The sequence below is a fragment of the Oryzias latipes genome, chromosome 4 (genome assembly GCF_053564925.1).
Source record: "Oryzias latipes strain Hd-rR chromosome 4, Olatipes_Hd-rR_3.1".
NCBI classification, from domain to species: domain Eukaryota; kingdom Metazoa; phylum Chordata; class Actinopteri; order Beloniformes; family Adrianichthyidae; genus Oryzias; species Oryzias latipes.
This window is the reverse complement of record NC_136240.1, coordinates 24,364,986-24,616,181: the sequence shown is the minus strand read 5'-3', so window position 1 is coordinate 24,616,181 and position 251,196 is coordinate 24,364,986. Positions and strand designations below refer to the sequence as shown.

Below are 251,196 nucleotides of genomic sequence, written 5' to 3'. Positions count from 1 at the left end.
AAGCTCCCGGCACCCCCGCCGGAAACACGGGCGGAGCAGGCAGGACAAAAGCCCTGCAGCCAAAACAATATTAGACTATAAAAGAAGAAGACAAGAGCGCAGGATTTGGATTGTTTTCTACGATTTGACTTGTGTGTGTTTTAATTAACAAGTAATTACAAGCAGCTTTCAAGCAGCTCTACGTTCCAATTTTGTGTTTGTTCATTAATTAAAAAGGAAATAATTTAGCAAATAATAATATACGTTTTTATCACAAATATTCAGAAAGGCACACGTGTTAGGCCAAACAGACAAACACTCCAAACCCACCTAACATTTCTGGAGCGATAAACAAACTGTTTCAGCCTGAACAAAACCCTGTCCTCGTTTGGGGATGCAGCCCTAACTAAACTGAAAAAGAGGCACCCTGAGAATCTCTCCCTAATCTCTGGATATTTCCTAAAGACTAATTTAGAATCTGGTTCATTCTCCGTGCGTAAAAGCAGCCGGATCAGCGTCTTCAAAGCGCCTTTAGAACAAAGATCCGCTCTGCAAACCGAGGCATCCTGATCTCGGCGGGGGTAAAGTTTTGATGTAGCAGGAAATTTCTGGGGCTGTGTAGGTCCCTCTAAGTTGCTGATGTTCCGTGCGATCGTGCACGCGCGCGTTTAAGTGTGTGTATTAATTAATTTGTCCGCAGTGTCTTTTTTTTTTTTTTAAGAATGCAAAGGCTGCAACTGAAAATTTAAAGTATCTCGTATATATAAAAAGTTTTATTCAGACTTTTTTTTAAACAGACTTTAGATTTCCTTTCTGTGTGAGGCCTGTGAAAAGAACGACGCAAGCGCAAACCAGCAAAAAGTCAAAAGTATACTCCTTCAAAATAAATTGTGTTTTGTCTTCAAACGTTTGACGCTTTTCAAAGGCCAATGATCTCCGCTCCGTCGCAGCGCGGATGTTGATATTACTTCTATGGGATATATAACTCCATCATGTTGGACAAATCTATGTGTGATGTCTCCATAGGGGAGGAAACTGTCGACGCCCGCTCGCCTAATTTCGCTTTTCTCTCTGTAATGAACGTGGGGCCCATGGGACCGGCTCTAGCCCGGGGTGGTAAGCTGACACTGGCGCGCTGTGTGTGGTATCCAGGGCCGGGCTTGATGGAAAAAGCCTGCTTCCACTCATGTCAAAGTCATTTACTTAGAGCAGCCCCCCTTCTCCCCATCCCCACCCCCCATCCCCGCTCACACACGCACGGTAAAGACCACTACCTCCCCATCTCTCACACTCCTCGCCCCAGCCCGGCACCGCGACAGTTTGTTTTTGTTATCCTCTGGACCATTTTGGGAGGAAATTATGAGCAAAATAATACATACAAATACTACAAGATTGTGCGTTTTTGTATCGATGTGTTTGAGTATCATCCACCGATGGCATGTAGGCCCGTGTGAATGTTTTGGGCATCATATGCAGGATGGACCTTTAGCACATGTTGTGGTGGTTTATTTGCCCCGGGAAAGTTTATGTTCTGTGGCACATCGGACTGAAATCACAGCTTCATGTAAAGACGACCCGGAGGCGAAGTGCTCGTTTTTTATCTTGTGCGGCTGGCGTGTGGCGCTGTTGATTGGGATGTCTAGAGGAGCTTTGATAGATCGCCTAATTGCGTGTAGTCCGGGTTTGGAACGAAGTGGTGGGAGGGGAGAACGAGTGTGGAGCTCGAGCGCTGCTCAGACCGGTGAGTGGACACGGGCCAGACATGGTTTGAGGGTGGGAGGGGGGAAGGCTGCATTCGTCACTGATTATCAGGGAGATTTTTGCAGACGCGGAGTGTGGATGAGGAGAAAGGGTGAAGGGGCTCTCGCAGAGGGAAGAAAGATTTATGAAACGATAGGCGGTCGAGCTTTGTTTGTCTGGACTCTAGTGCGCTTGGGTCTGAAGGTTCTCGTCTTTCTTCCACTTGAGGGGCTGTTGAGACGCTTTGAGGCCACCCGGCGCGTCACACAGCGCCACTTAGCGCCGGTGTGACACCCAGCGGAGACCTGGCATAACAAGACCCCCCCTCCCCTCCACACACACACACACACACACGCACTCTTCCTCTGCTAGGGCAGTTCGATGCGTTAAAGGAGCGCCGCGCGTAACGGGGGAGTTGTGCGTAACTGGAAAGGTTTCCCTTCACTTTGCGCTTGGATTCTTGGGACCACTGCTGGTGTGACGCTCATTTAACGGCCAGAGCGCGGCACACTTCACAGCTAAAACACCTCGCAGCTCCTCCATTCTCCCTCCCACTCTTCTTCATACGCCAGCTGTACGTCAGAGCTGACATGACGAGCGAGACCCCTCAGCAGCAGCTGGACCCTCCGCCTCCTCTGAGATCCAGCCCGGCGTCCGGCGTCCTGCATCCCACCATGCTGAGCCCACAAGCCGCCACAGAAAGTTCTTCCACGGCCGTCAAAGGGAAGAAGGCGAGCTCAGGTCTGAGGCGGCCGGAAAAGCCGCCGTACTCCTACATTGCTCTCATTGTCATGGCCATTCAGAGCTCGCCCACAAAGCGCCTGACCCTCAGCGAGATCTACCAGTTCCTCCAGGCTCGCTTCCCGTTCTTCAGGGGTTCGTATCAGGGCTGGAAGAACTCAGTCCGGCATAATCTTTCGCTGAACGAGTGCTTCATCAAGCTGCCCAAAGGACTGGGCCGGCCGGGGAAGGGCCACTACTGGACCATCGATCCGGGCAGTGAGTTCATGTTCGAGGAGGGCTCGTTTCGTCGCAGACCAAGAGGCTTCAGAAGAAAATGTCAGGCTTTGAAGCCCATGTATCGGATGATGAACGGCATCGGCTTCGGCACCTCCATCCTCCCGCAGAGCTTCGACTTCCAGGCTCCATCCGCCACCCTCGCCTGTCACAGCAACAGCTATAACCTGGACATGATGAGCAATTCCATGGCTGGGGGGTACGACGGACTGAGCAGCGGCCACCACGTACCTCACATGTCCCCGAGCCCCGGGTCCACGTACATGGCGAGCTGCCCGGTTCCCCCGAGCGGGGACTACGGGCCGGACAGCAGCAGCAGTCCAGTTCCGTCCTCTCCGGCCATGGCCAGCGCGCTGGACGGCCACTCTCCCTACGCCAGCACATCTGCACACTGGGCGTCCTCCGGTGGCTCTCCCTACATCAAGCAGCAGTCTCTGGCCTCCAGCAGCCCAGCATCTTCTGGTTTACACTCCGGCATGTCGCCATACTCCTTGGAGCAGAGCTACCTTCACCAGAACGGCAGGGAAAGCCACTCCACTGACCTCTCAGGTAAGGACAGACGAAGGAAGTCTTCTGAGGTGGAAGGAAATCATTTTTACTAAATAATTTCAGCCTTACAATGTGCCAGTCAACACGATTTAACAACTAAATAAATATGAGACAAAGAGTTAACATTGGAAATTTGGAAACTTTACTTCAGGGTGGACGTCTGCATATCTTAAAAAGTTGCAGTTGCAGTCCAACAGTCAGAAGAGCGCTCTGGTTTTTGAGTGATTACATTCAGCAAGAAAGCATTTCTTTTACAGATTTCATGACTTTTTATTGCTTGTTTCTAAATCAGGACACTGGAAATTTACGCAGTAAAACACGTTGAACTGTATAACAAAAAATGCAGCAACTATATTGGAAATGTGTGCTTTTTCAATGTGAATCATCCCCACTTTGCAGGATTTCCACGGTCACATCTGTATCATCCGTTTCGGGATATTTTTGCCTAATTAATAAAGAAAGAAAAACAGCTCTGCGGCTTGATTCTCCTCCCCAGTTCACCCCCATTGACTTTAACAGAACTCAGAGAAGCCATACTAAAGTCTGGGGATTTCACGGGGGCCAGTAACCCATGGTGGAGCCCGAAAAGGTCCCAGAGGTTAACCAAACAAAGACTGTGCAGGTCGGACCACACCGGCGGTGGATTTTCAACCGCGGCGCGCCCACAAGCAGCGGAAGGCCTTGTTAAACTTTACGCAGCGTCCTAATTGAGCCTTCGCGGAGACCAACGTGATGCACAGCAGCTTCAGGAAAGGTCCTGTCATTCAAACGGACTCGTTGTTTGAGGAAAACGGGCCTATAGCGCAGCGAGCTGAGGCCCGCAGGATGGAGCCTGCTGCTGAAAAACAGACACATCTGGAGCCCTTATGACCCCGAAGAAGACTCTTCTTGTTTTTCAGCCGATTCTGGAAACTGAAGCCCGTTTAAAGAAACAAGTCCTTGGGAAGAAAACTGAAAAGTGAAGGAAAAGCTCTCTGAGTTCATAGGAATACAATAATTTGGTTCCATAAACAAATTTACAGGAAAAAAAGTTTTTCCTGTGAACTTGGAGGAAGACTTTAAATGAAGAAGACAATATTTAAACAATTCTTATGTTATAAAAACAATACTAATAAAATGTTTACGAATGTTTAAAATAAAAGGTCTAATTTAAATAAATATAGAGAGTTTTGGAAGTGTTTTACTAATAGTCTTGACTCATATTTCAGTTTATGAGCATGTAAACATTGTGATGCTAACATTTTTTGTTATATTTACGCAGCGCGCTGGCACAGGACTTGTGGATCCAAACTACAGTCTGGATTGTAATCCATAAATTGTTGTGCGCTCACTCGTGTCTCTCGTGCGTTTGTGTCCACAGTGGGGATCCCGCGCTACCAAAGCCACTCCTCGGTGTGCGACAGGAAGGACTTTGTGTTGAACTTTAACGGCATCTCCTCCTTCCACCCTTCGGCCAGCGGATCCTACTATCACCACCACCACCACCATCACCACCCGCAGAGCGTGTGTCAGGACATCAAACCGTGCGTGATGTGAGCGCGCGCAGGACTCCAAACAACGCGAAGCGCCTGAGACGGTCCCAGTGAAACTGCGGCTCCGTCACATCTGAACAAACAAGTGGACTTGTTGACCTTTTAAAAGTTCTACTTTTTTGTGTGGAGAGGATCCACAGGATGCGTGTAGGGGTCCACTCTCACGTGCGTGCCTCCAAAAATAGCTTTATTTTTATTCTTATTTTGGACTTCAGAACGACGCGCTGAAGGAAACGAATGAGGAAACCATCAGAGGCCTTAAGAAAAGCGAACCACTCTGCCTTTACGAACCCTGACAAGCTTTCTTCTTCAAAAGAAGTCTCAAAAACCTTTAATGTGTTTGCTCTTATAAGACGTGCAAACAAGTTTATATTCCATATACCTTTTGTTTTGTTTTATAATCCACACACGACGCTTTTTAGGCTTTCATGAACAAACCTTTGCACTCATTGTATAACTTTCTGCCAACTTCCCTTTCCTGTAAAAGGTATCAATAAAGCTGATTTATATTTTAGGCATCAAGACTTGTTTTTCCACCAAAAGAAAATTCAAGTCACAGGGGTTGAGCGTTCGACCAGTTCACTTAAACAATCTATAAATGTATTTTAAATTTATTTTTCCTCCCTGATACATTGAGATTCATTTGGTTTTCAAATGATTCAATGATAAACGAATATGCAAAATTTACTTTAATTAAAAAAACGCGCAGGACCTGCTCCATTTATGCATAAAATGCTAAACAATGTATGCATTTTTAGATTCTGATTTCTTCAGATCACATAGGAAAAAACACTACTCTTTATTTATACCAAAACAATAGGAACATTTCAAAGATTTATTTAAAAAAATCGCGTGCACCTGACCAATAAATAAATCTGAAACAAATATGCCAATTCGAATATTTAACTGTCTAATTTTCTAATAATGTAGGGTGACCTTAAATAACTTATTCAAAATTTTGGAAGTTTAAAATTAAATATAATGAAATCGAAGGTGATGTCTACTGCTTGGATGCTCTTTTAAAATCAGAAAAAGCGCAAAAGTGAAGCTAAGATGCAAATTACGCGATGTGCAACTATAGAGTTAAGATAAACTTTACGTTAATGGCAGGATAGAATGTAAGGCTTTCCTGCTGTGCGGCGCACTCTAAATCAGAAGTATTTTTTTCTTTTGGTGAGTTACTCATCTGTTTGGAATGTTAACTTTTGTTTCCGCAGTGAGTTCGTGTGTTTATTGAGTTTTCCTGAGGAAAAAGTGCTGCAATGCTCACTAGAATTAAAAGAAAAAGAGGATGATGGTGGTAGAACACCTGAAAGCGCATAACAAGTCTGGTTAAAGTTTTTCTTTTTTGCGCACATGGACGCTGAAGATGAAAGACTTTTACTGGGACAGCAAATATTTTAAAAATAAATGACCCAAAATCTAAGACTAAAATCAATATTTGTTTTTTTTTTTTTTGGGTGGATCTTCATTTGGCTGAAAGGATGCCGCCCGTCACGCAGCCAAGCCCGCTGCGCCCTGGAGGCCGTTGCTGTCCATGTGATCCTTATGCGCTGTCAACATCTGCAGACGCCACATAAACAAAAGTCTGCGCAAAACGCATCAAGGTGGTATTTTTAGAGCGCGGTATACAGAGTCCGACTGTGACACTGAGCTGCAGGGACACACAAACAGAAAGCAGACGCGGCCAATGTTGTACATGCCTGTTGTCATGAATCATGTGCTGCAGCATCCCATCAAACGCAGGTATGCGGGGGCTTGAAAGGACTGCAGGTCCTTATTTGGCCTCCGGCATGCAGAGCCTCTCTGAGCATCTGAGGAGACACTGTTGCCACAGTGTTTATCCGTCCAGGTTTGTCAGTGTGTTTCTTATTTTACAGCTGATGTGAAAATGTCAGAACCAATCAGACAATCCAGTCAATAAAAAAACAAATAAGAATCAAAATAATTATTTCTGTTCGAATCGGGGTTTGAGTGTAAAAAATTAAAAAAGAATCCCTTCAAAGATGCAAAATGTGACTTCCTCTCCTTCAGGGTCAGAGTTAAGGTCACTCAGAGGTGAAGCTGCTGACTGTTGGTCCTCTCTGAGATGAAGCAGATATCTCTGATTAATCCACACGTCTAAAAATCTTAAAATATTTATTTGGACTTCTAAAACCTTTTCTATCTCCGTGATGGGAACTCTCCCTCACACACTACACCATCATCAGCTGCACAGAATCCACTGGAGTGCAGCGCCATCTAGTGTCTGACAGCAGAAACAGAGGAACAAATGAGGTCAGAAACTCGTTTGACCTCTTTTCAGCAGTAAAACAAACTCCACCACATGAAAATGAGCTTTTGTCATGAGGATACATACGATTCAGTCAAAGTGAATGATTTTAATATATATTTTTGGAGGGAGGGGTGGAACAGGGAAGCTTCAGATGTGTTTCAGAAAAGTGAGAGCAAGTTATGAAGCATTCTCTGCTTGGTTCCAACTTCCAAGAAAAAATCAATATTAGCTGATTCAAACACATAACTGTGATATTTCTTTGTGCTGCTTTAGAGGATGTCATCTGTCTTAGAACAATAAACACATTTAGACAAACTTTAAAATCCCACTCCAATAATATTTTGATATCTCGTCAACGCATTAGAGGTATATTAAAATCATACTTATGAGGTTTTTATCCCAAATAAAAGCAAACCACTGTTGTTTTGTAGGACAGTTTCAGCTGAAGTTTATTAGAAATTCACCTATGAATTGTGGGCAGGACTGTTGGTGCACGAGTAAGCCTTCGCTCATTTCTCATCTCCTGCTAGCTCACAGTTCCTCACAACCCCCAACTGACATTACTGGTGCAGCAAAAAGGACAAGTGAGACCCAGCTGTAAAGTTTTGAGCCAGATGCCAGCTCAAACGAGGAAAACTAAAGCAGACATCTGCTCTTGATTCACCATGATTTGAATGAAAGAAAACTTAAAAAAAACAATTTTGGATTAAATTTTCTCTATGCCCTATAATCACGAGAAAACTGCTACAAGCATATGTTAACACACACACACAAAAAGAAAACATTTTCATTTGTGTAGGTTCCCAAGGAGCAAATCTTTGCATATAAAGAGCTAGACAGAAAATGACTGCAGCGGCATTAATGGCATGCATCCGTTACATAGGACATCACAATAAGAAACAAAAAAACACTTATTTTCTAATTGCACAATTTAAAGTACTTTTTGAAATGATTCAGAGGCTAAAGATGATATAAATCAGCAGCTAGAACATCAATGCCATGCAGTGGTTTAGTAAACATTAAACCTCTTTGAAGATCTCACATATGTTCAGACGTATGCAGAAGAGTCAGAAATGTATGTGCAGCCCACAATAATGCGGTTTGGACTTGATTAATTCCAAAACATTGGTGCACCTCATTCAATTTGCAAAGGGGTTATCAAGCTCCAGCATGACTCCTGCTGACTCAGCAATAATTTTGATCACAGTTCATAAAGATGCAATTACCAGACACCACTTTTTTTTCTCTGATGGAGCAAAACCTTCTTTTTTTTTTTTTTTTTTTTTTTTAACTTGTCCTGTCCAACAGCTAGGCAAACAGATGAGAGCTGAGGGCTTCTTGTGTTGGACATATTTTATTTTAACAAGAGGGGTTATTCATCTTCAGACAAACCAAAGGTATGTCTGAATAAACCCCTTTTGTAATTGAGGCCAAACTTTATTAATTTCAATCATGTTTGAAAATCTTTGGTGTTGGACCGGACGGAAAAGGAAAGAGGGGAAGAAGAGAGAGGGACGTTAGAGAGAGGGGGGGTAGGAGGGTGATAATAGGAGGGGAAGGGGGGTAAGACCATGAAGCAGCATAGAGCAGACAGGTTTACTGGTTGTTTATCGTTACGGTACGGTTCAAATGTAGTACAAAAAGGGCGGGGCCTGTTCACACACACTCAAATATTATCAACACACCTGCTAGCCGCAAAAATGTCCACATGTCAACATGTACACAAAACAGATAGTGTTCACGAACGCATACCTATGCCTTTAAACCAACTAGTGTGAAATCTTTCATTCATTCAATCATGCAAACTATTAGTGCAAAGGTGAGCTAACACCTGTGCTCAGGTGAGTGTTTATGTTCTTCTAAAATGGATGGTGGAATGTGAAAAGAAGGAGGAGGAGCGCCCAGCCACCCCCACACCCATACCCCCGCCGCAGCAGCAGCGGCACCCGGAATTCCCCCAACGCCACACGGGAACAGGCAGGGAACAACCGCCCCCCGGGCGACCAAGACCGCCACCCAGGCCAGGGCCAGCAGGACCGCCGCGAGGCCCCCAGAGCCAGAGAGCAGGGAGGCGCAGAGGGAAAGAGAGCGCCGCCCCAGCCCAGCCAGGAAAGCAGCCCCCCGCCGCGCCGGAAGAGCCCAACGCAGGGCCCCACCGGAGAGGGACGCCCACAGCCCCAGACGAGCACCCCACCACCACCCAGGAGTTCCGGGCATCCCCCCGCCCCGACCCCAGGTACGAGCCAGGACCCCCCAAGGGAGACCCGCTCCGCACTCCAGGCAGCCACCCACCCGGCCCACGGTTGGTCCAGGTAGGAGCAAGGCAGGGGCCCGCCGCCCCCGCCCAGGAGGGGGGAACCCCGGGGAAAAAAGGGCGGCCCACAAGGGATGTTATAAATATGGCCCGACCAGGCTCTGCCATGTTGGAAGTTTGGCGGGGCCCAGCGCCCAGGGGCAAGGACCAGGACCCTCCCCCCAGGGACACGAACACCCCCGGCTCAGGTGTAATATGAACCCCCCCACCGTGCGGAGAGAGCACCGCCGGGCCCAGGGAGCCGGCACCCAAGGGACACGGCCGCCATCGCCAAGGGGCCCGCACCCCCCACCAGGGAAGGGGTAGGGGACAGATGGACCCAGGTCCCACCTTCCTTGTAAAATGTGTGTGCGTGTATGGGTGTTTGAGAGGGTGTTTGTGTGCATGTGTGTGTGTTTATGTTTGAATGTATATATTGAAGGGGGAGGGGTGTGTGTACTAAGGGGGGTGCAGTTAAAATTGGCGAGTAGGGAACTAAGGGGACATCTCCTGATTACTCACAGTGATGTCCCCTCACCGTCCACACCAAGGGGCCCTAAATGTCTAAGGTGCGGTTAAAATTGGCGGGTAGGGTGCCAGGAGGACATCTGCTGCTTGCTTGCAGTGATGTCCAAGCACCCCCCCTACCAAGGACCCTACATGTCTAAGGTGCAAATAAAACCGAAAGAGGGGGGGCCCACTCCATACGGCAACCATAGGAGGGGGGCCACTCCCAAGTAGCCCCCCCCCAAGGCGCATCGCAGGCTAGACCCCCCACCCCCTCACCCTAATATGAGGTTATATAAGGAAGGGGGTAAGTTGGGGACAGCTGGTAGACTGTCCCCCGGTGGTCAAACAGCCGTCCCCCAGCCCACCCCCAGCAAAGGGGCCAGGGCCACCCAGCCCAGGGGCCCCACCCCCGGAGGCGCCGACACCCCAGGCCCGGCACCACCCACCCCACACAGAGAGAGAGGAGCCAGAAAGCGTCGCCCCCCCCCCGGAGCAAGCCCAGGCCCCCACCCCCAGACGCCGGCCCTAGAAGAGCTCTGGTCAGGCCTCGACGGGACCGAGGAGGCCAACCGGCCGAGGCAACCACTGATTGCCTCAGCGGAGACCCCGACCCGCTAGCCCCCCCGACCCGTACTAATAATGGGCCCCCCCTCCCCCCCAGAACGCCCCCCCACAGGACAGGGCCGACAAGACCCCCACCCCACCCCACCCCAGACCCCCAGCCGAAGCGGGTGACACCCAGAGCGACCGGGGGCCCCGAGAGGGTTGTCCCGTCCCGTCCCAGAGCCAGGGAAGGGCCGATCCCAGCCCCAGGTGCAGATGGGCAGCCCATCCGGCGCCGCTGGGCCCCCCCCACCCGAGCAGGGCCCCCCGCCAACCCCCCCCCCCCAGCCCAGGCAAAGGGACCACCCCCCCAAGCCAAGCCAGACCACCACCCCACCCCCCCACCACGCACCCCCACACCCAAGCCCAGAGGACCATGCAGCACCCCAGCCCGCCCCACCCAGGCACCGGACCCGACCCCCAGACCAACGGAGCCCCCCACCGCCCCCGCCAGGCACCGGAAGCCCCGACCCCCACCCCAAACCACGGCAGAAGGGCAAGGAGCAGCGACGACCAAGCCCTCCACCCCCTAAGTCATGGAGTCAACCACAGGAGACCAGAGAGACTGAATTCTTTCAAAGTTACTTGAGCTTTGGGCTAACATTTTTTCCAAGCTGATATGATCAAACAGCAGATTTCTGTGTTGACTTATGTTTATATTTTTCTTGTTTTTCCAATTTATTAAAATAGTTTTTTTGGCAATACAAAGAGTTATGAAAATGATAGATGCTAATCCTTCTTCTATATCGATGGCACTCATGTCACCAAGCACACAAAGTGACGGTGAGGCAGTGATTGAAACCTTAAGCCAGACTGATAGATCGGCACATACCTGCTGCCAGAGAGCCTGGACAGGAGTGCAGAACCACAGTGCGTGCATGTAGCTGTCGGGTAGATTACTATCACAGTGCTCGCAAATGTCTGAGTTACTGAGACCCATCTTGAACATCCTCTGTCCAGTGTAGTAAATTCTGTGAAGAGTTTTGAGATGGATTAGCTGCAGATTTGGACTTTTTGTCAGTTTAAAGGTGTTTAGACAAAGTTCTGACCAGAAGCTTTCATCTGAGCAAAACCTTCTTGAGTAAATGCCAATTTAAATGAATAGAAAACATATTCTGTGTCGTTTGTTTCACACCTAAATGTATTCAGGACAAGACCAGCTCTGGTGGAAATATTCATCAGGATAATTGTTGATAGAATTGGTTGATTTTCTACTGAAGTAGAAAAACTGCCTACCTGTGAGAGCAGCACCTCAGCCGCCAGTAGTCCACCCGTATGCCTGACTGAAAAAAGAAAATAATTTAAATCAACAACCTAAAAAAGAAAATTGAACAAAAATGCCCCACGGATGCAACAAAACAGGAAACTTTTATTATAATTTAGAATAATTTAACAGCAGAAATGCAATCAACAATTCATGCCCCTGTCTCTTTAATATGAGAAGCTTTAATTTATTTATCATGAAGCGAACATATTGTTTCTGGTTGTAGCTGGTTGAATGTAAAGGTTAAATACTTAAGTAACTGTGATCGTGAAGGGTTTCTTATGGATAAAATGTTGCTCAGCTTCCGACGTATTCCTTCAGGGGTCCCCACAGCAAATCAGCTTTCACTGATACACACGGACGGTTTTTGTGCCCCTTCCTAACACAGCCCTTTCATCCGGGCTGGGGACTGGCACAGGGAGACCCAGACTTGGGCCCCTTTTTGGCAACATAGTTGGGCGGTGGCATTTTTCTTATGGATAAAATAGTTATCGAAAGAAAAAGAAAAAAAAGGCATTTTTCAAAAAGAATTGATCTTTGGGATTAAGATGCAAATGATAAAATAACTTGTGTTTATTTGAAGGAAGCTAAAACTAAAAGCTCATCAAATAAAACAAAATGAATGGAAACATGTGTTTTTTGTCATGATGTTTTAAATATTTTGTATCTATTGGATATAACAAAGCTTTCCTTAGACTTCAATTCAGTTTCATTTTCATCTAGACAAGTTTCAGCAGCTTCTGAAAAGTGGGTTTAAAACAGTCTGAGATGCTAAAATCACAGGATTGTTTCTGAGCGGCTGACCTCTAGACAGATTTTTATTTACTCAACAAAGGTATATTTATGGGAAATGGAGCTGTAACTACAAAACACTTCAGATTTTGTTTTTAGCAGCCAGGATCTGAGACACATAAGAATTTATGAGAAGTTAGACCATAAACAAATGTAAAGTAAAGTGACTTTACTGTGAATTAAAGCTCATCTATTAAATCCGTTCCATCTAAACATTGTACAATACATTCAATGTGTAAACATGATGTATATTCCTTTTTAAACAAATGAGTCTAAACGTAATAACATTTAGAATACCAAACAAATTAACATAACAGTGCAGCTTACAAACATTTATTTACTCTAAAAAGTGGAAAAGAATTACAGCAGTTGAACACTTAGGTATTAAAAAATATATTCTTGTATAATAGTATAATCATATACTATAATTATATACAATTTTCACTTATATAATAGTATAATTTCAAATGCTCCAACATCTGAGCACTTCCAACCTGCAGATAAATCCTGCAACCAGGAATAAAGTGCAGACACAAGAACTGTGTGAATATTTACCCGGGCCTGTTGAGCACCATTTTCCGCTAACAGGAATGTGAGGATCATCTGGTTCACTTTATGATCACCTTTGAGTGTTTTGGATAAGGATGATGATTAATCAGAGGTGAGGGTTTGAGCTGATAGGGTTCTTCGCTGAAAGTGGGAATATCTCACATTCAGGCTTTACATTTTAATCTTTAATGCTTTGGTTGAAAGTGGGATTATGTGTGAGCTGTTTTCACACACACTTTATGGAGTTTTTATCTCTCTGAGCTCACAACAAGTTGGAGACACACAACAGCAAGAAAAAAATAAACAAATGTTCACATGAAATTTCACTGAATGAAGATTAAATACAATGTTTTGATGACAGATTGTCATTCTAATCAGCACAGTTTCTTCAAATCTTCACAGTGCCCAATAAACACTAAACTGAGTGTTCACGATAAAATACTGAAAATGTTTCAAACCGTGTGGAAATTCTCCACACGGTTTGGAACATTTTGACCACATGTTCATTGAGACAGTCTTAAGTTCTTTTCAGCTCAGTCCCACAAAGTTGTCAGAACCCAAGCTTTTGTCTTCCCTTCCAGCCACCAGAGGGAGCCATCTCCTGAGTTTTGACATGGTTCTCATCGTCACTACATCTCCCATCAGCCAACCTTCCACCAGCTGTTTTGCATTCAGTAATAACCACCAGAGATTAACCAGGTACTGTACTTGGCTTTGCTGACAGTCTGAGCGGTACTTCTCTGTTTATCCCTTCGTGTAATTTGACCTTTACCTGTTTGGAATTCGCTCTGCCTCGCCCTTGCCTAGTTTTTTTGCTGATTCACTCATTGGCTCCTTGACCATCTCTCAGCCCTGAATGTGTTTTTCAATAAAAACAGTTGCACATGTGTTAGGGTTATGTAATTATCATTTGCTTACACGATATTATCACCATGATATGTTCGTCTCAGTTCTATCTTTCAGTAAGAAAACAATGACCTGAAAAGTTCTGATTATACAAGAATATGATGTTCCTGTACTGCTTGACCGAATGACCTACTTTTATGTTATCAACCCCGGCCACCAATAAAACCAGACTGGATATACTGAGAAGGTAAATCTCCTCTGTGATAGTTTCCGCTGTCACAGACCAATTCTCCTTCTGCAGAAGTCTAGCAAAATTTCTCATCTCCTGTGTGGTTCTTCTCTTTATTAAGGAAAAAGTCAGAACCCTGACACCATGGATCCAAACACCTCCACTACTTCGGCACAAATGCATGTGAACAGCGAAGAACGTCAATCTGAATTTGGTAGACTTTGGCCGTGATTCCAAATGAAATTTGTCAAAATTTCTTGAATATCTTTCGACTTTCCGTCTCCAGTTTTTCATGAACTGTTGCAGCCCAGAGAGATCTAACCTATTCTATCATTACATATGACTGTGTTCACTGGCTGATTTTTCAAGATATTTTCCACAAAATAAGAAACTTTACAGCAATCCTTCCCTGAATATAAATCTATTTTCTCTGATCAAACATGGAGAACTTCATTGTTGCAAACCTCCAGTTCATGCTCAGCTGCAGTCCGGACACAAACTCAGTTTACGTACAGATTCCTGTCCGTTAAACATTTCTTATTTAAGGCAAAACATTTGCATAAAGACCCCAGAAGACTCACCTCTCTCATAGTTTTGCTCTGAGAAAAATGTTTTTTCGTGGATCATCTTTTTCTTTTGTCTGGTCCCTTCAGGGGTCGCCTGACTCTGTTATCTGACTCTGGTTTTCAAATGGATGCCCTGGAAAGATTGAATGAAATGGAAACTAATGGCGATGATCCCTGCTCTCTCTGAGACTTGCCCCAGCAAGTGCCGGATCCACAAGCAGCCTGAAATTCATCCTTTGAAAATTCCAGTCAAAAATCCACTTCAACCCATCACATTTTGGAACTGAAGTCAGTTCCTGTTTATTTGCAGAAAGGTTGTGCAAGATGTTGAGTTGCAAACTGTGAAAAGGTTGTAATGCAACTGTTGTACAATCCAGCTATGAGGGAGTTGAAGGCTGGACCTCATGAAGCTTCAACAGCTGAAGACTAAACTGGAAAATCAAAAAAAGGGAAATGTGATAATGTTCATTTGGAATAAATCTGCACCCATATAGTAGAGTAACTGGTTGCATATTTGCTGCAGATCCCTCTTATAGCATCTTTACGTCCAGAGAGACAAATTCCTTATTTTGTGCACAGTCAAACAAAGTTTTCTCTTGTACTTTTTCCCTCATGGGAGTTAAATCGGGAACAGCTTGAGACACCTTTGAGACCTCACTGAGACTATTATGGGAAATAGTATTTTTTAAAGCCAGATGTTCATGTTCAAATGTTTTCAAGAACCAAAAGATTGAGGCTCTGAGACTTACATATGAGAGCAACTTACATCAACAACACGTGAACAGAGTTTCTCTTTTCTTATTGAGTTGCAGCTAAGTGATATTTAACTGTAAATGTCTGTTTCTGTAAGTATGTGGTCCTTTGAACAGGCCTTAAAAGTGCTTTTATTCATTCCTGCTAACTGTTGTTTCCTGCCTAAAGTTCACAGCAGCTCATTTTACTGAACAGATCTGGATTCCACTCAGTGGAATCCAGATCTGTTATTATTTAAGATTATTAAACTCAGAAAACAAACTGCCAACATTCAATTTCTGATGGGACTTTTTTTTCAAGAGAATCAGATCAAAATGTGAATAAAGAAATGAAATAGAGTCCTGAGAAAAAAAAAAGCTTTTGGGTCACTTGTGCTGTCTTGAAGGTTCAGTTAAATAACAGCAGAATTTTATTTTCTGGCATCTTTATGTAGTTTTGAAATTACAGATCATAAACATTTCAATTAAAAAATAAAAGTAGGATTTTAAACCCCAAAGTCCATTTGTAGCGGAATTATTTATCCAGCACCTGTACATTGCAGCTGAGCAGGGTCTCGTTTTACATTTTTGTTTATATTATAATAACATGCAGCACATTACAGTCCCACTCCGATGATCTTTTTAACTATTATTTAAGCGTTCCCAGTGGTCTTTTAATCATGATTATGCCATTTAAGACAAAATTTAACAAAACAGTGTCATTTTCTAGGACATAGTTTCAGCAGAGCGGCAGTAATATATTGAAAATGAGGGCAGGACGGTTGGAATGGAATAAGCCTGCCACCTTCCCATCACTTATTTGTTTACACTCTCTCCCAATATCTTACAGCCCCTCACATCCCCAGCCTAACATTACCGGTGCAGCAAAAATGGCAATATAATGAAGACACATGGATCTAGTCATTTACAAGTCCAGTCATTGTCATCAGTATGAAGTGCAGCAATGACCTTGTGGCTTGTGGTAGTAGCTTCAACGCCACACTTACAAACATTTTCATACCAAAATTTTGCCTGCTCCTGATTCACAACGAAAATACTCAGAAATGCAATTTTAAGCTTCATTTCAGTCACACACCGCATGCTGTAAAATATATTTGCTTTCATAATCTTTTAGTTTGGCATTCCCATTGTTTAGCTTGGCATTCCTATTCTTTAGCTTGGCATTCCCATTGTTTAGCTTGGCATTCCCATTGTTTAGCTTGGCATTCCTATTCTTTAGTTTGGCATTCCCATTCTTTAGCTTGGCATTCCTATTCTTTACCTTGGCATTCCCATTCTTTGGCTTGGCATTCCTATTCTTTAGTTTGGCATTCCCATTGTTTAGCTTGGCATTCCCATTGTTTAGCTTGGCATTCCCATTCTTTAGCTTGGCATTCCTATTCTTTAGCTTGGCATTCCCATTCTTAAGCTTGGCATTCCTATTCTTTAGCTTGGCATTCCCATTCTTTAGCTTGGCATTCCCATTCTTTAGCTTGGCATTCCCATTCTTTAGCTTGGCATTCCCATTCTTTAGCTTGGCATTCCTATTCTTTAGCTTGGCATTCCCATTCTTTAGCTTGGCATTCCCATTCTTTAGCTTGGCATTCCTATTCTTTAGCTTGGCATTTCCATTCTTTAGCTTGGCATTCCCATTCTTTAGCTTGGCATTCCCATTCTTTAGCTTGGCATTCCTATTCTTTAGCTTGGCATTCCCATTCTTTAGCTTGGCATTCCTATTCTTTAGTTTGGCATTCCCATTCTTTAGCTTGGCATTCCCATTCTTTAGCTTGGCATTCCCATTCTTTAGCTTGGCATTCCCATTCTTTAGCTTGGCATTCCTATTCTTTAGCTTGGCATTCCTATTCTTTAGCTTGGCATTCCCATTCTTTAGCTTGGCATTCCTATTCTTTAGCTTGGCATTCCCATTCTTTAGCTTGGCATTCCCATTCTTTAGCTTGGCATTCCTATTCTTTAGCTTGGCATTCCCATTCTTTAGCTTGGCATTCCCATTCTTTAGCTTGGCATTCCCATTCTTTAGCTTGGCATTTCCATTCTTTAGCTTGGCATTCCCATTGTTTAGCTTGGCATTCCCATTCTTTAGCTTGGCATTCCCATTCTTTTGCTTGGCATTCCCATTCTTTAGCTTGGCATTCCCATTCTTTAGCTTGGCATTCCCATTCTTTAGCTTGGCATTCCTATTCTTTAGCTTGGCATTCCTATTCTTTAGCTTGGCATTCCTATTCTTTAGCTTGGCATTCCCATTCTTTAGCTTGGCATTCCCATTCTTTAGCTTGGCATTCCTATTCTTTAGCTTGGCATTCCCATTCTTTAGCTTAGCATTCCTATTCTTTAGCTTGGCATTCCCATTCTTTAGCTTGGCATTCCCATTCTTTAGCTTGGCATTCCTATTCTTTTAGTTCACATTCTTTTAGTTTGGCATAAGGCTCCGTACAATTCCATGAAACAAAATTTCCATAAAACTTTAGGGTAGTAACTACCCCTAACGGAGCTCACAGGTGGAAGCCGGGGAGGAGGGTGGGGCGAAGAATGCAGTGCTGCGGTAAAGGAAGAGAATGAACAACTGCACACCTGGACTTAAGTAGGACGCTGAACAGGTGAGTTGATTAACTGAACCGCCCTAGGGGAGAAACTGAGTAAAACACTGCTAGAGTAGTCTGCCTGAAAGCTCCCAAGGTCGCCCATTTTCTTCATATTTGTCATCCATCATAAAAAAGGACTCAAGAACATGTTAAAACACAATTTTGATTGGAGTGGGTCTTTAACATGAGTAGAAATATTAAAGGAAGTCATAGGAGTAGTAAAATGACAAGCTGGGGGACAAAAGACGACTTATAAGAGGGTTTTGCTTCTGACGATAAAAAGCGAGTGAAAGCTCTTAGTGTTTTCTGTAGGATCTGTCTCGTCTCTGAGCATTTATGAGGCATCAGTTCCCTTTCCAACAGGAGAAAATAGCAATCAGAAGGAGGAAAAAGGTCATCAGCCTTGACCGCTTTTGGTCAGAGAACAGAAAATTTCTTACATTTTCCTAAAAGGGAGAGAAGAAGGGAGCAGCGAGTTGATTCCACATGAGGGAACCCTGCCAGCTAAAAAGCTCTGCTTCACATTCACTGTCTTGTTTTCTCATAGCATGTCTTTAATTTGAAATTCTGCTGTTTTTAATCCCTCTTTTTTTGATGGAGTACCTTGTACTTTTGGAAGTGATTTTGAAGAAAACCTTTTATGATTACCCTTATTGTTATTGAATCTCTTGGAACATGTGGCCATGTGGTCTGACAGTGAAACATTGTGTTTGGAGAGAGTAGAAAAATGAAACCTATCAGATCTGATACAGCTTGTTCATGCAGCTTTGAATGTGAGAAAAAAGATTATGTTCTGCTTTCAAATAGTCATAGAAAAGATGTGGAAAAAACACAATTTTTTTAAACCATTTTTTAAAATGTAAAGATCCGAACAGGAAGTTCCTGATGTCGGGTTAGAAGAATGGAACCAGTGTGCAGCTGAGGGTAAATGTAGGTAATGTGCTCTAGAAGAATTAGGTCATTTTCACTCCTCTGCCACCCACATGCTGGCTGTTAGCTCACTTCAGCTGTTCTGCCTCAGGTGCCAGGGAAAAACGGGAAAAGGGCTCATGGAAGTTTTTGTCCTTGAAAATCCAACCTGGTCCAAATTAGAATGCCACCACAGAAGGTTAGAAAAGATGACTTGCTCAGATTTGATTTCCAGCAACAAGGTTCTTTACAATAATGCTTGGTAAGGACTCACTGCAGCCTGAGTAACGGTGTTTGCATGAAGGCTACACAAGGAAGGAGGAGGTTGAGGAAGTTCGGCATGTCCCCAAAGATGCTCAGCAACTTCTGCAGCTGCATGGTTGAGTCCATCCTGACCAGCTGCATCACAGTGTGGTACGGCAGCTCTACCGCCACGGACCGCAAACACCTGCAGAGAGTGGTGAAGACTGTGTCCAAGATCACCAGGACTCCTTTGCCCTCGCTGCAGAGCATCTACAAGCGTAGGATCCGTAGGAGAGCTGCCTCCATCATCAAGGACCCCACCCACCCGCAACAAGGTCTGTTCACTCTCCTCCCCTCGGGACGGAGGTACAGGAGTGTGAAGTGCAGGACCACCAGACTCAGGAACTCTTTCTTTCCCTCTGCCATCAGACTCCTTAACAGCTGACAGGAGTCTGGAACAACAAACTGTACCTTGCACATCCTCATTGTTCTCTGTTGTTTATTACCACTGTTTTTGCACATTTGGAATTTGCACGACATCTTGTGTTTTTGTGTGTACGTTTGTGTGAACTTTCAGTTTCCTGCATACTTTTTTAGCATTCGGAGAAGACAGCAAAGTAAGAATTTCATTGTGCAGGGAAACCCGTTTCTTTCTGTTCATATGACAATAAACCCTTTGAATCTTTGAATCAAGGAGAGCAGGTGCAGCTGAGGAGGGTTTTCAACAGGTTATGTTCCCCAAAACTGAGCTGCAGGCACTCACACAGGACACTAAGCTGTTTTATCATTTGGTTTAAAAAAATGTATTTGACTGCTCTGCTTCTTTGTCTGCAGCTGTGGCATTATCTCTCATCTTAAAATATAAAATTTTCTTGTAGAGAAAGAAATGTTCCGGTTGAAAAAAATGTCGATTTCCTCCTGCGACAGACTGCAAGCAGTTCAGATTAATAATAAGAAATGTGTTTATTTATTTGTAGAGAACTTTGAATTTGATATGCTGAGCGATGGGGAGAAAGGGAATGTTCTGAAGGATCGGGGTGATGTGTTCACGAGACTTGGTGTTTGTGAGCAGACGAGCAGCAGAGTTCTGAATGTGTTGCAGCTTATTTTAGGGGCGGCCGTGGTACAGCGGTAGGGCGGTCAAACCACGATGACGAATATTGCAGGTTCAATTCCCACCTTGCACTCCCATGTGTCAAAGTGTCCTTTGGCAAGACACTGAACCCCACCTTGCCTCTGGTGGGAGGTTGGCACAAGTGTTTGGTAGTAGAGCCGCCATCGGTGTGTGAACATGTGTGTGCATGCAAGTTTACAAGTTCCCACATAAAATCTACAAGCTGATCCATTTGGACACATTTTGACCTTGATGGGTGAATTGGACTGTGACTGTAAAGCGCTTTGGGCCTTCGAAGGAGGGTAGAAAAGTGCTATAAGTATCCCTTGTGCTATCTTAGGTGACCCCCACCCTTACATTGATGTGTTCTCCCTACCATGACCAAGGTGGATAAAGGTGGAATCCATGTAATCCATGGACACCAGTGAAGATCACAAATCATTGAAGAAAAAAGGTTCAGTGCACTGTCTGGTGGGTCTAGATGACCCAACTCCCAATGTTAAAGTGCCTAGGATAGCACAAGGGGTATATGCCATTTACCATTTATTTATTATTTTGGAGGGTGTACCATGGAGTATGCTGTTGCAGTAATCTAACCGGGAGGTAATAAAGGCATGAATGAGGGTTTCAACAGCAGCAAAGGAGAGGGATGAACGGTTGGACGGAGGGTTGTACCCCACCGTCGCCCAACAGTAGCCAGGACAGGCTCCGATGACCCCGTGACCCCAAAAGGGATGTATGGATGGATGGATGGAATTAAAAGTGATTAAAAAATTACATAAATACTGATATGGGGGAGATGTTGGTGCCTGTAAATTTTCCACTAGGTGTCACTTTTCAGCAGACTTGAAGAAATGAGTGTTTTCCTGTAAAAAGGGTTAAATCAAACACACACTGCCTTCATGAGACTCCTTTGGGATTTGCTTCCTTTATTCCATGTTTGGGATTCCAGAGCAGCACTTTTCATTCATCTGTCAGCCCTCAAACGGCCACTTTGTGGTAAAAAGGGGGGAAACTGCCAAACTGTGGGGCGCTGTGTGGCCTTGAGAACAGCTTTGCCCTCTTTAAACATCTGAACACTGAGCAGAGGGTGATTGACAGCTATTTATTTGAGCACCATTTCAGTTCAACCTCGTGAGTTTTTGGCTTTTTAAAGATTTCAGATACTCTGAACATTCTTCTGTGTTTATCCTAGTCGATGGACCTGCTGTGGCCCTTTGAAGAATTTCATGATCAACTTTGCAGAAAGAAAAAAAAGAATAAACCGCATCTGTTGGAGTTTGTGTCTTAGCGGAGAAAGAGTGAAACTTATATTGTCCTCGATGTAGTGGTGCTGCTTTTCAGAAAGTTTTAGACATGGATGAAAAAACGTCAACAATTCAGAGGGTACACATACATCGCAGCGGCAGCAGGGGGCGACTTCACATCAAATATTTAAAAACCAGTCCTTGATTTATTTACATGAATTAAATTTAATACACTCATTCGTTTGATAATTATTTCTCAAAAACATTTTTTTCCTTTTTTTATTTTTTAGAAACTTTAAACTATAGTTGCACATTTTATAGCGTCACTATCTATATTTTTTATTGACAGATAATTTCTGGAAGTTAAAGTTTATTGAAATAGTATTTGTAATCGTTTTAGGTGATAACATAATAAACATAATTTGCTCTTTATTTATTTGAAGAGGAGTTAGAAATGTCGACAATGACAGCCAATGAAACTTATTGTCTTGTTGTCATTTAACATATTGAAATAACTTCAAAAGAATAAATAAGTTTAAATGCATATTTAAACTATATATTTAACCTAGTTGTGTCTTGAAAGATCCCGATCTCACTAGTTTATGGGATAATTACAAATTTATAAACCTCTGTGTCTTCTTCTTTCTCTTTCGGCTTTTCCCATCAGGGGTCGCCACAGCGAATCATCCTTTTCCACCTCACTCTATCATGAACATCTTCTACCCTAACGTTAGCCAACTTCATGTCCTCTGTTAAGACATCCATGTATCTCCTCTTTGGCCGTCCTCTTGCCCTCCGGCCAGGCAGCTCCATCTCCAACATCCTTCTACCAATATATCCACTATCCCTCCTCTGAACATGTCCAAACCATCTCAGTCTGGCTTCTCTGACTTTGTCGCTAACACAGGCAACATGAGCCGTCCCTCTGATGTACTCGTTCCTTATCCTGTCTAACCTGGTCACTCCTAAGGAGAACCTCAACATCTTCATCTCTGCTACCTCCATCTCAGCCTCTTGTCTCTGTCTCACTGCTACCGTCTCTAACCCATAGAGCAGAGCTGGTCTCACCACTGTCTTGTACACCTTTCCTTTGAGTCTTGCTGGCACTCTTCTGTCACACAACACTCCTGACACTTTCCTCCAACCGCTCCAACCTGCCTGCACTCGCCTCTTCACCTCTTTTCCACAATCCCCATCACACTGAACTGTTGACCCCAAGTACTTAAACTCCTGCACCTTCTTCACCTCAGTCCCCTGTAACCTAACGCTTCTACCTTGATCCCTCTCGTTCAGACACATGTATTCTGTCTTACTACGACTGACCTTCATGCCTCTTCTTTCCAGAGCAAACCTCCACCTCTCTAGCTGTTCCTCCACCTGCTCTCTACTCTCACTGCAAATTACAATGTCATCCGCAAACATCATTGTCCAGGGAGATTCCTGTCTTACCTCGTCTGTCAGCCTGTCCATCAGCATAGCAAACAAAAAAGGACTCAAAGCTGATCCTTGGTGTAGTCCCACCTCCACTTTGAACTCCTCTGTCTGACCTACAGCACATCTCACCACCGTCATACTTCTCTCATACATGTCCTGAACTACTCTGACATACTTCTCTGCCACTCCAGACGACCTCATACAGTACCACAGCTCCTCCCTCGGCACCCTGTCATACGCCTTCTCTAAATCTACGAACACACAATGCAGCTCCTTCTGACCTTCTCTGTACTTTTCCATCAACATTCTCAAAGCAAAAATGGCATCAGTGGTGCTCTTACGGGGCATGAAACCATACTGCTGCTCACAAATCTCCACCTTCTTCCTAAGCCTGGCTTCCACTACTCTTTCCCACAGCTTCATTGTGTGGCTCATCAACTTTAGTCCTCTATAGTTGCTGCAGTTCTGCATGTCACCCTTGTTTTTAAAGATCGGGACCAGAACGCTTCTCCTCCATTCCTCAGGCATCTTCTCACTCTCTAAAATCCTATTGAACAACCTTGTTAGAAATTCCACTGCTGTCTCTCCTAAGCACTTCCATACCTCCACAGGTACGTCATCAGGACCGACGGCCTTTCCGCTCTTCATCCTTTTCAGAGCCTTCCTAACCTCATCCTTTCCAATCTCTGCTACTTCCTGCTCCACAACAACCACATCTTCCTCCCTTCTTTCCCTGTCATTTTCCTCGTTCATCAGCTCCTCAAAATACTCCTTCCATCTTTTCTGTACACTCTCTTGGGTTGTTAGCACCTTTCCATCTCTGTCCTTAATCACCCTTATCTGTTGCACGTCCTTCCCATCTCTGTCTCTCTGTCTGGCTAGCCTGTACAAGTCCTTCTCTCCTTCCTTTGTGTCTAACCTGTCATATAGCTCATCGTAAGCTTTCTGTTTGGCCTTTGCCACCTCTCTCTTCACTCTACGCTGCGCTTCCTTGTACTCCTGTCTACCTTCCTCAGTCCTTTCTACATCCCACTTCTTTTTAGCCAACCTCTTCCTCTGGACGCATTCCTGTACTTCCTCATTCCACCACCAAGTCTCTTTACCGTCTTTCCTCTTTCCAGATGACACACCTAGCACCTTCCTACCTGTTTCCCTGATAATCTCTGCTGTAGTTTCCCAGTCCTCTGGAAGCTCATCCTGACCACCCAGGACCTGCCTCAACTTCTGCCTAAATTCCTCACAAGTTTCTTCATTCTGTAGCTTCCACCACTTGGTCTTCTTTTCTGTTTTCCCTATCTTCTTCTTCCTGACCTCCAGAGTCATCTTACACACCACCATGCGGTGCTGTCTGGCTACACTCTCTCCTACCACCACTTTGCAGTCATTAACCTCTCTCAAATGACCTCGTCTACATAGGATGTAGTCCACCTGAGTACTCCTACCTCCACTTCTGTATGTCACTCTATGTTCCTCTCTCTTCTGGAAGTAAGTGTTGACTACAGCCATTTCCATCCTCTTCGCAAAGTCCACCACCATCTGTCCCTCCAGATTCCTTTCCTTCACACCAAACCTGCCCATCACCTCCTCATCACCTCTGTTGCCCTCACCAACATGCCCATTAAAGTCTGCTCCAATAACAACTCTCTCTCCTCTGGGAAAACTCTCTATGACCTCATCCAACTCACTCCAGAATCTCTCCTTCACTTCTAACTCACAGCCAACCTGTGGCGCATACCCACTGACTACATTCACCATCACCCCTTCAATTTCTAACTTTAGGCTCATCATCCTGTCTGAGACTCTTTTCACCTCTAGAACACTGTTTACAAACTCCCCCTTCAGAATCACTCCTACCCCGTTTCTCTTCCTATCAACACCATGATAGAACAGTTTGTATCCTCCTCCAATACTACGTGCCTTGCTGCCCTTCCACCTTGTCTCCTGCACACACAGTACATCTACCTTCCTTCTCTCCATCATGTCTGCCAGCTCTCTGCCTTTCCCTGTCATTGTGCCAACGTTAAGAGTCCCTATTCTCAAACCTATGTTCCTGCCTTTTCCCTTCTCTCTCTGGCAACGGACCCTTCTGCCTCCCCTCTTTCTTCGACCAACAGTAGTCAAATTTCCACCGACACCCTGTAGGTTAACAGCATCGGTGGCGGTCGTTGTTAACCCGGGCCTCGACCGATCCGGTATGTCTAAAGTGTTGTGGATGCTTCGCATGGTTATTTTGGCAATTTTTACGCCGGATGCCCTTCCTGACGCAACCCTCTCTATTTATCCGGGCTTGGGACCGGCACAGAAGTTACTGGCTTGCAACCCCTGTGGCTAGATTTATAAACCTCTGTGTAATTTTCATATTTGGCCACTAGGGGGCAATAGTGTGTCACATAAAGAGCAACGTTGTAGTTTTCAGACGAAACCCCCAGAAAACTATCATAAAGATTGTTTTTTATTGATGAATAAAAATCAATTATTTAATATCTGATGAAACATTGAGACTCAAATCGTTTTTTCACCCCCAATATATTTTTAAGTGTTGAATTTCCAACTAACGTTTTACCCACCCTTTTTTTTTAAAATGTCATGGGGAGCTCACCATCACACGCGGACGCACGCTGTGCGCAGCAGCGGGTGTGCGCAGCTGTCAGTGGGGTTCCCGGCGCGGTCACGGGGGATTCAGAGGACTCGCGCACCTGGCCGGGGCCTCACAGGTGTCAAAAGTTTGTTTGTCTCCTCTTCCTCCTCCTTCTCCTCCTCCTCTCCCTCCTCCTTCTGCGGCCCTGCAGACACATGCAAATCCTCTAAAGAGAGCGCAAAAGGAAAACACTTTAGTGAGGAATTACTTGGCTCTGCATTTTATCTGTTTGTTAAAAGCCAATGAATAATTGCTTCTTTTTTTTCTGGGTAATCTCAAAATTTAAATTTTATTTTACCTACAACATTTTATTTTCAAATGACTTATTTTAGCTTAAAGGGCGATAAAGAAAAGGCAATACTAAAAAATTAGTATAAATTAACAAATTCATTAAATTGTAGTTTTCTCCCCTCAAAAACATTAGATTTTTTTGTAGCTGTCTTCAAAAACAACACATTTCTGTAACGTTTTATTAAAAGAAAAGGTAAATCTTCTTCCATATGTGAGAAACTTCACTGTATGTTTTGCCTTTTTTAATTCCACATGCAGCAGCTCAATAAACGCAATGATGACTTTTGAAATGCCTCCAAAACAAACCAAAATCCGCTTCACGTTCAGTCACAACCCTTTGAGCTTCGCGCAAAGCTCCTGTAAACCAGTTAAGACATTATTTCTGTCAACCTGCCTTCGCTTGAACTCAAACTAGAAAATGGAACCTGCGCGTAAATGTACCACATTTGCATCAAGTTAAAAATGTTTGGAAATATTTGATGTTAATTTAAAATAAATTTTAGATTCGTATTTGAGTTTAAAATAAATGAATAATTATTGTATTTTCTCACATTTTTTTTTCAAAATAAAACATATTTGTTTATTTCCCATGTTTCTTACGTTTGCTTTTATTTCAATTTTCCCACATAAAAATAATAAAACAAACAAAACAAAACTTGTTCCATGAGTTTTTGAACTCACGCGTATCTGGTGTGTGCGTTTTTAGACTAAACCTCCAGAGACCTTGGTGCGTTTAGGTGTCAGATGGCAGAATTAACGCTCTCACGCTGCGCACCGGACATTTGGAGGTCTTCTTCAAAACCCCGCCTCGCTCCCCAGCAGAGGCCCGTTTTGTCGCCCCTGCATCCACAGGGCCAAACGCTCCTCATTCAGGCTTTAACGAGCTCCCCGCTCAGCCGCCCTCCCGCGCTGATGGTGAGGAAGACGACGGGGAGGAAGATTCTGCACCCCTTTTTTGTGTATGTTGTTTATTCAGAGGCTCAGCTGCTGATGGAGTTTCCCACACACTGCAGATTGATCGGCTCTTTTAGCATTCCTGTGCGCTCACGTTTGGGCTCTAATTGAAAGTTAAATTACGTAAATTAATTAACCTTTATAAGGTAAAGAAAACTATTCTAGCTCTGATGGATCTATTTTTTATTGAAATTTAGAGTAAAAAAACGTTTATCCCAAAAATCAATAAATCTGCAGAATAAAACCAATAAATTCTGATTTCATTTAAAATGTGTGATAGAAAAATATGAAATTCAAAATTTACTGCGATTGAGACTAATAAAATATTTTTTAGCTTTTTGGGCACACCCATGGAAGGGTTTTAATAACTCCACGTCTGAACTGAAAGGAGAAGAAACTAGACGCAAGTGGAGGAGGAGGGTGGAGGAGAAAAGGGGAGGAGGGAGTCATTTTTATCGTCGTGCTCTTTTCCACAGGTTCATTTCGGCATCCCATTGGATGATTGAGCACACGCTCTGGGTGGAGCAGCTCTAGCAGCCAAAAGACAGGAAAAAATGTGAGGAGTCGAAAAGAAAAAAAAAAGAGTTCCCGGCTGTGCAGAGAGGCGCTCCTCCGGCTTCCTCACTTCCCAAATGTTCAGTGCAGCAGCGCGCGCTCTCTCCGGTTCACCGTGGAGTACTGCGCCTTGAAGCAGGACTTTTCAGGAGACACGTAGGAGTGAAGTGGAGCGCGCGTGAAAGTTTGGAGACGTTTTTACGCATTGCGCAGGATGCAGGCGCGCTACTCTGTCTCCAGCCCCAACTCTTTGGGAGTTGTTCCCTACATAAGCGGCGACCAGAGCTACTACCGGGCGGGTGGCGGCTACACCGGCATGCCCGCGCCGATGAGTATGTACTCACACGCGGCCCACGACCAGTACCCGGCCAGCATGGCCCGGTACGGACCCTACACCCCTCCGCACCAGCCGAAGGACATGGTGAAGCCTCCCTACAGCTACATCGCCCTCATCACCATGGCGATCCAGAATTCCCCGGAGAAGAAGATTACCCTGAACGGGATTTATCAGTTTATCATGGAGAGGTTCCCCTTCTACCGGGACAACAAGCAGGGCTGGCAGAACAGCATCCGACACAACCTGTCCCTGAACGAATGCTTTGTCAAAGTGCCCCGGGACGATAAGAAGCCCGGGAAGGGCAGCTACTGGACCTTAGACCCGGACTCCTACAACATGTTTGAGAACGGCAGCTTCCTGAGACGCCGGCGGAGGTTCAAGAAGAAGGACGTGCAGAGGGAGAAGGAGGACCGGGACCGACAGTGCAAGGACACCTCCGGGCGCGGCACGGGTCGGGAGCAGGAGCCACCGGTGCAGGGCTCCCAGCCGGTGAGGATCCAGGATATAAAGACCGAGAACGGGACCGCCACCCCGCCTCCAGCCGCGTCCCCGACCCTGGGCGCCGTGCCCAAGATCGAGAGCCCCGACAGCAGCAGCATGTCCACGGGCAGCCCGCACAGCGTGCCCTCCACCCGCTCCCTGAGCATGGAGAGCGCAGAGCACCACCACCAGGTCCCGGCGCAGGGCTTCAGCGTGGACAACATCATGACCTCCTTGCGGGGTTCCCCGCAGGCCGAGCTCTCCCCGCCGCTCATCGCCTCTTCTCGGACAGGTATCACCCCGTCACTATCGCTCAATTACTCCCCCAACCAGACGTCGGGCTACACTTCCACCTGCAACCAAAACGTCATCTCCACGAGCCCCAGCGCCAGCTACCACTGCAACATGCAGGCCATGAGCCTGTACGCCGGGGACCGGTCTTCCGGGGGGCACCTGGCGGCCCCCACCTCAGTGGAGGAGGCCCTGCCCGATTATTGCATCACCACGACCACGGCGTCCCCGCTCGGCCACGGGAGCCAGGCGGGTCCCCAGGAGGGCCACCACGCGCATCAGGGTAGGCTGGCGTCCTGGTACGGCGACCTGAGCCACCTGAGCCCGGGCTACCCGGCGCAGCAGCAGAACTTCCACTCGGTTCGGGAGATGTTCGAGTCGCAGCGAATCGGGCTGAACGGCTCCCCGGTGAACGGGAATAACAGCTGTCAGATGGCCTTCCCGTCCAGCCAGTCCATCTACCGCACATCAGGAGCCTTTGTTTACGACTGCAGCAAGTTCTGAGAGCCCACCCCCCTACCAATAAACAACTTTAATATATATTTTCCATATAACTTTTATTTTTTCGTATTTTTCACTCGCATGGACACAAAAAAATCCCGAGATATTTTTTGAAAGCTGTGTAACACCAAAACACGTAAGTTTCCTTCCCTTCTCCCTCTGAGATCTGTTCATAAACAAATCAGCTATTTTTTTTATTATTAAAGACTGTAAATTATAGCCTAATATAGTAATTTATTTTTTAGGAGAAAACAAAAAGGGAATGTTAAGGACCAAACATTTGAAACCCAGTTTTTCTGATTTTAGTTTTCCCAGCTCTTGTACAGAAATGAATGGAAGGGGAGGACTTTGTAGCCTGTACTGACCTATTTTTTATCCACGTGTATGTCTTGAAATTTATTTTTGAAGGGCCTTTGTTTTGTCTAATAAACTGTCGTTTATTTGATTTTAATCGAGTGCTTTTATTAGTGGCAGGAAGCAGCAAAAACGAAAAAAGACCAGCTGACAAAGGAGAAATTTGAAAATGTAATAATTTTTAAAGAGGATTGTTTTCGTTGCGGCTGGTAATTAAACACAAATGACAATTATGGAAACTCTAGGAGGAACACGCGCGGATCTCATTATAAATACAGCCTCGGGGGGCTTTTCCTCTGGATTTTATGGCAAACTTTCTAGTTGTTTATCCATAGTTTGCTTTAAAAAAAAAAAGAAAAGCTTTTGAACTGCTTATAACTGAACCTTTAAGGCCTCCACAGCCTGACTGCTGTTTGGGCCTGAACAAGAATGTGTTTGGACGCAGCAGTAGCTGCAGCTGTCTCTGCAGAACCTCATGCTGGAGGTCCAGGGACCTTAAGGTCCCCGCGCGCTCGCGCGCAACGAGGGCTCTGAGGTGCAGGATGAAGGAAGGCGCGGCGCGGCGCGGCCGGCTTTGCCTTCTGCAGCCCCACATGCGCGCTGCAGCAGCGGTTGGTGATTGAAAAATCACTGCTGTCAGATGTTTGTTTATCTTGCCACTTCTTTGATCACGTGACGCCTTCTCTCTCCCCCCAAAATGATTCTAGCTTCACCAAATATCCAGGGAGATTTGGGCATTTTCTGTGGGAGCGGCAAAGAGGCTTTACTTAAAAAAAGTTGATATATATATATATATATATATATATATATATATATATATATATATATATATATATATATATATATATATATATATATATATATATATATATATATATATATATATATATATATATGACGTGGAAATTTAATTTTTTAACACTGCGCCAGTAGCTCCTTTACGCATGCGTGTGGCTGACTCAACCTGCTGTCACTTTCATTGTAGATGAGATTTTAATGAGTTTCTGAAACAAAACAAAAAATATATGCCAGACGGCCCCTTCCTCCCCCAGCCCAAGGGACCTAACTGGGCCTTAAGCTGAAGCGTAAACAGTCATCTCCTCCTGAGGGTGCCGTGGCGTGGACGGAGCTCTGTCTGCGGTCTGCAGCTCCAATACACCCCCCCCCCCCCCCCCCAATTTTTAACGTGCAGTGGGCCGCGCGCAGAAAGCACAGCATCGCGGGGAAACCAGCGTGTCCGTGATTGATGCGGCTCTCCGGAGTCAGGAAGGGAAATCCAGGAACTCCGGCGGCTCGTTTGTCATTCTGAAGACAAGACAGGAGGAGGTGAAGGAGGTCAGCGGAGAGGATGTCAACAATGCGCTTTAGGAATAGCGCGGCGAAAGAGCCCACGTTTAAGGCTCGTCCCTGACTTCATCTGCACCTTCACTGCAGCTCCGAAGAGGAGGAGAAGGATGATGGAGGATGAAAGAGGGAGGCGTTAAATGCGTATATCAACGTATCCAAAAAATTCGATTAAAGAATCAATGTGTTCAGCCCAAAGGCCTGCAGAAAATGCGGAGGCGCAAGTCTGATTCAAGTGATTTGCTCAGATGTTCCAGAGAACTCCACAAAGATGCGGAGGTTAAGTTAAGGGCCACAAACGGAAGCTGAAAATTATTATAAATAAGACAAAAAAACGTTTAGTACAAAAATAATCGAAATATACTGATATTATTTTGTTAAAAATATCATGACGTTAACATTATTTACCAAATATTTAATGACATCTGCGTAATAAAGCCTCCAGCGGAGCAACATTCAACAGGTTAATTTAAATCTGCAGTTTTCAATGTCATTACTTTTTTTTTCAAGAAACACCCCCCCCCCCCTATTTTGTTTTGTTTTTTTGTTGGAATTATTGTCCATTTTGCAATATTACATATTTTATGTGCGTTTTTGAAATTTTATGAAGTAATTAATTTTAATATAGCATTTCTTGATACAAATTAAAGTAATCAAATGTATGAATACAAAAATACGTCATCAGAAATTCAACACTTATGTGGATTACATAATCCCGCATTTGTAACGACTAAACTTTATTAAAGTGTAAAAATGCAACTTCAAGCGGACAACAGCTGTAATATGGCAGCAGAAAATGTCCGGAAAATACAGATTGATCCCCTAAGATTAATTTAAGAACGTCTGCATCAAGGTTTAAAATGTTTATTCAAACATTCTCTGATGAGCTGAATTGTTTTTTTTGTCCCTCCTGCGTCAGAAGTCATATCGGTTTTTGCGACAGTTTCAGCCGTGCGTCTTTTGATGGTTGTCATTGGATGCACCTGTGCCACGCGGCACTGAGTGCGTTTGCTCTCTGAACGGTTTTAGGGCCCAAACAGCGTCGGAGCCACATCTGTTTCAGATTTTTGAGTCCGCACAGTAGTAAGATGAAACCACTCCAAATAAATAAATAAACAAACAAATTAATAAATCGACATAATCGCTTCTGACGATCACCTTTTAAAGAGCAATCGAAGACTTCTGCTTCATCTCTCCTCCTCCTCCTCCTCCTCTCAGCATCTTCATAAAATTGACATAACAATGTATAGAATTTGATCAGGAACTTCAAAGTTCTCAAATGTTACGCAGCTGAAAAAAACAAAGAAACTCGATAGATCCGCACAGACTGGATGCGTTTTTTTTGTTGTCTGGGAAATAATCCTCTAATTTTCTGAACAGCGGCGGAAGCGCTTCTGCATGAGGGGAAGTTCCAAAGGTTCATATTAACTCATTTATGTTAAACATTAATTAAGTAATTTTAAACGATTATTACTCTCAGAAATCCTCATGCTACAGTTTGAAATAAAATGCACATTTGTGTCGAAAATATGGAATGAAAATGCTTCATAATTAAAAACAGTACAACAATTCAAATTCATCTTAATTTGAAGTGAAATTGAAATAAACAAAACGAAAATAATTCTTCAAAAATAGTCACATTTGACGTGTTGGCTTGAACTCAACACGCAATGTACTGAGTTCAGGTTTTAGTACTTTGAAAAAAATTAAACCAGATCCATATAATATCTGCAGGGTGAACTGCAGTGATCATCAGGACCAGATCAGGGGATGCAGGCTGTGCGACTGTGAACCCGGCAGCAATAAGAAGGAAAAAGACAACAAACCCACACACACCTGCACAAACCTCTATCAAAACATCCACCGCCATGTTTCCAAAGGAAAATAAAATCACTCAATTCAGTTTTATTATCCTCCTTAGCCCTTTTATTCATTTTTTGTGTTGTAGTAAAAAACAACATATTAAACGTTGAGCCTCCATACAACAAAGGGGCCCCTGACAGATACAGAGAAAGGTCAACATCACTTAATTATTTCCATAGTTCTACAGGGCCCCTTTAAAAAAAATCATTTCAAATTTGAACACAGAAATCATTTCACCACAAAAAAAAAAAACAACATAAATAAAATAAACACCACAAACCCTGAAATCAGTATAAATTATTTCTTCTGACAACTTGTAAAAAGGCATTTAAGCTGCAAAACAAAACAACACAAATCCCGATTCAAAGGCATCGATTGGTTCCCTCCAACAGACCGAAATAATAAGAAACATTTTACTTGGAAAAGTCACAAAGGTGGGAATAAAAAGAAAAAGGCCCATGTGCTGCAGCTCTGCTTCAGCGGGGAGATCTGGAGTGCTTTGCTGTCTCCATCACCAGAGGAGGAGAACCTCAGGCATTGGGATTGTTCCTCATGAGCTCAATGTCTGCGTCCACCATCTCCTTCACCAGTTCCTGAACAAGTGCACACACAAGAAGCCGTTAGGAAACAACACATTCTCTATCATAAATCCAAATTTATTTAAAAAAAACCCGCGAGAGGTCTTTGCAGAATCAGGCCTCTTTATTTGTCTGTAAAGTTTTTGAAAAATAGACGTGAGAGGCAAACCTGGAAAAGGATCAACAATTTGTTTTTACCCCAATAAGTGTTATAAATATAAAAATATCTGAGCTGCGTGGGAATTTACCTTCTGCTCAATCTTAAAGGATTTCAGTTCAGTCGGCTGTTTCTAAATAAAAGTGTTCCAATCTGCTCAAAAGTATGTTTTCTTTAACATTTGTCAATGTTTTGTTTTAATATATATGTTTTTATTTTAAAATATTTTCTCCTGTTTATATTAGTAAAATGTTTTTAGCAATCATTTAATATTTCTAATGGTTCTAAACAAAACAAATACTTAAACATGTATTTAAAATAAAACAAAATAAAAATAGATCTAGTTGTTGAAACATTTTTTTTTGATAAACGTAATAATAATTGATAATAACATTTATTTCGAAGTTAAAAAAAATCAATTGTTAAAAACTATTCCGTTTCAAAAATAATATTTTTATTTATATATTTTCATGATGTAAAATAATAAATGTAATATGAATTTATGGTGTTGAGTTATTGCTATATTTCCCCATAGGGAAAAAAAAAGATGTTTAATAAATATTTGAAATTGCTGATTTAAAAATAAAACTGTTTTTGAAATCATCATTTCAAAGCTGAATGAAAACTTTTCATCTGAATTCAAACGTGCATTTGTCCATAAAAGTTATTTTCCCTCTGTCCCCTCAGTTACAATAGCCTTCATGATAGCAGCGTGATGGATTGTGCTCATGTGGATAACTGCTCCCACTGCACTTATTATCTCCGTGTCAAGCAAATTACCCGGCCAGACTGAGGGCATTTGAGAGCAACGTGACACGCACCTCGAAAGTCACCTTCGCCTTCCAACCCAGCCTCTGGAAGGCCTTGGAGCAGTCTCCTTGCAGGTAGTCCTAGAAAAAAAAAAAAAAAAGAAAGAAATGGACAGAGTGAGTGAAAGAAGGAGAGGCGAGAGGGAGGACAAAAGGGGGAGAAAGAAAAACAAATCATCTGTCATGTGCGATCTGATCGCCGCGAGCGGGAGGATCCTGCAGCGCGCTGATGTGTCCTCCTGATATGAAAAAGTACTGGATTCAAGTCGGCGTAAAAAAAAAAAACTGCATGTACTGAGAACTGTGGAGTGATGAGTACTTTCTCTTTTTCTCAAAGACGCACATATATATTTTCGTACTCGTACACACACTCACACACACACTCTCCATCTCCTCTCTTGGGGAAAAAGGAGGTCACAAAGTCTCGCTGGCCATCAATCCCTCCTCTCTGCTCCCCACCTCCAATATGTCCAGACGGCCCTCGCCGGTGCCAAAGCATGATGAATTGTGGGACTCTGGCGACGTAACCCTCAGCCCAGGACCACCCCCCACCCCCACCCCACCTCCATTCACCCTCCCCATAACCCCCACTCCCCCAGCCTCCAACCCCTAACTCATTTCCCCCTCTGTCGTGTTTTGCACTGGAGTCAGGAACCAGCGAGACCTCGCTTTAGACCACCAAGGAGTCAGAAATGCAGGAAAAAAGGGAAACTGCTCCCCCTGCACGTCTGTTTTGAAAGCTTCTTGTCTTTTTCTGACTTCTAATCTGTCACTCAGCTGTCTGCATTTGTGTCAGGAAGATTTATGTTGGCCTCAATTTCTGAAGTTTTTCCTAACGACTTTCACGTGGATTTAATAGCAAAACCGTTTATTTGATCAAACAGTTTTTTTTGTGCTTTTTTTTAAAAATGAGAAATATGCAAGTTTTGTTTTTGCTGTAAACCATCAAATACAATCATCAAACTTCTCTAGTTGTGCCCAAACTGGGCTCTACTGTTTTGTGTCCCTTTTCATATAAAGGATCATGGATTTATTTTGTGGATTCTAGTCAGCTGCAGCAGAAAATTCACACAGAGATTGATAAAACTTAGAAGAACAGATTAACGAATGTAAGGAACATGAATAGCATGTACACGAACAAAGCCTTCACAGGAAATACTGCACTGGATGCGATTCAGAAGACAAGATCCAGCTTGTGTGCACATTTTGCTCATAGGTGTAATGTGCAGACGTCATCTGGAAGAGTGGCAAAAAAAAATAAAAAAAAGGAAACATCATCCTGAGAATTTTATAGAGAAAAAAACTAGGTGAAGCAGGGAAATATAAAAGACAAGAAATTTTATAAAGTTTTAAAAAGTTAAAGAAAATTTAGGCTAAAATGGAAGTTGTTTTTTTAACAGTTAACTTTACAGGTAATGTAAAATTACTTTAGATTCTCAATTTTAGCTCTTTCCTTTAGGGATAACTATTTTTTCCCGATTTAAAGTTACACAAGAAGTTTTTGACTGGAATAATTCGGAAGACGTTGATGAGGAAAAGTTTCCTTATTCAGTTAAATGACATTACTGAGAGGTAAGGACTGAATGGCTCCACAAAACTCTAAATTGATTATTTTTATCTGCAGTTTACGTCTAAAAAAAAGGGAGAAAATCTTCTCACGACTATGCAAACACCACTGCACTGGCTGAACTTTAAAAAAGCTGTCCAGGCTAAAGTAAAAGGGAAGCAGGGAGCGGTGTTTGGTATCTGTCCTGAACCTCTTGAAGGCGTCGTTTGCGAGTGATCTTATTACAGTGGAACGCACACAGCAGCGCTGGCATGGCTCAGCCTGGGACCCACATCCCAGGGAGGCTCCACGGAGCTTAATCACACTCTTCTGACTACACGTAAAGGCAGGACGCCTGAACACACACAGAGAGGGGAACAAGTACAGGCCGATTCTGACCCGATTTCAAACCCAAAGCCTGGTTCGGTTCGGTGCGAGGGGTGTTTTTATATTTTTATCTGCACTTAAAAAGCCCTTTTTTCTTCTGGCTGTGCAGCAGCAGCAACAACAACAAACTGCTCTTTCTCTGAGTGATGAGCTGCTCGACATCACTCATGAAATTCTGGCTCTGAAGTCATAACTGGAAACATTTTCAGACTAATTACCTACAGCAATGAGACATAATTCATCATAAGCCTGAATGTAATTATTATAGGGGGACTTACTCAAAAATTACATTAAATAATCCACTTGCTTCATAATTATATTGATTAGGCCTTGTAATTTAGCCCATTTTATTGCTTGCAAAAGGAAAACAAGTGGCCATGTCACGAAAGTTTGTCCAAAGCTGCTTTGAAACCTGACGGCTGAAAGCAGCAGCTACACCTGCTCTGAGGTTTGTCTGGCACTGCAGTCGCACAATTTGAACGTCTTTACCTAAATGTTGGACTGAAACCAAAGAGTAGGGGTCTTATCAGATGGGAACATATAAAAGACCAGATGTTGGGCAGAAAAATCGAAAACCAATCCCTTGAATTGATGTTTATTTGTAAATAAATAAGCATTTACTATTTTTTTTACGCCTGATTTTGTTTTTAATTTAAGTCATAAATAAATGTTACCATGTTACATGGACACAGTTAAACAATCAAAAATCTGAAAGTTTATTGGTTGGATATTTGCTGGGATAAATAGATGAAATAAAAGATTTAAAACACAACTTGACTGCAAAATCTTCAAAAAGTTCTCACAATTTCAAGCAAAATAGAAAAAAAACACGCATCAGGCCTTCAGCTCAAAATAGAATAAAATCCAAGATAAAAATGTCCTTTTCCGACATGTGGAGATGATCAAACAACACTAAAGAGTCGACAAAAAAAGAATTGCAAATGGTGTTTTAAGAGTCTTGCAATTGTCCTATTAATTAATGATCGCTTTATTAAATAAAAACTTTTACATGTTTAATTGTATGAATTATATATATATATATAGTTATTTTTAATTTGTAATCTTTCAAAATTGAATTCTCTTTCGATGCAAAAACAGTTGTGGAATCCTCAGTTTTGTATCCAACACTATAATCCCAAGTGGGCCTTTTATTTGACCACATGTGCTTATTAAATATCAGTTTATATGTAAAAGCAGGCATATGTACATAAATCTGCCTTTAGAAGTAAATTATTGACAAAGAATTTAATTCACTAACAGGCATAAAACCCATCTGTTCCAATTTTGGCTTCAGCAGCATGTTTATTTTTTCAGGTTGAAACTTTTTAATTATTTTAATTAAAATGTCAGATTTTTACATTTTTTTTTCCACAGGTAACTCTCCTTTTTGGGGGTTTAGGCTCTGACTCCATCAGTGGTGAAAGTCTTTTCTTTTTATCTTAATTTTTACAACCGAAATACTTAAAAAAGTCGCTCAATCTTGCAACACAAAGCCCTTGTTTTATGTGATAAATGTAGCACGATTAAATATACGGTTATCTGCAGTTCAGCAGGTATTTTCCACTAAAATGAATGAAATTCATTTAAATTCAGTGCCCTCTTTGAAAATAATCTACATAAAAGATGTCTGCAGACACAAGTCAAATCAAACTTTGCTTAATGTGATTTCCACCCCACCTAGCGATCATGGAAACTGCTAGAGGAAATGAAACAGGTCTGGAACGAGACATTTTTATGGTGATCCGACACCTACATTTCTATTATAATGTAAGGTATGTTGACAAACACAAACCGTTTCTGATAAAAAATTATTTAAGAACTCAATGAGCTTTATTTAATTGTAATTTACTTTTGTTTCCCCTCCATAGCACTGGTAGGATGTTGACGCACATCTGCAAGCCAGCAGTAGCATTTAAACTATGCTATCCTGAGTCCTAAATATAAAAACACGTCATTACTGACGTCTGTAAATGCACAATAGCTGTTTCTATTTGTGTGTTATTGAGGAAAGATTCAACCTAAATCCAGAGCTCTTACTTCACTTTTGCCAGATAAAATTTCGTTATCTTTGGGGCTAAAGTGGATCAAGAGTGAGATGGCGGGAACATGGCGGTGGGACTCCTTTGTCCCGGCCGCTTCGACGCCGCGCTGCTGCGTGCCAGTGAAGTCAGCTCAACTGTTCCTGTCTGTTTGATCCGCCGTTTGGCTGCCGGGAGAGACGACGCTTTTACGACTGAGGGGTGACCGCGAGGTGCCCTCTTTAATCCTCTGACTTTTCTTCTCGCACATTTCAAGATCACAAACAAAGGCATTTAAAACAGGCGAGACGCGACATGTAAGCGGGGCTACTGTCACCACCAGGCTGAAGGTTTTATTGCTTTCTCTTGAACTCCTGCTGATGATGATATACGCTGGGTTTCGTCTTTCAAGCCTGCAGCGATGTACAAGTCACATCATCACCTTCCATGGCAGGAACATTAAAATTCAAGCACGATGGCAGTCGCGATAATTTACACTGATACCAGACTGTTTATACTCCTAAATGCTTGTTTTATGCACCCAGTTTTTATCAGAGATTCAGTAATGATCGTTTTAGCAGACAGTTTTACAGTTTACTGCGAACCTTCTGTGTTTTCTTTTGCTTTAAATAATCAATGCAGACAGAATATCTGGTTTACAAAGAGATGCCGCATCTCACCGAAAACGGTTGATCAGATGCTATCGAACAACAAATCTACTGCTGGATCCTGGAACATTTTCTGATTTCAATCAGACATAAATTTCAGGAAATTAAAAAAAAAAAACACACTGAGTTTACAACTACTGAGATGCTTCCAGGGAATTAAACATTACTCAATTTCTGTATGTCCTTGTTTGCCTAAAGTTTTGTAAAGACCAGTTAAAGCGCTCACTTTACACATTTGGTTTGATGCTCATATCTAAAATACACTTGCAGACACATTTTAACCACAAGACCGTTTCCAAAACTGTCCAGAAACTGCTGGACATCACAGAAACATAATAAAATCTGAAGAGCAAAAGATAAAATATTCTTTCCATGTCCTTAAAATTTAGGAAAGTGGCACAAACCAAAGCTGATGCTGCATTGGGACTCTCTCTAAAGTGCAGCAGTCTAGAACCATCATATGTGAACATTGTGTTTAAACAAAAGTAAGGGTATCACATTATCGCATTAATCGCATTAGATTAATTATAAACAAATTAGCACGTTTTTTTTTTGCAATAATCTCATTTTTAATCTTTAATATCTCTTATGTAGATCAGTGTTTTTCAACCTTTTTTGAGCCAAGGCGCACTTTCTCCTTAACAAAAATCCCCCGACACACCAGCATCCAAAAATTAAAAAAGGAGAAACTCATAGTCTGTATTGATGTACAGTCCCTCCAGAATCTCACATGCATTTTTGTGATAATTGTGGTAAACAAGGTGGAAGTTGCAGCTGTTTTTTTCTAAAAGATGTAATAAAAGTTTATTAACATGCAATTTTATGTAATCTCACAAAAAAACAAATATATTCTTTCTAAATAATGATTTATTTTTTAAATATTTTTTTCAATGTTGATGCAAAGGCCACTGCAATTTTTGAACAATATATGATCACAATATGTTTGATAAATTTTACACAAAAAACTAACATTACATCTACCGGTATGTTTTCTGTAGCTACACAAAAAGTGTACATGTTGAAGTTTTATTTGTTTTTCTCTTGTCTTAATCAAAGATGAAGTCCTTGAAAACATTAACAATAATGTTTTGTTTCTTTTTAGATTATTAATTTGTTTCAATTTAGTTTAATTGTGTCTGTTGGCCACTTTACCATAATGCTGTTTCTTTAATGTTGTTATTACTTCTATTTAAGCTTAATTTTCCATTTTTCAAAAGTGACTGAAGTCTGAAAGCGAATGTGTCCTTCAATCCAGACATTTTTTAAAAAGTGTTTCAGTTAGAAAGATGACTTGCACCAAACTCTGGGATGTTTTGATGTTAATAAACACAACCCTTGAAGGAGAACTAAACTGTTGACCTATGATTTCATCAAGAAGATTTAAAAACTGTTTGATGAGTGCTCGTTGTGGTTTCAAGACGTTTAACAGGGAAGACTCATTGTGTGCTGAGACCCTGTCACTTTAACCCAATGCATCATGGGAGATGTGGTGCGAAAACTGCCACAGATGGCAGACAGACTCGCTTCTCTGAGCTTCAGTGTTTTGTTCACTTGTTTCACGGTCTGATACCGGATCCCGCGCAAAGCTACAACGCTTTTAGCCGGTATTTTTGTTAGAACTGAGAGACTTTATGAGCAGAATCAGAACAAGGAAGTGAAGACTTTAACTTCTGATTGGTCAGACTGATGACATTTGATTAAGCCTCCAAGAATGATTGGTGGAGACAGTTAAAGGAGCGGGACTTTTTCTGAAAACAAAGCTGAAGCTGCGGCTAAATCCCGATACCGTCATTCTTATCAAAATGTTTTCAATAGAATCAAATAAACACAAAGAAAAAAGTATTTTATGATCTTTCATATTCCTAACTACTCAGTGTTTTATCAGGGCCTGTTTGGATGAACACAGAGCCGATATCCTGGTGATGGTAAATGTTTTTAGATCAGTGAATGAGGGAAATTTCCCATGGCACACTGGAAAAACACTGATGTAGGGGATGATGCCCAATGAGGTGTCCATCATCAGAAGTGAAAGGCCTGATCGAGTCAGAAGTCCATTCATTCGTGATAATACTTTAGTTCTTTAATCTTGTTTTTTTTTTTTTAGGTTTAAATCATTTTTCACAATAGGCGGACTATCTGAAACGCGGTGCGACAGCTTGTCATAGTAACGACTACCGAGCCTGCACTTACCTCGCTCTGCTGCAGTGGAGGACAGTGCTAAACAAGTTTGATCATCATTGATACATCATTTCAGAGGAAAGGTTCGCCTTTTCCCAATTGTTTTTGTCCAGAGGATAAAGCAAAGGTTTGCTTCATAATTCCTCCTCGTGCCTCTTTTCCTCCTTCTAATGCTCTCTTCCTTTTTTCTTTCTGTTGCATCCCAGTCTTCAAAATAATCCAATTTACCAAACAGGCCAAAGGAAACAATACTGTCACTCATGTCTTTTCTACTGTCTTGCTGTTGTGAAAAACTGTGGAATAAGGTATGTCAACATATGTATTATGGTACTAATGAGAAGTTTGTGGTCAATATTTTTTTGTTTAGCTCAGAAAGCTAACGCATCACTTTCAGATGAGTTAAATTAGAGCACAGCGGACCTTCTTTTTTCTTTTTTCTCTAAATTGTTTAAGCTTAAAAAAAATTCCCCTCTGTGGAGTAAAAGTAAAGGTTGCAAGTCTGTTATGACAAAATATAACCTGTTTTTTTAAGTTGTATTTTATTAACTCTGCCACAATGTAACAAATTTAAATGAAAAATCATTACAGCAATTAAAAGGGTGGATTAAAATAGATCAATTAGAGTAACAATTTTAAGGGCATAATTGATTTATTGCTCAAAATAATTATTTGCACGACAGCACTATATAAAATGGAAAGTGATGTAAACTTAAATAAAAGATTTCATTGCAAAGAACAGGGAATAATAATAATAGATGCTTGACCCACATTTGTCAGCATCATGGTTGTTGGGTCTATTCTTTCAGATCTCCAACGATGTTTAGCAGAGAGTCAGCTGAAATCAGATTCCTGTCTGTGGGGTCTGCCTTTGCAATCCCACAGTTCAGCATCCAGGAAGCTAATCCAGCATCTGGTCTTTCTCAGGCAGGATTTTTTCAGGTGACAGGCAGTCTCACGCTCGCAGATTTCCCTGCCCAACTCTGCTTGGAGCAAAAAGAAAAAAAATAAGAAGAAAAAAGTGGATTCCAAACTGCTAACAAGAGCATTCTGCGGCCGAGTGCACTCACCCAAACAGAGCATGTAGCGAATAATTCAACATGAACTACTAACAGATGAGGGCACAATATGATCTTCATATGGATCTGATTAGGAACCTCACCCTGCCTTTTAGTGCATCCTGTTTAGAGCGCCTCTCTACCTGTTTCTGAAGATATGTAGCAGTGATGATAGCAAAAACCGCCAAAAGCCGAAAATGAGCCGTAACAGTGCTCGCCCCTCAGGCTAGGAGCTTTACACACAATTTGAGGATTAGAAAACAACAACTTGATCTGCTCTCACTGCACATCTGTAGCTGAGGAACTGATCTGTGGGCATCCATGGCTTCCAGAGCTGAATGGTAGGAGGTAAAAATGAAGACAGCGCCAGATTTCTTTTTCTTTTCTTTTAATATACCAATTATTTTTTAGAAAACCCAGTTTAAATAGATTTAAAAATATTATGGAAACTAAAATAATTGAAATTTAGTTTAAAAAAAGATAGAAATTAATCAAAAAAGTGAATTTACGTTACCATTTTTAAAATCTGCTGTAAGCAGTAAATAATATAGTAGAGACATATTTTTCCCCTTTTCATTTTGAAAAGATGAAAAAAAACTAATAAAGGTCTTCTTGAAATGATCATTTAGATTAAATGCTGAACAATTTAATGTCTCTTAATCTGATTTTAGCTGTTGTTAATTTCATTTAATCCAAAAAAAGGCTTTCAAAATTGGAGGCGTTAAAATAGTTATCCAACCAGAAATCAGATTTAAATCTAATCAAAGATAAAAAAAAACTATTCTAAAAGAGGATCTCTAAGGCACACTGCAGCCAATTCACTTGACTGTAAAACTCAGAAGCGCGGTTTACATCTCCTCTGCTGTATTGACTATTCACAGTGCACACTTTTTTTGCAGCTTTGAAATTGGCAGTACATTTCTTTCACCATGCCGCTCTCCTTCCCTTGATTTTATCCTGTGCAATAAAGACAAGCAGCCTTCAAAACAACCTTCAGAAAAGTAGAGTTGAGAGACAAACAGGGAGGGATCACGGTCCATAAAGCACAGAAGCAGTAAAAGGCCCTCAGAGCAGGCATTTAACGCAAAGGAATTCTGGTATCGTTGCGAGGCCTTTCAATAAATCACGTAGCACACAGGGGCTGATCCCCAAACACATAAGGGTACACCCAGACTTACAAAAATAACAGTTGTTTGGAAGAATAGGTAAAAAAAAAAAAGACAAAAAATTCTTTCATTTTTTTCAGACTGCAAGTTTTGCTATTTATGGGAGACAGATCAAAAGTTCTCTTCCCTGTCTCAGAGGGTTGCATGCTGGGAGACTATGATGTGGTTTGGGAAGTTCAGTAGCGTCTCTGGTATTTGTACAGTAGTGGACATGATGCAGCCAATAGAGACTTCAAAGCAAATCTGATAAAGCGTCCGAGAACGCTGGGAGAGTCTGGAGCCCACGGTCTCTGTGTCCCCTGCAGAACCAGATGTTCTTAGAGCTAGACGTTCCCATTTTTGACCTTTCGGGGCTTCTTGATGGAAGAACTCAACCCGGATCAGACAGTTTTTATAGGGAGGATGAAAAACTTCTGCTGCGGGTACAAGGATGAGGACATGAGGGCGGTACGAAGAGGAAGAGATTTTTGATGTGACGCCGCTGTGTGATGGCAGGGAAATGAAGACTGATGCATTCTCAGGACCAACAGGTGTGGGAGCTGCTGTCTGTACAGGTGGGGGAGGAGACACCTTTGCTGAAAAAACAAGAGTTCATCATACTTTCCAGGCCGCTTGATCCTAAAGTCACAAATCTATCACTGGTCAGTTTCTAAAACACCTTGGCCTGCATCGATTCAACTTATCACTTCCTTTGGACCACAAAGGCTTTGAGTTTTTAGAAAGGATGGAGGAAGAGATGAAACTTGAGTCTATTCTTAGTAATGATTCCTACTTTACACCTGAGGATTTACCACCTACAGAGCCTTTTGCTGTTTTTTTAACCTTTGCATACAAAAAAATAAAAAAACATCTTGGTCCATGAGCCTGATGGTAAGGTTTGATAGAAAGTTTAGTGCATGGTGGAAAATTACAAATCCAAAAAATAACAGTAACTTCTAATCTAAACAGGCTTATCTTTATTTTGAAGATTCTATCATAGATTTATAAAAGTACAGATTACTTGACTTTACAGCCATTTGTTTTATCTATTTTTGTAGAAAAAGTTTTTTTTCTGATAGTTCTTGTGTAAGAATTGATAACTGATGATACCCATTTATTTACAGCTGTGAAAAAAATCCCTTCTGTATTGCTTTCAAGTGGATGCTAATTAAGCTAATTTTGGAGCTCAAGTGGTTTGATGCCTATCTGCATCAGTAGGCTTCAGGGGATTAACGACAGTTCTACCTCAGTTGAATTGAATTGACCATTTCCACTAAACAGTTTACCAAGTCAGTAAAAAGTTACTTAGTGAAGTGTTTCTTAATATCATTACATATTTTTTGATGATTGGAAAACAAGCAGAACTAACTAGATTTTCTTGTGTTTCTTCTTGGTTGGTTGGGTGCCAGTTTGGGCCAATACCAACCCAAAATGAACAACTTTATGATGTTTTCAGATGGTTTGGATGCCTCTAAAAGGTTCAGCGTCACTGCAAACTAAACAAAATGAAAGAGTAAACCTCTGCATTCCTCACGGAACAACCTCAAGATTGAAATCATTCTTAGATGCTTAATGTAAATCAAACCTTTAAAAAAGGGTTTTAGATTAGTTTTGATGTATTATGATACTCCCAAGATCTCCATTAGAGCTTTACTTCATTATTTTTTATCGCTTCATCAAGCCAATAATGCATCAGAGGAGTAAATTAACTGAACTCCTCCGTCTCTGGGAATCCAAGACAGTTATTAGCCCCTCCCAGTTGGATGTCAAAGGTCAGGTCCAGCGTGTCTCTTTTTATGTGTGCATTTGTGTCTGTGTACAAGAGAGAGATTTGTGAGTTACAGCTCAGGTTTCCTTCCCTGACTCCCCATGCAGCTTGGCCTCCACACAATGTGTGAAGTGACCTCTAAGGGGTGGCCCTGTCACCCTGATGAGGCTGTACACTGCAAACACACATACGCGCGCACAATCCCACGCACACAGACATGTGTGTGGCGGGATAAAATGTGCAAAAGAATAAACACCACCAGAATTTATATGTGCAGTGCAGATGCAAGCTAGAACAGAAAAGAATCAAACATGGGAGACAAGAAGCAGGAAAGTGTGAATCTATGCAGGAAAGCAGTGAAAAATGCTTTGATATGAAATACCCCAAACGCAAAATTACAAAGTGTCACTCATGTCACTGTGCCACCCCCCACTCTGCTGAGTTGATTACCCTCAGTCAGACCTCATTAAAATTCCAGGGGTAGCCGTGTGATAAATATTTGCACGGCTGAGGACACACTCCGCGCACACTTCAAACACACAAAAGCGGGTGGATCTGACGGTCGCTAGTGTTAAGTGCTCGCCAGCCCTGGCGGGGAGAACGCGGCCTGACGCGTGCTTGTATACACGAGGTGTTTACTGTCAAGATAGCTGGATGAGGGCGAATTTTTACGACCATGAATCGCAGCTCCATTTGTGTTTCCGAGTCTGCGTCGGCATCCAAGAATAATCTTTTATGTGTGAAGTTTATGGAAATAAGAAAGAAAACATCATACACGTGCACATCTGGATCTAAATGCATTTACAGACTTGCAGACATACACACACACACACACACACACACACACACAAACCACACTGGAGCTGGACTCCTCACTAATGTTCCACAGAGCTGTTGCTGACCCCCCCACCCCCAACCCCTCGCTCTGCTCCTTCCTCCTGTATTCTATTATTCCTGTGGACGGGAAACAGATCATAATTCCTAGAGTCAGCAAAAAGCTGCAGACTGAGAGATGGAGGGAGGGAAAGAGGGAGGGAAACAGAGAGAGGATAGTCATAGAAAAAAAAAAGAGCATTGGGGGGGGGGTCTCAGGTGACTGCTGATACCCATTGCGGTCAAACTGAAAGTGTGCAGTAAAGTCATTTCCAGCAAAAAGTTAAAAAAGTGTGTTAAGTCTGTTTGCACATTTGTATGGTAAAGTCTGGTGATTGGCAGCAGCGCGTGTGTGTGATGTGTTTTATAGGACATCAAAGGCAAATCCAACTTTCCCCACTAAACATGGTTTAAACAACATTATCACAATCATGCCACAAAAAGAAAAAAGTAAAGGGAGTAAAAATGAGTGGGAGAGGGGTACAGATCATGGGGAGAAAACTGTCATCCATTCTTATCTTAATAGTTGTGTAATCTCAGTTAAGCACCGAGGGGCCAGTCTGAGCTTTGACACCCAGCCTCAGAGTTTCTAAACAGCTTCCTAGAAGTGCAGTGAACCTTGAAGGAAAGTTTGGGTTTGATTCCGTAGCTCTAGCATCGTTCTGTTGAATTAAAGTTACAGTAAAAATGCTCAAACTTAAGCACACAGAGAATCAAAACGAAAGTAAAAAAAAGACTAAATCCTCTTCCATCCAAAACAGCAATGTATTTGATTTGCCTTCAGGAAATTGCTCCCCTGCTGGCAGAACGGTGTCTTAGTCCAAGTTAAGAATTTGTGGTTCTGCGAATGAGTGCTAAAGGTTGCAGGAGCCACGGTTTCTGCGCGGAATGAATGAGGTCACTTTGACATTATCATAAAATATAATGATCAATTGATTTAGAAAATCCTATCGTACAGAACAAGCGGCATGGCCATTGAATAGAATTTAGGTACAAGATATTGACCTCATCAGGAACCGCAAAGAAAACATGAAAAAAACTCCTATTGGCCATTACTTCTAAAAAAAAAACGGGGAAAAAAAATCCCTGAATATTCTATCACACATGACAGTTTACATGCCAGCACCTATTTAGAAACCGAATAAGAGAGGGAGAAATATGACACACACACACAAAGACATAACTTAGTGATATATGCGATCTGCCTGAGGCTGTGGCTGATCTCTAAGCGATATTTCTCCTTACAAAGCTCCACTATCTGCAGCTTTGAACTCCCAATACACTATTTATTAGTCCCATGGTGTTTGCTTCTCCTTGGCTCTGTTTTTCACCTCAGCAGCTCCATAAACATGCTAACATGTAGCCCCCTCCCTCCTCTCCAAATCATGATGGTGGTGGTGGGGGGAGTACAGAGTAGAGACGAAATCCTGTGCATCAAGCTGGGTTGCTCTACTACAAAAGAGAAGTATCAGCCTATTTTCTGGTTCAAATGCTGTTAAAGTTTAGTTTTCAGGTGGACACATTTAAAAATAAATAAAAATCGCAACATAAGAAATATTTTACCAGGTTTAAATGTTAAGATTAATGGAAATTTTGATAAGCATCAGTTGAAAAAAGGGGGAACAAATCATTTATATATCCAGCTTAGTGTTATAAACATTTATTACAAGCTGACAAAGAAATTTCACAACCTTGTGCTATTTTTCCTGTTCTGTTTGCATAAAAAACATTATTACTTGAGAGTGCACAAGAAACAATATTGAAGCTTCTTTGTTTCCCTGTTTGTTTCTCCATGGATACAATTTAGACAAGCCTCGAGTGTTTTTATGTGGGAGCTTCTACAACTGATTTTCATAAATGGCACCAAAAAAAAGGTTCCTGGAAACAAATGATTTGCATCAGGGTGTTGCAGAACTTAACAACACTTTGACAAATTTGAAACACAGAGAAATCTCAATACAGGGATTTAAATCTAAAAATATCAAACAAAAATGTCATATTGATAAAGGCCTGAAAATATGAGCGAGCACCATCAGAGGCAACCATCTTACATTTTTTTTTATATACATGCATGTTTTTGTAATATGAATTGCAGTTTTTATTATAATTTTAATGTCACTGATACCATAAGCCAGTGGTTTCAAATATGTCCACAGTTTAGCAGGAAGTAGGACACAAAGATGAGCACTGTTTTTCCAGACCTTTTCGCTTTTCTTTTCCAGCTTCTACATTTGGCTAATATATTGTTCCAAGTGACAAATACATGGGTGAATGTGGGACTTTATGATTCAAACAAGATCCATAAATAGCTAATTTCCTTTAAAAGCTCCAAACAGGTGTTAGTTCTAAATTTAGCCTCAGAAAACTTATAGAAATCTCAAATCTTCTATTTAAATGAGTAATCATGCCAGAAATGACTGGAGATATCACATGATAAAAACCATATTCAGAAAAAATGTCAGAACTTTTTTTATTATTATGAACTAGACTAAAACTATTCAAAAATATTGAGAATTAAAATCGGGGCGTCTGTAAAAACGCCTCATCAACATTTTAAAGTCCAGCAGGCCTGAAAAACAAAATCCAGTTAAAGTTGTTTATTTTTGTACATTTCACTCATTTGTCTAAATCGTTTTTAAAGACGTGGTTTGGATGACCTGAGTGCTTCAGGAAAAGTTGTCTTCCTGCTGCTAAACAGGCAATTGTTTTGCTCGACTTTGAATGAAAGATGTAAACGGGGAAAGCATGAGGAAGAGGGTGTCTTGAATGGGCATGCTCATTTGGCTTTGGGTCAACGGATTTCAATCCCTGCTCTTATTTCGATCCTTCTTTCAGCTATACGGAGGCAGACGGTGGAGGAAAAGACTCGAGGTGGCATTAGCGGGTGTAGGATGACACACGGGGTGGACAGGGAAATGGTCGTCTATAGGCTACATCTCATCCAAACGCCGCTTCCTATCTGAGCAGCATTCCTCGCGTTATCAGCCGAAATAATCTGCCGCTCTCATCGTGCCCAAACAGGGAGAGCAAAAGTTGGATGTGTAGGAGACAGGGAGAAAAGTTGCTCCTTCACTTGCTCCCTCTGACAATAACTCTCTCCATGTCCGCTTGCTGGTGATGGAGTGATAAGATGGGAAAGAAAACAGCTAGCTGTCTGCCATCTAGAGGAAGTAGCTGCTCCATCCTGCATACTGCTCCAAAGTTTAGGGGAATCACAAAGACACAAGGAATGCAAACCGGCACACTGTTGAATAACGTCAAAGCGTTTAATCGAGAGCTCCTTTAAAAATAGCATGCATCATTTTTACCACTAGGTGTCTCACTAAAGAAACGATAACAAAAGATGTGGATTGACGTAGTGATGTAGCGTGGGATCACAGAAAGAATGGGGAAGCTGCATGCACATGTACTTCTTGGAACAAAAAAGTTATTTTTGACTGACACTATTTAAAACTTTTTACGACTGACTGTTTAAAATATTTTCTGATGATGCTAGATAATCTTGCATTGTGTATGCATAACGATGTTTTATGAATCCTGTTGTCATGGTAACTACTAACTAGAAGTGGAATGACAGCCTAGCGGCTTTTACATTTTGAAAATAGTTGTCAACTAAAAGTATTAAGGTTAAAACCTGTCCAACACAATTAATGGACCTAAAGTACTTCTAATTTTATTTTTATTTTTCTTTATAACTTTTATTTGTTCATTTTTACCCATCAGACCTGCAAAACATTCAAAGAAGACTTGGAACATTATAATTTCTACAGCTTTTTAATGTTAGAGTCGTTCTGTCAATATGGCCCCAAATCCATTTACTATGCAGCCATTGAACAGAGTTTTCTTTTCTAACGTCTTATTAAAATTGAAATAAAGTAATATGGGGGAAAATGGTGCAAACATGGACCTTTTTCACATTAATGAAGTCTCAACTTTTAACTCTATACCATCATTGATCAAACGGTCTACAAATGTGGCTTTAGTCATTCATTCATTCATTCATTCATTCATTCATTCATTCATTCATTCATTCATCCTTTCCAATCCTTTTCAAAACGAGTTGACATCTGTACCAAAAGGATTAGAACGAACTCGGAAAGCATGAGGAACAAGATTAGAACTTTTTTTACGGTCAAATCGAATGTTGAGTTTTTGGTGGCATTTATGAATTCAATTATACTTAACAATGGCGATGTAGCTTTTCCATAGTAAAGAGCTGTCATCTGCAAATGTGACATTGTTTCCTGAATGATGATCTTCAGAATGAGGCTTTCCTGTATGATGAATATAAAACACTGGCATTTGTTCACATTTTTGCAAATTAAAACTTACACAGAATTGTGTAATGATCTGCAGAAGATCTGCAAAAGAAACTGTGGCAGAAATTGAAATCTGCATAACCTCTTCAACATTCATGTTACAATGCTTTTACCTATTACCTGGCATTGACACTGTGCGTGAAAAATAGGTCGGTCTGGTGTTCTGGTCAAAGTCTAGATGAATCCAGGATGACGCTCTCAGCAACATATTTTTTCTTAGTTCTACAGTGAAGAGTTTTCATTATGTGTACAGTAGGGTGTTGTGATGTTGTGATTTGGCAACTTCTGTACATTTCTTATATTTTGTAAACTTTAACAAGTAATTTATGTTTGGATGTTTTCTTCATTACAATGTTCAGTGGGAAGCAGACTCACTCCCATTTTTAAACCTATCTTTTTTTTAAATTAATACTCAACGTGCAAAGACTGCCTTTTGCCCTTGTTTCACTTTCTGGTATTTGATTGTCAGGTCAGACAAAGCAGTAAGCAGGTGATGGGGAGCTCAAAAGGAAAAAAATGAAAAAGAGAAATAAAATCATCAAGAGTGAAAACAAAGGGAACTAGAAAGACAGAAACAGAATCGCAGCAGAGAAATTTACAGGAATGTGGAGGTTCTTGAGTTCAGGAGGGTTTGAAAAAAGTGTGTGCATATGTGTGCCTGTAAATGTGTGCGAGTGAAAGAGAGATGTATGACTGTGCGAATGCTGGGGTGACTGAAGAGAGCAACCACAGAATTAATTACCCAATCAAGATAACAAGCCGGGGAAAGGCATCAGGGAGGTCACACTACAATTAACCTCCTAGTCTAAATCCTACACACACACACACATGCACATACATACACATTTACACAATGAAACTGTCACGGAAGTAAAGGTTCATTACACAAAACACAGTAAAGAAAAGTCTGTTTTCCTAAAGAGCCTAAAGGATCTCTTATTTTGAAGCTCACTGGTCTACAAGCAGAACTGTGGGTCAGTAAAGGAGAAGGTGGTGGTGGTGGGGTTTAAAGAGACTACTACCTGTCCATTTCCAGTAAACTTTGGCAAAGCCACGTTGTTTACAGTGGGATATTGAGTGAGTCGGGGGCTGGAGTGGAGTGGAGTCGGATGTGGTTCACACATTCCACCAGAGACTCAGATTACACTACAGGAAACACCGGCCCTGCAAGACACACACTGCCTGACTGTGATTTATAAACACACCGCTGTACGGGACGCACACTCTCAAAGACGCACATGAACCTTTCAGCTAAAAACACTGCAACTCCTCTAAAAACTCCCTTTTCCTTTTTTTTTTGTTTTTGCCTTGTGCAGATGAACAGTACATGAAGCAAGCTGGTGTTGCATTGAAAATACTTTAGAATCAACATTGACATTATCATCCTCCTTAATGTAATATCAAGTAAACTGTCATAAAGAGACCAAATTATTAATAATAAAATACATATGGAGTTGTTCAAGTCTGAAAGTTGGAGAAGAAAGAAGACAACAACAACAACAAAAGTCATGTTACCAAATGGTTCCTAATATTTGACCCCCCCCCCCCCCAAAAGAACACAAAAAAGATTACCTAGGCTTCTATTAGCAGGTGATTTATTGCAGCCGCCAACTGTTCAACAAGATAAAGATTGAATGTGAATGACTTTTTTGGAAAGGCTTCTAAAAGAAACCACTGTGCCCAACAAAGTAACATGGCAACACAAGTTAGGTCGTAAAGTTAAACGCCAATAAACCACAAAATGGTTGGAAGAATGCCAACTGATCAGATGAAACCAAAGCAAAGAGGTTTTGGCCAGAGGACATGCTGCATCAAGCCAAGAACAGCCATCAACAAAAGCATCTAATGCCCCATGAGAAGCACGAGAGTAGAGGGGTGATCATTTGGGAAGATCTTCTCAGTGTAAGATTATGACATTGAAACGGTTTTAACTGGGGAGCAAACAATTTCCCTGTTGTGGGATACATGCAGTTCTATTCTATAGAAAAAAGGGTCTTTTTGTTTGATCTGGCTTGATGGTGACTGTGGAGCTTTGAAGATCCAACTTTGACCTTTTCCCTGTATATTTATTGACATACAGTGGAGCAAAAAGTGTTTGATTCTGTCTCACTTTTAAGGATGAGAGAAGTCTGTAATGTTCATATGGATGTACTTTAATAATGTAATAGGTAGATGATAGTGTGGGCAAGAGTTTTTGCATATTTGTAGCTGCTAAATACCTATTTTTATACCATTATACAAATAATCTATTTAAAAGAAATTATTAGAAATATTTTTTTACATTCAGACTCTCACACTGAAAGTGACGAACATTACAAACAATTTCATTGTTCAATGGACAATGACAATAAAAGCAAATCTAATCTAATCTAAACATTACTTGTCTTTTTTAATGTAACACCTAGCAGAATCTGTGAAAACCAAACACTTTTTTGCCTCACTGTAAATACTATACAACCAGTCTCACTACTGTGGGTGGCTTTAATACCACCTCAAAAGTTTAACTCCATAAAACTGATTCCTTGAATGTTCTGTGGTATCTGGTATTTGAGCGCTGGCAACAGATCATTTGGATTTTATAGGGAAAGGAGTGTGTTTGCCTTGTTCAAGCACATCCAGCAGTTAAATGATCAGATTGGAATCTTAGGAGTATGGAGGTGAGTCAGTGCCTTGAGCTTTTTGTCTTATTGAGTTGTTTCAGAGAAGGGTTTAATTGGGGCAATTTACATTAGAGCCAGGAAGACAATTGTCATCCAAGTAATACTAGGAGGAATTTGTTTGCAACTTAGTTTTGTGTTCAGAATTTGTGTGGAGTAGCATTCAATAAAAACGGGAAAAATATAGGTGTGCATATTAATACGCAACCATGAGGGTTCCTCCAGGAAATGTGGTGTATAGTGATTTGCCTGGACAGTCCCTTCAACTTCAGAGAAGTCTCTTATTCAAGAAATTCCAGGAAATTAGTCCAGCTTGGCATGAAAACGCAAACTGACAAAACTTACCTTTCTTCTAGTCATGATGTCAACAGTTTTGTGTTGCCCTCTCTTTCGTTCTTCCTGCCTATCTGGCAGGTTTCTCTTGTCAGGCCTGGGGAACAGCCCGCTGACAGCAAAGGAATTCTAGCCCAGGATGCTCTGAGCCCCATCACTATCTCTGAGGCAACTGTAGCCAACTAATTCCACTCAAAAGAGAATCTGTCACACACTAAAGCCACACTAAAATGGAAATACAGCATAACATCCAGATGAGGCTTGAAGCTTTTCAAAACCTGTCCACAGACTGAAGCAGAACTGAGGGCATTGCCTGGTGTCAGGCAACTTAACTCTCTGTTTGCTAGCAGCTTTATCAATGTGTCTTTACATTTAGATCACTTTTGCTTTAAAATCAGCGTCGTGCTGCAGCCATGCATCTCTCCACTCATTCTGGGAGCAGTACCGGGTCAGTCTCTGGGTTGGACTCTGAGGGGCCCAGGGTGGTTCCGCTCTGACGGTAGGAGGAAACTCCTTCAGGAAATACCAAACTGCCAGACACACACTCTCAGACACAACCCACAATCTCCCTTTCTTTTCTAGTAAAAGCAGACCTCAAGGCTGCTTAAGTTAGAATTCCTGCACTTTTTCTTTGTTTCAGCAAATTTAAAGTAAAAGATGTCATTAAAGTGTGCATACCTAGGTTGTACTGTCCAGTATTTCTGTGTTGGCTCACATGCTGAACCAGTAGTTGCACAATCCAGACTTTGGATGACAGCCAAGTTTTTTTTAATGGCAACAATAACAGCAAACTTTAACAAGTCAGCTCAATTAAACAATAAATCACTGTAGTTTCTGCCCCCGGGAGCCCGACCACTTCAGTCAGGCTAGTAAATTCTAATTGTTATTTCCTTCAAAAAGAGTAAGAAGTTTATGAACATTAGCATATAAGAAATCCCACCCCTTCATTTCCATCTGTTATATGACAAGGTGACTTCGTTGGTTAAAAATGACTTTAAAATTGTATTTGTGAAAGATTATGCATTTCTTTTACCATCTCAAGGTTTTTTATCCCTGCAAGTGACTTAAAATATCAAAAAATGCACTTTTCTTGATTTAAATCTCTATTCTTTTTTAGATTTCAAGAAAATCCTTTTTATCTCTGCAAAGTTCAAGACTCCAAAAACTATTAATCATCCCTTGCTCCCCTCACTCCATTCAAATCCTTATATGTTAGTAATGACGCCAGAAATCCCAATTGCTTTGCATGATTTCAGCCTCTGATGTTGGTGTGGTTCAAACTCTTCTCATCGTGAGGGCAGCCTGTAGATAGCATTGATCTCATTTTCACCCAGATTGATTGGTGGATGATCCTTTCATACCTAATCCTGACACTCTCAACAATCAAAGGCAACAAAAAAATAATGCCTTTTATATGGTATTTTGCTTTCTATTTTGTGAGAGTGTCTAACAGCCTTTTAAAGATTTGCTACGATTTTCTAAAAAGTTATTTAGTCACTAGAATTAAAGTGCTGTACCTTATACTGGTTTTAAGTAAAATGATAGAAAGGGGTTTCATTTGCCTTCTTATATGTTACCTAATCTTTAAACTTTTCTGAAAATAAGGTGTGAACTCAAGTACAACTTGCATTTTGGCATGGGGGCAAAGGTGCCCGCATTCCCAGATTTGCCTCCGATATTAGCCCTGCAAAGGAGAGTAGCAACATTCACAACTGTTACAATAATAGTGACTTCCAGTGCACAGATAAATAGTGAATTTATGCACACATAAACACTATTTTAAATTGTGAAGACATACAAAACTGTTTTGAGCGTGTGTTTTTCTCAGGGGCATAATCCTTTTGAATTCACCAACTCCTTTTTTCCTGTTCAGCCAACCAAAAACATGTTGATATTCCTGCAGTGCATCTTAGAGTTTATTGCCAACGTGTGATTTTTTTGTGGCTGCGGCTCTGTGGCTGACCACAGGAAGTTCTAATCAGCAATGTAGCATGGCTGCTACCTTCCCTTTCCCCTGCTGACCTACTCTTCATCTCCTGCCTTCACAACAGAGATACCGAGCTCACATTACTAACTCTGGGGGGTTAAGGGTCAATCCCATTTTTCAGCCCTCTCCGTCCCTTTTCCCCCTCACAGACTCTTTCCCATGGTTTACAAGCTCCTGTCACCTAAATTCACATTAGTTCACGCGTAGCAAGGAGTGGTATCCATCGGAAACCCGCTATCTCTGCTCCGGCACACTAACCCATTTTCCACACACACACACACAGTCGATTCAGTGTCCCCTTGATGGACAGGTCTCTGATCTTTGGGACCACTCAGACAAAGAAGTGGACATGGTTAAAAACATGCTGGTAATGGTGCTGGTCTCTTTGTGCCATTGTGTTGGAGTGTCTCTGTTACACGCTGGTTGGTCTGTATGTTAGAGCTGCAGAAATCCGGTTTCTAAGAGGGAACACGGAGTTCGGCATGACCTCCTGCAAAGAGGGTCAACCAAGACAAGAACTCACAACGTTAGGAGTTATTTCAGCAGTGGGATTTTATGTAAAAACAATATTTATTCTTTAGAAGTACTACAGCTAGTTGTTCTATTACTTTTTTTATAGTTTTGACTTGTCAGAATATAAATTTAATGATGTCACACCCTTGTGAGTTGTTTTTGTATTTTTTTAATGACAACACAGCCAGTTATAGCAGCCAAACCTTATTTGCATGGCAGTTTAAAAATTTGTTACAAAGTGCAGGGGGACTGAAAAGTAGAGAAAAAAGATTCTCATGTAATCTGCCCCGCAAATATTTTTGCAAGATGGTAATGCAAATTTTTGTTAGAATAAACCAAGCAATTTCATCTACGAGAGATTTAGGGCCAAGATGATCTAAGGATTTGCAGCTGAGGAGTTAGATCATCCGTTTGAGGCTTTTTTAAGCAATTGAAGAACTCTACACCTGATATGTTGGATTTTTGTTGTGTGAAATTGACCAAAGCATCATGTAGTTTACATGGATTTATCACTTATAGTATTAATTACTGTGGATCTTAGAAAAAGCATTGCATTTAAATCAATAAGGCCAAGGATTGATCCTCAGGACAAGCTGGAACAAAGGTTTTAACATGTATTGGGAAAGTAAAATCTCCATACAACACATTAAATACAATTTTTGTTTTAAATTTGAACATTTTTGACACTATACATTATGACATTGACTAATGTAAAATGCTTTAACATTTTTGATTCATTTAACTCGACCCAAGTTAAGAAAATTACATAAAATAAATGTCTTAATGCTAAACTCTCCTTATAAACTCCTTAAATAGCAAATAACTTGGAAACATTATTAAAAGAAGCATCTTGTCTTTATTGGTTATCCATCATCTTTCGTCCAAACCAGCAGACACTCTGGCTGTCAAAGATCGTTTCAGATAAAGAGTGGCTTGACGGTGAACCATTATGGAAAAGCAGACCTGACCCCTTACCCCAGCTTAGAGAATCCTTTTAAATTAAAGCTAATATATCATGTGTCTCTTTTGTGAAAGTACTTGAGTCCTCTGCCAAACATCCAAACTTTGCACTGATAGCCCGTTTCGTGTGTCAAGTGCTATAAATTGAGGTGGCGGGGCTCGGTAAAGCTTGTTCAAAGAATAAATCACGCTCCTCATGAAAGCCATTTGCTTCTTTATGTCTGTCTGGTGTTTAAGTGTTCACCTCCATCCATCAATGAGCCAAACAGCTGTCAAAAAAAGCGAAGGCCTCTTTACCTTGCATTCTCCCTTATCGCAGTGTTCTGCTGAGAGGAATCTGAAAAATCCTCAGACTTGCCAGCAGTATAACAGGGTGAAACACAGACAAACTGTATCCTTCTTCTATAACGCAGACTAATTTCTGGCCCATAAATCACCCAAATTGATCACAGATGCTTGTGTTAACTACTGCAGCGGAGAGGCTGGGGTGGAATAAAACAGAGCAACTGACAATGATGTGCGAATCTGAGTGCAGGGACAGGGTCTGCACCGTAATAAAGTCATGGCTCTCTTTAAGTAAACCGCCACCTCCTCTTGTTTTAAAACCTGTAGTACAGTGTGAGAACTCTACCCAAGTGTGCTGCCTCAGCACTTCTCAATCCAAAAGGCTGTGGTTCAGTTAGAGGTCTCACCGCCTCAGTCCTGAGATGAAGCACCTCACAGAGCCAGAAGTCCTAATCGGCCTCCTGCTGCCACGGTCGGCCTCTGACTGACACCACCTCACTGCCAGAGACGTAAACTGGGATAATAATAGCCGCTAAACGCCTCACGATTTCTGCCGGCTAGAGAGAGCCAGACTGTCTAAAACCATATTTACCTGAATGATAACTGACAAATGAAGGTGAGGGCCTCAGACGTCAGCGTCAGTGAAATCAGATCAGTGATCCAGTTGGACGTATTTAGCAGGTCACAATCTTGGCAGGCCGTTGACGGACGGAGAGATTTTGTGACAGCCTTACAGAAAAACTCAAACAGTCCATTAAAAGGAAACTTCTCCTCTCTGTTAAAAATCTCTGGGATTGTTAGAGGATTGAGTGGATCGTGAAACAAATGTATACTGCAAGAGGTGGAAACATTTATTTATTTTTTATTATTTGATTTATATAGAATTAAAATATGTTTGAACACTTATCAAATCTATGTTGCTTTTGTAACTCAAAACTCATTACCCTTGGTTCAACAACATACTTGCATCAAAATTAATGTTACTTTTTAAAAAAGGGGAAAAAAGAAAATTTCTACTTTTTGCGGACAATTATTCACTTATTTTTTGTATTTTACATTCCTGAAAATTTTCTTTCTGTAGCTCAAATAAAGTTAAAAAAAAACTACACTTTCACTGGAAAAGGACAAAATAGTGATCCAAATTTGGGGTGAACAGGGCTCAATCTCTAAACTTGACTGATGGTGTGTCCAGACAAAAAAAAATCTGACAGTCGCTGTAGATTAAAATGTCTGCTAAATAATTTGGAATGTAATATAAATTTGACATGAAAATGTCTGGAAGAGACATTTAAAGTGAAAGCCTGTATTTATCTTATTTCAATGATCTCAGTTTATATATTTAAACTAGGTTGAGATAAGCTTTTTTTGAAGTAATCTCTTCAAAGTATTTTTTTGAATCCTAACAGCAACATATTTCTTTTTCTACTCTTTCAAAACCTCTTTACTTCCGGGTGTTCTTTAGTGATGCTATCATGGCTACTTATTTGGAAGTTACCCTCCAACAGAATTTGAACAGTTTCCACGTTCTAAAACAGAGTTTTGTGTTGAGCTGCAGGATTTCAATCAACAGGTTAATAAGCGTCCTCTGATTTGATTAGGCCCTTAGTGAAAGAAAATTCCAGCTCTTTACTCGGAAATTGAAATAGCCGCCATATTTTAGGCTTCATTTGGTAGCAGATATTAGGCAAAAAAACAGACCAGCTGTTAAAATCTTCTCTGGGGCACAGGGACAGTGTATGAGTTACTGCCTGCCAGAGGCCATTATGTTAGCAGCACACGTCTATGCGAGGCCCTGGCTGTTTTTCTCATCGCTACGCTGAAGGCTGTCCTTCACGGTGTGCCTAAACGCTGGGGTTTCTGCACTCCTACAGTCTTTGACTCCATCTGTGGACGGGTTCTCCAAAACCAATGTTATTGTGTACTAGTGATATCAGATAATAAAAGGAGAAATTGATGTTGAGATGGGGTGGTGTCAAGAAAGTGTCTGCGAGACGTGACAACAGCTCGAAGCAGCTTGTGTTGTTCTATTTGCATTAAAAAGCTGTGGTACTCATTCTGTTAGCCGGAGACAGCGCTACAAGGAACCTGGTAGTGGATTTATGAGGTCTGGACTTACTGCTCGAGTAAAATGAAACCAAAAACATGCACTATTTTTTTTTTTTTTTTTTACTGAAGTACCAGTGACTAGAACCAAAAACATGACAGTTTTTGTTTCTCCATTTATTTTTTAATCTTCACAGAACTGCAGAGTCATAAGTTGAGTTTTTAGTTTAAAAATACAGTCAGTTGTTAGACTCCAGGACCTCAGAATCAGCTCACTCTGTTCAAAATATAAAAGTGACAGTTTGGCTGACTCAGTGGATGAATAAAAAGGGTTAAAGAAAACAGCAGTAAAAGTGGTGCTTTTAGTTTCAATATATGAAGTTACATTGTCTGTAACATTCATTGTCTGTTAATTATTTGTATTTTTTAATGTTTTTTTAAAAAATAATGTTTAATTTTATTCTATAGACAGATCTGATTGTTAGCTAAAGCTAAACCCTGCACATTTTAGGAAATGACATAGCCTATTTATGTCTCCTTTTTCTTTGCTGTTTTATTTTGTGGTCTTTGCTGACACTGTAAATAGCTTATACTTACAAAGCGTTTTACAACATTCCCTAAAGGCTCAAAGCGTTGTTCAGTCACAGTCCCATTGACCCACGCACACACATATTCACACACTGATGGCAACTTCACTGTCTAACACAGGTGCCAACCTATAACCACCAGGACCAATGTGGGGCCCAAGGTCTTGGGCAAGAACACTTTGGCACATGGGTGAGCAAGGTGGGAACCAAACCTGAGATCAGAGGTCGACTGCTCAGTCAGTTTAGCAAAGTTTAGCAAATGGGATTTTATAAACTCTTGAACTTTGATTATTCAACTTGAATTTCCTTGTAACCAGACCAATGGAAAAAATTGCTTTCAGAGAAAAAAAAAAGAAACCTTGTTTGCTGTTGTATTACAAATAAGTCAGACCTTCGTTTAAATATCCACAGTTATTTACTGTACTGACACAAGATCACTAAAACCTCTTTTTTAAACTCATTGTACCATCAGAAAAATTAAAAATGATATTTTTCTCTGTTTTTCATATATCTTTTCAAAATCTGACTATAAGCTGAAATAAAGTAATGTGGTCACATATTGTTCTTCCACAGTAGTAGAAGGAAAAATAAAAGTTGATCGACACATGGGGGAAAAGAACTGGAAGAATGCATTACTTTCCGCTTGTTTTAGGCTTTGATTGGCATTTTGTTGGTACACTGAAAAAGATGAATGCAGATAAAAATCAAGCCTCAAATGAAAAAACTCACAACCAGTCAACATACCTGGTATATTAGAAGAAAACAGTATTCAACTTTTCACCATGTTGGTCATGCTGTTCACCAGGACAAAAATCAAAGATGGATGCAACGCATTGATCCAGAACGTCACTGACATTACAGATGCAGTTTTCTTTGACTGCATATCCTGCACGTTCAGGTTAGGAATGATAAAAGTAGACGAGGTCTTAATAAAACTATTTAAGAGAACATGGAATGGTGTTTCGAACAACTTTGATTTTCATTGCAGAAAAGACATTTTGTTTTGTCAAATTAAGTTCATTTGCTAATAAACAATCCTTTTTACATTTAATATTTAAAAACTCTGGATATTATTTGGGCTGCCTGGTGGTGGGGTGGTAGCCTCACAAACTATGCATGGAGTTTGCATGTTATTCTAAAGCATGTGTAGGTTTTCTCTGGGCACTCCGGTTTCCTTCCACAGTCCAAAAACATGCTTCATAGACTAAGTTGTCTCTAGGTGTCAACGTGAATATGTGTATTTGTATGCATCTGTGTAGCCTTCCAGCAGCAGCCACCTTTGCCTGACAGTGGCTGGGATAGGCTCCAACAACCAGGAGACTCCAAAGGGGATTAAGCGGGTTTGGAAAAAGGATGGATTAGAGAATTTAAAGCTTAAAATAACTGTAAAATAAAGTCCTAATTCATCACCAATTGACAAAAATGGGAAAAACACAAGTAATGTTTATTCACATTGTCCTTGTAGCTCTGCTTTAACTAATTAAGAGTGGAGTATCTCTGCACAGTTGCAGTGAAGGTAGACCTTTACACATCATCTTAAAGCTGATTTAATATCCAACTGCAAAAACAAAAACTGAATTTTCCTTCATAAAGTTTGACAATACAGCCATTATTAAATGCATCAGACAGGTATGCTTTGTTTATCTGCATACCTCAACAGGTGAGGTGAATACCTTCCCAACTGTCAGGTAAAAGGTAACCATAACAACTTAGCCTCTTTCTTCCTCTGAAAGACTGGGACCATTGTCTGAGCTTCACATCGGGTGACAACATGTGTGGTGACGTATGAGAGTTTGCTGCCAAAGGTGTTTCTTGTGAATTTATTACGCATGTATCTCTGCTGGAATGACAGCTATTTGGGTTAAGAAAGAAGTTAAGACTTGCAGGTTTGCATAAGCCACCACGGACAGACGGTTGCTACACAAGAGCTTTATTACAACAAAGTTATTTTTAGGACTCGATGTGAGAGATTTTGATCTTTGTCTTTGGTGAGAACAGAAATCGCACATTTGCCACGTAGGATACCAGCAGCAAGAGCGTTTTTAAATTCAGGTTCAGGCGGTCTTGGAAAGTACAAGCCACTCTGACACAAGAGTGAGAAAAAAAATCTTTTGCAGTAAAACAAAAACCTGTCTATCAAAATTGTTTATTTTTGTGGATAATGTTGTGTTTATCAACTGTAACAGTATCCAGCTACAGTAATATGATGCTCTGCAAAATGTTAAACAGGTCAGAGCAAAGATAAGAGCATGATTTACTCCATCAGTGTCTTTCCTCTCTTTGCATGGTCACACTGATAAAACATAAAACTGTCGCAGTTTATTGTGGGTTTTTATCTATTTCAGTAACACTAACAACTATCAAAACCAACAGTAGGCACAAGAATAAGCTTGCAGGGTGCTATTTTGCAGTTAGACTGAACTCAAAAACAACCTTTCGTGTATTGACAGCAAATGAGGGCAGCCAAGGAATGCTTGTGCGTGAGTCTACAAAGACATAATTTATATCTGATACATGGGAGCTGCACATTACCATTCAGTTTCGTCAATCAAAGCACTGAGAACAAGATAAATGGCCTCCCACTCATGCCACGGTAAAACGGGCAGAGTCAGTGTGAGCGTGCAAAGACATACTCATGGAACACAATCCAACACACTGGCAGATAATTCCACACCAAGTTAAAGGCATTACCTCATTACACTGATATTGTATTACCTCACTTGGTTCTTGCATTTGAGATTAGCTGGTTTTGTTCTTAAAGTGGAACTCACCTGTAATTTAGCTGTAAGTTACTGAGCATTGAAAACTAATGAATATTTTATCATCTAAAAAACAAGTTAACATCTCTATTTTGAAACTCAGAAGTGGTTTGTTAACACCATGCTGCCAAGAAACTGATAGCTGATGGATATCTCTCCAATCTGTCAATACACCATGATGACTTCAAGATTCCATTGATAAATTGAATGAAACTCTGTGAAACAGCTGCTTTGCAACTGCCAGAAAAAATGCGTGCAGGTAAAAAAGCCGTTTCCATAAAAAGTCCCAAGCAGAATAACATTCTATGGTCTACCTTTCCTAGTAAAAATGCAGATCAAAATTATGATGTCGACCCACTAAAGCTTCGAAATATGCGCAAATGTTCAAAAATATTTAATCAGAAAGGCAATTGTGTGTGTTTATAAGCTGCCACAGGTCAACTGTATCAAGGTAAAGGCTGCCAAAGGCAGGGATGCCTTGTTTTACCATTCCTCTAAAAAACAAACACCTCTCAAACACTTAGATGACAGAGATTGAGAAGATCAAATTGAGCAATCTTAGCTACATTTCAAAGATAAAATAGCTCATTTAAATTTGAATATTTGATGAAAGTAAGGGATTTTTTTGCCAAACTAATATGATCAAAGTAGATCAAACTGTAGGACTTTAAGCAGAGTGTCTGGACCACTTTGGGCACTGATCCTGAGACGGTCTAACAAAGGGGTATACTCCAATAGCTGCAAAGCATGAAGTAAAAATAAGTAAAAAGAAAATATTGTGGCATACAAGAAAGATGATTGATACCTCAGTGAAATAATGTGAAGAGAAGTCTGAAAGGATTCAAAGAAACTCAGACTCAAATCCCAACAGGGTTTTTTATAGCACACCGACAATGGTGCTCAAGACAATTTCTAACATGGAAAAGTATAAACAAGGTTCCTGCAAAGGTTTTCAACTCAAAAGTAAAATGTTTCTTCTGTTAACAGTGCTTCAACCTATGCATTTATTTTGATTAGGTTTTAACTTATTTTTTTTTACTTCTTGTTGGGCTTTTATTAAACTGAAGTTCTCTTTAAATGACAGAATGGAAAAAAACTTTGATTAGGATTTTTTTATCACTATTGAGGACAAGACCTCAACTTTTCTCTGCTGAGCAATTATTTTAGGGAATTCAGGAGTTAATAAAATTGAGACAAGAAACTGCCTGTGTAACAGTTGTGTGCACATTGACAGGACAAGGGAAAGGGAAGAGGCAGCTTCCCATTTATCACGCCTGCTCCTCCTCTGTGCTATAGGTTGGACAGAAACCACAGAGCTGTCACTCAGCCCACAGCAGTTTATTCCCTCAAGCGACGTGTGAACTTAAAAGTATGACAGCGGAGGCTGCATTAGCACAGACATGCACAAGTGTTGGCATGCACCGAGGCGCACACCAATTCATTGACTCACACACTCTTGCCGAAGCACAGACACACTCCATGTACGAGATCTGACAATGAGTTTACATCGCTGATTAAAAGACAAAGACAAAAGGAGATGTGTTATAAACAAGGAACAAAAGCAGATGAGCTTGGCTTAAGATCAAATTTAGGATTAGTTAGTGCAGGTGAAAGTGAACGATTAGCATTTAAAAAAAAACAATATGTCACTCTATTCAGGGCTAAAAGTGGTGTGACCCCATGTTGTATCAAGATCTTTCACTTGGAAACGCATTTTTAGCCCTTCACATCTTTCATCAAGGCCTAAAATTAATAGTGAAAACCAGACAGAGGAAGCAATGTGATCACACCTGAAAAGGCAACAAGTCATGATACCTGCCGTAACCTGGCAACCAAAGCGAATCATAACCATTAGAGCGTTAAACGCAGAGATACGCCTTGGGGAGAGAAGCCCCATCTGAGCCAAATATCAGCCCTGCCAGGAATTTGGAGGCTGTCAAAAGTGAGTGGCAGTTCTTCAAAGCTGCGACAGTTGGAGCAGTTTTCAAAACAATCCTGACAGCTTAACACAGAGTGTCTTTCTGTATCGGATGCAACTTTCTCAGAAAACAACAATCATCTCACATTGAAATCTGATCTACCACTCAGCTCAGAGCTCACGATCAAATGCAATCAGAAAAATACAGAGAAACTGACAAATTAACATCACAGCTGCTCCTGTGAGAAAAAACGCGCATTTGGCCACACGTAGCCCCCCGCATGTCACTTGCTCTTGTCCCTGTAGAGTCATGTCAAAAGCAGACACTGACAGGGATAATGATGAATTACACACATATTAACACACAGCTTGAGGTGACATTCCTTACGCGGTGCACACTGCATGCAGGCCCCTAGCAGACACAGAAACATTTTTTGAAACATCCGAGAAGTAAATGTGACACCAAAAAGAGTCTGAGTCAGCTGTATTCTCCACACTCACACAGCCCTCCCCTGATGACAGGTATTTCCACTTGAGGTGAGCCACAAAGCTGAGCTGTAAGCCGGGTGTCACCTGCTTCCTGTCTAACAAAGTCATAGGTTAAATGCTCTTCAGATTCTACCATTGAAATAAAAGACAAAAGAAGCATAGCAGAGAAATGGTTACCTGCTGTGATTGAACCTTCATTTCTATTTCTGCTTCACACTCAAGAAACAGATGTGGGAATGAAAGATTTCAAAATAAATGTTCTATAACTGAATAATCTTGACCAATAGGGTTCATTCTTAAAATAATTCTTGAAAGATAATTTATGGCAGGTTTTTCCAGACCAAGAATGTTCACATTTGAGTTTTTTTAATTTTTTAAGATCACACATGCAGCGTCCATTGAGGTCAGTGCCATTTTAATAACTTGACATGCGGTCACAGAATAGCATCAACAAAAGCATTTAGTGTAAGATCTGTTTAGTCAAAAGTGTATTTCAGCGTTGGTTACTCTAAAACATAAGAAAATAATTTAGGTAAAGTTGAGTTAAAATATATATTTTTATTTTGAAAGCAGCCATACACTATGAGCTTCTAGAATTCTGACAATTTTTTAAGTCAGGCATTATTGCAAGCAAATTGCTAAATTATTAAAGAGATTGTCTAATAAATTCTGGTTATAAAAGTTTCTTAAGTGTCTGCAGTTTGTAAAGCACAATGTGTTTCCCAGAAGTAGACTCTTTCAGAGCCATGATGCAGATTATTTGTGTTAAACAGGCAACATTTCTGACACAAAATCTAATAAAAATTGGTGTTGTATTCAAGTCAACAAGAGTTGGACTCAAATTTTCCTGGTAGTAAAATGTACCTTTTCACACCAATGTCACAGGGAGCCAAGAACTGATTCCTGGACAATTTTAAAAACTTTCGCCAAATCCCAGATTTTCTTTTTTGAATTTGGTCAATCTCAATTAAGCTTTGATGGGTGTAGAACCTCAGAGTATTTTTACATTGTTGAAATAAAATTGGCAACAAGGGCCAGGTAACTTTCACAGAATAATTACTAGGTGATTTGTTAAACAAGCAAAGCATTCCCAATATGAAGTAAAGTTTAACTTGACAGCTTAAATAAACAAACTAAGAGTCTGGCTCCAAAACGGTTTTTGGTAGATCTTCTACACTCTGGTTTTACACTTGATGCTCAGGACTGGAGACTGAAGTTAAGTCTTTGACTCATCAATTTTTTACAGTAAAACAATTCAGCAGAACATTATAACTGAAGCCAATAAAGCATATATATTATTTCGCAGCATAGTATCCTTGGATAACTTTTGTTGAGAACTGCTTGTAAGGACTGCTTGAAGGTAAATCTGTCATGTTGTTGTTTTCCCAAAAGCAGAATTCTCACCCACCAAATAAAGTAAAAAAGTTTCTACAATATTTTTTTTTGGGTCACAGACCGCTTTATTATCTGAAAATATTTTTCACTGACCTGTCCAAATTAGGCTTAAGTTGGGCATACACTCATTTATATATTTTTCTTTGAGTTTCCCTTAACTTATTAGGGGAAGGTTGATCTTAATCCTTTATCTGTAAAATATCTGCAGCTGGTTTAAACTTTATTTGCATTTATTTATTTCAAGTAGAAACCATTACAATGTTATATAAATTTTCTCTTAACCCATAACTGTCAAAGTGAATGCTAAAAAAAAAAAATCAGACACCAATTTCAGCCCGTCTGACTTGAAAGATGCGACGGATAAATACAACAAAAAAAAGTATTTAAGGGTGTATTCAGAATGGAACCATTTGGTTCTCTTAAAGTGAACCAGAGTTCGTTTCCCTCAATAATTGGGAACACATTTTCAATCTGAATACACCAAAGTGTATCCTGGTCAGGACCAGAAACTGCCCTGGGACCCATCTTTCGAGGTGGTCTTGGTTCGTTTCCAATCGGACTGATCTTAGATTTGCTCTAAGATTCCTCAGTCTGAATACACTCTGTCCTCGGAGCGGAACAACTGAACCAAAACGGCCACAGTAGCTGACATAAACAGAGTATTTCTGACCAATAAATGAAGAGATCTTTAGTCACATGGTTTTGTTTACAAGCTTTAGTCTGGAAAAGGGAGTGTCCCCTCTACGGCAGTCTGAATACAGATCAAATGCAGAGTTCAGATCTCAATCCGGACCAAATTAAGGGGACTGGGTCCGGACCAAACAGTTTTGCCAGTCTGAAAACACCTAAAATATTGTACTTTCTAGATATAATAATAAAAATTTGAGCAACTTTATAAGCAGAGTTCTTGTAATGTTAGACAGCTGGTTGCTGAATATTATGCATTATTATTCGGGTGTGTGGGAATAACTGTTGCAATCAATCCATTTTGGAGTAAGGACTTCTAGTTTTTGTTAAATGCAGTTTTCTTTTTTCTTTGAAGTCAAAGGCTCTAATTCTGTTGCTTTCCAAAAAATTTGTTTTTTGTTAACTTTGCTAGCTTGGGGTTTTAGTTTAGCAGCTGGTGCAGCCCCTTTAAAAAAATAGTGGACGCATTTTCATCACGTGACTGAGTGTTCATAAAAAAAAAAATGATCGGATGTGGAGGAGAGAATCTAGTAGTTTTCCAAAATAAAACTTAATCCGGAATCAGATTATTAATAAAACTGAATGCTTTAGGGATCCAAGCTCTGTTGGAATCTTGTAAGTTTAAAAACCCATGTCTCTAACTGTCGTTGACTGACAAACCTTCACTAATATCAGTTTGCAGTATTCTGATATTTTTATATGGTGTGCGTCGAACTCATCAGGTGTCAGGATAAAGAACGCATCTGCACAACAAGATCCAGCCCTCATGCTGCAGACATGTCACAAAGCCAGCATCTGTTACTTGACTGACAGGTCCGTGTTGCCTGACTTGATCAGTCTCTGGGGTGGTTTTCAGGATGATTCAGGGTTAGGACCTTGTATGAATGAGCCGACATGCACAAAGAATACAGGCCCAGGTGTGTAACCAGTGCTTCCATACCCATAGCCGTCAGTCAGCAGGGCCTCTTCGGTAATCCTCTGCCGTCACTCAACTAAATCTCAGCCCTAATCTCAACAGGCCAAACCTCATGAGAGACGTTCGCCTGCTTTTTAGCCAAGAGCTTGATGGCTAATCTCAGCCCCAACACTCCAGGGTAACCCTATACCATCCATAGGGAGTAGCTGGGACGATGAATCAAAGCGCCCCTAAATGCCAGAGACAATTCAGATGTAATGAGAGTCAAAGGCAGTAATCCCCACTGCTTTTCTATTTTGAATATTTATTACAAATGCAGCCGAAAAACAATAAAAAAAAAAAAAAATCACTTCCACTAGTGTTACTGCTCAATGCATCATTCTTTGCAAAATGATCTGTTTTACTGATAAGACTAATCCAATTTCTCATTAAGAAATGTTTTCAAGGTAACTTGGTTGAGTATATGCACCCATCACATACACTCACAGGATGCAGCCGACATTACTCTTCTAAAGGCAGACTGGTCTGTTTCCAGCTGTTTAAAAGTGTACAATGAGCAGCCTGAGACTTTAAGCTGCACCCGTCATGGCTGATAAGTGTGCGGTCTCAGACACAATGCCCGACAATCAGATACATGCAGATGAAATGTGTAGCATTGATTTTAAGGTCAAGTATAAAAGAATAGGGAATATACACGGTGCTGTGATGAATTATCAAGAGATATTGTATATGAGTTGCATTACTTTTAAGACCTACCTCATTTTCCAGCATTTACTGCAACATTTTAACATAGACCACATGTTTCCTGACCAACTGCAATGGGCAAGAAACATGAGACAAATGGAAACAAACATGCTTTAGGTGAAACGTTTAATAGCTATTTTTACTTGTGACTGAATCATTGCAAAAGTGCCACAGCAGTCCTTTCATTTATCACCACATTAGTAACAGGTTTCAGTTGGTTTATATGCAACTACGAGGTCAAAAGACCTAGTTTCCATTAGAGGCTCAGCTCAAGGCAATAATAGTAAAAGCAAATGACTCTGTGCATTAGGAGAAGACCAGCACAGTTTTAAAGTCTGCTACTATTAAAGCTGTTAGCTTTAAAAATCGTTTAGGTTTATTCCCTGGTTTATTAGAATGATTTTTGGTCTTAGCCCTGGCTTTTATTTAGATTTACCTTCATCCTCAAACTCTAGGTTTTTTGAAAGCAACATTTCACTTTTACTGAAATGCAATTCATGTAAATCCACATCTGCACAGGTCTTTTTAGATTCAGTGATCAGTTCCTGTATATTTGATTTTACTTTGTTTTTACTCGTTTGAAATAAAAGTTAAACAACTAAAGTGGAACTGTGGTTCATATATTTGTATGTAATTTGAGTGACATCGTCAGAAAGCACCATTAAAAAAATCAAACTCTAACAGTCCCAATTAATCCAATGCTTTCGAGTAAAAAAGTCTTAATAAAAAATAATCAGAGATCTTAGTTCCTATTTACTCCTATTTGAGTTCTACAAAATTCAAGTAAAGCGGACATACTTTAAAAAAAATATGTAAGTGATGGTGGTACTATTGATGTAAGAAAATACTATTGGACTTTCATTATCAAGAAAAACAAGTAAAATATATACAAAAAATATTTTGTTTTCAAGTGGGAAAATGGCAATATAACATTAATTTAAAATATAAATCATGTAAATTGAATCCTACTTCAATGCAGCTGGATTATAGTGATGGGGATTTATAACACAATTTGCCCGTTTTGGTCATAAAGCTCTTGGAAGGATCGATAGGCCACAAAACAGGCAGATTTATTTGTACTCAAACTATTTTTTCGTGTTTGAAACATGGTGGTGGTAGAATCATGGATTGGTCTGAAGTGACAAGAGTTGTAAAAGAACCCCAGCGAGACAGCCTTACGTAAAGAGGCCACAGAAACATAGACAGACAAAAACTAGACGTACCACTTCAGTAGGACGGAAGAATTTGGGGTCCACTCTGACATGTACCACACCTGTTGCCTGGCAACGACCAACCTCATTTTCATCTTTCCCTTCCCACCTGAAAAATGAAAAAACAAACTTATTTCAGCTTATACTCATATTTTTTTCCTACGCCTGCGTACACTTTCAACTTATTAATTCTTATATGTGTGTTGCTTGGGGTTTTTCCAGACAAAAGATGTTTGATGTGGAAAAACCACAGCGGGCTGAAGTTAAGAAAAATAAGATGTAAATGGATTTGTCATTTATTCTTGCTTAGTTGTTTGTTTGTACACATATTTAATTTACACGTGATTATCTTGCAAGAAATACAAGGAATCTGGAAAACTTCACCTTCACTGTTCAATATCCAGGTATTTATCTCTGAGTCAAACTGGATGACTTTTTGGATAAAAGATGCCCTCAATCCATTTTAGGTCTGTGCATCGGAACCGAATTGGATTGTTCAAAATGAACCAATCGACTAAGAATCATATTGGTAACCACAAATTCTGAGATCAATCAAATCATAGTTAAAATGAATCATTAACACCCCTAAATGGAAGGGATCTGTGGTTTTATCTTTTGTGTGTGTGTCTGTATGTGCACTTACACGATGGTTTTCCCCACATGTTTGAAGGCCTTCTCCACAAACTCCCTCACACTGTGCACCTCTCCTGTGCTGATTACGAAATCCTCCGGCTCCTCCTGTTGCAGCATCACCCACATAGCCTGGAAAAGAGAGACATACAGAAGGTAAGCCGCTGAGTGGTCAGAAAGTGAGTTCTGGTTTGTGCCCAGCTCAACCCTGACAGGCAGGAAGTAAGCCTGCGACCTCTGTGCAGGGCACTCGCTTGTGCCTCTGTCCTGACGTCACCAAAGGGGCTCACGGGACAGATTGTGTGGGAAATAAGAACAGAGTGCTCCCACAGGCTCACTGAAATGCTGGCATACGTAAAAACACACATATGTCTACAAATGCAGATGCATTACAAGAGAATTATAAAACTTTGTCTAAAACGCACTCATAGTTTAAGCATATGAGTAAAGAGTTCGCAGGAAAAGATGTTCTGCAATTTTTGCCATGCCTCACATAAGTAACAGAAACAGGTAACGTTAGCTTATAGTGGGTTTTATTTAGTAGAAGCAGCACTTTGTTAAAGAGCCAGGATGTCTGTGAATGATATCCAAATATTTATAGTAAAATGGAGCAGTCATGTCAAATCTGCTGACCTCTGGCACATTCAGATTAAATACATAAAGTTCCCAAGGGACAGATAGACAGATGGACATGGTTATGCGGTTCAAAATGAACAGAGACAGAAAGATAATCTAAAGGAAGGTCTGCCTTTATTTATGGTCATTAAAAAATGTGAGTAAAAAGTCTAGATTATTTTTTAAAGTGGATATAATTGCTGTTTTACAAATATGAATTCAAAATTTTCCTCTGAGCGTATCAATTAATTTTTTAAATAAAATCTTAAAAGAACTCAGTAAATTATTTAAAAAACAAACAATGTCCAAAAGCCAGCTATATTGACAGCTATATTGTTATGATTAATTGTAGAACTAAAGGATAATCTTGGGTTTAACAGAGCGTTGGCGAGAAACTTTTAGATTAAAGCTATTTAGTTTGCAATGTTAAAAAACATGTTTAAGTCTGAGTAACAATGGTGCTTGATTAAAATTCATTACATTTATTTTTTGGAAATAGTAAAAGATGATAACGTCTCTAGTTGTTGACACTGGGTTTTCACTATTTTAACAGAAATTAGCAATGTAAAAAGATAAACAAGAAACATACATGCATACATACTCATATATATATACATACACACATATAAAGCCTGTTTGTATCAGTGTTACATATGTAAGGTGAACAATGTTTCATACAGAGGGATAAAAAAGTATTTATTCACTTATTGCAAAAAAAAAAAAAAAAAGCAGAAACTTAAATCTGGAGGATTATTTATGCAACATAACTGTCAAATGTCATTTTATCCCATTACAGAAAAAACAATCAGGTTTGAAATATGTCAAAATATTTTTCTTTATGTTATTTTCTGAAAACCAACATGATGGCAGCAAAAATGTTACAAATGATTCCAGACTTTTGGGTTGAACAATGCTTTAATTTGACAATTGTCACAATTCCATCACTGCTGGAAGAAGACAGTTCATGTTTTAGTCACGCTCCTACTTTGTATTAAACCAAGATAAAATCCGATTCTCATTGGGTCAGATGCATTCACAGTAGAGCAAAACTGGGTTCTTTGCAGCAATATTTGTACAGAAGATGATTTAGAAGAGAAAAGGGTGTTATTTTAGAAAGCTTTGTGATTTTTTTTTTGAACCACTCTTTCCATCCACCACAAAGTCCATGAGCTTTTATTTATTTGCACTTCAATCACTTACCGTTAATTTTTATCTATGCCATGAGCTGGTTATTTGTGACTTACAATGCTTAATAATGTTTTCATTTAAATCAGTTGCAAAAAAAGTTACACATTTTTAAAGATAAATTGTAAGAGAAAAGAATTCCTCTATCATTTTCAGTTTTAGTTCAGTTGAACCTATGAGTCCTGCCTCACATCTGGAAATGAAAGATTCAGAGCTAACCTTCTCAGCAAACTCTGCAAATGCAGAATTTTGATGACAAAGCATTTAATCAATTGTTCTGCTCGAAACTGGTGTGAACGCAGACCGGCTCCAAAACAAAATCCCGTTTCCAGGAAGACTGAACAGAACCGGAGAAAGACAGCGTTAACTTAGTGGAAAAGCTTCCCCAGAGGAGCGTTATCAGGACAGTTTATGTGCTCCACTTGGATCGGTAGTGAAATGAACGCCAATGTGTGCATCACATTAGGATTGCTGATGAGGTGTAGAAGAAAATATTGGTCTCACTCAGCACATTCAGCTGATGATGCATTTCCTTTGCAGAAGTATAAAATAGTTGAGCTACAAAAATTGCACTGGCACTCAGAAGGATTTGCTTGAATAAAATGTAATAACTTTAAATGCAAATATCCCGTAAAAGAGATTTTTTTATTTCGAGAAATGGACAGTCTCGCTCAGACTGCAGTTTAGAGGGGTTACATGCTGGTTCCACTTTCCCACGCTGTCAGCGAACCTTCGTTCATTAATATCCTCACTACTCTGGACTAATAAAAACTTCTCTCCCCTTCGTTTAACCAATTTGCAATAATCTCTACTCATTTAAATCCAATTATGTGTAGCCTGTCTCCTCCCAAACATTTCCCCTTTATCATCTGCTCCATGTCCATCACCATTGTCTTGACTCTCGGGGTCTCAGCCCATCTTATCTGCATTAGTGTCAGAGCTGTGGCCTGCTGTTTCCCCGAGTCTGACCACCAAAGACCATTTCTCTTTGAAGTCTTATTGATGACATGAACGCTTTTTAACGGCAGAGCCTTCTCCTACAGGAAGGTACAATGCTGAGGGATGAGTTATGGATGATTTGGGAAGTTGGTTCCAGCTAAATAAGGAGTTCAGACAAAAGCAGTGACACCACATATTGATGGGAGTAAAGGTTTGATGAAAATGTATTCTTATTTTGATAATAATCAAATCCATTTTGCACTTTGAGACTCGTGTGCCTATTGAAAAGTCTAAATGATGTACAAAAACTGGTGTTCGGTCCTTATTAGTTTCTAATCTGACAATCCAGAGTTTTATGAAACGGAATATAGGGTAGGAAGAACATAAAGAGTAAAAAAGAAAAAAAAATGGATATGATATCATTGAACTGAAAAGGAAAGATCACTTGCCGCTTTGTGACTTTAATGGTTTATGAAGAACTTAAGGTTTTGTCTTCCAGTACATGTTTTTGTGATCATCAAAATGAATAGTACTATTAGTATTACAAACACCATTACATATATTTTAACACATTTGTACATTTGTTTGTCTTTGTTATGTATGTTTGTTCTGTGGAACACATTCTGTGGACGATAATCTGTCTCAGACTTCATGGGTTTAAAAGGCTGCAGGTATTTGGAACTCTGGGGTACATTTAGAAACTCACTCCTCATTGTTTTATTGAAGTATGAGCCTCTTTTACACAATAAGTAAAGGAGTGAACTCCCCCACCCCCTTAAGACTGTTCGGGGGCATCTGACGGCTCGGCACTGATGACTCTCCAGAGCCTAACCTCTAACCTTTCACCCCATGACCATTAATGAAGAAAACAGATTTTTTTCCTTTTTCATACAAGCCGATAAGGACGGCACAATGTTTGATTGACATCAGAAAGAACCAATGAGGAAGCTTCTAACTGTTTCAACATGTGCGTGTCAAAGCGATGAGAACATTTTTCAATTCAATTCAATTTTATTTGTATAGCCCAAATTCACAACAACAGTTGTCAAAATGGGCGAAAATTTAATTACAAACTCACAAATTTTTGGCTTTTATATATAAGGAAGTTTTGACAGCACTTCATACATAATTCATATTTTTTTGTGAAATTATAAGATTTGGTTTTAACTGATCTTGAAGAAAATGTATTTGCTCATTTAAAGAATAATCTTTATATTTAATTTTTGCTAAATATAACTATCATAAATAAAAGAAACATTTAAAAAGCATAATTTAAAAACAAAATATTATGAATAAGATATTACTTGAGTCAACTTCCCTCTTGCAGAATTGATCATTACTGTTTGGGGAGTTTGATTAGTTTGTCTTTTTAAGGGATTTTTCTTCCTTAATGATGGCAGAACAAAAACAAAAGATTTAGTTAATTTCAAAAAGTATATATTTGTGATGAAATGCAACCTTGATCCATAACATGTACTAACTTCTTACTTTTTTAATATATTTGAGTAATTTCTTGTCAAATAAAATTACCGGTAGTTAACTTATTACAAGATAAAGTTAATCTAGTAATATCGATGACAATGACTCACCTGAATTATGGCCGATTTACTTTTTAATAAGAAACAAATTCCAGTAAAACAAATTAAAAGTTGTCTATAAACACAAGGACATTTGTTTTGATAAAATATGTCAAGATTGTTCTTTTCATATTTTATTTATTTATTTTAGTATAATGTGATTGATTATTGGACAAAAAATTAGAATGTAGTTGGCAGAATAAGACGTTATGTGGATTATTATTTTTATTATTCTTTTACCGATAGAGACGCCTTCAAATATTTTGAACAAAAATCTGAATTTTTTTTTCGACTTAGGGCATCACCATCTGAAAATGAAGCTGTTTTACTAATTTATCATCGACACCTTCTAAGAAAGGATGGATTGCAATCTTTTCTTTGGGGTTTTTTATGCATCTTAATACACAGTTTCTGAAAACTGACAATTAATAAATAAATATGGTCCATAAACTTGTACAATGCATTTTGTTTCTAAACTAAATGCCATATTTGAACCAAATTGAATTTCTTGTCCTTGGATTTGTTTCCGTCTTGGGTTCCTTTGTGTGAGCAGAAATAATTATCACTGGAAACATTAAACATTCAACACTGTCATCCACACTGTAATTCTGTTTTGATCATCTGACTGCCTGATTATTTGAACTTGTAATGTAGCAGGCTCAGTCCTGTTTCCTTCCAACCATTCTGATGAATGTGTAGCCCGCAGTAAACTGGATGGGTGCGATGATGGGAGCTGGGAAAGCGGCTCCGCTTCTCTTCCAGCCAGAGAAAATGTTTATGGCAAGAGCTGAGTGATACGGCCTCCGCAGAATCTGAACCAAGAAACGTAATAAATAATTTGATGTGTATTTTTCAACTTGATGCAGTGGGAATAAAGCTGAGGTAAATTGTGGGAAAAAGTGGTTTATTCTTCTCAGCCTGCTCTGTCACAACAGGGGAGCATTAGTTTGGCTGCAACAGCTCCTCATTTCCATCTTGGTCTGAAGCTCTTTCCCATCACTGCCCCCCTCCCCTGATTCTTTTACCCTCTTTTCTTTCCCCCCGTCTCCCTGTCCCTCCTTAGGTCTCACAGGATTGCTCTGCTTCATTAGCTATCTGATAAACAACTCAGGGGCTCAGTCCTTCACGCTGAACCCGCACCTTCCTGTTCACATGGCCACTGGATAACCCCCATCACACGCTCCACACTCGGCTGCAGCTCCAAGACGGATACGGACCTCAGCGACCACAGCGAACCCCTGTACCTGAATTATGCCCCGACATACTCGAGGGAAAAACCCGGTGAGCAGAGTTCAAATGCTCTGCGGTGCTTAGAGTCTCCTGAAAGACGTGGACACTTTTGAAAATTTGTATTCTGGTTTGGACCCTGCTGCAACATCTTGACTTTCAGTGCGTCAGAGTTTTTGACCAAAAGTCTGTTGAAGTTTTATATGATCTTAAGGGGATTGACACATGATTCAAAACAAAAACATCACTATTCCTTGTAACTGCTGACACTGCTGCTGCAATGTCTCTTCCACTAGTTGATCTAGTGGGAGAATGTCCACTCTGTGGGCTCCATTCCATAGCCTGGAAGTGTAAAACTTCAAAAAGAGAAATCCAGGGCCTCCCTGATAAACACTTGGTATTAGGAGGTTGGATTGTTGCACACTCAATTGCGTGCAACAATAGTGAGACTTTAACTTTACCACAGCATACTGGCCCTCAAAACATCCTAAAATTTTAAAAAGATGATATTAATTTTGCAATGAAAACACTGTATGTTTGGTTAATGTATAGTAATATTAAGCTAAATTATACAATAGAATTCACCAAAACTCACAAGGTTAGAAAAATCAGATTTTAGTTTGTCAAACAGAAATCACTAAAAATATTGCATTAAAAATCCTTATATTGCTATAAATATATGTGTGGTGTAAGAAATACCTTTAATAAGTGTATGTTGGTGTTATAACACCATGGTTGTGGTAACCAATGGGTTAGGGTTAGTGGCTATAAAAAAGCTCCATGGCTACTCCAGGAATTACTCAATAGTAAAAAAGTAAAAAAAAAGAAAAACTTTTCAACTACCCTTAAAATCCTAACCTTTAAAAGAATGCTCCTCAAAATAAGTATTTAAATGTACATTTTATAAGACAAATAAATAATAGATAAATAATAGATAGAAAATGTACTGTTACTGTACTGTTAATGTACTGTACTGTAATAATTACAAAAATGTTATGATATGAAAAAAAAAAACTTTTTGCTGTTCTTAAACTCAGATTTAGCTATAAAATAAAATATAAGATCATTTATCATGTTTAACATAAGCATCTTTAGTTTTCTTTTAATACAATACATTTTAGCCATATATCTGTGCTAAAAAAACAAGATTTAATGGCAAAAATAGAAAAATATACATTATTAATAACTTTAAAATAAATAAATCATGTTTAAATATTTAGTTGTGGATATTTAATTCTTCAATATCTGAATATTCCAACTCGTGGATGCAATTTCTTTTCGTCCATGTTCCTTTTTTCAGTTGTTGTGTACTTTAAGGGTTGTCCGTTTGCATTTCAAGATGCCTCTTCGAGAGAGACTAAAGAAACCTAGACAGGTATAAATGAATGGTCTCCTGAACAAAATGTAGTAATATGTGTCATCAAGTTTATTTACAAAATGTATATTCTTGTAGTAATGGTGAAAAAAATGCATACCCTTTAGAAAGACATAATACTGGCTGGAAGTGGTGTTTCTTATAGGTAATTTTAGTTAAAGCTCGGAGTCCTTGGGGGCAAAACAAATCCCGATCCTTGATTTACTTATTGAAGAAAAAGAAAAACTAAAGTGCCTAAGGAGAAACCCCAAACCGCAGCTTAAGTGATGACTTATCTAGACCTCCCTTCTCTGCAGCCAGCTGACCCCTCCATCCTCCCTTCTCCCCATTGTTGCCTCACTCCTGGGGCCTCCCAGCTCCTCAGTCTTCTCTCAAGCTGCTTGACTCTAGCTGACATGTGGAATTGCTCAGAGTAAACACTTAATAGACCTGCCATTATGACTGCAGAAAGCCATCAGGCCCAATCACAGCCTGCTAATGCCATTAACCCCAGGGCTTCACACACAGGTATCCACATGTGGGCAAACCCACAAAGCTGTACGCACACAGCTCCACCTCAGCTGCACTTGCAAACACAAAGCCACTTTTAGCTGAAAGTCAAAAGTGAACACATGCAGGGATTTAATCAAATTACAGCACAAACAACGTATTTTTATGACAAACACCTCAGAACTAGACTAATGAATTATATATGGATTAGCAACCTCAAACTGGAAACTACTTTAAACCATGGAGGATGGCTGGTAATCGCAGCTTTAAAACCGGTTAAAGGGAAACGAGGCCCCTAACTGTGCTACCATGTTTTGAGAAGCTACCGATTTATGTCTTCTCAGCCACGAACCTCGACCAGTTCTGGCTTTTCCAGATCATTTGTAGCCAAAGAGGTTCTCCGCTCTCTTCCAAAGCATGCCTGTACAGCTGCTGGAGAACAGAGTACAAACTTAAAAACAAGTTTAAAAAATGGACTTGTGTTGCCATGGACCAGAGCCGTGTCTGCTACCATTCAAGGAACAGACACGGCTCTGGCCTGCCATTGCTTACTGCTGATAATGAGATTAATGGCCTGCATTTACTGCTATGATATAATCCATTCATGTGACTATCCAGCCCAAGCATTAACAACTAAAGCAGAGCACAACGTCACATTTCAGCACAAACACGATCTTGGTCATGTACGTCATACATCACTGTTATCAGCTGCTCTTTCGGGGGTGACATTCATCAACGGCCACTAGTTCCCGGATAAACTGGCAATCATCTAAACCATCTAGGACTGGGATTAGGCAAATGGTATTAAAATCCCAACTTCAAAATGACTGGGGGGGGGGGGGGGGTGTTCCTGTTAGATAACCTTTCCCTCACATATTGTTTACACATGACCAAGTCTAAGGTCAAATATCACTCAGTCTTAATTAAGGTAATAATCATTTGCATAATCAAAATCAGAGGGCACAAAACTTCCTTCTTTACTGCCCTCATCTTTACTCCCGTCTTTAAAAAAGTTTTCTATAAAGTTCATGTAAAGTCACATGACGTTGACATAGACTGTTATATATGTTTTAGGCAGAGCCATTCTTCCAGATTTACCTAGATCCTAATAAACTTGGTTTTTTTTAAATTCATAAACCACTAATTACAGTTACATAAAACATTAAAAAGCTCAAAATGCCTTTGTGATTCACTCCGTTTACTATGCTGCAATATATGAGAACTTATAGTTCTCAAAGCACCCGGCGTGTTTTCTGAGTTTTTAACATCTTGAGGCATTTTCTCACGATGGAGGACATGAAAGAATTAAGCTTAAAATTGCATTTCTCAGTAGTTCTGTATTCAAACTGTTTTGAATCAGGGGCAGACAAAATAAACCTGTTTGAAAAGGTTGTAGAAGCTTAGAGGCGAATTACTAATGAACTACTGCACTTCTGCAAAAAATATGTTCAAAACAACAACATATATTTGGTCACAATATTGATATCTAAAAGACCACTGGGAACACTTTTGAAATAAAGCTCAACAGATGACGGAAGTGGAATTTAAATAGAGAGAGAAGCAGAGTGAGATCAACTGAAATGAGAATATAAGAGCTTTGGTAGCCATTATCTGAGATCAAATCTCTGTGAATCAAGTGATTGTTTTTGTTTCTTGACAACAATCCTCAAATATTCTATGTGGTTTCACATCGACTTCGAAGTGAAGGTTTCTGGCACTCAACAAAAAAAACCTATGGTGTGGGTTTACAGGTTTTCACAATTGTTGTTTTCATATTTTGTGGAATGACTGGGTATCTTAAGCCAAGCAGGCGATGACGTAAACTGTAAATGGATCTGTGTGTCAGTTTGGCAAGCAGAGAGCAGTGGAGATGAGAGTTACCACACACACACGTATGTGAGTGTTAAACAGCATTCCACAGCAGAGCAGGATAATCCCAAACACCAGATTAAAAGTAGAACAGACACGTCTGAAAGCTGCCTGTGATCTCTTCACTCAAAGGGTTCTTTTGTTCTTTGTGCATCTCTGCTGTGATCCCCATCACACACATCTTTTCACACTTTCTCAACAGGACACTGACAAGGTCTTCTTACTATCAATACTGAATAACCTCTATAAACAGTTTATTATATAACATGACACAGGTCATTTTCTTCAAAATGTAAAATAAATTGGATCAAGTTTGAGCAATTGCTATTGAATTTTTAATCCTAGGAGTTAATTTAGTGAAAATGGTTGAAGCGAATGGCCTGGTTCGACAAAAAAAAAAAAAAGCCTTCTCAACAATGTGTGTCTGTCTTTTAAAAGAAACTGCAATACACTGTAATGTCAGGGTTGTCATGTGTAAATACAACAGTTTGATTACGGCTATAGAAAAGTCAGGATTAAAACTTGAGATCTTTTTGAAAAATGTAAAACATTTTCATTTTTGCTATTTAAAATAATTCAGACAAATAAAAAAGACTAACTTACCAAAATAAAATCCTGAGAAAAACTACATTTTAAAAGGATAGGCTAATGCAAATGCCACCAAAAAGTGGAAAGATGTTAACCAAAATTAACTTTTTAATGCAAAACAGAATATACCAATAACTTCAACTACAAATACTGATATATCAAAAATCCTGATAAAGTGTAAAAATGGTGCGTGTAGGCACATAGATTCTATGAGTTACTTTATGATTTGCAATGAAATTTAGCGTGCATTATTAATTTGATGTTATGCAATATCAATGCGATGGAAGGCAGGGATAGAATGAAGGTGATGTATTGGACACTGCAGCAACTAACTGAATTGGTCAGTAGTCCTTGAAGATGGATTCAAATACAAAGACAACATGTTTGTTTTCTATGATATGCATTGAGGCTGAATGCTCAGACATCTGATCAGCCTAAATTTGCTCTGACAACGGTCAAAACTTTCCAGTGCAAAGGAAAAAAAGACAAGATGGCACCAGAGGGGGAAGATTCTTACCCCAGAATGCAGTGTTTAAGGCCCGAGGAGGAGAAAGGGCACAGAATATAGAGCAGAATAGACTATTTACAAAACATCTGGAGTAAAAATCAGTCTTTGGATGAAGGTGTGATATTGGAATGCGCATACAATTGTACACATTCCAATATTACACCCTTTTGGTGTTTTATTCCTTTGCCTGTCTATAACACAAGACAATTAGAAAAAGATCTCCATAAAAATGATGGTGGGTCAATTAGACTTTGTTTTTGATTTGTTAGTCTCCAACACTTTAGCATTATTGTGACAACACATATCTTCTACAGCTAATGGATAAAAGTAAAGATTGAATATTTTTAAGGAGGTTCAGAAGTTTAACAATAAAAATTATTTTGTCATTTGGGTTTATTTTCTTTGCCCCTATGGCTTCTAATTGTGCCTCCATCACACAAACCTCAATGGTTTCGATGTGAAAGAGTACAGAGCAAAAGAGGATTTGAAAGGAACACAACAAACCAAGCTCAGACTAATCTAAACACACCAGGGCTGATTATGACCAGCAAAATGAAGCAAATTCAAAGCAGACTTGACTGAAAAAAAAGCTTTTATAAGAAAATGAACCTGCTTTCAAACCACTTTTACGTAAATGCAAGTAAGAACCTCAATCATTCAATTTAGGTGTTGACAGTTACACGGACACACACAGCGACACACTGGTGCACACATTTAACTTTTCCAGACTCCAACCCAGAGAGTAAAAATAATGCAAACTATTGCTGTATAAAGCTGGGTGTTTTATTTTTTTCTCTGTTTTAATATTTAACATAATAGATTATTTCTTTTGTTGCTAACCAACCTGGTTATTTTTGGACAGGGTTACAAATGATTAACTCCACCCTTACTCTAAAGAATTCATGATTCTCCCCCTCTTCACCTATCCTGGCCTCTCTTGTGTCTCTCTCCTGCAAAATTTCGACCAAAAAAAGTCGCAGACGACAGCTATTTTGTTTTTTGTCGTACAGACAGACCGTCTGGACATCCAGGCGAAGACAGACGAGGATATTTTTACCCACTGACCTCAACCTGGTCACACACAGCCACACACACAAAAAGCTCTAACAGGGTCTGGGATGACGCAGGGGTGACCGCACCTTTTTGGTTTCACTATGACCATGTTTCTACCGGCCAGACCTCACACCAGGGGCCAACATTGAAAAAAAAAAAAGTCTACTGAGGAAGAAAATATGAATATGACATCTTTTACTGGATATTGCCTTCTTAGGAAATTTTTTCTAACTCATTTTTCTATGGTGCCCCTGAGTGTCTGTTTTCTCCCTTTATCTCTACTCAGTTTCGCATCGTTTTGTTTCTGAAAAACATAGTAGTGAAATGTGCACAGCTGTAACATCATTTTAAAGAGAAACACAAAAAGAGATGTTAAAACAAGCCAAGTGACAAAGTGAGCAAATTACAATATGCCATGTTACTTCAAAATCTCAGAAAAATGTACAAAAATTACTAATATGTCTGGCTGTAGGCCAGATCTATAAAATGGGTTAAGACATTTTAAGAATCTGGAATCTGGTTGATACGTATATTTTGTAGACATCAGGAGTTCGACCAGTAACTTTAGAATTTATTGGGTTAAGGAGTTGAGCTGCTTTTTAGCTAATTTGTTTTATTTTTTGTTTAACTTAAGCACATGCCTATTAAACCCAGATAATATATATTTCTATACTTTGTAATGTTTTCCTATAAAAGATTTGTAGGTGTATGCATATTGGTTTGTCTGTACTTAAGATAAGCACCAGACTCAACTCAGACTTGCAAAAAAAATAATAATTTACAAAAAATACCGTGATCTGCCTCACCCTGTGTTTAATCAGACTGCAAACATGAAATTCTAAAAAAAAAAAAAAAAAAAAAAAAACTAAAAACAAGTTTTCTATGTGCTCCCCAACTTTAAAGATTTGTAAACAAGGAGCAACTCTTTATATATCTGAAGCACACAAAGGGGAGCTTGAATTGGACGAGACACAGCTTAGCTGAAATATCTGAGTCCAGAGATCTATGCAACTTTCTCAAAAAGCATTATGAGCTTTATTCCCGTTACATGCAGTTTCTTGAGGGAAAAAAAAGTTAGAAGCATTAACTTTCCAGATTCTTGTCAGGACGGGAAGGCTGCCAGCCACAGTACCATTGTGTTGCACAGAGACAAATGCCTGTACTTACTACCTGCATCTGGTGGCTGGACCTTTGCTGACTGTTCATAAAAAATAAACCTAAAACCATGACATCATTCATTGTTCTGTGAATTGCTTCAAGTTTTTAAACTGCCTGTTGCCTTAATGGTCTGTTTGGGAGCCAGAAGTGACCATACTTGGACAAAACAATAAGATGTAGATGAATGTTTTAAAGACCCACACCGATGAAAATCATATTTTTGGTGTTTTTAACACCTTTTTGTGGCAGTTTTCTCATGATGGAGGACATGTAAAAAAAAAAAGATTAAGCTCAAAATTGCATTTCTAAGTATTTCTTTATTCATAATTGTTTTGAATGATATTTGAAAAAGCTTGTAGCTATGATGTAGAAGCTACTATTGGGAAGCCAAAAGCTCCCTGCTCCTCTCCATTCTGATGCATCCGCTTACACACAAATAGATCGATGTACGCCTTTGTTTTTTTCTCGGCCAAGCTGTCATCTTTTACCACTGGTACAGCTCTGGTAAATTTAGGTTTGGGTTGTGAGGGAGGGAGCGTGTAAACAAATGGGTGATGGTCCAACAGTCCTGCCCACAACTCCGAGGCGAATTTCTAATGAACCACTGGCACACTGCAAAAACCATTCTAGAAAATTGCCCAGGTTTTTTGATTGAGGCTAGAAGCAAATAATCATAATTAATAGACCACTGGGAATGGTTTTACAATAGATCAAAAGATGAATGGAGTGGGACTTTAAATCTAAAATAAAAACACAAATTCCAAGGTTACAGGGTCATGTATTAAGTGTGCTCTCCTATGACCCCACCCTTACATTGACGTGTTCTCCCTACCATGACAAAGGTGGATAAAGGTGGAAAGATTTCATGTAATCCATGGACACCAGTGAAGATCACAAATCATTGAAGAAAAAAGGTTCAGCGTCTTGTGGGGTCTAGATGACCCAACTCCCAATGTTAAAGTGCCTAGGATAGCACAAGGGTTAAACCCTTAATATATAATCTAATTTAATTTGGAGAAGTGTCAAAAGAGGAATACAAACCACAATTCTGCATGTGAAGTGATATTTTATAGCAAAAACTGTACATTGGGTGTTTCCTTCATACAGCATATACCATTATAAAAGAACCAAATGAAGATTGTTCAATCTGAATGACAGGCACTTTGAAACACTGTCTCCTACGTAATACAGCCCACCAAAGAGCCCCAAACCTGAGCACAAAGCTCATTACCCATAAAACTGAATAACTCTGTGGGTGCACGCAGCTTTTAAATAATCAAAGATGGTTACAAATTTTCCTAAACGTTCTCTTTTGTTTGTTTGTTTCCACTTCAGTCGTACCAACCAAACTTGTCAGGTTTGTGTAGGAGGCTGGTAAAACAAACAGAGGATGCAGTTTCTTAAAGAGCACAGACTCTCATGCAAATGCTCGGCTGCATAACAACAGCTTATGAAATGTAAGCCGAGCTGCAGCCAGATTCAGAGTTTGAACTCTTGACTTGTGGTTGATTTAATTGGCAATGGGATCCTTTTTTTGGCCTTCAAAAGTAACTTTTTTTTATTGTTGTTCACTCGGACAGTGAATAAAAGTTGCATCCCCTGTTTTAGTCTACAACTGATTGCTCCTTTGAGGACACCCTCTTTTGGAACCATACTTTAAAAAATAAAAAGTACCCTAAGGATGTTGCGGAATTAACTAAAAGGAAAATAAAATTCCTTCACTCATAATAAACTGATAATGTCTACATCAATCAAGTCTGCACCCAGCTCCTCAGATACCATCAGGGAGTTGGGACATCTAAACATAGCCACATGCATGGGGAAGTCCACCAGCTCACAAACACACACATACACACACACACACACACACACACTTGAACCTGACGGTGAACTTTGGCTGTACGAATGGTTAAACAATCTTTCCATGTTTTCACCAGAGGAAGGGGTCTCATAAAGAGTGTCATTCACTATTTAGGCATAAAACACACATTGCAAAGTAAATTGCCCATGCATGGACACGCGGAAAGAAACCCACACGCATGCACACAACGCAACACACACAGGTTGGGCGAGCCGCCATGCGATGAGGACAGAGCCGCTGATTCTCGGAGCCTTGCGATAGCGTCATTATTTCGCCGTGAGAACATGAGAAACACATTTCTCAAAGGAGCCCTCTGATTTGCTGTGGGCGTGTTACCATTTTTGGGGGGAACAGGGGATGCAACACACTGAAGCAGTCATGCACAGGCATCAGTTAGGTCGCATTAAATATAGCTGCAGCAGACTAATCTGCAATAGCTGGGTTATGAATAGGGAGGGAGAGGGGGGGGTTTAGACAGGATGTAGACAGGTTCAAAATAGTTGCCTTGGATTTTTTTTGGTCTGTTTTATAAACTGGGAGCCAGTTTATAAATGTATATGTGCCTACAGATATATCATCATCTGTTCTTACGGAGGGTTAGGGGGGGGGGTTAGTAGCAGAGCAGTGGTTGTGAGTCAGAAAAGCACTATTTATTTAGTCGAATTCAAAGAGACAGGAAGAAAAACAACCATCATCACAACGATGAGGAAGATGTGAATCCCACTTTTTTTGGATTTATCAAAATATCGTTTAACATATGCCACAAAGTGAAAGCAGAATATACAGAGCTGTCAACGTTTTTCTGCTGCAGTAGGTTAAATCTGCGGTCAGATGCAGCATCTGAAGTGGTTAAAAAAAAAATCAAGAGGATGGCGATGGGCTGCGGCAGGATGCTGCAACAAATAAACATCAGTGTCATTCATGTCTAAAGGCAGATGGCTTAACTGACTGGGTGATGGACATCAGAATCAATATTTATTATTTTTCAATGCATCAAAGAAACAATTATGTTTATAAAATATAGAGAATTGATTATTGTTTGTGGTTACATGATGGCAAGCAACTTAAACATACAAGAATTCAGAAAAATCCTTTCTTTCAGCGACTTGTTTCTTCCCTCAAATACTTTGTCTCCGCACCAATTGGGCCCATCTAATGAATTAAAATCAAGCAAAAAAAAAAAGCAAAAACTTTAGAAAAGTTTGATGAATTTCATTAGGTTTGAATGAAGTCATACTGGTTAACTATCCTTTTTTGTTAACACTTTGATGCCTGAATTTATTTCCAGCAATAGAAAAAAAAAATCACTTTTGTATTTGCTTTCAAGTAGATTTGAAGTTAAGGTAAGTTTGGAGCAGAAGTGGTTAGATGCATTATTTGCATTAATAGGTGTCAAGTGGATATTAGCTTTGATGTACCATCTTTACTTTACTACTACTACTACTTTGATTAAGAGTAGAGAGTGCGGAGGCCAGGAGCAGGAAATGTAAAGGATAACTGGAAGAACTTCCTCTTTTTTCTCTCCCCGAGGCTTAAGTAAGAAAGCAGAGAAAGGCGGGAAAGGTAAGAGGGTGGCGAGTTCACAGAGCAAGTGTTGAAATGTTTCGTGAATCGAGTTTCCAGACATTTTCAATAGGTTGAGTTTAAACTTAGACCCAAAGACACCTGACCTCTGACCTTTAAGAAGCGACAATAGCAACTCAGCTACGAGTGGACTCTGTTTACACCATTAGAATAGACTATATTAGCTTTCCAGAAAAGTTTGAAACCTTCCTAATATCAGCTATTCTCTTTTGAATTTATGCATCCATTTGTAGCTTTGTCACTCAGAATTGGATTGGATTGTGTTAGAGATGCAAATAGCATTTATGCTTTCTATGCTTCACTGGGTCACAAGTGTGTAAACACTGAAAACTGGTGAGTGAAGTTATAAGTCTGAAAGACTGAAGCATGCAGACTCAGGTAAACAGAGCCAAATTCTCTTCCCTGCTTCCTTTTAAGACGCAGGTGGAATAAAAGACTCCTTCCATGCTGAAAAAGCGCAATGGACACAGACTGCCTGCCAGCCTGTAAACTTTTATGGTATTTTGTCACATATTTAAGAAATGGAAGGACGGGGCCACGGGTGCTACGCTGCCTGACGTCAAAACATGGGCCACGTTGGATTGATTAAGCAGCATAGATGGGGAGGCAAGGCAAGGATACTTGGACTCGAAGACCAGGAATGTAACTTCTCATTGAGAGACACTTGTAGACACCACTGAATCTGCATGTACACACACATGTCAAAAAACAGACACATTTAGATCAACTGAAATGTTCCTCTTTTGTTCATAAGAAGCAATCCCAAGCAATGAACACTGAAGACTTTGATTTAAAAGAAAACAAGAAAACCATCAAAGTAAAACTCATTTTAGACACCTGTGCTTAGTATGGTTTAGAAATATGCCAAATCCTTTCTTTATTCAGTCTAAAATCTCTGCCATTAAAGTTTTTACACAAAACTAAATATGCTTATTTTAAACTTGTGAGACTTGTCATGAGTATTGAAGCACAGATTTTATGATCCTATATTTTTCAATAAAGTTGGATTTTAACATTACTTATATGTTCAAACATGGCACAAGTCAGGTTAATAAGGTCAGCCCTGGCAAAATCCTAATGGCATTCTGTTATCAATTCAGTACAGGGAAGATCTACTGTTGTTTTGAAATCAAACAAAGTAACAACACTGTTGTTCAATCCTAAATGTAAAACTCAACTCAACATATTTAAGAGATCCAAGATGCCCACTGTTCAGGTTTGGCGGCTGGAGCTAAACCAAATGCAGAGATGCATCCAATTTGCCTTTTTAAAAGGGTTCATCTATTCGCTCACTGTGTGAGAAGTTGGCCACCAGTTAGTAAACAGAACATCTCCAAACTCCACATAAATGAACAGGAAACAATTTAGTGTCCTTTCATTAGAGAAAGTTTTAAATCCATCAACACACAACTGAGGTCTACTGCAAAATGAAACCAATACGGATTAATATTGTATTGTAGAAGTAAAAAAAACATCTTTTCACCCATTATTTATATATATATATATATATATATATATATATATAATCTATGTATATATATACTATAATAAATAAAGTATTGAGCCACTCATCCAAATAACTGAATTAGGAATTTAACTCACTTCAGTGGCCTTAGGTGTATAGAATCATGCACCTGACTTCCAGACTGCTTCTACAAACATTTCAAAGGATTGGTCTCATCACAAGTGCTCAGTGGATTCCAGTATGGGACAGTGGCGGCATGCTGCCTGTGCAACAACTCTAGCTGTAATGTTGCCAGGCTTCTTTAGGGAGTGGAGACAGTGAGCCAGACCCTCAAGTCCAACATGTGAAGTGTGTAACTTCAAAAAGATATTTCTGAAAGAGCGGTCCCATAAACAAGCTCGTCAACCTTTATGGAAAGAATTTTAAGTAAAAGGTAAAAAGTTAAAACTGGTAGCTGCTACTTGTTGATGACTCCAAATTAAGATGGTTAGTAAAAAAAAAAAAGACAGAGACCGTTGCAGGGTAATTTGGAGATAAACCTAAACTAAAACAGTGTTAACAAAAATGGTGGTTAATAGCATGAAAAAACGTGAACAAACTGAAACTATGTATTTTCCACTTTATTTTATAAAGTCAACAAAAATTTGAATTGACCCAACTTTACTTCATCCAGAAACAGTTTACTTTTTGATTGATTTTTAAATTTCCGGTTCAGTTAAAGAGAAAGTGTCATCAGCCTTGCACAACCTAATTTATTCCTCTGCACACTTTTTTTTTCAGGAAAGAGGACAGAGGTCGTAGTTCATGCCAGTTGGGTTGTAATTCCAGATAAAAATGCAAATTGGCATATTTTGTCAAGAAAAACTGGGCTTTTATGATGAACTGAGAAAACAAGATGACAAATGCAATATTACTGGGAGGAAGAGGAGTCTTTGTGGACAGTCGTAGAATCATTTTCACAAAGCATGAAATGAACACAACAAAATATTTTTAAAACAGATAATGTTCCATCCTTTATCTATATCTCTCTTATGAATACTTGTTGAATTATTATTGTTATCTGGCCACCACAGCAGGGGCAAAGGGAGGGAGACATGAAACACAGGCAAAAACACACTTGCCATTTCCTGAAGCAAACGCAAAGCTTCCTGTGATAATTGAATTTTTCAAATCGACCATCTACCTTCACCTGCTGCTACTGATAGCCTCATAAGCCGATTGACGTCATTACCACTAAAATCCCAAAGGGTTTCCTACAAAGATAAAAAGATGAGCGGTGGATAAAAAGCAAGGATAAAGACACAGACGCAGAAAAGTTTACATGAAGAAAAGATAAAAATTGAGCGGGGAGAATATGCAAGTTTAAGACTTGAGAAATTAAAAGGAAAAAGTTCAACTGATCTACAGTGCAATAAAAACAGAAAGCATTGTTATTCAGAATATCAAAGAAAGTGTGCAGATTTCACTTGGAATAAAAATATCTGTCTTTTGCTTGCTCAATTACATTTAAACTTGGTTTCCTATTTCTCTTTACATCTATTCAAATAACCTTTTTTAATTTCTTGTCTCCTGTTGACATTTCTACAACCTACAATTTAAAACCAAATTCATGACATACACACACACACACATATATATATATATATATATATATATATATATATATATATATATATATTACTTTCCACTAAAAATCCTAACAAATTCCCAAATAAACATTTTATGCAAATAGATTTTGACTGCCAAAAATTGCAAAAAGATAAAAAAGAAAAAATCTAAAAGGTGTTATAAAATGTATCTAGCGATTAGACATATTTAAAATACAAAAGAATTCAAAAAAGTAGTACATTAATTACAAGAGTACAAAAATGATAAGAAATAACGTTGGTGAACTTTAAAATGCATCCTGAAACATGAAGTAAGACAATGGAGCTAACTAGAGAAAACGTCTTTTTCTTTAAAAAAAAAAAAAGGGCGAGAAATTACAACTGCTCAGTGTCATCAAAATTCCAAAGTGGAGAAAATAGTCAAAGGAAAGGCTTCTTTGGATCCTCAATGACTTGCACAGGGGTTGGGATTGCTATAGGTATAAAATTTAACACATATGATTAACTTTTTGCACTGTTTTAATAAACAGTATAATGTCTTAGTAACTAATGAGTAAAGTATTTATTTAATACTGCACAGGTATTTTTTGTCTCTTCTAAATTATTAGGCATCTTTAAATTTAAACATGTCCTTGCAATTTAAAAACGGCCAGTACATTTTAACAATATGCATTCTGAACTGCTTTTACATTAGAAATAATGAAAACACTCCTTTAGATGTCTTTAAATGGTCCAAAAAATTTCTTTTACTGCAGGTGGCTACCACATCAGGATAATGCTGCTAAAATGTCTGGAAGCAGGATAAAAAACATATTTCTCCAAGCTTAAAAAAATAAGAAAAATATTGAAGTTACTAAAATGAATTTGCTATGCAAAAAAAGCAGTACCTCTACTTGCGTTGGATTTTAAATTTTTTATCTGATTATTAAAACACATCTAAATTAAGCAAAGACTTACTTTATTTTCTGCTAAAGTCTTACATTTCAAAATATATTTCTATTTTGTTTTTAAATGAAGACAAATAGACATGAAATAGACAGAGTTGGTGACCTCGCCTTTATCTCATTTACACACACTCACACAGAAAGGTATAAACAGTGTTATCAGCAGGGTGACAGATCAGATGAGAGCGCTGTCCCTGTTGATGCTCAATGATGCTATCAGGACGAAAAACTCCTGGCCAAACGATGCTAAAAGGACAAGCGATCGCCAGTTTGTGCCATCAAAACAATCCACATGGTCAATCTGGACACACGAACACCCAGAACAACCCAACTACGCAATCTCTAAAACTATCAGAGGTGTGTAGGATTTTGAAATGTTTCTATAATGTGTCCAGGGAATGAGATAAGACAAGAGTTGTGCAAACAGTAGAGTGTGTGTGCATTATCAAATGCAGTGCCTCCACATGCAGCACATAGGAAACAGATGCCTCACCCCTGGCAATGAGAGAGAAACTGGAGTCTTGTGGTTGTTGGTGCACATTGTTCCACTGTCACATAACCACAGGGGCAGGTAATAAAGCAGCTATCATGTGTGCTTGCTGCTATGCTCATTTCTGGAAAATACTTATACTTGTGTATATTTCAAAAAATAATCTGAAACTGTTTCTATTCAGACCCTGCAATGGATTAACAGACTGTCCATGGTGTACCCCACCTTTGCCCTTCAGTAATTAGGTACAGGCTCCAGAATCCCCATAATAAGAATGAACAGAGATTAGAAATAGATTTTTTCTATTTAGACAATATTTGGTCAATATAATAATAAATGCATAATAAACAGTAAGGCTTTCTAGCCTTAATGAATTACTCAACCTCCCTTCCTAAAATTGATGCAAACCAGGAAGTATCAAATGTTGCAGTTCCTAAAAACACCAGAGGAGGTTGGGGGCAGGACGGTTGGGCAATTTTTCATTTACTGCAAAAAGTTAAAAAAGTAGGGTAAAATCTGCTATTTTGATTTAATTAATTCTCAGATTTGCCCATATATTAAGTGTATGTTTTTTGATTGAAAAATGGGTGAACTTAGAGCTTTGAACTCTACTTTGTCCCACCCAATTTCTGTTGTGCTATGAACTTAGTTTTTATTCTTTTTTTTATGTCTATTTTCTTTTTTTGATTGAGTGCCATCGGAAATTTCATAGTAGAAATGCAATGACAATAAAAAATCTTTGAATCCACTAAATAAAAGTCTATGAAGGTGCCACAGCTGACTGAAATTTGGAAGGAAGTTTTTTGGATTCCGTTGGACTGTTCTGCAAATTAAACCCACAACCTTCTAGGTATTTCTAGGGTTGCCACAATGATCTGCTTGTGCATACATGGCAGCATTTTCAGGAGATAGGAGGAAAAAAATAAGAGTTGCAGTACTGCAAAGACAACTTAAACATCCAGTACACATCCAGGATGGCAAGGGCATTTTTTTTCAAGTCTAAATCCTAAAAGAAAAAGATCTATAAAACAAAACTATATTTTTTGCCCTTTTTGCTCTTTATATGGTTTATTAGACAATATTTTTTACAGTTCGCCTATGAAGGTTGATCATTACTGTATTTAGTCTTCATAAAAGATGGTTTGCTCACTGATCTGCATTCCAAACTGCCTACTTGTGGGTTTCACGGGGATAATACTGAGTCATGTGATGACTACGGACAAAACTGGCTTACAGCTATTTTATTTAACCCATTCTCTGGAAGGAAAAAAACAGATATTCTTAATAAAATGGATTCCATGTCACACCAATTACACAACTGTGTGCAATTCATTTTTCCTCACTTCATCTTTCATTTGAAAAATCCATCCCCAGCATCCTTGCCCTCCTCCAGCTAAGCAAAATGGATCCATCCAATGATGGTTCCTGAGGGTGCACTAACTCTGCCTGTACACTTCTGCCTCTGCCCTTCCTGTGGAGCAGCAGAGGGACCCTCTACAGGAAGATTTCCTCTCTAAGGACGGCCCACTTCCTCTAGAGAGAAAGAGGGATTGACTTAATGTTTAAAAGTGAAGGAATTCCAGAGCTGTTGAGTAAATACAATTCCAAATGTTTGGATTCTGTGAGTGGCTGTTAAAGCTGTTTGGTTGATTATTTTTTTTACATTGAAAACCTATTAGCATGTATCACTGCATTGGAATCATGTGAAATGTGTTGGTGTCTTTATTACTTTATTTATGAACTGCTTAACTGTGTTTATATCAAAAAGATGCCTTTCACACTTAGCTGCTTGGTCCACTTAAGAGCTTATTTCATCAGATAGTCATAGCAGGTAAGTCATATGTGCTGTAGTGGGGATAAAAATAAAAAGTGGACTTGGCTAAAAATGAAGATTTCAATTCATTATAATACAAGGTAAATACAGAACTAACTTACGGACTGAAAACTAAAAAAAAAAAACATTAGGTTATTAGGTGAAATGCACTTTGGTTAGCAAGAAGCAAAAACTATTGGAAAATGTCTTTCTTTAATTCTGGTGTGGTGAAATGGTAGAACATTTTACAACTTAACTTCTGTGAATTTTCTTTTCTTGTTAAATGTCATTTTAGGGCTCTATTCAATTTATTTGTATAGCCCAAAATCACGACAACAATCACGACAATTTGCCAAAAGCATTACTTGTCAGGGTGTCAGATAATCATGTTAATCGCAATGAATTAATTACAGACATTTTAGCGCATAACTTTAAAAAAAATTATGTTAATCTCATTTTTAATGTATAAATATTATCAATTTTGTAAGGGAGACTTCTCATCGAGGTGTACATAATCAGAAATTAAATGTCAACGCAGAGGCCTTATCGCGTCGGGCGTTTACTTCCCCATAGTCCATGAATTTCTAATAATGGACACATCGAAAGGCATTATCCCACTTTTACCATGCTCACTCATGAAAAAATGAAAATTTATGTAAACTATTAGTACATAAACAAGAAGTTTAAGTAGTTTGAGAGGTAAAACACAGCCTTATTATAGAGAAAACATAAGTGTATAGCATATTATTATTCCAAATCTAAATAAATGAAATGCATAGAACTTTCTCACTGTTAAAACACCCTAACCCCGCTTTTTTTCTTGTGAACTGAGAGAGCTCTTTTTTTAAATAAAGCAGAACAAGCGTTGAAAAAAGTAAATCAAAAATATATCATCATGTGCTAAAAACTGGGCCCCTCATCAATAATCTATTTCTATAATCTAAATATTAGATTTTCTGAAACTTTTCCTGGAATCTGACATGCCAAATGGTCATTACAATGTGTGGTGTAAACATGGGTGGTCATTCATTCGTGGATTTTTGTTCATTGGCTTTAAATCTTTCCCTGCAAACTCTTTCAAATGTTGCATAAATCGGTCTAACCACTTAAAATTCAATCTGTGGCTGCTGGCTTTGGCATCTACAGCGTTGGATTTTCATCATTTCAGCTCTATGAGCCTGCATAAACGCTCTGAGTAATGAAAATGTGCACCTGCATATGCATATACACAAAAAGGTCAAAGACGAGGACACAGAAATACCGTAAAGCTAAAATAAAGACTGGCCAACCTTGTAGTTGGGCACGATACAAATCCTATAATCATTTTAAAATACAGTTTTCTCAAATCAGATTCAAAGCGAACTGCAATATTCTCATGCTGCATCAGGAGCCAATCACTCATCCACAGAGATGTCTAAACCTAAACATCCATTAATCTTACAAGAAACAAAGGACTTTTTGTAGAGCAGACACCGTTGGCATGAACATAATGACAAAGAAGGTTCTGAAATGACTCCAGGCACATTCACCAAAACTTAGTAGGAAACATTTCCCTTTTTTTCACACACACACAGTTGCCCGAGGGTGTTCCCCTGAATCTAAATATTCAAAGAATCTTTTGTTTTGATAAGATAACAGTTTAGACTTGGAAGGCAGCGGGCAGCTTGAGTGAGGCACTACAACAACAGCTTTTGTCTTTGTGAACCCAGATAAGAGGCTCGCTCATCATCTGCACGTGTTGAAGTTTATTATACACAACAGCACGTGAGGAGGACCCATAAGCTCATAATTGCCTGGTGCGTTTCCCTTTTTTCTGATAATCACACTCGACTGTGATTATACAAATGTAATCCATAGAGTAGCAACAGTAGGATTGTGGTATGGAAAATAAATATTATTAGAGATGGAGGCATGGTCTCGAAACGGACTTGACATGCACTTAAGGCTTGAACATTGGGACATGTGAACATTTTAGTCTCATTTTGTGGCTCCAGAATATCAATGTCAAATTTAAATAAGATACTTTTACAATGTTTTTTTTTGAAGAAAACAGAACAGTTTATGAGGATAAGACATTCATTTTTTTATTACTTGAGCTTAAATGCTAACTTGCAATTGTGACAAAAAATCTTTGACTTCAACTGGAATTGAAAAAAGGGACTTGTGAGCATGTCTGTCCAAAACCTTAAAATGATCAGAAAAAACATGTAGAGATGCTTCTACTGCTTACTTAGGGGTCTGCAGGGCATTTGTAGTTGCTCAGTCTAATTGTATGGCCTATTTGAGGCCATTAAAATACACAAAAGAAAAGAAAGCTGAAATAATTGAGAGAAGTAAAAGAACAGTGGGGGAGCACTAATGCTGATCTGAACAGGGTTAACCTTGCATGGACCTTGCAGGTGGGTGGTATAGCAGCAGACCGACTCTTTTTTTATTGCTAGCTTAAAATCTCATTAAAAGACAATTAGGCAAAGTAATATTCCATGCCAAATTAAACAGAATCATACAATCAGCAGCCCGGCCTTCCACCAAAATAAAAATGAAAGGAGATCATTTAAGCAAAAAGAGAAACGTGATCTCAAGGAACATTTTTGTTCCCTCTGCGAGTTTGAGTTTGTCGGAGCAGAGGGTCTGTTTCTCAGGCCTGTGGACCACCGGAGAGAGACTGTTAAGCTTAGCGGCTATAAAAGCGTCAGGCTACAACTGGACCAGATGAGCAAGAGGGGCCGAGTGTGAAATTTAAGGGAGACTAATTGCTGAGATTTCGACAACCTCGACAAATAAAAGAAGTGGCTATGAAAGTGCACGGCAGCGATTTAATCATCTGATAAAATCTTTGCTCTTTTTGTCTGAAGTGCACTCCCACAAAGGTGCATTTAAAAAAAAGATGTAAAACAGGCATGCGCAGATAAGCATCTAATAGACATGCAGGGGGAAAAAAAAAATCCAACTGACAAACACCTGAGGTTATGACATCATGCAGGTGTGGTGAAATTTAACCGCTGACTGCATGCCTGTTTGTGAAAGGTTAAACCAGGTGCATGTTGCCAAAGTGAGGACTAAGTCGTGCATGCACTAGGGCTCATTCTTTGCGTGATGCAGTCGGCAGCAAATATAATGTAACAGATCTGGTAATTAACTTACTTAGTTAAACTAAGAAGTTATGTAGTGCAAGAAAAAAAAATCATAAACTTAGCGCCAAAATGACAAAAGTGTTTTAAGTTTATATAAAACTCCTCAAAGTGGCTTTATTTCAACATGCTAAGATAGTAATAGAGTCAAATAATATGGAGTGCCAACTCAAAGTTTAAACCATCTCAACATCCAGTGCATTTCAGTTGTCTGTAGTCAATTTAAGTTCTTTATTCTCCATTCCACTGGTAGAAACTTCGGTGTTAATGTTATATTTGTTTCCAAACCAGCTCTTGTCATGTTAAAAGCTAGAATATTTTCTTTTTTATCATTTATCACACCCATTTAAGCTGCATCAATGTGATGTAAAGGTTCATTCTTTTTTCCTCCACACTATTTTAATTTTTTTTTCCACACTATTTTAAATTACCAGTATGTGCTAATTTTGCTTGAAAAAATAGAAAAACATTTTTTTAATCGACTTACACAAATATTTTAAACTAGAAACCACAAGAAAGAGTTTAGAAATAAAGAAAAAAGAAATCAAACTCACAAATGTTGTGACTTTTTAAGAATTAATTTTTTTTTCATTGTAAATGATACCAAAATGAGACAAACAAGTTGACTGTTTTTCCACTCATTGTTCAGACCTCTAGCACACGGTAAATCCCCTTCAACTATTCATCTACTAAAAATAAAAGCCTAGTCTGCCAGATATACAGTATGCCTGTTTTTACTGAAATTCCCAAACACAGTTGCAATCCAGTGAAGAGCTTTGCATTTATGGTATATGCTATAAAGATGCAATTTGTTTTCCATTGTGATAATAATTTTATTGATTTAGTTTGCTGATGACCAATGTAATTTCTTTTTGCAAAGAAAGTCTGCAGTTTTCTGTTAGCTTTGTTGTCATTTATGTAATTTATAAAAATAAAAAAATATATAAAATCCTAGAAGAATAAAAAGGATCAGGGGCCATCAAAAATGTGTGGAATATGTTGATGTCAATCTGTATTTATGCACTTCACATTGGTGGTATTGGCATAAGTAAATACAAGTATTTTTAGAGCATATAGTAAAACCATTTTCCATATCTTGGTAGCTGTCTTTAAGGATAAACTGTGACACTAATATAAACGTCAAGCTGCACTTAGGAGTTTACCAGTTTTGACTGAGAAATTAAGTTATAAATAAATAAATACATAAATAAACTAATAAATAAATAAGTGGGATAACACATTGATACATGTCACAGTAAGGCATAAATGGGAATCTAGATCAATGGCTGCAACATTAACAAGTGTGTGATCATGTGACCAGATAATGTGGGTCAATTTGAAGAGCTTTTTGTTTTTTTACTCTTAAATTCTGTGACAATTACAATATTCATCAAATATGACTACCCTCCCACAAATAGGCATATTGGTAGGGTGTACCACCGAACCTATTGCAAAAAAAGTCAGAGCTCACCTGCTAATCAAAACATTATGACCCAATTTGAATTCAATTTTGACATCAGTTTTGAAACCTTTCTAAATTAGATTTGATTAAACTTTTATGTCATTACACAAGTATAAATACAAAGGAAGGAAATGCAGTTTAGGCCTAAGATAGCGATCCTTGATCTTGAACTTGGGATTTAAACTTGTGTCCAGTTTTGGTCAAACATGCACAAAAATCAAATTTAATGAAAGGCACATGCTTAAGAGAGTTCAAATTTGCAGGTGTTTGGCGCTTACACGTTCCCATAATCGGAAGGAAACACGTAAAACCTGACTGTTACTTATGTACGTCTTCATGTGGAAAAGCTTTGCCAGCGTTGACACAGTAAACGTACCTTGCTGCCCTCATCTGGTTGTTTACAAACTGTTGCCCAACCCTTTGTTTCTAATGCAATACTAAGGAAATATGACTTTTAGAGAATAAAATAAGTCTAATTGTAAAAAAATAAAAAATAATAATTTTCAAAACAATTCAACTAACATGCTTCACCAAACAGCCAGCCAAAATGATTTCAAATGTGATCGCCCCAATTTTTAAACTTCTTAATGTGTTGGATTTTTAAAAGGATTTGACTTTTCAGGCATATGGAATTCCTTGTTTTCTTTGTTAACATGTAAGAATGTTGCTGCCTGTTCATTAAAGAGAATATCAAGACTAAATGGCTAAATCAGTACCATGTGGTGAACAAGGAGTGTTTCTGCCCTCTGCCCTTCCAATATACTGGGATACACATCAGAAAAAGAAGGGCTGACAAGACACATGTTCACATTTGTGCATTCTCTTTGGGCTTCAGTTTTAGTTTTTTTTTGGTTTGTGATCCAAATTTTGAGGAAAATTGTCACAGATTCAGTCCAGGATAAGGTGAAATATAAATGAACTGCTCAGGACATTTTTACTGTTAATATTGCTGTTATTAGATGGCATGATTTCTAACTGACATTAAAACTATTTAGGTAATCTAATGTTCCCTTAGAGAATTTCAAGAGGGAAAGCGTATACCCACAATTCCTGCCATTGACGAGCAGTGACAGAACGCCACAAAGAATGTAGGCCCAGCCTGCAAAGCACATACCATTGGTTTTCCCTTTATTGGAAAACTGGGATAAAAAACATAGGAAATGCCTTGCATAATACCTGAAGAAAATGACCTATCTTGATGTTGGGGAGAGTGGAAAGGCAGAAACAAAGCCATTTTTGTCATTTTCATACTGTCAAGTCAACAATATGATTCAGATGAGATTATGCCGACAATAGCAAGAAGAAGAGCCGGGTCATACTTTTAGCCTGGTTTAGATTGAGCTCCAGGCAGCACAGACTGAATCTGTGCTTAAGTGTGTTGTGACTTGAGTGGTGTAGACATTAAGAGGCTGACATTAGATCCAGTCTTTTGCTGGCTTCACTCGCGTGCCTCCCTGGATATGAATCTGATTGCGCATGCCTCCACGAGTGCTTTGCAGAGCGTGCACCTGTGTCATATAAATCCGCCATGAGTTTGCTCCCAACATTTCCAATAACAGTTAAAGAGCGAGCTGCAGGCGAGGGGCGGGGACATGGCTACTGTATGTTTCTGTAATAGAGCACAGCTGTGAGTGACTGTGAGCCCACTGAGTTGGATGCATGTGTGCTCATCTTTTCCACACAGAAAAGATGGGAGAGCTGGAAGCCAAATGTAAATGGAAGAAATCAGCTTTTGATGGGGTTTGGCTGTGTGTGCAAATCACTTTTTTTTGATTGCAGACCAATTTGTTTGTCATTAAGAAGACCCTGCCTCTCTTTGCTTTAAGTATGTGACACTCTCTGCTAAATAGTTATAATGTTTTCCTTTACCCTTTCTAGATAAATGGGAAATACCTTTTTTAACTTTGCTTTGTAATAAATCATATTCGGCAAAAATGTTATGTAAAATTGCTATTTGATTGACTAATACAATAGATACTTAAATAGTACTTGTAAACTGCTAAAGAGAATCCATATTTACTCCAGCCGAAGCCTTAAAGCTTTGTCCTTTTCCCCCTTTTTTTGCAAAAGCACAACAAAAAGGAATGTGTTAAAGTTGGCTTTAAATGGCTTATTCATATCAGCAATATAGTTATAGTGAACAAAAGTTATCGTTTCTTTAAGGTTTTATTTGAAGTTAAAGGAAAAATAGAATAGACAAAATGGTGAAAAAAAACATTATAATTTTGTTATATGTAAAGGGATGTGTCAAAGGTAATGGCTCTCTTTGTAAAAACAAAATTGTAGGCATTTTTATCCATACAGAGAAAAAGAAACACGAGAAGCTAAGTAAAGATCAAAAGCCCAAATACAAAAGAAACTCTTTGCAGACACAATCTTGCATCAGGCTGTGTGAGGGCCCAGGATGCCTTTTTGTGGTTCCTCTTCTCTCCTGGGAAATAAAAACATTCTTGTTTTCCCTCCAAATGAGCATTCTGGGGGCAGCCAGATGTGCAAAGAGGGGAGATGGAGGGGGCTTCTCTCCTCTCAGACTAAACTGAAGACCGAGAAAGCAGACCTTCAACACCAGCTTTCCTCCGCCAGGAGGAGCAGCCTAAAAGCTTGTTTTTCACCCCTGACCCCTTACCTCTGACCTACAGGGATGCAGATGGGAGTGGGACTGTGAAAAAGCTCCAAGAATGTAAACAGAAAATTCCCTTATCGAGTGATCTACAGAACATATTCTTTAGAATAGCAGAAGAACAGCATATGAAGATGATTTTATATTTTTTATTTTAAGTTAAATTTGATTTTTGTAAATAAATGTTGCCTAAATTTGTTCATCAGAGGCCAAGCCTTTTTTTTCCTCTTCTAAGTTTGGACCTTCAGACTCCCTAAGGTAAATGAAAGGATTGCGTCAGCCATCCATCCCAGCCTGCTAAACATTTAGGAGGAAAAAACATCAATTCTTGTGGGACTCTGCACAGACCACCGGCTAACAAAGAGGCTGTCACGGAGGAGGAGGACACAAGTTCGATTCCTGAACCTAGGGTGGAGAGAGATTGAAAGAGAAAAAGATGCAAACAGATAAGAAGGCGAGGGAGAGTGGAACACAAGGGAAGCGGGGAGGGAAGAGACACAGGGTGTTAAAAATTAAACGATGATAAAAGGGTAAGGGAGTTGAAGAAAAGGGTCTGGGGTACGAAGGATAAGAACTAAGAGATAGAAATGAGGAGGGAGGCCTCAATGGAGCAAACCCAGAACAGCACGTCCTAACACAGTGGAATGAAACTTCATGTCCCAATAAATGACTAATACATTAGTGACATGCACCTGTACAAGTTTTGCCTATTTTGGGGTGTCTGAGCCCATAAAAGGTTGTAGACAGGAGTGACTGCATCTTAAGAGGAGCACTGGTGCGTCTTGCAGGTCCCTTGAGGCTTGTTTGGCCACCTTAAGGGATGTCATGAAAAGGGAACTTATGATTGTTGTGCGTGTGATAAGCGTATCATGAAGCATTTGTAAGGACAGCGTACACTGCACGCTCTTCTAATGTACGGGGAAGCAGTCGTACGGTGCCCTTGACATACCATTCCAGTTAGAAATGAGCGCACACTGGCTCTTTACTGACTGTGCACAGATGCTCCAGACATGGTGTGTGCACTTGATATGCAAGTGCCCGTAGGATGTCCACACAAACTTCACTTTGTCTAATTTCCTCATTTCTAATAGTCAGGCAAGGGACGCGCACTTGAACAGCACTAATGGGCTCCCTGCAGAGTTCGGGTGGATTGCAAAATGAAAACCTGTACACCATCCCTGCATCTCACCTACTTTCCCCCTTACTTATTAAGTGTTCACTAAAACTTGACACTTGCAGCATGCCTGTATAAAAACAATTTGCATGAAATTTTTCACATTATGGGCTCATTGGATTGTCTTAAAATTGTGCGCAGGACGCCTGCTTGCTTCACACAGGTTTGCCCATCAAGTTCAAGTATAAGAAAAATTAAAATTAAACAAAATTAAACTTTTTTGGCAAGAAAGTTTTGTAAAAATGACAATGTGGTCAAACAAAGCAGAAAGAGATTTGTTTAAACCTGGATGAATGCAAAGGAGAACAAAACAGGGAAATTCTAAATGATAAATTTATCGATCACCAACAATTTGTAAACATTGTTTTTCAATGTATGGAAAGCAAAGACTTTTCAATGTCTCAATCTGGACTTTTCGGCTGAATTTTAATAACCCACCCAAAGTCTGCAGGGAGCCCTTTATCCACTCGGCTCCTTTTGCTTGGAATATGCTGCAGAAAGACGGGAAACTAACTGAACTGGTATCTTTAAATGTTTTTAAGAACAAGCTCAAAGCATCAGAGACTGAAACAATAATGTGCAACTGCTTTTTATGATGTATGTGGTTTTAATGAGGTTTATTTAAATGTGTTTTTTGTATTGAAATGTGCTGCCTCTTGGCCAGGACTCCCTTGGAAAAGAGGCTTTTAATCTCAATGGGACTTCCTGGTTAAATAAATACGCTACATACCTGCAAATTTTTGAATCTTTGAAAAACTTCTACTGGTACTCACTAAACGGCATTTTTATGTCTTTTCAGCTGTTTATGAAAAAAAATCTTATCCGGAGATTATGTAGTGACTAACTACACCGCAGAAACAGCCCCCCTAGAAATAAGTCATATGGTTTTTTTATTTGAAATACTTTCTATAAATAAGCAAAAAATAAAAAAATATGGTAATAAGGTAAGAAAAACGGTCTTACCAGGAATTCATTTTTAAGAAAGTTATTCTAGTTACCAAGATGTGTTTTGTCGATCTAAGATTATTTTGCTATCGCCAAACTTTCTTGATAAGAATATTTCTCTTGCAAGACAGAAAATAAGACAATTTTTCTTTTTACTTCCTTAAGATTCAGTTTCAGCAGTGTAAGGTATGCCTTTACTTGCATTCAAGCAACTTAACTTGCAACTTGTCTTTGCAAGAATAAAGATGTTTGATTGCCCGTAATGCTCATAAACAGTCAAGGTCACTTTTTATCTCTAAAAACTGAGTTCCTACAACTTCTTGTAGTCACATCAAACAAGTTAAAATCTGGTTTTGGGCAACTTTGACATAACTATTTTGCCGCAGTAGTAAATTGTTAGGAAGCTATAAACGTAACAAAAAAAGGACGTCTAATGTCTAATAATTTGTAAGAGGTACCACCCATGCATTTTCTGTTGACAGAAACATCAGTCCTATATTTTGATGTTGGTGTTGCACCCATTTATTCAAGTGCTTAGACCATGTGACATATTACCATGATTCTTGAGCTTTTGATTAAGTATAAAATGTACAGACTAAAAAGACAGCTTTTTTTAGGATTTGTGGCTGCGCACAAAACCTGCAACAGATTTGATTTTCAAACTAAGAGCCAGCTTCACCAAGGTATTGTCACATATCAGATAAAACTGTAAGCATTTACTAAAAAGTATCTTTCTATTGAATATTAAGATGAAGACGAGCTTCTATATGGTTGCTTCAGGGACGTTTTTTTTGGTGTGAAGGCTGCACAAAGTCATCACCCAGACTTCACTTCTGGCTGCTTTAATTATTTTTTTTTTTTGCCTCTGAAGAGCAATTAACGTTTATGAACTACACACCATTCAACAAATATGGTGATCTGCAGAGTGTTGCTGATAAGTCTATTTTAGTGGAGATCCAATTTAAAGTGGGGGCCTGCTTTAAATCACCACATAGCATGAAAAACACCTGTTTTTTAACAGCTAGTTTCACAAAATGTCAACAATCGAACCTGACTTCACGCTAACAAAGTGAAATTGTTGCAAAGTCAGATAGCCAGCATGGCATTCTTCTCAACAGGAAGTGGCTCTTTTCACTGCACTCCCAGACCTGGTATGCTAGGAAATCAATGCACTGCCCTCATAAAAGCCCTCACTTCCTGTCTATACAGGAAACAGTCACTCATTTGCTCGCTCCTGATATCCTGCAGGTCCTGGCCTGTCTGTGAGATTGTTCTGTCCATCAAAACATGTTTATCAATGACAAACACAAACAAAAACCAAAGAATGCAACCTTATCTGAACATCATTTGCTGTGTAAGTGAGTGCAAAGATTGAGTTGGGTTGGATGAATATTGAACCAGCAAATAGAAACAATTTATAAAAAACAGCCAATATGCTAACAAACACTCTTTCCTTTCAGCCTTTCAACCATCATTACATTTTTTAAATTATTTTTCATTACTTTTTGAATCATCAGTTCATTTATTTCCTGCAAAAAAGTGATGTTACAAATCACAAAGAAGAGACAGGCTGACCGTAAAAAGTATGGGGACAAATCGCAAGCTTTACAGACTCAGACAGAATTTTTATCAAAATCTCATTTGGGGTCATTTTATCTTGCTAAATATTGAGATTTATTGAACTTTCTCTCCATTTAAGCCTCCTGCCAGCTCCCTCACCAGAGGTGCTAATCCAGCAACGGTTATAAACCGGCTGGACGGTTGTCAACTCTGTTTCCTCTTCAGGTGAAATATGCGCCTTCCATCCAAATCACTTACCCCCCTCCTGTCTCCCAGCTGCTGAGTTCTGTTTTATGGGCTAAACCTGGAGTTTGGGATTACGGCAACATTTGACCCCCCCCCCCCCCCCACCTTCGACCCTCCAAGTTAACCTTGTCTGCCTCTAAACTGCCTCTCTTCTGCTATTACCCAATTTGATGACTTACTTAAGGTAACACGAGAACAAGATAGCAGGTCTACCCGCTAAAAGAGTCGCTTAGGAAAAATTGCGACCAATTATGGGGGGCAGTTTTTGGCAAACGGGAACTGCAGGACTCATCAGCAGCTCTATGGTGCCAACAAAGGCAATGATTCATGTCCCTTTCATCTTTAGTGCGACTTTGTGCAGTGCGTGCATTACTGACAGGGATCAGTTGAAACTTAACATGCCATACTTCAACAATAAAATAAGTAAATTGAGCAAAATGTATCATCTGGTTACAGTCTTACCTTTTAGAGGGCAAATTTAGGTCTTGGTATTTAGATGGGTTTCCTTTGGGAAATGCCACACATTGCAGAGGCTTTGCAAACCAGCGGCATTGTTATGTTCAGGTAAGTCTGGTAAGTCAGGTAAGTTGCATTTATCCTTTTATTTGTCATCATTGTCAGTTGTAAAATAAAACAGACTATATTTTTAAAAAAAAAAACAGGGTCATTGGGTTGGATTGATTTATATGAAATCAAGGAATATCCTGTGACCTTGGAAGAGGTCAAGTAGGGTTAGAAGGTGGATAGAAAATCAATTAATATTAAAATGGATAAAATGTCAGATTTCACATATTTTTATGAGAATTTGAGACTTTGAGACTTTTGTGTCCAAAGGAGGTGCTGCAGGGGAGGAGGGGAGCGGAGATGAGGAGCATGACTTAAGTTGGCTCAAGTCTTAACTAGAAGACAGGAAATATTTTGTTGAAATTGGGAGTTGTGTCTCAGACTACATGGGCTTGAATTGTGGTGTGCCCCAGGGATCGATCCTGGGACCCCTTCTGTTCAACCTTTACATGCTGCCACTAGGGCAGTTAATACGCAGTAATAACATATCTTATCACAACTATGCAGATGATACTCAGATCTATGTGTCACTGACAACAGGTGAATATGGGCCGGTGGATTCTCTCAACCACTGCCTCCAACAGATCAGCGCGTGGATGCAGAACAACTTTCTCCAGCTAAACTCAGACAAGACCGAAGTTATTGTTTTTGGCCCACAGAAACAAAGAGAAATTGTCAGCAGCTACCTTCATTCTCTGTCTCTCAAACCCTCAAATCAAGTCAGAAATCTAGGGGTAATCATGGACTCTGACCTGAACTTTAACAGCCATATCAAGTCAGTAACATCAGCGGCATTTTACCACCTGAAAAACATTGCCAAAATCAAAAACATAATCTCAAAGCGAGACCTGGAGATACTTATCCATGCATTTGTCTCCAGTAGGTTAGACTACTGTAACGGCCTGCTCACCGGCCTCTCCAAACGAGCTGTAAAACAGCTTCAGTACATCCAGAATGCTGCTGCTCGAGTCCTGACCAAAACCAGGAAGTATGATCACATTAGTCCTGTGCTCAGGTCTTTGCACTGGCTCCCTGTACCTCAAAGAATAGACTTCAAGGCAGCTCTGCTTGTGTACAAGTCTCTCCATGGCCACGCACCAAAGTACATCTCTGACATGTTAGTGCCATATGAACCATCTCGTACTCTGAGGACCTCAGGGACCGGCCTCCTGTTGATTCCCAGAGTCAGAACTAAACAAGGGGAATCAGCGTTTCAATATTCTGCAGCTAAAATCTGGAACAGCCTCCCTGAAGGCGTAAGACAGGCCTCTTCTGTGTTCATGTTCAAATGTAGACTTAAAACATTTCTGTTTAGCCGTGTATATGACTGAAAGGTCCTATCTGCACCTTTCTTTCCTTCCTTTCTTTTTAAATCTTTTTTTTTTCTTCCTTTTCTTTTAAAGTAAATTTTATGTTGATTATTTCTATGATGTATTGTGATTTTAATGCACTTTTCTGTTTTGTGAAGCACCTTGAATTACTTTGTGTACGAATTGTGCTATACAAATAAACTTGCCTTGCCTTGCCACGTCGGCCTGTCAGCCTCCTTGCCGGCCGCTAAGGAATATTTCACAGCTATCGCCACCGGTTCCTGACTCGTCTTAACTGAATTTTGTGCCTTGCATGGAGAAATGGCAGCAGCTGACTCAGAAGCGGCCGGAAAATATCCTGATAATCAAGGAGAATAATTATCCACTGGATGAATGAATGATGGATGAAACCAGCCTCTTCTGGAAGAAGATGCCCTCTCGCACTTAACTGATGAGGGAGGAAGCACAGGCTCTGACTGGATATCTGTAGATGTTACTGAAAGTATGGCTTAGTAATTTTTTACTGTGATGTTTTTGACAGACTGTGTTTAAGCAGTATTGACTTTGTGTAAACTAGGAATATATCTAACTTTCAAGTTTGACTGGGACACATTTGAAACAACAAAGAGCGCATCAAAACTGACCTGTAAAAAATAAAAATAACTTGATCCTAAACTGTTCATCTCTGGAGATGTTGAATATTATTAGTGAGAGTCTACTAGTCTAAACGTTATTTTTTAAATGTCTTTAAATGCCTCTAAACTAAGTCATGTATTACCTTTGGTTTATGATTCTTTAATAAAGTTGTGTTGACAAAAGTGTGTATTTGAAAATGGTCTTCACACAAAATCAGAAACGACAGAGACAAATCTAGTCATCATGCTGACCTCCCTGTGTTTATTATTACCATGATCCATTGGTAATAGGGAAAAGTTGAAACAAACATCAGTGCACCTGTTGATTCCACCCCAGGGCAATGGGCCCACAATCACTCCAGCTATTTCCTGTGGCCTTAGGCAGAGTGCAGGATGGGCAAGCAGAACCAGATGATGGGGTGTTTGGAGGCTGTGTTCAGGCAGCAGGCGTGGCCCGTACAGCTCAGCATGCAGCGGCCATCGGAGAGGTAGATGCGGGCAGCGGGGGTCGGTGTGAGGGGCACACCCACACAAACATGCAGGCAAAGGGAAGGTGGGCCTGAGAATTGCACCTGAACTCTTCATGCGAGTCCGTTCAGAACCTGAGGCTTGGTGAGAATGTTTTCAATCCAAACATGTGGAGGCTGAGAAAAAATAACCTTTCCCACACACACACTTTCTGTGAGGACTTCTCTTGGTGATCATGATGAGATGCTTACAGATGCAATTACAGGCTCATCACAGTTAATAAATGTTGCAAGTATAGGACTGATGGCGACATTAATGACCATGAAAAATATGAGAAATTTCTCCTGCCAAGGTGTCCTTATTGGCAAATGTATATGGGCTCATAGTAGGGTTAGTTATAACTGCCAAAACATAGAATCACATCTGTTTAGATTCACAAGTTCACAAATTCAAAAGGTTCATTTCCAGAAAACTGTATAACCTCAACTATATATCTTGTATCATTTGGCGTCAGGTTTCGAGGCTGAGAGTAGAGCTAAAACCTTAGTTTTACAGTAACACACTCTGCCCCCCCACCCCTGCTTCAGTGAGAAAACATGATTTCTTCACCCTCATCATCCTCTGTTCTCTTCCCCCTGCTGCTCTGAGCTCAGGGGAATTAGAAAGCAAAACAGCCAAGAGGTCCACTATCATGGAACACCCAGGTTGCATCCTTCTCCCCTCCTCTTGCTCCACCGCCTCTGAGCTCCCTGCTCATACAGCGGACTCTTTCTTCTCCCAGCCCCATCGCTCTGGAGTCAGCAGTCCTCCAGCCCCCCGCTGAAGGGGGGGGGCATAAAGACAGGCTATGAACGGTGGGGACGGACCGGCTGGTGAAATTGAGCATGGAAGCACTAAATCCATCGACAACAGCTAAGGGGGATGAAAAGGCACATACTTTGAAAGGAAGAGTGAGGGAAAAAAGGCTTGTGGACTAAAAAGGAAATGGGTGCAGAAGGTTTGAGCTCCCTGAAGACAGGGTTTGGTGCATAAAAAGGAAAGACCATTTGATTCTATAATTGCGTCAGAAACACTAAATCATACAGAAGAACAAAATGAAACTTTTACAGTAATTCATTTTGATGAATGCTTTATATTGCAGGCATGATTTGTTTAAGATCATACTCATATTTTCTAACAGGCACATAAAGAAACATCCACAGATTATAATTTTTACATAATCTCAAAGACAGAGTGCTAAAACACTCATACCAGATGCTGAAAATATTCAAGCCCCTCGTTCATATCAGCAAGCCTAGTGTCAGGCAAGAATGCTGAACCTGGCTCTCCCCATGCGGGAATGCAGTAGAATCCATTAAATGCTTTAAAAAAAAAAAAATCACCATTTCCCCACACAACTCTTAGTCGTTTAAATGAAGGATGAAATGACCGACCTCTAGCGTGCGTTTTGTTCCCTGAAGATTCTAAAAATAACTGCCATGTTATTTGAACAACCTGACCTCACAGAAATATGAACAATAAGTATGATTGCTTTAACAACTGACTGTCTGGTCGAGTCTTGATTTGCTTAAATTGTGCAGCCACCACTGGAGCATTATTACTGTAGTAGAAAGTCGATGGACTGCTTTGTTTTGTTGGAGCAAGACAACTATGAAAATGATAGTGACTAACAAGGAATTACATTTTGGACCGATCAGAGGTCTTGGTGAGGAGGTGTGTGTCAAAAAGCCAACAACTAAATTTAGATTCCATGATTTCTCCCACTGAAAGAAAAATGTTAAATGTAGATTAGGGTGCATAACAAAATTTACCTAAATGTCTTAACGGCAGTCCCAATCTATAGACAAAGTTAGGACTATGCATCAATTTTGGTTCAATTTAGAGTTAGAGAGTACAAAATCCATATAGAAGCCAATTTCACTTGTGAACATAAGCAGCTGTGCAAATGTATGTGTTTGTGCGTGAGTGCATATGTGTGCACTTCTGCATAAGAGGGCAAACTGAGCAAGTAGCTACTTGTATAACTTATACTGCATTTATTTATAATAGTATAGCTATAAAGCAGTCATGAATTGAGTTACATATTTTCTTAACTAGTGAATAATTACTTTGTTAAATAATGTGCAAAAGGTTGACAAATTAAAACACCTAATTTCCTAAAAAATTTAAATATTGATTATCTATTAAAGTTTTGCAATATATATATTGGAGTTATTCCTACTTCCTTGTTTTTATGTATGTTAGTAAGGAAAAGGTTTTCTATCCTTTAACTCCTTGCTTCTAACAGTTACAGTACTATTTATTTCATATGAATATATGAAACCACAGTTGTTTCATAATTGAGATACATGCAACTCTTCATGAATTCCTTAAAAACTGATCAACTGAATTGTAAAATGAAGACTTATTTTAGTTGTTCAGGGACTATTTTCATGCGCAATATAAATTAAATTGTAATGAAATTGTATATGTTTATTTCCTACAAACAGGTACAGCTAGTGTTTATTGTGGAATTGCACTGAAACGTACCTCAAATTTGACATGACTCTTTTAAAGCCCACACTTGAATGAACATCACTGGAGCAAATTGATGGAAAAATGCCATTAAGACTTAGTGCCTCAGATCTTAGAGGGTAAAAGCTCAAAGTCATTTATCACCACACTGGAGAGGAAATCGGGGCCACGGTGAGGCACAGGGCGGTGTGACAGAGCCCGTCTCATATGCTCTCTGTCTGTCAATGAGTGTGGGTCCTCCACGCTGACAGAAAACTGCAGGGGTGGAGCGGAAACTGACACGAGCGAGAAACAAAATTGCACGGATGGAAGTGAAATAAAAAGAAGAACTGGGTGAAAGCAGGGAGGGAGGTCAGAAATGAGGCCAAAGACAAATTGTCAAAGGCGAGAATGGTATGTTGTTTCATTTTAAGGAGGAAAGCAGGAGTTGATTTAAACGCTGCGAGAAGCCCTCCAAGCACTGACCAGACGAGCACAAATCACTGCTCAGCCGACTGCTGCCATCACCGCCATGAATTAGACCTCCTTTTTCAGTGCTGTGGCATGTGCTAAAGTTGGCTCTTAGCACTTTATAAAACACAACATGCAATGAGACATTTGTCCTAGACCAATTGCCAAAGGGAATCCTCTCCATGTGTCATGTAACATGTCACTCTGGTGTCCAATGTTGGGTCAGCTTCAGTTTCTAACCCCTTTTATGTAATTTAACCTTATTTCTTTAGAGAAGAAAAAGCCAAAGTAGATTTATAACACGTATTGTTTGTAAAATGCAGCTGATGGTTTTTACAGTTCTTAAAAAAGCTGGAAGAAGCTAATGGGTAAAAACTGCATAAAATAAGGAAAAAAAGCAGCCATCTTAAACTTTGATTTTGCCCATTGATGCAAAGTTTTGGAGACAAGACTAATTGTTTTGTCTGCAAAGGAAGGCAGTCTAAAATATTTTCCAGGCTTTTGTGTGTCACTCTTTAGCTGCATGTTTTTTTGTAAGAGGACCCTACTGATTTTATTCTAGTTCTGGGGTGGCACTTTTTACACATGCACTAGTCCATACAACACACATCTGTGTTTGACACATCGCACACAACCTTTCTGATGACTTTGCACATCCTGTGCAATCTCTGGTTAAGAGAAACATTTCTGTCAAGGTTCAAGCTGGCCTCACGACCCTGGCACCAGTTTCATGGCTATGCAGATTACCAACTCTGATTTATGACACCGACCCCTTTGCTGCAATAGCTGCTGGGAGCATCACTCACACACTGACAGACACACACCTGTCCCTGACCAGCTGTGAAAATCTCTTTTACAAATGGTGTCATTGGTTCCCTGGTTCAACACTAACCAGCCTTGCAAAGAACAGTTGCCCAGTAGTCCTGAAAAGGTTAATGCTATTATTTGATAACAGGAATAATTTACAACATGTTTGGGGGGGACAAAGCGTAATAACTAATTACTCATACCAAAAGCAATAAACAAGGTTTAAAAATAGTACATGCTATTACAATGGCTAAATCTTAAAGTTTGTTTTAGAATATGATAGCTGTGAGACCAAACCTTCTGCTGCTCTCACTCATTTACATTTGAAATGACAAATGTCTGCCACAGATGTGGCAAAATGGCTTCACAGTATCCCAAGGGTAACAATAATCTCTACTTTACAAACAAGCTTTGATTTACAATCTCTGTTGGAAAAGTGGTTCTCCAATCTATTGATGACCTTGATGTTAATGACAATGATAGCGTCACTACATGTTTAAATCTTTATGTCACTAAGTGTCATTCATAGTTCCACAACACTTTGACAGGATATTGACACAACAGTTAAATTTGCAGTGTAAAGATACGTGTGACATGTTCTGTTCAGTTGGGTTTCAATTCATACAAACAATAACATTTTTAGAGATTAAGTTCAATTTTTTCAGGGTTCACAAGTTTTTTTTCTAAAAATAAGACAAAGCTGGTTAATTATGCTATACGAGATTTTTAAAAGCCTGACCTAATTGAATGTTTTCATTTGTCATGGAGTCAACTGTCACTTTAAAAATGTGAGTGTGCCCTTTGACTTAAGTTTAGATTGAGAGGGATGTCACAAGCACCCCAATGTGACTTCCAGGGCCGGAATTTCACAGTGAGAATAACATGAACGCGGGGAGGACCAAATGGCAGACCTAAACCCCGATGACCTCTGGTGCTGTAAGAGGTGTCTTCTCCTCAGACTGAAGAACAGACAGAAGTCTCCAGTGAAGTTGAAAAGATGATGAGTAGGGTATGGAAGGAGGTGTCATGAGTTATATGACCTCCACCCACTTTAAATCCTTTAACAACGGGTGACAGAGAGATGACAGATGGTGGTCTGTGTTACGCGGTGGACCTCAAGGCAAAATCCGGGAAAAAGCCATGATTCATGACAAGCAGCATTCAAGGGAAAGAATAAACACTAAAAAAAACTTCGCTCGTGTGTCCAGCAGGAGAGCTGTGACTACAAAGGTCATGGCATGGACGGCTCATATAAACAGCATCTATGATCATCCTCTGAAAAAGAAGAGCACCGGTGTGGAACTGGTGTTAAGTCTCATTGACAAGCTAAGTAGCTTAGTAATTTGGGAGGTTGAGGGTTCAAATTCACGGTAGGGTCATGCTAAAGTCTCTAAAATGGGACCCTGTGACACAGTAGTTGTATCTACTTGTCACCCGTCTGTCATAGCTCATCACTTTTAGACACATCATACACAATCACCAAATGTTTAAGACTGGTTTGATTTTTGTAATGTTTCTCACCTTCTCTTCCTGGTGCACAAGGAACAAAATGGTGGCAAAGGCCTTCACTTCCTGTTTAGTATTTGGGCACAGGAAGTGGAAAGAATTTGGATTTCTTTGTATACACCTTTTGTTATGATTTGAGTTGTTTTTTTGTTTTTGTTTTTTGTCTTTATTTGCAGGACTTTAACTGTATGACTTACAAAACATGCCTATCTTTTGTTGTAATTATTTGAAATGTGTGTTTAAAATGGCTGCCTTCCTGGGCGTGGCCAGCCAATTAACTGGAGCCCATAAAAGAGAAGGAGCTCAGTGTAAAAAGGGAGAGGATGTATGAGCTGTGCAGCCAAGGTGTGAGCTCAGCAAATAAAAACCTTGACCTGAACTTAAGTCATCTGCCTCCTATGTAAACCAGGCCACTCTAGTCACATCACATTGTGACAGACCCAATGCCAACCTGCTCGACACTCAGTAATAGGTGGTTGGGTGAGATGGGTTAACCCACCAAATGGGTCCAGAGTGCGGCAGTGACAGAAGGCAATTTATACATAATTTACACACAGATGAGCATCAAACCTACCTTCATATTTCTAGCTTACAAAGTTTAAAGCTTTGGGCCCAAAATCCAGCATACAGTTAATTAAAAAACAAACAAAGATCAGTATAGCCATTTTTATTCATCATTATAAAATGTATTCTTTGTGTGTGTGTGTGTGTGTGTGTGTGCTTTTTAAATGTTTTTGTATCTATGATACTTTAAGATGAATTGGAGAGAGGGAAAAAAGAAAAGACCTTCAAGTGAAATCAGTTTGTGATTTAAGCCTTTCTATAGGGCAGAACAGTATAGTCATTCACAAGCAAACATTTGTGGTGTTAGGTGTGAAAGCTTCCAGTGCATAATCATCAATCTCAGAGTCTCAAACTAATTTTAGTTTCTAGTAAAGCTAGAATACTTTGATGATAAATGAAAATACCAAAACACTGGCGCTTCAGTGATTTCAAATATCTTTAAGGTTTAATAAACTTACTAAAATAATCACGTTGGCAAGGCACAATTTTTCCACTAGCGATAATGAAAAAAAGGGTGAAAGGAAAAGTTTAAAATATAAAAGCAAAAACATTGTGACTGTATTTATTTTACGTTGTTCAAAAAACCACAAGATTGGTGTGCTTTCAGGTGAAGGTTTGTGTCGACATGCTTTGCTGCAGGCGACTTGTAATCAGTTTTCTCTGTAGCCATGAGAGGAGTTGCAAGCAAAGCAGAGGTGCTAATGCTCCTCAGACAGGACTGAGTTAGCCGTCACAATTCACTGGTTTGCTTTCAGCAGTCTGGGTTGTGCTGTCGGCCTCTCCACATGCCAATCAACACTGCGGTGCGATTCTGCATGTACCAAGTGATAAGTCTTTTACCTTGAACGAAATCAGCTAAAGTAGATGATGGAAACATGTGCTGCATTTGGAGCAATTTATCCTTCTGAGATTGTGTGCAGATAGAACATTCACACACTAGTATAACAGAAAAAGCATCAAACAAAATACAGAGAAGAAAATTCCCTTCAAGACCCATTCTGTGTGATATGAAAAAAGTAGAAATGTCTTACCTGATGATGGAAAAAATGTGATGAAACCAGCAGAGATGGCACCACAGAGAAACAGAAAAAAATCAAAGAGAAGCGGTCTGTATTTATAAAAAAATATCTAAGTTAAGATTTTTTTGCTTGTCAGAAATCTGCAACCCTAAAGTTGGAAAATCTAACTTTAAGCATTGGTAATAGAAACATTTTACTATTGAGAATCTATAAGCTCAAATCTGGAAAAGTTGTGTCATGTTTAAAAAATAAATTGAAATGAAAGTGTTTATCATTTATTTTCATCAAACATAATGCTGTTAGTGAATTTAAGAGAAATCTAAATTCAGTGTGAGCACCTTTTACATTCAACAACAGCCTCAATTCTTGTAGGTACACTTGCACACAGTTTTTGGGAAAAAAATGGCTGGTAGGTTGTTCCAAACTTCTTGGAGATCTTACCACAGAATATCTGTAAATATAGACTTTGTCATCCTTCTGTGTCTCCATGTAATCTCAAACGCACTCAATGATGTTGATATTAGGGCTCTGTGAGGGCCATGGCATCACTTCTATAACTTCTTGTCTTTTGCGCTGAAGATAGTTCTTAATGCTTTTGGCTGTATATTTGGGGTAATTGTTCTGTTGCAGAATACATCTGGGCTAATCATCTGCCTACCTAATGGAACCTCATTAATTCCCACCAATTCTTCAACTCCACTAGCAGCAATGAAGCCCTAAATGTTCAAGGAACCTCCATCATGCTTCAAGCTTGCTTGCAGACACTCATTGCAGTGCTCTCCAGCCCTTCCACAAACAGCCAAATGTGTAAGACATTGACTCATCAGTTCAGAGCACCTGCTGCCTTTTTCTGCACTTCAGTTAGGTTACCTTTGTACACACGAGTTGCTTGGCTTTGTTTCCAAGTCAAAGATTTGGCTTTTTGGTAGCAACTATTCCATCAAAAACACTTCTAGCTCAACCTCTCTAAACAGCAGATGGGTGTATCTGGATCCCACTGGTTTCTACCAGTTCTAAGCAAATGGCACTGCTAGGCATCTGATTCTGGAGGGTAATAAACTTGATATATCTTTCATCTGTTGCACCAAGTTTCCTTGACTGACCACAGCAATTCTCCCTGTTGCTCATTTATTTGGGCGTCTTCAAAATAGCTTGAAAGGCACATATTGAGACCCATTTGCTTTGATATCTTTGCATGGAGAGACCTTGCTGATGTAGAACACCTTTTGAGTTTCAGCTGTGCTCAATCTCAACATGACATGAAGCTGTCTTTTTAAAACCTCACCCTGGCAGTAGAGTTTTACTGTTCCTCACCCAGTTTTAAACCCCCTAATGAGAAGAAGCATTGTTAGCTTGTCTAGGTATATGCAACACAACAGTTTGAAATTTTAGAATTTCGCCCTGTGAGTGCATCAACTAAGTTTATTGAAGTAAATTTTCTTACCTCTAGGCAGCAACCATTGTTCAACCTTCCTATTGTCATGCCTTTGAAGTGTTTTTTTTTTTTGCCTCGAGATATGAATAAAATTCACAATTACAATCATGGGCTGCAACGGTGGCGCAGTGGTTAGCGGTCTTGCCTCACAGCAAGTCCCGGTTGGGGGACCTAAACTAGAACATCAATGGGGGACCTTTCTGTGTGGAGTTTGCAGGTTCTAACCGTACATTCGTGGGTTTAAAATACATGCTGCATAGGTTAATTGGTTAATCTAAATTGTCCCTAGGGTGTGAATGCGAGAGTGCGTGGGTGTGTGATTGTGGACACTCTACCCTACGACAGTAGTAGTCTCATTTTTTGATTGGGTGCCTAAACTACCCAAATCCTTTCTAAATATTTCAATTACCTTTATTTGTAGGAACTTAATAATGGGATTGAGTTGTTTCACTGCTCTCATTTAGCTTTAGTGTGTGCTAACCATTGAAAATTAAACTACTACTTTGTAGGACATTTTGTTGGCTAAAAATACAGCAAGTGTTCTCACTGAAGGTTTGATATGGCCCAGCTCTACATACAAAAGTTGGTCTGGTCAAAAATATTGTAACACAATGGATCATAAAACATCGTATTTACACATGGACTGGTTATCGGAGTCATGGCCTTAACCCACAGAGAATGCTTTCCTGTGGTGGAAAAGACTTACACAGCACTCCAACTCTCTCATCATCCAACCAACATTTTGGTAAAAAAAATGTACCTAACTAGGGACTGAAATAAATCTTACAGCACTGCAAAGGTCACTGAAACAAAGGCAAGGCAAATGAGTGAATTTTAGGCTCAAGAGAGTTAAAAAAAAAAAAAAAACTAAAACCACAAGCGGGGACTTTTTTGGTGCACTCAGACCAGCTTACACTCACCTTATGACCAAGCAACCATGCCCCTAAAGGATGCCTAAACACAAACACTAAAGAACAGGAAACTGCAGTTGTTAGGATGGGACAAGTTTCTTTTAACCTTTTAGAGTTAAACATAACTTGACTTTTTCAGCAAACGGAACCTTTGTTTCTAAAAGTTATCCAGCAAGAGACAATAACTGATATCTAATGTAACATCTTGCGATGCAGAACAATCCACTCCAACTCAGAAAATGCTTTGTTATATAAATTTGAGTCTGGTAACGGAGAGGCTGACTGTGGAGGATCAAAGCAAACATTTGGGTGAACATGCATGCAAGCAGTTAAACATCTTGCATGAAGAGAGAATAATACAGGCTCCCCACAAACATCCACTCTCCTGCTCATAAACACATCAATTATCTTTGCCAGTTCTATCTCAAGCAGCCTAGTTCCACCTCATTGGCTGTGATTAATTGTGGACCATGGTTTCCCATGATTCCCTGTGCTCTGAGGAGAGGGACCACAGTTAGGCATTCTGGGAGTGGAATTAGCAGCACTTCTCACCAGAGGCATGACCTCTCTCTGCATCTCTCACCACCTGCCCCTTTAACCTTTCCACTCTGCCCTTGCTGGCTTCAGGATGGACTGGCAGGACTTGGGGGGGAGAGGCTGTGATGGTGAATTATAGTCAGAGAGGGACTACATGCCAAGATTCCTCATGTAGATTGAAAGGCATGGCAATTACAGTGATAGCTAGTAATTGACGTATAATGAAGATGGATGGGGTCAGCAGAGAATGCGGAGAGGTCGAATCACAGGCTAATGTGCAACACTTATTTCAGACCTAATGACCTAATAGCTGGGACACAACAGGTGAACAGAACCAATAGAGATAACCCATTCTTACCCAAAATGTACTAGGTATCACATGGGAAGTTTCCATTGCATCCATAGTAGTACTGTAACCACCTTCAATAACTTTCTTAACCCACTAAGGCCAATGGCCTTGTATGCCACCAGTCTGTGATAATTGGAAAAACTTTTGTGCATAAAAACCTCCAAACCTCCATTGCTTTAATGTAGTTTTTTTTTTCAAAGTGGTTTAACTTACCTATTTTTTATGCAAAATTGTAACCTTCACCGTGCAAACCCCGATTCTCTTTCCCCATGCCGAGATCTGAAACAGTCTCTACATCAACGAACCACTAAAAGGTATCCAAACACAGGAAATGAAATTGTAGAAAACTCTGTTCTTGAAGATTTTTACAACAAACCTTCTACATTAAGATTTTTTTATTAAAAATGTTGGGTTTCTTGCAATAAAATAAAACACCAATAAGCAAATTGATGTTGCCAACTACTCGAAATTGAAGAGATTTTGTCCTTAAAATCATCAGGGACAAAAAAGGGTCAAAAGAGATTTCATGGACTACTTTGTGTGGAGCAAAACATACCCTTAAAGCAGTCTTTTAATGTACTTTTTGCTGATCTGCTGAACTTCCAGTTTTTAACTAGAAGCCTAAATCAGTTCCAGTACACCACCTACAAAATGAAAAAAACAAAAACAAATACAGCACAAAAATTCCCCTCTTTGCTTAAAAAAAGAGCACACATGTATGAATATGTTCTTATCTGTTCACAGCAAGCAGCCTGAATCTCAATAGGGCATAATTCTGTCAATCTATTCTCCATCCGTCCATCCATCTTCTTCCACTCACCCGGGACCGGGTTGTGGGGGCAGTAGTCTAAGCAAAGAGGCCCTGACTTCCCACTTCCTGGTCACCTCCCCCAGCTCCTCTGGGGGGACCCCGAGAGGTACAGAAGCCAGCTGAGAGACGTCCCCGGTGCCTCTGCACAGTGGGACATGCCTGGAACACCTCTCAGACCAGGTTCCCAAGCCAGCTCAACTGGCTACTCTCGCTGTGGAGGAGCAGCGGCTGTACTCTGAGCTCTCTCTGGCCACCCTACAGAGGAAGCTCATTTCAGCCACTTGTGTTCGGGACCTTGTTCTTTCTGTCATGACCCAGAGCTCATGACCATAGGTGAGTATTGTAAATGGTGAGTAAATGGAGAGCTTTGCTTTTTGACTGAGCTCTCTCTTCATCAATCTATTCTCAAACAACTAAAGCCTCCTTATATTTTTAAGTCATATAAAGTAGTATTAACAGAGGACAAGTCTTGGAGCCCCTCCAACATAAGTAAATATACAGGAACCTGGTGCTCATATCTGACTTTGCTGTACACCCCAACAGCCCAAAACAGTACTATCTGTAGACTGTGGATGCATTATTGGCAACACACTGGATCTGGAGCCTGAAATCACTGGAGGTCTCACAACAAGCTCATTCAAGGCAATTGCACATGAGCACTACTAACACAACTATATGAATTCTTTAATCAGTTTAGGCTAAATGCAAGACAAAATACCCCCAAAATTTCTATAAACAACTGCACGCACACACGCAAAGTCACATCGCGAACTGGACCTGAACCCAGCTCAGTCTGTTTAAACTAAACGTTCCAAGTTAATGCGAACAAATATCCACTGAGCTGCTCAGAGGTTTCCTCATATCCTGCCTTGGCCCACACACAAACACACACAAATGAACACATATGCATGCACACAATATTCCCTGCCCCAACAAGGGGCCCCATGGCTACTGTAGCAGTGCAAGATCATTCCTCTAGCAGCCGTGAGAGCCGGTCAAACCCCTCCTTCAACAATCTTTTTTGTTTCTGTGTCCAGTATGAATTTTAAAAGACTGTGTCCAAACTCCTTTGTCAACGTCAATATCTTTGTGGCTCAGACATGCCCCTGTTTTCTTTTTTTTGCAAAGGGTCTGGGCGTATCATAAGGTCTCTGTGCCAAAGTCTGTGTAAGAGCTCACTTAGATTGTCCAAAATGAAGTCTGAGTTGCTCGCCAGGACTTTTTTTTTTGCTAAAAGCTGCCAGCGTGTTCCTCCGACAGTGACCCTCTGTGTTTCATACAGTGCTGCCTGCCAAGGGTCACTTTCCATTTGGCTTCAGCACTCTGAGACTCAAACTCAGACAGACATGGAGAGAGTGAGAAAGAGAGGGTGTAGACTAACGAAGCAGCATGATGGGCATCTGCTGCTACTCCGGCAGCAAACACCCCTCTTCCTGGACTAATTGATGAAGGTGTGCACCTCACACTTTCCCTAATCAATAATTCAACGATGATCTCATATGAATATAAAAACATTTATAAATACAAATTTGTTTGACTCCAGCCAGAAGATGCCATGCGTCTGCAGTCTGGACTGGTTCAGATCCTGCTGATGGTTCAGACTTTGGAGATTTGGGGATGTAATGCTCTGCAAAGTCAATCGCCTGACACTGAGATTAAAAATGCTAATTCTCATGTCAAACTTGCCTTGCCTTGCCTAGAGTATCTGACTCAAGAATACAGACCAGCCATTAGTCTAAATTTGGCAGGACATTTAAAAAAGATAGCAGAAAGGTTGAATCTGCACTCTTTTGGCTGTTCAATGAGACGCAGAAAACACCAGCAAAAGCTGAAAAGAAGACAATAACACTGGAGTATGAGAGGCCCACTGGGGTAAATGACAGATAGTCCTCCACAAAGGGCCGATCAATTCTCCAAAGTCTATAAACAGACACAGCAATAAATCTGACCAACTCACAAATATTTGAATTCAGTGTGTGCTAAGCCCCAAAATACAGAGTAACAGTGAATGATATGGTTGCAATTTGTGTTTTCAGAAGTTTTGGTAAGACACGAAACATGTGAAGCAAGATTACAAAATATGTTTCAGCAAAGCCTTATCAGAAGAAACCAGATAAAACACCTTAAAATTTGAGTTATAGCAACTCATTATTCAGAAAAAAAGATGCACTGCTACTAAACAAATCATTATTTGACCCAATTAATTGACGAAAGGTAATTGAGTTCTGATCAAACTCAAGCAAAATTTGAAAAAACACCAACATTGTTTACTCATGTTTACCTATCTATAACTTTGAGTAAGTTACAGGTAAGTTATTTGCCATTGTCTGCAGTTTTCAGTCATCACAACTTTTTGTTTCGGACTGAAATTCTTTTTTACCCAATCTCTAAAACTGAAGAGGTATTTCTGCTGCTTCATGACTCTGAACCTTTGATTCAAATAGTCTAAAACCCTTCACATCTCCACAATCCCACCTTTGTCTCCAGGAGCTGAGGTGAACCGGAGGTAGACCTCCAACAGGAGCACAACTCTACACTTTATGTCTATTGCCAACTGGTAAATTGGAGAAGGCGCAGAGCACTACAGTCAAAGGTTGAGGAAGTGTGTGTTTAAGTGTGTGTATCTGGATTATGAATAATTTATGAGTGGCAAAGCTGACTGATGTGGGGTATAGGGTTTCCAACCAGCCAACAGAGGGGCGGCACGTCCGTGGCCAAACCCCAGCACCCTAAGCAGTCAACTTCAAAGGGTGTGGTCTGGACTCACTCATACGCAAATATGCACCCGCACAAACACACATTTGTTAAGTCACTCTTATACACGCACAGTTACACAGATAAACTCACATGTATACACTCTCTTTTTACGCAAATTTACACTTTTGAAAATCCAAGGACACACACAAACACACACACGCACAGGGTTGGTACTTCCTGCACTCCTAAACTGGAACACACAGAGTGCTGTGTGCTGCATGGTGAGTCTGGACTCTGGGTGGAAGGAGGCCTTGCTTTCCACACCTGTTTTTGCAGCAGTAATTAGGGGCGCGAGCTATTTCTGGGCACCAATAGTTCATGCACTTACACACTCTGCAAAGCACACAGAAAGTGCTCTCAAGCCGGTGTGCAGCAGCCTGCATTTTCTCCAGTTAGAGAGTGTCATGCAAGTGGCAAGCTTTAGATGACCTGTAAAGAAAAAACAGTCATGTTTCCCATTTTGGACTTTTAGGAGCTCATCATGGTTTGCCAGCTCAGTCCTTTATAACACGACAGACACTAAGATGCGAGATCCAAATGCAGTCACATGGAGATCGTATGCCTTCAGCACTGAATTTTAGTAAGGTCATCAAAAGAGCAAGTGGTATGCAGATGTATTTATTAACAAAGATTATTAGAATAAATGTTAGTAAAATTACAATCGACAAAACAGCATAGACTAAGCAGCTGCTGGCAATATAAAAGCAGTAGTAGAAGGGTAAAAAGGTAGGAAAATGGAGAAAACTTGACTGACAATAAGCAAAACAAAGACAGGAACAAAAGAAACACTATACAACACATGAAAACTCCAAATAAATACACGTGCTGAGATAAAAAAAAAACAAAATGAAAAACAGGATGGGATAAATGGTGTACACTTTGAAAAAAGACCAAGTATAAACTTAATCAGGCTTGCCCATAATAATGACAACTTTTTTCGTTTTATCTTTTTCCTACAATAAAGCCACAAAAGTAGAGCGACTGAAGTCATATATTCTTTTAGTCTTTTTCAAGTTTTTTCCTGCTTTTGTAAGAAAACTACTGAGTAATAGAAAAGGTTTTGATGTTTTTCTGCAGGCAGTTCTGCTTGAGGGACTTCTGCATGTAATTCTGGCACATTATCCATGATGTAACCATGGCAATGGAAAAGTTGTTTACACCCAGGAGGTGCAGATTGAACTTTCCCAAGCTCAAGTAATGACTGAAATGGGATATAAGAATCCAAAAAATTGAGGACAAGATGTTAAGGATGTGAGACTGGAACAAAGCATAAAGCAAGAAAGAGGAAGTATAAACCTTTTCCTCTCAATTGCCACGAGGAATGAGAGATCACAGGCAATTTTGGAGCATGTACACAAATATGTGCCTGCAGAAACAAGTATTCCAGGCAACAGGGACAAGGTAGCAGAAAACTAAAGCCAAATTGACAAAATGAGAAGGTATTCCAATGCTTTTTAAGAATGATTGGTCAATCCTTGGAAAGTTTTTCATTTTTTAAGCAAATATAACCTAAAATAAGCGTTGAACTCTGGATAATAAATAAAATGCACACCTAGCAGGGCTTTCAATAACATTTTGAATTTTTGAGCCATGAATGTGGGTTTTAAAGGACTGACCTCTAACAAAAGCAAACACATAGTCATGTTGTTTATACTCAGATCACATAATGATTTAATTCTTGGTAAGTGGTAAGCAGACTGTCAGTAAATGTTGCAACGATAGTCCTCCTGAAAATACACTTATTTCCCAGATATTTTTTTAAAGGCCGAGTCCTTTAAAATGGCACAAGGGTCACCCTTACAGCCAACATCCTTGTATAAATTAATAGTGTCATAAATTGTAAGACCAGGTTTTAGGATATAAAAAACAAGCATACAGACAAACTGTGATTGAGTCCATTGACATACCGACAACAATTGAACAACTGGGATTAATCAGGCTGCGGTTATTAGAAAATTCTTCAAGGTAGTCCTTTTTTTTTTTTTTTTGGTAGAGTTGTATTTATAGATATTGATGTAACTTTCACACTTTGTTACTTTCAAAACATGAAGCCATCTGTTTTTTTTTCTGTAAAAATCAATGGTCATAGTGCTAGCTTTGCTAATGTGGAATACATCTGCAATTTAGAGAAAGTTTTTCTGCTGTTCTCCGTTTGTACTCCGCAAGGAAGAAACACAGGTTGCCTTGGAGATGCAATGTTGCTCTGTGGTCTCACATGATTTCTGTCACCTGCATTTGAACCATAGATATAGTACAAATACACTGCAGATGCAAACCTGAAAGATATATCTAAAAAATATGAATAAATGGTAGAAAGTATCCGTTTTTGGGGAAGGAATTTTTGTGTTAACAAAAATCTAATTGCTGAATAATTGTCATTTCGGTTTATCCAATGTTCATCAACGGATAAAGAATATTGCAAAACCCTGCCAAAATGTTACTTGAAAGTCTCCCAATCCAAGAAATCAGGTATAATGATGACTTATTTGGTGTGCATGTAAACAGGCTCACTGGCTCCAATCAAATGGGCCTGTAGTTTGAGGTTGCTGTGGTTTGGGGATCAGACTGGAGTGTGCCATTGGCCTCCTTTTTTGCTGCTTTGCAGTCTAGTAAGCAGACTCACATGGCTATTAGTTGTCATTAGAGTTCTCTGATCTATGATGAAGTTTCTAAGCATGGCCACTGTCTTTCCCTTCTGGCAATTGTGCATAAACAAACAATGTCGCTGACCAGCCAAGTGGAGCCATTGAGCAATCTAGGGAAGTGCCAGGGATTCCCCTTTACTCTGGCATGCTCCCCCACACACACATCTTTTTGTGGTCTTTCGGTCTCCAGTTTTTCTTCTCGTTTTGCTTTCCAGTTCACGTAAAAATGGCAAGATAAAGTTGAAAACAGGGACAGAAAGAGGGAGGAAGGAGTCAGGGAGATGCCTGCCTCCTGTGGGGCTGTGATGATATAATGAAAGAGCACTGCAGTGTTCAGCGGGCGTTTCTTTTTATAGCAGCTGTCAAGACAAATGAGCTGTCCTTCAGCTTGATTAAGTGAGTGGGTGCGCATTAATCTGTTTGCAGATCACTGGAAAAGTGTGACAGGATGCTGAATCAGGACTTGTGAGATGGGCAAGAGTGGATGTTGGATGGTGGAGGAAAAAAAACAACAAAATGGAGGAGAAAGTGGGTATAGGTAAAGGGAAAATGAGAAAAGCTCCAACTTTCTTTTTCCCCCCATTTAGATTATGGAGCTAAGCAGAGAATCTAAAAGGTGACGGCCAGGTCACTCTGGGGTCAAATAAGGTGCAAAAAGCAGTAACTGTGGGGAAAGTTTAGAATGAAAACAAACCAGCACTATCACTGGAGGTCACAGACAGGGCCTCCCCTCAGGTTACACACAAACACACACTCTCACGTACTCTCATGTTGCTGCCGCCTTTTAATTAGAAAAAGAAATGGCTGGCACTCCCTTAGAAAGTCCCAGATTCTAAACGCAAATACACAGATCCCCATTGAGGCAGTCTAAGAGGGACAACGTTGAAAGCGAGGAGTGGTGAGTGAAGGCCTTATTGTGGTGCAGAGAGAAAGAGGCTCTGAATGCTGTGTCCGTTTTCTCCTCATCCATCAGACCAACACCTCAGGACTGCATTTCTACACCAATTATGGTCTGGTGTCAAGCTTCGCAGTGGAATGGACACCCACATGCAGCTCAATGCCAGAACTGCTGCTGTTTATGTGCAGGATTCATTTGTATAGACAAAAGCTGTTTCCTTTTTTTTTTATTGTGAATGATTCAGTAATAAACCCCATGGCATGCGACTTGTGAGCAAAAACATGTTTGAGGTAATATATGAACTCATCTGGTTCAATATCACAAAACTAAATTTGAATGTAATACATAACAGACAACACAAGGAATCAATTTGATGATGCAAAAAGGAGAGTAACTTTCAGCGCCGTGACCCAACAAGTGTTTTCGTTTTCTTTGAGCCACTGGAGTTGTTTGAAGTGGACTTGAGAGGTTGTTGCCTCTGCCATGCTAAATAGACTCCAGGCAGCTTTCAGCTCGGAACAGGCCAGAGTTCGTCTTTCCTCCTATATTAATTCAATTCAATTCAATTTTATTTGTATAGCCCAAAATCACAACAACAGTTGTCTCGATGGGCTTCGAAGTAAAACATATATATATTACTTAAGCTCTGATCAGCTTTTAGACAAGAAAAAAAAAACATGGAGTTTTGAACAAAGCTTGTTGTGCATGCAGAGGAATACAACCACATTAGATCTCACATTTACAGTGGATTCCAACTTTTTTTTAAAGGCAACCTTTCCTGTAAAACCTATTTTAATGTTAACTTTCATCCATCATAAACCATTGATAGTTAGAAGTACAGATGTGAAACACATAATTGCCTCAAAAGAATCTAATTCTAAAATATGTAATATATACTAATATATTTGGGGTAAGCAATAGTATAAATTAAACTCTATTAAGAACAAGGACTTTAACATATAAACATAAGTATCAGCTATTTAATTGTTTGAGTCAATAGTGGCTACCTTTTTTTTTTCCAATGAAGGCAGTAAACGTCCCTATTTAAGCAGTTCCTAAGTGAATGCATTTTTTGACAGTCAACTACATAAACTGGATCATGGTGTTGAAATGGTGCTTTGGAACTTACTCAGCTTTAGAACCTTTAGAACCTCACAAGAACTGGTTTCCCCCATCCACATGCCAGTGAGTCACCACTGAGCAAAGTCATTACTACCTCATTAACACCATTTACAGCTTTATTTTACTGTGGCATCAAACTACCAGAAATGTATTTTGAAAATCTATGGAGGACCACAGCATAGAGTAATTGACTTGAGAAATGAATCAAAATCTTTGCATCCATGTGGCTTTTTTTTTCTTCCTGCTGTGTCAACTAATTTGTTGTTATGCAACAATTAGTACTGAGTTAATTTACGATTAAAAAAAACATCTAGACATTGCATATTTTAGAATAACATTTTTAAATTGTTGGTTTACCCGTTTGGACTTCTGTTAGACTTTTTTTTTTATTTAACTTCATTTACTTTTCTTTTTTTAAGGGCTGGCATATCATTTGGATGCACATTTAAAGCAGGGACCAGAGGGTTTTCCACACACAAGGCAATATAAAATTAGAGAAACTATCAAATCAGAAAATGTGTGTTAGACAACGGTTTCGTTTAACTCTTTAAAATTATGAGAACCTGGATTGAAATGTGGTTTTATAATGTCTTGTACTAATTATTTTAAAGTCAATTGGAATTGGGGACACAGTGAGTTTGCAACAAAGTTATGACAGTAAATTAAGACTTTATTGATATTTTGATAAAAAAAAGAAATTTACCTTCAACTTCTCTGGATTTCAGCTTTATAAAATATCTAACGGCATCCTAAAATCTAATGTAAATGAAAAAAAAAATTTGTTTAACCAAAACAAAAAAAACTGCTGAAAATATTAGTGGATTCAAACTCCTTCCCAATACATTTACAAGTTTAGGCACATGCAACCAAGAATACACACACATACTGAATCTACTAAAAGAAGGCCTGGGCAAAACACACTATTTTTCCCACTGTATACAAAATCATGGCATGAAAAAATAATTTTATAACAATCCCTTCTGAAAGCTGACAGAAAGCAAAGCATCAAATAGGTCAGTGGCAATCAAGAATTCTAAGAGGCAGAAAACTGTGAGAGAAAGAGGAGAACTGATTCCTCCGATGATTTTTGGCTGAATCTCTGCAATCTGGACCGAGAATCTTCCCACGAGTCGCTTGACCGTCTGACACAGAGAGACAAACAGTGAGCGAGGGAGTGTGAAGGAGACGAGGTCACACACATTCCAGTCCCAAAGAGTCAGCCAGACTCCTAAGACAATTAAAACGAGATGAACCGCTTGCCCCCCTCCCCAATAAACATCCTTCAAATCCATTAGTTCTGTCTGCTGGACCAGTGAAGGCTCCACTTCACTCCCTGGCTCATACTAATACTCCCTAAAATGTCACAGCATGAGAATCAGTTTTTCATATTTTTTGGTATGACAAGATAAAAACACACAGTCCTGCAAAACAGTCAACCTATCGCAATTGGATTTAAGTGAGTTCTGACAATCAGCAACTAAACGATACTGCAAAGACAAATCCTAATGGAATACTCAAAAATGTGTACAACAGTCTCTTAGATTCAGAGTTTAGGAGATCAAGACATCAATAAGGTTTAGGCTGTACTTTTTTTTAACAAAGTATATCAAATGTTGTTTTGTTTTTTAAAAAGTAGTAGGTGATTTTTTGTTTTAAGCTGTAGTGGCTGAATTAGAACAACACGTTATCTGAATCTGACTGTAAATAGAGTGTAGGTAAAATGATGTTTTCTCAGACAGCTGTGAAGGGTTGAGGATATGGTGCCTTAAGTTACACTGTATCTTTTTAAAAGTCAAACAAAACTCAATCTAAACTGAAAAAGTAATTATTATGAACAAAACAGTATTTTTATGAAATACAACTAAGAAATATAGAGGTATGTAAACAAAAAAATGATAAATTACAGTGGAGGAAATGAGTATTTGATCCCTTGATGATTTTGTAGATAAGAGAGTCTAAGTCGTAAAGGTTACTGGGGATCAAAGGCATATTTCCCTCAATAAAATGTTAATACATTTGCAAAAATTCTTTAAAGTCTATTTCTTGATTTTTGGTATGATTTTATTTTTGTTCTTACTGTTCAAATGAACGATAACCACAGTTAAGATGACAGACTGTCTTTTTCTTTAAGCGGGCAAACCTACAAAATCTGTAAGGGCTCAAATACTTATTTTCTCCATTGTATCAAATGGTTTTGACAAGTTGCCACTTTAAGTCACAAGCTTCATGGGAAGTTGATCGCTGCAGATTACAAAACCCCCATGAAAATTACTAGACAACAACAAAAAAAAGATAAAAAGTTTTTATACAATAGAGGTGAGTTTCTAAGTACTTAGGCTTTCAGCACATACACAGCTCTCTCACTTCCTCTGATCTCTGTCCTGTCCCAGCCAGTTAAACCCTCAGCAGGATACCTAACCTTCCCACCAACTACCCCCTCTAGAGACGTCAACCTATCCACAAATTCCTCCTCCATCCCCCTACTCCTTCTGCCGTGCTCCATCTTTCCAGGTGGGAGGTACAATTGCCATTGCATGTGACGGGGTGTCACCCCCGACTCCAAACCTGTCCTTTACCAAAGCAAGTGTTGGATCTCTCACCAAGGTCACGCTGAAAAGGACTCTTTTTTTAACTTGTTTGAAGCCAAACAGCAGAAATGGAGTCCAATTAACTCTGATATTACAAAATGACAGAAAAAAAAGCAGGTAAGTGAACACTGACTATGTCGTTCAGTTTATGTGTGTGTCTGCTTTCTGTAGGACTCCAGGGCGCAAGCTCTCCCGCAGGCTCCATATGAAAGCTCAGGGCTCTGGTTACACAAGGAGGGCAAGAGAAAGGAGAGGAAAAACAGAGCGGGAGAAGACGAAGCGGAGCATCTGCTTTCATCCTCAACACAGCAGGGAAGAGCTCAGGCCTGTCAGTCTGACAGAAATAGCCAGCTGCTGTAGCACACAAGCACACTGCAGGCATGAAAGAAGCACAGAAGATTCTGGAAAATTGTAAAAGATCTACAACCTGATTCTTCTTTTCACCTGAAAAATAAAGACTTTTTGAGTATAAAAATTCAGCTCACGAATTAAAAAAATACTGCTGATGGATACGTTTTTAAAGTGTCTATAAATTCAGTTTAAGGTGAAAAAAACTTTGATTTACTTTTTGCTTTTACCATTTTGCCAGAAAACTAACACCTAGAATACTTGTTCATACTTTAATTCCATCAAATCTAAAAAAAACTATAAATTCACAATAAAATTACAATAATGTTTATAAATGGTAAAGTCAGTGATGAACACTAATAAAGTGCAAAAACATGAGTCAAAATGACTCATTTTTGCCCCTTTTTTTCTCAACCCTTAAATAATTTGTTCTTTGTTAAACTAGCAAATGACAAAAATAAAGCTTCTTCTTTTTTTTTTTTTTTAGAAAACCCAAAACCTTAGTCACAACTTCCCTTATGGGTGGATATGCGCCATATCTGCGGGACAAAGACTAAGCCAACCTGGCCGGCAGGATTTCTTTGTGGTTGTAGACTGCTCAGTTAGCCTGCAGATAAAAACATTTTCATGCACATTTCTTTTCTAATGGTGCGCTGCAGATGACAGGTTGAAGCGAACACTTAAAGGGCCTATATCATGCTTTTCGTAAACCTTTCAGAGTAAACTGTATCCATATGCAGTATATGATAATATATTCTTTGACACACTAAAGAATGATTTTTTAATTAAATATGAGTTACTTTCACAATTTATTTTCCTACTCCGGAAGTAGATTGTTTCAGTCTCTGAGGCACTGCCTTTCAGTCCTTGTGGGTGTCGCTTATTTCATGATGTCAACCTAGAGTCGGCCTCGGCAGCGTTTTAACATCCAAACATTTGCATAGATGGATGTGCATATTCAGCGTATAAAATGGAAGCATTTTTGCCGATTACCACTAGCTCTGGAGAGAAAGTAGGTGTGTCTGTTAGCCTGGGGGCGGTGCTGGCAGCGCAGACTCTTCCTGGAAGGGGCTGTTCCTCACTTGTCTACGTCACAATGTGAGAACCTGCTCATTTTTGTGGTTTGGGAGGGGCTGGTGCTCAGAGCGCAGGTATTTAGAGGATACTCAGAAATGCATGAATGGATCAAAATACAAATTTGGGGTTGTTTAAAATAAGGAACCAAGATTATGACACACTTAAAAGGTCAAAAAGTTGACCTGCAAGACACACCTTCACTCCCCTTGAGATCCAACCCCTCCTATGACTCTCCACAGGTCCGGACAACATAAAACCTGCAGAACCATTACAAGTCAACACCAGTATGGTTGGATGTGACTAAGACTTGAACATCTATCTAGGCTTCCTCTAATCACGCTGCAAGAAAAATTTCACAAAAAATTTAGAATGCAAATAAGTGGCTACTTAAAAAGATACACTAAGTACTTATGATTCAGAAGAATAGGTTTCAAATTAAGATAAAAAGTTGAGAAGTTGTGCAATAACAAATCAAAACAATTCTTTCTTCATTTTTTGTACTCGTTTTTGATAAGCTATGTTCCCATGCATCCAGCTTTCTGCCTCAGACACAAATTTGAAGAGTCATATAAAGAATAACCAATAAAAACCAACTTGCAAATAGGTTACAGAGCTCAGAGGACACAACCATAAACTGAAACAAACCATGAACTAGACGGTAATGAAATGTTGACAACTGTGCACACTGCAGCAATAATTCTCATCGTAACATTTTCCCCCGTCTACTGACATCTGAAAGCCAACTTTTTTAGTCACAAAGAGCTGAGCTGCCAGGGCGATTGCCTGAGAAAGGTCAGAAAGAAATGCAGTGAACAGAAAAACCTCCGATTCACACACTGTGATGAGAACAAACGAGGACTGGGTCAACTCAAAGCATCACACAAGCATTCATGTAAAACTGACAACATCATATCCGGACATCAAAATGTTTCTATTCTCTTCGCTGCGATTGAGGAAATTACGCAATCACCCTGCGTTTGTCTTCTCACTAAATCATTTGTGTTGTGAAAATTTTCAACACTTTGCTTCTCCCACTCCATCTCTGTTTCCGTCTCTTTGGTGCAATGCCATGGTAAATACTCACACTCATACACATGTTCATAAATTAGGATGCAGATTGGGGCAAGAAAGCCTCCTAAGAGATCTATTTTAGGTCTCTCACCCTATTTATTACTCCTATCAGCACATCTCAACTTCTAATTCTAACAAATTTGAATTCCAGAGTTTTATCGCTTTGAGAAAAGCTTGTGAAAGTTTTCATATAAGGACACAACTAAACTATTTGGCAATTTATTATAAATAACAAAAACATCAGATTTGGAATATTTTATGGCATCTTCTTAATTATAAATTATTATATTTAGTATCAGCAAAAACAATTCTGTCTATTAGCCTGAGTGTTTAGTTAATGCATCATCAGTGGCTTATGGCACTATTTGCTGTGACACAGCATAAAAAGTGCCAGCCAAGTATTCCTAATACGTTTAAAATGTACTTACAAAATTCTATTACATCCTTTCAGAGGGGTCCCTGAAACTTGTAAAAGTGTTATCTAGTTTCAGATCCAGCAGCTTTTTGATAAAAGTTCAGAGTTCTGTAAACAGTCACTTCAAGTGAAAGAATCAAGAAAAATGGTTAGCATTTCTGTTTTCCTGGTCATGCCAATTGTTTTTTACAAATAAGGTGTCTTCCACCTGCTGCCCTCAGGAAGGAGGTACAGGTACATCAAGGCCAGAACAACCAGACTGAATAACAGCCTTTATCCACAGGCTGTGCGGCTGCTGAACAGTCCCGCCCACCAACTGCCCCCCACCCCTCTCCAACCGTCTCACCTGAGCACACTGTGAACTGGACTTTTGCATTGCTGCCCATCAACATCAAGCTGCTACTGACTCAACATCTGTGTACACTGATTGTCTTATTTATTTATTTTTTTGGTTAGTCCTTGCTGTCTTCCTTTTTGTAATGATGCTGTACTTTGGTTATTTATATATTTATTTACTGGGTATTTATTTGGTGAATTGAACCGAGTGACTGTTGTTGTTGAAGCTCCAAATGCATTTTCATTGTTTTCACTGACAATAACAAAATAAATTAATCTTGAATCTTGAATATGCAGGAATATTCCAGGAACTTTGGAACAACCCTATGTTCCTTGTTCTGAAATTGACTTTATTCCCAGTTAAGCCAAGCTGAAAAGCCTGTTTCCATATTTGGGATAAGATCGGACTACACTTAAATGTAATCAATATGACGTTGCAACACTCAGTTAATCAAGCTCTTCCAGATCAAGATTAGCTTTTCAACTCCTTAAAATGTAAATCTGAAAAAAAGAAATATTTAAAAGAAAATGTCTGACAAAATAACATTTTTAAAAATCCACATATATGAAGAATAAGGTGGTAATCTATTCATTTGTACATCTGAAATCTTTTTGTGTTTGTAGAGGTCACATCTACCAGCAGTAACATTTCTCTCTTGTTATTTTTAGGGTCAAATGTTTTTCTTGAATGTAAAAAATCTTGTCTTCTTACCACTGTAAACAAAATGTGGTCTCATGAATTTTCTGAAAAGCTTCGGACTTTTTCCCAGTAGCTCTAGACACAATTGGTTCCTTTTCAGTTAAACTGTTGAGAAATGGTATATTGTAAATGTTACATCATAATTGATTGAGTTTAAAATAAAAAAATCAACTTGTTTTTTTCATTTTATATATTCTTTAACAAAAAGTAGTAAACTTTAGGTTTCTATTACTAGGTATACTTGAGTTTAAGTATAAGAATAGCATGTCTACTATAGATCATGTAGGTGTAGTGTAGGAGGAAGTACACTAACTGATTAATACTTCAGACTAAATTGGAACATTTTATATTTTAGTATGTAAAAAGCAAACTTCCAAGAATACTGCCTCCCTATTGGTATAGACTAATTATATATGCAGTACATTTAAATAGACTACTTTTTGCTAAGGAATATCTTACTTTACAATTGAGGTGAAGTTGCTGGCCCAATCTAAGACAGAAAAATTACTGTTTAAGATATATATATATATTTTTTCTGCTGAATTTAGAACCTGAATCCTTTTTCAGATGGATGACAACCACTTGATTCATGCTTAAAACATCCGCTTAAAAAAAGTGATTACATTTGAGGAAAGCGGCAGGGATGTAATGAGTCCTTTCTAAAATTCCCTGTTTTTGTAAAGTATCGACAGAACAATATCTTCATTCATGCCCTAAACACGGGGCTGCAGGTGAAATGTGTGACAGCTTATTTGTGAGCTTTGATTGCTTCGAGTCAGTTGGGGGCAGACCCCACGTTTACTGAGCTGCCGCTAAGAGTGCAGGTCAAATTTCACCTGCAGCTAATGTCTCACACACACACACACACTGACCTGTGCACACACAGCTGCTGTCATTTACTCAGCCTGCTTGTGTGGGATGCCGAATCAACAAAACAGTAGCTTCTGCCACAAACCCCTGACTTACTAAAGGCTGTCCACTTGTGTGGATGTGGGTGGGTGTGCCGTGGCAGCAGGGGTTCAGAGGTTAGGAAGTTGTCGGTGTAGTCGAGGAGGTTTTCGGCGATGAAACCCAACACTCACTCTCATCTGGTCTATTAGCTCCTATTTTAGCTCTTTACTGCTCCAGCTGTGTTTATTGAAGCTGTGCTGCAAAGCACAGGTATTTATCAGCTCCCTCAATCCCAGCTGTAAAGGTAGGCTTGAATGTGAGACAAACATGTGCGAAAGTGTAACACGGGAACAGCACCCCCCACTCTTACACGATCCTGTTACAAAGCATCACAGATTAATTTTTTGCAGATTAACTTACAAAAGTATTAGAAATGTATTGCAGGGTTTTTGTGAGGAAATTCCACAGAATTTAAAAAAACTCTTTTCATCCCAGAGTCAAGCATCTGTACAAATTGTTCTTCACTCTCAACTCGTCCTACAGCATCTAAAACCTACTGTTAATTCCCTAATGAACCCAAACCATGTGATGAACAGCTCTCATCAATCATATGTGATTGGCCCTGATCTGCACTCTGATTGGTTAATTAGCCTCATCTGTAACCATTATGGAACAGTGAGGCAGCTGCAACAAAAAGAAAAAGTTTTCTGTAAGTTTGCCGCAGCAAGAAAAAAAAAGAAGTGGAGAAGAAAAATAAACAGGGTGAGAATTGACGCTTGTGGGGCATTGCTGTCGCCTTACCACCCTCACACAAAACCTGGAAGAACACAGCGACTGCCACACAAGGGAAACCACAAACGCACGATTGAGGGCTACCATAACACGGCTCCACACACCAGAGCATCACAGGTGATTCAATTTAAAAATATATATATGTGAACAAGACAAGAGCAGGCGGTTTTCAGGAGGCTGTGTCAGTGGGTCAACCACATCTCATCTGGCAACGGTTTTCGTGCGCTGCAGTGGGGAGAACGGCAGCGCCGGGATCATCAAGGGGAAAAGTGAGCGCTGCTTCAACATGTCAGAAAAAGAAATTAAAGTTTAGAAACTGGGTGGTAACTGACAAAGTTTGGAGAAATACTGGGAGAATAGTGGCGTGTTTAGCAAACTCCAAAACCTCTATGAGAGAAAAGGTTAGAAGGCAAGGGGTAAGGAGAACACGCAACTCAAAGTGAAAGAGAAAGATTTTGAAAAATGAAATAGTGAGGCTGAAATGAGCCAAAGAACAGAGAAGGAGCCAAAACCGCCACCCTAAATTCAGCTCCTGCGCCTTCTCTGCCAGTCCTCTTTTCTGCACAGGAAATGGTTCTCTACAGCCAGGAGGGGAGGAGATGTAGGCATTGGTACGGGCTCCTACCAGCTGTACCCACCATGGTCTTACTTAGGTAAGCTAAGATGGAACAATGCATCTTCATCTAACAGTTGGAGCCACGTGTGAGTGCGTGCAGTGGATTTCCTTCAGTCTCTGCCCTGCTTACAGTCATTAATCTGTCTCATTTCATCAAATCCCATTCAAATCCTGCATCACGGCCAAACTGAAACGACTCAAAATCTAATCGTCTTTATGGAAAATGAGCTCAGAGAATTTTAAATTATGCCATTTGCAGATTTAATGCTAACACGTTCGCCTTCGTTTATTTTATAATACAATAATAACGGAGGGTAGCTGGGTAGCCCCAGGTCTGTCTGACTGCCTGGGACAGACACCCGATACCCAGTCAAGACGATGCCCAGCCAGCCGCACGCCATTCAGACGTCGTTAAAGCAGACACACAGCACGCCCCTCCTGCCACCCACAATCCATCCACAGCCAATTACAAGCAATTTCCCTGTCCTGGGTGGGGTGACGAGAGGAAGACAGAGAGGGAGGAAAGGCAGTTGTCAGCCTAAAGCAGACACACATGGTTTTGTTTACAGTTTGCCAGTTTTTTGACTTTGCCATGGTAACAAACGCTGGCAAAGAGTTTCAGAAAAAGTGAGATTGAGGTAAGGGGGGCTCCTGGTGACAGTCGCACCCTTTGATGATCTACTGGATGCGGGATGCGGGTGGAACTCTCAGCAATTCAGATGATTCACTTATGCATAATGTACACAAGCCCTACAAACACATGTTTGTTTCCCTTCTGCTTTAACCCCCCCTCCAACCCAGCCATCTTTCTCCTTCCCAGTCTCCTCTGCACCTCAAGCACTCCAGCCTGGCTTCCCGAAAATCTGCTTTTTTGAAACAGGAGGTGCCTGATTCACCAGAACTGGAATGTCGGCAGTTCCCACAGGAAACCTGGTGCATCTCAAGCCAGGGCGCCTTGGACAGGCAAATGTGCTCACACGCACCAACCGCACGACGGGTGGTTGCATGCACACACAGCTCAGGCAGGATTACATAAATAGATAAGGAAAGCTTGCCCAATGAGACCCTACAACCAGCATTTTTCTGGTTCTAAATATATATACATAAAACTGCAAATTGAGGAAAGCCACAGGTTCTGGAAGCTGCTTATCCACTGTAAACTTACAATTTAAATTTAGCCTCATGTATTACAACAAAGCAGAATAGATAATTTAACACGTATACATTTTTCCATGCTGGGAGGGTTTTTAATTTTAGCATAGAAAGTAATGCAAAAATAAGGCGCTGGAGGAAAAAAAATAAAAATAAATCGGAGCACATTGGCTGCAGCAGGATTAAAATACTCTGAGACATCTTTTTAAATGCCAAAATAAACCTTCCTGTCATGATGGGTTATTGTTTAACTTTTTATGTCTACTTTTGACTTTTACTTGCCACTGTTTGGTCAATGGATAACAGTAATGTCTTGCGGCTATCTGTCAAAGTGTAAAGCAATCCCTAGACTACAGGTATGTGGTTAGATTTCAAACAACAGGAAGAGGGCAGTCATTTAAATCTGCAGGAAAAAAAAATGTCAAAAGCTGAAACACCACCTTATTAAAAGAAGTGACTTTGATTGTGATTATCAACTAAACGTCAGTGTTTCCAGACCTGAATGCAGAAGTGCATCTCAAAATCTATACAATTCCTTTAATGCGGTTTGTAAAATTTTGTTTTAATGGATCTGTAAAGAGGGTAGATACATAACCACTGCTTTTTTTTAAAGTGAAAACATCAGGGATTTTATTGGTAGTTTCTTGAAAGCAGAATAACTTCAGCACTTACATCAAACACAGATGCATTTCAAGACAGTTACCCATCAGTTACAAAAATTTGTTTTTTATCTGGGTATAAATCTACATCTTTGTGTCAAGAAGCTATAGCTTAAGACCTATAACAAAGAAATATGTAAATCTAAAGTATGTTATTTGTGGATTTTCATTGGTTTCTCAGTTTTTCTAAATAACTTTCATTAAACAGAGGATAGCTGGCTTTGCCTAAACAAAATATGCAGCCAAATTAGAGAATGTTTCATGTCTGGTTTCATGAGTTTAAACGTTTGAGCTCTAGGTATGTGTTCCTGTAACTAAACAAAGTCAAAACCGGATTATGTGGTTTGCACTCGCCCCCGGCCCTGGTTTATATTCCACTTAATACCTTTCTCTCTAAAGTTTGCATGTTCTCCCGTGCATGTGTGAGTTTCTCCAGCCATTTCGGCTTCGTTTCACAGTCCAAAAAACATGTTATATAGGTTGATCGGTGACAATAAATTAGGTGTGAATGTGTGTGCTTGTTTGTATCTGTGGCCTTGTCCAGAATGAACCACACCTTTCTCAACAGTTGCTGGGTAGCGTCCCTGAGATGCTGCATGGGATTAAGCGGGTTTAAAATGTGGAAGAACCATTAAACTTAGGCTACGTTCACACTGCAGGGCTTAATGCTCAATTCGGATTTTTTGAAAAAATCTGATTTGTTTGCTAGACCGTTCACATTTCCAAGTAAATCCGAACTTTTGTGATCTCCAGTGTGACCGTGACACGACCCTAACGAGACCCGCATGTGCAGAAGCCAGAAGAATACTCAACGGTGAACGACGTCACTTGTTGTTTGCGGAGCCAACGTTAACAATGGATGTCAACAACAGTGTTGTCAAAAGCGGAGCTCTTTTTGTAATATTAAATTTATTTTCACGAAGGAGCAGCACAATTACAATCTTCTCATTTTAAGAAGGCAATGGAGTCGGGATCGTCTGTACCCACTGTAGTGGAAAGGAAATGTGTATGTGTTGGGGCCGCGCGCCCGCGTGTGTGCAAGCGCGTGCCGCGATAGAGAATAGGGGGGGGGGGGGGCAGTGTGTGCGCGCATTCATGTTGTGTGTTACGGAGGAAGGAGGGCGGTAATAAAAGAAGGTTTCCCCCAGAATAAATGCTATGGACTCTTTATTAACCCATTCCGGAGAATCTAAGGATCAGAACAGGGAGGAGGAGGATCGCCTCGGGTCCCCTGCGCTTCTGAGCACGGTGGGAAAGGGGAGAAAGAAAAAAAAGTTATCGCGGGACAGGTTCAACACCACGCTCTGCCATTTATCTGGAAATTTTTTCAAAAACCGCCCAGTTGCGATAAGAGCCCTGGAGTTTGGCTTGAAAAGAGCGATCAGCCCAAATATTAATCCAATCAGTGACCTCCCTTCCCTTCCACTGACTGGTCTCAGCAGCATCGTCCACCATGGTTGATGTTTACGTTCTCGTTCCCGCCTACTTCAACGCAAAATGATGACGTTTGTTGCGTGTCGATGACGTACAGTTCGGAATCAAGTCGCCTGGCCGGTCAGACGGCGGTCGCAATTGAAAAGAACGGCTACAATTCGGAATCAGGACGGCAAACCCACGGGGCCTGGGTCGCAATTGAAAAGATCGGATCTGTGTCATTCAGACTGTCATGAAAAAATCGGAATTGGGCAGCTTAGGGGCCAAAAATTCGGAATTGGGTCGTTTCAGCCTGCAGTGTGAACGTAGCCATAGTTTAGTTCAGGTAAGTGGGATTATTGATGCTTTTTACAAATCATCCAAGCTAATTATTAATATACTTAGAGATGGTAACTGTGATCTAAATGAAAAATGTCTTAGATGAAAGGATAAAAATGATTTTATCTGACTTTTTCAAACCTTGCAGGTAGAAGTAGAATCCAGAATGCATTTTATTACGCCATCTGAATTGGGACAGTTTTGAGTCAGATTTGAATCCTTTTCAAATATGTATTTATTCTTCTGGCCTAAAAAAGAATGTATTCCGCGTGGACTCTTCCAGTTTAATTAATTAAAGATCTTTCTATAATCAGACAGTGACTGATGTCTTAGAACTCCTCCATACTACAGCAACACCACCACCCCAACTCCCACAACAGTCAACCTCACACTGAGGTCCACAACGTAACCTGCTCACCCCGTCGCCCGTCTCAAAGAGCACCCCCTACTACCTGCGCCACCATCACCTCCCAATGATAACAGTTAGTTGCAAGGCCTCTGCTGTTAGACATGGCAACCCGTCGAGTCTTTCATCTTAACAGCAATGCACACGTGTTCCAACCCTAACCCATTACACTTGAGCGCACACATGCTTCAACACACACACACACTCTTTCAGAAACACTGAGCTTTGTCTGCTCCTGAACGAGGTGACCTCGCCGCTCATTTCATCTTTCCACTCCGTTCTCTGCTTGCTGCTGGCACCATTTCTTCAGCCCAAACATAATATTTCTGTCATCGTCCACTGGACGCAAAGTTCTTTTCATATCACTCTTTCTTCTGCAGCAAACGAAGGCCTGGAGGGATCTGGGACATGGGTGAGTTGTGGGAAACCAGAGTGCAGTCTGTGGCCTCACAGCATGCCGCCCTCTCCCACTCCTCTCACTGCCCTTCTCCTTCTCCATCTCTGTTTCTCTTTTGGCAGGGAATCATACAAGGCTTCATGCGGATCACATACTATGGCCTCAAATGATCTGGGAAAACATGCCCCGCTAATGCTACACGCACATCTGTAGCCTTTTCCTCTTTGAAGCAATGCATGTGTAGTTTGTGTGGATTTCTTAGGCTTCATGTTGTGTGGCTCTTACCTCCACATAGTCTTTGGCATGGCCCCAGTCCCTTTTGGAGTCCAGGTTACCAAGGCTGAAGCTCTCCAGCTGGCCCAGGTGAATCTTTGCAACAGCACGGCTGATCTTACGTGTCACGAAGTTTGAACCTAAAACACAAAGAGAAATGGAAATAATAAAATAAAAACTTGGCACCTTGCGAATTCAATCAGAGCTTGCTCAGGACATAAATATTATAGGTTTTCTCTGTTCCAAAACACACAAACAAAGAAGAAACTGAGAAAGGAGAAGCAGATAAGAACGAGTTTCCTCCAAAATTCCTGTGCATTACTCTCCATTAGTACGGAAAAAATACCACTCTTCTCTTTGGCCCAAAAAAAAAAAAAAAGAAAAAAAGACAAAAAAATGAAACCTCTAGTGAAATTTCTTTATGACCTCATATCACAGCCACAGTCATTTTACTCTCTAATTCAAAGGTTTGGGCTGGATTTCAAACCAATGTCATATCATCTATCCGTCAACATCAGAACCATCATTGCAACACTAGTCCAGAATCCCCTCACTGATACCCAACACATCACTCAGTGCAGCTGCCAATCTAAACCAACGCAGATCAAGACTACATCTAAATGTCTGCGTATTAATGAGCTTTTAGCTCCTAATCCTGCATGAGTAGAACAGAACCTTTAGGTGTTCTGGATCTTGCCATGTTTTTGTGCCATGGTTTGACAGCTCAATTCTGCCTCCACACTGTATCACTGTTACCCTGACATGGAGCAGAGCCTTCGTTCACACACAGGAAAATCCCCGGTACCCAATCATGTGAAAGCACTGAATTTGTAGTAATTATTGCATAGAGTCAATGGCCCTGGGCAGACTGAGCAGAAGCAGACCAGGGAAGGTTAGACATGGTTGTTTAAGAAAATACTGCATGTTATGTGTTGATGGTGGGCCACATGGGTCCCAAGTCAACGCTTCTTTGTTGGCATGAAAAGCTGGAGTTTAATATCGTTTAAAGAAATGATCTCAGTAGATTTAAATTCTGGATTACCCTTTATACATCTATTGTTCACAAGCCGCTCAATCTCTTTTTTATGACAGAGAGATTTAAGCATAGCACATGTCCACACAACATTCATTAATCATCTATGGAAAGCCCCTCCGATGTCAGGCCTGTCCTGCCTTTACATGAGCATCTAGGCTGGCCTCAGGGCCATTCTCCACTCTGGCAGGTCATCTGTTCTGGCAGATACCTACTGTAGTCGGATATTAAACAACAATTACTCATCTGCTTCTGATGCCTTGTGTTTGTCAGGTTTGCTCTCATCCATATCAGTTAGACAGGTTCTTACTTCATCATGATGTGCGGGGCATTCATCATACTGATATAGGCAAAATAGGACTGAAAGGATGCCGTCATGCCGCATTAGTGGAGTCGTATGATCTTGAGCCGTTGGACTTTGACCTGCCTGTGGAACTAAAGGTAATGGTATCTGCGCTTTTTTTGATTCGATTGTTTACCATCCTGCTTTCCTTGTAGTTTCCCTAAATTTCTCAAATAAAAGAATCATTGTTTAACTGAAAAAATATATAAAAGCAAATTGCCGGAGTTGTGCAAGATCTTCATCCAAATATGTAAGAATGGAACAATTTTCTTTTACTGAGTAAAAACTAAAATCGCAAATAAATGATCTCATTTGCTTTATACAGTTTATGTAGACATATATTAACTGCTTGTCCAAAATAGATACCACCTGGATTGAAGTAGAGAAATTGGTGAAATTCCCCTGTGGAATAATTATTGTATGGATGATCAAGCTTCAGCGAGCAGCCAGTAAACTGAAGGGTTGAAATGCTTTTTGTTTCATGTCTCTCACAAGCCCTTTTGACCAAGTTGTTCATTTGGTTTAGAAAGGTTGAATTATTGGCATACATCAAAATTATGAAAGTTAATGAAACAACTGATGCTGGGTTAAGTAATGCATTACTAAAAACTGTAATGATTATTGGCATCGTATTAAAAAGCTGCATTTTACTGTTGGAGTAAAACAAAGGAGGTAGGACTTTGAAGGAATGAATTACAAAAATAAAATAGTAATAGTTACATTCGTTTATTCTCATTAATGATGGATTAAAAATGATAAGTGAAATTTTTTTAATAGAGTATTGTATTTGAATATTGCAATTTTAACTCTAGACAAACCAAAACTTTATGTCTGCAATACAAAGTCATATGTCCTGAAAACAGAAGATTACGTCAATCCTTTTAATGCTGCTTTTAAAGGAGCAACGTTTTCACACTGCGTCTCTGACGTGTCTCGATTTGGCAAAAGTGGGTCTCACTGGTTTATTATTGCATTTTTGGTTCGGCAATGATGCAATTTAACGTAAATTTCTATACAAGAATCTAAAAATTGAAAGAGCTGTTTGACCAGATGTCAAGAAAATTGAGGTATAGCAAAGATGGACAAAAGTTGTGCCTACAGCTAAAAAGGGGCTAAATGTCAAAACCAAATACTATTTCAGTTTACTTCTCATACTATTATTTTATTCTACTACATTTACACAGCGTATCTAGATATGACATAACCACAGAGTCAAACCCCAAACATAAATTACAATACATAAAACATGACATGTATTATAATCCAGTGGGGCAAGGTAATGCAGCAGGAGTTCAGTTAGGTCGAGCTGAGGTTTGATTCAACCCAGCAAGGGAGAATTGAGTTTTCAGGTTAAACGCAGGTCGTCAAAACTCCACGAAGGTGATTTGACTCTTAAAAAGGTGTCAGAGGAACACGGTGTAGCACAGTGCACCAATCAGTAATAAAGTGCATTATTTCCCCCTGAGCACACCTGTAGGCTCCTTGTAAAGCTCACACCTCTGTTTGGAGTGGCTCTGCTCCCTGCCTTTTCTAATTGGTGCAGTGCAGACCAAAGTGTGGGGGTAATGGATGGGCCTGCCTGGTCCCGGACAAAGCCTGCTCTGTTACTGGCCCGGGTGTTAATGTGTTTCCTTTACTGGCAGCAGCACTCCAGGACAGCTAGTAGGAGGGAGCAGAGGCAGCTGAGGGGAGCTGGGAGGGGGGCTGACAAGAGGTTCGGAGCCCAAATGGGGCAGTGGTGGCCGTTTAACCTTGCCCGAAGCCCAGCGGAAAGTCTAATAAAACCACAGGCCGTGAAAACTGAGCAGACAGCAAAACCCATGCCAGAAACTGACACTCACTCTCTTTCTCTCATAACTTTTTCGTTTTTTTTTTCTTTCCACCATTCTTTTGCATTTGTTAGCCAAAGAAGAAACAGGAAAGACATAACACACAGGCTTCACTGGCACAGCTGGGCTCAAATATGAGGAGGAAAAGGAGGAGGAGGAGGAGGAAGGTGATGAGAAATGTATGGAGATGTCTCCCCTCCAAAGCCAGGACATGTGGGCCCAGACAGGATGGGGACAGGAGCTGTCAGCTGGGGGTTTCGAGTACGGGAGAGTCAAGGAGGGGACAGTGGTTTTGAGGAGATTTGAGCTGAAATGACTCTTGTTATTCAACAGATTCATGCAGGAAGGACATAGGTGAATTATGAAGTCTCAAACTGCGTGACGGAATGGACCTTTAACACCCAGACCTCAAAAGTCTGACTCATACACATTTATATTTCTCTCCGAGTGTATTTATGTTCATCTCCTGAAACCCAACCGCAGTGTGATTTGTTCAGGTCTGTCCTCTGTAACAATCATTTCAGAGATCTATCGTTTGGTCATAGAAAAGCAGAACTATTGCATTATTTATTAATTAAGTTAAAAAAAACATCTTTTAATATAAAATATGCCTCGACATAAATTTAAAATTGATATTTGTAGCAGCTACTCCCATACTGTTTTAATGAGCAATGCTCCAAAAATAGAACATTGGATATTCTACTTTTATCCGCAAAGCTGAACACAAAGAGTCGTTCCAAGAGTTTTCCAGATATTTCAGCTGTTTTTGTCATGAACCTGTCTGAACTGGCTGTATTTTGAACACAGAAAAACAAAAAAGGCAAAACAGTATTTTAATTGCCAATGTTGTCATAGGAACCCATTGGTTACCTCAACAAAAGGGGCTACACACCTGCTTTGGAATTCAACCAGAACTGCAAACCCCATAATCCTACTCTGTCGTTGAGAAATGGCCTTGGGGAGTGAATGGCTTTGTGGTAGAATTAAAGTGAAAAATGTAACCCTTAATTTCCATCTCCACTCCCTTTTAGGATTTAGGTTCAACTCTCCAGCTATGTCTACATCAGAATGAATGCATGCATGCATCTTCTTTATCTCCGCTGAGTTATGAACAAAATACCTGAGCAGCAGGAGCACTCAGAGCTTTTTCAGGAGAAATCTTTTTTGGGTTGTGTGTTGGCCAAATTCCACCCTGACCAAAGACCTGTCAGTGTCTGCCATCACCATTATTGCACAACTTGCATTCTTACTGATCTTGGAACTCAACATAGAGAGAATATTTGAGCTCCATCCAAGATAGGTCAAGTGCTCATCTCCGCCAACGTACTGTCTATTCACACCTGACAGATTGCTGCTCTTGTTTTGGGATGACAACTGACAGTGAGGGTGTGGAAGGAAAAAGAAATGTGATGCAAGGACGACCGAAAGTACAAGGTAAGTAAATTCTCTTTGCAAAAAAGGGAAAAACAATGGGGGTGGAGGTTAAAGATTGTGCAAAGTTGTGGATAAGTAAGAGAAGGAGATACTGACTTTTGTCAGACTGCTTTTAGTAAACCAGAGTTCGTTTTCCCCGATAATCCAGAACAAATCTTCAGTCTGAATACACCCAAGCGGACCCTAGTCCGGGACCGGGAACCGCTCTCGGACCCATCTTTGGAGGTGTTCTCTGTTTGTTTCCAATCGAACTGAGCTCCGGTTTGCTCTGAGATTCCTCAGTCTGAATATAATCCGTCCTCGGAGCGGAAGAACTAAACCAAAACGGCCACCGTAGCCGACGCAAACAGCAAAGGAATGAAGTGAATTAAGTTCATTGTGTCTGATAGTTTAAACTGTGTTCTTAATTTATTTTTCTCAGACACGGTTTGTTGTTGTCAAACGTACCTTACATGTTTCGGCGGAATACCTTTCGCCTTCGTCAGAGTCGTCATCAGGTGGTGATGATGTGACGTCTTTAAAAACAGATGATTGTGCTTGACCAATATTTATAATGGACATCTGAACATCCTACCACGCAAAAAATATCCGTAGTAAGAACCTTATTTGATCGTGCAGAACTGGTAACGGACGGGGAGGACAAAACGGAAGAGAAGAAACACATACAAAATCCACTGACCAGGTGTCAGTATCCTCAATGGGCCATAAAAAAGGGACAAAAACAGGTGGAGCAGAGGAAATACAAGGAAGCAGAGACGAAGGTATGGTTACATTGCCGTACATCATAGGAATAACAGAACGCATCCAAAGGGCCATGAAAAAACATCACATCAGCACCCCAGTTAAACCGTATAAAAAACTCAGGCAATTACTGGTTCACCCAAAAGACAAGATCGAACAAAATAGGAAACGCAATGTCATTTATGAAATACCATGTCACAACCGGAAATAAAACATACATCGGAGAAACAAGACGCACCTTCATCACAAAAAAAAACAGAACATCGAAAAGATTGCGAAAAAGAAACAAACAAAATACTAACAAGAGCCAGACGACAACAGGCAGTTCAAGAAAACATGCCTGCCTGATGTTTTGACACACCCTCGTAGCTCCTGGCCAATGACTGACGAGATCTTTAGTCACATGGTTTTGTTCATAAGCTTTGGTCCCTAACAGAATAGGCGGCTTGATGCCAGTCTCAATAAAGACCAAACGTAAGTTTCGGGACTCGATCCAGAACAAATTAAGCGGACTTGATCCGAAACAAAGAATTTTCCCAGTCTGAATACACCCCAAAAAAAGTCAAAGCACCACTTCTATGTTCCAGAACTGAGTGTGTATCCCTCATTTAAAAAACAAAGTTGTAATTGTGCTTGGCAACAACCCAGTTTAACAGAGTTAACACGAAGCAGAAAAACACCTTTAGGTTTGGCTGTCAGGGCTTGACATAGTCTGAGAAACGTGACACACCACCTTCGAATTGTGCAAATATACCACTTTAGGTAAGTACTCAATCATCGCAGCACTTGGTTACCTGGGAGATGCAGACCAACAAACACTGATTTTAAAGGTTGCAGTTGAGATACAACTCAACATCAATGAGCATGTGACATGTCTGAAGAACAAGCAGACTGAGGAATGGGGCTTTGTGAGACAAAAGCATGTCTGAAGACAGAAGAGTCTGTAATCATCTGCGCTTTGAGGCTTCAAATTCTCCTCACCTTGCCATGGTACAGCTGATGTTTATGCTGAGCTTACTAAACTCTTTCTCATCAACACCAACAAAAGCAAAATAGTTCAAAACAGAAAGCCCCTTGTTTGCATTTAATTCAAACTTAAGGAATAACAACCAAGTGTTTCGGCAACGATTGACTGTGTCATTTCCATTTGAAAATTCCTTTGACACTACCCTTTCCAACAACAGAGGACATATTCTCTTTAAGTGTGTATTCAGACTGGAAAAGCCGTTTAGTCAGGACCCAGTCCGCTTAATTTGTTCCGGATCAAGTCCTGAACCTTGCGTTTGGCCTGCGTTGAGACTGCCGTCAAGCGGTCGTTCCTGATTCGAACCAAAGTTTGTAAAAAAAAAAAAAACATCGCCAAACAAGCACGTTACCTGCAGAAAAACGGAAAAATACAAAGCACCTGGACATCTAATTGTAACTAATTGTGTTCATCAAGCTGAACGGGAGCCCCGAGGAAGCAATGGTGGTTTTGATCAGGGACATCAAGGATCTCAACAAATACTAGTTTTCATCTGATATTTCTGCACCTTCTGGAAAATAACGTAACACACTGACACAGCACTATTCTGGAGAATCAATACCTACACGACCTTATCCGTCAACAGCAAGAACACAAAGCAGGATTTCTGATCCTGACCAATTAAGGATGGAATCATGGGAAAATACCGATCACAATTTACAGGACATGGAATATGACATTGACCCAATCAACCATTTCTTCTCTGCCATCTCAGGTAACTGCAGCAACAACACTGACGAGCAATTCAATTTGAACATTATATCTAAAAAAAAGTTTTCACTTGTTCATTTCAATACATCCAAGTGGACCCTGATCCCGGACCAGGGTCCACTTGGTTGTATTCAGACTGAATATTTGTTCTGGATTATCAGGGGGAACCAACTCTGGTTCACTTTAAGCATATAAAATGTGTCCAGTATGAATACACCCTAAGATCTATCATGCGACCTGACCTTATAGGCCCATTTTCAACAAAATCAGAGTGATGAAGCCAAGGCATGCAGAGTCAGAGCCCCAGTGTGCTTCTTACCGGGCAGCATTGACTTTGGCACTTCCACTCCAGCATCACCACTGCTAGCTCCTGACATAGCAGTATATTATTCTGTACTGCAAAGCGGGAACCCCAGGGCTCTCAGAGTAGAGAGATGGATGGGACTTCCCCAAATAAACCAGAGGATAAGGCCACAACTGGAGCTGGTCAGCAGCATCAACAGTGCACTCGCACAAAAAACATACATCAGTGCTGATTTACTGCATCCCCAGACCAACAGACTGTTAATAACTTTAAATTAAACAAGGCTTTTGTCCCTCAATTTCAAAATTGGATTTCTGAAGAGTTCAGGTGTGCTGTGTTTGTTGGATATTAGAAGATAATAAACACAAGAACTAGTTATTTGCACAGTTTACCCCTTGATCATTCTTTCTGACAGACTGGAGTACTGCGCTGTCTCATATGCCAAGGGCAATGTGGAGTCAATTTAGCACTGCTGCAAACGCTAATCCCTCTCATCAGTGTCACTGTGAGACTGTGTTTGTTATGGCTAACAGCTAGGCTAACCAGAAAGGAGTTAGGAGAGGTGTGAACCAAACAGCAGATAGGTGCTTCTGTTTGCTTTGCTTCACACTGGATTTAGCTGGGTTATTTTTTTCTTTACTGCTTCATGAGTCTATGTTTGTGTTGCAGAACAATGGGAATCAGTTATTTGTTGTTTGAGAACTCGAATATTTATAAAAATGGTAACAAAAACCAAAACGGCATTCCTGCTGGGATTAAGTCGTCCTGAGCACTGTAAGAGGCAGAACTCCCTTTTCAGCTGTTCCCAGCAGCCATTTCTTTTGTACATAACCACATAATTGGCTAAAGCTAAGTCACTTTGGCAGATGACACTAAAGCCTTGCTAAGGCTCTAAATCTCTAGTTGTTCTAGTTCATGCGGGTCCACACTATCACATCTAATAAAATATTTTCTCAAGTTTGGGAAAGTTATTATCAAAGCTAGTAAAGCTGATATCATAGATCTATTTATAAATGTTTTCACATTTTAAAAGGAAGATTGAGATACAACCAAGAGAGTCCTCACACCCTTTAAAATCGTGCCACATTTGTAAAAAACAAAACAAGCATTTACAAACTAGAGCTTCTGTTTGGGTGGAAATACCAAATATGCCAGGCCAGTCTGGCACATTCACCTGGTTCTGCTAGTTATCAGGCTTGTACTGCGGCATGGGGTGGCCCCTCATCTTCAACTAGCATTTGTCAAAGGTTTGCTAACATGGCTGTGTTAGTCACTCTGGAACCAACTACACACCTAAGCTGATTCCACAGCTTTTCACTGGGGCAGGGGTAAGGACTGCTAGCAGGCCACTCCATCATCTCCACTCCCAAATGCTAGAGGTAGTCCTTGGTAAACCCCACTCTACGATAATATTTTTTGGTAATCCGCAGGGATAAGAGATTGTGAAGATATGGAATTCTATTAATTGCAGAATATCATTAAAATAATCTCACTGCATTGAGATTTCCTCCAATGATGACAAACCTCTTCCTTCTACTGAGCAATAATCTACCCCACATGATCACACTACCTCCTCTAAATGATGTGACTATAATGGGGAAAATCGAGTGAGGAAACTTTTTTTTACTGTAATTAAACTAATACAGATGATTGGCAAAACATTTAAAGAAGGGTAAAAGAAGAAAGTCCAGATGCCACAATTTAACTTCAATCAATGTCACCCTAATCTTCATTGACATGCTTTTTACAGAAAATATTTTGCAAAGATCAGCAATACAGCAAAAAATAGTTTACCGCAAAGACATTTCTTTAGTCTGTGTGCCAAGTTACCCTACACTTCGTGATTTAAAGTAAAGGCTTAAACTCAAAGAAAAAACATGCAGGAGAACATTTTCCCTTCAAATTCCTTAATGTGACTATCTAAAAGCACACCCAACTGCCAACCCCCCCAGTTTAGCTGCAGTAGGGTCATGGCAGGCCCTGGGGGCCTGGGTAAACACTGGACAACCCAGCCAACACAAGCACCACGTAGGGTTGTGCAAGGCCGCCATGGGACATCTGGCAACATCACAATAGCGATCCAGTTTTATGAGCAACAAGAACTGAAACTCTGACCATCAGAGTGATGGGAAGCAAACCCAATGGTTAGCAAGAGAGATGTGCTGACTGTAAGAAATGAAGAGAATCAGAAGGAATGAAACAAGAAACAAGAGGGGAGAAGAAAAATACACAAGTGTCTGCAGCAAGAATTTCATGTATGAAGGAGGACATGGAAGGTTGACCTGCACTAAAAAATATGGTTGATATAACATCAGGCTGACTTTGCCCTTAAAAAGTAATTTCTCCTAAAAAGTTATAAAGACCACTTGTCAATCAACTAAAAGCCTTGAAAAGGTCCTGAAAATGTAAAAAAAAAAAAAAAGTAGTGAAAATATGGCTAAGCCAATACATCTCCAGAATACAATACAATAATGAAACTATGAACTCATGTTTGATCATTTCGACATGAACATGTATTTGATCTATCACTTCCCTCGGGATTCAAGCCATATTTTCTTCTTATTTGTCCCCAAAAAGTTGTCCCAGTTACACTTGAACAGCAAATTCTCCAATAAAAAACTTAAGACGTAAGAGCACCATCTTTGGTGAACTAGCAGTAACCTACACTGGTTCCCACATCTATCTATCTATCGGTGGTAACCAATTAGGGTTTACTGGCTGACCCCTGACCTTGGCTGGGGTCGTGGCCAGGGTCTTCATTAAGGAATAAATCATAAACACCTGAGTGGCTGACCTGGGCACAATGCATGGGCTGCAGTCATGTGGTATTCATTTTGAGTCGCGGTGGCGTGTAAATCGGGTTAAACCAGTGCCGGCGACCCTAAGGGCTCAAAGCACATATTAAAAATCTGACCGCAACCCACTCACTACATGTCAGAATGCGTGTGAAAGTATGTGTCAAGTAGTTATAAGAGCTCCACCACTAAAGAAATGGGACTTAATATACAGTACATAGTAACGTTCCTCAGTACAATAATAACTTGTCATGTATTTTATTTGTTGATGTCATCACGCCTGTCACAGAAACTAATTAATACAAGTAGTTACATGCATAAGAAAGCTGCCTAAAACAGATTAAATTCTGAAAAAGGCACAGAATTCCAGAAGTCAAACTTTTTTTTTTTTTTTACTTCTGGCAGGATATAAGGAACTTAAAGTATTTAACACTCCAACCTAGTAATAAATAACTTATAAATAATAAATAATAGTAATAAATAAATCAATCCACTGTCCCCAAAATATCCTATTTGTTGAGTGGCACGCTGTTCTGTCAAGCTTGGAAGACATTTAGATGGAAGGATAAAAAATATAAAAAGAGAAAGAAAATACATTTTAAGAGTAAAACTTTTTTGTCATTCAAGATTACTGATCATTACACAGTATCTCACTCAGTCTACACATAAACCTCTGGTCAAAAGTATACTCACCCTTTTAATTTTTTTAAATTTTTTAAATGCCTATTGCACTATAAGACAAGGATGGTTGACCATACTTGTCAGCAGTTGCAAATAATAATTTGCTTTATATCAATAGCAAGACTATAAGATAATTTTTTACCCTTTACACATTTTATCAAGTTTTAACTACATTGCTATATGCTATTCAGGTACAAATGTAACACCATAAACAGAAAGAGGAGGGAAGGTAAACACTAGTGTTAAAACTCAAACAAAAGCTAAAGTAGTTTGATGCATATTTGCATCAAAAGGTGTCACGGAGTTAAGAGTGTGGACAGGTTTCTTTTATACAGATAACCAGTTCAAACAGATGCCAGTAATGTAGGTAATGAGTGGAAGATGGCAGAACTTCTGGAACAAGAAGTACCGGTAACAGGTCTGTGAGGGACAGAATTATGGATTTTTTTGTAGGAGCTAAATACTTATTTTCAACGCCATTTTACAAATAAACTTTTAGGAATAATGTAATTTTATGAATTTGTTTTCCCAATCTGTCTCTCACCATTTAAGTGTACCTATGATGAATATTACAGACCTCTCCTCTTTTTAGGTGGGACAATTTGCAGGATCAGTGACAAAAAACTTGTTTTGCCCTGCTGTTTGTGCAGTGGTCCATCGTTTATTACAAGAGTTCTGTTCTAAAAATAACCCACAGCAGACGAAATCAGTGAGTTACTTTTCTTTTTTTTTACAATTATTATAAGGCTGTAAAACCCAGCACTACACACTTAATTCATTTTTCTCAGACATTAACATTTTCCCACTTTCCTCACTTGTTTAAACTCTAAGTTCAAACCTTCGTGGAAAAGTAAGTCAGGCGTTAGAATATAAAACCAAAGATCATCTTTGCAAGCACAATGCCTTCTGTACTGTAATGACCACGAAGGGACATTGATTGACAATGGTGTAGAGCCAATCAGCACAGTGTGCTGTATAAATAAAAATAAAAATAATTTTACCAAATTGCACCAAAAAAATCTGCGAGACTGTAAAAGGTGAACCGCAGTATAATAAATGACCAATGTAATAGAATTCAATGTTCCAGGGGATTTAAAGTGGCCTCTGGATTTCATTTAAATTGTCTTTCAACAGGAATCCTTCTTAAGACCAACATTCATAAAAACGTTTGTAAAAGCCTTACACATATCCAGCATTACAAAGAGATGCATCATATCAGCTTAAAAAATGTTCAGTTATTTCACCAGAATGTTACAGAACACATTTTTTAATGATTATTATTACTGAACACCAAACTGAATTTCATGATTTCCTGAGGTTATGTCAGGGTTCACACTCACCTCTCCGCGGGCTCTCATGGTTAAAGAGGATCCCGTTGACAGCAAACATGTTGTAAGCTTCTCGGAAGTTCACCACAATCCAGTAGGCATAAAGCTTAGCAGCTCCTGAGAAAAGAAGAACAGAAGACGTGCTTTACACCTAAAACCACCTTTATACAACTTTCTCTTTGCAGCCCAACTTCACAACCTCAGGAAGGTTTAGACACAAAGTCAATGCCGCAGATCGTTAAAAGTATTTCAATCAAGTTCATAAAAAAGGCTAATGTTTTATATTACTTATTAATAATAATAATAATAATAAAGGCATTTTGAGTTACTTTAAATGGATCTGATGATCTGCATACTGAAACAAAACTTAGTAAAGTTAATTTCAGCTCCATTGTTGCAGCTTGGAAAACAAAGTCATAGTAAAAAGGATTGAATTTACAGTTTTAATCTGAGGAGGGAGAAGAAAACAGTCCACAAAGAAGAGAAAGATTAAGGCTTCTAACTATGCTGCATGCCAGGGTTGAGCACAGCTTCTCTGCAGATCATCTTTCCCTGTCAGGAGCATAAACCACAGACTCCTGCTGATTGACCAAAAGCAGGCCTGGGCAAAAAGTTCTCCTCTCTTTCCCTTTCACCATCCTCCTCCTCCATCTTTCTATGTAACGAGGGGAATACCAAAGCAAATGAAGGGAGGTGCTGTTGATTAAGCTGTAGGTCAAGATGTACATTGGAGGTGAAGGGAGGCTGCCATGGTGACCACCCCCCCCTTCACCCTCATAAGGCTAATTAATGGAGGAGCAGTCCTGTTCGAAACGCCCATGCAGCATCAGATTGAGTGCTGACAGATGAGGAAAGTGTCAGTGAGGAGAGCATTTAGACAAGAGAGAACATGAAACCTGAGCTTGGACACACGTGCACGGCCTGTCTGCGTGTGTGTGTGTGTGCATGCGCGCGTTGTGTCAAAAGTGAGTGCTGAGTGCCGTGGATATAAAGGTGTCTTTGTTAAAATGAGAGCCACTCCAGTTCTCAATCAGATGTTTGGCCTCAGGGTGTGGAGAACGCACACACACACTGCACCTCCTTCACTTACTCACATGGACACGTAGACACACACATTCATGAAAGCAAAGGAGAAAGTGCTGTAGACGCATCAATGCAAGTCCCTGACAAATGCTGAAAAGTTGAAGTTAGGCGATCCTTGTTTTATCGCCTATGCATTTAGCACTCTTGGTATTACCATAAGGTGAGCGCGGGTAGAAGGGAGTGGTTTCTTTTTGGGGAATCTCCTGCACTTTGCCGTACAGCTCGCTTGTAGAGGCTTGGTAGAATTTGACGCTGTTGGTCAAACCACATGTCTTAATGGCATCCAGGAGGCGCAGTGTGCCCACACCGTCCACATTGGCGGTGTACTCTGCCAGATCAAAGGAGATCTGAGGGAGAAACGGACACAAAAAAAGGAGACACAATGTTGTCATTATAGGAGTTTAGAGCAAAATCTCTGAATATTGTTTAACTCTGGTAAAAATTTGAAGCTTAAGGAAAGAGAAGTGATGAAACTAACATGAAATGATGAGCAAAATACCTTTGTCTTAAGTAAGAATTGAACTGAATATAAAATTAAGTACATTTTATTGTGTGGAAAAGTCAAAAAAAAAAATCACAGTTTCACTCAATAAATGTAGTCATACATGTTCAAAGTCTTCAGTATTCATGTATCACTTTGTGTGAATTTGGCACCAAAATTACAAGAGGAAATTACATGCCAAATAACTAAACAGCGTTAAATCAGAAATTTTTAATTGTTTCTGTTATTGATTACCATCTTTCTTTTTTCTTTTCTGCTTGTTAAAACTTGTCAACACATTTTTTTTTAAAGATTTTAATATAAGCCTAATTCCATCTGAAGATAGATGCATTTTAAACAGTAAACAAACTACTACTGGATTTTTATTCAAGAAAATGACTCAAGGACATTTTTTTCTTTTCAAATGAAATACAGTTTAGAATATTTCCTCTTCCCTAGAAAAAAGCGCATTTCTCTTTGTCTCCCTGTCCAACTCCTCGTCATTTTGACTTGCATTTTTTTTAGGTAGCTAATTTTAACTTTCTCAGTATGCTGTCCAATGGTGTATTAAAAAATGTACTTGTCATATTGTCAAACTACTCACTTATACCCTTATACCTCATTGTGTATGTCTGCAGAGTCACAACAGTTTGCCTGTAAAATCATGTCAACCCTAAAAAGAGGGAAATCGTTGTTTTTTACCAGTTATAAAGTTTGACTCCTTGCCTGAAGGAAGCAGCAAAGACTATAAATAGGTTAACTTGATCCTTTTATGTCATTTTTAAATTCTTTCCATACTTCACACAATATACTCCAACTCCCAGAATCCCTATTTCTAGTATGAAAAAGAGAGGATGGGGACTAAAAAGGCTAGAGGGGAGAGGGGGATTGAGTTTAAATTAGAAATGGATGTGCGCATGCATGACCGTGTGTACCAGACACTGTGTACTTGTGCACGTGCCAAGTTGGCCCCAGGCTCCAAATCAGGCGTGACAGTTAAAAGCCTTGCTGGTTAGTGGTCACCACACCTGGAGCGAGCGGCATGGGCCACGTCTGAACTGAGGAAACACGCCGACCCTTTAGTGCTTTCACATCAGCCCTGCGCACACGGCCAGATAAAGACTCCTTATTTAAAGCTGGGACCTGAGAACACTGGGCCTCTATTCCACTCACAGTGAATCCACACTCAGGCGCACACAAAGCAAGCAGTTTTAATCAGTTTCAATTACACTTCGCAGCTCAGTGTAATTACCTGTGACGCTCTACTCACACCTTACTTTGCATTCTGGCATTTTCATTTATAGTTTTATGATTTAGAAGAGAAAGTGAGAGGGTCTTTGCACAAAGACACATGGTATCAGCCGCAATGTGGCCGAGTTCATTTATCCAAGAAGCAAAAAGAGGCACAATTTCAGTCTTTCAACATATGAATCAAACAGAAACCAAGACTAACCGTATGTCTTAGAAAGATCATGCTGTCACTGAGGCTTCATACTGCCATTTGTTTAGACTAGACTCTAATAAAGGCTAAGAAACTATTAGCCTTTAAAAGCACCACATGGACCTCCAGTCTGTGAGAAGGGAGTTTGGCTGCAACCAGTCTCCATTGCAGCTTGACCCTCGTCTCCATTTTTGTTTTGTAGTTCACCTGTTTTGTTGTGTGTTGCACTTTAGTGTTGTGTTGTAGAATTTTGTGGTTTTGTGCCCACTCTTTTGAGTCTTTTGGTTTGTAGTTATGTTAAGTGAAGCTGTAAAGGTGAACTGCCATTTTCTTTAGTTCATGTTTTCTCCTGTTTCTGTTTGGTCAGGGAAGTTAGTGTTTTGTCATTGATTCCCCTTTTCTTTCCTTTACTGGTAAGATTACATGTTTCAGTTAGGTGAAGTTTTTATTTGTTATTTTGGCCTTGGTTCACCCTGAAGCCTTTTTGCTTCACTTTAATTATTGTTGGTTGTTGTTTATTTATTTCTAAATAAATGTGTTATATTTTTATGGAGATATTTGTTTGGTGTGTTTGTTCATTTAAATTCGGTAGCCAAAACAATTTACTTTTATGTTATGCCCCCTATGTACCCCTAGACTCAGAAAGGGGCGTAACAGTGAGGACCATCCATTCAGCCTGCATTCTTTGAACCCTTGTAAAATGTTAAATGCAAAATAAATATTTCATGAAAATTTTATTGCAGTAGGATATTTTTTCATTTCTTCACATTAAAACAGAAATTACAGAATGTAGCAAAATTGTAGAGAATTTCTGATTTAAAGACCAGAAATAAAATAAAGAAATGGTCTGTCCGGAAAAACCTTTTGGTAATAATAAAATAAAAGTAAATCTGGGCTCATATGAAATATGTTAAATATTATTCACTACTTTAAGCTCACTGTAAACATTTAATTTAAATCATGTAAACAGGAAAAACAGTCTTTTTTATTCATAAGTACAGATCACTTTGCTTTAGATCACAAAAACTGTTCTTCTTGATTGACCTTTAAGGCTATGAAAGTCAAGTAACCACCAGGTTGTTGCCACAGGTTTACAGCGGCTCGTAACGTAATTTAGCTTATCACAATCAAGAAAATGTACCCACAGTTCTTAGAAAGTGCTGGGAGCCTGGTAGAAATTTGAACATGGGCTAATTCGCCGGCCTTTGGACATTCTTTATTTAGACCAGTCTTTTTGTAAAAATCCTGAAACTGGTCACAAGTTTTTTTTTATTTGCATTCACTAGATAGCTTTCAAAAGTTACCTTAAAATCAACAAACAAATTAGTAAGCATTAAACTAAATATTTGCACTTTCTAAAATGTTACCTTAAATTACCAACTAATATGTGCTGTAATATTTTAAAAAAATATAAAAAGTTTAAGATTAAGTGTGTTTGTTTTTGCAGCTAACCCGTACTATCTAATTAGTGGAGAACATCCCATGTACATTTAGGTCTTATGTGGAAAAGACACTCAAAGCAACCATGAAAGCGGATTTCTGTGTATTTGAGGCTATTCTTCTTGATTTGCCTTAGAGGTGTTTCACACTCTCTCTCACACACCAACGAACACACACTCAGCTGGTATCAAAACCAGCTGGGAGGGGCAGGGTCCACCATTGCTTGACAACTTAAATCAAACAAATTGCCTTAATGCCTCCATTCTCTGTCATTATGTAAGTCTCAGCCTGAGAGCTGCCGCTTTCAGGACCAGACGTTTGTGTACATGGTTCACTCTGTGTGTGTGTGTGTGCGTGTGTGTGTGTATTTGATTGTGTCTGAGGGGGGTGGGGATGGGGTGGCTGCTGGGCCCCTCGGACGACCTGGCAGTTATAGTTCTGTTCTGGGAAGTAAGCCAGACTCTGTCAGCATGGGGGTCCACTGCCAAGCAAATATCCTGACCCAAAGACAGCCACGGGCTTAAAAAGGTTCTAAATGTACATGATATACGCGCTGCATTTGGTGCTCACATTTCTTTTTCTGCACAGGCGGCGCGCTGCCTAAATGCATGCTTAAAAGTGCGGTATGTGACTTTAAACATGACCGTGTTTGCATGTGTGAGCTCACTTACACCAGGGTTCATGTCTGGCGTGACATTTGTATAAATACGAGCTACATTTATTCAACCATGGCCTTTGCAGGCAGGCGTGCACTTCTACTCAGGATAAAAAGTAAGCCTTCAGATGGATATACACAGGTGTGGAGGAGAAGTGAAGATCTGTTCCATGTTTAAATAACTAAGTTCAAGTTTATTACTCACCAATACAGAAAGTAACTTCTTACAAATATTTGATTTTGTCCATTTAAAACACAAATGAGGATAATATGTTCCTGTGCAAATAAATTACAAAGGGAACAACTGGCCAGATATCAATAAAAGTACTTCTCCTGAGAAATTATACAAGTACCTTCTGTTAAATACATGATACATAAATGATAATCATCAGCACTGTATAAAATATGGATCTCACGTATCATTGTTGCACAATGAAACAACAAGAACATGTTAACTTAAAATGTGGATTTAAAAAAGTCAAACTCTGAAGATCTTTTGATCTATTGTAAAAAAGTTTCCAGTGGTGTTTTAATCACGATTAAACAGTTTTTTTGGCCAAAATCAAATAACCTGTGTCGTCTTTAAGACAGTTTCTGCAGAGCAGCAGGAGTTCATTCGCCACTGAGTTGTGGGCGAGACTGTCGGAACGGAACTAACCTGCTGCTGATATCTTCTTGAGCCTTTGTTTACACTCTCTCCTGCTAGCTTACAGCTCCTCATGAGCCAACATTAGCGGTGCAACAAAAACGGCGAGCTATCCAGCTGTACAATTCTTAACCAGGCGTCAGCTCAGATGAGGAAAATTAGGATGTTAATGGATCTATTTGTCTGCAAGTGGATGCATCAGAATGGAGCGCAGCAGGCAGACTTTGGCCCCCCCATTCAGTTTCTACGTCACAACTGAACACTTTTTCAAACCGTGGTTTTATCTGCTCCTAAACCATCATGATATTAATAAACAAATACCCAAATATGCAGGTTTAATCTTAACTTGTTTTATATTTATCCCCCATCCAGAGAAAAATGCAACAAGAATGTTAAAAATACCAAAAATGCGATTTCAATTAGAGTGGGAATTTAAAGACTTGGAACTGCTTGGAAATTCAATTTATGAACCTGATAGATTTATATACGCATGTGGTAGCTTTTTATTGCTGTATTAGACAGTGGTGTACTACACAGGACAACATTTTTTTAGATATAAATAAAAGCAGATTTGTATCTGCAAGAAATGTAGGGATGCAATTGTGCAAGAAAAAAAGAAAAGGTTTCTCCAACACCTTACAGGTGCATGACAGTATAACTGTTGCTAATAAAGTTGATTTGTGAATTTAAATGCAGTCAGGATTTTGGGTGAGTTAACAGAAATAACACCTTTACCTGCCTCTTTGCAGGACAACAGACAATGGCGCAGTCATGTGTGAACAGAGGAAAGACAAAACATGCAGAGATACCTCCAGGAGAGCAGTTAAGATATGCCTCGTGTGGGATCATTTTATTATAACAAAGACAACAATCAGCTTCAGGAACGCCCAATTTCCTTGAAAACATGAAGCTGTTTTGCAGCTGAACAGGTTTAAATGTGTGTACATCTCGACTTTGGGAAGATATCCCAGAACCCATAAAGGTGATGGACACCAACCATGAGCTTAAGTCATGAGTCATTTAATTCTGTCAACTTAGTTTGGGATTCTTTTAGGCATTCGGCTGCATATGTTCTTGTTCATTTCTGTTACGCTCACCAGCAGAATAATTGTTGCCATTATTTTTACTTAAACTGCTAAAACAGCAGAGGCCTACAGCATTCATGCACTTAAAATGTGGAAACAATTGTGCCTATGATAATGCGTAACAGGCATGAGCTGAAGGAACTGACACTAAACATCATCAAAGATGTGACAGATCAAAGTCTTTGCTAAGTCCAACCATAAGCTGTTTGTAGTTCAGATCAATGGGGAGCATAGCATGAAGTTCATTTTCCCTGTTTTCATCAACCTCCTGCTGCAGCTATCTGCTACTGAACATGAACCCCCCACCAACAGCTTCTCCATCATCACGAGCTGCTAAACTATGAGGAAAATCCGCGGGGAATCTCTCCACCTTTAGGTATGTCTTGCAGGACTCATCTTTTAAACATGTCTGTGCACAAATGCCTATCCACGTCTTTTACAAAACAACCGGTGCTGTTCTTTTTCCACCACTGCAAGCCAGTTAGCATTTCCCTGAAGCTCAAAACGCAACTAAACTTGGAGAAAGGAAAAAAAAAGATGATTCTACGTTCAAACAGTAAGCAGCAAGAGGGTGCGACAGAAGAGAATTTATGCCATTGCATCGTCTGGCTGGAATGCATCTTTGATCTCATGTCCCATTATGAGGGGTAACAGAAACAACAATAACAGGTAAGACAACAGGTATGAACACCTGACATGGGAACCTTCATCTGCAGAGTGCAGCAGCTTGCAAACGCTCAAAGCAATCAAATCAAATAAACTAACAAAAAATCATGTGTATAAAAAAATGTAAAAAGATTTAATTTAAGAAAACAGACGTTCTATGATTTCCTAAGTCAAAATCTTTACTTTAAGGTTTTAAATTTTGAATCAGGTTTACTTAAGAGATCCAGGTTTGAAGGTTTATGTCATAATTTTAACTGATCCAATTTGCTACGTATTCCACAGTTTCAATGCAGCCAGAAAACATGTAAATTATTGTGAATACAAACTTGTTGTCCCCAGTGTTTTTAAACAAATTAAAAAAGAAAAACATGGTCAAAAGAAGAAAAAAAGGAATTTAGGAAGTTATTACAACCAACTTTGTGTATTTTATTTTACACAAAATATGTATCACCATAGCAGTTTTTTTTTCAATATAGACATTTATTAGCCAGATAATTAGCAATATTGACTATTTAAACGGCAATGTGTCAAATATAGCTCCAAAACAACTAATCTGGCAAACTAAAGTTAAATTAGGTTTCCGTTTTGACAGTTTTTCACCTGTTTGTTTTGTACTTTGCTAATACAGCTGACCTGCAACTTTTAGTTGTAGCTACAGAGGCTACATGCCCTTTTTCTTTGATTTCTGTGACTGTTCTGTACCCACATCCAGCTTGTAGAGGTGGATGTGTTGATTTACGCCCAAGAACAAAATATTTTTTCCCCTATACCCACACCCGCTACTTCCCGTTTGGGGTCATAGGAAGAGGGAACCTATCCCCGTTGTTTTCAACAGAAAGGTGGGTGCATCCTACCGAGGTTGGCACGTTTAATGTTTCAGGCAATTTATTTTGCAACAGGCCATGATCTATTACCATTAGTCTTGTAAAGGGGATGAGAAAAACCAAGTTTGAAATCTGTGCTTACAAACCATATCACAAACGGTAACTTAATCTAGTTTAAACTCCTCTTTAGGATAAAAAGTTGCTGTAGTTGGTATTTTATTTCACATCAATAACCTTTTAGCACAAAATAATTCACCCTGATGTTTCAAACCAAATTTTTCCTCATTTGCTCAGGTGTTTCTTTCGTTGAGGCTGTCCTCTGCATGCTCAGTCGTAGCTCTAGCACAACCAGAGGATGTGATGCTTTGCCCTGATCAACTGCAAGAGATCTTAAAATATGGGATTTGTAAAATAAACCAACAAGTCTTGGGAACAAAGGGAAGTTCACAGTCAGGACTAATTTTTTCAAATCTGGGATCTGCACATGGCGGGACATGCATCCACACACTAATCCTCCTCCACTGAGGTTCACTCGTAATTACAATCACATCCCAATCTCAGCATTTTTGAGTCTAATTACGGGCGGCTTCTGCCCAGTCAGTGCAAGTGTTGCTGCCGCTATGGAGATGAACAAATACAAATACACAGACGAAAAGAATATGAAAGAGACAGACTGAAGATGTGGGAGGGTGAAGGGACAAGACAGGCAGACGGAGCTGAAGATCGACTGTCAAACTGGGGGATTTATGCAACACAGTCTGGAAATTCCCTTATTGCCTCTCGGCACTCCTCGAAATGTTGCCGCCTATACCTTGTTATTTTGTTTGTCGTTTTGACAGTGATATGAACAGGTGATAACCAGAAGCCCTAACATTTATTTCCAAGAAGACTGAAACCGAACAAAGGAAGTCTTCCAGATAAATGCAATCGGTTGATTTAGAGCAATCCGTTTTGTTTCAAATTTTAACAGATGTGCTCAGGAAAACACCCACTCAATGAAATTCATCACATTGTTGACAAGAAAGTGTCACACACCCAAGGTTTGATTAATAAATGCAAACTATTTGCATCTTTGACTTCTCTGTATCCTAAAAACGAGGAATGAAATGCTTCAATGTTCTTATTTTAATTTTTAAAAAACTGTATACCAAGAATAAATGTGAAGGAAACGTTAATAATTTTACACTAGTAGTTCAAATATTATCATGACAATCTATTTGATCTATTTGAAGAGCAGCACAGTGGCGTAGCGGTTAGCGCTCTTGCCTCACAGCAAGAAGGCCCCCAGTTCAGGTACCTGTTTCAGGTATCCCGCAGCTGGGGGGGTTTTCTCTGGGGACTCCGGCTTCCTCCCACCATCCAAAAACAGGCTTCATAGGTTAATTGGTTACTCTTAAGTAGTGTGAATGTGCATGAGTGTGTGATTTATGGCCCTTCGACAGACTGGCGACCTATCCAGGATGTCCCCTACCTTCGCCCACGAGTGGGCTATCCGGCAGAATCAGATAGGCTCCAGCAGCCAGGTGACCACGAACGGGACAAAACGGGAAGAATGGGACTGGGACTGGATTAATGGATTAATTTATTTGAACAAGGAAAGTCAAATTTGGAATTTTGCACCTTGATGAATGGTTGTTAAAAGCTCATTTCTCCTAAAACTGAAATAGTTTTAAAACAGGAATCCTATGCAAATACAGCAAATATAATGGATAATATTGTTTTATTGCTTTAATATGCAAATTAAAATGCTAAATTTCTATGAAACCTTCCACTATTTGTGTCCTAATTAGGGCGCTACATTAACGGTTACAGGCTGGCCCCGGAGCCCTCGACAGGTTTGGGCCTGAGCAACAGAAGTTGTCTGCAAATAAAAACTGTATCCCTAAATAAAGAGCTGAGTGCCAAGCCAGGAGGATACAGGTGTAATTTTTTTTAGTCCCATTATGGGATCGTATCCCAGAGAGTAATGTCCTAATTTTTCCCCAGTATCGGAGTGGTGTTATACTAAAATCACATAAATATTTGCCAATATATGACATAAATAGCAAAAGTTTTTTGTTTTGGATTTTTTTATTTTATTTAGAAAAGGGAGAATTTGTTAACATTTTGGGGAAACCCACATGCTTAACCATTCCATTTAAAAAACTGAAATATAAAGTGATCTCAAATAAATCTACCAGCAAACCGAGAATGATTTTAAGCAAACTGGACAGAAATCTGCTATAGAAGTATTTTTCCAAACCAAAGTGTATCAACTGTGAAGAGATAGTTAATAAATATGTTTTTACTTGTAAATCTTGAGTTCAAAAAAGGTGAATGTTTTCACAAGAAACTGCGTAATAATCCTTAGCCTTACCTACTCTTAACATTAAGCCAGAGAAAAAGGATCAGCACAAAGTAAAAGTTTGATTCTACATCTATTATTTATGACAACCTGCTATGAAAGTAATATTTTTCTGTAAATTCCATTGTTTATAAAAACCCAAAAGCTTTTCAGAGTTCAGCTTCATCACCAACAGCCCCATCCATTACATTCATACATTTTCTCAAAAGAAAGAAAAATCCTACAGCAAACTGCGACAAGAAGACCAGAATGTCACGTGCATTGCAATTGATCCACAAAAATCCGATTATTCCCAGTTATTTGATGTCTGTGTGCATCTAACCCGTTTCATTTCAAGCAAAGATATGCTTACTCTCATGCTTAGTTTTTAAAAATGGACAGCTAACTTTTAATTTCTCTACATTGGATTAGATAACACAGAATACAGTAGTAGCTTGTTGAAAACTTACTCACCCAAATGAGAACTTTTATTTATATGTTTCCATTATTGGTTAATCTGGCCTGCAGATATTTATCACATGGTGGTTTAGCATACAGGTAAACATGGCAATGGGGCAGACCACAGCAAGAGAAGCATGTGTGGAGACGCAATGAAAATGAGAGCAAATAAGATACACAAGGATGGACCTGTGATCTGTGAAATGTCAGAACAATATTAAGTCAAAATGCATTTTTTCAGTGTAAAAAATAATATGAAATGCTTTTCATTTGAGGCTCTCCTTTTAGTACATGACTAACATCTATTGAACAGAGCAAGTCACTACCCAAAGCTTTCAGTCCATGCATGCTTGTCCTCACACCTTTAATCTGCAGATCAGATCCAGATCACTTCAAAGTGATCTTTGAAAAGAGAGGTGATGAAGGACCTCACACATCTGAGACCCCCTGTTAGGACCAAACTGCTTCCCCTTGCTCCTCCAACTTTTTCACTTCCACCCCTACTGCAAAGCCCTGCTTCTGCATTTGGCTGTAATTAACACACAGGATTACTCCAGATACCAGAAGGTGGGGGTGTGAGTAAAGGAAGTACTTGACAAATTGCGACAATCTTTCTTCGAACCACGTCCCCCTCTTTCTCCTAATCCCACCCAATCCTCCCACAGCCATGATTCCCGTTTATGCAGGACATTGTTCTTTTTGAATCCCAATGATCCAGTCAGTGTTTGTCACTTAAACAGTACATCTATGAGAGCAGGAGAAGGTCCACTGTTCACTGATCTTTCATTTTTTAGTCCAACAGAGTTCTGATGGCTTTTAGAGCCACATGGCTCCAAACTCTCCACCTCCTCCTTTATCTTTGCCCTCCAACCCCATCTCACACTTCTGAGTAATCTCAGGTCCACTAAGGACCCCCTGGACAGAAGCACCTCGACAGCTGTGTGTGTCGCAAAGGAGACAAATGGGATCCAGGTTATTGTCCTGCAGTTGCAGGATCCCCTGTGGGTTATAAATACCTTCCTGTCTGTTCGATGCTGTCCTGACCAAAAGAGTTTTGTGTTTATAAACTGTGAACTGTCCGGTTAAATGATTAAGAAGACAAAAAAGAGGCACAAGCCCAATCCAGATCCAAGGACCGATGGAGCAAAACTGATTTTTGGTCGTAACTTAAGACCTTTGTCATAATTTTTTTACATAGTTGTATTCTTAACTGTAGAAGAGCCCATTGGATCCATTCAGCAACTATCAAGCATGTTTGTTTTACCTTCAAAATATCACTGTGTAGATAAAAAATGGCCTCAAATCACCCCAATACAAACCAATTGGTCTTTACATACATTTTTCTTGTTCATTTATTAAAAAGTCCTTTTAATCAGCTTTATGATCGTAAAATATTGGTCAGCTGTGAATTATAATAAAGAAAAGCTGTCATGAGGAGGCATCAACACTTACACCTTTGCAGTCTTCAGATGTTCCACTTTGTCTAAAAAGTGCTAAATTTCCCCTAAAGTCTTTTGCAGACCAAAGACTGCAAAAGACTGACTGGCTCAAGAACAAAAAGCCAACTCAAAGCAAGTTTCATGAAGATGCCTGAGCAAATATACACACAAAGGCATAAGGTACCACATTCTAAAAGATTCTATATTTGGAACAAATTCTTAGAACCTTTCATATAAAAGTTGCTGCCTACCGTTGAGCGTTTTTCTAACTCTGCCTGCACATGTATTGAGTTAATGAACTTGTACACACCATCTCCTCATGTAAGCATCCTTCTCTGAGATGCCATACTTTCATTAAAGGCAGCTGTTTATTTTACAAGCTCCGGCTTGGCCTACAGCCAGCTCTTGTACGACTGACATTATGAACCAAATGCAGCCTCCACACAAAGAAACTAAACACAGCACCACAAAAGCATTGCTGTGGTCTATTTGCCGAGACAAAATGGCACACCTGCTCTACAATATAAATGTTTACTATGACATTAGTTGCTTGAGTTTTGCAGACTAAGAACTAAGCTTTTGAGTAGAAATGCAAAGGGTTATGTACATTATAGTTAGCATTTTGAGAATTATGACTGCGTATGAGAAGTAAAAACAATTAATAAATAAAAAACAGCGCTTAACAGCTTTTTATAACTAGAGGTGTGAAGTTACAAAAAAGTGAACTCTGAAAAACGTGTGAAGATGTGAGGATCTTCATTTATTACCTGGTTCACAATAACCTCGTAAGATTTTTGAGATTGAATATGTAGAATAAAAACATTATTAGTATTTTAAAAACATTAAGGTAAATTAAAAAAATATATAAAGTAACTTAAAATACAGTTAGATGTCTGTTAAAGATATTTTTTAAAAATAGTCAAACAATATTATGCAACGCTGTAACATAGAAGTAATCGAATAAAGGACATTTGTCTTAATAACTCAAATATTTGTATTCTTCAATAAGAATCATGAATGATACTGTGACTGACAACAAGAACAATAAGTTTACTTTAGAATCCTGAGTTTTGTAAAATAATATCAGTTTTCTCCAAGCTCCCACTTTCCGTTGCCAATTATTTCCCAAACAATAAGATAACAAATGTTTCAGCTTCCCAAAAAATAAAAATAAAAAAAAACCTGAAGGCTGCAGAGTGGTCATATTATAAACAATGAATAAATGCAATAAGAGTTTTGACTTTTTTTTTCTTTGGGGTTTAGCTAGAGCAATGGTCTCCAACCTTTTCCCGGAAGTGGACCAGTTCAGACAATCAGACAATGTCAGACAATATTTTCACGGACCAGTTCAAACGGGGCCCAAGTTTTAAGCTTACGCTTTTTGAAAAACCCATTTTTCTAATTTAAATGCAACTGCAATACATGTGTTTAAAAAAATATGAAAACATTTTTATTAGTTTTTTTTTAAACAGATGACAAAGATACAATGAAACAAGAGAAGTTGTTTTTGATTAGAAAATAATTCAATAAAAGCAGCATTACAGGTTTTTTCACAGAACACCATTATAACATTAAGAACTTAAACAAGTCTCAAAAAATTATCAGAAAAAATGTCTCAAAAATTTTCATATTTTGTTTTTACATAAATACTGATTCATTGTGAATTTTTTTTAACACAGAGGAAGATTTTTGTGCTCATTCTTGCATAATTAAGCCTTGCTGTTGGAAAATGAATAAATGTCATTTTTACAAGTTTACACAAATCAGCAACTTTATTTGATTGAATCTTCATCCTTTGAAAAATGTTTGCGGCTTGTTTGGATTTAGACTTTGTGATGAAGATGAAGACGTCAAAGTGGATGCTGAAAATGAGCCGCTTACTTTAGCCGCATCCAACTTTTAAGGTGTATTGGATAAATGAAGTAAAGTAAAATGACACAACTGTCATAAAACTGATATTTTCTAAATATAATAATAAACATGAATCCAGCGTGTCTACATCTTAATTATCTGCGTATGTGAAACATTCAAAAGTCAGTCGCCATATATCAGGCAGAGCGAGCAGCTTCTGGTACGTGGGAACAACTGTATTAATAAATCTATATTTGGAGGAAGACTCTTTTGTTTTTGTCTGTAAATTACAGTTTAAATTTTATTCGAAGTCTTTGGTTTCCTCATTGACTCATCTCTCCCCAAGAAACTTTCCAAATACATTTTATTGTTTGATTTTTGTTAGCTTTTAAGCGTTGAGGTACTAATTTTGTGGTTCGAGCAGCTGCTTAAAGTCACTTAACGTGTCAAGACAGACAGCTGTGTTGAACAGAATCCAATAGTTTTCCAAAATAAAACTTTCTTTTAGTATCAAAAATAAACAAAACAGAAATAATTAAAATTAGCGTTAGCATTTTTGTTTCTGTCTGCGGCCCGGTACCAAGTGGCACTTGGTCAGGTACCGGTCCACGGCCCGGGGGCTGGGGACCACTGGGCTAGAGAACAGGTGTGATACACACTCTGCTTTAGAGTGTACACAAATAATGCAAGACTAATTTGCTGAACTTCCTTTAAACAGGACCTTTATTTTTTGTTTTGTGCAGACTGAAAAGAAAAGAGATTGGTTCATTTGTAGGAGCTCTGGCATCTTTCACAGTCAGAAGACGCTCTTGCTGTGTATATGCAGAAAATCTTATATTTTCCCTTTTTTTATTCATTATTGTCAGCGGTAATAAAACCCGGGTGCAAAATTTTGAATAAGGCTTTAGTTTCTGTGCAAATTCTGTCATATGAGTAAAAAAATCTGCATTTTTCTCACTTTTAGCCCATTTTCTGGCACTTAAAAACATCAGTCATCAATTTAAGACATTAAGAATTGCTGGGATGACAAGGGAAAAAGTCCTCAAATCCATTTCTAAAGCCTGAATACAGTCATTAAACCAGCCCTTGTGTGCTCTAGCTACATCTGGGGGCAAGATATGTTCACACAAGCTGGTAAAGTTTAAAGTCTAAAAAAGGCGTAATGAACCACACATTTGTTAGAATTTGCACCGTTTTTTCTGAAATTCAAAAATTGCTTAATATTGCATTTATGCAAGCAATAAAAGAGATGGTTCTACATTGCTAACCAGTATGTGTCCTTGTTAAAATAGCTGAATGACCCATTCATAAACTAACATTGCATGGGAAACTTTGAATAGGACTGAAATTAGATTTAAATGGGCGAGAAAGGCTTTAAAAAAGGTAAATTCCTCCCATTTCTAACCCAGCTTGTTGCTTCTTTCCAACCTCAGTATAATTTCTTCCAATAGACTGGCTTTTGTTGAGCCAATAAACAAAGTGTCTGTGACAGGAACGAGGATGCAGTGATGACACGGAAACCTGTGGAACTCTGCGCGTTGGCATTTTGCTAAAGCAAACCAAAGGGCTGGCTAAAGGATTCCAGTTACCCTTTCCTCGTTGCATGTTTGTGACGGCTGGTGTGTTATTCTCTCCATTTCTATGGAGATGTCGTCTCCTGACAAAGGTGGCGTGATGTGGGAGGGGCCAACCCTTTCCATCCTCCCTGAATACCATAACAGCTTTCATCTGAAGAGAATTAGAGACGTGAGCACTTTCTTATCACATCACCTTCCTTCATGTCTTTCACCATCTTCCCCATTTCCTGACAATTACACCAATTACACACCCCCAGTTTATGTCACTTCATAAATATTTCATAAAGAAAATGAGTCAAAGGTTAGGCAAAAAGGAGCACCGCCAAGCAGTCATCAGTCTTTTGTTAAATGGGTACACTTGTGTTGTGAAATAGCTGGCTCACACTCGTGAACATAACTCAGCACACAGCCTAATATTTCCACTCTGCTCTGAAAACACAAATATAGCACCAATAACCATTAATGCACACACACTCTCACAGACCAGCATTACAATCACAAGTGGCGCCACCACAGTATCTGAAGCTGTTCTGTGTTTCTTGTTTGTTCTTAGCAGGCTTGTGACTATTGCAGGCTAAAATTAACTAAGTGCTTATAAAAAGACCCATGGCTCGTAATCTACATTAATCCCAGTCATCAGTCTTGAGATGATGGCATGCTCTGTCTTACTTTTTAGGAAGAGATAACAGGCTGCAGAGTGGGAGTATGTGTTGAATAGTCTGGGCTGTGATAGGAATTTAATCTCTGTCATCCATCTCTATTTATGCGGCTCAAGACAGCCGATAGTTATGACACAGCTCTGACAGAACAACGGTAATGATTTAAAAGATCGCAATGTAGTCACAATATTGAAGTGGAGAAAGTAAAAAAGTCTTTTTTAGGAAAAAGCAATAAAAATATTTGAATGTTCAATGCTAAATATTGAATCAAGATTTGTTTATTTGTGTCTCGTTGTTGAATGAATAAAAATAAATGAAGTTGTGTTTCTACATTTTACATTGAAAAATTGGGTAACCTCTAAATTATTCTCTCTTTACTTAGAGAAAAACTAGAAAAAAAAAAAGGTTTTTAAATCCCTAAAATTCATGTATTACGTGCACAACAACCACTGTGTGTGGCTCTCAGTGTTCCATGACTGCGTTTGAAAGCCACAAGCATGTCATCGGCTGAAAGTCATGATTCACACGTTTTCTAACCCACGTGGACGCACAATGACGAGCGCACACACAACACACTTAAAGGTTAACTGAAGACAATTGGCAGAGTTCAAGTCCAATCCCGCTCCACCCGCCTCTCTCACCCGGGCGGGAACATCAGAGCAAGGGTCGGCATGCCGGGTCGGACTGAAGCGGAATGATCAGTCTTTGAAGGAGGCATGTGGCAGGGAAGGGTTGTTGGGGAAAGGGAAGTGCTCTGCTTAAAGTTTTAGGTGTCAATGGAAAGGCTTTCTCTGCTATGCATGACAGCGGAGTGCCTTTCCTTTTGCTTTCAGTACTTTCCCTCACCACAGTGGAAAGAGTGTTAAAGAAGCTAGTAGCAGGAATCTTTCCAGGAAGAGACAATCTAAAAAAAACTGCCATACAATCCCAGAACGAGCCCATGTGTATTAAATAATTAATGAAATGTATCCAAAACTGTTGTCAAAATGGGCAAAAGTTACTCCTATACTGTAAAAAACGATAAACACAGGCTGATGATTAGATCAAGATCAGTCAAAAGCAGCATATGGAGGAACAAAGTCTGCTGTCCTACACTATCCCACGATCCACCAGCAACCTGGCGAAACCACAAGAGCAACCCCTGGCTGTCCAGCTGCTTGCTCAAGAGCAAGAACATAACTCAATTATTTTCAAACTCAATTATTTTCACACAATCTTCAGCAGAGAGGAATTTAAATCCTACTCTCAAGTTAAAGGCTGATGTGCACTCCGACACAGAGCTGACAACGCCCAGTTCCCAAAGTTTATAAGGCATAATTGTGCAAAGACTGTGAAAGTTTTACAAGATTTTTGTCTCGACACCCCAAAAGGCAAACCTTCACAAAACAAGAGGGGGGGGGGGGGGGGACACTCATCGAAAACGCTGCAATGGAAGGATAACACAGCTCATATTAGAGTTGTATTCAAAAAGCAGAAACTGTTGGACCCTTTTTTTTTCTTTATCAAACACGTCACCTGCCTGAAACCAGTTCTAGCAAAGTGAACAAGCTCAGGAATTGCAGCCATGATGCACGAACAGATATTTAGGAAATAAATGTGCACACACTTGGGGCTTTAGCACATCTAATACTTTTTAAGCAAAACCCTGCAGAGGGGCTTTCAGACTACAGAATGTGTGTCTGTGTTACACAACAAGGTAAAGCCTCTCCAATCATCATTTTTTATTTTAAAATCACATTGCAGCATCTGAAAAAAATTGTTTAACTTCACTGTAGTTGGGTTTTTGTTAAATTGGCAAACCAAAATGTTACTTGGGTTCATTTCTTGAGCTGGCACTACAGGTTCATAAATTACAGTTAAGCTGTGTTTCACTGAATGTGTTGCAGAACTTTTATAGAGATTTTCAAAATATATAAATAAATCTGATAACTCAACATCATCTGAGTTTTCCATCTGTATAAATGCACATAAAAAAATAACTTTATAATGAGTTTGTACGTTAATGTTAGTATGGTAAATACGCCTTATGCTGTACTACGTTAAAGGCATTTGAGAGCTGCCTACCTTTTAGTTTTAAAGTGCTTTTCAATTCTCAAGTGAGTGATTTGAAACAATAGTGAGGCCTGCAAATGGAAGTTAACATCCTCTGCTATCGGTGTAAGAATCAACTGCTGGCCTAAAAAGGAAGGGAGTGTGGTCATTTCCAAGCAATGAACCCACATGTGTGGGACCCTATCATTCTATTTGCAATAGCCTAGTGTATTGGAGCTGTCACTGAGAAAGAGGCTGAGAAGACAATGATCTGAACTTCCATGCAATTTCATTACTTTCTTTGATGAGGTGAATAAATCAAGTAATACCAACAAAACAGGGTATGTGACCTCCACAAGGTACAGCCAGTATAAACTCCTATCTGGTTTTCCCCCCATTGTTTCTTTCTTTACTGAACCCTCTGTCCACACCTCTAGTCCACTCTTCCGCCACAGCAGACGAAGCAACAAAACTAGCACCTCTCAGACTCTTCACTTTCCCGGCATGACTGACCACAACCTGCCCGGCCCGGGTCGCCTTACGCTTTACTGCATGGGATCGGATACAGATTTGTGCACACAAAGACCCATTCAAAGCTTTGCATAGGAAATTTCTTCCTCTGCAGAGATACCCGACACTTCTTCTGAATATTCACGTATTCGGGGCACGGTGCTTTCTTCCTGTCTGTTTAAAACAGAACACTTTTCATTAGTTATCAAAAACTTGCTGTCATTGCATCTTTAAAGCCAAACAAGAGGCTTTACAAAGCACTTCAGACTAGGCAAATGTGGCAGTCATGACAAAAACGACCAAACTTAATTAAAACAAGAAGACCAAAAAAAATGCCGAAATATACGGTGAGGATAAAAAGTATTGGTCAGTCACTGATTCTGCAAGTTTTTCCACTTAAGATGAAAGAGATCTGTTAGGTTGATCATAGGAACACTTCAACTGTAAGAGACAGAATGTTAAAACACAATACAGGAAATTACATTGTATAATGTTTTAATTTTTTTCTTTTAACTGTGAATAAAATAAAAATTTGGCCAATAACAAAAGCTCACATCAATACTTTGCAATGAGTCAGTAAAATGACAGGTAAAACGTTTCCTGTAGGTCCTCATCAGGTTTTCAAACACTGTAGCTGTTATTTTGGTCCATTCTTCATGCAGATCTTCACAAAAGCTAAAATGTTTTGGGGCTGTTGCTAAAGAACACTGGCTTCTAACTACCTCCAAATATTCTTGGACCGATGTTCAATGATCCAGTCGTGCTTCATCCTCAATTCTCTCCCTGACAGAAGGATAATTTGCCTAAAATATCACCATACATGGCTTCATTTATCCTTGTCTTGATATGGATCAGTGGACCGGTCATCTTTGCATAAAGATGACATCATGATATAAGACATAAAAGCTGCCCTATATCATGATGTTTCCACCCCCATGCTTCACAGTGAGTATGGTATTTTTGGGACTGAATTCAACATTTATCCCCATTCTAAAGATGATGAATGAGGTTTATACCAAAAAGTTCCCTTTTGGTCTCATCTGACCACATGACCTCTCAGTCTTCTCTGGATCATCTACACCAGGGTTGCTCATTACGTTGATCGCGATCGACCGGTCGATCTTCAGGGACATGTGGGTAGATCGCAGGCCAGCAAAGATAAATAACCAAAAAGATAAAAGTATTGTTCTAAAAAATCCGTCAGCGAATTAAAATCCTCACAGAGAAGTACGTGACTTGATTGACATGCAGACAGCCAATCAAACATCCTTTGCTACATACGTCACTGCACATGCGTGTTTACAACGCTTCATCTGTTAATACTAAAATTTCTACTCTCAAAGATAAGGTTATGCACAGGTGTTTTTTATTAAAATAGCCAACTCAATCAAAGGGCGTTAATTTAATAAACAAGCGGTGGATAGAAGAGCTTCTTAAAGAAGTAACAGGTCTGTGAGGAACAGAATTATTGATTCTTTATAGATATATCCTGTCTTTCCTCTCAGACAAAGATTTTTTGAAAGGACAAAAAAAAAAAAGAGGCGCTGTCACTGTAATTGACATTTCAGGAATTCTGCCAGTCACGTAGCCGTCACGCATCATCTCTCAATCTGACAACGGGCATCAACAGACGCACACCTGGAGAAATGAGAGCTTTTTATTGTGTCTGTTACATTCTCCCAGTGCGGTTACACTTGTAAGCAAACACAACATACCACAGTGACACTGCTGGTGCTCAGCCAAGTCAGCTACACCCATCAGCTAATCACAGGCTCGTTGAAGTGGATGGTCTTTACAGTGTTTGTAAATGTGCAAAACCTTTGATAGAGTGCACTCATTTACAGCATGTTTCAGCACCGAACATGTGCAGGTGCTGATGCCATAAGGTCTGTCATTACCATTCTTTCCCAAAGTAATCCTTTCAAATTATGAGATTATTCTTTAGGTACTACAACATGAAACAATTACGGTGGGAAAAAAATCATTTGAGAAAGATTAAGAAGAAACTAATCCTTAATTTGGAAGGTTTAGGCATAAAAACATGACAAAAAAATACCTGTTTGTATAACAAACTCGAATACCCCAGGGTGAGAATCTAGCAGCTACAGTACCAACACTGATGCAAAATAAAAACATTAAATGTAGTGTTAATCCTTAACTGTGCTTATGACAGACTTTTTTTTTTTCCATTTTTAGCACACGTCAAACTCAATAAATGAGAATAGAACCAACTGGAAAGCAAACAGCAGTGCTCCAGCATTCCAGACAACCATGGATAACTATGCAATCTGTGTGCTCCTGCAGACCCCTACTCTGGGCAACAAGGTGGTGACTGACACCTGGTAATGCGTCTATGCTTCTTAAACCTGAGTGAGGTGTATGAACTCTGCATGAAGACGTGTCACTGAGGAGCAGAGAAAGAGGAAAACATCTGGCTGTGAGATGTTCTCCCACTCCCATCTGTGAAGGCTCGGCTTCCAACATGATACAAGTTACAACGAAATGAAGAGAAACTAAAGACGGACAAGCCGACTCAAAAGTATTTTGCATCAGCTAGCAGCAACAGAGGTTCACATTGTACATGTACCTCACAAATATTCTGACAAATCTGGCAAAGACTGTCTTGCTATTTTTAAATAACTGCATGTTATTTGATACCACGTTAGTACCAAACAGAAAAAAAGACACAAAAACCTTTCAGACAAAAATAGCTTTGCCATCACCAACACATTGTAGAAAAAGCAGAATAATAAAAGTGATCAATAGGATATTGTGTTTTTGTATTTTGTTTACGCTTTTTTCACTTTACATTTTAAAGTTTTTAAGAAAGTAATGAATAAAACATAATAATACTAATCATCTTTATTATATGCTTTTTTTTTCTTTAGCAAACTATAATGGACCAAAATATTTAAAATTTATGGTGGAATAAATTGTTAATAAACTAAGGAGAAAATTTTCATTCATAATAAATCTATAGCTCCATCAGTTTAAAAGTTAGATAAGCATCAACTGAAATTGAACTTTTTTTTGCCTAAAAACAGCAAAGGGAATTCATTAAAAAATACATGGCACCAATAGAAGAGCAACAAAAGTACTACTAGACTGAACAGTATATATTAGATCAACATTGAAGAAAGCCAGTAGACTAGGTATTTAGTCTTTATTTTTTCTATAAACTTTATTTTTTTCTTTTAGTTCAAGTTTTAAGTTTGTTCGTTTAATGCTAATGTTTCTATTTAATCCAGTTTAGAATTTTTATTTTTTTATTTCCAATAATTAATGTTTTGTTTATTAAGTATTAACAAAAACGGGGAAAAAGTTTTTTACACCCAGAGAAGAATGATTGATAATTCCCTGCCAAAAAGTCAAATGATGAAGTAAAAATAAACCTTGCCTAATAGATTTCAATATTGACTTAAAATGTCAATAATGAGGTCATTCTCACTATCAGCATTTTATAAATAATAAATCAATAATCACCATCCCTTTTATTGTCACATTCTACATGACATTTTCACTTTATTTGTTTAAACTTGAAATGTGGTCCAACTAATATAAATAATAGTAAGAGTAATTTGTCAATACTGTTGTGCAGTGGATGTAACATTTTTAATAATAATATTACCTGCTGTGTTATAATATGAAGGAATATGAAGTGAGACATCTTTAATGTAAATTTGTGAATTATACAGCATCTGACTGAAGTTGGGAATTTTTCTGCAAATTCCCAAAAGGTGCATATGTTTAACTTTAAATCGCAGAAAAGCCACCATTAAACTCTATTAGAATTGTGAGCAAAAAAATAAACAAAAAATTAGGGACAAAATGCTGAACTGGCTGGGTATTGCACAAACAGACGAATCCCACCTGTGTCGGACGGCTGTGAGTGTTCAGGCTTGTGTTTTTGTTCCAGCCACACAGTTTACAGCGTTTCTGCCTGGGGCTCAGCGCTTTAACTCCATTATAATGAGATCAGCACGACAGATTGGTTTCAATGCACCAGGCGGGATGCTTGACTTTTATTACAACAGGCATCACTTGGAGACTATTATTGTAAACGTTTAGCTGTGGAGGTGGCCTGCACCCACCGCACATGTTTAAACACCCCTAGCTTAGATTACTGGACCAGCTCTCCGCCAAAGCAGATATTACCACCACAGTGGAAAGATTTTACATGGGAACATCTAAATCCAAGGTGTGTGTGCAGTTTTGTGTATGTGGTTGTATAGAAATAGCCAGCAAGGCAGGGGAAAGTGTGAATGCATGCCCAGGCCACCGTTTCTGTGTGTACGGCTTTTTCCCCGTCATTAGGCTCATAATTGAAGGAAGGAATGCTGGGGGGAATAGTCAGGAACGTCAGAGGGCCCTTTCCGACTCTAGGACAGTTGCAACCTGGCATCTTGAACATGATGGGTTCACCTACAACTTAGGGAATACAAGTTAAAAAAAAGCAAATATCGTAAAAGGGAGACTGAAACCCATGCTGTAAGTTCCCACACACACACAAAAAAGATAAACACCCACTCTTCCTGCGTCATGTCTTGCTTAACTTTCTGTAATCATTTTGCGTGTGCACGGGTGTGTGTGTGTTTTTGTGTAAATGAGACAATACCAAAGAAAACAGGAGAGTGTTTTCCTTGGAGTTTGCCCACACGGCACACAAAACGAGGAGAGGCGATTATCTCCTGAGTAATCATGTTCAGTCCTCCGCTAAATTCCACTTATCATCGCCCACTCGCAAACCCCTCACCACTCCTTCTCGCTGCCTTCATCTTCACTACATATTTATGTCAAAGCCTTGACATACAGAGATGCAAACTGGTGTCAAAGATGCCACACATAAACAAACTTCCATTGTGCACCCTTTGGAACATTTACCAGAGAATCTTCGGGTCACATGTTGCAGTTTAGGCATGTCTGCGCCACAGCATCTGCTAAGAAAGCACTTTCCAAAGCAATTTACACGCCTCAGAAGGAGCTCACCACGGTTTCATACCAAAGAAAACAGACCTGAGATACTTTTGACTTCAATGATTTTCTGAACATTTTTCAAGGTTTACCTTCGTTCTTGAAATAAAAACCTTTAGTAACTTTGCAACAGATCTTTATTATATTTTAATAAACATAAACAACTTTCTTAATGTTTACATTCCAGGTTATGACTACTGACTTAGGATAAAATATATTTGTAAAACATCATTTCTGAAGAGGCATATATAAGAATTAAAATACAGAGCATAAACATAAGAAATTGGGCCTTAAGTGTCTAAAATTTGGTTATTTTTCAGTTTGTATTTACTGCCATCTTTTCACAATCTGCAGGAAAAGATAAACCAGAATTTTTAAAGCTATTTACATTATCAATTGACTTTCACCTTCAGCCTTCCGGGTTGTTTTTTTTAAATAAAACTAGAAAGAAAACATCAGCAAAGATTTTTGAAAACCTTACTGACCTAAACAATCTCATAGAGAAACCCTATTGACAATATCAACCATTCAGGATGTGCAGTATCCGTGTGATTTAAGCCCAAATGGCATCTTCAGCCAAGATTGTGTAGCTTTATTTTTATAAAAAGTGAGCAGTGTATTTTTATAGCTGGAATATTTTTTTATTTTTTTGTTTAAGTCGTTTTGTTGTTTTTTTTTAAATCAGAAACAAGGAAAAAAATCCAAAGCAGCTAACGCCTTAGACCTTTTCCCATACATTTTTGTTTGTTCTGTTCAAATTTGCATGGCCCTTTTTTATTTAGCAATTTTTTTTTATTTAATTTAAAAAAATTCAGGTGGAACAGGAAGTGACATACTTTTACAGCAATTTTCTACCTTGATTAAGGCTCAAAGCGCTTTACAGTCATAGTCCCATTCATTGGTGCATTCACACAATCACAAACTGATGGCGTCTGCGCTGCCTTACATGGCGCCAACTTCCACCACCAGAAGCGACACGAGGCTCAGTGTCCTGCCCAATTACACTTTGACACATGCGTAGGCAGAAAAGGGACCTAAACTGCTATGGTATAATCCCAGGTCAACCCCTCTGTAATACAGATATTATTGGTCTCCTGCATTTTATTATTTTGTTGCACAATTGTCAGGTAACTTTAGAAAATAAGGCCTACATCCTAAAATAAAGTTCTTGCTCTAATGGGGACCGGCAAGCAGCAGTATCTTGCACATGCAGTTTATTTTAATTATGTGCAGTCTGGATTCATAAACTCTGGATTGTCTCTGAACATGGAGCAGTAAACATCCCCTGCTGGAGAAAGATGATAAAGAATAGTCTGCTTTTAATCCCTAAGGGTCTTTCTCAAGGAGATGTACAAACCCCATGGTTGTTCCCACTTTGTTCATTTGAAACACTTGTGAAAATTAGTCGATTTAAATGACAGACACTCCTTTTTGCCATTGGAACACGCCCACTGAGGTTTTATGGACAATACGTTAGTCACAAGAGCATCTCAAGTAAGCGCATAAAATGTCTCCTGATGTTCCGCTAGTTGCTATCTTAAGGAAGCGGTGGTGTGGGCAGGAAAAGTTCCAAAATTAAGTAGCATATTTTGGCGTTGTCGCTTCAGTCATTTTAACTTTAACGTCAGTGATTTTGTCACCGGTGTAGCATCTGTATCAATTGATTGTTTCATTTTTGATAATGACTTTACACTCAATTATCAAACATAACCGATCTATGTGAAACAGGGTGGCAGTGACTTAGGTCGTCCAACGATCAAAGGGTCAGAGGTTCGATCCCAGCTCCCCCCAGTCACCCTTCATTGTGTCCTTGGGCAAGACACTTCACCCACCCAGCCTACAAGTGTGGCTGCACTAGTATGTGAATGTGTATGCATGTGATGATCAGAGGGGCCATAGCCGTGAACTGGTAGCCAGTCTGCCCAGGGCAGCTGTAGCTATATCAGTAGCTTACCATCACCAAGTGTGAATGAGGAGGGAATGAATAATGGACGCATTGTTAGCGCTATGTGTGTCTGGAAAAACCCAGATAAATCTAATCCATTATTATTATTATTATTGTTATTATTATTATTATTATTATTGTTATTATTATTGTTATTATTATTATTATTATTATTATTATTATTATTATTATTATTATTATTATTATTTTCTCCTAGATGCTTCAGCTCAGAAAAAAACTGAAACAAGGTAAGAAGACACAGGGAAATGGCAGAGTAGGAATTGGATTATCAAAAGGAATATTTCCCAAATCTTATCCTGAATGTAATGTAATCCCTCTCAGATACATTGTATTAGTCTTAGGGCTATTTTTTTTTCAACGCTTTAATGCAGGAGCTGTTACCAGTGACATATAAATAACACACAATCTTTGACAAACCATAACTCCTTGACTGTTTCTGCGATCAACATGAATCAGCTGATTCTGATGTGGAGAGAAGTGCCTCTTCCCATCGGCTTTGCTACGATATTCAACACATTTGAATTTCTAATTTAACAGTACAAAGCTGCTTTTTTTCCACTTCAGAATCTGCAGGAAGAAGAAAAAAAGGAGCTTATTGACTGTTACACTACGGGTAATGGACGATCATTCTCAATGTTAAATTATTTTATAACTGCTTCCCTGACATTTGTAAGGATGACAAGGAAATGTGCTTGAAACAAAAGAATAGTATCTAGTATCTATATGAAAATAAAATACAAAATGCAAAGAGGTATACTACTATATAAGCAAATAGTGAAGGGTTGGCAGCTTCATTTTAATGTGGCTCCCATAGTGTCTGTCCATTGGCTTAACCTGCTCTACCAGACGCCAGAGCTAGTGATTGATAGTGGAGCGAATAACCGAAAACCACTTTTCTCTGACAGACTGATCTGTCATAAACAACAGAGAGGCAACCATTTATCAAACTTTGCTAATGGGTTCTCACACTGCCAGTTCCGTGTTTTGTCACTGCTCTTAAAAACAGTACTATGGTGATAATAGGGAAGGACTTATCAAAAAAAAACAAAAAACAAAAATTACAATCACACCATTAGGAAAAAAAGAGTCACACAACAGGCAGTGACAAACCCTAACAACCCTTTGTGAGGAAAGAGATTTCCTTGAGAGACATTCAGTGTCTACATTCATATTTCAATGGTCTTTACAGAGAGACATAATTGATAAATGTTTTTAGAAATTAATCTTTGGGGGGTGACCCCTGAACGATAAGGTATTTAAAAACATATTTTATATTTTATTTACCGGGCTTAAGTTGAAAAACCCATAGGGAAGACAAGTGAGATAGGAGGGCTGATACAAGCAATGAGCATAAGCTGATAGTTTGATTGATGGTCGTTTTGCCTTTCGCAATTCAGATGTCTGGCAGCAATTTCATACTGGGTCAAAAGTCCTGGAGGACAAGCTGGTGAGGTCACACACTTAATTTGAGACACATATTTTGGATTTGATCTCCTTGTTAAATGTCTATACTACATCACGTAATGAGATTTTATTTTGTTTTGTTGGAATAAAGCCTGATATCAGTTGCAGAACAAGCATGCAGGCTAAAAGCTTGGGTTTAGAGCCAAAAGTGGGCACCTCAAGACCTAAAGGGCCAGTATCCTGCTACATTACATTACTGCTAAATTGCCTGGACAATGCGTCCATGCAAACTCCAATTTTAGATTAACTTGACCAGCCTGCAGCAAATTTTCAACCTGGCTTGGTAGTAGACTTGAGGTGGGCAAACTTTTTGACTTGTTTGCTATAAAGGATTCTAAAATTTGATAGACGGGCTGGACCAAGAGCAATCCACCACATAAGAGAAAGAAAAAACATGAAATTTTAACAAATATGCTTTAATTTTAATGTATATCAACTGAATATTTAGGAGTTTTTATTACAACACTGTGACCTTTGCTCTCATTTTAGCACCAATTTTACCAATGGGTTGATGTCTATCAAGGGGAAAACACAAACTTAAAGAAATACTGCATTTATGTGGTGTTGGAATGATCAGAAGAATGCTTGGTGCAACCAGCACCACATGAATGCAGTATAATTTTCTACACCTAAACAAAGGTCAATGTTTCTGTAGTGCACTGGCAATGGGGACCTGAAATATAGGGAGAGTAAAACAATAATTAGGATTATCAATATTAATGAATCTAGTTTGACCGGCTGCTTATGGCCCCTTGGCCGTAGTTTGCCCACACCTGTTCTAGATGAAGCAGAAAAGAAGACAAATCTGTGACCAACAAGAATAAACAGCGACAAGCAGCTGTGCAAATTTTAATATTCTGTACCTTAATTTTACATAATCTGTCGGTTAGTTCATACAAGTAAGAAAGCTTCAACCCTTCATTTGTTGTTTGAAGGTGTGACAAAGATTTATCTAAAAAAACAAACTGTAAACTGATATTAAAAATAATCTTTATTCATAAGGTGGACAATCATTAAGATGAGAATCTAATGTAACTCAAGAATGTCTCTAAAAGTTCTTATCTGTGCTTTAATTGGAAGTTCTTCTAGCTTTCAGTTTTTTTTCTTTCAGCAAAAACAAATGAGATCATACTCGTTAGGAGAGGTTTTGCAAATAGCCTGCAATATCCAACAGACACATGCCATCATGGAGGGATCATCTTGTACAACTCCAAACATTTGCAGCCATCATAACACAGAGAACACTTTCAATGAAGACAGGTTGAGACATTCTTTAAAAAGGGAATTTACAGATTGTGAAATGACAGGCTAGGTAAGCTCTAGTTCAGGAGGGAATTGCATTTAACAGTTAGAAACAATTGCTCCAAAGCCGTCTGCGACAGATCTGGCTGCAGGCCCTACTGGGAAGAAAAACCCCAAACAAATGGTAGAATTACACGAGCATGCCTTTAGCAAAGGAAGTGTGTGTGTTGCATCGACGTGGGTGTGAGCAGAGAGCAGGCGGCAGCAGTCAGGACTTGTGTTTGCAGATTAGCAACAATGTTTACTGTGAGTAATGAGCTTATGTCACTTATGGAAGGATTGAGTGAGACTGTATCTCCTCAATGCCTGTCATGAGCCGCCGTGGGCGTTGGGTGATACTGCTCTATTAGGAGACTGACAAAATGTGAAAAGACACATTTTTCTAGATGAGCCACTTGTGGGAAACAAATACACTAAAGAACTGTACAAAACAAATCTTCACGCTTCTTGATGAAGGTGGTTTTGTTTGTGGCTTTCTAAAGGGTTTAAGAAATTAATTGAAATCTCTTTGTAAACAAAAAATAAGCTCAATGTCAACTGACCTGAATGTTTTTGAGTAAATGTAATTTTCACAGATTTTTCTCCTACGTTTACAGCTTTGCTCATAAGGGAAATTTATTAAAACAAACTAACAATATTGCCCACAAAAACAAAACGGTGAAAACAGAATAAAATATAGAAAACAGAAAGATTTGATTATTTGTGAAACTTTGATGTTAAGGTTAATGGTGGTGCATAGTCAAATCTAAATTAATAAAATTGGGTATTACTTTCATTTTCTGAAACAATCTTTACTAATTGAGGTGATACCCTCAATCTGAATTACTACTCTTCATTCCGTCAGTGTCCAAAAATGTGTTTATAAACCCCTTACCTAAAAAAATGTTTGTAACTGCTATACCTAGTTAAAGAATAAAGATGTGACAAAGTTTATCATGTCGTGAGTTATGTGAATGATAAGTTTTCCACAAATAGTTTTATTTTGAAAGATACTTTAAAGGTTGGAAAGCTTTAAATTAAGATAGAAATTTTAGGAGGGAAAAAAAAGCTATCAATAGAAACCTTTTAGTTGTTCAACAAATTCTTGCAGTCCAAAATACCCTTTCAGATAGTTAAACAAACAGACATGTAAAGATTTGATCATAATCTTAAACACATAAAACCCAAGCGTGAAATGTTTTAAGACATGCACTAATCATCTGGATTGGTTGGGAAACAAAAACTCATTTTGCATTTACACATTCCGAAAGACATGAAACTGATGAACACCACAGCACAGAAGCAGATTCATATAAATCATTATTAATCATCTTGTGCAAAGTTGAAAGGATAATTAGTGTTGCCAAATATTTTCTGGAGGACATAGACTGAAAAGGGAAGATTGATTGATGCTTTTTATAAATATTTAGTGCAATCCTGGGTAACCATCTTTTTGATCGCAGCGTTCCTGTCTTTCCAACAACTCCAAACTAATTGGACAAGTGATCTCAGCTCTGTGCGCGTTATTTGTTGCAACTTAACAGCAAATGCCCTGAGCTGATGTCAGTCATTCACTCTCAAGTTCATGATTAAAGAAATGGTGAGCAAAAACAGAGAGAGAGGTTAAAGACTGAAAAAAAATCCAAAGTATGATTTAACTGCTTTAAAACATCTGTTCAAGCTTGTGTGAGCCAGCTTCAACACTTCACAAAATAATTCCTTCAGTTTGAATTGTGTTAAAAACTCCCAAGTATTTTTTTATTCAGTTTTCTCTACGTTGTTCACATTCGTGTAATAAAATAAAGAAAACAAAAAACGAAAAAGTGACCCCGTAATGTAATCGTGTGACCTGCAGGGGGCCTTTCTCAAAGATATGATGCTTTAGGCATGTTCTGCCCTTAAATTAATCACTAAAACAACCTACTTTATTACTTTTTATCATCTTTTTTTTTTAAATCTTGTTTCATAGATTACCCTTAATAAAAGGATTAAATAAAAATGAGTCTTGTGGATTGTTATTTTTTTTCCTAAACACACCAATATGGTAATAATGTAGAAGTTTAAAAGAAGGTCGACAAAACACTTAACAATATATATTCAAATGGATGAAAACAAAGCTTTACATAGAAAAACATGTAAACGAAAAAAATTTAAATAATCAACTTGAAGTTGTTGGTTGTTTTGTTTTTTAAAACATTTTCTGTTCTTTTATTCATTTTTGTGTGAATCCAGGAATTTATACATGTTGTTTTATCCTTAAGCAGAATTAGATTACAATTTATAAAAGTTAGAGGTTTTAGGTTTGCAGCGAATTAACAAAAGAAATTGGGTAAATATTAAACCACTGAATGTTCCAGTTGATCTTTTTGGCAAACTTTGAGGAATATATTTATTATACACTTTCTCACAAAAGTCAATCAGAGAGCATTTAGTTTTGAAATCTGCCATGACCAAACATCAGTTTCACACTTGAATAGGGCACAGACTGAACCCCTAAGGAGCTCAACAGTAGCTCACTACTGCCATCTTTAAATGACAAATAAAACTGCATTTGCAAATCAGTTTGTTCTGGCTTTTGTGTTTCACATGAGCGAGACCGTTGATGTGGAATATTACCGATTTGATTTAAGCTACAGACTCAAATGCAATATTTAGCTTATATTTAGCTTTCTGATACAATTTATTCAATCTGTGTGTTTACTTAAAAAACCTCAAAGAAATCTCCTTTTCACTCCTCCCTTCTTTCCTTAATCTTTTCTCAAACTATGTGTTTCCATGTGTTACAGCGTTGCTGGAAAACAGAGAGAGAGAGAACTGAGTCGTGATAGGAGCAACAGATCTGACCCACAAAACAAAACCACAGAGGATAAAATTGCAATACTGTTTCTCTTGGCACCAGAGACGCTATTCTTAAGGTAAAGTTCACTGTCAAACCCATGTAATCCAGATAGGCTGCCTCACATGAAGGAGTTGTCCAACTTGGGATGCCACTGGGACTGCAGACCACCACACAGCTAATGCAACCCAGCCCTGTCTCTGTTCATGGCACTCAGGGCAAACCATAGAAACGGTGGATATAACGCATATCTATCTGGACAAAATTGATGCATTCTATGTCTGAAAGCAATAAAAAAATCACAGCACTTTATATGGAGTCTTGCACACGAGCACATTAATGAGCCCAGTGAGACAGAAAACCAACTCTCAAGTGGTGAATGAGTTAATTCGCCTTCAGTGAAACAGACCCACTGCAGCAAGCGTGACACTGAGGACTGATTGGATGGCAGTAATGTAAACACCAATCAAAGAAGTGAGTAAACATGACCAATGAGCTGTGGAAAAGACAATGCCACTCATAACTCATGCAGTAGATCGGGAAATGTTAGCAGTCATCCAGTTTTCTCCAAAAAATGTCTATGCGCTCCAGAACAGGAATGTCTTTGGCCTGTCAGGAGAGGTCAAGTTTCTGCGCATGTTAATGAATGTGGCATTTGAAAATTTTACAAAATTAAATTCACTTATGTGAACTCAGCCTTAAAATAGTAGACTTGTTAGAGGTCTAGATACTACTTGGTCTTAAAAATTCCTTTTTTCAGAGCTACGATGTGGCCAATTGTACTAAGAAAAAGAGCAAAGTAGGCTTGCAAATGCTAGCATTTATTCTTAAATGCAACATTTGGCTTAACCAAAAAGTGTTATTACTGTCAAAAGATACAGAATTGAAAAAAGGATTTTAAAAAAGAGTTTTAAAGTAAAATTTACATGAGTGGCTTATCTAAAGTCAGAAATATCGACTTTCATCCTATTTTGTTGGAAACCCTGGTCTCCTGAAGCTTAGCGGCTGCAGCCGCCTGCTGCCATAAATAGTGAGATCACGAGTTTACCTGAAAGGAGCCATAAATGGCAAGTTATGGATGAATTCCTTCAACTTTCTTTCTACCTGCAGGACTTCTTCTCTGCTTCATCTAAAGTGCCATGATTCAGCTCCTGCAGCGGGGAAAAGTAAAGTCCATGTCTGAATTTTGTGCTGTGGGATGCAGCGCTGCTTTCCTAAAGCCTCACAAAAATGAAAGTACTTGTATGGTACAGTTTAATGACTAGAATAAGTCTCAGTACTCCCCACTTTCACTTTGCCTCATGGCCCAATAAAGGCATATGCTGTGTCTAGGGTCTTGAGCACAAAAAACTGCAGATGTGAAACAGCATGCACTATAATCAAATAACTGGAATACTAAACTTTCACGGCACTACTAGTCCAAAATACAAAACCTAAAACAGAATTGAGTCTTTTTCAGCTGTTTGCATCTCTTTGAGAATCTCATTTTGATCTTCTGATGAGGTCACAGAGGGTCAGAGATGGGCAAATTTTTTATTTTTAAAAAGTGATACGGTTGCTGCAGCGCGGAAAGGTCCAACCTACTTACACAGGACAAATAGGGAGGGGCTTCTTGTACTTTTCCTACTGTTTACTAGCGTGTGCCTGCCACCTACAGTTGGAAGAGGTTTGGTTCAAAATGTCGAAACTGTGCAAATGTAGCAATTTAAACACAAAAAGGTTCTGCTAATTGCTAGCATCCTTGCAATGGCAGATATGGATTTGTATCATGTGAGGAGAGTGACCTTGGTTAATCTTTACTTGGAAAACAAATACAGACGTCGTAAGTCTGAGATCACCAGATAAACCCAATCCATGAGTCACTACCAAATTTGAGTTCCGGATTAGTCAAAGTTCAACCTGGTTTAACTGGAAACGTGCGTTCAATAAACACGCGTTTTGTACATAGAGCAAAAGAGTAGAGTAAAACTTTCTCTTACCAAAATTGCCTCCAAATGGTTATAGTGGTCTAATTTCTATCATCTTTAATTGACTCATTTTAACCGGTAAAACAACTAAACATTTACGTTAAAATTTGTAAAACTAGTCGCAAACTTTAAAATAATTGCTTTTATGGAGACATACAGACAAGAATCAAATACATGTTTGTCTGTTGAACTACACAAAAGCCAAGTCATCGTTGGTCTAAACCCTACAATGTCTTCTGCCCACACAGGCTACTGGATGATATGCAGAAAGTCAAAACAACTGAATCATCATGCCAAGACGGCTTACATAATAGGCCGGCAAACTGTAGTAAGTTATGGTTTTACCCCCCATGTAAGTGAGTAAATTGCTGACAGGCTCCACTAAAAGTCTCTAAACACATCAACAGAGAGCACAAACACAGCAGAGCTTTGTGGGGAAACAGGCGTGTTAAATCCTGTGTGTCTCTGGCGTGGGAGCCTTAGCAAACCCAGATGAGGGAGAGACCAAAGGGGGAGAGAACAAGGGAGAAGATAATAGGATTATGATTCATGTTTCATAGAGAAAAATGCAGCACAGAAGACTAGATGATTATGCAACACCTGTATTAGCCTATAATCAGAACTTCCACAGATTCATGAAGCCCTTAAAGTGAACTGTGACTTTACCACAAGGAACAAAACAGCTAAAAAAGTTCAAATTAGCCTGGATTACCTAAAGACAATAAAAGTACAGCATCATGTTTTATCTGTTGCTGCCTTCAGCTTTCTTACGGCTGCCTTCAATTTATCTATTCGAGTAAATGCTTTTGCAAAATTTGCCATTGGAATAAAATTAAGGTGGTTACATTCTTTAAAATGAGATTAACAATTACATTTGATCAACAAACTTAAAGTTTGATAGTTCTGCTGTGACCACTTCTAACCAGTGGTTAATGTTCTCTTCTGCACAGAAAACATTGTTGTCATCTGCAAAAACAAATCACTTTAATAGGTCTGTCACCTTACAAATATCATTGATGCGTAAAGTAAATAATTTTGGGCCCTATATTGATCCTTGTGGGACTCCACAGGTAATTTTAGCATTTCTTAAACAAATATCCCCAATCTTTATAAACCGTTTACAATTTCCCATGTAGCTTTTTAACCAGCGAAGTGCAACACTTCTTATGCCCTATTTTGTTCCAATTTCTTGAATAAAGGAAAAAAAATATACATATCATGGATGATAATGTTGATTCCCATAAAAAACAACCATTATTTGTCACTATAAACAAGTAATATAAGACTTGGAAATATTGCTTCAGCTCATAGATCGACCTATTGAGGCGTTTACTGTTAAAATAAAGGGTGAAAAGCTCTCTTTGTTTTCTTAACATGATTTTGATATTGCAGCTGTTTGTATTTGGCCCTTTGGTGTCAGTCTTACTATTCCCTCTCCAACATGACCCCTGCAGGAATTGAAAACAGTCTTCACTTTGTTCTCAGTGACAACTCTGTTCAACGGAAACCGGCACCCACACTCCCCGTCTCAGAGCAGGACTATGGCTCAGGCTGTTGGCAGTAAGTCTGATGAAAAATCTGGCCCCAACGGGAATTCCTTGAAAAGTGCCGGCAGCAGGAAGAGGACTGGTGGGAAGGAGGAGAGAGGTGCTGAATAGCTCTTGTGAGAATCATTTTTCCCTAGAAGGGAAACAGACTGGAAATTGCTCCACATCACTGCTGCCACAAATCCTGTGGAATCAGCTGTGCAGATGAGTTGGGCAACATGTGGCAGGAGTCTTTCAGAAATGGATTTATTGTCTTAAAAATAAACTCAAGAGCCCTGAGCACGTACAAGGCTTTCCAGTCACTGAATCTGTGGCCTCAGCATGATCCTTGGTGTGGGTGCTGGAGGCAGAGTCACCGCCTCAGACCAAAGAGGATGTGGAGAGATGACTCGCCTATTCTCTCAATCACAATTTCCTATTTGAATTTAGGACTCCTTGAAATTTGCATCACTCTGGGTTTTTAGGTTATTTTATTAATAATATCGTCTGTCTATCTAGTACCAACTAAGAGTACAACTAACAACCTCACATTTCCAGAACAAGCAGTTTAGCAACTGGATCATTGATCTCAAAATGTACCTATTGGATTTAAAGAACAGGTTACTGCAATTGCCAAGTAACATGTGGATGTGCCTGAAGCAGCACTGCCATGTGGACCATTGATATATTAGCAAAAACCAATCTACCCTTTAGGTTCTGTTGGGTCCGCCACACCTGCCTATCACAAAACACACCCTTAGTTCCACACAGATTTGAGCTCTAAAGACAATAAAATGGATGACTTAAAAGAAAATGCACCCCCCTAGTTGTAATGGATGAAAAAAATTAAAAAAGGTTTGGAGACCATGCTGTGAACAATTATTTCTGGTGTAAACTTGGAATTTTTCAAATAGGAGGTAATGGAAAATCGCACCCTTCTAAAGCCTGCCTCCAGTGGTCATTTAAGGAACAACAACATTTAGACTGGTTGGTTGGCCTTAAATTTGTAAAGAAAATGTAGGATTTTTTTGTGAAAAACAAGCCAAGAAAATCATAGCAGTAGGTTTAAAGGTTGTCATCTGGACTTGGTTTTTTGAAGTTGAAGACGTTTCACCTCTTATCCAAAAGGCTTTGTCAATTCTGAAATAGCTGGTAAAAGAGTTGGTTAATATGTGCTCATGGGGGAGGAGTCAGACCTGAAACTGGATAGCATTGTCTACTTAGACTACATGGTTTCGGGTCGTTAGGAGTCTTTTGTCCTCAGCTGGGGTTGGGGCGACAGTAGCTACCCTCCCCAACCTGGGTCATCTCTTTCAGCTGTTAATTACCCAGGTTAAACTGGTTCGGTTTGTTTGGGTTTCAGAACACTACTGTAGATGGATGGAAGAATAAACCGGAGACCGCCATTCTTATTAAGAGAAGGGTTCTCTTTCTTGACAAAGATGGCTTCTTTCACTCCTCGACTAAACCATACTTTCTCTCTGGCTAAAATTCAGACTTCACTATCCTCAAACAAGTGGTTTTTGGCCTTCAGGTGGAGGTGTACTGCAGACTTAAGTCCATTTGTGTTGGCTCTGCGATGTTGGTAAAGCCGCTTGTGTAGAGGTTGTTTGGTTTCTCCGATGTATTGGTCATTACAATTCTTTTTGCAGTGGATAGAGAACACAACATCTTCAGCTTTAAAAACCAAGTCCGAAGACAACCTTTGAACCCACAACAAAGATGGAATCTACCTGGATGAATGAGAGTCCTCATTGACGAGCCAAGAAAATGTTTGTGTTTTGACTTGCTTTAAAATTTCTATGAAAATATTAATTATAATCAACCTCTTCTGACCTAAGCTCATTTTTTGACCTAACCCATTACACACGTAGTCCCAGGGCCCCTGTTAAGCATAATTAACTACTGTGGTAGTACAAGCCAAAATCTGATGTCCATACATGTGGAAATCAGGTTGTTTAGAGGTTCATATTTGTTGTATTTGTAACCCAAAAATTAAAATATCAAGTAGCAAATAACATAGATGCAGGTTTCCCTGATTCTTTCAGTCTCATTTATCTTGTTGATTTAAGAAGCAGATATATTTTGTATTTGAAAATACTGTATTTATGGATTTATTACATCTTACAACTTCTAACTGTGTTTTCACCCTAAGTGCCATGATGATAAAGAAGGAGCAGTTCTTTCTGGGGACACTAAGTCAGATGGAATGGAAGAGGGGGAGGGAGGCGGCGCCGACAGATCTCCTGGGATCACTGTGGAGCTCTGACACAAAAAGGAGATTGTGGCACAGACTGACCCTTCCAAGAAACATTACTTCCTGTCCCATCAGCCTCAAACATCCTCCACATGTGAGCTTCTGGCTTCCCAGAGCTAACAGATCCTTCTAAATATTGTCGCCTGTTGAACAGTTCCAGCAGCAAGAGCTGATGATGCATCGACAGAGGCCCTTAAAGTGAGCTATGAAAGAGTTGAGTGAAACTCTGATAAAAATGTATCATCGTTACCCATTAACCTGCTGTATGCTGAAAAATTGATGATGGAAAACTGAATCTAAAAACAAAAAAGCACTGGTTTTACTGGAGAAGTGCAGAAATACATTTGAATCTTAAGTGTGTAACTCTGACGTGGTAACAGCAGTCAGATCATCACCCAATTTTAGGTGGGTAACTGAAAATGTTTAGGAGATCACTCTACCTTGACGTGACTCTGAGCACCCAGGTTGTAGATCTCAGTTGGCTTCACTTCGTTGATGATCTTCACCAAACATGTGCTGTCAGTCAGATCCCCATAATGCAACTTCATGTCTGTGGAAAAGCAGTCATGTTTAAGAAGCACAGAAACAGCTTTGGAACTGTTTAATGCTTTCACATCCTAAATTACCAACAAAAACTGGGATTAGGTTAACAAATTACATTTGTTAATTATGTGCCCTAACAGAGAGTGTGTTGGTGGAGGTGGGGAAGGGGTGCTAAGAAAAATAGTGTTTTTTTTTTTTTTTTGGGGGGGGGGGGGGTATCCCCAGCATCAACCTTGACCTTAATGGAGCCTGACAACTAGAGAATGCTTACTTTGGTGAAACTAAAATTACAGAATCGCTGTATAAGACTGCATTAGCAAATACTCCAGTACTGTAAAATAAAGAAGTTCTTAGAAATGATTATTACTATGGCTGGGTATCATCAATAATTTCCAGAATCGATTCGATTCATCAGAGTGGGACCTTGCTGCTCTTTTTGTGGATCTTTGTGTACTTTTCTGTGTTTAGTATTTTTAGTTCTGGTTTGGTGGTGTCAGCTGATTGTATGAGAACTGACGATGGCCGCCTTTAAACCACTGAGTGGCCCTTCAGTCCTTGAGGAGGAAGCTCTTGTAAAAGTTGTCTTCTGCTCAACTCTCTGCTCTACTTTGTGGTGCCTTCACAAAATGTTGTTGTGTAGTAAAGTGAGTTGCTTTGTGTTCTGCCCACATATTTTTTATGTGTTTTTCTTCATTGTATTTAGGTAAAACTGTAGAGGTGAACCATCTTTTCCACTGGTTTTCAATGGGGGGTTTTTTGGGGTCCAGGGAGTTTAATGTTTGTCATTATTTTTCCCTTTTGCTTTCATTTTCAGTTTAAGCATTTGTGGATTTAGATAGTTATGTTTTGTCTGCTATTTTAGCCTTAGATTCACCCTGAAGCTGTTTACGATTTATTATTAATGTTAATACATGTTTTTAGTGTATTTTTTCTTTTTTGTTGTTGGCCTAAAACCAGGGTATGTTATTTCTTTGTGTTGTTCCTCTGAAATCCATTTAGACAGAAAGAAATGGAAATAGCAAACACGTCTCAAACTGCCTTTTGGACAGAGCTTGTCTCTTTGTTTGCTTAATATATTGTAAACAGCAGGAATAAGGGATTAAAACGTTTGATTTTTTGAGAGATTGTGTTGCTCAAAACCTTCCAAACAAAAAAGTTGGCTTTATATGCATTTGTGATGTGCAGAGGAATGAAGAACTTACTGCCTTCGGTGTGCGTCTGTGGGTTTTGGTAAAGATGCTCGATTCGTCCTGTGTTGAAGGAGCTGGAACGTCTCATAATACCATGAACCTGACGTCAAAGAAAAATAGGAAAAAGGACTTTAAACATACAAGTTCTTGTTAGGGCATTGCTGGGTGCATCTAAATTTATTCAGATTTTTAAAAAATGTTTGGAGAGGCTTGTTTTAAAGCTGTTGCACTGGTCATCCTTATTAATCCCAGCATTCGTCTATCAAAGATGTCCATAAAACTTGGCATTTCGAACTCGATGGTATTGGCATGCCGCTTGGCTCCAGCTGACTGGCTTTTGTTCCCTCTGATCTGGGATCTGCACTCTGTACTCCAAGGGGAATTTCTGAGGAAGATCTGCTCGGTGAAGATAACACCACCTGATCCGAGGGGAGTCCATTAGAGGGAGGACAATGTGGCCTGACCGCACTTCCTTTATTCACTGTGTGCTTCCTGCCTGCCTCTGCACTTGTCTTTAGTGCCAACCCCCCAGCTCCTCCACCCCTTCCCCGTTAGCATCTCCAACCTGGACCCAATCCACTTCCTTTCTGTTGCCCGCAGGCAGCTGCTGTGACCGAGTGTGCCAAGATGGTAAAGTATTTCCTTTATGTCACTTAGTTAGAAAATACAATTCAAGTTTCTATTCCTTCAAAGAAAAAAACTCACAGTCAAGCCTTCAATGTTTTTGGAAAATGGTTTTATCTTTTTGTCGCTGAAATTTTAGAAGAGAGGTTAATGTTTCTTGTAGTTTCCAAATGCTTTAGTTTATAACTCAACTGAGAGCAAAGAGATGCAAAATTTCCACATTTTTGACCCATTTCTCAGAGGCGCACACACACATGTGATAAAACAATGATCTGTAGCTCTTGCTGCACAGACACACAAAGCAGGGGTGCTTGGAAAATGTTTTAGTGATTAGAAAGCACCTTTGCTGTCGGCTCCACATGATAACGGCGTGTATGATACAAGGGTTGAGTTTTTACGCTACGGCGCAGAGCAGTTGGTGACCTCATCTGTAAGGACGCAAAACAACAACCACTTCCCAGTGGACTGTTTGACCCAGGGTTAAAGGTCAGAGGTTAAAAAGCTCATGCAATAAGAGGGGTCTTATCAGGTGAAGGTGCGAGTCGCCCAGTGTATGTAAGAGCTGTCAAATTACATCAGGATCCCTCTGGAGTTCCCACAGGCTGGCTGGACGCGGCTTATCGAGGGAATGCTGCTCTGTGTCTGCTGGCATCCGCGAGTGTCTGCGTTCAGCTGTGTGAGCGTCTGCGCTCCCAAACATTGTAGTTCTCAAGAGCCTGCGGGGCAACAATTTTGCCTCACCTCATAGCCTTTAGCAAGCAGGAACTCAGCAAGGTAGGAACCATCCTGAAGAGACATGAGAAAAAAAAAAACAATAAACAACTGTACACAAATGATGATGAGATATTTAATAAAAACTACAGAGAAGCAGGAGCCTAAGCTCAGGACTCAAAAGACGACAGATATTAGAAGAACAGCTGATATCAAGCACAAATAATGACATGAGTTTGAGAAAAGAGCTGTTTAAATGTTCAAAACAATAAAGGATTTGGTCACATCGCTTTTTTCATTAGAAAAAGTCACAAAATCAACAACTAGTAGTCCATTTGTCATCTTCTGAATCAAATAAGTATTTTTCCTCCTCATATTGGAGAGGAAAATAGATTTTTTCTAACTTTGACCTTACTGCACTAACTTCTTGTTCTGTTTTTATTTTTTTAAGCCATTAAGTGGTGTTGTCCCACTCCACATCTTCAAAATGTCGTATGTCCACTTCTTCCAACTTTATTTTACACCTTATTTTATCCGACACACATGGGATTCTGAAGAGCACAAACGAAGCCTGGAAGGTGCCGGGCACACTCACAGAAGCTTGCTCTGCCCATTCCAACAACATTCAGAAAGCAGTAAATGGGTGGGACGCAACCACCTACCAATCAAAAACAAACACTCCAGTTCAGTTAATCCCAAAAACGTAGAGCTGACATATTCTTAAGTAATCTTATTCTTTCCTCTAAACAAAACCCTCGATTTACTCTCTAAGCTTGTTCAAAAGTTACTAAAATCTAAGTTACTGCCAGCAGAACCCTAGAAGTGTCTGATGCCAAGAAAAGCACAATCAAAAGAAGAAATGATTGAAATAATAGAAACAATTGAAAAAAAGTGCAACAAACCAAGTCGTTCAAGATTACACTGTCAGATTTGACATTTAACAAATGCCTCTTTGAAGACCCACTCAGATAAAAGTTTTTGGTGTTTTTATCATGTTCTTGTGGCATTTTTCTCATGATGGAGGACATAAATAAAGAAAATTAAGCTTAAAATTGCATTTCTAAGTTTTTCTTTATTCAAATTGTAGTGAATCGGAGGCAGACGCAAAAATGCTGTTTGGAAAATCTTGAGCTTGTTATATAGGAGCTACAATCAACGGGCCACAAGCCCTTGTTCCATTCCATTCTGATGCATCCACTTGCAGACAAATAGATTCATGTATGTCTTCACTTTCCTCATCCGAGCTGCCATCTGGCGCAAACTGTATGGCTGGACAGCTTCAATATTATTTGCCATTTTTGTTACATCAATAATGTCAGATTGGGGGGTTGTCAGGGGCGAAAAAACTTTTTTTTAACCGAAATAAGGATTTTTTAGGAGAAATCTAAAATAAGCGGAAATTCAATGCAAGCCTTCAAAGGTCTGTGCAATGTAGCTCAATGCCGAGTCATGGGATGTGAGGTGCAACAGCCAAATAAAGGAGAAAACATAGACATCAGACGTGTGTGTGTGTGTGTGTGTGTGTGTGTGTGTGTGTGTGAGAGTGTCAATAAGGTCTTGTTCCCCTCACCCATATTCCTCCCTTTTTTTTTTTTTCCCTTTCTCAGACTTTCCAACCGCACATTCTGGAACACTCTGGAATATTCCGACCTAGTCATTCATGCCTCAGTCCTCCTCACACGCGTGCACACACACGGAGCAAAGTGTCGGTGCCAACATGTCAGCTCCAAGCTTCCTCTTCAGGTCTCGGGGAAACGGCAGAGGTGAAGGCCGGGAAACGAAGGAGGCAGTGAAGGAGGTGTGAAAGTTGGAGCATCAGCACTGAGAAGCCAGGGTTTGTACTGTTGTATCTAAGGCCATGTGAAGTCCTGTCCTTGACCAAGTGGAAGGCAGACTGTTGGATCTGCCATGATAATGAGTGGATTACTCCGGTCCTATCAGATTGGTAAACTGAAGACGCTTTCATTTATAAAATCCTGCCTTTCAGTTTCTCATGAAAAGGAAATGACATGATGCCATCCTGTAAACCCTCGCCATCCAAATCCAAACTCAAATATTTTCATTTAGAGTTCAGTCTGGGATTCACGCACACAAATATGAGAAAAAGGATGGTGAGCGTAGGGGGCTGTTTCAAATGACCAAGCTGAGTAAGAAGGTAAAATCCCTCCTTTCTTTACGTTTGCTCACCCTGCATGAATCATCAGAAGTGAATCAAAACATCTGTCATTTTTCTATCAAACAAAAAAGATATTCTTTTTCCAAAGGCATTAAAAGCTGCCCTTTCAATCTGATCTAATCAGCATGTTTTTCTCTGGCATTATGGGAAAACACTGCAGACAAATTTTTATTTTTTATTAAGTCTGAACTTAAGTCTCTCAGATATGCTGCATTATAAAATCTGCAGAAATGAAATAATAATAAATATGTTGAGGTTACCTTTTCATTAATACGGAGTCTTCTTTTCATTTTCAGCTGTTGCACTTGGGTTTCATTTAAAGATGTCTAATCCAACAGGTATCCCATCCGTATGGATGGCATCCGTTTTAATTTACGGAAAGGCCAACCGATTGACAACTGATCATGGCAGAGAAATTCATATTTGCAGTTTGTGCCCAGACGGAATTAGATGACACCAAATCTTTGTATATATTGGAATAGTAATACTTTGAAAGAAAAAGCCTGGAGCAAGATTTGTGAGATTTTCACGTTTCACACCAAGCCTCTTATGACTGTAGGTGGTGGACAATTTGAAAAAATGAAGCTGCTCCCAGTTTGTCCAGTGTGAACACCATGGGTTAAACTCACGTTTAAGCCTTCAAGAATGCCCAGTGAGTCTGTGGTTTAAGAGGTTTTCAAATGTGTATAATGTTTCTATCGCAAAGTAAACAAAAAGAAAAGCTAGATGAATTGAGAAGTGTTGGATGTAGATGCAGAGCAACAGTCTGAAACACTTAGAAGCAAAGGAAACCTAACTTTAGAGCAAACTTAAGCCTGGATTGGAAAGACTTTTTTGAAAAAGCAAATTAAGAATTTTCATTGGTAACAGTATAATAATTTCTGCTTTTTCCAAAATTCTTCAGGTTGACCATTTTGGCAGCAAGTTGGCCCAGATGCCCGACCTGTTTCGGCGCTGGAGATGGGCACTGGCCGCCCCTCAACCATCCGCTCCCGGCCGGTGTCATGTTTTCCTGCCCCTGTGCCAGGGTCAAAGCGTTCCATGCCAGACCAATTTGGAAAACAAGCCTGAAGAGCTGCAGCTCTGTTTTCCAACAAGAGGCTCTTTTAAGGCCATATTAGCCTGTAAACCCTGCCCTCACCCCGCTGTTTCCTGTTATGGGGAGCTGGGCGCTTACTGGGAAGAGCGGAGCAGACACATAAACACATTATGCTAACCTGGCAGCTCTGTGCCACATCCCAAACTCCCTGAAGACTCATTTAGACTATATGACAGAAACCCATCTCCTCACCCTGAGCTCATATAGAGGGAGCTGGGTGAGGAAGGTGAACTTTGAGGGAGGAGGTTACCATCTCAAACACGACTGCTAGTGATTTTATAAATAAGACAAAACATGACCCCGGGGAGGAGTAAACAGGAGCCGAGTAAGAGTGAGGAGGTAGCACATTTTTTGTAAGAAGCTTTATAAGTAAAAAAACAAAAAGGATTCAGCAACTGGCAAATTATTGCGGTCTTATGTGGCACAAACTATTGAAGATTTAGTGGAAATCTGTTCATGAACAAACACAAACAAAAAAATGTACGCAGTTCACAAAGCAAAGACCTTTAAGTAAAGGTGCTTTAAGAGATTTTAGGGAAAAACTCTAGGATTTCGAAAAAGAACATGATCAAACTACACAAGACTAAAGTTCAAAAACTGGAATAACAATGTTATTAAAATCAAGTTGGACAAAAAAAAAAAATAAACCAATGTTTATGTCAGTCCATTAAAAATGTCACTAAAGTTTGCTCATCAGCACAGCATTCTGACTGCCATCATTAGCTCCAATCAACATTCCCACCATTATAATCATCACATCATCAGGTGGTCTCATTTGGAGACTGTATGGGTTTCGGTTTGTGGACCTGTGTCTGTGGGAGCGTGCACACATTGGTTTTTACAATTAAATCCTTCTTTTACGTTTCTACACATAAAGATTACACTAATCCCCCTATTCAATAACTTGATAGTTTTACATTTCAAAACACACAGGTTAAAGTTAAAAAAGGAAATTTTCTTTATTTATTTTTTTTTAAATATGAAGTTTAATTAGCTGAATTGTTTATTTTGTCAAAAAATGAAATAAGACCCCAAAAACGTTTACTTTACTGTCTGAGGGGATAGAAGAAGGCCTTTTTGATACACCAATTAGTGGTTAAACCATAAAGACACAGAATAAAAATGTGAAGTTAGTGCCCTCTGCTGGAGAAATAGAGAAGTTAAAACATGAAGGTTTTGTTGTATTATCATTATCATTTCATTACACCGTCATCATGTCCCGATTACACTTCGCCAGCATGAAGGAAGAATGTCTAGTAAAGGGCTTTTTAAGTCTTTTTAAGCCAAATGTACACACAGGGAGCGTGCCTGCTTTTCTCATTGTCTGTCACAAATAATTCACTTTAATGTGTTTTCTTTAGACCGCAGGCAGAAGCTGCCAAGCTCAGCGTTGGTCTGCAATTAGGCTCGATGAAGCTGCCATCACAGATCACAACATGCAAACACGGACACTGTGCTTTGTGGGAACGTTGGGCTGCTGTGTGGAAACAAGAAACGGCAGAATCAAGCAGATTTTAGGATTGAGTAGGAGATTTTCTGCACCCACTCAACTGGCTGCACAATTTACCGTAGCTTTTTTCTGCCACTTGAGGGCAGCCTCTTAAACATCTCTAAGTAAATGTTACTCAAATGAAAGTTATGCAAAAGGTCAAATATTTGCCTTTTACTTGAGTTAAGATGACACTTGTGTGACTCTTCTTTTGATATTTATTACAATAATTTCATTTATTGAATTAAAAAATATAGATGCATATGACTCCAGCAAGTTCCCTGCCCAAAAAAATAAATAATGGAAGGCAGTGCGGCATGAAAAAGTTTAGCAAGCAGCTTTTAATTGCACTTTCCTTCTTTTTTTTATTTCTACTTTTTGGGGTATTTTATTAAAACTTATAACTGATCCTTCTGAATGTACCTCAAGACATTGAATTTTCTGAACACACTGCGCTTTTTACTCCACTATGGTTTGAAAACATGGAGCCATTTCAGAAGATTCGTGCTTACCATTTTGTTTTTTGCTTCTATAATCTTGTTTTTTATGTTTAACAGTTTTCACGATTAAATCCTTTAAATCTTTTAAGCTCTCTAAATTGCTCCTGAAGTATACTTCCGCACCTTCAATTTTCTTGCTTAAGGCAAAAATCAGGAAAGCAAAGTTTTGCATGAACAGAAGACTTTTTATTTACAAATAATTTGTTTGTGAAAGTAATGACTCAGCATATGTCATGGTATCAAGAGGTTTTTTTTTTATATAATAGAGTCAAAACCAGAGTGTAAAAGAGAGAAAAAGACAGAAAATACATAAAGAGATTTTCATCAAATATTCTTATTAAAACGAGAAATCCTTACAGCATTTTAGATCGTGAGCACATTCAAGATTTTGCTCTCTTTATTGTCTTGATTATAGTCAACAGCAGTGAGGCATGACAAGTCATTCGAGCCAGGGTGGTTTCACTGGTGAATTCTGAAAAGCAGGACTGTTAAGATCTTTAGTTACGTACCTCTCTACACAAATGAATGACTTCTGAAACCATGTCTACAGTTACAGAAACAAAGAGCTGCCATAAACTTTGCATAAGTGCAGGTTTGTTCACTTCTGGTTTAACTGGTAAACTGCAGAGGAAAACTTGCACACATTTGGCAGAGCACTTTTCACAAATCCTTAACATCTGAACTAAAAGCCAGGCAAAGCTAATAGTGGAGATGGTGAGCTCCTTCAAAAAGCTTTGTTGCTTAAAGGTTCATTCTTTAAAATTAATTTAAGAAAAAAACTACCACTTCCAATTTTTTGATTGATTAAATGATTTGGCTTATTTCCTTATAAATTGTAGATAATACAATATTCGATCACATGGATTTACAGAAATAATGAAATGCATAAAGGCATTTTTTTCCAAGTAACAAAATCAAGTGCTTATTGATTATCTTCAGAAAACATTAATTTGTGATTTCAGTAAACAGTAAGGTGAATCACACATCATGTATCAGATATGTAATACGCATTATCATCAGAAAACAATTTCATTAAATCCAGAAACTTGATCTTGAAGTTCCTACATCCCCTCAGTTTGTAGCCTCCATCATTTTCTAAGAACTGTTTTTGAATATTGAATGGTAATGATTTTCCCCACTATCTCTGTACAGATTTGACCACTGTAAAAATCAACAAGGTCATACAGCTTTAAAAGTCTGGATTGATAAAATAGTTTGTATGATACATTTGTCAGAAAACTGTTAATGGCTTGCTCAGGGGATCCATTTAGATTAGCGTAAATCTTGCAGTCCCTTATCCAAGTGCCTTAAATTTGTCCCAGCTTTCTTAAATAACGTGCTCTTCTGGCGATGTCGGCATTCCATTTACTGAGGTTGTCATTCACAAAACGTTGGTCCCTTTCAGATTTCTTCCTTTTTTCAATAAAGCTGCTTTGTGTTTCCGATTAACAAACTTTAAGAGGATCGCTGGTTTGTCAGTCTCTCTTCTCCTGCATGGCGAGCGGTCGGCAGATTTCAAAATTGTTTGTGTCCAGAGAAATTCCTTTGGACTTTAAGAACTCTTCCACCTGTTCTCCTCTGAGCCCGTCTCCTGCTCGTCGGATTCTTCACCGTTCCTGGCAGTCACAGTGTGACCGCCATCCGCTGATAATCACGTCGTTATTCCTGGAGTTCTGCTCCTGGTCATCTGTTCATTTTTTGACAATCTCCATCCTCTTGACATTGTTATCATTCAGAGCCTGCAGCGGTTCATCTCCTCGAGCACGTTTCAGATCTGTCTGTGCTGGATCTTGACGGCCTAACTTCCTCCAGCCCGAAATCAAGCAACTGCTTAATATCATCAGATTCGTCCGTCACTGGGGGGGGTTTTCTGGGACATGAGGCCGTAAGACTCCACTCTTTAAAATTTCATTTATAATGTCTAAAAACATACAATATTTTTAATCAAAAAAGACAAAAAGGCATTCATTTAAGTCACTATTGCCTTTGATTCATGAGCAACTGTTCTTCTCCAACCTGCTGAGTCAGGGAACTTATTTTATGTTACTACACTTGAACTTGTGTCTCTTTTCCTGTATAAACAAGAGCTGACAGATTTCTGTTTGAGTAGGAGCGACTCCTATAAGGAGCTATCAGCAACTATTATGAGTAAAGGGGAGACGTGTGCACGGATTCTTAGTTTTATGATGTTTTATCTGGCCCTCAGCAGTCCTGCTAACATTGAAGTCTGTTCAAAAAAGTTAGGCGTAGATGAAACAGCATCAAAAGGTACTTGAGGAAGGAAAGATGCTGGTAAAATAAACATCTAAGAGAAGCTTTAATGCAATAAACTGTTTTCTTTCTTCCACAAAAATAAAGAAAGAAACCTGCAACTCAGAGCCGAGGTAAGGTTCTGCCATGGAACAGATGGGGTGAACCTGTCCTCTTTGTAACCCTTACCCATAAAACAGAACCACGGCCAGAGCCCCCACTCTGGTTTGCGGCTATGCCTTGGCTCTCAGGTGGTCTTCTATAACTCACACCATTTCTCCACAGAACCTTCACTGAGACATGGGTCAACAATATTCAGAATGAGAAGCACGCCGCTGTGAAATTTATGAACAGTAGTTAGCATGAATGTATTTTATGGCATCAGAGGGGCTCCTGAGGATCAGTGAGGGATTTCTGAGATGGCGTATCCAGATGCATGCCTGTCACCTCAATTAACGCTTAGCTTTTTTACTGGAATGCAATTTACATGTGAAACCAGAACTCTACCACAGAGTCTAATTATTTGACAGCTCCATTTAAACCACAAATATTGAGAACTATTTGTTTTGATCTCACCAGTATATATTTTTTTCAGTGTCTCCGAAACAGTATGGTCTAGTCATGTATTCTTTTTTGGTTTAAACCATTTAATACTCTTATCCATCAGAAGGTATTGACAACAATTATCGTCTCCGCCTCCATGGCAAGTCACAAAAAGAGGGGTTTGCCTCGATCACAAAAAGAAACCAGCTACACATCCAACTGTGATGACCTTAATTCTGTTATAAAAAGCAGGCTCTGCCTCCGTCACATAAGGCTCCTCTACACCCCATCACACCACCACCCACCCTTGAATGACTACCCAAAAAAAGCCAGCTTCACCTATGTTGCAAAGAAACAGGTTTGACAACTGTCACAAAAAGTGGTTCCCCCTCTATAACAAAAAAAGAGGATCTCAACAACTTTCTGGCAATCAAGGAAACACTAAAGGGACAATAAAAATGAGCATATGCAAGTGGGGGCAGGTGTACCCCAGACATCTAAAGCACATACTTTTATAAAACTTCCTATGGTTGCCTGTTCAGATCTTGATACAGGAAAAATCTATTTTGCTTTAAGTAAAGAATTATTCCTGAACTTTTTGCCTGCACTAGTACAAATCTTCTAGCAGAAAGAGTATTCCCCTGCATATGCACACTGGTATTTATCTACACACTACTATATATGTAAACACTAGTACTATAATAGTAGACACTACTATATTGAAACAAGTAGAGGATTTTTAGGAGCGATTTTTTGAGCAGCCGCATCTTATGGGGGGAGCGCAGGTACAGTAAAGACCAAAGGTTTGGACACACCTTCTCATTCAAAGAGTTTTCTATTTTTATGACTATGAAGTCCAGCTCACCCCAAACAATCTCGATTGGGTTTAGGTGCGGTGACTGTGGAGGCCAGGTCATCTGGCGCAGCACCCCATCACTCTCCTTCTGGGTCAAATAGCCCTAACAGCCCGGAGGTGTGTTAATAAAAAATGATGGTCCAACTAAACGCAAACCGGATGGAATAGCATCCCGCTGCAAGATGCTGTGGTTCAGTATGCCTTCAATTTTGAATAAATCCCAAACAGTGTCACCTGCAAAGCACCCCAACACCACCACACCTCCTCCTCCATGCTTCATGGTGGGAACCGGGCATGTAGCGTCCATCCGTTCACCTTTTCTGTGTCGCACAAAGACACAGTGGTTGGAACTAAAAATCTCAAATTTGGACTCATCAGACTAAAGCACAGGTTTCCACTGGTCTAATGTTCATTCCTTGTGTTCTTTAGCCCAAACAAGTCTCTTCTGCTTGTTGCCTATCTTTAGCAGATATTCTACCATGAAGGCCGGATTCACAAAGTCTGCTTTTAACAGTTGTTGTAGAGATGTGTCTGCTGCTAGAACTCTGTGTGCCCTTGACCTGCTCTCTAATCTGAGCTGCTGTTAAACTGGGATTTCTGAGGCCGGTGACTCGGGTGAACTTATCCTCCGCAGCAGAGCTGATACTTTGTCTTCCTTTCCTGGGGCGGTCCGCGTGTGAGCCAGTTTCTTTGTAGCACTTGATGGGTTTTGTGACTGCACTTGGGGACACTTTCAAAGTTTTCCTGATTTTTTGGACTTTCTGACCTTCATTTCTTAAAGTAATGATGGCCACTCGGTTTTCTGTACTTAGCTGCTTCTTTCTTGCCATAATACAAATTGTAACAGTCTATTCAGTAGGACTATCAGCTGTGTATCCACCCGACTTCTGCACAACACAACTGATGGTCCCAACCCCATTTATAAGGCAAGAAATCACACTTATTAAACCTGACAGGGCACACCTGTGAAGTGAAAAAGATTTCAGGTGACTACCTTTTGAAGCTCATCAAGAGAATGCAAAGAGTGTGCAAAGCAGTGATCAAATCAAAAGGTGGCTACTATGAAGAACCTACAATATGACATATTTTCAGTTGTTTCACACTTCTTTGTTATGTATATAATTCCACATGTGTTAATTCATAGTTTTAATGCTTCGGTGTGAATCTACAATTTTCATAGTCATGAGAATAAAGAAAACTCTTTGAATGACAAGGTGCGTCCAGATATTTGGTCTGTACTGTATATGACAGAAAGGACATCATGAAAATAGAACGGACAATTGTCATGCATGTGGTAATTGTATTGTGAAGTATTTGTACAGCAAATGTAAGTTGTACTCATATATGACATACAGGTGATGCTGTGGTACGGTGTCCTTACGCAGCACCCTATTCCTTACCAAGTTGTGAGCACTGACCCCTTATTGACCTCACATAAATGCACGATGTGTCTAGGTGATACGCAAATGCATCCATAAGATACCCACACTAACTACACCAATTGTCTAATTTCCTAATTTCTAAGAGTCAGGGTGCAGAAAAAGAGCGCACGAACAGCATGGGCTACTCGCACAGTCCGTAGGATTTGGGGGGGGGGGGGGGGGGGATAAAAAAATCAGTACAGCGCACCTGCGTCTGACCTGCTTTCATGCGTTCCTGCGTTCATATTCTTGCCTGTTGTATAAGTGTTCACTACGACCTGTCACTCGTAGCATGCCTGTAGTAGAAAATGTGCATGAACATTTTGGTTCTAAGGGCTCATGGTATTATAACACAACCCAGAAGGGCAGTTGTGGCTAAAGCTTTATGTCCTCATTTTCACACTAGGGTTGTGCCGATAGACGATATCATTGTTCATCGTGATGGGTGAGTGACATCCCGATGGAAAGACACCATCGTGATGCCACGCCCCCGCCACTCTGCGAGTGGACGCCATAAGCCGCGGTTACATGTGAAAAATATCTTGATCGGATCAATGGTCGGATTAGAATCCAACCGTGTACATGGTTCCAGAAAAATGTTTTCAGAAGATAAAAAACGTTTACATGGCTCACACTTTCGGTCGGAATAAATCATTCGCACATGCGCAGTAGGGTTTGAAAAACCGGAAGCGGATATCAGTTCCGCCGAGCGGCTATTTTTTTCTCGAACTTTATTGAATGTAACAATTCAATACAAAACAATGTTGCCGAGTGGCTTTATACATTGATATGTCAGCTCGGTAATATACAAGACGGTCTTCTAAACGTGCTTTTAATAATGTTACGATTATTATGAAACGCCTGTTCGCTCATCGTTTTATTTTTAATCCGTGTGGTCAGTGCTTTTTCTGTTGAAAAACGGAGCCGGAAAGAAGCCAGAATTAGCAGTATGCTAACACGGGCTAACAACATTAGCTTTGGGTGGTGCTGCAATCTGCATTTTGGCTGCATGTAAACATGTGGGAATAACATCAGCCTTTATTTAGTCGGGACACAACTCGAAACAGAAATCCACGTGATTGTTTGAACGATTTCTAAGGACTGAGCGGCCTTTCTGCTTTGAAGCTTACACCGCCCCAAAGCGCTGTGTGTGTGCTCACGATCCTCTGCTCAGACACACTCTTTTAGACCCGGTTCTGAGTTCGGTAGCCTGTTCCCCTAGAGCTTCGGAACGGATCGCAGTTCTAAATCTCCCACATACTACCGCTCATGTAACAAAGCACCACCCCCCCTTCCGCTCAAACACAAAGCTGTAAGTCCGCGCTCCGCCGGTCCACTTGACTAGTAAAGTGCAGGAGCGAACCATTTCTTTTCTAGTTTGTTTGTTACTTTTTTTGTTAAAGTCACTTCCCCCAGTTTATACTGGATAATCGCGGATGAGTCATTAGTTGGGAAATAAAATAAATAAAGTAAAGTAACAAATAGCAATAATATAAGACCGAAATATTAAAAATAGCCCCCCCACGACGATATCATCGTCCATCCCGATGGTTGACAGCAAACATCATCAACGGCCAATATAAGGGACATCGCCCAACCCTATTTCACACCAATTAGTAATGCACTGTCTTGTTGATGTGCTTTCATTGTGATCGATCTTATCCAATGTCTGGTTATGTTCTTATCTTATTCTGTCTAGGGAACATGGATGGAAATTCTAATTACTGCTATAACCCTGCTGAATAGGTGTTCATTAATGTGCAGTTGACAAATTTGACTTATTTCAATATCTATAGAAAGCTCTTTTTCAAGTAAAACTATCTCAGAAACTTCTGATTTTAGAAAAACCAGATTACCTTTATTTTTACCTTTGTTTTTCAAATCATTAACTTTTTAAAGGCTTTTCAGATAACCAATACACATAGAAACAAGCAGAAAGAAAAAAATATGCTATCACAACCTATCAGTATACACAGTTTATAAAAGTTCAAGCAGTACTAAGTAATTTGGTGCATGATCTACAGTGGGGTAAAAAAGTATTTAGGCAGCTACCAATTGTGCAAGTTCTCCCACACTCTTTATTTAATTCTTTAAAAATCAGACAATGTGATTTTCTGGATTTTTTTCTCTTATTTAGTCTCTCATAGTTGAGGTATACCTATGATGAAAATTACAGGCCCCTCTCCTCTTTTTAAGTGGGAGAACTTGCACAGTTGGTGGCTGAATAAATCCTTTTTTGCCCCACTGTATCATCTAGAGTAGTCCACTAATACACAACAGAATTTCCTTGGGTATTAAATTTTGGTATTGAAGGAAACTTTTTTTTTTTTTTATAGTCGATTGTAGTCGATGATACCAAGCCACAGCTTTTGCTTTTGGGGTTTAAAATGTGGACAACTGTTCTTTCCAATGAGCTGACAAAGCATTTTATTGTGTGTTAAGAAATGTTTTATTGAAACAAATATTGATATGTCTTATTTTAATGTATGGTTTCCTAGTTTATGTAAAATACTTTCATTCTTTTGAAGTATGAATTTTCTGCTTTTCCTTTTGCTCTTGCTGCCACTAAAAAACTGGGTTTTGGGATTGCAATGTCACAATTTATTTCCAATTTAAATTCAAATGTAATTTGTCACATTCTAACAGTTTATTCAGTGGGACTATCAGCTGTGTATCCACCTGACTTCTGCACAACACAACTAATGGCACCAACCCCATTTATAGGGCAAGAAATCACACTTAACCCTTGTGCTATCCTTGGCACTTTGACATTGGGAGTAGGATCATCTAGACCCACTAGACAGTGCTCTGAACCTTTTTTCTTCAATGATTTGTGAACCGCACTGGTGTCCATGGATAACATGAAATCTTTCCACCTTTATCCACCTTTGTCATGGTAGGGAGAACATGTCAATATAAGGGTGGGGGGTCATAGGATAGCACAAGGGTTAATAAACCTGACAGGGCACACCTGTGAAGTGAAAAAGATTTCAGGTGACTACCTCTTGAAGCTCATCAAGAGAATGCCAAAGAGTGTGCAAAGCAGTAACCAAATCAAAAGGTGGCTACTTTGAAGAAACTACAATATGACATTGTTTCAGTTGTTTCACAATTTTTTGTTATGTGTATAATTCCACGTGTGTTAATTCACAGTTTTGATGCCTTCAGTGTGAATCTACAGTTTTTATAGCCATGAAAATAAAAAAACTCTTTGAATGAAAAGGTGTGTCCAAACTTTTGGTCTGTACTGTACATACATAGTATAATATGCAGTGAAATGTATTGCATGACTGTCCAACAGTATGAAGAATGAGGAAAAGTAAAAGTTATGTAATGGCGTAGATGGGAAATTCCATTAACTAAAATATCTGCTATAATAAAAATGCTAGCTTACTTAAGGTCAACAAACTCCACAACATTTCCATATATTTCCATATATGATTCATTTATACAAATTAATTTTTTACATTTCCATCTAAAACCCCTTTTTAAACCAGTTTTTCTCAAAAATTACATCCTGTGATTTCCGGATTATAAACCGCTACTTTTGTCACACGCTTTCAACCGCTTTTATGCATTTTCTTTTTTTAATGCATTTTTTTTTAAACAGAAAGGGTTAGAGTGAGACAGGGGGAATACGGTATATGTGTCGAGGAAGACGCAAGTTTAATGTAAATTCCCACTTTGTGAATAAATGGCACAAACAGACCCTCATCACGGAAAATGCAAGACGAAATGCACATGACGCAGTTTTCAAGTTAAAAGCAATCGTTAAGAGCAGTGTGAAAAAAATCCACCATCACCAACGGGTTTGGAAAAGCCGGTCTTCTACGTGACAGAGAGGACAGCGCAAGCTCAGGAGAGAATTATCCTCAGGATGAGAGTGACACTAAAAGCTACAATGAAGGAGAGACTGAGAGAGTTAGGCTGGGTGAAAAATTGATTGAATTAATTAATTCGAATTTTTTGTTACAAAAATAAAAAATGTTTAAAAATAACTAAATCGAGTTTTTCTGTAATGGCTCATTTTTGGCTCCCCAGAGCTTCCGTACATTAGTTTCACACGGCGGTATGGCAAGCGGCAAACAACAACATCATAGCACACACGAAACAGCAAGCGACAGCATGGCTACCAGTGAGAGTGGAAAGTTTGTTCCCAAGAAAGGAATAAAGTCATCTGTTGTTTGGAACTGGTATGGGTTTGCTGCCACAGACATGGAGAACGCTGCAAGAAAATCCCACACCGTAACAGCTCTAGTTCATATCTTGTGGGACACAAAAAAAAGCGACTTCTCCAGTACCGGTAGCAGAACCGCGGAGGTCAGATCTTACGGATACTGCGGTCTTGAAGAATGTTGCCCAGGGGCTCGTTCAATACCGGGGCTCGGTACCCATCCCTAGGAAAGGGGCACGGTGGAGAACAATCACCGAAGCGGTCGCTTTGCATAAAGACATGGTCTCCATATATAGCGTGGAGAAGACAGGGTTTATTCATTTAATTAAAACCTTAGACCCCCGATATGAGCTGTATTGTTAACCTTTTAGAAAATGGTGCTAATCTCAAGATGAATGTTTGTCTCCTTTTAGTCTAGACTACAAAGTGTGACTCAAAACACAGCTGGGACTTTGTTCCAAGAGTGTGTTCATTTATTTATTATTCATCCCAGAAATGGGGTTACATTTGTCTTGCGTTTGATTAGGCCATATCGCCCAGCCCTAGAGAGTGTGTGTGGCGAAGACTATCTTACACTATTCCAATCAGACACTGAGGAAGAAGACTTCCATGATTTCAGTGCACAGGAGGCGCGTGCCGGGCAGAGGCACCTATAAGTTACTGCTGCTCTCAGTGACTTTTACCAGTATGCTTTTTTAAACAGCCCTGTTAGTGCTGTTACTACCATATTGCTGCTGAGTTACTGCCGCGTCACAGGCACTGTTTGGAATAGAGCTGTGACAGTGTGGGATTTTTGATCACCACTTTGAAGAAGCAGCAGGAGTTGCGGTGTCACTGTTTACCCCCCCATGTGTTGAACTTTTCCTGCGATTACTTTTTTTCTTTCTGAGGGTGGTCGGAAACTGCAGGGAGATCCTCTCCGGAAGGCGGATCTTCCTTCGGGGTTCACTTCCCTGTTCGGACCCTCAGAGCCTCCAGAGTGGGTTAATAAAGAATCATTCATCTTCTTCTGGGGGAAACCTTCTTTTATTACAGTTCTCCTTCACTCTGTATATCAAACGTGAACACGCACTCCCAACACACTTCTGCTGCGCACTCTCGCTCTCTCTTGCACTGCACGAGCTCTCCCCTCCTTTTTACACAAGCATGCACGGTTTCAACACATACACGTCTTCATTCTACAACACATTTCAATGTGGGCACATGCGGCTTATGAATGTACAAAATGGTTTAGCCTTTAAAAATGGAATGGGTGCGGTTTATAATCAGGTGCGCTTTATAGTCAGGAAATTATTGTATTTTTCTATAAAATTAATATCAATTTACGGATGGCAGTATTACAGATTGAGATCATTTTACTTAACCAAAAAAGAATTTTGAACAGGTCCTATATTTCCAATTCAATCAACAACTCAAGGTGGTTTGAAGATGATGGAAAGAGAAAATATTTCAAAAAAAGGATCTTTGTGGCAGGTTTTGTGGCACTAACCGGTTCCTTAGAGACTATCCGACACTCCCCTGTTGGGATCATCAAATCTTCTGATATAAAAACTGGAAAAGTGGCAATTGTGAAAGCCAAAACCTCCCGGTCGTCTCAGTAGAGGTACAATCCAAGGAATCGGTTAATGCTCAAAGAAAAATGACAGAACAGCAGTTAAAAAGGGGCTTGTCATATTCTGACTTGGAGATTAAAAATGTAAAAAAAGAAGAGAAACTTGTCTGTTTTCCAGTTTGACTGGCTCTACGGCTGATGAGCTGCCAGAGCGCTTTCAAAGGCCGTTACCTCGTCACAGCCAAAACAAAAGGAGCAGAAAGGTTGGGAAACCATTTGTCTCCGCTCGATACTGTTGACTTTGAAAATGTGTCACATCGGTTGACACAAAATTCCTAAGAACTTTACAAAGCGCTGATTCAAGCTTGGGTCAACAGTTGGAACAAATCCACAGTAATGCTGTTGCACTTAAGTTAATATTGTAGGGAGTTTAACTGCTCAACTCTGATTTCATTGACCTCTTTAAACATCAGAAGTAACCAATTCTAATACTGACTAGTTCATTGGAATTCTGGTGCTAAACTGACACAGATAGATGGCAGCAGGAAGCATTATTTCTTTTATTACAAATAACTGATTTTCATTTTGAGATTTCAGGATCTTTATTGCATAAACTGACAGTGATTAATCAACACTGACAGGTCTCTGCTTTCCTGTATCCAGATATGAATCAGATATAGAGTTTGTGTAATAATAATCATTTCTGATCATTTATTGGTTTTTATTATTTGCCAACTGATTAGAAAATAGACAGATATAGATATTGAACACTCTCTTTTGTCAGACTTGAGAAACACCCTTCCCACAGAATTGATCTCAGGTTACATTATCAATCTTATCAAAGCGCTGAATTAACAAATACAGACAGAATTTTTTTTTAAATAATAGATGTTAGAACTGTTTACTTTGTGTTGCTTTTGCCCCTGCATACATTCCTGCACAAATGTACAATAAACTTTCAACAACTTAAAGTGAAAATGAGATATCCCCCTCACAAAAACCATGTATTATTCTTTCCAACCATCCTAACAAAAGGCACAAGTTATTGTTTTAATAACAATGACTTAACATCTAACGTGTACTCAATGAATGACCCAGTCAATGAATGAGGTGTAACTGGATACAATGAGTTCCTTTAACAATCATAAATCATTATAAAACCATCAGCTGAGGGACGCTGACATTGCATTTTTCAAACAGAGTGATGCATTTATTTTCATTTCCTGTTGAGCTCACACTCCGGTTAAGAGAGGATCAGAAACTTGGCTAAACTTTTGCCCCTCGGAGTCAGCTTACAACACCTGCAGAGTTCAACACACCTGCGTGACAGGGTGTGGAGTCTGTAGGCGCCGGCGTTTAATAACCAATGTAGTTTAAAGCGACTTTACTCAATTATTTGTGCATTTAGACACTTCAGCAGGTTCAAAAAGCGACAGAAAGAGCTTCAGTGAGGGTACCTGTCCGGTGATGCCGGTGATGACAGCCACGTTCCTCTTCTTCTGGGGAGCTCCGTTAAATGCGGAACCGGCGTTAGCGGACTCGGAACTCTGGGCCATCTCTGTTGGATGAAAATGTCTAAAGTGTGCGGTTAAAAACTAACGACAAAACCGTCCAGACCCGTGTGGAAGTTCACAGAGTGAGTATCAGCGAGCCTCCTCAGCATCCGTAAACCAAACCAGAAAAGCCACCGGGTGACTTAGTAGGAAGCGGCTGCAGAATCAGCCAATGAGAGAAGAGCCTGACACATCGGTGTCTTAAAGAGACAGAGATCCATTAAAGACTAAGGTTGTTCATGACTGCGCCCTCTAAAGGAAGAAGGGTGGATTGCATGACTCTCAGCTAACAGGCTGAGAACAACTTGTGCTGGACAAAAAATGTTTTTAAAAGGTGATTAAGAGAAACTTTATTTCAAAAAATTGTTACTAAAGTAGAGATGCAAAGCTGTTTGGAGGTGAACAGGGATTCCATTTTATTTTTTTATTATACATTTACTTACAATAATTGTCCAGCAAAGCAACATGTAAACATGTAAAATACATCATTAGACTCTGTGTCTGTACGTGCAAGATATTTCCACGCCAGTCAAGGATGCAAGTCTGCTCTGCAATCCACAGGTGTCTCTGTTCCATAAACAACTCAGCACAGAAATAAAACAGAGACCAGGAATCACAGACAGTCCTGCTGCTGACCTCAGCACATCTTATCTGGTGATGCATGCAGGTTTCCCTTTTCATTTGCAGCAAGCAAGCATATTTCACAATGTTCATGGATATATATGGAATCAAGTATAATGGAACCCCTGGAACCCACAAGTCACCCTAACATGTATCAATGCTGATTTGCAAGCTCTAAAAACAGCATTAAAGCTTCATCTGTCTCTGAGATTTTTAAATGCTTCTACATCTTCAATGTGATGTGGAGTGTTTTAGGCACACTAACCCCTTTGTGTTGCGTGGTTGGGCTGTGCTAGTAAGACTTATAGACAGATATCAACATGAGTCCTATGTGCAAACACGCAAATTACTGATGCTAGTGCTACAATCGAAACAAAATATAAAAGGTACATACAGTCCATTGTACTAACTGAAATTACAGTTTATTTACTCTAAATATACTTAAGTTAAAAAAAATAGGTAAAGCACAACAAAACCATGCCAAGGAGCTAATTTATACGAAAAGTTACCTGAGTAAATGTAACTAGAGAAATGTGTTCTATTAGTGCTCTCCACTGTAAAAAGTTCATGCATCTTACTCCTTGTATACATGCTACATACACACCGGGGATGTGATGCACCTTCAAGAATGTGCTGAACTAAGGTTCTGGAAAGCACTTTTTGTATATGGTGCTGACTCACAGTTGGAAGAGACTTGGTGCAAAATGATAAAGCGGTGCGAATTTGGCTCCAGTCTTTTTCTTTCACAGTTCTATTCCTATGTATGAATGACTTGGTGTTATCTAGGCACAAATGACAGTTATTAATTTCTCCTTCATGATCAATTTTCAAATGGTTAGCACATTGGTGATTTAAAATGTATGTCATCCAAATGTCACTAATTCCGAGTCCCTGACTGGTTCAGCTGGTTTAACCTTAACCCTTGTGCTATCTTAGATGACCCCACCCTTACATTGACGTCTTCTCCCGACCACGACAGAGGTGGATAAAGGTGGAAAGATTTCATGTAATCCATGGACACCAGTGAAGATCACAAATCATTGAAGAAAAAAGGTTCAGCGCACTGTCTAGTGGGTCTAGATGACCCAACTCCCAATGTTAAAGTGCCTGGGATAGCACAAGGGTTACACGAGCTTTCAATGCCCGTACGCTTTGTACATAGAGCCGAAAAATTGGCTAAAGACTTGCGTAGGGATGGGTTAACGGGAAGGTTTGGAACGTGAAAGCCCAAAACTCACGTTTATGTAGAGTCTTCGTTGGAAATGGTCATTTGAATGTACGTTTACTCACTACGTGTAAATGTACCCAAAGGTATATATTACTGTAAACATCTTTTATATTGGGCATTTAATTTCTTTTTAGCTTCAGACTGTATAGAAGAAACAGATAACAGAGGCAGGAAACACATGGATAGAAACGGAAAGTTTAACGGAGAGAGCTGGATGCATACAAATATGCCAACAAGACACATCATGCTAGAAAAAGATTATTTGTAAGATTTATGAAGTAAACTAACAAAAGCACACACAACAATACTTGACCTAAAAAGAGACTCATTAGCTTTGATTAACTTTAATCATGACCTTGTTTTAGTTTCTCTTGGTTTCAACTTTTTGTTTATGTATTTAACAATAAAAAATCTTAACTGACTTGAAATCAAGTGAAATGCAAAAATGTGCTTAAACTTTTTAAGCTTTATTGTGCTTAATCAAAGCCTTTTTTTATTTCTTATACTTTTAAACCATCAACAATAGTCCTAAAGGGTAGCAAGTAAAAAAAAAGTAATACTGTTACTGCCACATGTCCTTGTGGCAGTAACAGGGTGTGGTGGTTTTTATTTCTACTTGCACAGTGAAGCATATCTAATGTAACCTTCACAAGTATTAGCAGCATCAACAAGAAAGCCCATGAGAAGGGAGAGTAATAACAATGACAAACAGCAGAGATGGAAAGTGAATACTAGTGTGGTCTCCTTGGTAACTGGACCGTACAGCAGGTTCAATGAAAGAACATCTGAAATTGGAGCTATGTTAGAAACAGGTTAAGTGGCTTCAAGACCTTTGTGTGGGGAAAAACAAACACACAAACACCATCAATCTGTCCATCCATCCATCTTCTTCCACTTCCACAGGGGCAGCAATTTAAGCAAAGATACCCACTTTTCACTCTTCCCAGCCACTTCCTCCAGCTCCTCTGGGAGGAGCCTGAGGCATTCCCAAGGCTAGCTGAGAAACATAGTCTCTCCAGCGTGTACTGGGTCTTCCCCGGGGCCTCCGCCACCCAGTGGGACATGCAGGAAACACCCAAACACACTTGAAACAAATGATTTAAGATTACTCAGCACTAACAGGAGTGGTCAGGTTTTTTGAATGGAAGGTGCCCTGGTCCCCCAGTTGGAAAACCAAACCATCACCACTTCAACTGCTAAATAAATTTTAGTTTGGGACATTTTGCAATTTAGATCATTCTTTACATCTGTTTACAGGAAGATTAACGGTTGTGTTGTACAATTTTTGCATTATCTTGAAGTTGAATTATGACACGATTCATCTTCATGACAACATCACCCGGATGAATGAGACATTTTACTGGAACATGTCATGCCTTACTGATGTTTGATTCTTTTTATTTGTCCTGAAAAGAAGGATGTTTTCTTTTCCCCACTTCTTATGACGGCATTGTGTTTTGCAAATATTGATTGTTGAACCATTTCGAATCCCTTCCTTTATGGTGTGGGAAATATCCTGCTCCACTAGTGAGAGGAGTGTCAGCATCTCAAGCAGAGTAATACACTGAAAAAAATGATGTCAGTATATCCCTTCAGGGGTAACCACAGCGAATCAGCTTTCACAGGCGGTTTGGCAGAAATCTTTATGCCGGATCCCTTTCCTGACAGAATCCTGTATTTTATCCGGGCAAGGGACCTGCTCAGGAAGACCCAGTCATGGGGCCCCTTGTGGAGACGTAGTTGGGCAGTAATGCAAAGGGTCTTGTCTAAGGATGAAGCTTATCTGTACATATTGTACATTTTTTGATTAGAGATGTGAGTTACAGTATTTTTATTTTTTTTTATTTTATTTTCACCACTCCAAGGCTGCTACAATTTCATTGTATCACCATGTACAATGACAATAAAAGGATTCTGATTCTGATCACACCCCCTGAAAATTGAACCCTGATTCCCCGTGTGCCAGTCCTGCAGCTAACCAGCAAAAAGAATAAATATTAAAAATAAAAATCACTCAATGAGGAGGCAAAAACACAAACATTTTTCATTGTCAGTGCTTTAGCCTATTTTTCTCATATCTGCCTATGATGACTGTTTTTAACACCAAACATGATTTTTCCTTTACAAAAAAATCATATTTTTAAGAAGACCTTTTTAAGAATCTGAGCAGTGCACATTTTTTACAAGCATCATTTGATGCTTTTGTGAAAACCAAACAGTCTTAATGAGATTAAAATCTGCTTGGAGTCCACAAGATTGGTTTGTTAGAATTAAATTGTTACGATTAGAATATTTTAGTGCCTGGGGGATATTTTGTCAGACATTTCAGAGGAAGTTCTGAGTTGAAGCGGTTACTCTTATTACAGTCCTGGTCTGTCTGTGGTCCAAAACAAACACAATTCAGAAGCTGAACCTGAAATTCTCAGCAAGATAGAAGGGATTCAGTTCAGAAGAAGACCAAAGTCACCTGAGGGGTGATCAAGTGAACAGCTCACCTTATGATCTCTTATTGTTCTTGTCCATTTGATCGTTTATGGCAACATCTGCTCCTGCTGAGAGACTCGGTAGTCTTCTGAAATTCCTAACTGCTCGCAGAGAACTCAGCAGGATGATCAAGGGGCTGATTTCATTACATGCTTGGATAAACATCGGCGTGTTGAGAGGTGAAAACTCAGTACAGCAGATTCTGAGAAGCTCAGCAGTCTGTTTTTCCACTCGGCCCGATCAGAGGGAACAACAGACGGCTTTGTTTCGGCCCTGGGCTGCTCCTCTTCTCCTCATTCGTCCAGGAGGCAGGTGTCTCATTGCAAGTGTTGAGTGTTTCTTTTTTATTTTATTTTTTTGAGTCCAACTGCTGTGCAGAATGCCTCATCCTGCACACGTGTTGTTTGTACAGAAACAAAACAGCTCAAAGTTATTTGCATCCTGCTGTTCACGAACTTGACTAAAGCTAATGAAATGTTGAGGAAGTGGCAACAGATTCAAAATAAAATGGTTTTAAGTAAAACGTATAAATTAAATTCTTTTTTTATTTTTTTATTTATCAAACCTGACTCATTCTGTGGACACGAAACGTGATTCTGACTCAAAACAGCACACCAGAATTGTGTAAAAGTCCTGTTTCACCTCTCCTTTGTTTGGTTTCTAAGCAACCAGACCGTCAGGTTTTAAAGCAGATGTGAAGCCGGAACTAATTCACAGCAGTAAAGAAATTTATTTAAAAAGGCATAACAGCTTATTGTATTATTAAAGAGTTAGTCTTGTCGTAGAACAACTTTGCAGCTTTTTGAAACTAAACGAGTTTTGCAAAAAATAGTCGAACCAAATAAGATATTTTAGAATCTTAATATTTTTTGACAAAGCAAAAGTTGTCTTGAAAAAATGAGCTATAAGGTCACAAAGTGTGGCTTGAAAAGTGAAATAGAGACTCACAAAAGTTTTAATTGGAATAATCCTTTTTAATAATGTTTTTCATGCTAAAAACCCTTGTTTGGCAAACCCACAGTATATATATTTTTTAATCAAAAACTCATTTGGTTGAAAACGTTTAAAAGATTTTCAAAGGTGGAAAAACAATATTCAAGATCTTGATTATTTATGGTTTTTTGTTGTTTTTGTTTTAGAATGTTCTGTCAATTTATAGTGTTAACAACCAATGTGGTTTTACTTATGTAACAGAACTTTATTCGGTTAGACCTTTATTTCTGGTCTTGAGGAATGTGTTTGTTAGGTTTACTGACAGAATTATGCTGATTTGTCCTTTTTGTTTTTCCTTTTCAGTGTAGTTCCTATTTTTCAATTAATGTTTTGTTTTGTTTTCCTGTGGAAATATCCCTACTGTATGATAAATGAGGGGTTATCGCTCTTGTATCTGTGAAGATTCATTCATCCATAGTGGAAAAGTTCTTTAAAATGTTCATTTGGACTACAATTTTTTAAATGTTTCGCCTCTTGAGGTGAAATGCCTTTTACTTAAAAAATGAAGTCCAGATGAGCTTTTCAAAAACTTTTTTTGTTTTCTTCACTTATGGCCTTCAGGCAGGTGTGTTTCCAGCTGTGACCCAGATGTTCTAAGTGAGATTTGGGACATGACATTTTGGGGTGGTTCAAGTTTGCCTGAGATATATTTAGGCAACTATATTCACCGTTTCTCCCACTTAAAGAGAGTTCTGTCTTAGGATGTGCAAATACACTTCTGAAGATTTTCAGACAGCTTAAAAAACAATAATCAACACAATATCTCAGATCTAGACATATGCACATTTGTATAGTACACCTTTTGAACCCTGCTCTAAATTTTTCAAGTTCAGTGTGTTTTCTGGTTTTTGTTCTTCAAATTCAAATTAATTTTATTTATATAGCACCTTTCACGTTAAGAAAACAGCTCAAGGTGCTGAACCAATAAACAAACAAGGATGCACAAACACCAATGCAAAAAATAAATAAATAAATAAGCCCCTCATAATAAAATACACAAAGACAAGCACAAGTAAAAGAGAAATGACTTATGAAAAAAAATGCAAATACACATCAAATCGCTTCCTCTCCAAACGTTTATTGACTGCTTCATAATCTACATTTATTTATGTCACCATTTGACAAGAAAACATGAAAAAATGGATTTTAAATGCAAACAGAAAACGAGAAACTCAGCTGCTAAACAGTTACTTTTTAGTTGAGTGATTTTTAAAAAAGCAATTTCTGCTCTGCTGTTGGCTCTAGCATTAAGCTGAACTATGCTTTTACACTTTTACTTATGTGCAGAACTATATGTGTTAGTCACATCTTAAATAAAAGTTAGCACTTCAAGTACTGTGCTGAACCAGTGAATAAATGAACATAAGAATCCACTTCAGTCACAAACATGAGTCATTTGTAGGTAGGACGTGTTGATTGTTAGGCCTTCATGGAAGGTGAGAGGGTTACTCCAAACTGCCGAGGCAATACGAGCAAGCAGCAGATACAGGTGGGCATACAGAAAGCAAAGCAGCGTCCAATAAAAAAAAAAGACAATTAAAAAATGAATGGCATAAAATACTGTGACAGATGTTTATTCAACAATTTTAAAGCTGAAACAGGAATGAGCGGTGCTCTTTTACTCAAAATAAATAAATGGGGTTCAAATTTAACCAACTTTTTAATCCTATTCAACCTTCTGTCTGAAAAAGAGACATATTTATAAGACTTAAATAATTAATAATAAAACAGGACAAAAATAATCTATCTTAAAAAAAGGAAATAAATAAACAACAGTACTGAGTTTGTGTTTTCTCAATACAATTTTTATAAAATCTCGTAATACGAGGCCATAAGAGTGCAAAGCATGCTAAAGAAAATAGAAATTCATCTCAGAAGTGATTCCTTTAAAGCTAAATCAATATTTACAGATTATACAACATAGTCAAATAAAAGTCACTCATAATTCAGAGTTTGTCTTTAACAGATGAGTGGCAGCACTTTGTTGGCTAAAGCTGAAGATCTGCCCTCCTTTGATAGCAGGCAGGGGACAAAGCAGGTGAACAGTCTGGTAATCCAGACCAGTAATATGCGAAGGTGGGAACATGAGGCAGAATCCAGTGGCTGTCAAGTTACAGCAGCATTGGTCCATTGATGGGCCCAAGGCTCCTCTTTGTCAGTAGGGCCTCACAATAACTCTAAGGAGGAAGTAAAAAGAACATAATGCTTGGTTGTGCAGGAGAAAGGTCAGTAAAACTTCAACAGCCGAGGTTTTCTGTACTTCAGAACAGTGTTTTTCAACCAGTGTGCCGTGGGAGATGGTCAGGTGTGCAGTGGGAAATTGCCCCCTGATTTAAAAACATTTCCTATCTCCAGGATATCAGCTCTTTAATCATCCAAACAGGCCCTGATACAACACTGAGTAGGTAGGAATATGAAAGATCGTAAAGACTTTTTTCTTTGTGTTTATTTGATTCTATTGAAAACATTTTGATAAGAATGACGGTACCGCGATTTAGCCGTAGCTTCAGACGTTTTCTTACTTTTTCAGGTCTTTGTAGATGGAGTGTGTGTGGAGTGGCACTTGTTTTTCTGCAACAGAGATTTAAAGAAACATTATAGACACAGCATCCCATTTGCATTAAACCATTTTGAAATGAGCAGGAAAAGGCCCTCTACTGCCTCTAGTGGAATGATCATGAACTACAGAACAGAAAACACTGCATAGAATCAATTCCTGCTTCAGGCTTTATCTTTTCAAAATATAAAAGACTTAGAGTCCTATAATTCCGGCTGAGAAATAACTGCAATTATTAATTCCTTCTCCATGAGCAATTTTCAAATGGAAGGGAATGGTCATCCATACGTCACCATCAAATCCAAGTCCCTGATTGATCAAAGTTCAACCTGGTTTAAACAAAACACGCGTTCCATGAACGTAAATTTTGTACATAGAACCCAAAAATGGTAATAGAAAATTGCATAGTGGTTGCTTGCTGTTTTAAAGCATGCAGATGCAGGCTTACACAGTTGTGCAAACACATACAAATTTGTGTTAAACATAAGCAAATTTGTGTTAAGCATTTGCAAATTTGATCATGTTTAAATTTTTTTGAGAACCCATTTGTGACTCTCAACACAGGCATTCACAAAAAGTACGATTTTTTTTTAGTTTTTATCATTGTGATTGCTTTGTAATGGCACCACCATGAAGCTAAATGGCTTGATTATGCTAATGTAGCCAACATGGCAGTGTAGAGCAATGTAACATTTTCATTTCCTGAGAGGGCATCCTTATCAATTTCTTTATTTATAAAACAGTGTGCACGTTTATTTCTCAGCAGACAGTATATTTTGGCACCATGATATGCAGCTTATTTATTTGTTTTTTTAACGAGAATCCATTTTTCCTCACCTTAACCGTGAACTTTTCTACTCTTTAAAAACAATCGTCAGAACTCTGCTTAATGTAAAAAAAAAAGACTAAATAATATCATTTGGAGTCATCTGTAATGCATTGAACTGAATATATTACATTTCCTGAACAGATGAAAGCCATTTCTACCTTCTGACTTAGTCGATGGTGCAAACTCTGGTCAGACAGCCATGGGTGTTTAAGTGATTCTGTTGCGCTCATCCTCCAGCTCTTGCTCTTCACCAGTAGACGTGTGATGAAGTCTTTGGCCTCCTCAGAGATGTCTAAAAACTCTTCCTCTTCAAAGTTCCACTGACAAGCCAGGATGTTGTTTAGCGTCTCGTTGTCATCGTCCCCCAGGAATGGAGACAAGCCACTGAGCCTGGTCAAAAAAAGCAATATGCAGGTCAGACCGAGCTAATGAGTCTGGAAATTTTGTGATTTGATGAGTGTTCTTACAGCATGTACGTGATCACTCCTAGACTCCACATGTCCGTAGGGAATGAAACAAACTCATAATTGATCACTTCAGGGGCCAAAAATTCAGGTGTGCCAAAGTTGACCCTCAGCTTCTCCCTTGGTTTATACCTGTGAGAGACGATGGCAGAGTCATTAGAGACAAACACGGAGATCAAAAAAGTTACTTTAGATGTCCTGAACACAATACTTACCTTCTTGCCAGTCCAAAATCAATGATCTTGATCTTGTTGGTTGCTCTGTTGACACAAAGAATGTTCTCTGGCTGAAAAAGAGATGGTATTCATATTAAAGATGCTACCTTTATGTGAGTGGAGCCAGAGGTCAACAAGTCATAAAAGGTCCAGGTTGGAGGAATTACTTCTGCCCAAACTCTCAAACTTCAAAGAGGCAGAGTCAGCTCTTTTTCGATCACAGACTGTCACAAAAGCTGTTTATTATTATTATTAATGGACATTGTAGATGTGTCCATAAAACTATATGGTACCAATGTAAAACTTTAGCTACATAAATTACCAAACAGTTTTATTGGATATAAAGAACTTTTCTCACTGTTGCCACATTTTTATGACATATATTCAAAATTAATATAAATATATACATTTAAGTGTCAGTAAGAGGTATAGTTAAACAGTGAATAATGCTAAATGTAAAACAAAAATAGAAAATGTAATTGTTAAAGTTAAAATATAAATGTTTAATGTTAGACATGAATAAATAGTAAATGGTGTATATTTTTACATATGGGTTTTTTTTGCCTTCATTATGTGCTTTTCTGTCACAGTCCCATATCAAACAAAAGAGCTCACTGTTTTCTGAAAATTCTGGGGGCTGGTTAAATTGTTAGATTTTTTTAAGCTGGATTTTTCAGCAGGATAACAAGTGAATATCCAGCAGAGGTCAAGTTAACCCCATGATCCTATAAACACAACTACGTATCAAACCGCATTGGCTCCAAAATCGCCTTAATTTAGCATGTACATGAAAGCAAAACTGTAAGTCACTTTTTCTTCATAGCTAGAAATAAATGTAGCTGTCAAGGAGTAAAAACTCAAACGATGAGGTTTACCTTGAGATCGAGATGTAAGATGTACATTTTGTGCATGTACTGCAGGCCCTCGCAGATCTGCCGTATGAAAAGCACAGTGTCCAGCTCCGTCAGGTTGTAGTTCTCGTCAATGATCCGGTCAAACAGCTCTCCTCCTTCCACACTGCAGTTTAGACACACACAGTTACTGCTGTTTTAAACCTTTCCTTTTTCTCTCCATTGATGCTAGTAACAAACTTTCCCAGACTTACTATTCCATGACAAGAATAATGTCATGCCGAGACTCAAAGGCCGCATACAGCTGGATGAGGTTGGCATGGTTCAGCTGGTTCATCACCTGAATCTCATTCCTAACCACATCCTGTAAGGACAAAACAAAAGTGGAGATGTAGGGGGAAACATTTCTATTCATGTAAATATAAACCTCAGATTCTAGTAATTGGTAAAAAAAATAAAATGAAAAGAAATTGAAATTTAGTGACCTTATATTGCATGACAAAATTCTAAGATATTTCCACATTTGTGAAAAGTCACACTTTGGTGTATGCTTAACCCCATACAACCATTAGAATCATAACTTTCCTTAGAAACCCATTGTAGTGCATTATCATTTCACTAGGGACAGTAGAAGGGCCTTTCCTGTTTATTCCAAAATGCCTGCTTCCGGAAAATCCCCCAAATACTGTATTTTTTTTGACTTAGTGTAAAATTTGTTGCTGATTATATTTTTATGATACACTTCCACCACATTAAAAATGTGTGAATCAAATTTAAATCAGTGGGTGAATCAAGCGCTTCATCCTAGAACACTCCTGTCAATAGTTTTGCACCTTAAACTAACATTGTTGTAAGCAAAAACGTAATAAATTACCAAATCGATCTTTGATGGATTCTATTTATGTCTAATAAAAAAAAATTTATGCAAAATTTTTATGGAGGTTTTTCTCAAAATAGTTTAAAAATCATCTTAATTCCAAAATAATTTGAATTTTCTGTCAATTATTTGATGTGGGCTCGTGAGCTTTACAGGTTAAAGAGACTTTAGTTAAAGTCAGACAAAAGCTACCACATGGAACAGAAACATGAACATAAGGCCAAGAGCCAGGATGATCTTTATTATGTCCAGTAATAAAAACACTGAAACTAGCGGCAGGCAGACGCATTATCAAATTACAGTTACTGCAAATAAAACATTTCTCGCTTTAGATCAAGTCCATTGCGTAGTTACAGGATGCTAGTCTTGGATATATCCCTGTTTGTGGAAAGCCAGGTCAAACTGATGGCAGCATTGATTAAACAGCCCAAACAGGTTCTTAGCAGATACTTTCAGGCGGATTTCTATCAAGGTTTATAGGAAGAAAAAGGGGGAGGCTGTCGAGAATAATAGTTTAGTCATTAAACAACCTGTATACAAAGACAGAAAGTGCTTCAAAAATATGTAGCTGTCTTTATCCAGACTTTAGATAAGTTTTCCTGGTATTTCACTTTTTTTGGCTAAAGTGTAAAAGTAATCCCTTCTTTATCTTTCAGTATTTTTTGAAACATAATTTGAATTTGCATTTAAATTGCGGAAGTAGACAGATATTAGTTACGATCTTAAACTGACGTGAATATCTACATTCTGCCTACTATTCAGGTGGAAATGTATTTATTTTTGTCTTGTTTTTCGTCACCTTTTCCTTTTGGCTCCTGGCTTTAATGATCTTTGCCGCCAAAGTCAGACCAGAGGAATTCTCTATGCACTTGTGGACTTGTCCAAAACGCCCCCTGGTGGAGAAAACAAGGAACACAAAGCAAAGAAAAAATCCTTAGAAAATGAGTTTTATCATTACTTCATCAGAATTTTATGGTAATGCGATTATGACCAATACGATTACTTACCTGAAGGTTTCAGGTGACATAAAAACCATTCAGATTTTAATTTCAGAGATCTTTTAGAGGATTTGATTAAAAAGAAACCAATCCATTTTAAAAAATACAATATATTAGTTGACATTGTTCAGATTTCTCCTATCAATCATAATTAGCTCCGTGAGTCTTTAAAAAGTTGTACTGATGTTCTGTCATTAAGTCAGTAATGTGAGAAATGTGCTGGCGTGTGGAGGACTAATCTCCACTTTGAGGGCTGGATTTCATCTCTATGCTAGAGGGGTATAGAGCTATTTCGATGTGACTCCAAGGATAGGTAGTTGTTTGCATTAAATGGTCAAAACAGACCTCAAAAAACATCTTTTTTTTCCGAAGAGAGCTGAATCTGAGAGTTTTTTGCCACTCACCCTCCAAGGACTTCGTCTCTTTTGATAGTGTAGTATGTTGCTATCTGATGAGGTTTGGGCGTCACGATGCGGTGGTCGAAAGGTGCTGATGGTGGGGGGCTTAAGTCTGGAAGAAATCAAAAGTAAAGAATAGAATCAAGGAGGTGAAATCTACCACCAACTCATAATTGAAGCTCTATTTGAAGCTTCTGCAGATGTTTCTACTTTTATATCCAAAAAAGTTATCAATTAACAGTCAAATTCTCCATAATGGAAATGTTGAAGAAAAAAAAATCTCCGGATCTTACCAATGATGAACTCCTTCACTTTTGACTCTCTGCTCTCATCCGTCTCCTCGGTTGTAGAGGCCTCTGCCACCTGTCTATCAGCGTTTTCCTCTTGTCCGTCCTCCACACGGCTTTTCTTCAGATCATCTTTCTCCAGGTCTTCTTCAGTGACGCGTCGTTTGCTGCTGCTGGCCTCTTCAGAGCTTCGGTCATTTAGGAAGCATAATAGAATGAAATCAATTCTGTACTTTTGTTTTTGCTCACAGCTCCAGAATTTGCAGCAAAATCCAGAAACCAATTGAAATTACCTTTCATGTAGAAGATTAGAGGTGTCTGAAACACTAGAAGACACTAGAGAATCTAAGGAGTCTCTTGCTTCTCCATTTTTCACATCATCCTCAAATTTTCTGCTCTGCTCTGTGCCGTCCTCCTCTGTATGTTGCTCGTCTTCCTCCTCTGGCTCCGTGTCCACAAAGACATCTCCATCATCCTCATCCTCCACAGCTTCGTTTTCCTGTTTCCTCTTCTCTGTCTGAGAAGCAGAGGTTTGTGGTCCATCTAGGATCAGCTCTGCATCTTTGTCCCTCTGGACGTCGGCCTCTGTGTTTGTATGGGAGTGCTCAGTGTTCTGCCTGTTGAGCTTTTCCACTTGTTCCTGCAGCACCGGCTCGCTCAGTGATGTGTTTTCTGAAAAGCGGAAAAGTTCTCAGTGCTGTAATGCAAACTTTGTAGTTTTCTCTGCCACAAATAGAGCATAGATATCCATTCAAAACTGATCATGGTTTTCCAGCTTTTAACAACCAGTTTCTTTAATCCCCTTAAACTTCTGCAGCAACACCTAAATGCTCACTGGCATTAGCTGAGTTTAGCCCCATGCTGATCTAGGTTCGGTCCGTCTGCAGGCTCACATGTTTCTATGTAAAGTTTGCATGTGAACATCGGGAGGGGGGGCTTTGGCAGGTATACAGTATCAGCCTACAAAAGGTTTGTTTGTGTCATCCTAAGCTTCCTGTGTCATTGGCACCTCATTATGTCTTTATCTTAAACTGGGTTAAAAAACACTTGAATAACGTTTAGAATTTCCTGTATTTATTTTTAATCTGTTTTTTTTTTTTTTAAATCTGTTTAGTATTAAATATCCAGCGATTTTAGGAGGGTTTTGATGCTTCTAATTTGAATTTCCAGTAATTTTCTTCCTGGAGTGTCTTGTATGCAGTGCTTGTCGACAGTGTCTCGTCCATCCAATTCCGTAAATGTCTTATTCTAAAAAGGTTTCATAGTTTAGTTTTTGAAACTGAACATTGACTTTTGAGCAGTTTTCCCAAAGCAAACTCTTTTCTGCACGATCCATTTAGGTCGTAGAAAGTTTAAACGGCCTCTTGAGAAATTCATGTATTAGGATTTTCTGAAATTCACGCAATACACTGATTCTGTGTTTAAAAGATAGCATTTCTTTTGTATTAACTTGTGTGATATTCTATTTTACTTCACCTGATGAATCCACAGGTTTCCTCTTCTTCTGGACCTTTATGCCCTTCAGGCTCTGCTTGCCTTTGTCCTTGTCATCTTTAGCCTTTAAGAGGGGAAAAAAAGAGCAGATCCAGAGTCAGCAAGACCAAGGAAAAATGATATAAACTGAAAGAGAAATCAAAATTTACACTTGCCAGATTGGCAAATGTCTGTAAAGCTGCACAGGCAGGACTCTGACAGTTTTACAGGCAGATATTTCAGTTTCCACAATGGTGAGATGACACAACAATGTTTGTTTCTGTTGTTGTGGTTGCTGGTGTAACTCCAGATCGATGTGTTCTGTTTTGCAGATGCCTCCGTTCGCCAAGGACAGGTCACATGTCAGCGGCAGCAGACGGACTCTTCTGTTCTTAATGTTCAATCTTGTTTTTTTCCTTTTTTAGACCTTGTTGTCATGTTTATGTGGTCCCTTTTTGCTTCATAGATGAGCTCCATTTTCTTTTTCCTTTTTTATAATCCAAAAATAGGTTTTATTTCTTTACTGATATAGTTATGTTTGCTCTAAACTGTTTGCTCCAACAGTGATTTTGTTTTCTACTTTGATCGAAAATATTATGTATGCATTTTTAAAATATATTTCTATTTTTAAAAAACACCACATATTTTATTTTAGTCTAATTTTTGCAACATTATTAAAGTTTTTTTGCTATGTTCTTTTTTTTTTTTTTTGCCTTTAGAGTTTCTGTATGTCTTCAGAATTAGGTCACATAAAATGTCTTAATATTTCTCAGACTATGACAAAACTAAATGCATGAGCTTTCATTTGCTTTGATTTTTTCACTTTTGACCCCTCTAAGAATAAAATTCTATGGTGTTTTTTCCGTTCAAAGTAATGTTAAATTAAGAGGTTTTTCTGTTTAAAAAATATGAATAAAACATGTTATTCTGTTTGATATTTTGAAATAAAAACATCCAATGTGAGACGTAGAGGGTAAAAATAATTACATATCAGCATCTTTTTCACCAGCAAACACTTAAACATGGATCTGCTTGAGAACTTCACCATCTTATCTGCATTTATGTCACCTACTCGTCACAGGCCAGACAAGTGTTCTGACTGAATAGCTGCCCAACGCTGATAAAGACAGAGCTGAATAAGTGAGATAACAAGCCTGACTCCAATCGTTTACACCTCAGATGCAAATATATCTGCATGAAGGAAAATCACTTAACATTTGGAAGAACAGCAGAAGTGATCAGTAAAAAAAACGTTTATGCAAACTATAAAACATTTAAAAACTGGCTGGATCTAAATCCTCATAAAACAAACTGTTTTTGATGTGAAAACCATGATATCAACTAAACGCATTCATCTAAGAGGATGTCATTTATAACTGGCTACAGTTAATGAATCTGTCACCATTTTCACTAACTGACTTCCAGCTGTGGGTTTGGGGGAAATGGAAGAACAAGTACCCGAAAGATCTGACTCTATCAGCTCTGATTTTACATGAGAGGATCTCACCTTCCTGTTGATCTTGTTTCCAGGCTGTTTGAAGAAGAACTCCACTAATCTGGAGCTCTTCACTGCCTCCCCAATGAAGCTGATCACCTGCTGGGTTCCCTCCACCAACTTCTCCACCCCCTCCAACCTGCGCCCCTGACTCTCTATGCGCTCGCTGGCCCTCTCCACGGCCCCAAACAGCTCCCTGTAAACCGCCTCGATGCCAGACCCACGTCTCCCGTTCTGGCCTTCGCCGCTCATCGAGGCCAGATCTCTACCCATCCCCTTCACATCCTGGGCCAGGCCGTCCAGACGGGTCAGGACAGTCTGTTGCATCTTCAGTAGGTGCTCCATCTGGGAGCTCAATGAGTCCATCCTGCTCTCCATGCACCGGAGGGAAGCGTCGTGCTGGGAGGAGGAAGAAGAACCCGAAGCTTGACCTTTGTCTGATCCATTGAGGGAAAGCTTTCTTCCAGCCAGCTTCTGAGCATGAAGTGGATTTGGATCATATACTTTGGCTAATGAGTTGACGAGGCTGGAGCTCATGACTGACCTAACAGTAAAACTACTCGCTGGATTTTATAAGTCCATTCAGTCTCACGCGGCACTTAACAGAAGAACCACATCACTGCACAGAGGAGAAGAACTGGAGGCAGAACATAAATCTCTCTCTCAAATGCTCCACGACAGAGCTGAGCTCCAAGAATAGCAAATAGCTTTTCTCCAAACTACAGTGCAGCCCCCTGTGGACGTCAGAGCTGGTTGCCCAGTGATAAGGGTTGAGGGCTCGGGTGTGCGGACCGGGATTGATAGGGTTTAAGGGGAGGGATGCTGGGGAGGGCTGTGTGACATCTGAGACACTTAGAAAGCCCTTCAGACGGGTGTCAGAATGCCAAGAATCTGGGCCTGAAATATGACGCCATAAAAAGTAAAATAAACAAATGAAACTTTCTGCTATCAAAGACGGAGCCGAAAAACTTGACAGATGTGTGAACAGGTGGATTTTGACCAGCAGATTCTTTGAACACAGTGTATATAAAGTACAGTATCATCCTGTTATGGAGCTTAAAGAGTGAGAAATCAAGCAAATGTGGCCTTTTGTTGAATATATATTTGTGGATCTCAGCAAATAGCAACTGTTTCATGTGGCTGACTAACATCACTAATTCTTCTTAATAAAAGAAATCACCAACCTCCAGAATAAAGAACTTTTCCCTAGTTAAAAAGTGTTGAAAGTGATAAACTATGTAAAAAATTGGTAAAGTAAAACATGAATAAGGTGGGATACATTAATATCTTCCCACTTCCTTTCAAGCGCTAAATCAAACTCTATTAGACAATCATATTTTTAATTAATTTGATGTGTCATATTTGTACGCCACAATACAAACAAGTATATTTAGGGTAGGAGAAACTATAATGTAAAAAAGTATGTATTTTACTAAATTTCGAATCAATGTATTACTACATATCTGAAATATATTTGATGTATCAGTGTATTTTTATCTTTATTGTCATTTTCCTTTTGTTTATATCGCTTAATACTGCTTGAAATAAGCCAACCAAACAATCAATCAATGTTTTTTGTCATTAGAATTCCTTTTTTTCCCCTTTAAATTATGACCTGTAATTATGACCAATTTAATGAAAGTTAAGGATATTAGCTTTCGCTTTGACTTCTTTTTTTTAGGAAAAATCAACAAGCTCCCCAATGTAGGCTTACTATGGAAGCAATGTGATGGACGACAGGAGAACACAGGAAACATACGATTCCACTGACACATGAGGATTGTTTTTTGGACAGCAGAAAGGGATTCTGGGAGAGGAAGCTGCACATTTGCTTTCAAGAAGAATCAAAAGGTACAAACTGCCGCCAATTAACACAGACGATCTTGGCGGGGGTCACGACAGGAACATTTTTCAATATGTTTATGAACCTTGACCCCAAACTTTTGACTTCTTCGTTCCATGCTATCCGGACTGGGCACAGTGCCAAAAGCTCTGGCTCCCACACACTGGCACCCATCTATCAGCACCGGAAAAAGCTGACCTATACTCCATCCTTCGCACTGTTCTCAGTACAGACAGCTTGCCAGCTGTCACAGTTAGCACTTGGTAGACCAGAACTTGTTTACCAGCTAAGGTGAGAATGAAAGAGAGCATGCACATGTTAGGAGAATAATGAACAAGTGAGATCAGTAATTGTACTTAGTCTGCTCATGCCAACCCAGTTTGAAAGAAAAACAACAATCTTGACCCTGCCAGCATTAATCATCCATCATCGTCCATTTCTGTCATAAATGGGTCAAAGTTGTCCACTAATCATAAACTACTCCCACAAAATTTTCTTGTTGTTGTCATGTACAACTATATAAACTGACAAAGTTACTTTTGCAAACATTTTTCAGTAAATGTCTCTAAAAAGTAGATTCATTTTACAGCTGCTTGAAACCTGAAGCTTTATAGTATCATAATTCTTTATTTCTCTATCCATCCATTCATCCATCCATCCATTTTACTTTGTTCATCTGGATTTGGGTTATGGAGGCAGACAGTTAAATCCCCACTCTGATCATCTTTTGACCTATTGTAAAAGTGTTCCCAGTGTCCTTTTATCCCTTGTGCTATCTTAGATGACCCCACCCTTACATTGACGTGATCTCCCTACCGTGACAAAGGTGGAAAGATTTCATGTAATCCATGGACACCAGTGAAGATCACAAATCATTGAAGAAAAAATGTTCGGCGCACTGTCTGGTGGGTCTAGATGACCCAACTCCCTATGTCAAAGTGCCTAGGATAGCACAAGGGTTACGTAGGATTATACTGTTTTTGGCCAAAATCAAAACACTTGTGTCGTTTTCAAGCACTTAGTTTCTGCAGATCGATAGTAGTTACTTAGAAATTTCTCTCTGAGTGGTGGGCGGGAGAGTTGGTGCGGCGTGAGTCTTCCCCCATTTCCCATCATCTATCTGTTTACACTCTCTCCCACTGATTTACAGCCCCTCACAACCCCAACCTAACAGAACTGTTGAGGTAAAAATGACAAGCAATATTGGAGCCAGATCCCAGCTCGGATGAGGAAAAAGAAGGACATGGATCTAGTCGTCTACAAATGCATGCATCCTCAGGGAACTTATGGCTCGTCAATTGTAGGTTTTATATCACAGATAAAAGCTTTTCCCAATGGAATTTTTTCGTCTGCTCATGATTCGTCAAGATTTGATTAAAGAAATAGAGAAAATGAGAGCATGAGAAAAATGCTACAATAACATGTTAAAAACAATAACAAACACCTTTTTCATCGGAGTGGGTCTTAAAGCACAGATGCCCTGACATCCCTCTTGACTGAAACAAGGTGCTTCAAGGCAAAATCTGATCCGGAAAAGATACCTGAGCCACCTAAACTGACTTCATTCAGTGTGGAGGACTACGCCAAGGGTGACAGAGCTCCTCATCCCATGAGGGAGCACCCAGCAGAAAGAAATTCATTTCAGGTGCTTGTGTCCGGAATCATTCCTTCATGACTCAGAGCTTGTGACCAGATGAGGGTAGATTGATTGAAAGCTTTACTTTAAGCTCCTTCTTTACTCTCACAGTTTGATACAGTGACCGCATTCCTCCAGCTGCTGCAGCTCATCCACCTGTCAGTCTCATGGTCCATCCTTCCCTCATTAGCAAAAATCCAAAACACATAAACTTATCCACCAGAGGACATGGTTGTTCTTGTAAACAAACTATTATCCTTGTCGACAAACATGAATATACTACATTTCATTCTTGTTATTACTCTTTCTTTGACTTTGAAAAAATCCTGGAGCTCCCCCTCTCCATTAGCAGAGGGTGACATGCTAAAATGAGAGGCGGTGTGGTGGAGCGGCGCTGTTTGGGAATGCGGCTGACGCAGCAGGACACTCTTACCGCATATTGAGTTACTCAGCAAACAATGCTTAAAGCTGCTGTTCCACCACAGACTTTCCAGTCTTTTATTGTCCTCAGAAGGCAACGGCCTGAACGATATGAATAATGACACAGAGCCCAAAGCCACACGATTGTGTCACCAAGAAAAAAAAACTATCTCTGTGTTGCAGGCTGGTTTTTAAGGTCAACTGAGTAATCTGAGATAAACACATAGCATGACACCATTTATAGACTTTTATAATCTCTAAACTTGCTAGAATATTGACATAAGATACATTCAGGATATTGTTGTGGGATATACAAGGAAAACATGGAGAGAGGAGGTTTAGACTAAACCCACATGAATTCCTTCCAAACTGCAGGGACCGCACAGTAACAGACAATTCAGGCTCATTGATCTCTGGCATGTCCCTTATTCGGAAAAAGGGGGGGGGGGGGGGTCTCTGTCACTTCCAGGGTTTCCCACCCGAATGGCATCCCTGACCACAAAGCATCCATGCCATGATTATGGCTCCCCTTATGGCGCCTCGCAGAGACTGAAATAGTTTCAAGTGACTGCGTTCAGACGATCACAAAAAGTGAGTGTGACCGTATACTAGCTGCTGCGACAAAGGGAGAAAAAAATACACACACTATAGGGCTAAAGGTACCTATTTTTTGCATGCTAAAATTGAAGCCTTAAAATAATCCAACTCAACAACTTTCACCAATTTTAGATGACTTAGCTATTGATTACATACATTGCAAAAATGCTACAAAAAAAGAAAAGCTTTGTTGTGGCTGTTGTATCAGTTTATTCCACTGTTACTAGAAGATTTATTTGCGCTTTGATTATGGAAAGAGTGCTGCATATTATCTTTGCAACTCCACCTGCTGCTTTTCTATCTGACACACCAACCTGTGTCGCCCGCTGCTGCCGACAGCCCACTCCCTTCACAGCTCAGCTGTCGCGATAACATTCGTTCGGCGCTGTGTGTTACTACGTTGCAGAGACATTTACTGAATTCTTCTCATAGAGGACAGGTTTTGTGTGACGGAAGCAAAGAGTGTGTGTGTGTGTTTGTGTAGTGGAACACAGTGAGGGTCCGCCTGCATATGTGTTACATAAGCTTTACAAGTATGTCTGCAGACTTTTAAATAGATGCACACAAAACCTACTTTCCTAATTATCCCACATGTCTGGTGGGTTGTGTAACATGGAAACAACTGGACGTGACAGACACCTTGGCAACAGACATCCCTATTTTAAGATGTAAGGTGTGAAATGTAATACAGTTTTACATTAAATATTTTAACAATGCATGCTAATTTGATTGTGTTTTAAGTGTATTAAGTGGAACATTAAGTGTTTAAAATAGTCAGTATTTCTGAGATATCTTATTTGCAACAACATTCGAGACATGGACTATATGCAGTAATGGATAAATGGATAAACAAAGAATATGATAAGCAAAGAAACCTGTTTGCATTCTGTATTTTTACCCACTGCATGTTTTTCGTTTGTCATACTACTAAGCTATTTAGAATTATTTTGCAGTTTTCTTTTGTGGTCAACTTTTTTTTCATTTGAACAAGTTTAATCCCAGCACACAAACAATTCTGCATTGACAATGGTTCATTTGTATGAGTGCTACTATGGCACAACAAAAGTGCAATAATTTGTGAGGAAAAACAATTTAACATGTCAACCTAAATCTCAACCTTATTTTTGTCAAATAAAGTTCAGAGTTTGAATTCATGATTAGGTTTTGTGTGCACAAAGACAATGTACTGTCCAACTTGTACCACTGGATGGCAGAAGGTAAGCACAGACACAGAACCACCAGCTGTCTGCCTTGGAGTTTACAAGTTATTGCAGCTAGTTTGGAGTAAAACCTTGGTGGCTCTCTTGTTACTCTAAACGTGGCCCTACTGCCCCCTTCGCGCAGACCTAATCATAAATAGTTGGGGCTTTATTTGCAAGATCCACTGTACATGGCGACAGATCATAAACACAATTTGCAGTCGAATACAAAAACATTGACTGACTGCATCAGCACTGATACCTACAGCCTAAACAACTGAGACTTTGTAAATTATACATTTTATTTACTATATAAATTACTTAAATTGAGTTTAATTCATTTTAGGACTAGACATTTGTAAAAATGTATCTCTGTGCGACCAATGAAACCAACTCCCAATACCTGTTGAATCCAAACAGATATATAATCCACTCTCATCGCACTGTACACCTTCAATTGGATAAAGTTCACTCTATAAAAATCTGGGACATTTTTAATGTTTAAGTAATTTTAGTGGCTGTTGCTATTACATTGGAACAATGATGTACCTGTATTAACTACCTACATTAAAATTAACATCTAAGCTTTGACCCCAGTCATTGGTTTAGTCCAACTTCAGTTAAGCTTCTGGATTTCAGTTATCTGTCCATAGTTTAAGATTTAAAAAATAGTTTTCTATTTTGACCATCTTTAGATTCATAAGAAGTTTTTTCTTCTTAGCCCTTACAATTCTAGTTTTTCAGCCACTGGAGAGGAGAAGAAATCTTCTCGTGTAAATTTAAAATAAATTTATATTTTGGGGAATAAAGTTTTACATTATGAATGTATGGAGTCTAATACAGAACGTTTTTTTAGGCTTACATTTAACAATAATGATTTTTGTGCATTAAAGCTTTTGTACCTTTTTAAAATCCCATTTGGACTATGTATGACAAGACAAGACAAGACAAGACAAGACAAGACAAGACAAGACAAGACAAGACAAGACAAGACAAGACAAGACAAGACAAGACAAGACAAGACAAGACAAGACAAGACAAGACAAGACAAGACAAGACAAGACAAGACAAGACAAGACAAGACAAGACAAGACAAGACAAGACAAGACAAGACAAGACAAGACAAGATAAGATAAGATAAGATAAGATAAGATAAGATAAGATAAGATAAGATAAGATAAGATAAGATAAGATAAGATAAGATAAGATAAGATAAGATAAGATAAGATAAAACTTTGTCATTGTAGTCATACTTGGTACAACAGTACAACAAAATTGCAAACTGTCCCACATTGGTGCAAGGAGAAAGAAGAAATATAAGCACAGCTGAAGCTGAGTTTTTATTAGGAGATAAGAATGGCACCTAGCTGTTTCCTGTGCATGTGTCTCTTTTTAATCAGTTATGTCAAAAGCTTAAGTTTGCAAGAAGACTTATCTACTGAACACTACCATCGAAACAACATGTGTACTTAAAATAAATCGACTCAACAAATCACAATCAAAGAGATGTGATCTATTTGAAAACTTTGTAACTGTCCTTATTTTGTGGGCCCAACAGTTTATCAGCAAAATTTTCAAGTACAGCATTACAGGCAAACAAATAGAAGTAAATCTCGATATCGTGGTTTTTTTTCTGACTGGTTTTTGAAATCTTTAGAGTTTCAACTTAAAGGTGTCTCAGCTACTTTTACACATTTTCAATCAGCCTTTTGCCTTTAAATCCAGCCAAAAAGATGCTGTTTTTGGACATTTAACCCTTGTGCTATCTTAGATGACCCCACCCTTCCATTGATGTGTTCTTCCTACCATGACAAAGGTGGATAAAGGTGGAAAGATTTCATGTAATCCATGGACACCAGTGAAGATCACAAATCATTGAAGAAAAAAGGTTTAGCGCACTGTCTAGTGGGGTCTAGATGACCCAACTCCCAACATTAAAGTGACTAGGATAGCACAAGGGTCAATCAGTGAGATGTTACAGTCATAAATTTAAAAACTTTCTTTCTTCCAGCAAAAGTACTTCTGTTTTATGTATATGAATTAAACTTCCTACATGGGGGTTGTTCAGTTTAGTTTTAGCATAGATGGTTGATTGTCCTATGATTATTCATTTTTTACCCTCAACAGAGGTGTAGTTAGATCATTGATAAAAATTCTTTGGTGACTTTTTTTGAGAAAGATGGTCACTAAGGAAGGCCACTGATTCATTTGTCTTCACTTGTTCAATCAACTGTCTCAAGCTTTTACTGAACAGAGTCTAAAGGAGGAAGATGAGACGTCTGGTCATGACTCAAGCACACAAATCATTGTTTTGACAGTAAACGGTCTGATTTGTACATTAGGATTTAGACATTTCATCACACTCAGACATTATAGAAGTTGTGTCTGAAATGATTTTGGAAAATCATGGTGTTTCTGTCTCAGAGTGACGCAGTAGGATTTCTCAGCCCTGTGCAGCTAATGAGTTATGCAAACGTCTGAAAGTGGACACCACTTCAGATGCCAGAGGGGACCTAGTGAAAACAGCATATTCCTGTGGTGTCCCCACTCCAGAGAGAAAGAGGCATGGGAAAGAGCAGGACAGACAAGGATGAAACAATCTTGATTCTGTAGATTTTGACCTGCAATTGTTGGTAGTTAATGTAGTTCTGAATAGAAAAGTTCTAAAAATGGTTTCCATAATCAAAAGCAGATTGGTTCAGCAGCATTACATTTTTTCCCACCCCTGTTATGCTTATTTCATTGATTAATTATTTGAAAGGTAGTAAAAGGAAGCACATTTTATTCTGTAATACCATCGCTGTTATGCCTTACTTAACAATTTTATTTAGTCTTTTTTTTTTTTTGTTATCATAATCTGGTTTGCAACTTCTAATTAAAGTAATTGGGTTTCTCCTAGTCTAAGGGAGTATCATTTTTATAAGACCAAATAACAAAGATGAAACACAATGCAATTGATTACACAGTAAAACATTATCCCAGAAATCATATCACAGGTCATGTATCAGAACAGAATACTTATTAATTGTCATTAAAAACAAAAACCTACAAGCTAAATATTTCTAATTTGCACATATTAGAGAGGGAAATGTGCAACATTGTCACAAAGACTTTTAGGAGCCTTAACTTTTTTGGTTTCTATTTTGGTATAATTTCAATTTAAAAAAATCACAAATTCTTCATCCCTCTGGAATAGCAGTGGTCTTTCAATGTCACGTGAACATTTGTAGTTACAATAATCATTTAACTGCTGTTAAAGGCAACAGCAGACTAGATAAAATGCAATAGCCTTGAGAGTCATCGTCTGGTAACTTGTAGAGTTTTGTTCATTGAGTTTTTGAGCTTTATGCTTTTTGTGAAGTTTTTATATCATTTTTTACCTTTGCACTTTGATTACCCTTAATGCATAAAAGCTGAAAGACAAGAAAAAGGCCTGATTTTACTTATTGTTGTACTGCAAAACAAATACACTTAGCAAAGATTGTTAAGCTCAATTTTCCCCTCAACAGTAATGCAAAATAGAACTGTTAACCATTTGTTTGACTCATTTATATCGTGTTCCTCTTGTTTTGAAAAGCTCAGAAGCAAAAGGCAATTCAGAGCTATTGTGAGCTCTCCCGTGCTCCTCTTTATTTTTTTGTGAGCTAATTTTATCAGAGCTATGTGAGCATGAGTATCTGCAGGAGAAGAGCCTCTCACGTTGGTGACGCTCACACGCATTAACACGAGCTACTGTTTGTCCTGGACAAACCCCATGAAAAAGCATTTGTTTGTGCGTCTGGTCTTTGTTGTTTGCACTGATGATCACTTGACAAAATTTTACTTGAAGCTTTTTATCATGTAGTTTGTATTTTTAAGACAAATGAATGAATTATGATTAGAGACTGACAGTCAGTCAGTCAGTCAAGTATAAATGTATGTTTTTGGGCCATAATGTTTTGAAAAGCTCTCCAGGTTTTTTCTTTTTTTTACACTTTTTTTTTTTGCAATTATATATTGTTTTGTTCTAAAAACAATTTGAATTTTAAGGATTGTCCATAAATTTGCAACTTGTATAAGCAAAATAAGGGTATAAGACTGATGGATGCAAACAAACTATTTTTTACTGAAAACTGTAAAAGGTTCATTAGATTGTTGCAAAGGTTTGTTCAGCTATTTATGCATCATGAGATGTTTTTTTTTTAAAATCATCTTTTTTATGACCCTTTTCAACTGTTTTAACCGTGTCAGTGAAAGTCTCATTTGCAATTCTGGTGTTTATATTTTAAGTATTTGTATTTTCTAGTGGTGTTTAGTGTTTATTGTTTAGTGGTGTTGCTCCCTTCCAGAGTAGGCTGGGATCATCAAACACGTCACATTTCTGTTAAAATACTCCAAGTGTTTATGTCGCATATTCAAACGTTTTAACGCTTTTTGCTCCTCAGTTAAAAGATGTTTTGCTCCATTGATTGTTTTCAATTGTTTTCACTCACAAAAGGAGATTTGAAGGTATGAATTGAGCAGATAAAGAGCAGGTGCTGACAGCACAGTGAATCCAGTTTATGCGATTTAGTTTGAACAGAACACTGGAGGAAAGGATCCGGTTTACTTTACCATCCAGAACAGACTTTAAACAAAGAGGGTTTCTACAGCTTATGACTAAACTCACTTTCCACTCGAGTATGATCCTGTTCAAACAGCTGTAACATTCGTGAATATCCATAAAAGTCAACACAATAAACAGAGTTATAAATCTAATTTTAACATAACCTGCTGTCAGCTTCACAAGACATGGAAATAAAAATCTTCTGACACTAACAGGTGTTAACGACTAAAAAACACCACAGCCTTCCTGACCCATTATAAGTCAGCAGCACGTTTTTCTGCAGGATTATTGTACAGATGCATATGGAGATGGAATGAAAAACTGCAATTTATCTGCAAATAAAAACACAGTTCTGAAATTTTAGCATCTTTTTCTAAAATTGTGAATGAATTCCATTATTCAAAGGTCACAGCTGTTGGAAACCAGATTGTCTTCTATGAAGTTTGTAATTGGTGACATTTTTTGATCACATTGTGAGAACCCTATTAAGAGCAAAGAACTGTTTTGTAAATTTTGTCTTAGATCTGAAACTAAAATAATTCCCCAAAACAGTTGCTTCTTTTTTTGGCTAATTTTGTGTGGAGTAATTCAAAGATTTTCATGAATCGAGTAAATTCATACAAACATTCAGAAGAGTTTTCTTTTATCAGTACCTAAATTCTGTTTAAGATTTAGATTTCTTAACGGGCCTTCTTATGTTTAAAGTTAGAAAAGTTTGAAATTTCCTAAATAATTGGATTTGAGTTCAAGCCTCTTTTACTTTTAGGAGATTCTGGAATCAAATTCATATAAGATTATTATCATAAGTTTTTTACTAATCACAAATGAGAGTTGAATATTATGTCAAAACCATATGAAGACTTATCTAAAAGTCTCTCAGGTATCAGTTCACATGGGTGATAATACATTCGTGCACATGTTTTAATCTCAAATTAATGCAGGCCTAATCCTTCTTGATCTCTTTCCTAACCCACAAAATGAATTATGTCATGCCTCTACTCGTGTTAATCAACTCGGGCAAGATTTCACCAATTCCATGCAGGAAAAATGTCCACACAAGCTCATGTGTGCCACATTACCTGCGCGTCTGCATGGGATGAGGTATTTTTCTCCTTCTTTACAGAGAACAATTTCCACAGCCGTCGCCACAGAAAGGTGGCCACCAAGCAGACACTCCCTAATATCCAGAGGTTTTTATCCTTTAGGAAGTTCTCCATGTTGGAAGGCTTCCTCTTCCTGACTGCTGTCTCCCTGCTCTGGATGTCCGTCTAACCTCTCTGCTACCTTCAGCAGGATGATCTTAGATGGCGGACAAAAGACAGAAGAAGATTCTACGTCTTAAATATATATAAATAATAGTGAAGCTTGGTTTACAGAGCAATGAATGACCAATCTTTTCCTGGCTACAGACTTTAGCAAGGACAGGGTTCTTTGCCGTCAAGGCAACCACCCACCCAGCCATCCATTCACCCTGCAGCCGGCATGCTCTCTACCTCCCACCACGGGACCTAAAGGGAGAGAACATGCCGTCTCTGAGACGTGATCGAGACAGGTGGTGTTGGGTTCAGGGTGTCGTTGCTGTACGCAGAATCAGATGCCCACCGCTGCTGCTGGCATGCCCGCGAGTATCCTTTAACTTCAGACGCAGCACTTCATGTACACATGCACCCTTCTGAGCACCTCTGCCAGTCGCATGGCTGTTCTACCCTATGCACCATAAAATGATGGTTGTGCATGATTCCTGGTCTGTATGATGGCAAACGAACAACCAAGTGTGCACACTTGTAAACAAACACCAGCATTTGTGTGGTGCCAAGTTTATCTTGGTGTCCATGTGCTGCAAAAAAAAAAATAGTGCTAAAACAATCAGCAGATTAGCAGAGCATAAGAAGAAAATCATCTTTGCAGGAAAATAGTTTTTTTTTTAAATAAAAAAGAAAACCCACTTCTAATAAAAAACTTCACAAAAGTGCAACAGCTTTTTAAACTGCAAGCGCTGAATGTTAAGTATACGCTACTTATAGACTAGCATGCACAAATCCATGTGGCAGGGATGTTGGCAGAGCTCAGCCATTTCTCCTTTAGAACAGAAACAATCATGTAACAGCAATGATTTGCTTTTTTTGGTGGGGGACAATGGAACGTAGCCTACCAATGCAGATCAAACCTACCCATATTTGCATTACAGTTTACTTTGATAACAGCAAACACTAAAGACAAGGTTCATGAGGAAAAAACAACAATAAGAAATAAAAATCAGAATTTTCTTTTCGATCTTTTGCTTTTCAGAAGGCTATATTTTTGCAAAAACTACTTAGTTGGACTTTAAAAATTTACCATGTTTACTAAATCATAGTTCGTATCTACAGTAACCTATTTTTAACAAGCAACAACAGCTGGAGGTGGGGTGAAGTTGATTCAAAGAATACTAGAGTTAAAAAGCAGGACCTCCGGAAGGATAATTATTCCTGCTGGGAATCCGAGGAGAACCTCGGCTGAGAGCAGTGCTGTCACGAAGCTGATGAGTGTCATGGATCAAGTGTATTTCTGACAACAGACTGGAACAGTCTGTGCTCTTCAAGGTGGAGCTATAACAGTGGAGGGGTGGAATGGGAATGTAGGAGGAAACAAATGGGAAAAAGATTTTCATTAAATGTTATTAAGTTCATAAATCATAAAAGAAGTCAAATCCATCCCCTTTTATCTTAGCAGGTGCTCATGTTAACCCTATATAACTATTTGTATCATATTTGATAGACATTTCATTAGCATCATCCAAAAATTCCTTAAAATAATTTTTTTTACATAACTTGGTCCATGTTTCCTGCCCTGTAGTGGATTATTATTCCATTAGGGGCAGTAAAAGGGCTTTTCCTGCTCTTTTTAAAATTACTACTTCCATGAAACACTTTTGGCAGAAAAAACTTTTATTAATCCTCAAAACTTTATGATGAGAATAACTAATCTATTTTTTTTTAATGACTACTTGCTGTATTGAAAGAAAGTAAAAGTTGTTGGAAATTAATTCTTTATCATACAGGTGTACACGATATTGAAAATATGTGGATTAGATTTGAGACAGCAGATACAATGAGGCGCTTCACATGTCTTAAACTAACATTGTTGTGAGCAAAACTTAGCAAATAACCCAAACTATCATAATTGCTACTATGTATAATTTAAAAAAGGTATTGCAAAATTATCACTGTGGATTTCTTAAAAAAATAAATAAATTTAGTATTAGTTTTTTAATGTAGTGGGCTTTTTTGGGGTTAAATAACCTACAGAATGGATTTATAACAGAGAAAGCAGTGAAAGAAACTCACAGATTTGGCCTGAAATACGTGTGAAATACAAGTTACTATCATAATGTAGCTTTCACAGATAGTAGCTACAAAGACACCAATAATCACTCGTACTTGTTGAGTTTTTTTCATAAATTAGAACAAAAAATGACTTTTCAAATTGTCAGTCTACAGTTTTGAGTTTTTGGTATTTTAGTTGTATTTAAACTATTTAGTGCAATTTGCTCTTTGTAACGTGAGCTTAAAGATTTTGAAAGACGTCTAAAAAGAAATTGCAATATTCTTATTCTTTTTATTGTTTTAGACACTTTGTGCCTACATAAAGACCAAAATTAAAACATCTCAAATAGTGCTAACACTTTCTATACCTCTTATAGAGGTCTTAAACTCAGAATTGGAAAATTTGTTTCTCAATTTTTAGGACAAAACTTTTTGTGCAAACTGCGCAAAAAGATGTTCCATTCTTTAAAAATGTTTCCAGAAATATCTCCTTGTGTTGAATGTATCTCACATTTAGAGGCTCCATAGACATTTTCTGAAAAAAACCAAAAGCAGTCCATTGCTGTCATCTAGTGGCCTCTCTTGACCGGGTTTTTTATTTCAGTATTTGATTTTGTGTGCATGTGTGTCTGTGTGTTTCAATGGAGAGCTGATGAAGTTCCGGCCGACCACCAGTCAACTGAGCATGAACAGATCTGCAGCTCCCACTAGTGGCTGCACCAGGGTTCACCTGTCAAGTCATGTTGGGCCTTGCAGCAGGTGTCAGGGTAGTGTTTGAGGCCGGCTATTTTGAGGTCTTTTTCCTGGTCGCCGTACACGGCAAGAATTGTGGCTCCGCTGAACATGTGTAATGGAATCCAGAGCAAATGCTATGGAACTTAAGGAATCTGACTCCCATAATTATTGTCCATAATGTCATTCTTTCTTTGTAGCAAAGTGATTTCCCACTGCAAATAATATTAATATCGTTCAGGAAATTAAAAAAAAAAGACAATATAGTTTTTTTGTAGATTGGTAATGTTTTTTTCCTGAAAATTAACATAGGCGGTTGATATTGTTAAAGGCAAAGATGGATGAAAATATCTAATCTGCAAGGTATGGTAATGGTTTCATAAACCCAGATAAGGTCAGGGTCCTGGGAGAGGATCCCTCCTTCATGAGGACATCCATGAGGTTTTTTCTTTTTTTAGGAGTTTTTCCTCACTGAGAAGGAGGGTCTACAGGCAGGGATGCCGAATTTAGTTTAGATCAGCATACAGCTATTGTATTTTATAACTGATTTCATGTCTAGTGAAGCCCGTTGAGACAACTGTATTGAATGAGTGAAAGAAAAATCATGGTATTCAGAGCATGAAGTCAGAGTAACAGATCATTTGCAGGTACCATGTGATTTGCTGTAATTGGATGGGGTTTGTTGAAAACACAGACTGTGCCGACTACCTGGTTTTCTCCTTCCAGCTCCACGTGCTTGAGCTCCCAGAAAGAGCGCATAGTCCCCACCTTTTCAAGGTGCTTGTAGAGGGCCAGGCGGCCAAGACGGAGGCTGTTGCTGCGGTTACGGATGGTCTTCAGACCCTCCATCTTTTCAACAATTGGCGACATGGGAATCGGTGGGGGAATAACAGCTGTAGTGGTGGCTTTTCCATTCTTCTTACTAGAGCTGGCCTTGTTACACAGATGTTTCTTGTCTGACCTGAAAAAAAATATTTTCTTTATTCTCTTTTAGTCACGTCACAGTAGATTACTTAGGCAAAAAGAACAGCTTAACTAAGTTACAAATGTTTGGTGGGGAAGAGACGAAAAAACGTGCAATGAATGTGCTTCTATTAGATTGGGTTTAGTTATGTCAGTGAGCAAGTGAGACATTAAATATGAAGGAGAACATAATATTTATTGCACATCAAAGCAAATTTATGACAATAAGAGTTCATGTATGGATGTTGGTGCGCTTCTGAAAGCAGAAATGACTGAAAGTATGGTTAGTCGTGATATAAACATCAACATATATGAGGATGTAATTAAGGTAAAAAACCACTTTAATTTTAGAGATTGTCAAGCTGAAAATCAGAGTCATTAAAGCCCCATTTATACAGTTTAGTCCAGTTTGACATGGTTGGTTTTTTGTTATTAATGCATAACTTTGTTTAGGTAAAGCGACGCACCTGACTTCTTAATTTTGCAAGAGAGAAAAAACATAATAGGAGAGGATTCACACACTGAGAGACAAATTGTGCAATTATTTTCCCTTACATTTTTACAGACCTTTTCTTTCTTCTGTAGCAATCTTTATTTAAATAAAAGACAATCTTTTGTGATGATAAAAGAAGAAAAGAAAGCCATGCACTCAAGCCATGCAGAAAGTGCTATTGGAAGGGCTAACCCCACGGCATTAACACTACATCTACTACTATTATCTTGCCCAGCTCCAATCAACACGTTTGAAATAGCCGACCCCTGTAGACTTTTAGCTTTGATCTGTCGCTGCAGTTGGCCGCAGGATCTAAGCCCCAGACGAGATGATAGATGGTGTTTTGGAGAGCCTGCTCTGACGCCTGCCAGCGACAGCGGGCTTTCTGCTGTGCTCTACCTGTGGACCCTCAGGGGGAGACACCCAAGATTTCCACTGATATTTAAACCTCTCTCGGTGTGCCAATGTTCCTACTTTGCTTGACAATTACGGAACTTGGATAGTACTTCCACAGTCGTGACCTACTCCCTAACTCGGAGGGCCTGAGCTGTTCCTCAGCATCACAGGCTCCTCTGGGTTTAAATTTCAGCTTCAGGGCAAAGCGTGACCATGATTGCACCTGTCACAGTTCCCAATGGTGGAAGTTTGTTTACATTTTTTTGCCCTACATATTCAGCTCAAGGTGAGGAAAGGGGGTTCAGATAAACTAACACAACTCAACAAATGCCAGTTTATTGAAATCATTGGGACATTTTATTTTTGTCTTATTGGTTTCTATTGAAAGCATTTTTGCAACAACAATACATTTCAGTAATGTATAGTCTGCATAATCAATTTTTGTACAAATTTTTATGCTAAATTTTCTTAATGCTCAGTGTAAATCTGCTGCCAGTCAAATGCCATGCAGCAAAAAATGATATTTTAAACAATTTTTAAGTTGTGTTTCATTTGTGTAACATAAATATGTAGTCTACATTTCACAGATTTTATATACAAAACTTCAACTAAATTGAGAGAATTTTGTCTAAAATTGGGCAGGAAATGTCGAGGAGGTTTTGAGTTACACCAGCTGCTCGTTTGGGGACAGCATTGCCCGAAATCAGCTCTGACCAGAAATAAATCTGTAATGACGCTGTCACCAAAGTGCTCCTGGGATCAATTACAAGTGAACCCTATAAGAGCCTTGTATTCAGGCAGACCAAAGTTCACCCATTCGGTCCACACCAGAGTTCAGATGACCGTTGACACCTGTCAAACAAAGTATGAAATTAACTCTGGTGTGAACCAATCAGCCTGGCTGTGGTGAACACAAAACAAAGCGTTGACTGATTGTGATAGAGAGGAAAAGATTCAAAATGTCCTGATTCAATTTTGTTTTCTCCAATTTTTTTCAGTGCTGACACCTTGAGTGGTTGTCCACTGGAGACTGTTTCTTATGGTTCATTCAGGTTCACAGGCTTTGGACATTGCTGTCCTTCCAGTACAATGCCTAGCTACACTGGTTTTAGAAGAATACCTACAGTTATAATGCAAAAACAAAAGAAACTGCCCTGAAAAAAGTTTCCAGGTGTTGGTTGAAATGTTCATGTTGGGAAATTATGACAAATAATTTCACAACCATTTTTCCAAAAACCTGCAAAGGTTCTACCAGAGAAATCAAAACACTAATGTCTCTGTAGTTTAATGAGTGAAAAAACACAAGTGTTCAAACAAGCTTCAGTCTTTTTTCTGCTTTGATGCACAAGTACTATTTCCAACTGTCATACTAAACCGCTGTCCAGCTTGACATTTGTGGGGGAAGAGGACCTTCCTGAACCCCGTCTGCACAGGGTCAGCTAAGCTGGTGCTGAGAAGGCTCGCCACCCATGACCACTCTGTGAGCTTGGGCGACCTTGGGTCATTAATTTTAAAGGACTTTATTTAGAGGGGTCCATACCTGCATAGTGATGATAAATGAGTGGGCTGTCACCAGAAATTGAAAACCTTAATAGGTGAGGAGCTAATCGTACTCAACATCTCCTCACAGGCTTGTAGCCTGGCAGACAGTTGACAAGGCTTTGACACAAAAAAGTACTTTTTTCTGTTCAACAAATCAACTAATAAACTGCATTTCCCTTTTCATCCTTCAATGCATGAACCTAATGGAGATATTTTGCACAAGGACATTTTTGAAGAAAATAAATACAGACGAAAATAATCCGGTCTATATAAAGTGTAAATGTTTATATAGACCTATAGTCATCTTCTTTAAAACCTTAAGGAAACACCAAATGTCCCTCAGGGTGACCTCAAAAAATAAATAAAACTTAACTTTGTACATCAAATTTTGTTAATAAATATTACAACATGAATTTTAATATATGAAAGTGTCCTGGTGCTTCTATTTCTCAAAGTCAGACTTCATGAGAAAAGCTGCTGACATAAGTACAGTGTAGTACAAAAGTTTAAAAGTTTTCCTCTTTGCATTTCCACTTGATGATATTGCTTAGTGATAATAATGTTATAGTATCCACATGAAAAAGGTTTGTCAATAAAACAGTCCTGAGAGACAAAAAAACGGCTGTCTGTTGTTGAGTTATGAATAATAGACATGGAAGAATCAATATGCTTTGAACTTGAACTGTCATTTATCATTGATATAGAATTTTTAAATACACCAAAGGCACAATATTAAATTTTACAAATGTAAAATTTTGCTTAATCTATGCTATGGCAAAAATGTGAAGTAAATTAGATTAAAGTATTGTGTTTCCTTTTCTATAAAGTTTGTCCTTGTTTCAAATCTTTTCCAACTTTATTATCCCATTTTAGGTAACAGTTATTGATTGATTGGCAGAGTGGAGGTACAGGTGGGAAGGCTGGATAAACTTAGGTCTGTATTGCTACTCTGCCCTGCTCACTGAACATCTGAACATTCTGAGCAAATAAAGGAAGTTATTTTTAAATTTCAAATAAAATGTATTACTTTTAACCATAATCAACATTGCTAGAAACAGTAAAATTCATTTTTTTATGTAAATTGGAGGGGGCCATATTCATTTCCTCGCATTTCTCACCTTTTTCTGTCTATGTCATTTCCATTACTGTATAGAATGCATAAAAAACATGTGCTTGTTGTAGTTTGTTAAAGTGCTAAATGGTTGTGAAAAATCAACAATGACAGTATATCAAGTAAAACCTTTATTTTAAAAACATACAAACCTAAATTTAGTAAAGATTACAAATGGAGCATTTGTGTTGTCAAAAAATATCCTGTACCTAGATATGAGTCAACAGGAACGGATTCAGAAATGTTTCACGTAGAACACTCTGGAGTGAAATTGTCGTCATTATCTCTGTCTGCTGGGTTAACAGATCGTACACTTGTTCTTGATTAAGATAAAGCAAAGGGGCGCTGGGAGACACGGAGTCTGCTGCATGCATGTTTGCCTGTGTTGGGCGCATACGTGCATGCATACATGTCAGTATATAATATAAGGTGAGTGCAGAAGCAATGCAAGGTGTAATTCTGCAGAGGGTTTTATTGGCTACCCTGAGAGTGTGGTCAGAAACAGCAACAGGGCAGATTAGGAACCTGGAAGGCCAGAACAAAAGGTCTAGTATGAGCTGAATTTAAGAGGCTGCTCTGAATGGAAAGTCGTCACCCCAGGCTGCTATCTGTCTTTCTGGGGCCTCTGTTGTCCCGCTTTAGCAGGCGTGTAAACCTCTGGAATGTGATGGAAGTGTGTGTTTGTTTGTGTGTGGACACGGAATAAAAATAACATTTCATGGCTTGATGACAAAAGATATATTGATAATTGACGGTCTAAAATGGACTTCCTTTAAATGTAGTCAACAAAATCATGACCTAGAAAACCGAAGACAAAAAATAGAAAAGGAAAACGCTCAACATATTTCCCCTTCCAGAACCCCTTCAGTAGACAAGAGCTACTTCACTTATCATCCTTTTAAATGCGCTGACAGTCTGACACAAAAATATCAAGTGATCTTATGGGTTGGTTCTCATTTCTTGCTTTTTCAGCTTGCCAGCCGAAACTTTCATTACAGTAGATGCCAAGTCATGAACTGAGGTTAACTTAAACTGACACAGAGCACGGGTGACCCAGAAATTCTGCCGCGAGTATCGTTTACTACACACGAGTGAGTGAAGAAACAAACAATCTTGCGTGTTTACAGTCATATGGCATCATGTTATTGTTCGTTATTACTTTTTATATTACACAAGAAATAAAAGGGGGAATCGGAATTACAAGATGACTTATCAGAAAACCCGAAAATGTGCCCTGAAGACTTTGTATAGAACACAATTTAGTGAACAGCTTTATCACAGATATGCTGTTGTCTGCACACAGATGTACAGATCAAATCGCATTCAGAGCTCACAGACTTTTATCCTTCACATAGACAACGACTCAGCAGACGAGTGTAACTGTAGAGCCTCCACCCTGTGTACTTTCCCTTTTTGCCAAGAACAAAGCAAGTACCTTAAATTAGTCTGCAGCAGATGCAGTAGCTTTACGATTTTGCATTAAATGTTCTTGTGGTACTCCTGCATTCCTTCAGCTTAATATTTAAAACTTTTGCTTCCTGTTTTTTACTTTTATTAATCAAAAAAATAAAAAAGGAAAAAAAATTGCAATTTAAGGAACCAATTTCGCAACAAGTTAATGATTTCTGTTATTTTTATGTTGTCAATAGATGTAGCTGATTTATCTAGAAAAAGCCTTTTAAAATTATTTCCTAATGTGTGCTAAATAAATCAGTTAGCTGTGCAACTTGACAAGTTGCATCTTGCAGTGCAACTGATACTACCAGAGAAGAGGTGTTAGAATTCAAAACATGGTCATCATGCAAGTTTAAGATCGCTCTGTATTTAGTAAGAATCACAAAAATTGTCAGCATCTGCGGGGAAAAACATTGTAACTTTCTCCATTTAAACTGCATCTACAAATATGTGCTGCATTTTACTGAAAACCTACAGGAATTTGAACTTTGGGAACAGAAACCCAGAAAACTCACCCTTGGTAGGTGGGCACATTTGCAATCACCAAAATGTTCTTCTCCTTTCCTCCCATGGCTCTGATCGATGCAATGGAGTTTGTTACTCCAGGTTTTCCGATGGTCTTTAGCTGTTGGGAGTTCAAGTCCTGCTGCTGGATGCTCTCCTCCTTCCTGCACCGACCATGCACTTAGGACACGCTGATCCGATGTGACTGACAGGCGGGAGATATCAGAGCAAACTGCTCAGAGGGAAGTTCTGAATGCTTGTGGCTCTCTGAGCTGGAATCCACACAAGTCAAGGGATAAGCACTGGAGGGGGCGGAGGTGTTGAAAAAGCCACCGTGCTTGGAAGGCAGAGGAGGAGACAGAGACAGGAGCATGAGTGGGGTGGGGGGGGTCTTCTGTGGGACCCAGGGCCATATGCTAGCACAAAGTAGAGGGAGTGTTCCAGGGAATGAAGCTTATTATGATAGATTGAGAGGAATGCCAGAGCGCCATGTGTCTTTGCGAGAGGAGGAATAGCAGAGCAGGGCTGGCAGAGTGGAAAACAAAGGAAGCGAAGATACAGACAAGGGTTTTAAAACTGTCTGTCATGATCTAAGTCAAGGTCAACTTTATTGTCAATTTCTATAATGTTTTCACATACATAGAAATTGAAATTCTTGATGGGTGTTTACTTTAAGAAAAATTTAAGTCATGTCTATGCTTTGTTTTGTAATTACCTTTGAGTCCTTAGTCTCTTGAACCCAAAATGAGAGCCATTAGAGTTTTGATATATTGCCTTTGATAGAAATTAAAAGTTATCACAAGAGTTTGAACAAAGTTATGGTTTAGGTTTTCATATCACAACACCTTAAGTCTAATTTTATTAAGGTGGAATGGAACTTTTTCCCTTCATCATTTGGTCTGGTTTGCTTTCACACTAAAGGGACTTTAAAAGTAGCCAGCGGAAATTCGCTGCCTGTGAGTGAAAAAGTCACTGAATAAGTTTTGATGACAAACAAAAGTTTAATTTAGTCCCTAACAGCAAATAATGTGTGTCTGATGTAATAACAAATTCATGTTCATGTTTTAAGAAATATTCCTGCTGCTGCTGGGGAGGGGGTCTTGGTGTGGGGATGACTGGGCACTCTCCCTCTCTGGGAAAATTATTCGTATTGTGTACATGTTGACATGTAAACATTTTTGGATCCAACAGGTATGTTTATAACATTAGAGTGTCTGTGTGGACAGGCCCCGCCCTTATGGACTTGTATCACATCTGAACCTTACTGTAATGAGTATAAGCATCCAGCAACTTGTTGCTTGATACTGTTTCATGGTTTTAATTCAATTCAATTCAATTTGTATAGCCCAAAATCACAACAACAGTCGTCTCGATGGGCTTCGAAAGTAAAACATGAACTCAAAAGGATCATGAATACAAAGAGTTCAATAGGAAAATACTAAATTGTACTAACAAACTGACTAAGCTATACTGGCATCCCTGCCCTTAGACCCCCCTTCGCGGTAAGGAAAAACTCCTAAAAAAACGGATTCCGGAAAAAACTAAGAAACCTCAGGGGTGCCCACATGAAGGAGGGATCCTCCCCCAGGACGGACAGGCGATTTACCAGAACTCTTAGAGAAGAATTAACTTATCTAACTCTACAACTACACCTACATATATAAAGTCCAGCAGACGAGCTTCATCCAGCCGTGGTTGGGGGGACAGTCAGGGGCGCGAGTCGAGCCTGAGACAGGAACCACAGCCAGGTGTAGGAGCAGGAGCAGAGACGAGGTACTCGGTCAGGTACAGAGCAGAGACGAGCCAGAGACGAGCTAGAGGCAGGATCCACAGCCAGGTGTGGGAGCGGGAGCAAAAGCGAGGTAAACGGTTAGGAACAGGAGCACGGATGAGCCAACAGGAGTCTGGAAGCACTCCCACTCCCCAGGAGGGGAGAGGGAAAGAGTGACAATACATGAATCGCACTGCACCAAACAGAGGCATGGAGAACTAAATGATAAATGATGATCAAAAATACAGAAAAGAGGAAGGGGAGAAGTAGATGGGAAAAGAGGACAGAACCCCAGTGCACCATAGTTACCCCAGCTTCAACTTCTAGCAGCCTTTTAAAACAAATAGTTATTGTTATTAAGTTTAATTTAAACACATTAACATTAAGTTAAATAATCTCTGAATACTAACTAGTCTGACAATAATCCTGTTCAAAGAGGAATGTTTACCCCCCCCCCCCCTTCTATAATCACCCTCCCATCCCCCCCTCTCTAATATCCCTCTCTTCTTCCCTCCTTTCCTTTTCCGTCCGGTCCAACACAAAAGGTTTTCAAATATGATTAAAATGAATAAAGTTTGGCCTAGATTACAAAAGGGGTTTATTCAGACATACCTCTGGTTTGTCAGAACCAGAGGTATGTCTGAAAGCAACTGTCCAGGGTATATAACCCCTGTTGTTAAAATAAAATATGTCCAACACAAGAGGCCTATAGCTCTCATCTGTTTGCCCAGCAGATATACAGGACAAGTTAAAAAAAAAAGAAATATTTTGTTCTTGTTTACTTCATTGGCGCAACCATTTGGTTTTGGTGCACACCGAAAGACCATCGTATGGCGCATCTGTGATTGGTCGAAACGTAAGTGAGGCTGCAAGCGTCCTTGACATCAAATATCAGCCTCACAGAGAAAGTTGATCAGTACGCTGCTGGATTCAACCCCCCCTTAGTCAACGCCTCACGCCTTTGCCGCTTGTCTACCCGGCTGTGCCTGGTAATGGAAGCCTCTTACTCTAAAACCTTTTAAGCCCCTGACAGTGCATCCGAAAGCAGATGAAAGCACTTGGGAAAAGGTTGCATTTGGGCCAATGTTGTCCAAAACAAGCTGTAGGCAGGGGAGAAAAACAAAATTAAAATCCATAACTTTAACTCCTCCAACTGACAATTTCTTGTAGTCTTGAATTGATAAGTGGCCTTTTTTTCACCATCCAGACTTGGCCCGGCACAATGAGAAACTGCCTTGGCCCTCCTCATGGCTACATTAAAATGTTGCACAAACATTTTAAGATTTATAAAAAAATTTCCTGTACCTATAATGTTTGCAATATAATTTTTAACCACATATTGCGACTACTGTTGTGTCAGACAATTGCTGAATTCCAGCACATCATCACAGTGCCCTTGCAGACCAGGCTCCTGTCACAGTTAGACGTGTTGTCTGTCAGACTTCTTAAGCTATTTCAGTGACGAGCGGACAAATTGGAAGGCAACTGCTCATGATTGTGGAACCAATGGCCCAAGTAAGAAATTTGGTTTATATTGTCTGCCAGATTTTTTTTCCTTTTTTTGCAAAAAGAAAACACTTTAAAACTAAAGGGAAAATTTTTTTTGAATGTCATTCCTGACCACGAGGAAAATAATGTTCACCTCCGGTGTGAATGTATTCTCAAGGCGCTCTGTGTGTACACCAATAACCAGGCTTGGAAACAGAAACTAAAACGTTTATTTACTTAACCAGAACTTCATGAAAAAAAAAGAACATGGAGAACCAAAAAGGTGACAAGGCAGGAGAGAGCACATGACCTGACAATAACTGATTGTAAACCAGAAACTTGTTAACACTGAGGGGGATTAACTAAATGAAGACAGCTGTGGATGAAAAACATGAACCAGGGGGGTATTCCAGAAAGCAGGTTGTGCTAGCTCCCACGGTAAGTTTGAGGCTAAAGAAGTGTACAACCACCGCTTTCAGTTCCAAAAACAGGTATGTTTCAGGGTATGCTTAGTTCCCCTGGCAACTCATGCTCTGAACATAACCTGGTCTGGAGCAGGTTTAGTTGAAGGTTAGTTGGTTTCAGAGAGGTGAAGCAGCATGGCGTGTCCATTTGAAGATGATTTAGTGGATGAAAAAGCTCAGATAATAAACCATGAGAGGGTGATAAGACCACGTTTGGATGTTAGAAAGATGAACTTTTTCACTTTGATCTAACTTAATTATTTGCTTTAGTAAAGATAAATCAATTCTTTTTAGTTAAGTCAGGTTAAAAATAACACGTAGTTATCAGACATTTATTTTACTTTCATTTACATTAATTCAATTAAGTAGGTGTAACTTTGGTGCTGCTGTTAGATCGGCACCGCAAGGAATTGTGGGATACCATTCCCTTTGCCTGTCTGGACGGATTTGGGTTAAAGTGTGGGTTTTTGACCAAATGTGTTTAGTTGTTTGGCAGTTTTACTGTGTTTTGTCGAGTTTGTCAAATTTAGACATATGAGAGTTCAAGAATTACAATAAATTAAGATGGAAAAACGTTAATTGAATTAAAGTAATATTACATGTAGTTAAATAAATATGTAAATTTGAGTTGGAAATAAAATATTGAGTTAGATACACGTAAGAATTTAGGTTGAATAAATTTAACTCAATTACTTGTTACCAACTGAATTACACTGAACAAAAATATAAACGCAACACTTTTGTTATTGCTCCCATTTTTTATGGTATGAACTTAAAGATGTGAAACATTTTCCACATACACAAAATAACCAGTTCTCTGAAATATTGTTCACAAATCTGTCTAAATCTGTGATAGTGAGCACTTCTCCTTTGCCAAGACAATCCATCCCACCTCACAGGTGTGCCATATCAAGATGCTGATTAGACAGCATGATTATTGCACAGGTGTGCCTTAGACTGGCCACAAGAAAAGGCCACTCTGAAATCTTCAGTTTTGTTTTATTTAGGGGGTCAGGGGACTCAGACAACCAGTCAGTATCTGGTGTGACCACCATTTGCCTCATGAAGTGAGACACATCTCCTTGTGAACAATATTTCGGAGAACTGGTTATTTTGTGTATGTGGAAAATGTTTCACATCTTTGAGTTCATACCATAAAAAATGAGAGCAATAACAAAAGTGTTGCGTTTATATTTTTGTTCAGTGTTATTTAAGTTGGATAAGTTATATATATGCGTCACAATCAAAATAAGATCAGAAACTCATGCGTTTACTTTGTCTGTTCTTTTTCTCCAAGCAGAAACTCTCTCTTTTGATGATGCAGCCGTATTACTTTTTGATGGACGTATAATCTTCATACGCCGTCATTAAAATTTCCAACTCCGTCTCACTGAAGTATAGTGCTCTCTTTTTTGTCCATGCGTTTCCATGGCGACTCTGGATGCATACATACATACCGTACATACATTTTCAGTGCTGCCCAACTCGAATGGCTCAGGAGACAACGGAGGATGCTGGACAACTCCACTCATTTTAACTTCTTTTTATTTTCAACAAAGAATGGATGAGAGCTTGATAACATTGAAATAAAACAGAGCATAATTAAACAGATATCAGAAATGTTTGTCTGAAATGTAATGTTATTTTAAACTTTTGAAAATATTGTGCCATTTAACTATTTCACTTTTTTAATACTGTTCCCATAAATATCAGAATATAAATAAAATTGAAATAAACATACCAATGGCGTCACCAAAGTCATTCAAGCATTGAAATGTTTCTTGTTCAGCTCACAATGACTGCCAGACAAAAAACCCCACCTGCACACTGTCACCTAGTTAAATACCTCTTCTCATCTACCTACCTGGTAGATTAGGATTCACATTTTCCTTATACTGCCCCCTGAAGCTATGGAGTTGATCCTACCTGGAACAATCCTCCAAATCAATGTTCAGGAGCAAAGACAATAAGGCAGAATAAACAAATATTAACACATACACACACACACATATATATATATATATATATATATATATATATATATATATATATATATATATATATATATTATTTAT

At 39.1% G+C, this 251,196-nt stretch overlaps 4 protein-coding genes across 7 annotated transcripts; 2 read left to right on the top strand and 2 right to left on the bottom strand.

Moving 5' to 3' along the window:
- Positions 1–2,309: 2,309 nt before the first annotated feature.
- On the top strand, positions 2,310–4,821 carry foxf2b (forkhead box F2b). Its single transcript, NM_001160458.1, has 2 exons — positions 2,310–3,285; positions 4,646–4,821. The coding sequence occupies exons 1-2, from the start codon at positions 2,310–2,312 to the stop codon at positions 4,819–4,821; spliced, it is 1,152 nt and encodes a 383-aa protein (NP_001153930.1).
- Positions 4,822–27,674: 22,853 nt separating this feature from the next.
- foxc1b (forkhead box C1b) lies at positions 27,675–29,072 on the top strand. The gene has a single exon (NM_001160451.1). The coding sequence runs from the start codon at positions 27,675–27,677 to the stop codon at positions 29,070–29,072; it is 1,398 nt and encodes a 465-aa protein (NP_001153923.1).
- Positions 29,073–32,670: 3,598 nt separating this feature from the next.
- On the bottom strand, positions 32,671–209,023 carry gmds (GDP-mannose 4,6-dehydratase). Its single transcript, XM_023954387.2, has 11 exons — positions 208,752–209,023; positions 191,265–191,309; positions 189,912–189,999; positions 188,607–188,716; positions 151,966–152,158; positions 150,741–150,845; positions 138,518–138,645; positions 70,259–70,377; positions 69,628–69,724; positions 34,187–34,255; positions 32,671–33,223 (listed from the first exon to the last, which is right to left on the bottom strand). The coding sequence occupies exons 1-11, from the start codon at positions 208,848–208,850 to the stop codon at positions 33,161–33,163; spliced, it is 1,116 nt and encodes a 371-aa protein (XP_023810155.1). The 5' UTR covers positions 208,851–209,023; the 3' UTR covers positions 32,671–33,160.
- A 6,208-nt stretch (positions 209,024–215,231) lies between these two features.
- On the bottom strand, positions 215,232–250,900 carry mylk4b (myosin light chain kinase family, member 4b). 4 transcript variants are annotated; one of them, XM_078946144.1, is made up of 14 exons: positions 250,863–250,900; positions 239,643–239,895; positions 223,126–223,207; positions 221,943–222,321; positions 221,656–221,837; positions 221,369–221,474; positions 220,766–220,859; positions 219,344–219,453; positions 219,114–219,255; positions 218,239–218,309; positions 218,027–218,155; positions 217,718–217,949; positions 216,696–216,744; positions 215,232–216,350 (listed from the first exon to the last, which is right to left on the bottom strand). In XM_078946144.1, exons 2-13 carry the CDS (start codon positions 239,802–239,804, stop codon positions 216,700–216,702), a joined length of 1,734 nt encoding a protein of 577 aa, XP_078802270.1. In that variant the 5' UTR covers positions 239,805–239,895; positions 250,863–250,900; the 3' UTR covers positions 215,232–216,350; positions 216,696–216,699. The 4 variants fall into 4 exon arrangements, with proteins under 4 accessions (XP_078802270.1, XP_011472557.1, XP_011472558.1 ...); XM_011474255.4 differs by lacking the exon at positions 250,863–250,900 and adding an exon at positions 245,410–245,699; XM_011474256.4 differs by lacking the exons at positions 239,643–239,895; positions 250,863–250,900 and adding an exon at positions 235,977–236,474.
- Positions 250,901–251,196: the final 296 nt, after the last annotated feature.

Coding starts and splice junctions, on each gene's coding strand:
- mylk4b (XM_004068214.4), bottom strand. CDS start 225,154: ATGAGCTCCAGCCTCGTCAACTCATTAGCCAAAGTATATGATCCAAAT. Junction 221,475..221,655: donor AGTGAAGGAGTTCATCATTG/GTAAGATCCGGA, acceptor GATTTCTTCCAG/ACTTAAGCCCCCCACCATCA. Junction 217,950..218,026: donor GGAGTGATCACGTACATGCT/GTAAGAACACTC, acceptor TTTTTTGACCAG/GCTCAGTGGCTTGTCTCCAT.
- gmds (XM_023954387.2), bottom strand. CDS start 208,850: ATGGCCCAGAGTTCCGAGTCCGCTAACGCCGGTTCCGCATTTAACGGA. Junction 150,846..151,965: donor CTACCCGCGCTCACCTTATG/GTAATACCAAGA, acceptor TTCTTTTCTCAG/GAGCTGCTAAGCTTTATGCC. Junction 138,646..150,740: donor CCATGAGAGCCCGCGGAGAG/GTGAGTGTGAAC, acceptor TTTGTGTTTTAG/GTTCAAACTTCGTGACACGT.
- foxc1b (NM_001160451.1), top strand. CDS start 27,675: ATGCAGGCGCGCTACTCTGTCTCCAGCCCCAACTCTTTGGGAGTTGTT.
- foxf2b (NM_001160458.1), top strand. CDS start 2,310: ATGACGAGCGAGACCCCTCAGCAGCAGCTGGACCCTCCGCCTCCTCTG. Junction 3,286..4,645: donor CCACTCCACTGACCTCTCAG/GTAAGGACAGAC, acceptor TTGTGTCCACAG/TGGGGATCCCGCGCTACCAA.